At 38.1% G+C, this 288,358-nt stretch overlaps 2 protein-coding genes across 4 annotated transcripts; both read left to right on the top strand.

Annotated features, from left to right (window-relative positions):
• Positions 1-60,980: 60,980 nt before the first annotated feature.
• HTATIP2 (HIV-1 Tat interactive protein 2) lies at positions 60,981-79,391 on the top strand. Of its 2 annotated transcripts, none has more exons than XM_043973511.1 (6): positions 60,981-61,156; positions 62,496-62,691; positions 63,974-64,081; positions 74,549-74,686; positions 76,814-76,875; positions 77,741-79,391. In XM_043973511.1, the coding sequence occupies exons 2-6, from the start codon at positions 62,497-62,499 to the stop codon at positions 77,958-77,960; spliced, it is 723 nt and encodes a 240-aa protein (XP_043829446.1). In that variant the 5' UTR covers positions 60,981-61,156; position 62,496; the 3' UTR covers positions 77,961-79,391. The 2 variants fall into 2 exon arrangements, with proteins under 2 accessions (XP_043829446.1, XP_043829445.1); XM_043973510.1 differs by lacking the exon at positions 60,981-61,156 and adding an exon at positions 61,232-61,329.
• A 3,735-nt stretch (positions 79,392-83,126) lies between these two features.
• On the top strand, positions 83,127-228,955 carry PRMT3 (protein arginine methyltransferase 3). 2 transcript variants are annotated; one of them, XM_043973311.1, is made up of 17 exons: positions 83,127-83,363; positions 83,472-83,616; positions 89,578-89,660; positions 101,431-101,480; positions 102,334-102,436; positions 107,533-107,692; positions 109,140-109,284; positions 116,308-116,373; positions 118,190-118,311; positions 128,699-128,798; positions 156,912-156,990; positions 177,002-177,189; positions 180,895-180,981; positions 208,548-208,598; positions 208,793-208,880; positions 220,295-220,414; positions 225,559-228,955. In XM_043973311.1, exons 1-17 carry the CDS (start codon positions 83,336-83,338, stop codon positions 225,666-225,668), a joined length of 1,725 nt encoding a protein of 574 aa, XP_043829246.1. In that variant the 5' UTR covers positions 83,127-83,335; the 3' UTR covers positions 225,669-228,955. The 2 variants fall into 2 exon arrangements, with proteins under 2 accessions (XP_043829246.1, XP_043829248.1); XM_043973313.1 differs by lacking the exon at positions 220,295-220,414.
• Positions 228,956-288,358: the final 59,403 nt, after the last annotated feature.

Here is a 288,358-nt window from a genome sequence, read left to right as displayed (position 1 = left end):
AGTTATGTGAATTGATTACAAGATTAAATACAAGCCGACAGTGTGATATGGTTGCTTTTTTAAAAAAGCTCTTTCGTTAGCAACTGTGAGCCACAAGCATGGGATAAAGGAACTCTACTTGGGCGATGCCCCAGGGATGGGCATCATAGACTACATTTAGATCTGTAGGTACTTCATTAGATTGGAACTGTTTTAGGTGCCACCCCTGTGAGAATTTGGTGGAGTGTTTGAAAGAATAGAGGAATAGCTGGCAGGGAGAGCCCCCAAGAGGGGCAGCCTAATGTTAGGAAAAGAGTGCCAGGTTTGGAATTAGGAATCTTGGGTTCAAATCCTACTGCAAATAGGCTGCTTGTAGTATCCATTGGAAGACAATCAGGAACTCATATGGTACCCCTGTATTCGCCAGGGATTTGGTGTGGTCCACAGCCCTTGGGGGATTATTATCTGGTAGGTGGATAATAAAGGGATATTAACTATAGATTAATTATAATTATAATTAACTATAATTAAATAAATATAATTATAGATAATTACATATGTTGTATATAATTATATTATAATTAACTATAGCCTAATGAATAATAGCAATAACAACAATAATAAAAGCATTCATATAGGGCTTTAAGATTTGCAAAGCACTTTACATGTGTTATTGCATTTGACCCTTACAGTGACCCTGGGAGGCAGGTGCTAATTAGACCTATTTTACAGATGAGGAAACTGAGATGGGATAAGTGACTTGTACAGAATCACCCGGTTAGGAAGTGCTTTAGGCAGGATTTGATCTTGGGTTTTTCCAGCCTCAAATCTAGTGATATAGTAGCTGTGTCAAGCTGCCTTTTTAAGTAATGTTTTCACTTGGGACTGGGATTAGATTTGTAATATCACTGGTGTAGAGAACTCCCAGGCTAGGCAACTCCCCTTTACTAATGCAAGTCACCACCTTCTCTGAAACTTATAGTATTGTAATTATATATTACACAAGAATATGTAATAGGATGTACTATAAATGTATATATTATTATAGCATCAGAATTATAATTTGAGATTAAATGATTTACCCAGGGTTTGTTGTTTGTTCAGTTGTTTCAGTCATGTCTGACTCTCCGTGACCCTATTTGGGGTTTTCTTGGCAGAGATACTGGAGAGGTTGGCCATTTCCTTCTTCAGCTCATTTTACAGATGAGGAAACTGAGGCAAACAGGATTAGGTGACTTGCCCAGGGTCACACAACTAGTAAGTGTCTGAGACTGGATTTGAACTCAGCAAGGTGAGTTTGGCACTCTATCCACTGGGCCACCTAGCTACCGCTATTCAGGGTGACACAGCCATTATATGTCAGAAGCACTTCTTGAACACAAGTTTTCAAGTAATCATGTTATTCCTTATCAGGAGAAATAGAAAGCAAACAGCAAGTGTAGTTTCTATATCCAGCCCTTTGATATATCCCAGAAGGGCCACACCATAATTGCCAATACATCTGGGTGAAAAGTGTGTTAAGGGCTAAAATTCTAGCTAAACTGTCTAAAATATCTAATGAGTGGTCGCCAATAAATTATAAGCTTTAGCAAGAGTTAGACTTTTAAGCATTTATTAAGGAGAATAAGAATTTGGTAAAGAGAGAGAAAAAGGCCTAGATTCCTATCTATTAAAGGGAGAGCACATTTTTAGCTCCCGTCTCCGCCAGAGTCCAGAGGAAAGAGCGCGAGACTGAGCGCCAGTCTCTTCCTTCCTCCTCCCACTAGTCCGCGTCACTTCCTGACTCCTGAAGAAAAGACTCCTGGTCTTGCCCTCAAAGACCTTCGCCTCATGGGCAGAACTCTTCTACAGTAAGTATCCAGCAGGTGGCGTTATTCCAATCGTTACAGTCCCCCCTGTTGTTCCTCAAGAAACAAAATGTTTCCTTGACGGAACAGTAAAAAGAATATAATAACTATTGCTAACTAATAATATGTGAACAACAATATAGAAAAGGAAGAGAGGAAAGTTTTGTTCAGAGGGGCGATTTTTTTTTTTTTTTTTGTCCTCATGAACCGACGCTTTGACATTAGTCTTGCAAAGGGAGGGCCTCTGCAGAGAGTACATGTTACAGATGGTGTATATTATAACAGAAAGAGAAAAAAACCAACAAAAAGAACAAATCAAAACTGTTCATTTAAAGTCTCTGAAAGTCTTTTCTCAGATGTCCTCTAGGTGTAGTCGTGGAATGGAAGTCTTTTCAGGGGTTGATGTGTGGATGCTGGTAATCAGCCAGGAAAATTTCCTACAAAATTGAGCTTAACACAACTTTAAAATAGCTTTGTCAATAATCAAATCAAACAATGAAAGTTCTCAAAAACATGTCTAAGGGAATTCAGAATCTTAGTTGTTACACATGAAACATATAATAAAACAAAAATTGAAACATTCTTTAAAATTATAATATTACTATAGTCCCCCCTTATGGAGGGTAATTGAGAAGACAATTGCTGCAATATTAATTAATAAAAATAATTTTAATCTTTGTTTCATCACTTTTTGCATCATCTGCCTAATTATCCTCATGCCATTATGAGAAATTAGAAAATCTAATATAATTGGTAACAGATGTCAAGGCCAAATTCAACACTGTTATTTATCATGACACCTGAGATAATTATGGGGGTTACCATAAAAGAACAGAGAAATGATGGGATATGAGCATTCCCACACTTGAGCAATATATACTGCCCATGCAGTATGCCAGGTCTAAAATAGGTGGATGGAATATATGTCCATGCCACCAAACATATTGGAGGAAACTGAGTCAGACTTAATCAGATACATGGGATTGAGATGTCCATGGCATCAGGCATATAGGAGGGAGCATAGAAGCCAGGTGTAGAAATGAGATGGGTGGGATGAATACTTCCAGCCATCTGTACAATATTGTGGGGAAAAATAAAATAAAATATTAAACCAAGAGAATCCAACCTCAACATTAGTCAAAAGCCGTTCCCTCGGCCATACCTTGACTTCATGCATGTCTCCCCTCATGTGACAGTTCAGTGTCTGCTCTTGCATGTATTCCTCTTGTGATTGGATGGCATCTTGGCCAACTGGCATCTGATAACTCAGAATAAAGGCAATTAATGTCTTAAATGATAAATTCCCATAATCCAAGTCTCATATGGATTTAAAAATTGAGGATAATAAATGATTGCAAAAAATGTGAATACATCTTGACTCAGAATATAATATATAATTATGCAACAATTTCAAATAATACCCCTTTTTTTTACTTAGTATACAATTACTTTTGTGAAAAATCAGAACATATTTGAATACAAGTTAAAGCACAACACAATCTCAAAGACAACTTTTACAAATGTTCCTCTCTTTTTTTTTTGGAATATGCTTATCAAAAATAATACTCCTAGAATCAATTTACACTTGCCATGGCAAACAATTTGCCAGGGAAATGCTTTAAAGAGTTTGATCAAATAATCAGTTGAGAAAAAATAACAAAAACAAACAACTCAGAATATGGGAGCACAATACTCCTAGAATTAACATTGTATTATGAAATCAAAACCATCTCTCAATTTTTTAAAATTAGATAAATGAATAGAAGAAAATACACATGGAACAATAAAAAACAGTGAAATTCAAACTAAGGAAATCTACATGAGCATGAATTTAATATTAATAAGAGTATTATAAAATATAAACTTGATCACATGACTAAAAAGTTTTTACAAATATTCTCCTTGTTTTAAAAACTAAGTATAAGACACAATCTCAAGCCTGAAAATCTCTATGAAAATAAACCCATACCATTAATTTCAAAATGTATATGTAATAGCATAGAAATCCTATGTAACCTCTGAACTGATACTATCACTCTGAGTGAATTCAGAACACTTTTGATTCCGATATCTAAAATCCCCAATACTCATATCAATACCTTGCTGCTTACTTCTACATTCCTGTACAATATATACCCTTCCATGCCAAAAGAAGCAGAGTCTTGAACTATGTTGATGATTGTCATTCTTATTCAGCTTAAGTTTTTCTTCTTTAACCCCTCTATATTGTCTGTCGGGCTTTTCACCATACAAATGCTTTATAAGATTACTAATGAAAGACAAAAGCAGGTTAGCAAAATTATGAACAAAACGAGCATATCTGGAATTTAAAGAGTTTTCTAAGATTGTCTCAAAAGCACAGCCAGGCTGGAGAAGGGCTGAGCCTGAAGCTGCAAATGTAGTTACAGAAAGTTGAGCATGCGCATCAGATCTCTGGACTTCCCAGGCAGGGGAAGTAATGGGCTTGGCCATGGGAGGAGTAGAGGGTGGGGTCTGGGGAGGAGGGGAGGGACCAGAGCAATTTGAATCAGACTTGATTTTGAACTCAGGCCTGGATTCCTCTTCTCCCACTTTGCCTCTAGGTGCTAGGGGATTAAAAGCTTCTAGAGGGTGGGTCATTGCCTCCAGGCATGCAAAATTAAAGCAACAATTAGTGTTAGAACTGGGAAAAGCTGCAGGAATCTCTTCAGGCTTCTCTGAAAAAGCATGGTTGGGAGAGGGAGAGATATTTCCTTGTGTGAGTAAGTTGCTGGCTCTTTTAACAAAAATAAAAAGAAAAATAGAAAATCCACAAAAACAAAGCATTAACATGATCTTATCTCCCATTTGTCTGGTTAAACAGACTAAAATCAAAAATAGGGTAATTAGGGAGTTTAAAAGGTCCATTCGAAAAAATTTAAAGGAAAACACAGCCAGTGCGCCAGTACTTAGCAGTTAAAGGGAGAGGGAGGGGAAATTTCTTACCCAACCAGCAGATCAGAAGAAGACTGAGGGTTAGCTTTCCTCTTCGTGGTCAGCCATCTGTTAAGGGCTAAAATTCTAGCTAAACTGTCTAAAATATCTAATGAGTGGTCGCCAATAAATTATAAGCTTTAGCAAGAGTTAGACTTTTAAGCATTTATTAAGGAGAATAAGAATTTGGTAAAGAGAGAGAAAAAGGCCTAGATTCCTATCTATTAAAGGGAGAGCACATTTTTAGCTCCCGTCTCCGCCAGAGTCCAGAGGAAAGAGCGCGAGACTGAGCGCCAGTCTCTTCCTTCCTCCTCCCACTAGTCCGCGTCACTTCCTGACTCCTGAAGAAAAGACTCCTGGTCTTGCCCTCAAAGACCTTCGCCTCATGGGCAGAACTCTTCTACAGTAAGTATCCAGCAGGTGGCGTTATTCCAATCGTTACAAGTGGAAACTTCAGACGGTCAAGTGGATGGATATTTCTTGCATACAATTGGAAAATGGATGTTTGGCTTAGTGGTGCAAGAACAACCAGATGCTTCACTGCCCTCCTACCTCCACTTTCTATTCGTGCAAACTGGCTTACTTGCTGATCCCCGTGTGATTTCCCCTTTCCTGTCTCCATGCCTGGAATGCTTTCCTTTCTCAGATCTGTCTTGTAGAGTCTCTGACTCCCTTCAAGGATCAGCTCAAATGCCACTTTCTACTTGAGTGCTTTCCTGATGACCCTAGTTGTAAGTGTTCTACACCTATTTACTTATCTGTCTACACATAGTTTCCCCCAGTAGAATATAAACTCCTTGAGGTCAGGGACTGTTTCTTTTCTTTCCTTTCCTTTCCTTTTCTTTTTTCTCTTCTCTTCTCTTCTCTTCTCTTCTCTTCTCTTCTCTTCTCTTCTCTTCTCTTCTCTTCTCTTCTCTTCTCTTCTCTTCTCTTCTCTTCTCTTCTCTTCTCTTCTCTTCTCTTCTCTCTTCTCTCTTCTCTCTCCTCTCCTCTCCTCTCCTCTCTTCTCCTCTCTTCTCCTCTCTTCTCCTCTTCCCTTCACTTTTCTTTTCTTTTCTTTTTTTTGTAACCTCTTTATAGGTGTTCAGTAGGTGCCTGTTGATGGGTTGATTTATGCCCCCTTGCAAATCACACAACCTTGTACCGAGTAGGTTCTTAATATTGTTAAATTGAATTTTGGCATTATGAGACTAGAGAGAAGAAGAAAGGATTTCTCAAAAACGTACAAGTCTGGTCCCAAAGTTAGTCTTCTGCTTTATACATGTAAATGGCCCAAGTGATATTGATGAAGTTTGTAGCAGATATATTTATTAGTTCATGAAGAAAGGAAAAATTGTTTGTCAAACATCCCTTCCCCTGCAGATATTCTACAACTGTGTGATTTTTCTGGCTAAAATGGTCATTTCCCCCGGTTGCTCTGGTGGATATGATTTAAAGTTCTTTCCCCAGAGTAGCCATGACATTAGGTATACTTGGCTCCTCTCGAGCACAGTCTCTCTTGCAGTCACATCCAAGGAACATCTGCTCACCCCAGCCAGTCAATATTGTGGAAGAGTTCAAAGCCCACAGATCGTTAGCAGTGTCAGCTTAACAACCAGAAGGTAATAGCATTAAAGTAGGCAGCCTTAATGCCCAACAATTGAGGCCTCATTAATCAGTGATTTATCATGATGAAAAGACCTGTTTAACCTTTGGTCTTCAAGGCCTTTCTCTGGTGAACAAAAAGGTCTATTATTTCAAGTTGTCAAGTGATCATTTGCGAGTTGTAAATGAACAGATTCAATTACACTTAAAACAATGACCAATACTGTACTTTCCAGGAGCTTGCCTCAGTCACAACATTTTAGCTCAATTGTTTAAAAATTTTAAAATATGTCAATGTTGTTTGCCTTCTCTGGGCCCTAGTGGTATGTCTGACCACTAAATGGGACACACCTTTAAAGTTTTTTAAATATCTCCCTCCACTCTTCAGAAAGGTGGGGGACTATGGCTGTAGAATGTTGCATACTATGTCAGACGTAGTAACTCTATCAGTTGTTTTTGTTTTTACTGCTTTCATTTGTTGAAAGAAAAAGGTTAAAGGCACATAGATTTAGAACTGGAAGGAATCTTAGAAGTCATCTAGTTCAAATCCATCAAATTTTCATAAGAGGAAACGGAGGTCCCCCAAAATGAAGTCACTTGTCTAAGGTAATACAGGTAATCATTAAATAGCAAAGTATATGAATACTGGTCCTTTGCTTCTGAATCCATTTCTCTTTCCATTGTACCAGATTCCTTCCCTAAAATTGAGTGACCGAGAAGGAGTAGATGGGACACATACAGAAATAACTGAGATAGAAAAATTAAAAGAGAGCGTGGTTTAGAGATAGCTGTCCTCAAAGTCAAGAAGATCTGAGTTCAAGTCTCACCTCTAACTTATCTCAGCTGTGTGACTATGGCAAAAGACAGCCTCTAAGCACTCTAGGTCAGGGCTTCTTAAACTATTTCCACTCACTACCCCTTTTTGCCTGAGCAATTTTTATGCAATCCTGGGTATATAGATATGTAAAATAGGTATACAAATCAAACATGTACTGCCAAACTTTTCATGACCCACACATTCAATCTTGTGACCCCATATGGGGTTGCAACCCACAGTTTAAGAAGCAAGGCTGTAGGTAAACTCTAAGATCCTAAATTGCATCAAAGGTGCCAACCTATATTGGGAGGGCTGTTCCTTCACTTGAAAGTTTCCTATACTAGTGAAATCACTAGTCTATTATCCAACAAAACTTTTAAAAAATGTATTTAAGCAAACTCCATTGTGAAATTTATGGAATATAATTTAAGTCAATCAGTTCAATCTGATTTTTTTTTCCAGTGGAAATTTGATGCTGTTGGAATCTGACAATCTACTAATTCTCCCCCAGTTGTTCCAGAAACAACTGTTTAGAAAGAACAAAAAAAGGTAGAAAGTAAAATTTTTTCAGAGATGGAAAAGGTTTTGCTGTGTTTATTTCCCTCTCTTTGGTTTGTTTGGACTTGTTCACATTTATTGAGAAATAATATTGCTTAGAAAAATCTAGCTCTGTCAAAAATGGCAACATCTGTGTTGTTCGAGATCTGGGCCTCTTTCGAGCTGAAGCTGTCAGTCATGACAAATTGTGCCTACTTTGTGTGGAGGCTATTGTGAAGCAGACCAATGTCCATCAGAGACTCACATGAGGCTCACCAAACTCAGTTCATTTGTCACTTCCTTAATTTATACCCAGGGCCCTTTAGGTGAGAAATGAGGGTGTTAAATTAGAAGGGATGCCTACTCCCACATAGGTCTGAAATCCCTTTCCAATTTTGAGATTCTGTGATCCCACACATTTGCAATTGTAGTAAAGGAGAGCAACTGAAAATTAAGGTGTGAAAAATCTTAAATTCACCATAGAAGTACCGATGGTAAGGGGGTGGGTGCAACAGAACTGTGCAGAGCAATAGTAACTGTAGTCAGGCATTCAGTCAGTAGTCAAGCATTTATTAAGGGCTTACTATGCACCAAGCACCATGCTAAACACAGGGAATACAAATTCAAGCAAAAATAAAGACAGTCCTTGTCCTCAAGGAACTTACATTCTAATTTCATAATAGCTTACATTTTTGGAGTAGTGGGAATAGATTGGGAGTTAAGAGAATTGGGGTTTTAACCCTGGTTCTGACACGACCTGTTTGGCCTTGGACTAATCAGTTAACCTCATGAGACCTCAGTTCCCTCATCTGTAAAATTAAACTAAATGATATCTAAGACTTCTTTCCGTTCAAAATCCTATGATCAAGTGCTCTAAGCTTTATCAAACATTTTAGATACCTTCACCCCTGATCTTCACAACAGCCCTGTGGGACTGGTGGTGTGATTATGATTATCCCTATTTTACAGATGAGAAAACTGAAGTTCAAGAAAGTTTTAAATGATTTGCCCAAGGTCGCATCAACTGAGGGAGTATTTGAATCTAGATATAATACTCAATAACTCTCTCTATATACTCTGTACTCTCTATATAAGATACAAAACTCTGTAACATGCTTCCTTTCAAGTGACAATTATTCTTAAACTTTTTGGAATCTAATCAATTCATTCTTTTTTTGTGAGGAAATTGGGGTTAAGTGACTTGCCCAGGGTCACACAGCTAGTAAGTGTCAAGTGTCTGAGGCCAGATTTGAAGTCAGATCCTCCTGACTCCAGGGCTGGTGCTCTATCCACTTAATCAATTCATTGTGTTTTTTTTTATTTTGTTTTTGGTTTTTTTTTGTGGGGCAGTGAGGGTTAAGTGACTTGCCCAGGGTCACACAGCTAGTAAGTGTTACGTGTCTGAGGCAGGATTTGAACTCAGGTCCTCCTGAATCCAGGGCTGGTGCTCTATCCACTGCACCACCTAGCTGCCTCCAATCAATTCATTCTTAAACTATTCATTTTGTTGTTGTTTGATCATTTTTCTATTGTGCCTGACTCTTTGTGACCCCATCTGAGGTATTCTTGGCAAAGATAATGGAGTAGCTTGCCATTTCCTTCTCCAGTTCATTTTACAAATGAGGAAACCTGAGGCAGGAAGAGGTTAAGTGACTTGTCCAGGGCCACACAGCTAGAAAGTGTCTGAGGCCAGAAGAAAATAAATAATTAAATATCAATAAAAAACTTTACTACAGAGACTTGAGAAGTAAAGAAACCAGAGGTAAGAGGGATCCCCTGAAGGAGGAGGATGTGGAAATTTTCTGGCCATCTGTAGGATTACAAGAAGTTTGACATAAATAAAACACAAGTTGGATCAAACAAGAAACAGAAAGCTTGCATACCATTGATAATGTATGATCTAACAGTTTTGTTAAGGTTGGTGACTAAAACTATAGCTTCTTTGCAAAACCAGAAAGTCATGAGGCCAGAGAAGATGCAAAATCACTGTCTCAGATACTTTCTAGTAGTGTATTAATTACTAGCAAAGAACTAGCTTCCTCTTAGCCACAAGCTAGATCCTGCCTTTCAGGATATGAAAGCATCATATATCAATCATAAAATGTCATGAATACCAGTGATCCCTTAAAATAGATGCCAATTATGTGTAACATCCTATATCACCACAAAAATCTATGAACACTTATAGGAAAATAATTTCCAGGCCAAGGAGCAAAATAGGATGCTCCAAAAAGTCCCAAGTATATAAAGAAAAATTTATTATTTATTTGGGAATTACTGCGTAAACTGCCCCAAAGTACCATAACATATATACTGAGAATAGTGAGAACACTACAGTATTTGATGTTCACATGAAAAACTATCTTTATTTAAAACACATACCCAGAACAATGACATCAAGAGCAATTGATAGAAAATACGGCATTTTTCCAGGGAGACAGTTTAAGCGCAGTATGGTTTTGCTTAGCCATTCTCATCTCTCCTAAATAGAACAGCAAGTGTTCCTTTCAGGTGAAAGGATTTAAACTGAAACATCTTATTAATGTCTATCTGTCTCTCCTTTGCCCTTTCCGTCTCTCTCTCTCTCTCTCTCTCTCTCTCTCTCTCTCTCTCTCTCTCTCTCTCTCTCTTTCTCTGCTTCTCTGTCTTTCTGTCTCTCTTTATCCCTCTCCCTCCCTCTATCCCCCCCTCTCAATATATATGTGTATGTATATATGTGTGTATGTGTTTATATACATATACACAAGTATATATTCATGTACACATATATACAGATGTACATAGATACACACATATACATCTACATGTACATATACATATATATGACATAAAACTATATGGCTCCATCAAAGGATATATTTAACAGTTTTGTCGTGGAATAATTTTCTAATACCATTGCAATTTATATTTGATAAGTATAAAATTTTTAACATATTCTAAAGAAAGATAGAGACCAAAGGCTTCAAGTTTGAATCTGTAGGTCTTTGAACCATTGGATGAAGGTGATACCTATCAATACCTTGGGTCTCCTCTAAGCAAGACACATTGAGCAGTCCAATAGTGACTGGATGTGTTTAAGAGATAAATTGGCAGGGGGCAGCTAGGTGGCACAGTAGATAAAGTGCCAGCCCTGGATTCAGGAGGACCTGAGTTCAATCCAGCCTCAGACACTTAACACTTACTAGCTATGTGACCCTGGGCAAGTCACTTAACCCTCATTGCCCTGCAAAGAGAGAGACAGACAGACATTGACATTCTGAAATAAAAACTAAATGAGAAGGGTCAGCTAGGTGGCACAATAGATAGGGCACTGGCCCTGGATTCAGGAGGACCTGAGTTCAAATCTGGTCCCAGACACTTGACACTTATTAGCTGTGCATCCCTGGGCAAGTCACTTAACCCCGATTGCTTCACCAAAAAAACCCCAAAACTAAATAAGAAGAGTATGCTTAAATCAATTGAGATCTACACAATAACAATGTTAATGTACCTATTTGGAATTATAAAATGTAACATAACTGATTTGGAAAGCACCCTAGTAAAAACCTATACAATATTAACAAAAGATAGGAACCTACCACTTAACGGTACAAATAGAAAGATGAACATTTTTCTGCCAAAGAGGAGGAACACTGATAGACATTCTTAGAGCACATAATTAGACATGTGATGTGCCTACAGAAAAACTTTTGAAAGAAGTAATCACTTCTCCAAGCACTAGTCAAAGCTTATAACAGGTACATACCATTGAATTTGCTGAATGTAACCAAACATAGCTTGATCCAAGAACAGAAACAAAAGGCCCTCCCTGGGCAAATTCCACAAAAACTCAGCCAGAATGTTGACAAAGATGCATCAAATAAGTGATTGTCCTGCAGATTTGTTTATAGAAAAAAAGACTTTATTATGTGAATTAAGGCCTGGGTCACTGCTAGTTGAAATTACAGAACAAGGAAACAGTAGAGACAACTGAACACATCATGGCAGATTACTTAGCAAGACATTACCTGGTGTCTAGAATTATCCATCAGAAATATTTTGTATTTCATGCGCTGTTAGAGCTCCCTAATTCAAACATAGACCTAAATGTCTTGAGAATTCTATCAATAAATTGTACTAGAATTAGACTATTATCACAAACCAAACTATTGCCCACAGTTACTCCCACATCGATCCATGAAACCCTAAGAACAGTGGGGTTTTTTGTTTTATTTCGTTTTTGTTTTTGTTTTTGTTTTTTTTGCAGGGCAGTGAGGGTTAAGTGACTTCCCCAGGGTCACACAGCTAGTAAGTGTCAAATGCCTGAGGCCATATTTGAAGTCAGGTCCTCCTGAATCCAGGGCTGGTGCTTTATCTATCCACTGTGCCACCTAACTGCCCCTTTACTTTTTTTTTAGAACAGTGTTTTTAATAGAGGTTTCCATAACAAGTGCTCATAGGCAACTATGGAACAAAAAGCTTTCAAAATATTGAAACCTAGCAGAGTTGATCAGAATCACATGGGAACGGGGCAGCTAGGTGACAAAGTGGATAGAGCACCAGCCCTGGAGTCAGGAGGACCTGAGTTCAAATATGGCTTCAGACACAACACTAACTAGCTGTGTGACCCTGGGCAAGCCACTTAACCCCAATTGCCTCACCCAAAAAAAAAAAATCACACAGGAACAAGATAATATGCCTATCATCCCAGTGTTCTGTCTGCTACTAGAATTGTTCTGATGATATTTTCAATGGGCCTACATAGGATAGGCTTCTATCCTAATGATTTCATAATTTATTTCATCTACCTGTTCTATAGTTCATAGAACATTTTATATAAATATTAGTAGTATAGTGACTTTTTCCTGGTCTGCTTCTATTTGAACATCATCAAAAATATAAGGAGATAATAATTTTATAAAAATTACAAGACTAGTCTTTGCAAAACCTGACTTGATGACTAGAATTATACATCAGAGGTTCACTGTCTTTTATGGACTATACTGGGTCTGGCTGAACTGTTGCCCATAATATTCTGGATATAACACTGATCCAGACAAACTTAAGAACAACATTTTTAATAGTTACCTCTCATTTCCCAGCCCACATAAGAGATCCATTAAAAAAAAATAACCTCCTGTTTTTATTAATGTCTTTTGTTTGTTTCATTTATATCTCTAAATGGCTTCCCCATCCCTAACAAAAAATAATAATGAAAACACTGGCAAAAGTAACCAACACATGACCTGAGTCTGACTATATATGCAGTACACCACATTCATGGTTCCCCACCTTTCCAGGAAGAGGATAGGATTGCATTTTCTCATCTCTCCTTTTAGTAAGGATTAGTCAGGAAAATCTGAGTTCTGATCTTGTCTTACTTAACTAGTTATGTGACTCTGGGCAAGTCACTTAACCTCTATTTGCTTCAGTCCCCTCATTTGTCAGATGGGGATAATAATGGCACCTCTCTCCCAGAGTCATTATGAAAATAAAATGAAATAGTTCCAAAGCAATTTGCAAACCTTACATTATAACTTCAGCATTGGCTCTTATTGTTACTATAACTAGCATTGTTTTCCCTTTTTATTGTTATGGTTATTGTGTATATTCCTGGTTCTCGTTACCTTATTTTGTGTCATTACATATGTCATCCCAGATTTCTCTGTATTCTTCATATTTGTTACTTATTAATATATCATGAATTGTTGAAGCTTTTCCCTACAGTCAAGGGTCTATTTTCCAAATAACTTTGAAAAGGGAAGATTTGGGGGGCAGCTAGGTCGTACAGTGGATAAAACACTGGCCCTGGATTCAGGAGGACCAGAGTTCAATCCAGCTTCAGACACTTGACACTTACTAGCTGTGTGACCCTAGGCAAGTCACTTAACCCTCATTGCCCCTCAAAAAAAATGGAAAGATTTTAAAAGAACATTTTAAAAATCATGGAGAATATTATTATCTTCCCCTACTCAAGTTAGCAGCCTAAAATTTCTTATGCTCATTTATAATCTCTTCCAATTTCTTATGAGAATATCCTATCTATGTATTTTGGATATTGTTAATTAAAACACGAAGAAGAAACAGGCAGGTTTTGATCAACAATTATCTAAGTAACCCATTTGACTAGAAGGTATAGAAAATATAAAATCCTGCCATAATATCTCTCCCCTTCATAAAGAGTCTTTCATGCACATGCAAGTTAGCACAAAACTCATATAATAGATATAATGATGACTGACCCAAAAGAATATCAGAAAACTCAGAGTGGGTATAATTATATTATAGCATCATTACCTATGATAACTTATGCATGTGAAGTAGCATAAGTAAGCTCATTAAGAATAAATATGACTAGAAAAGGAGGTAGGCTGGTCATGAAGCAGTTGTAAGTAATAACTGATGGACAACCCACATGTTATCCTGATATTAACAAAACAGCAAAAAAAAAAAACAAAACAAGTAGGAGACTTCCAGTGGTTGGATGGATCCTCTGCAGAGATTTGCTGAAAGACATGGACAAGAATCCCATTAGTAGGAGAAGGCATGGAAGCGCTGCTTCCTGTGCTGTTGGCAAGAATACCTACATCATTGAGAGGATGGATACAGCAAAGCATTGGTGCTGCCTCATTGAGGCAAAGGCCCCAAAACCAAAGATCATGTACTGTATCCCCACATCATTATTTTCTCATTGCTTTCCCTACCCCCAATATCTACTCTCTGCTTCTGGCCCCTCACCTCGGTACATATGTTGCTGCCTACCAGGGCTTTCTTTTACCCTGTGCCAGTGGGATGACTGTGATCACTGGGCATGGTGTCCGGTTTTAAGCTGAAACATCTATTTGAATGGGCATTTGCTTCTCTCACTAGGTCTGAGCCAGTGATATGAAGAAAACCCCCTCTTCTCTTTTTTCCCCTTTGCTTTGCAAAGGGGTGTGTATATATCTGCATATTCATGAAAAAGCACCGAATCTCCAAACTGGCTTTTTCTACCCCCTTTCTGTTGTTTAACAAAGGGTTGGCGACAAAAGAAATTCTTCTCGGTTTGTAAAACAGTTGCGTAAAACTTGGACTGTAAAGTCACAGTTGACTGCTTTAATGTGGAACAGTTGGGAGGGTGTAGACTCACTGGCAGGTTGAGACAGGACCCAGGAATGGTCCCTCTATTCTGTTCAGGGCCTACTTAGTCACACCACCTGCTCCCCCTATTATTTCAAGAGCAAACCAGTCATGATAGCATTAACAGACGGACACACGGCACCAGACGGTGCAAGGGGAGTTAAGAAAAGATAAATTAAGTGATCAATAAAGATAAGGAACCTGTTTGGCAGTAAATGGTGGTGACAGAGCAGACAAAACCAGGGGGCAAATGGGCATTTGATAATGCTAATGTATGTGTAGCTTAACTTCAACTTTCTCGTATTTAAAATTCTCAAGCAAATGTATTGTTAGCAATGGATTCTTTCCCTAGTGCCACAAAAAGTGGCCGGAGTTGGCTGTGATTATTATTATCATTCTGTCTTAGAGGTGGATGGCACTTCTTGAAACTTGTTGGGCCATGGGGCACAGCACGTAGGTGTATGTAAATTACCTTTCTACAGTTGCAGCTAGGTTTGATGTGAACCCTGTTTGAGTACCTGAAGGGAAAATCTGAAGTACTCTGTTTTTGTGTGTTCAAAAGCTGGTTCTTATTGTTCAGTCATTTCAGTCACGTCCAACTCTTCATGACCCCATTTGGAGTTTTCTTGGCAAAGACTTGAATGCATGTGCTTAGCATAGTGCCTGGTGAGTAGTAGGTACTTTAAAAATGTTTACTGATTATTGATCAATATCTTTGAAGCTGACTTACCCCCTGAGCCACATTCTTGATGGAAAGTATGATGTCTGAGAAAAAAAAATAAGGTTTAACAACAGCGAATATGCAAATGCCAGCTTCCCAGACCTTGTGCTTTCTCATACCCACATGCATATATAGAGAAGATTTCTCCTCCAATAGCACAAGTCAGGAGCAGCTAAGTGAACAGCTGGAGCTGGAGTCAGGAAGATTCAGCTTCCGGAGTTCAAATCTGACCTCAGACACTTCCTACCTGTGTGACCTTGGGCAAGTCACTTCACCCTGCTTGCCTCAGTTTCCTCATCTGTAAAATGCGCCTGAGAAGAAACTGGCAAACCACTCTAGTATCTCTGCCAAGAAAACCCAAAATGGGGTGACAAAGAGGCAGACAAGACTGAATTGACTGACCATCACCACCACCACCAACAACAAAAGACTGTAAACTAAAGAGCAAGTGTTGACCTTCATTGGTAGAGGGAGTTTCTTCACTGTGATAGTTCCCAGTGAAATTACAAGTCTAAATCCTCTCCCTTTCTACTTCCTTGTTTGAATTGTTTAGGCTTAGTTTGGGGCCGTTTTAGAGATCGGCTATTTTTAGGAGGAGTTGTGCGTTATAAAGACCCAGAGGAATAGATGAAAGATGTGTTTCATTTTTATTTGTGTTGTTATGTTGCTCTTTTTCTTTTCTTTTCTTCTCTTTTCTTTTCTTTTCTTTTTTGGCGAGGCAATGAGGGTTAAGTGACTTGCCCAGGGTCACACAGCTAGTAAGTGTCAAGTGTCTGAGGCCGGATTTAAATACAGGTCCTCCCGAATCCAGAGCTGGTGCTTTATCCACTGCACCACCTAGCTGCCCCTATGTTGCTCATTAAAACAGTCACACATTCCTAATATTCTTGTTATTGTTCAGTCATTTCAATCACGTCCAACTCTTTGTGACCCCATTTGGGGTTTTCTTAGCAAAGATACTGAAGTCGTTTGCCATTTCCTTTTCCAGCTCATTTTGCAGATGAGAAAACTGAGGCAAACAGGGTGAAGTAACTTGCCCAAGATCACACAGCGAGTCAGTGCCTGAGGCCATATTTGAGCTCAGGCAGATGAGTCTTCCTGACTCCAGCCCCGTTCTTTCTGCTGTACTATCTAGCTTCCCATTCCTAAGATTACCTTGATATTAAAGGGGGGAAAAGTTAATACAAAAAAAGCATCTTCAAGTGAATGGATGGAGAGAGCACTGGGTCTGTAGGAAGAAGACTTGGATGATACCTTAGCTTCTAAAAAATAGGTGGAGGACCTTGAGTAAATCTCTTTGAAGGCCTTGTGGTGCCCTGGAAGGCAGGCTGGATTTGAAGTTAAAAGATCTGGGTTCAAGTCCCAATTCTGTCATTTGCTTACCTGTGTGACCTTGGATGAGTTGCATGACCTCTTTGTGCCTCTAAGTTCCCTCATCTATAAAATGAAGTGTTTTTGTTTTTGTTTTTTGGGGGCAGGGCAATGAGGTTTAAGTGACTTGCCCAGGGCCATACAGCTAGTATGTCAAGTGTCTGAGGCTGGATTAGAAGTCAGGTCCTCCTGTATTCAGAGCTGGTGCTTTATCCACTGTGTCACCTAGCTGCCCTAAGAGGTGGTTTCTTAAGCTCTAGAATCCTCTGAACTCCTAGGAGCCTTGATTGCCTCATCTGAAAAATGGGAGTAATAATTCTTCCCTGTCTCAGAAGGATTGGGGGAAGAAAGCACTTTGCAAACTCTGTGGCACTTACAGAAATGCTATTTGTCAGCTAGTCAATTCACTTTTATTAGACACCCACTGTGTGTCAGGCACAGTGCTGTTGAAATGTTAACAAAAGATTTATGGTTAGGAGTGTCCTGTCTAGAGGGTACCGAAGAGGCAGGGGTGACCACAGGGTAGGTAGAATAAGAGGTGGGAAGAAAAGAGAAATGGGGACCATTGCCTTTTAAAATGAAACAATCTGGAATGAAACCCAAAGATGCTTGTTTCTGGAGAAGCACTTTTTGTTCATCATTAAGATGATGTGTCTCCAGAGCTATGACTAAGTGGGGTGAATGAACTTTTGAGTCAGTCCTTCGGCAGCATGGGAACAACTGAGCTTTGCACCTAGTTACCAAGAATAATTAGCTCAACTAGGAAGCTACCAGATGGTGAACTGTCAGCCTTCTCTCACCCTAGAGGCTGCACTCTCTTCTCAGCCTGCTTCCCTGTCTGCTTCCCTGCCTCTCAATTGAATTTGTCTTTAAATGTTGATTTGAGGACACATTTTGTGCCTCTGGTCCCAGGTGCAAAGATGACTAAGGATGAGCCTGTGAGCCTGAATTTTTCCTCCCCCCCCCCCCGCCCCACCTCTTCTCAGTCTTCTGCTTTTGAGTTTTTGTCCCACTTCCTTTTTGGTCAGATTTTTCCTCTTGAATTTGAACTGTGTTTAGTAAAACCTGGTCTACAAAATCTAAACCTGCAAATCAGATAAATTAGGAGGGGGATATTATTTAAATCAGACCAGGATTTTTGCTTTGTCAAAGGATTCATCTCAAGACTCTTAAAAAAGCTCCTCTCCCTAGTGTTCCACTTCTAAGCATGCTACATCGAAGCAATTAAGTATTTGACAGAGAGATGGATGGAGGACAGGGTTGGGTTGGGGAGGGAGACAAGTACAGTTATGCTTAAAACTAAAATGTTAGGATCCAAGCTGATATTAATCAAAAATAAAGATAAATTATTGCAGAACTGGTAGCATTTGTTGATGGAAAAAAGTCACAAAACTTGACTTACACAGAGGTTTTTAAGAACATATCTGGGGGCAGCTAGGTAGAGCAGTGGATAGAGCACTGGCCCTGGATTCAGGAGTACCTGAGTTCAAATCCAGCCTCAGACACTTGACACTTACTAGCTGTGTGACCCTGGGCAAGTTACTTAACCCCAATTGCCTCACTAAAAAAAAAAAAAAAAAAAAGAACATATCTGTTGTGTAAAGATGCCTGTGTCCATCAACAGCTGAAGAGGTTGTCCTAGGCTGGACCTAGGCTGGTCACTTCAATGACTTCTCCAGGGGACTAAGGGGTAAGGCAATACACTAGAATATCTGATCTCTCATTCCTGTTGCATAGGTGTCACAGTCAGAAGCAAGAGTCTAAATGTGTTGCTCTCTGTTGAACAACATGTTGAACAGGCCGTCTACTGGTGCCTTGAAGACTGACTATATGAGGCAAGATTTTCTCCACCAACCCAAAGATGCTTCGAGAGTAATATTGTACATCCCTTGATGAATGATATGCATCTGTGGACTGATTGCTCACGAAGCCTGCTGTAGCTGTTTTTATTTTTATGAAATGGGTTATAACTCTTGCTCTGAGAAAGCCATGGTACATTAATGTTGGTTCATCAGCTTAACAGGCATGCAGCATCGTAAAGTATTGCCAGCAAACAACTGGGAACAGAATGATGAGTTGTGGAATGCCCTGGAGGAGCACCATATTATGATTCATTTGTCAATTCTGTCTTGAACTTAATCAAGATTGTTTTTTGGTTCTTCCTGGACTGTTTTCTTTATTTCTTTTGTTAACAATTGGTAAGTCTCATCCATCTCTCTCTCTCTCTCTCTCTTTTTTTTTTTTTTAGCGAGGCAATTGGGGTTAAGTGACTTGCCCAGGGTCACACAGCTAGTAAGTGTTAAGTGTCTGAGGCCAGATTTGAACTCAGGTACTCCTGAATTCAGGGCCGGTGCTTTATCCACTGCGCCACCTAGCTGCCCCTTCATCCATCTCTTGATCAAGTATTGATTGCTTGTCTGTCTTGGGAAGTAGAGGATTGCTTGTCCTCTACTGGGGGGGTACTGAGGAATATGCCAAGGAATATAGACAGGGTTCTTTCCTTAAAGGAACTTGCCATCTATCTGATAGGAAGCACACACATACACACACAGAGCAAGATTACCTAAAATAGCATAGCAGGACCTAAGTATTTCAGTGTATAAAATCAAAGTATTTAGTGCTTCCAGAGGTAGCATAGTATCCTGGAAAGAATTCTGGATTTGGTGTCAGAAGAACTCAATTCAAATCCTCTCTTTGTTATGTATTACTTAGGAGACTGACAGAAATTCATTTCATTTATCTGGAACTCAGTTTCCTTTTGAATAAAATGAGGGAGTTGGTCTATATGGCCTTTAGCATCCCTTCCATGTCAGAGTCTATGATCCTATAGTTTAGTTCAACTCACTTATTTCCTAGATGAATTAACCAAGGTTAAATGACTGGTCGATGTTCACATTGGTAGTCAATCTTGAATTAAAATTTAGGTCCTCTGACTTCAGTCCAGAACTTACATTAACATTCCCTCATTTTATATATGAGGAAACTGAAATGGGAAGGGAAAAGACTTGCCCAAAGTCACACAGATAATTAATAACAGAGCTTGATCTAGAAGCTTCTAGTACTCTTTCCATTGAATGAGTATCATAACAATTTAGAGGAGATATAGAGTAGTCATAGAAGGCTTCAGGGGTAAGACTTAGTTTAGCAGGATGGGAAGGTATTGAACAGAAGACATAGAGATGCAGAAGGTTTAACTTGGTTTTCAGGACCTTAATATTTTAGGTTGTTGAGTGCTGCTGTTTGAAAGGTAGGAATTCTAGGGTAAAGTTACAGTCTTCCAGCTGAGCCTACCCCCAATTCACTTTTCACTTGGGGGAATCACTACCCTAATTGTAAGTATTCAGGACCTTATAGATGTGTAATTTTAAAAGAAGAGAAGGGAGAGAAGAAAGGAAATGGGCATAATTTTTTGGAGACTTTCTGAGGACAATTTTGTTTAATTCAATTCAACAAACACAAATCAAGCATCGAGAGTATTCTAGGTGCTGGGAAGACAGAGAAAAAGGCCAGTTGGCCCCAGCACTCAAAAAGCTCACTCACTCAAAAAGCTAAGTACATAAATAAAGTAAAACATATACATAAATTGCCCATTTTAGCTACACTAAAATGTTAGGTTATCATCATTTCAAAACTTCCAGCTCAAACACTAACTAAACCATACCAAATGATGCATGAGTTCAAAATGAAAAAGGTATCTCATTAAAACAGAGCCAAATAAATGATAATTAATTGAATCAGATAGTCAGTATTTTACTATAGCACTCATCCACCATCTTTCATGCCTTCCGAGATAATACTATTCCTCTTTCCCATTTAAGAGTCCCTAAGTATCCCAAGCCTAGCAAGAGAGGGAGACAGTCAACTATCATAGTGTCGTTGTTAACATTTATACTTGGAAGTCACTCAGGCTAATCATCTTTGCCCTTAATTGAGACCCAAGATGCCAAATTTATTTTCAGGTTTGTGATTGGGGTGATTTGTAAAAATCTCTTTTTCTATGTTCAAGACATCCTAACATACAAATCATATTAGGGGTGAACACTGACAAAACGAATCACCAATCAACTGCCACTGGTAGGCAGGTGAGTGGCCAGATGCAGGAGCCACGTGTCTTGAAAGGCACAAGAAGTAGTTTGTGCTAGGTAGGCCTAACCATAACCGCCATATTGATATTCACCTAGACCCCTGTGGCAACAGTCTTGGACATGTTCCCGAGACCCCCAAGAATAGCTATACTTCCTAGAACATGACATTACTTTCTACTTGATGCCTCACCACTTCTCCAAGGGAGCAACCTGTGTAGAGATTGAACCCTCTACAGGTGCTACATAGCTCCTACTTCTTCAATCTGTAGATACTAATCGTTGAGTATCTAGCTATTAAATCCCCAGATAAGGAAGGTCTTGCCAGTAAAGTCTCTGGCACCATCAAATGATGCAATATAAGAAAGTCATTTTATCAATAGAAATCACAACATGGAAAACACTTTGCCATCTGCTTTGCTGCTACACCTTAAGAACCACTGGGCCTAGCCATTTGCCCTGCATCTGAACCCTTTTATGTATATTCTTATCCCCCATTCACACACACACACACACACACACACACCCCTGCCCCCATCACAATGTGAACTCCTTGAGAGCAGAGTCTGTCTCTTTTTTCTAGTAGCATGTAGCCCAGCACTTGGCACATAGTCGATGTTTAGTAAATATTTATTTATTTATTCATTCATTAGCCAGCCCCCCCCAAAAGAATCTGTTGGATATCTTCTACATCTCTGAATCTGACTCTCAATGTTACTTGGAAAAGAAGGTACTTTTATCTTTGCCCTTATGATTTAGATCCTGGATTGCCTGGTCAAACCAGATTTTCCACGCTTTCCACGCCTGGCCTGGTGCGACACATTAGCATGGCTATGCTCCCTCACTGTGTTTGGCAACCTCAGCTCTGCTGATGAATAAACATGGCGTGGTCTGCCTGCATTTCTCTGGACCCACTGGAGTTGGGTGTGAGGCTTCAAAAGTTTTCTAAGAAGGCCTCAGCGTTTTTCGTTCATGGCATTCGAGGCCCTGCATTGTTGGGGCCAAGGGAGACAAATGTTGCACGCCTTACATCATCGGGCTGGCTGAGCGCGGGCTCCAGCTGCGCAAACAGCACAGGAAATGGATTTTTTTTAATGTTATTTTTCTTCTATTAAAATTATGCAAACCCAGCAAATACAACAATTGCTTCGTTAAGTCACTGGAATGTCCAACTATTCATTTTGCTTGTAAGGAGGCCGCGGGCCAGTGTTTGATGCGGAGGGTTGTTAATCCCAAATGTGGAGAACTAATAAAATAATCATAAAAAAAAAAAGGCTCCAGAAGTGTTTATCAATTTCAATTATCTCCTGCTTTCTCTCCCAGGATTGGGCTAGGCAGGATTGTGTGGCCTTCAAGTAGCACTTGAGCTGGGGGCTGCATTTTCTTCTCGCTGTCCCCCAGAGTCGCCAAGGTTCCTTCTTTGTAGCTGAATCTCCTTAGTGGGACTAATGTGCAGAGGTGCTGAGGGCTGGCTAGCTCAGACAATGCAGACCTACTTCACAAAAGGGAGAGAGCCAAAGGAAGTAAAATTGAATCTCTAGCACCCAGCTCCTGAGCAAACAGACAAAACTAATGGATCTGCCGTTGCTCCTCCCATCCAATTACTGTGATCCAGTGGAGAGAATATGGCAACATTGGTTCACACAAATTCTAATACACCTAATCCCTTCCATACATATAAACCTCACATTCACCAACATTACTTCATTACCGAGCCACCCAGGCAGGCTATGTGTTGGAATGGTCCCGCCAGCTGCAGGACTCTGCCTTCTTCAAGTTTTAATCAGCTAATGAGGGGTATGCAAATGAAAAGCTTATGGGATTACTGCTTGTCTGACAGCAGTCCACCCCACAGTGATACAGTAGGAATACAGGTGTTGGTAAACTGGTTATTAGCCACCGGCTAATTTAGGCCCATTCATGCTGTGCTTGTACTCTTAGAGCAGACCTTTGTCCTTATATTTGTGGCCCGGCGGGAGCTTGTTGAGGCCTGTGGTGGGTCTGCCATGAACTTTGGGTTGAAAAATATGAAGTTAGTAAATCCAGGGCTTTTTAGTATGTAGGCCTGCAGGATAACAGAAGAGGTGGTAAAAGAAAGACAGAGTCTGAGAAATAGAGGGCAGAGAAGAGAGAGGACAATACCAAAGTACCATGGGGGAGGGAAATACTTGATATAATATCAGATTTATTTTTGATATGTTGGTTTTATGAAACTTTTTTCTTCTTTTAAAACATTCTTTATTATAAGGGACTCTATGGAAAGGAGGAGAGAGGGCTATGGAAGATGTAGGTGATACAAAAGCAAAAGATAGCCAGAAAAATTGTATTATAAAAATTGGAGAGGGACATTTGCAGGGAGGGAGCGTTTGGTTTGACTCTCCCCCCCCCCAATTTTATTCACTGGTTAATAAAGCATTTTCACAGACTTCAGTGTCTTTCTCCATAGTTTTTCTCTTACGAGTATTTCTTCAGAAGCCCTGTAACCTGATATCCACTTATGTGTAGAGCCTGTGGAAAGGGGAGCAGCCTTCCTGCAGAATGTTCTGGATGGACATCATATTAAACTGAAACTTTAAGACCATCCCTAGAAGAATTGAAAAGGCTCTGAAAGAGGAATTTACCATCATTTAGATGTCTGGGCTGTATGTAAAACTGGGCACTTCTCAGAGCCTCTGTTAGGCAGTTGGCTAGATTGAAGGCCTTTGAAAAGCAAGCAACGTTTGGAGCGAATACAAATCGTAAAGCAACCATGTGAGTCTAGTCGGATGCCAAGTTGAGAAATTTGTACATTTAGCAAAAATTCATAGCAAGCAGAAAATTATGATGATGATGATGGTAACAAAAACAACAATAATAATAATATTTAGTTTTTTAAAGGTTTAACCAGAGCTTTACATATATTATCTTATTTGGTCCTCACAATAACCCTGTGAGGTAGATGCTATCCCCATTTTATGGATGAAGAAACTGAATCGGAGAGATATTAAGTGACTTCACCCTGAGTCATACAGCTATTACTATCTGTTGCAGAATTCCAACTTAGGTCTTTGTGCCTAATCCAGTGTTCAGTCTGCTTTTCTACCTAGTCACCTTAGTACAGTGGAAAGAATACTGGACTTAATCAAAGGACCTCATTCAAAATCTTGTTATACTAATGACTACCTCTGTGGCTTTGGGTAGGTCACTGAAGTTCTTTGGGCCTCAGTTTTTCATCTGCAATATGAGAGGATTGTCTCTCTTAGAGGAAATTCACATTCTATTATTTCTCAAGATAGAGGCAGTAAAGTGTAATGGAGACAATGCTGGGCTTGGAGACAGGAAACCTTGAGTCTGAAATCCAGCCTATTAAATTGTCTATGTATGTGACTAGTTGTTGTTGAGTTGTTTTTCAGTTATGTCTGATTCTTTGTGATTCCATTTGGGGTTTTCCTGGCAGATACTGGAATGATTTACCATTTCTTTCTCCTGCTGATTTTACAGATGAGGGATCTGAGGCAAACAAGGTTAAGTGAATTACCCAGGGTCAATCACCTAGTAAATGTCACCAGATTTGAACTTAGGTCTTCCTAACTCCAGGCTGGGCATTGTGCCATCTTGCTGCCCCTGTGACCCTAGGCAATTCACTTAAATGTCAGGTACCTCAAGCAACTTCCTACAACTTTCTTTTTTTAAGTTTTATTAATGTGTTTTGTTATTATACTAAAAATATTTCCAGATTACCCTACTCTATGGGAGGTATATTGTAACAGTAAAATAATTAAGCAATACTAACAAAAATGACCTCATCTGAAAGTGCATGTAATATTCCACATTTGTAGCACCTCACCCAATCTCTAAGTTTTTAAAAAATGTTTTTACTAAATTAACAAGAATCTATTTTTTTCTCCATCCTACTCCCTCCCAAATTGAAAAAAGAAAAAAAGAAAGACATAATTCTTGTTATAAATTTGTCTAATCAAGCAAAACAAATTCTTTCATTGGCTTTATACAAATAAATATACACACGTCTCTTTCTGCATTCTATATCCATCACCTCTTTTATTGATTGTCAGTGGGATGATCATAGTTCTTACAACTTCCAAAGTTGTTTATCTTATAGTGTAATTGCTATCAAATTTTTCTCCTGGTTCTGTTAATTTCATTCGTCATCAGTTTATAAACATTTCCAAAATGGTTCATTTTTATAATATTTATTTCATAGTATGAATTTTTCTGGTTCTATTTATTTTAAGCTGCATCATTAATATATCTTTTTATGTCTCTTTGAAACCATCTATTTCCTCATTTCTTAAAGCACAGTAGTATTCCATCACATTCATATAACCACAGTTTCTTCAAATGATGGGAATTCGTTTAGTTTCCAGGCCTTTGCAACCACAAAAAGAGCTACTTTGAACTCTTTGGGGTATATATAGGTCTGTCACTGATATAACTGGGTCAAAAGGCATGTACTGTTTCATAACGTTTTGTGTATAATTTCATTTTTTTCTAGGCTGGTTGTACCATTTATGCATCCTCCAACAGTTCCTTACTTGTTTTTTTTTTCTGTTTTCCTGCTGCTCTTTGAACACATCATTTTTCTTTTCCTTTTTTTACATCTTGCCAATTTAATAAGTGTGAAGTAGAATTTCAGAATTACTTTAATTTGTATCTTTCTAAGTAGTGATTTGGAGCATTTTTTCATAGAGCTATAAGAGAGTCTGGGTTTCTTCCCTATGAAGTAACTGTTCATATCTTTAGGCCATTTATCAACTGGGGAACGACTCACATTATAAATTTGAATAGTGCCTTATACAGCTTGAAAATGAGAAATGTACTGCAAAGATTTTTTCCCAGTTAATTGTTTCCCTTTTAATCATAGCTTAATGGATTTGTTTTGTTTGAAAACTTTTTCTTATGTAATCAGATGATCCATTTTTACTTTTGATAATCTTCTTTATCCTTTGTTACATCATGAACTTTTCTTCTAGTCATAGATCTGATAAATAATTTTTCCCTGTTTCTCTAATTTGTTTGTAACCTTTATATCCAGATCCATTTGGAACTTAATATAAGGCATATATATATATATATAACTTAATATAAGGCATAAAGCATAAGGCATTGATGTAAATAGAATTTCTTTCATATGGTTATCTAGTTTTCCAAACAATTTTTGTCATATAAAAGTCCTTATCCCAGTAGCCGGGGTCTTTGTGTTTATCACATACTAGAATATAATATATATTTGCTTTATGGTATGTATGTATCTGATATGTTCCAGATCAGAAGTGTGTGTATAAGTGTATCTGATTTTTTGTATATCTCTTTTTTTTTTAACTAGTACCAAGTTGTTTTGAGAATTGCTGCTTTGTAGTATAAATTGAGAACAAGTACTTCTAGGTCCACTTTGTTCCCACTTTTTTTGCCATTTCCCTTGAGATTCTTGACCTTTTTTTGCCTCCATATGAATTTCATTATTATTTTTTCCTAGTTGCATAAAGTAATCTTTTGATTATTTGGTTGGTATGGCATCAGATATGTCAATTAATTTAGGTAGTACTTGCATTTTTATTATACTGACTTATCCTACCTATGAACAATGAATATTTTCCTACTTATTTAGGTCTGTATTTCTGTAAATGATTAGTTATTTTTGCATTTATATAGTTTTGTATGTATCTTGGTAAGCATTCTCCTAAATATTTTCTAGTTATTTTGAAGGGAATTTCTCTTTCTGCTTCTTGCCAAGTTTTATTTGGTATATAGAAGTGCTGATGATTTCTGTGGATTTATTTTGTATCCTGTAAGTTTGGTGAAGTAATTGTTTTAGCTAATATTTAGGTGACTTTTTAAGAGTTCTTTATTACACCTTATCTTTTGCAAAAAAAAGTGCTATATTTTTCTTTTTTTTACTGATGCTTATTCCCTCAACTTGTTTTCATATTTCTGTGGCCAACATTTTTGCTACTCTGTTCGATAGAAGTCGAGACAATGAACAGTCTTGTTTTTTCCCTGATTCTAATGGAAAGTATTCTAGTTTATCTTTATTACATATACTGATACTGCTTGATTTTTGATGCATTCTATTCATAATTTGAAGGAAAATACATTTATTCCTATGTTTCCTAATGTTCTTAACAGAAATAGGTATTATATTTTGTCAATATATTTTCTGCATTTATTAATGTAATCATGAATTTTGTTGATTTTGTTATGAATATCATTAAGTTTAGAATTTTCTTAATATAAGCCATTTCTGAATTCCTGGTATAAATCCAACCTTGCCATGACGTATAATCTTTGTGATATGTTGTTTTATCCCCTTTGCTAGTATTTTATTTAAAATATATTATTATTATTATTATTATTGCATCAGTGTTCATTAGGGTTATTGGTCTATAGTTTTCTTTTTCTGATTTGACTCCCCCTGGTTTATGTTTCAAGATGGTGTCACAGAAGGAATTTGGTACGTTCCCTTCTTATGCTATTTTTGCAAACAATGTAGATAATATTAGAATTGATTTTTCTTTGAATGTTTGATATTGATTACTTGTGAATCTATTTGGTCATGTGTTGTTTTTCCCCCTTTGGAAGTTCATTTATATCTTGTTTAATTTCTTCCTCATAATTTGGATTTTTAAAAATTCTCGGGGCAGCTAGGTGGCGCAGTGGATAGAGCACCTGCCCTGGAGTCAGGAGTACCTGAGCCGTCCTCAGTCACTTAACACTTACTAGCTGTGTGACCCTGGGCAAGTCACTTAACCCCAATTGCCTCACTTAAAAAAAAAATCTCTATTTATTCTGTTAATTTGGATGTTTTGTATTTTTGTAAATACTCATTTATTATTCTATCTAAATAGTAAGTTTTATTGGAATGTAGTTGGACAAAATAGCTTATAATAGTGTCCTTTATTTCTTAATTTATTTTGAATTCTCCCTTTTCATTTTTGATACTGGTAATTTCCTTTTCTTCTTTCTTCCTTTTAATCAAATTAGCTAATGGCTGAACTATTTTATTATTTTTTTAAGTTTCTAGTTTTACTTGTTAATTCAGTTTTTTGCTTTCAACTTTATTAATCTTTTCTTTAATTTTCAGGATTTAAACTTTGGTGTTTAATTAAGGTTTTAAAATGTGTTTGTTTCTAGTATTTTTCTACTTCATTCCCAATACATTGATCAGTTCTTTCTCCTTTTTTGTTAATAACTGTTTAGAGATACAAATTTTTCCCTAAGGACTTCTTTCATTGCATTCAGAAAGTATTGGAATCTTGTGTCATTGTTGTTAGTATCTTTAATGAAATTATCTATTATTTCTATGGTTGTTCTTTGACCCACTAATCTTTAGGATTAAGTTCTTTAGTTTCAAGTTGTTTTAAATACTTTTTTTTTTTAGTGAGGCAATTGGGGTTAAGTGACTTGCCCAGGGTCACACAGCTAGTAAGTGTTAAGTGTCTGAGGCCGGATTTGAACGCAGGTACTCCTGAATCCAGGGCTGGTGCTCTATCCACTGCGCCACCTAGCCGCCCCGTTTTAAATACTTTTTAAAGGCATCTTTTATTTATTATACTTTTTATTGTATTGTCCGTAAAGGATGTGCATAGTATTTTTGCTTTCCCAAATTGTTTGCTGGATTTTTACATCCTAAGACATGATTAGTTTTTGGAAAGGTGCTATACATAGTTAGGAATATGTATGCTCTTTTCTATTAACTTTCAGTAATCACCAGGTCTATAATAACAATTTTTTTCTAAATTCTATTCAGGTCCTTTACTTCCTTCTTGTTTATTTTTTGGTTAGATTTAACTGGGCTAAATTTAAGCCTCCTATTATTATAGTTATACTCTTTCTCATAATTAATTTAGTGTTTCCTTTAAGTATTCAGAAGCTATGGTATACAGAGCATATATTTTAGGTATTTAAATCAATTCATCGTCCATTTAACCTTTTAGCAAAACGTTGTTTTCCATTACAGCTCTTTTAAATGTCTGCTTTTGCCCTTGCCTTGTGTAAAATCATAATTTCTTCCTGTTTTTCTTTTTATGCTCAATTTAGGCATAATAGATTTTGCTCTCATTTTTTTATTCTAACTCCTTGTGAGTCTTTATGTTTCAAGTATGTTTCTTCTAAACAACAAGGGCAACCAGCATTTATTAAACATCTACTGTATATCAGATACTCTTCTTAGTGCTGGATTTTGCTGCCTAATTGATTTTACTATCCTCTTCCATTTTATAGGTGAGTCCATTTCACTAACATGCAGTTATAATAGTAAATTGTTTATTTTCCTCCATCCTATTTTCATACTTTTTCTTCTCTATACTCCTCTTTTCTTTTTTCCAAGTTGTTATCCTTTTAATTATTTTTCTTTTAACCTCTTCACTATACCCTCCCTGACTATATCTTCCCTTTTATAATCTCTTTCTCCCTTATCCTGTTTTATATCTGTATTTCTTTTTGTTTTGTTTGTTTGGCGGGGCAGTGGGGGTTAAGTGACTTGCCCAGGGTCACACAGCTAGTAAGTGTCAAGTGTCTGAGGCCAGATTTGAACTCAGGTACTCCTGAATCCAGGGTCGGTGCTTTATCCACCGTGCCACCTAGCTGCCCCCTTATATCTGTATTTCTGTTGATTTTAATGTATTCCCACATGAAATTCTTTGTGTTCTTCCTTCTTTTGACCGGTTTAGATGAAAGCAAAGTTCAAATAATACCTGCTTTTCCCCACTCCTTCCATGTTCATATATTGTTATACTTGCCCAACCTGATTATGTGTTAAAAAGTTCCTCCATATTTCCTTCCATTTTCCTCTCATAGCCTGCTTTATAGTATGGGTTGGATTAAATCATCTCTGAGGCCCTTTCCAATGCAGAGATTCTGTGACACATGTGATCTTCACTCCCCTTGGACACCAAAGAGTACTTGTTGTAGCTTCTTATGCATTATTTTATATCATTTGGGCTTGTGATATTTCCCCAACAAGATCCATAAGGGTAGTAGCTGTGTCTTATTTAATCTTTGTATCATGAGGGTCCATTTCACAACAGATCTTAAATAAATGTTTGTAGCTTTTGAAGTTATAGGTATCTTCTTGGAAAATGCCTCAGTTTCCTCATCAAGAAAATAGGGACAGGGGCAGCTAGGTGGCGCAGTGGATAGAGCACTGGCCCTGGAGTCAGGAGTACCTGAGTTCAAATCCGGCCTCAGACACTTAACACACACTTACTAGTTGTGTGACCCTGGGCAAGTCACTTAACCCCAATTGCCTCACTAAAAATAAAAAAAGAAAGAAAAAGAAAATAGTGACAGGGGGCAGCTAGGTGGCGCAGTGGATAAAGCACCAGCCTTGGATTCAGGAGGACCTGAGGTCAAATCTGGCCTCAGACATGTGACACTTACTAGCTGTGTGACCCTGGGCAAGTCACTTAACCTTCATTGCCCTGCAAAAAAAAAAAAAAAAAAGAAAGAAAAAAAAGAACTTGGTGCTAAGAGGTAATCATGCTAGTCATCATCCTATCTCTCCTGAGGCTAGTTAGATTGCTTTATTCCAATGATTACAAAATGCCACACTCTCCTCACTGTCTCCCACCTTCCAACTATTCCTAGCTAGCCATTTTACAAGTGTGTGGTCTCGGTCAAAAAGTGGATCAGCTGAGGGATATGACAGATGACATTTGGGGTTAAGAATCTTGTGCATTTTGGTATTACTCCATACAGTTACTAAAAGCTATATTTTTTGTTCCAAAGAAGGATTAGAGAATATATATAACTTCCTTCCTTCTTTGTAGGTATAGAAACCTGTATATGCTTCAGGATTTGGTTGAGTGTAGGATTAGATTTCTGGAACTGCTTTCTTTTCTCTTTTTAAAATTCTTTGTTATAAGAGTGGGGCAAGGGACAGAGATATATTGAAAAATGAAAGTGATATAAAAACTAGATAGCAACACTATATATTAACTACTGTTTTGCAAATCAAATCATATCTTTAAGAAATTTGGCTATTTAAAGAACTTGTATTATAGATAATTTTAATGTCATTTTAACAACTTCCATGTTTTTCTATTGTAGAAGTCTAAAATTTTAAAAACATCACATGAGACACACTTGAAATCTCTAGACTTATCTTCTTTCTTTGTCTGATAATGCTATTCTGTTATTTCAAAAGATAAAAATGGCTTCCTCCATGGATGCGGGCAGTAAAAAAGGATAGCTCAGTCAAACTGGTGAAGCCCCCTGTTAGCACAGGATGTCTCTTTTGTGAGTTTTGCCCTCTGTCTTCAGGCACATCTTTAGAATTAGGAAGAGCTAAATGCAGAGTAAAAAGTGAACTCAGACTAGTTTGATGCAATAATAATGAAAATGTTGTGTGCCTTTCTATTGGGCATGTCAGCCAAATACCACAAGTTACTTTTTCCACACTTTAAGAATGTTATTTTTAGGTTCATGATTGTATAGATGTAAGTGTGTGACTGTAGGGGTGATATAGACAGAGCAAGGGATTGGGTACTTTTCATTATTAATTTTTGTTGATGCAGGGTTTTGCAGGAGTAGGTAAGGGACCAGTAACAGGTCTTTTTTGGTGTTTTTTCTTTTACCCCTAATGAAGATGTCACTGAAGAATTAGATTTCACTGAAAGAATGACAGACAAATCACTTTAAGAATGACAGATAAATTGACAGCATTTCTCCAGATGCTAGAAAACTTTTAAACCATGTTTTCCTTTCCCCTTTAGTCTGTGTTAAATGGTGATGCTAAATTATAAACCTAAGACATCTCTACATTATAGTTTTCTACAAGAAGAGTCTTTCTTCTTTCATTCTCTCCTGAAAATAAACTATTTTAATGAGTGGTGTTTTTTTTTTTTCTTTTTACTGGGAATAGAGTTGTTGACTTAGTTTCTAAAAATTCTTAACCACCACAATCTCTTTATTCCTTAAATTCTTCTGCTGTGGAAAAAAAAAAATCCTGAATCTAAACAACTCTAATGACTAAGTACTTGAGCAAATGTTCTAAGTGCCTAATTTCGAACAACACCTTGTCCTGGGAATTCGGCTGTTAACCTTTCACCCTTTACCCTGTCATGTGGGAGTGATCCTCTTAAAACTCTCCCCATACAAGACCCACAATATAAGGACATTCAAGTCTGTTTAACCTGGGGATTTGGGAAGGTGGCTTCCTCACATCCCGTTGTCCATTGCTCTAATCTGTTTTCCATAGTTTCAGCTAATTAGTTAGCCAGAGTTTTGAAGACCCATATTTTTAAATCCTAGTAAACTTTCTCAATGTTTTAATGGAGAGAAACTAACTCAAGCTATTAGCATGCACATAATTTGATCTAAGTATTTTATTCAGATGCACTCTATTAAGAAGGGAAGTGTCCAGGACCAGTTTGCACAGGCATGGGAAAATTATCTATGGTGTAGAGAAAGACAGCTTACAGTTAGTTCTTTGCCTTTTTTTTATATTATCCCAAAAATGTTCGGCATTGTTAGAAAGCAGCAACTTTACAACAGTTCAGACAAAATTCCTTTTTTATATACTTGTTTGATTAAGTTGTGGGACTCACTCTGGACAGATGTTCTTGAGTGAAACAGGAACAATCCAGCTCCCAAGAGAATCCCAGGATCAGTTCAGCCCAGTTCCCATAATAGTCTCATGAAAGAATGGCAGGTGACCAACTCCTAAGTTTCAGTGGGGACAGCGACCATCAACAGGAAGGAAACCAAAATGAATACTTTCTTAAAAAGTATTTTTTCTTTAATTTTTTTTTTGTTTTATATCTCTTGAATATATCCTTCCTTCTCTGGTAAGAGTCAAAATGAGGAAAAAAGCAGTTCTGAAAAACCAGTCCACGAATCAATGGGTCTGATTGTCTGTGGAATGTACCATACACATTCTCTGCAAAGAAAGAAGAGAGGTATATTTTTTTCATATATGTATTTCTTTCTTTCTTTCTTTTTTTTTCAGTGAGGCAATTGGGGTTAAGTGACTTGCCCAGGGTCACACAGCTAGTAAGTGTTAAGTGTCTGAGGCTGGATTTGAACTCAGGTACTCCTGACTCCAAGGCCGGTACTCTATCCACTGCGCCATCTAGCTGCCCCCTTTCTTTTTTTTAGTGAGGCAATTGGGGTTAAGTGACTTGCCTAGGGTCACACAGCTAGTAAGTGTTAAGTGTCTGAGGCTGGATTTGAACTCAGGTACTCCTGACTCCAGGGCTGGTGCTCTATCCACTGCGCCACCCAGCTGCCCCATATATGTATTTCTAGCTTGGGAGAGAACAGATCAAATTTACGTGTGTGTGTGTGTATGTGTATGTATGTATATATATATATATATATGTATATGTATATATGTATATATATATATGTGTATATGTGTATATATATACGTATATATGTATATATATGTATATGTGTGTGTATGTGTGTGTACTTACAAATATACTTATCTCCTCCATTAGAATATATAAATACACAAAAAATACTTTGAAATTTTAAAGCACTTCATAAAGTTAAATATTATGTATTATAATTACATGCATTCAGTTTCCTTTTTTGTTTCCATTCCATATACATCATTATAATAGCTTTGTATGTTGTTTTTCTGGTTATGTATCCTGAACTGCATCAGATCATAGTAGTTTTCCCATGCTTCTCTGAATTCTTTAAATTCATTGTTTCTTATAGGGCAGCAACATTCCATTATGTAACTGAACTATAATTTGTTTAGCCATTCCCCAGTGGATGGACATCTAGCCAATTAATCGATGATTGATTGAACCAATTGAAAACTAATCAACATTTATTAAGCTTCTACCATGTCCCAGGCACTGTACTAATTGTTGGGGATAAAGTATGAAAAAAGAAAGACAGTCAATACCCTCAAGAAACTTACAATCCAATGGAGGAAGGCTGGACCCTGAAAGGGGATAGAAAAGGGAAGAAGGAAGGAGAAGGTGTCTAATGTAGGGGCATGTTGGAAAAGTCAATAAGAGAAGTCCCCAAGTAGTGCAGCACGGTCAGAAGTGAAGAGATGCCTGAGCTGAGCTCTTTCCATAAATGGAGGTTTGGAATTCATGTCTCCCTCTCCAATCGAAAGTCAAAAATGCTGTCTCGTGTAATTACATGGTGGGATTCCATGTTTCCTTCCAGACCCCACTGGGGTAGATGGGCAAGGTCAGGACTAGACTCTTAAGCATATGAAGAAGTTTTTACTTTATAGCCAGTGAAAATCTAAGGATCGAAACGTCAGAGCTGGAAGGTGACTTAAAGATCACATAACCCAATCTTCCCATTGCATGACCTAGTGGGTAGAAGACAGGACTTTGAGGGAAGACCTGTGTTCACATCCACAGCTACATGACCATGGCTAAGTCATTTCTGTGCTTTGGTGTCTTTCTGTGCTTTGGTGTCCTCCATTATAAAGTGGAGATAATACCTGTAGGACCTACCTTATAGGGTGGCTATGAAGTTTAAATGAAATAACGTATATAAAGTACTATGCAAATTTTAAAGTGTCATTTAAATGAAAGGCAGGGATAATGGATACAGGGCTAACCTTGGAGTCAGGAAGACCTGGGTTCAAGTCTTACCATTAACACATACTGGCTATGTGAACCAATTCACTTTACCTCCCAGTGCCCCAATTCAGCCCCCTAAGTGCCCTAAGGTGACCCTCTGAGTATGTAAGTTGCAAAACAGTTACCAGTCTGCATCAGTAGTTTTCTTTACTGAAAATTCCCTACATAGGTGAAACTATGGGTAGAGCTGCCAAAGAAAAGAAAAAGGTCTAAATTTAAAAACAAGGACACTAAAATCTAGAAAAGTGACTTGTCCAAGGAAATACAGTCAATTAGTGAAAGAACCAAGCCTAGAAACCAGGTCAGTGAATGTGAAAGAGCATCGTGATATCATCCCACCAAGTCACTTTTCTGTGCCTGAACAAGGAACATATTTAGGTTGGTATTTCCATTGCCCTGAGAGAAAGAGAAGCTTTTAATCCTCAGCACAGCAGAAAGACTTCTCTGGGGGTTTGGGAATTCAGCCTTTGTGTCGTGGTGAAATCATTGAATGTGATGAAAAATGCAGTTTTCTATGAATATTTTGGCTTCCAAGAATCAGATTAGTGACAACAGATCCTGTTTAACAGCCACCAGCTGGATAGAGGTCCTGACATGGGAACCTTTCATTAAAAAAAAATCTCTTTAAGAAACAGACTCTGACTCATGAAAAACTATGTGCCCTTACCCCCAAGGATTCTCCTTTCCATTTCTTTGACTTGGTGCTTTGTAGGGTCTGTGCTGTTAATTTTTCCAAACAAAAAAAATCCAAAAAAACTAACAACAACAATAATACATATGTATAAACAGTTTTGCTAATTTACAAACACCTTTGCATGCATTCTCATTTAATCCTCACAGTGCTCCTAGGAGGTCGGCGTACTCCCTTTTCCAACAGAAACCACTCATGTTAGTCAATGAATTTCTTTTGTTTCCCTCCAGGCCACAAGCCAAACCTCAAGGGCGTATAAAGTCAAGATATTTTGGAAATGTAAACATATGGGCAACTGTTTTTACATGAACTATATGTGTCTATCTTTCATCTGCATAGAGTATCTGTATAATGTATATGTGGATACATAGATATTCTGAAAAGATAGATATGGGGAAGAGGGATAAAGAAAGAAAAGAGGGAGAAATATTTCTCAGGGGCCAGTAGGAATTAGGCTATTTCCCTAGTTTTCCAAATGCATTCCTCTTGTAATATGAACTTCTGAGTAGTTGTCAATCGTTTTTTCAATCAACTGACAAATAAAAGCTTATAGCCACTACTCCAGGTGCTGGGTGGACAAAGACCAAAAAAGAAACAACCCTTACCCCCCAATAGAGGATACAACAAGTATGTATGTATATATGTATATATTATATGTGTACATATGTATATATGAATGTATACTACTATGTGTGTATATGTATATACAAGTATGTGTGTATACACACATACTTATGTTATATATGCATATAAGTATATATACTGTACATATATACTTGTATATACATATGCAAGTATGTATATATGTTAATTATATATACTTGCGTCCTCCATTAGAGTATATTCACATGCTTATATGAACATATATGTATATATACACATGTGAATATATTATGTGTTGCACATACCTGTAAATATATACACAGATATCTATATATATGAAATGATGTTATTTTTCAGTCATTTGAATCATGTCTGACTCTTCATGGCCCTATTTGGGTTTTTCTTGGCAAAGATATCAGAGAGGTTCGCAGTTTTCTTCTCTAGCTCATTTTACAGATGAGGAAACTGATGGAAAGAGGGTTAAGTGACTTGCCCAGGTTCATACAGCTAGTTGCTGAGGCTGGATTTGAATTCAGGTCTTCCTGACTCTTTTTGTTGTTTGTCCTTCATTCTCAAGAGGACCATGACATCAGGATGATGTCATGACTTACAGTGAATTGAATTTAAGTGGAGGGCTGTTTAAGGTCACCAACCTCGCTCGCTCTTCCAGAGTCATCTGGGTCCAATGGAAAGATATACATCAGTACAACTGCAGATGGCCCTCGATGTTTAAGGCAATTGGGGTTGTGTCTTGCCCAGGGTCACACAGCCATTACATGTCTGAGGTGAGATTTGAATTCAGATTCTCCTGACTCTAGGTGCAGCACGCTACCTCCCTGCCCCATGTAAGTAAATATAAGATGTAAAGAGAATAACCACAGAGAAGTTAAATACAAGATAATTTGCGAAGAAGGGCAAACCTTGGCAAATGTGGCAATGCCCCTTGTAGCACAGTTCATAAATCTTATGTAGCATCAGTTCTAATCAACTCATCTGAAGTTTAAAAAAACAACAAAACAAAACAAAACTCAAGCCGTAAATTGTTGGGGTATAGCTGAAATTTTCTTCGAAACAAAATAAATAAATATAAAAAATGAAACCAAAACCCTCAAACAATGAATTAAATTGGTTTATTTTGGCAAAACACATCATTTTCAAATTCTCCGGAAGCATTTTTTCTACACTGAGCACAGGACTCACATGTAAATGGTGCTTTGAAATTTTCAAAGAACTTTTCCTTAGTAGGTTCGGTGTAGACCAAAGACGAGTGGATCGTATCCAGTTTTACAATGGCATGTTATTCAAGTTAGAGAACATTTTGAAAATGGTTTGGAAGTGTTTACTTTAAAATATGTTCAACATGCAAATAGCCCCAAGCGTCACGTTGCAGAGAAGAGAGTATGATGTCACGTTTTCTTTGAATTTTGAGATGCTTGAAATCATCTGAGAACATCCAATACTTAACAAATTGGTTTTCATTTAAAAACTTTCCAAATCTTTTGGGATAACTTGGATAAGAGAGAAAGTTTTAAAAATTGATGCATTTTTCCTCCACTCAAAAAAAAAAAAATCCAAACAACAAACTCGCAAAACACCTGTTTTTGAAGCAAGTTTCAGATTATTTACAGTCAGATCAACTAAATCAAAGAGATGCGGAATGTCTGCTTTCTCAAGCTGCCTGGCCAAACTTGTTTCCAGACATTCTTTACATTTACATCATTCATATGGTTTGAAAACAGTGGGGAAATTGCCTGATGCTATTGCAAGATGGTTTTTCCAAATTGCTTGGGGCTTGAAACAAGCAAAGGGACTTGTGAATTTTGTTTCATTTTATTTTTGCTTGAAAGTCATTTTGAAACCGCTCTTATATTTTTCTTGTGGGTTTCATTTTATCTCCAGATAGGGTCTTTTGCTGTCATATTCTTCAGTTTCTCTAGCCATTCACCCCCACATTACTGGTTAAAATGAATCAACTGCAAATTGCATAGCATCCTTTGCGTCCACTGCAGGGGGGGGGGGGGATGACATCCTGGATCCTAGATGGTGAGATGTGATAGAGCCTGTGATAGAGTCAGTATTTTGTAGGAACTCTGTGGTTTTTTTTCTACAAAAGTGGAGATTCCCAAAGAACCCTAAAATCATTTATTATTACCCATGAAGAACATCAAAACCGGGTTCTTGTCAACCTGGGCTTTCACCTCTGCCTGGATCTCTTCAGACCAGAAGATATGAAGATTGGCATGGAGAGTTTTCTATTTGTTAGCTCAAAACTGCTTCCTGCCCTCTTGTCCTGTCAGTACACAGATGAAAGGGGAGCAAAGAATTGGACTGGAACATGCAAGAGATAAGAAAAGGACGAGAAGAGGGAGAGTAGTGGGGTCCTACAGAAGGTATCACCAAACTCAGACAGCACCTCTCTGGCTCCTACCCACCCAGCTGCAAAAAGGCAATGGGATAAAATGGAAAACATTGTGTATTTGGAATAAGAGGATTTGGGCTTGAATCCTAGAATACCTTAAGGTATCAGCCAATTAGTTAAGTATGCCTCTGTTGACATTGGTGGCCTTAAACTACTGGTTTTGCCAATTTTCCTGAATATCTTAGCTGCTGTCTACATTAGGGACTATTAAGACATCAAAAGGTGGGGGGGAGGCTAGGTAATGCAGTGATTAAGCACTGACCCTGGATTCAGGAGGACCTGAGTTCAAATCTGGCCTCAGACACTTGACACTTACTAGCTGTGTGACCCTGGGCAAGTCACTTAATCCTCATTGCCCCGTGAAAGGAAGGAAGGAAGGAAGGAAGGAAGGAAGGAAGGAAGGAAGGAAGGAAGGAAGGAAGGAAGGAAGGAAGGAAGGAAGGAAGGCAAGAAGGCAGGAAGGAAGGAAGGAAGGAAAGAAAAAAAGAGAAAAGGAAAGAAAGAAAAAGAAAAAAGACATCAAGGAGTTTATAATTGAGTTGGGAGATTTTAGGATCACAGATCTATATCTGGAAAGAGATCTTCTAAAACCATCCCCTGATTTTACAGATAAGAAGAAAACTAAAGCCAAGAGAGGTCATATAGGAAAAACTAAATTTTGAACTCAGGTCTTCTGATTCTAAGCCCTGTGCTGTATTATTTGTTGACCCTTACAAGAAGAGGAAATTGTACCAAATTTTCTTTTTTGTTTTTAATGCCAATTGTTGGTTTGAGATTCTTTTGATGATGAGGAGAGTAGGTGGGCAGTGACATCTCATTTAAGGTCGGTTGAAAATGATCTTTGTAGATCCAAGACAAATTCCAAAGGACTCATAATGAAAAATGCTATCCGTTCCCAGAGAGAGACCTGATGAACTCTGAATGCAGATTGAAGCATACATACTTTTCTTGCTTTCTTTACTTTTCTTGCTTTTATTTTGCAACACAGCTAATTTGGAAATAACTTCACATAAATAATGGGTATCATGTTGCTTGCCTTCTCAGTGAAGGGGGGAGGGGCTAGGGGGAGAGAGAAATTGAAACAGAAAAACAATTTTTAAATGTTAAATAAAGAATAGTAAAAAAAAAAAAAAGAGCATAATGATCGTTATAACAACTACTGTAATACGTTTTTGCACTTGTATTTTCTCCCCTCTCCACTTTTCCAGTCCAGTTTTGAGGTGGAAACAAGGTTTTCCCCCTCATAATTTACCCTCATTAGCCTGCAGTTGTCATCAGGAATAGCAGTCTTAAACTTGGGAAGACTTCAAAACAGCAATTGAAGAGTGCAGGCTGTGTGGTTTGTTTTGAAAAAAATAAAATGGAAACCTCTATCATTATTTACACCTTTTGATCTTTTCTGATCAAGCCTTCAGAGGTTCTATTCCAAAGCCCACCAGAGGGGAAGTGAAAGTCTAAGTTTCACCTACAAGCATTTATTAATCGTCTCCTATGTGCCAAGTTCTGTGCTAAGTGCTGGACTTGAATAAATAGAGCATTGTGTTCTAATTCTGTCATGTTTTGCCCAGCATAACCACCAAAAAATTATATTGATTTCCCAATTGGCTGCACTCATTTGACATCTTCGGTTATCTCTATTGTGCATGCATGCATGTGGGTATATATAATTTATGTTTATACACACATGTGTATATATACACATGTGTATACACATGCATGTGTGTCTACATGTGTCTACATATACATGTGAGTATATATCCAACATGACACCCATTACAGAATCCTGTACATGGTGTGCATTTATTAAATATTAATTGATTAGATCCATAGTCTAGGACAAAGGCAATCAACAAGCATTTGTTAAGCACTGAGCATGTGCCAGGCACTGTGTTAGGCACTGGGGACACCAAAAAAGTAAATGACAGTGCCTGCCCTCGGGGAGCTCATCTTGTAATAGAGGAGACGGCAGGGAAAGAGCTATGTACTATATCTTGCCATTGGACCCGGATAACTCCGGAGGAGAGAGTAAGGTTGGTGACTCTGCTCAGCCATTCCTCACTTAAATCCAATCCGTTGCAAGTCATGACGTCTGTTATGGTCCTCTTCAAGAACGAAGGACAAACAACAACAGCATACCATGTAAAATGGAACACGATAAGAAAACTTCCCAGTATAATTTCCTTTTTCCTTCCTCTCTTTCCTGGAGGCCGCATAGACTTTTACTGAGATCCAACATCAACAATCTAAACTCAGGCCTAGAACTCCCTACCCCCACCCCAAACTGCTCCTGGCCCTTCTCCCTGTGTTTGATTGTCTTCTGGGATGACTGAGCGCAGTGACCCACAAAGGCTCAGGTAGCAATTAGCCACTATTCTTGATTAATAAAGAGCATGATAATGACAAATAAAAAGATTGAGTCTTTGGATGTGAGCATCACTTTAATTAATTTAATCCTGCCTGAAAGATCAGCTGTGCATGGGCCTGCTCACCAGCGGGGCCCATTTATTCCAGTCTATCCCTGCCACCTAAAGCCGGTGAGTGCGCTCAGTAGCCGGCACTTAGGGGACAATAAGAAACAGATTGTACTGTCAGGCTTCATTAAAGATCATCATTAGTATTCCAATTTGGAAACAGTCAGTCTATCCCAACCTTTTACCAATTCTTCCCTGGTGCTTTGTGAAGTTTGGTTCAGCTGCTGAATGTAAAAATTCTCTCCAGGCTCCCTGGCGGTGGAAGACGGGCATCATTTGGTGCCTGTCGCTCCACAGCTTAAGGGGAAAGCCCAAGGGAAATAAATGTCATGCGACTCCATTTGAAAATAATGTCATGTGCAGCTGCTGATGATTCGGACATTTGAAGGGAAGGGAACTTTCTGGGACATGCCCACAGCCATTAGGGATGGGAACTGGTTTTGTAGACTCTCCTGGAACTGGGTGGAGTGATTTTGTTTTTCCTCAGTCCCGAGAGCTAGAGAACATTTCTTACTGGGGCAGATGCTAATAAATGAAAAAAACGCTGCCAACCCTGAAGATTGCTTTGGGTAAATGCCCCAAATAGGTATAGCAAACTATAGTAAAAAAGAGCAAGTAAGCCATTGACTTGTGGTCCTGAATCACCAGTTTGTTGTTGTTGTTGTTGCTGCTGTTGTTCAGTTGTGTCTGACATTTCCTGACCCCATTTAGGGTTTTCTTGGCAAAGATACTGGAGTGGTCTGCCATTTCTTTCTCCAGCTCATTTTACAGAAGAGGAAACTGAGGCAAACTGGGTTAAGTAACTTCCCCAGGGTCACACAGCAGGTAAGTGTCTGAGGCCAGATTTGAATTAGAGAAGATGAGTCTTCCCAACTCCAGGCCCAGCACTCTATCTACTATGCCACCTATTTAGCTTAATTTTTAATGAATTGGCTTAATATTTTAGAATTATATACAGTCAGCCTCTCAGTCACTGTCTCTGTCTCTTCCTGTGTGTTTCCTCTGTCATGATTAGTACCACCGTTTGAGAAAACTGCTCTGGTTACAATTCTTAATCTTTATTATGTTGTGGACTTTGTCAATCCGATGGACCCCTTCCTTTTTTGGGTGAGGGCAATGAGGGTTAAGTGACTTGCCCAGGGTCACACAGCTAGTAAGTGTCACATGTCTGAGGCTAGATTTGAACTCGGGTCCTCCTGAATCCAAGGCTGGCACTTTATCCACTGCACCACCTAGCTGCCCTGGACTCCTTAAAATAATGTTTTTAACAGAATGAAATAAAATACATTGGATTACAAAGGAAGGCAATTATATAGAAATATAGTTATAAAAATATAAAAAAAAAACAAGTATATGGACCCCGGGTTAAAAATTCTTGGTAGAGGAAAATATTTCAGCCCTTACCATTACCTTCTGTGTCTTCATTGTAAAATTCTACAATTGATACTTATGCTTAAAAAGCTAATGCTCCTACTCCTCCTTTTCTCCAAGTAGTGTGAAGAGTATATATAGTCTCCTTGTTTTTAGAGAAACATACAGTATCTCAGCTGGCACAAGATAAGAAACTTTTCTTTTCCATCAGGCATGATTCTATTTCTATATGTATTCCCTTAAGTTGATTTTCTTGATTTAGGCTACTTTTATTTGTTTCCTACAGCTGATGAGAACTTTGGTACTTTGCCGATGGTGCCGTTGGGCAGTTTTGTTCAATAAGTCTTTATTAAGTGCCTACTGTGTACAACGTACTCTGCTGGGCTTTCAGAATATAATTTCTGAATATGCCACAGCTCCTGCTGTCAGATTGTCTGTAACTATGGCCGTGTGAGGCTGGCTGCCAAAGGAGTTGGATGGTACCCGCATTTTTACTGTTGATCCTCAAGAAGCCAGACATGGGACTATTTTCTGAATTAGGTCATCTGTACTTAGTGATACTCCTCTAACTTTCTCTTTCCAAGCCAATTCTTTCCTTTTCTTGCTTTGTACAGCACTGGTTTAGGTCATTAGTCTTTTGACTCTTTCAACAGGCTTGTATCACACCTTATTTGGTGTCAGATTATGCTGTTCCTTTTGCGATCTCATGTCTCTTTTCCTTCAGACTCTAATCTCCAAATGGGCATGTCTTTGGAATGGATCTCTCTCTCTCTCCTCTCTCTTCTCTCCTCTCTCCTCCTTTCTCTCGTCTTTCCTCTCTTCTCTCTCTCTCTCTCTCTCTCTCTCTCTCTGTGTCTGCCTTTTGAATTTATTTTTGGAGTGGAGGGTCATTCCTATGAATGGTCACTAAAATTGAAATGAAGAAATAAATTAAATAGTGTAAGATATGTACGACATACTCATTGCAGTGCCCCAGATGAAAAGCTCTGAATGAGCCTGTTTTAACAAAATAGAAAAAAGATGAACTATTATTGTGACTTGGCCAAATTAGTCCTAAATCCACTTTGTTTTTCCATCTTTTGAGTATTCCATATTTTATAATGAGGCGAAGTTTTAGTAAAGCATGAAAAAAGCCTGTGTGACATGGGGGGAAGAGAATTGGCTTTGGAAAAAGAGGCCCTGAGTTTGAATTCCATGTCTTTGGCTCACTACTAGTATGACCTAGGCCAAGTCACTTAATCTCCCTGGGCCTCTGAAGTTTCTTCATCTGTAAAATTACAGGGTTAGGATAGAAGGTCTCTTAGGTCCCCTCCTTACTCTATGATCCTTGGAGAACTGGCACTACCATATTCTAGAAAAAAAAAAACCTGAACCTTTGCTTTCCTTATTTCTAAAATGAGGACTATGAATTCATTGACTTGTGGGGCCCTTCTAGCTCTGAGTCCCATGATGCTAGGGAGTAAGAAGTGCATTGGGTTGGGAATCAGAAGGTCGGGGCTTGAACCCCAACTCTGCCAGTAACTCTTTGTATCTTCTTGAACAAGTCACCCAAGTTTATTGGGTCCCAGTCTCCTTATCTGTAAAACAAGGGGGTTGCATTCAGTCTCTAGTAGTTTGAGAATCTATAAGAAATTGTGTAGCTCTATTTTCTAGCTGGAAGAAGTTGCAGAGAGGTAAGGCATGGATTTAATTAAGGGACTTGTGGGATGATACTGTCCAGGACACACGGCTCTGTGTGAGTATTTTCCATGAGAAAAGAGACCTTCAGGTACATAATGACATTTGGGTTGATGCATGCCCCATCCCTCACTGCTGTGGTGGGATTCAGTATGTGATAGGTGATGACATATAATTTCAGCAGTAGTGGGCTGGTCAATGTTAAACAACCACCTTTGGTGGGGGGCAGAATGTATGCGCAGCACACTTTTATGTTTAATATGCATTATTAGTATTTTCTCCATTGCTTTCTTAAGTCTAGACACACAGCACAATAATAAATCAAGCCCAGATTTGTAATGTTTGCCAATTTCTAAGGTGTCAGTGCCTACACTGATAGTTTAACAGTTGGATCCAGTACAGCACTAGATGTCAGCCTCTGGGAGCACTTGAGTCGTGCTTCCATTTCAGTTCTAGGTTTCAGGGACAAACTGAAATAGTGAGAGGGAAGGCAGAGGTGAGGGGGTAGAAGCAGAATAGGGGGGGAAGGAAGGGAGGGAGAGAGAGGGGGATAGAGAGGGAAAGAGGGGGGAGAGGGAAAGGGAGAAAGAGAGAGAGAGAGAGAGAGAGGTATATGCTATTCAAGGCTGTATGGAAACCAGTCTGGTAAGGGGTGTCTTGCTTAAATCCAACATAAATGGTAAGATCCTTCAGATGTTCTTGATTAGGTATGACTGTGCTAATTTCATTAAGCCCCAGGACATGGACCTTCTCTAATAAGATCCATAACAACTTAAAAAGTTGCCGTTTTAGTAAAACATGTAGTAAAAACCTCGTGCATGAAGAGTGCTAATTAGATTATAATATCAAGTCAGTTGGATGAGCGACATGTTGAGTTAGTTGTAGCTCTAAAGTACTACGGATGGATGATGGATTCATCCAAGAATTAAATAGGAGGAAGATTATGGATTATCAAGATTATGTATGACCAGAAAGGAGATGGGTCTGTACATCTTACCTGGGTGAAATATGAAAAGCCCGTCATTAAAGAGAGAGAGAAAAAAAACAGTAGATAAAAATGTCAGAGAAGCATAGGAAGACTTATATGAGTTGATAGAGTACAAAGAAAGCAAAAACATGAAAATAGTATACATAATGTCTACAATGTTTGTCCTTTGTGCTTGAAGAGGACCAAAATCACATCAATATGTTGGAGTCAAGGTACAGTGTGTCCAACTGTGGCTGATCAGATCAATATGAGTTCGGAAAGCTCTACCACGGGTTGGGCACAAATAGTCCATATGAACATTTGGAGTGGAGACGTCTCAGAATTTGGATATCTCATATTTCTTTTGAGTTGCTGCAGTTCTGCTTTGCTCATTGAGCACAGAGCCTCCTTTGATATGGGCATGCCATGCTGGGCAATCCTATGCCATTGTCTCCCATGTCTCAAAATCAATTCCAAAATTCTTCAGAGAGACCCTGAGAGTGTCCTTGTATCACTTCTTCTGACTTCCCTGTGAATACTTTTCTTGTGTGAGTTCTATGTAAAATAGTCTTTTAGGCAAATTTACATGAGGCATTCAAACAATGTGGCCAGCCCCTCAGAGTTGAACTTTCTGCAGCAGAGTTTGAATGCTTGATCTACAATAATGTAAATGGGAAGACAGCAACAACAAATACTAAATGAACAATATCTAATTATAAGGACCAAGCACAGCTCCAGAAAAGAGATGAGAAAATGCCCTTACCTCCCTTTTTTGCAAAAGTGAGGTTTGGAACTATGAGTATGAAACTTTTCACATACTGTCAGATTGTTCATGTGTTGCTTTCTTTTGCTTCCCTGCCTTTTTTTTTTCTTTGTCACAAGGGCTTATGTGCTGCGTAGGGTAGGAGAAGGAATGTATTTAGAAATGAAGATGATATTAAAAGCTATTGATCAATAAAATTGCTTTAAAGATCAATAATTTTTTTAAATGTGTTTTTCATCAAGGAGCACGTTGGGAATCTTGGAAGTACTTTGCACTTTCTCCAAAGCAATCATTCCCTGCTCTAGTCTTTCTTGTAAAATTCTCAGCCAGGCCTATTGTCCATGTGCACCAAAATATATGTTGATGGACAGCCTGTCCAACTGCCAGCTTATAGTCTGAACTATTAGTATATGTTACTTCTTGATGTTCACCTATATAGATTTTTAGGCTAAGTTATTTTTATTGATTGTGGATCAATCTCATTCTGGAGACTAGTGTTCAGTGGCCTTAATTCTGATATTAATAGACCTGAAACTATGACATTCTGTATATTACTTTTCTTGAATAATTCTTTGTTGGGGTTATATCACATCCTACTCACATCCATCATGTATCTTTCCATCACACTTTGGGTGACCCTCAACTTTTGTTCTTCAGAGGCTATGATGCGGCCTAATTCTCAGCCACAGCATCACCAGAAGAATACTGGTGTTGACATATGGGTTTTTCATCTTGTGATACACGAATTGAATGGAATATTTTCATGCCATAAGACATAATGAATAGCTGGCCGTGGTGGTACATGCTTGTAATCCTAGCTCCCTGGGAGGCTGAGATTGGCAGATCACTTAAACTCAGGAGTTCTAAGCTCAAGTCGGCTAAGCCTGCTAAAATTCCTGTCAAATAAGCCCTTCTAGAATACTCTATTACACACAGAGAATCCCTTTTCCATTAGATTCTTCAGTGAATATCCTTCATGGTGGTGGTAAATACCCTTAGCCAACAAAGACCTCTCTATTTTGTGCTTTGCTTGATAGTGGCTATTAAAGCAAAATCACACCAAATTATCTCTTTTCTTGTATCTAGCAAGGAATACTCAAAAGATCTTAGCATAAGCGTAGACTCTACCATGTTCAGGGAGGACCATTAAGACTGTACTTTGTTCTACCAGATAAAATTTTTTCCTAATTAAAAAAAACAAAGCAAAACAACCCAGTGAGATCTTTTGTACCCAATTCTGTGACTGTGAAGATGTGGTATCAGCGGAATATTGTTGGTGAAACTTTGCCCAGTTCTGACAATGTCTTTGATAGTTCTCATAACTATTTTATCAAGATGAGAAAGAAGACACCCGGAGCAGTAGTTGTACTGATGGAGGAGGGAAGTGAGATCCGTATTTTAAAAAATGAAATAAAATTACCTAGCAATGGAAAAACCAAGAGTATAAAGAATACTTATTTCCCAGTTGATGATGATGACCTGTTCTTTGAAGGCAGCCTATTGAATAGGTGCGTTAAAATATAGATATAGAGTTTTAGCCATAGCTAGAGATATAAGTACAAATAGGGCAGCTGTGGTTGGGAATGGTTGGAAAGTGACATGGAGGCCTGGTTCCAGCTAAGGTTAGGCTCTCACCTGTCAAAACCCAGGGTAGGGTGGGGCAGTCTATTTCTTTCAAACAATGACAAAACATTTTCTGTATAGTGTCATCTGTTTCCATCTAAAGACTCAAGTACTTCAGTTTTCCCAAATGGATTAATGACTTGTTTATACCTTTGATTGTTTGACTGATACAAAACCCCATCCTTAGAGAAGAACTAAGATAGGAGCTGGGTTAAGAACTTTATCTGGGCATGACAAAGATTACTTTATCAGTAATCTGCAGAATGGATTGAAGAGTCTTAGCCTAGAGACCTAGAGGCTATTTAAGAGACTATTCTGATAGTGAATACCAGACAAAATAAGGACCAGAACTAAGGTGGTGGCAATGATTTGATAGTGGTGGTGGTAGGCACACTGTCTCTTTGTGACCCCCAATTCTTTTTTAAGTTGCTCAATGACTTTTTTTTTTTTTTTGGTGAGGCAATTGGGGTTAAGTGACTTGCCCAGGGTCACACAGCTACTAAGTGTTAAGTGTCTGGGGTCAGATTTGAACTCAGGTCCTCTTGAATCCAGGGCCAGTGAACTATCCACTGTGGTTTTAGCTACCTTTTAGAAGAACAAATGACAAGGCTTGGCAGCTGATTGGAGAGTGAAAGAGAGGAAAGAATCAAGGACTATTCTGAAGTTATAACCTAGGGTTGGCTAGAAAAATGAAAGTGCTATTGATAGAAATAGGGAAATTTGATAAGTCATTGATCTCTCCTTAAAACTCCAAAACAACCATGTTATACCACTCCTATGCACTTAATAACATTCTGCCTTATATTACCATTATTTATGTACTATGCACCTTACTGGGCTGTAAGCCCCCTGAAGACAGGGTCTGTGTACATTCTTCTTGTATCTCTGGTGCTTAGCACAAAGCTGTACTCCTGTGTGGGTGTTTTTGTTTTGGGACTGGACTTGTGGTTTCATCAGTGTAGTGAGTTCAACAAGGAAATTACTGTTCCCATGCAATTGGCACCTTCTCTGCAATTTCCAGTCTTAGTCCTCTATGGGACCGAGAAGTCAAATCAATGGCTTGTTCTGGGTCAGACAGCCAGTATGTGTCAGGGTAGGAATAGAAGCGAGGGCTTCCTGATTCTGAGACTTGCCCAATTTTTTAAAAAGTCCAAAATGATTTTTAGCAATTCTTTTTCTCTTTGTGGGTCTCAGTTTCCTCATCTGTAAAATAAAGAGGCCCTGGCCAGTTTTAATAACCCATTATTCTACCAATATGGGGCCAGCTGGGTCACCACCTAATAGAGCATTGGCCTGGAATCAGGAGGACCTGAGTTCAAATCCAGCCTCAGACACTTACTAGCTGTGTGACCCTGGGCAAGTCATTTAACTCCGAATACCTTAAACATCCAGAGCCATCTCCAGTCATTCTGATCTATATCTAGCCACTGGACCCAGATGGCTCTGGAGGAGAGACTCATGACCTTGTACAGCCCTCCTTCACTTAAATCCAATTTACTGCAAGTCATGACATTACCCCGGTATCACGATCCTCTTTGAGAGCAAAGGACTTACATACATACATACCATATGTTCATTCTACCAATATACACAGTAGTATCAAATGCCACTAGAAGAAGCCACTAGGTGGCACCATAGTGCACAGAGCACTTGGCCAGAAGTTGTGAGTTTTAGTTTAAATGTGACCTCAGTTACTTGCTAGCTTGTGTGAGCCTAGGCAAGTAGTTAAATCTCTGTCTGCTGCAGTTCCCTCCCCCCCACCCCCCAACCCCCAGTGCAGATTGAGGGCAGGAATTATTTCAGTTTTGTCTTTGTATTCTCCAATGCCTGGGAACACAATACCTGGAACATAATAGCTTAATAGCTAACTTTTTTTTTTTTTAACAGTATATAAATAAGTAATTGAACTGAATTTTTAAATGACCATTCCTGAAGGCGACATTTCATCAAGTTTTAAAATTCTAATCCTAATAATCTGATTGTTTGATATAATTGTTTTTTTGTTTGTTTTTTGTTTTTTGTGGAGCAGTGAGGGTTAAGTGACTTGCCCAAGATCACACAGCTAGTAAGTGTGAAGTGTCTGAGGCTGGATTTGAACTCAGGTCCTTCTAAATCTAAGGCCGGTGCTTTATCCACTGCACCACCTAGCTGCCCCTCTTGATATTATCTTACTGTACATTCCTCACAACTCAGATATAGATATAAGTTCTGGGTAATCATCCTCTGTCTGTCTTCTGGGCCAAGCACAAGAATCACTCTTCATGAAGACAACCCTTCAGATATCTGAAAGAGCACCAGCACATCCCATCTAAATTTTCTTCTTACTAAACATTCCAATTCCCCCTGTGATACAGTTTTGAATCTCATCATTCTGATCAGTCTGTTATAGACATGACCCAGTATGTCAATTTTCTTTCTAAACAGCTTTCGAATCATGTTTCCCTTATCTAGAACTTGAGTAACTGATCCTTTTTTTAACCAAAAGGCAGGATTTAATTTTTCTTTTTGTTGTCGTTTTTCAGTTGTGTCCAATTCTTCATGATCCCATTTGGGCTTTTCTTGGCAGACATACTGGAGCAGTTTGCCATTTTCTTCCCCAGCCCATTTTACATATGAGAAAACTGAGGCAAACAGGGTGAAATTACTTGTCCAGGGTGACACAGGTAGTAAGGGTCTGAAGCCATATTTGAATGTGCGTCTTCCTGACTCCAGGCTCAGTGCTCTATCCACTGCACTCACTAGCTGGTCAATTTCATTTTAATTTCTATTTAATTTCAACTCATTGGCTTCAGTATGCTAGTCCAGCCTATGGAAACTTCTTTGGCTCCTTGTTCTTTCATCTAATATTTAGCTCCTCTTCACAGCTCCAGGTCATCTACAGACTTGATAAGCATGCCATCAATGTTCTTTAAAGTCATTGATTAAAATATTGAACAGAATGAGTTAGAACTCAGTAACACTTTACTGATACCTCCCCCTTCAGGGTAATATACCACTAGTTTAACAATTCTTTTCAACCCAGTAGGCAATTTTTTAGTATCTGTTATATACCAAGCACTGTTCTAGGCACTGAGGATACAAAGACAAAAAGTCTTGCCACTGGACTTTGATGACTCTGGAGGAGAGAGTAAGGCTGACAACTTTTTGTAACTCTGTCTCCCTTCAATCCATGAACAAGAAAAGACATCACCCTAATGATGTCATTGGTCCTCTTCAAAAACAAAGGACGAACAACAATGTTTGTAGGAAGTGGTACCTCAGTTGTGCTTTTTTGAGATAGGGTACCTAGCTATATTATCTCTCAGCCTGCATTTCTTCTTGGTCTCACAGATATTTTGAGATTCAGAATATCACAAGAAACTTTAAAACTGACAATCAATCCATTGCTATAACTTACTTTACATAGTCATTAGCTATTTCATCAATGAATTGTTCTCTGCCCTGAAATCGACATTAGTTGGTATTATAAAGGGATGATTGCATAATGCCCAGGTCATAGTCAATTCTTTGGGAATTAAAGATAGACTTCAGTGCTGAAGTTTGAGACTATTAACAAGAAAATGAGCTAGAAAGAGCCTATAGTCATCTAAATAAAACTTTGTTAATGTGGTTACTGGAATATATTATCTCAGCTGCTATGAAAGTAGAAATTATTGTTCCTATTCTACTAATTTTTTTAATAGTATCTTTTGCGTTGTAACATTTGTTCTATGTAAAACTATTTTATGAGTTTGTTTTTACATCCAGCATTTTAACAAAATAAACGCTCCTATTTTAATTTTGAAATCTGATTTAAAATTTATTTTCTTTTTTAAACAATCTACCCTGATTGGTTAAACATCAACACTACCATTCACTGAGTCTCTCAGTAGTACTTATGGGCTCTAGTCTTGGAGTTAAGCTCTGTACTGCCCTCTTGTGGTTTTAATTCCCAAATTCAATAGTCAAGTAGAATCGTTCTTTAAAAAAACAAACAAACCCAGTGCTTCCCTCCAGGTAAAACTCATGTATTGTAGGTTTAAGGTCTGTAAGGGACCTTAGGTAACCTCTAGTCCAACACTATGGCTCAGAAATAGAAAGTAGTTTGGTTTTGCCTTCCTTTAAAAAAATAAAGTATAAATGGAGGTTTTAGAAGCCTTTTCATAAATTATAGGGTTTTTTTTTGTTTAAACAGTGCTCCTCAGTCATTCCTGAATTTTTTCATTTGCAAGTGTGAATGTAAACTAAGGACACTCTGCCTCTCACACCTCTGATTTGGTGAGAAAAGTATAGACTGTTTCCCTTTCAGTGTTCTCTTCAACAGGGCCGCTAGGTGGCGCAGTAGATAGAGCACTGACCCTGAAGTTGGGAGAACTCGACCTCAGATACTTACAAGCTGCGTGACCCTGGGCAAGTCACTTAACTTCAATTGCCTTAAACATAAGGGGCCATCTCCAGTTGTCCTGATAATATATCTTGCCACTGGGAAAAGATGGGTCCGGAGGAGAAGAAAGTGAAGCTGGTGACTAGGCACAGCCTTTCCTCACAAATCCAATTCATTGCAAGTCTTAACCATCTGTCATGGTTCTTTTTGAGAACGAAGGACAAATAACAAACCATAGGTATACTCTCCTCCAGCACACATAAAGTCCTTGGGAAAAGTGGACTCAAAGTTTAAGTGTAAATTTAAAGTTAGTGAGGCACAACTATAGGGAACATTATATATGTGTATGTGTGTGTGTGTGTATATGTGTGTATGTGTGTGTGTGTGTGTATAATGTTCCCTATAGTTGTGCTTATATATTATATATAGTAAATATAAAAAATAATTAAATATTGTGTTATATATTCTATATATTCTATTTCAAGTACTTTTCTCCCTTCATAGAGTGAAAGTGAAATGAAGTTCCCCTTAGACAATATTTTTCTCTTATTCTAGAGGTCCTATTCATTGAAGCTGATTCTTCCTTGGGATGGCTGCCCTCCTGAAATCCATCTGTGTTTGTGTTGTCCTTAATGTGTCCTTTTCTACTCCCAGTTGGATGCAGAATCTCCTCTTTGTTGCTTCTCTCTGATGACATTGTCAAAGGAAGGGATGGGGGAGAAGAAAGAAGGAAAATTTTGGAGTGAGTCTGAAACCAGATTAAAATGTAATTGGGTGGGGGAGGCTAGGTGGCGCAGTGGACAAAGCACCGGCCCTGGATTCAGGAGTTCCTGAGTTCAAATCCGGCCTCAGACACTTGACACTTAACTGGCTGTGTGACCCTGGGCAAGTCACTTAACCCCATTGCCCCATAAAAAAAAAAAAAGAAAAGAAAAAATGTAATTGGGAAATGTTTAAAAAAATAAATAAATAAAAATAGAAAGGGATCCCTTTCGACTTGCCTTTGACAACACTGATGTACACAAACCTCATGCCCCAACCAGGACTGGTGTCCTTGCCTAGGAAGGGATTCCTCCTGTCCAATTCCCATGATATTCCCCCTCTACACCCAAATGCTAGGATGCATTAATGATATCCAGAGCAGGGCAGACAAGGTAGGGAGGGCCCCCAGGACCATGCCATGTGAAGGTCATTGGAAGGACTGGGTTCTTTAACCTAAAGAAAACTATTTAAGGGAGACACTTTTGCCTTCGAATATTTAAAGGGTTGAAGAAGGTTGATTTGATTGGTCGTGGAGGGCAGAATTGGAATCAATGGGTAGAAGTTAGAGGGTGTCTTTAGCTCACTAGAAGGAAAGATCTTTTTATGGATTAAAGCTGCCAATAAGTAAACGGGTGGTGAGTTCCCTGTTGTTGGAGATGTCCCAAATAGAGGCTGGATGACAACTTATTTGGGATGTTTATACATCAGGGATAGATTGTACTGAGCCATCTTCCAGCTCCGAGATTCTATGATTTATGCTCCTAAAAATCTGTAAAATACAACTGAGGCGCGACACTTCCCAGATTTCCCTAAAGTAAAATAAGCACCGTCACTATCTGTGCTCAAAATTAGAGAACATTTCCCCTGCTCGAGCGCCCTCTGCTGCTTCATAGCTGCCATCGAGTGCAGAATCCACATAGATGCCGGTGAAAGATGTGGAGGTGGCTCTGATTTTTGCCTCAGATGCAGGGTAGCTGTTGAAACCCGATAAATAAAACTCAAAGTCAGGGCTTTGGTTTTCTTCCTTTTCTGTCCTAATCCCCCTTCTCTCCTCAGATACCCGCACCCCCCTAATACTGCCCTTGCCACTTCACACTTGGACTATTTCAGGAGCCTGCTGGTTGGTCTCTGGGTCACAAATCTTTTTACAATGCAGTTCATCCTTACTAGCTGTGTGACCCTGGGCAAGTCGCTTAACCCTCATCTCCCCCCCCCCCAAAAAAAAACCAAGCAAAAAACCCCAATTGAGTTCATCCTCCATTCAAATTACTTTTTAAAAAAATTTCATTTTTAATTTATGAAATAATACAAGCATTACAATCCAATCCAATCATATCCAATCCAATCCATAACCTAGTAGAATTTTAAGGATGATTATATATGAAACTGCAAATCACCCTCCCACCTCCAACCCTGAATCAAATAGAAAATCCTCTAGTGTTCAAAGCCCTTTATAACCTGGCTCCCTTTCATCTTGCCAGGGTTCTAAAACCTTACCCCCTGAGTACTCTCTGATCCAGTGACATCCATCAGCTTCCTGGATATTTTCTTGTATGTGACATTCGATCTTCCAGCTCCTGGTATTTTCCCTGGCTGTCCTCCACCCTTGGGCTCTGGCCCTCCTTATCTCTTCTTTTCCAATTCCTGGATTCTTTTAAGTCTCAGCTTAAGCCCCATCTTCTGGAAGAAACCTTTCTTGATGCTGTTTAATTTTAGTGCCGCCCCTTGTGGAGATTATCTCCACTTTATCTTGTAGATAGTTTGTTTACATGTGGTTGTTTATAGGTTGCCTCCCTCACTGGGCTCCTGGAAAGCAGAGACTGTCTTTTGCCTTTCTTTTTTTTTTTTTTTCCCCGGTAAGGCAATTGGGGTTAAGTGACTTGCCCAGGGTCACACAGCTAGTAAGTGTTAAGTGTCTGAGGCTGGATTTTGAACTCAGGTACTCCTGACTCCAGGGCCGGTGCTTTATCCACTGTGCCACCTAGCTGCCCCTAGCTGCCTTTCTTTATACTTATCACAGCATATGGTTGCTGTTCATTAGTTTCAGCCCTGTCTGACTCGTTGTGACCCTCTTTGGGGGTTTTCTTGGCAGAGATATTGGAGCGATTTGCCATCTCCTTCTCCAGATCATTCTACAGTTGAGGAAACCAAGGCAAACAGGCTTAAGTGACTTGCCCAGGGTCACACAGCCAGTAAGTGTTTGAGGCTAGATTTGAAATCATGTAGATGAGTTTTTCTGACTCCAGGCCCAGCATTCTGTCCACTATGCCACCCTGCTAACTCTCATAGCACATGGTAGGTCCTTAATTACTTAATTACTGATTGATTTGAATTGTTGAAAACGGTGTCAAAGATTATAAGCTGTTTTCACCTTGTTGTGATTAACATACATAAAAAATGAAATAATGCAAGATTGCATTTCACAAAATATTAATTCCTGGGAGGCATGCTGCATGATATAGGACTTCAGAGAAGGAAGAGATTGGTTAAAGTTGAAGGAGTCAAGAAAGGCTTCATGATGGAGCTGGGCCTTAAACTGGATCTTGAAGTATTTTAAGAGTGGGAAGGGGGAAGCAGCTAGGTGGTTCAGTGTATAGAATGCTGGCCCTGGAGTCAGGAGAACCTGAGTTCAAATGTAGCCTCAGACACTTACTATCTGTAATTAAATGACACTGGGCAAGTAACTTAATTGACTTCCTCAAGATAGATAGATAGATAGATGATAGATGGATGGATGATAGAAAAGGAAGGAAGGAGAGAGGAAGAAAGAAAGAAAGTGTGAGGGGTAGCAAGAAGAAACTTTCAGCAGGGTATTCTAGGCAGAGAGGACAACATGACTAAAAGAATAGGGCTAGGAACAAGTGTGACATGTTCAAGAGGCAGTGAGAAGACCACACCATCATGACTAGAAGATAAGATTAACTTAGTTTTGTGATCTCAAACATGCCTTTGAGGTTGATAGGGAAAAGTCTCAGAACAAATTCCATATCACATATGCAGCTGGAATTGTTTCTGAAAGATGTTTCTTATCACAGACTTGGTTCCTACCAGAATATTGACATCTTGCCACAGTGGATTTGGTATTAAGAAGTCAGAAAACAGCAGGCACCTGGGAAAAAATCACTCAAGCAAGTACACTGTCCCTTGGCTGCCTCCCAGTCAAGAGACCAAAGAACATTCACATCAGGGAAACTTTTTGGGAAGGACAGAAAACATCGCATCCCCATTCTCAATGCCTATCTAGATTGGTATTCTTTTCAGTCTGGGACCATTGATTATATTTATTTTATATTCCCCTTGATGCCCTGCACATTGCTGGAAAGATAATTGTGATTGCTGTAGATAAATATTTGCTGGTTGATTGGTTTCATGTGTATAGTATAAAAAGCCATTTTTGAACCTCCCTGTCAATATCTGCCTATTAGATTTTATCCCTTACTTTGTACAACCCTAACCCTAACCCTAACCCTAACCCTAACCCTAACCCTTATTGAATAAGGGCAGAGGGCCATGTTTTTTTCATCTTTGTAGCTTTCTGTACTCTAGCTTTGGGCCTTGGACAAAACAGGCACACAGTATTTCTCTGCTGAAGGAGTGAATAAATGACATAATATAAATTATTCTAGTTTTGTTGAATAAGTTTTGCAAGATTAAGTAGACCCACCTGGAAAGGACAGAGTGGAAAACAAAAATGCTAAATAAGGAGAGAGAAATTAGTAGGTGTAATCTTACAGATGGCTGCAGAGAGATAGGAGGTTCTTAAAAATAAAAATTAATGGGATGGAGATAATGCTGGATTCCCAAAAGAACTATGTCAACAGAGTACAAGCTCTGGAAGCTTCTACCATAATGGAAAGGCTTCCTCACCATGAAGTTGGCCACTTGGTGATAAAGTCAATGTCTATGGCAACCCGTGAAACAAAAATACAAAATAGCCCTGAGCTCTGTGCCACACCTTCCACATCTGTAGAAATGATGGTGAGGTATAGAAAAGGGGGCAGAGGATCCTAAGAATCTCTTAGTTTTTATATTATTTATGGGAGCCCATGAATACAAGCTACACAAGAGGAAAAGTCTGAATGGATTATGGTATGTACTGTTGGAAGAGGCATCACAATAAGGAGATCACAAGATCCATCTAAGTCAGGGGTCCTTTTTTTTTTTTTTTTTTTTTTGCGGGGCAATGGGGATTAAGTGACTTGCCCAGGGTAACACAGCTAGTAAGTATCAAGTGTCTGAGGCCGGATTTGAACTCAGGTACTCCTGAATCCAGAGCCGGTGCTTTATCCACTGCGCCACCTAGCTGCCCCCTAAGTCAGGGGTTCTTAACCTTAGGTCCACTGTTTTTAAAAATATTTTGATAACTGTGTTTCATTATAGTTGCTTTCCTCTGCAAACTTATGTATTTTGCTTAATGCACTAAAGGCTTCTTTTTTTATGAAAAGGGGTTCATAGGCTTTACTAGATTATCAGTAGAGTCCATGACACACACAAAAAGATTAAGAACCTGTGGTCTAAATGAAAAGCAGAATTAAACAAATGCAAATGATAGCTAAGAGGCAAAGCATCTGAAAAGGCTGAGATGGCTCCATTGGGAACTCTTTTAATGAACTCAGATTTTAAATGGAAATGTAGAAAAGACAGAACCTGGGGAAAAATAACAGAGAATAGCAAAGATTTGTCAAGTGCCATTTAATTACCAGATAGCCTGGTCCTGTTCACTAAGGGACTGGGTACATCCTACCTTCAGCCTGGCTGTTATGGATACCATCCACTGCTTGGTCTCAGGACCATAACAAGGCCTATAGCCAATGAATAGAAGTGACAAGGAAGCTGAGTTTGATTCTATAAGGAAAAGCTTCCCAACAATTAAAGAAAATAAAAATAATAATAGCTAACATATAGAGAATGCTATAAGGTTTGCATCGTCATGTGATCCTTTCAGCAACTGCTGTGAGAGGCAACTAGGCTTGGAATCAGAAAGATTCATGTTCCTGAATTGAAATCTGATGTCAGATACTTCCTAGCTATGCGACCCAGGGCAAATCACTTGACACTGTTTGCCTCAGTTTCCTCATCTGTAAATTGAGTCGGAGAAAGAAATGGCAAACCACTGCAGTATCTTTGCCAAGGAAACCCCAAATATGGGTCACAAAAAGTCAGATATAACTGAAATGAAGGAACAACATAAGGTAAATTATCCCTATTTTGCAGAAGAGGAAACTAAACACTAGATTGGTGAAGGGGTTTTGTGACCTTGAAGTCATGAGTTTCTTCATTTCTGCTGAAAAGCCTTTTTCCCTATCTTCAGGATAACCCAGTCCTTCCTATTAGGCTCAGTTCAACATTCATCTCTTCAGTAATGCTTTTCTTGATTGTTCTAATATATGCAAGAGTGTGCTGATAAATATTTAACAACCAGATCTTCAAAAAAAGAAATGTAGGCAGGACACATTTTAAAGTTTTAATCTGTGTTATGAATATTTTCTCCTTCACTTTCTTAAGCATAGACGATAAAGAAAACAATAAATCTAGTCCTGATATGTATCTAGCTACTAGCACACCCTAAATATGTCACCTACTTTGAACTCCCACAACATTTACCATTTGTCCTCATTGTACCATTTAGCACTTGGTTTCATATTATTTTATGTGATTTGCACATTTTCCCCCATTGTGTTAGTCTTGAGATCATACAACATACTGCTTTTTTCATTATTATTGTGTTTATACCCTTATTGCCTAGGTTAATGCTAGTCCAGTTGTGAACCCAGAGTAAAATTAAAATACCTTAAAGTTTACAAGGTAGTTTCCTGTCAATTACCATGTGGGGACAAAAATCACCCAGAATGACTAAAGAGAAACTGAGGCAGAGCTCTGAGCCAAAGCACCTTATTAAAGGGAACTGCCCCCTTCTAATGAAGGGGACTCCAGACCTTCCTCATGGCCTGAGATACCTTTCCTTCCTGTGTCTTATTTTTATAAAGCATAATACCAGATTTATTACCTGAATGTTCTAAGGCGGCTAGACAACGTACAGAGTTCCATTGGTCGACATTGGTTGCATAAGCTAAAATAAACAAAAATGGTATGTCAGCAGCATCATGGGTTGGGTGAAGCAGTACATATCTCTACCAACTAGAAGGTCACAAATTGTTAGAAACACAGCTAACAGCTAGAATGGTGTTGCACAGCTCAAGTGTTAGCAGCTCAAATGTTGCTCAAAGCTCAAAGAATCCAAGCAGGCAGCAGAGGGTGAAGGCTTCTTTATTCATCTTCTCAAAGATGGGCACTCTTCTGAATGTGCTAAAGAGTGCACTGAAATGAGGTCCGGCAAGGTAATTCATACCCACCAAGGGGCTCTCTTGACTAAATCACATTACAATCCCTATTTACCTACAGCATTACAGAAACAACCAATCACAGCATATAGTGCTAACCTCCCTAATATGGTAACTGTAATGATCAATCAGATTGCACCAGTCGACCAATCAGATTTTGACACAAGGCCTTGGACTTATTATGGGCAGGAATGTCCATTCCTCACTAGAACAGTGCTGTGTTAACATATATAAACAAACATACATAACTTGTCAAGAAACAAAACTTAGGTCAGGGTTTGAACACTGGGGTCACATGGGAATCACCTCAGGTGCCTCAAGATGAATTCCCAGCTTAGCTCGGCTCCCACAAAGCACAGACCTCATTCTAGGCCCTCCGTGGGCCTAAGTCTCAGAACTGTGGCTTCTCAGAGCCTTGTGTGCCGGCCCCGCTTGGAGGTTTAGTAACAAAGTTGTGGGGCTTGAAACTAGACTCACTCTCTGTCCCTAGGGCTCTGAGAAGAGTCCAAATAAGACTTTTCTCTCAGTCACAAGGTGAATGGGCTCCTCAGGTTGGGCAAGAGGACATAGTACAAGCTCTACATATGCTCTAAGAGCATACTGGGGGGTGAGACTTTCCGAACCATGCCACCCATGCCCAGCTTGATCATGCAATCTGAGCAAAACAGGATGGAGATATCTATGTGAGTGTATTTGTGCTCGTACAAGTAAGCTCCATAGCTGGTAAACAGAAATGAACATGACTTTAAGTTTGAGGCCTGTTATCAGGCCCCTCTATTAGAACATACAAAATACGGATTAGTACATTGCTTATTCTTATACCAATTATTACATTACTGAATGTGTCTTACTAGATGAATATACTGAAATAATTGCTAATGATCTTATAGAGTCACAATGGACTGACTAGTACTGATTAGAATTTGAGTAGGGGTCCTCAATGGATCCTCTTCCTCACATGCCAGTCAGATACTGCAAGTATTACTTTTTTTTTTCTTTTGTGGTCAGTGAAGGTGTTCATCTCTGGCTTCTGGTTTTGTCAGTATTTTCCAAAGCTGCTCTTTAACTTAAAACGTTTTGAAATTTTAATTTAATTTATTTTTGTTACATTTTAAGTTTGAACTGTCTTCTCCCTTCTCTCCGTCTCCTTCTTCTCTCTCTCCTCTCTCTCTTTTCTCTCTTCTTTCTCTTCTCTCTCTTTTCTCTCTTCTTTCTTTTCTTTCCTCTCTCTTTCACTCTCTTCTCTCAATCTCTCTCTTTTCTCTCTTCTCTTTTCTCTCTCTTCTCTCTCTTTTCTCTCTTCTCTCTCTTTTCTCTCTTCTCTTTCTTTTCTCTCTCCTCTCTTTCTCTCTTCTTTCTTTTCTCTCTTCTTTCTTTTCTCTCTCTTCTCTCTCTTTTCTCTCTTCTCTTTCTTTTCTCTCTTCTCTCTCTTTTCTCTCTTCTTTCTTTTCTCTCTTCTTTCTTTTCTCTCTCTTCTCTCTCTTTTCTCTCTTCTCTTTCTTTTCTCTCCTCTCTCTCTTTCACTCTCTTCTCTCAATCTCTCTCTTCTCTTTCTTTTCTCTCTCTTCTCTCTCTTTTCTCTCTTCTCTTTCTTTTTTCTCTCCTCTCTCTCTTCTTTCTTTTCTCCTCTCTTTTCTCTCTTCTCTTTCTTTTCTCTCCTCTCTCTCTTTCACTCTCTTCTCTAAATCTCTCTCTTTTCTCTCTTCTCTTTCTTTTCTCTCCTCTCTCTCTTTCACTCTCTTCTCTAAATCTCTCTCCCTCTCTCTCTCTCTTAAAACATCAGAACATGCTATGCACACTTGTATATATCAGTTCTTTCTCTAGAGGAGGATTGCATCATCCTTCATCCCGTTCCTAAACTTTAGCAGGGAAACACAGGCTAGCACTGCTGAAGGGGGTTAATCCTCGACCCTCCTTCGCTCATGTGCCCCGGTTTTGGAGTCAGAGTACTTGGGATTCAAATCCCACTTCTGAAGCTTTCTACGCATGTGGCCTTTAGCACCTGGGCCTCAGTTTCCTTGTCTGTAAGAGGAAGAGGTTGGGGTAGATGGACTCTGAGGGCCTTCTGTGGTTCAAGGCTGTGCGGTACTGCATAGACGGCTGGACTTGGAATTTGGAAGAACTGAGGCCAAATCCTGCCCCAGGCACTGAGTTACTAAGTCACTCCCGCCTCGGTTTCCTGTTCTTTAAAATGGGGATAATCATAGCGTCTCCCTCGCTGAGGGGATCACGTATGAAAGGCCTTTTTACTGCATTGTTTTTGTGAACGTGGGGATTTTCAAGGAAACTGCGGCCAGGATGGAGATGCAGGTCACCTTGGCGGGGGAGGGGGGTGCCTGACTTCTCCCTGCCCAGGCCCCGGGAGCCCTGCCGCCAGTCCCGTAGCTGTATCCTCCCCTCTCCCGGACATTGTAACTGATCCGGCCGGCCTCCTCCGGGAGCATCTCCCCAGCAGATGCGGCAGAGTCCCGCCCACCTCTGGGCGGACGCTGGCCGGAGGGAGGCGGTGACTTGAGTCATCCACCCGGAAGATTCGGAGGCCCGCACAGCCCTGGTCTCAGGTGGAGGGACAGGCCGGGGGGCGGGCGAGCAGCGGGGTGTCGGGTGGGCTGGGGGGGATGCCGCCGGGGACTGGGCCGGGGGTGGGCGCAGCCGGGCTGCTGCTGCTGTGCGCTGCGCTGCTGCTGCCGCACCTGTACGTGGATGGGCCGGAGGAGGAGCCGCCGGGCTCCAGGTAGTGCCCCGCGAGCATTTAGGTGCCAGCCCCCCCACTGCAGCCCCCACGGGCTGGGCAGAGGTGCCGCTGTGCTTCCCCTTCGCCACCGGGGTCCACAGGGTCCTTCCCTGCGGCTGCAGGCACACCCACGCTGGCCCCGGCCACCTCGCCCGACTTCCTTGTTACGGTAGATTGGGAGTGGCACCTAGTTCTAAAGGGTGGATTTAAAGAAAGTGTCCCCAAGGAGGCCCCTGCTTCCCTGGTGTCCCTGTGAGCTCGGAAATCTACCTGACTCATCAATTTCTCCACCCACCCCTCCCCCACCCCACCCTCACCGAAAACAAAAAACAAGCCTTAGTGCACAATCCATGCCCCAGATGAGGGCGAGTAGGACTCCTAGGTGGTGCTGCGCATGGAGCACTGGGCCAGGAGTCAGGAGGTACTGAGTTCAAATATTGCCTCAGAGAGGTATTAGTTGTTTGACGCTGGGCAAGTCGCTTAACCCTGTTTGCCTCAGTTTCTTCATTTGTAAAATGAAATGGAGAAGGAAATGGAAAACCACTCCAGTGTCTTTGCCAAGAAAACTCCATGGACAGTATGGTCTATGGGGTCGTGAAGAGTCAGATATGACTAAACAACAACAACAGGACAGGTTTGAAAATAATAAGATATGGGCTTTTCACCAGACTCTCAGAGAGCTGAAGTCAGGAGCCCTATGTTCAAGGCCCTGCTGGGTTCTGCTCCCCTAGGAACGTAGACTTAAAGTGGGAGGGGCCTGGGAGGCCTGGTAGTCCAGTTGCATCATTTTGCAAAACACAGGAATCTATGGGACTTGCCCAAGGTTACACAGTTAGTGTTGAAGCCTCTGGCCCCGATCCAGAGCCTATGCTTGTTCTGTCTTATTCTCTGATTCCTAATCTAAGCCCTTCTCTGAACCTCAGTTCTTCATCAGCAAAACAGATTATAAACAAAAACTAAAACTAAAAACGCAGGGCAGCTAGGTGGCACAGTGGATGGAGCACCAGCCCTGGAGTCAGGAGTACCTGAGTTCAAATCCAGCCTCAGACACTTAACACTTAATAGCTGTGTGAACCTGGGCAAGTCACTTAACCCCAATTGCCTCACTAAAAAAAAAATAAAACTAAAAACGCTTCTTACATGCCTGCAATGTCTCTTACACACAGCATGATGGAGACAGGAACCTTGCCAAAGTTTCGGGAAGACTTCAGGAAGCAGAATAAATCCGTGTTCATTCTGGGGGCCTCAGGAGAAACTGGCCAAGTACTTCTCAGGGAACTCCTGAAAGAGAACCTGTTTGCTAAGGTCACCCTCATTGGGCGCAGGAAAATAGAGTATGAAGAGGAAGCTTATAAACATGTGGTAATGTATGGGGCGGGGGCCGGTTGGCAGCAATTGCACAATGCTCAGAAGTGAGCCCATAGGAACTTTTCATGATTTGTGTTATTTCAGAACTGAGGCCCTGTCTTGGCCCAAGGGAGAGGTGGGGAAGGAGGGGAGGGAAGTTGGCCTCCAGAATTTAGGAAAGGTTGGCCTTTATAGTTATTTTCTTTTCACTCTGGGCCTTCTGTATGCATCTCACTTGATTGGAGAGACCATGCATACGTGTGTGCTCGCACGCACGCTTCATATATAAAGCACTATAAGCCCAAGATTTTAGGGATAGGACATAGGACTTAAGAAGGCTTTGGCCTGGATGGAGGCAGTGAGGTGTTTATGGAAGGAACCTCAGCAAATCAGTTTTTGTGTGTCTGGGTTTCCTCGTCTCTAAAATAGGAGCAATCTTATTTTCCCCATAAACTTTATAGGATTGGTGAGAGGCTCAAATGTTAGGAATGTATGTTAGTGTTTTGAAGAGCACAGAGAGTTAGGAAAACATAGGGTGTTAGGCCCTGGGGATACAAATTGATCAAAAGCAAACATTTGTTAAGTCTCTACAATGTACCAGGTGTTGTGCTAGGCAGGAGGTTCAAAAATAATCCTGCCTTAAAGGAGCTTAAATTCTCTTGGGGGAGACACAAAGACAGGTAAGCCTGTGTGGGTTGATTGTCTTGCCCATTTGAGGTTGTTGGATTCTATTCTGGAAACAACCTCTTCACTATAAGTCTGAGTCCCCAGACATTGATCTGATGATGTCCATTAAAGCTATGGAAATATAATTATTACAGTAGTTTTCATTAAGTACTGGGCAAATTTTTTACCTATCTAGTTGGGGAGAATAGGATGAAATCAGGTCAACAAGCATTTATCAAGCACCTACTGCATGCTGAGCACTGAGCTAAGCTCTGGAGTAGGCAATGATAACGAAATAAGAAAAACGTGTGTGCTTTCATCATTATAGGGATCTCTCTCTCCCCCAGGTCAGCAGCCCACCTATACTTAATACAAAATCTTTGGGGACTTGTATAGAAATTTTAATTTGGAATTGGTGTTAATTGATGAATTATTTTATACTTCTCCTTTGTGTACCTTAGAGATGTTAGAAATTTAGCTTTCAACCCTTCGGAAAGAAAATGCTTTATGTATAGGAGAAAATGTGTTTGTAAATGTAGATGTTTGAGAGGTGGACTCTTGTAGTGTCTTCTGTTTCTTTACTTTTTTTTAACAATATAAAATAATTCTTATCTGTGTGCTTATTACTTAGCATCAAGAAGTGGTGGATTTTGAAAAACTTGATGAATATTCCTCAGCTTTCCAAGGCCATGATGTTGGATTTTGTTGCCTGGGGACTACCAGAAGCAAAGCTGGTGCGGTAAGAAAGGAAAAACCCTCTTGACTCTCATGTTAGAGGAAAATCCCAAAGATCTCTTTTCTGCTCATCATTTTTTCTTCCATTCCACCCACTCAGGTACTGTTGGCCACACTGAGAAAGACTTTTTATGGCTATCATTCAGAATTCTATGCTACCCCATTCTACTTGTACTCTGGAAAGTACTGAATACATCAGTCATCCTTGGTTTTTCCCTCCTAATTTATAATGTTTCTTTCTCTTTCTTCCTTTCTCCTTCACTCCATTCCTCCTCCTCTTCCTTGTTCTCTACCTCTCTTCCTTCCTCCCTCTCTTCCTTGTTCTCTACCTCTCTTCCTTCCTCCCTCCTCCCTCTCTTCTTTCCTTCTTAACTTCTTTCCTCCCTCCCTCCCTCCTTCCTCCCTCCCTATTTCTTTCCTTCCTTCCTTCCTCCCTCTGTTCATTCAATCATTCATTTGTTCATTCATTCATATAAGTTAAAAAAACTGAACAAAAATCAATTTACAATATAATCTTGCTTGACAGTATATATAGTCTTTGACATCCATTGTCTCCCAACCTGTCTGTTGAGAGGAGGGAGATAGATTTTCCTCTTTTCACTGGTAATTTAAATTAATTTTAATTTGGCAGCATTTGGGGATTGTTTTCATGAACATTGTATCATTGTCTATAATACTTTGCATACTATTTATCAGTTCATACAAGTCTATTTTTCTGAATTCCTCATATTAGTTCACATGGTGCAATAATATTCCATTATGTTTTTCATAATGACTAAGGACCAGGCTCAGACAAGTACTTAAGAAGTTGCTAGATATTTCCATGTTCCTCCTGTTTGTAAATTGTGCTGAAGTCAGAACCTCGAGGTCAGACAGGGTTGCCTGGGGACAGCCCACAGGACAGTCAGTCTGTCTTTGGCCTGCTGCTTAAAGCTGAAACCTAAGGAGCCGTGAAGGAGGATGGGAAAACCTACCGTCCACAGTCACATATCAAGTATCAGGAAGTTCGGTCATTCAGTCAAGGAACATTTAATTAAGCTCTTGCTATGTATGAGACAGTACTAAGTGCTGGTGTTACAAAGAGAGGCAAAAACACAGTCCCTTCAAGGAGTTCACCTTGTAATGGAGGAAGCTACATGCACACCTAGGGACCATCTCCAGTACAAATACTAATATATATATCCAGGGGAAATGGGGGGTAAGGACATAAATGGGGGACGTAAGAAGGCCATGTAGAGAAGGTGAGATTAGAGCTGAGTCCTCACGAAAGTCAGGACAACCAAACAATAGAGGGAAAGCATCCCAGGTGTGGGGGAGAGCCAATGCAAAGAAACGGGATTTGGGAAATGAATCACTGTATGTGAGAACAGCAAGAAGGTTGTAGAGTCTATGGAGGGGGGGAAAGTGTTGGATGATTGGAAAGGTGGGAAGGAAGGGGCCATGCGGCAGAGGGCACTAAAAGCCAGACAGAGACTTCTGCCCTGGATCTTGTAGATCAGAGGTGTTAAGCTTGTCTCTTTCAGCCCATAAACAAAACTCTGAGTGTAGCCTGAACCAGATTAAAATGTAATTGGAGAGAGCAGCTAGGTGGTGCACTGGTTAAAGCACTGGCCCTGGATTCAGGAGGACTTGAGTTCAAATCCGACTTCAGACACTTGACACTTACTAGCTGTGTGACCTTGGGCAAGTCACTTGATCCTCATTGCCCCACCAAAAAAAAAATGTAATTGGAAAATGGTTGACAAAAATTAAAAAAAAAAATGCGATCCAACCTAGGTCTTGTTAATTTGTGGTTTTCTAAGACAGTTTTTATCTGGAAGGAATCCTTTTCTATGAGTTTGATACCAGTTCTCCAGGTATTTGCTGAGTAGGTGAATGACGTGGTCAGACATGCATTTTAGGAAGATTATTTTAGCGACAGAGTGGAGGATAGACTGGAATGGGACAAGACCTAACGGTTACAGCGGTCCAAGTGTGAAGTGATGAGGGCCTGCCCAGGGTGGCAGGTATGTGAGTGGAGAGAAGGGGACATATAGGAATAATGTAGAAAGGACAGGGCTTTGGCAACAGATTGGATATAGATGTAGGGGTGAGTTGAAGCAATGAGTCAGAAAGTTGGGGGAGAAGGTAGTGGAGACATGAATAAGGCGAGTTGGCCAAGCACAGGATCCAAAAGCCAGATGAGGTCAGAGGTCAATGGAATTGGCGAATGTTGATGAACATCTTAGCCACACAAGGAAATTATATACTTACAGAGACCTTGTCCCAGCCCTTTGGCAGGCTCGTGAGGCCTTGCCACCATGCTTCCTATAAGGTTCTTGAAGAGCCAACAATCAGTGACCATCAGACCTGATAGTGAGGCTCTCTCCTTATCATTGTAAGCCCTTAGGTCTAATTAATTACAACTGGCCATTTTTTTTCCGTCAGTTAATTCTACACCAGTTGTCCTGATCTATATCTTGCCACTGGACCCAGATGGCTCCAGGAGGAGAGAGTGAGGCTGGTGACTTTGCATAGCCTGCCTCACTTAAATCCAAATCACTGCAAGTCTTGACATCACCTCCCTCACATCATGGCCCTCTTTGAGAATGAAGGACAGGGGCAGCTAGGTGGCGCAGTGGATAGAGCACCGGCTCTGGATTTAGGAGGACCTGAGTTCAAATCCAGCCTCAGACACTTGACACTTACTAGCTGTGTGACCTTGGCCAAGTCACTTAACCCCAATTGGCTCACCCCCCCCCCCAAAAAAAAGAGAGAGAATGAAGGACAAACAACATCAATAACAATTCTATCTCTGCCCTCCTACCCCCAAAGTTTGATTTAGAAAGGTGTTCTCTCTCCCTCCCTTCCCACTCTGCTACAACTTCTCATTTCTTTCCCCCTCCTTGTCTCCTTCCCTCCCCTTCAGGCTCCTTTCATGCCAGACTTTACACATCAGCAATAAAGCATCAGAACATCTAGACACGACTTAGCCCCTGGTGATAATTGAATCTACATTAATGATTCAGCCTCAGATGATGACTCAGCGTTGTTTAGCATGATTTCCAGTTTTCCATCTTCTCATTACTAATACCTTAGCTCGGCTCTTGTTTGGAAAGATACTTCTTTTACGTCTCAGCTGCAGGATGAGAGGCCTGGTTGTTTGTTGACATGAGGGGACCCTTAGTACACTGCAGGAGATGTTTACACTGGGGCCCCTGTCTCATCTGCAGGAGTTCATTTACTGTGTCTAACTTCTGTCTGGAGTATTGTTTATTCCCTTGGCAGAATTTCTTTGCTGAGGATAAAGAGCATGTGCAATGAGTAAGAAAAATGTGATTCTTTCCCTTAAGGCTTATTGTCAAATATAGGCAAAAGAGACTTACACAAAATACATTCACATAGTCTTCCTCAGCTATTGTGGATGATCCCAGGTCATTGGCAATGAGTGCATACAGCTGAGATGCCCTTACATGTCTTTCCTCTTTTCTAAGTAGACACTATTGGGTAACTTAGGCTTTAAATTCTGTCTTGGAAAGAAGGAAGAGGTGATTAGGCCTAAGAGAGAAATGTAAAGTGGAGAACACACATTTACTTCTGTTGCTACCTGTGTGATTTTGGGCCAGTCACTTAACCTCTCTGGGCCTTGTTTATAAAATGGGACTTGGACCAAATGACTTGTCATGTCTATAAACCTATGAGGATGTATAGAGCAGGCAGTGATCAAGAAAATATTTTTGTGTTTCAAGTTCTTAAATGTAGGTGCTTTTTAAATGTTGTTTCTGGAGTAGGGAGAAGTATTTGAGGAGCCTTGGTTTATTGATTGATTGATTCATCTAAGCTCTGTATTTTTACCTGGGACCTTTCACTGTTCCACATGGGGCAAACCGATTTTGGTGGTGGTTCACTAAAATCCAAGACTGCTTTTAGGCCTAGAGCCATCAGTTTTCATGCTAGAAAAGAAATCTCACTAAGGGTAATTCTAAAGCACTGTCCAAGAGACTGTCATATCCAGATTTTGTAGAACTGTGATTTATCATTGGGGAGATTTTTTTCCCCCCTTCATCCAGCTGCAACTTTGTTTTTGGTTGTAATTTGATCTAGTCTTTTATCTATTGAAATGAGACTTTTTTTTTTTCTTTCCTGGATATTATTTGTTCTGGATGTTCTATTTCAAAAAGATAACATGGAAGGGAGAAATTTTTAGTGTAAGAGTGAAAGAGAGAATCGCATTTTGTTTAATCATTTCTCAATTATGTCTGACTCTTCGTGACCCCATTTGGGCTTTTCTTGGCAAAGACACTGGAGCAGTTTGCCATTTCCTTCTCCAGCTCATTTTACAGATGAGGAAACTGAGGCAAAGAGGGTTAAGTGACTTGTCCAGGGTCACATAACTAGTAAGATGAGTCTTCCTGATTCCATGCCCAGTGCTCTATCTGCTACTCCACCTAGCAGTCCTAGAATCACAATACTTCTACTCTTTAGAGGGAAATGGTATATGCAGTTAAATGTGCCCTAGATTTGGATTTGAGGCCTAAATTTGCAAGTGACTAGTAGTGTGATATTGGGCAAGATCTTATTAAACCCTCATCTGTAAAATGAGATAATTTTTTAATTAATTTTTTAATCTGTAAAATGGAGATAATTAGTGCCTCTTTTACCTCTTGAAGTTGATGTGATTACCACTGTGACCTTGAGAAAGTTGCTTTGACTTTTCTGGGGGTTTCCATATCTGTAAAATAAGGGGTTTGGACAGGAGGTTCTGAAATGTCCCTTCCATCTTTACATCCTATGAAACCTGTATTAATATCATTTGATAAATACTAAGTGCTTACTGTATGCAGGGGCAGATATAATGTTTAGAGCTTTGAAGAAAACTAGAGATTTTGAAACTTGGAGGTAAGGAGGGAGTTCATTCTAGGCCTGGAAGGCAGTTTAGACAAAAGCAAAGAGAAGGCAGATGATGGAGGAACAGCAAACAGGCCGATTTGATTAGACTGAACAGGTAGGTGAAGGGTAGTAATATGTCATAAGGCTAGAGAGGTGGGTTAGAACCAGCTTAGGATGGGCATTAAATCCTAAACAAAAGACTTTATATTTGATCATGTGGAAGTCGCAAAAAATCTGGCAAAAGTAAAAAGTTATGTATATCTCTTTCATATACTTGTATACCTATGGTGGTGTAAACTTGCATTCTGTTGTATTCTCTTCCAGAGGCAGGTAGGTGGTAGTGGATAGAGTTAGGGAGACCTTAGTTCAAATCAGACCTCAGAGGCTTATTAGTTAGGTGTGATGGTGGGCCAATCACTTCAATTTTCTCATCTGTGAAATGGGAATAATAATAGCATTTACTTCACTGGGTTATTGTAAAGGACCAAATGAGATAATATTTGTAAAATGCTTGGCACAGTGTCTAGCACACATTAAGCAATTAATAAATGCTTGTTGTCTTCCTTTCTGTTGAAGATGATGCCTCTAATAAACTCTGTTACAGATGAAGTAGAAAAATTGTTGGGATAGCTAGGTGGCGAAGTGGATAGAGCAAGGGGTCTGGATTCAGAAAGACCCTTCCTGAGTTCAAATCTGGACTCAGATGTTTACTGTGTGACCCTGGGCAAGTCACTTAACCTTATTTGCTTCAGTTTCTTCATCTGTGAAATGAGCTGGAGAAGGAAATGGCAAACTACTCTATTTTGCCAAGAAATCCCAAGTGGGGTCATGAAAGAGTCAGACACGACTGAAATAAATGGATAAATGACAAAAAAGAAAAATTGTTGAGGAAGGTAATGTGGAGTGGTGGGAGTCAGAAGATTAAACTTTGATCTCAGCTCTTCACTTATCTTGTGTGTCATCTCAGAGAAGCCATTCAGCCTTGTATTCCTCATCTGTAAAATGAAGGGGTCAGGTCACTAGAATGTCTTCCAACGCTAAAGTCCTATATGCAGTATCCCCGGTGCTATAGAAATAAAGTGCTTTTACTAGGATTTTTCTTTTTTTTCTTTTTCTTTTTCTTTTTTTTTTTTTTAGTGAGGCAATTAGGGTTAAGTGACTTGCCCAGGGTCACACAGCTAGTAAGTGTTAAGTGTCTGAGGCCAGATTTGAACTCAGGTACTCCTGAATCCAGGGTCGGTGCTCTATCCACTGTGCCATCTAGCTGCCCATAGGATTTTTCTTTTAAGTGGGTTTTCAAGGGAGGAAGGAAAGAGGAATTGTGGCCAGACCTTGGGTTATGTTAAATCTTTTCCTAAAGATATCCCTGCTTCACTTATGACCTAGAAGCTGCTCTCTCCCATACCGAAGAGTTTGTATTCTTTAAAACAAAAAAACCGAGTTTAAGGCCTTAATTTTTTTCAGAAGCATCTTGGAGTGTGGCCTATTAAACGAAAATTTGAAGGTCTGTGTCTTTTGCTTGTGTGTGTGTTTGTGTGTGTGTGTGTTGGGCATGGGAAGGGGGTAGATGTTTAGTAAGGTCCTTTCAAGTCAGCTCCTTTTCTTTGAACGAATAGAATCTTCTGCCTTCCAAAGGGTTGTGGGAGTTAGGCTGAAGCTTGCAGACAAAGGCACCTGGGAGGCGTCTCAAGGCTCACATTTAAGTGTGAGGGAGTTCTAAGTCTTTGGGAGCTGGCCACATTAAAGAACCCTCACCCGATTTGGCTTTGAGATTTGTTCTCTGGCTAAAAGGCCGGGCTTCAGGGTGAGGGAAATGAAATTCAAAAATTGAGTGGGCATGGGGTGGGGGGGTAAACCCAGCGGCGTTTCTAATCTGCTTCGGAGCTCAGGGGATTTGTAGAATTGTTGTGGATTATCAGGCCATTGATTGCTAATAAAACAATATTTAGCTTTGTCCCTGGGACCGGCAATGGAGAAAGGTATGGGCACCTTGTCAAACAGGCTCCATGGAGCAGGGTTGATGGGTTAAGTGTGGGGCTCCAAGTGGCAGCGTTGGGCGCTCGTCCTCCTAGGAACGGTTGTCAGTTGTTAGCGAGGGCAGTGAAAGGGAGGACGCCAGCGTCTGATGGCTGGGGTAGCATTGATGTGAGGGAGCAGACTAACCAGATTGAAAGAGTCCCATGGTATTTATGTCACTTTAATTTTCCTCCAACAATCGGAGACGACAGGACTCTATTAACAAGAGGCTGATCCAGAACTAAAGCTAAATAAATTAGGGTCTCCGTTTAATCAAAGTGTCCCTTTACTGGCCTTGGATTAACAGAGACAGCGTCGGTTTAGGGGATTTTGATTGGCTGAGCCCTTCTCTTTTTGAGAAGTGGATAAAAGACAGGGAGTCTTACCACAGACACCGACAATAATCCTTCCAAATAGTGCCCCTTAAAAAAAAAAAACAGTAGGAATTAATATTTCATCCACCGACTTTGGCAGTTCGGTGCATAAAGTGTCTGCTTCTGAAAATCAGAATTCTGCTAGTGGAAGGGAGAGTGGGTAAAGAAGAAAAGCAGAAACAATGAATCTTCGTGTGACCAAGTAAAAACCAATGGGAAAATCTTTTAAATTGAAGAAACCCTTTCAGTACCTGAGCTTGTCACTTAGGTCCCTGCTTGCAGAAGCTGCTTTCCTGATGCGGGCTGCCTGGACCTGGGGCAGGTTTGCACAACTTTGATTCCAAAATGAATTGAAGTCCATCTAAGACGGGCCAGGGAGTGTGGAGTTATGTTTAAGATTGTATCGACCCTCTTGGACACCCTCTAGAAAGCTGGGGTGAGGAGGAAGGTCCAGTTACCCGACTCATATTACAGAAATATGTACTGCAGATAATGACTATAACTGAAAACGTTTTGTGGGAACGGCATGCAAAGGAGCAAGGGATACTCACAAATCTACTGAGGCTCAGGAGGTCCAAACGCCAGTCCTGGCTCTCACTGACTACTTTTATAATTTGGGGGAAGTCCTATTATCTTAGGCAAATGCTATTCCTAAATCTGGGACTCAGTTTGCTTATCTGAAAATTTTGATGGTTGAACTAGATCATGACAGCTTAGATTTGATGCTGGAAAGGACTTCCGATGTCACTGGTATCATTCTTTGCCTTTGTTCCTAGTGTCCCAAAGAGTTCCCTGTTTGGACTAGATCAGTGATTTCATTGGTATAGGGCAATGGTTCTCAAAAGTGTGGTTCATTGACCTGTAGAGTTCCCATAGACCTTGTTAGGAGGTTCACAGGATCAAAACTATTTTCATAATAACATTAACACATTATTTGCTTAAAAACTTCTCCCTTTCTCAATGACTTATTTGTATGGGGCTGAATTTTTTTCATATACTTAACCAAAACCACATATCACTACAGAGTGAATACAGAAGCATATATGAGAATCCAGCTATCTTCTGTTAACCTAGGTACTTAGAGAATTTGCAGCAATCTGTAACATGATGCCACTTTTATCACTTTTTTTTTTGGTTTTGGAAAATATAGTTATTTTCACCCCAAAATATATTAATATGCAATAAGTTTGTTGTACATGTAGTAATATTTTTTAAATGTATCCATTTTCTTTTCTAAGAAGGTGTTGATAGATATTACCCACATAAACAAAAATTCTTTGCAGTCCTCAATTGTTTTCAAAATTATAATATGGTCCTGAGACCAAAGATTTTTGAGAACTGCTCATGTTGCGAACTCCTGGATCAGAAAATTGTTTCCTCCAAAGGCAAGTTCAAACCTTTTCTTCAACTCAAAGGACATGAACTTCAAAGGACATGAACACCTAAACTTAACTTTTGGACACAAATATCTTATCTATGTAAACCAAAAAGGTTGGATTTCATAACAGCGTAGTAATAACTTGTTCATCATTAAAAATTAGAACTGACATCTCGCTACTATAAGGATTCAAAAACATCAGAATACATGGGTTTGTATAATTTAAGAAGGTACATGAATATTGACTTTAGTGCTTTCTTTTTAGCTATCTCTTGTTTATGGGACACCAGATTATTGAGATAACGATGGTCCTAAGGAACCAAGGGCCATTCAGTTATTTTTCTGGCGAACTTGTTCTTTGGTTGAGATTCTGGTAATGAAGTTGTATTAGATTGGTTGACAATTATTTATTACCACTTGAGATTTACGGGGTTGTATTAGGTGATCTTGTGGTTCCTTGCAGCCCTAATCTATGATTCTTTGATTTTCCTTCCCCATTTGAGTTTGGCTAGTTTGCTTTCTCATTCTGCTTCAGATTTTTTCCCCTAATGGTTTCCAAACTGGTGGCCTTCAATATGTATGGAGATCATACCATTCTTGGTTACTTTGTCCTCAGAAATGTTACAGGCTTCCAGATAGGTGTAGAGAATTGTCTTTCCTGAATCTTCTATCTGCTCTAAACCTCCCTAGTTCTTTCAACTGTTCCCCATAGGCTGTGCTTTGTAGATGTCTCATCATTCTACTTTCTTTCCTCTGTACAAGTTCCATTTCTTAATGTCCTTTAAAATATGGTGCCCATAATTAAAGTATTCTAGATGTAGTCTTGCTAGCATGCAGTGGGACTGTTAGAGAAGATAGTGGGTTCATCAAGTCAGCCAGTCAAATTTATTAAGTGCCTTCTATGTGCCAGGCAATGTTCTAAGCACTAGGGGTACAAAGAAAGGCGAGAGCAGCACACACACACACACACACACACACAGAGAGAGAGAGAGAGAGAGAGAGAGACCAGTCCCTGTTCTCATGGAGTTCAAAGTCTAAAGAAGGAGAAAACGTGTATCTATGTACAAATATTTACAGTAAATGGGAGATGATTGGCAGAAATTTAAAGGAAGCTAGGAGCAGTGAGTAGAGAGAGAGTTCCGGGTATAGGGAACAACCACTGAACGTTGCTTTGAGTCAGGAGATGAAGTGCTTCATGTGGGGAACAGCAAAGAAGATCGTGTCCTTGGATCACAGTTTGGGGACAGGGGTATAAGATATAAATGACGACTGGAAAGAGCTCATGGTTGGGGGCAGCTAGGTGGCACAGTGGATAAAGCACTGGCCCTGGATTCAGGAGGACCTGAGTTCAAATCCTGCCTCAGACACTTGACACTTACTGTGTGACCCTGAGCAAGTCACTTAACCCTCATTGCTCCACCAAAACAAAAACCAAAAAAAGAAAAAAAGAGCTCATGGCTAACACACAGTGAAGTGAGAGGAATCAACAAAATACAAGATAGATAGAGGTGGTAGGGGGGTAAAATGACAAAGACTGAAGAAATGGAAAGTTTCCTAACCTTGGGTTACTTTTTCTGGGCCTCTTATGTTTTTCTCTATCATCCTTCTTTGGTTTTTCCCTTGCAGCTGTCCTTTCTCTCCTTTTTCCTGAAGTTGGCTCTCTGTCTTGCTGTCTGTAGTTGGATCCTTTCTTCCTTTGAATTTCAGCAGTGCCTTTGGAGGTAGCTTGGGTGCAAGCCAGAAACAAAGACTAATCTTTAAGATGAACCCAGTGCCACGATCCTAACTCACAGCCACTTGGCAACCACCCTCACATCTTTTATTCCTCCCTCAGGATGGATTTGTTCGTGTTGACCGGGATTATGTGTTGAAGTCTGCAGAGCTGGCCAAAGCTGGAGGTTGCAAACATTTCAACTTACTTTCATCTAAAGGAGCTGATAAGTCAAGCAGTTTCTTATACTTACAAGTCAAGGTTTGTATTTTGTTTCTCTTTTTATAAACTGTTAAGAGACTTGGCTGTTCTAAATGACGACTGATGAGTCCATGTGGTCAGTGTGAATTATGATGACCTTGAATTTTTATAGTTACGAAAAATATTTTACTGGGGGAAGGGGTGTTTTTAGCTTTGAAAATAAGTTAAGGTTTACCTTACATTAGAAAATGTCTCTCCATACTGACCTCTAGTGTTTGTTTAGATTAGTTGTTGAGAATTCTGATCTATTAAACTCAGCAGTTTAAGATTGCATTAACTTTTTTAGTAATTTCATCACACGGTTGGCTTATGGTGAGCTTGTGGTCAGCTAAGACCTCTCATTTTCAAATGAAATGCTCCCATATTCCCATCTTGTACTTATATAATTGACTTATTGGACCTAAATGCAGTTAAAGTCAGTAAAAAATCATCTGACCAATAGGTTATTACTAAAGATTTCTACTCGGCCCAGCCCTATTAGGTAGCTGGTAGCATTCAGGAAGCGGCAGCTAGGTGGCTCAGTGGATACAGCACTGTGTCTGGAATCTGGAAGATCTGAGTTCAAATCCAGTCTCAGACCTTCACTAAACTTTGTGACTGTGTCAAGTCACTTAATCCTCATTCCCTCATTGGTAAAAAGGGGACACACTGGAGAAGCAAATGGCAAACCAGTCTAGTATCTTTGCCAAGAAAATCCCATAGGCTTTGTCCATGGAGTCCTCTAGAGTTGGACACAACCGAACAACAAAGCATTGAGGAGATGTGGTCCTTCATCCTGGAAGAACTCTATGGCGTTGTTTCTTTAATTGACATCTGTCCTATTGTCAATGAAAAGTTTAAAATGAAATTATTTTAAATCCAAAGCTGATTACATTGCAAAAGGAAAACTATACAATCCAAGTAATTTACAGGTAGGAATTCCAAGAAACAGATTTTGTTGTTGTTATTGTTGGCATAAAACAATTCACTGGATAATTTACTTTAGGAAAAAGAAAAAAACACTCAGAACCAAGTGCATTAAGATGAAGGGAATTCTGTATTTTCTGAAGTTTATGTAGCATTGCTTCCTTGGTGCCATTCTTAGATTTAAACATTTGTAGAAATTTTTGTCTCGGAATGAAAGTGCCTTGAAGCTGCATCTTTTCTGCTAGATCATTTTGATGGACATTTTTTTTTCATGAAGAATCTTCTAAATCACTGTGCCTAATGGAGAGCTGAAGGTTTGTGGTTTCATAAAATTTAGTGCTCGAAGGAGCCTTAAAGATCATCGAGGTGCCCACCTTCATTTTACAGGTGGGGAGATTGAGCTTCATCCAGGTGAATGGCTTGAGTCGAGGTCATGCAGTGAGTCAAATGACAGAGCCAGGGTTAAAACTTGTGTCGGCCAAAGCCCAGGGAGACACAACCCTTAAGGAAGTCTCTTCAAAGGACGGAATTTCATAAATGTCTATTGATTGATTGAATAGAAGTTTATCAGAGAAATCTCAGAATTGGAAAGGGCCCTCTAAGAAAACCTTGTCCAGCTCTCTAGAATTGAACTTTTAGTAGGTCAGTTAAACTCTTTGAGCTCCCATTTCCTCCCTTTTACCTTTAGGGATTTTCTAGATTTAGAATTCTCTTATTTTATTTATCCATGAATCCAATCAAAGATCTGTTTATACCAGTGTTCCCTCACGACACAGTAGAGATCCTGGCTTCTCATACATGATATTGGTGGGGCCAAAGATCTGATAGGACCTCTTCATCTGATTTCCCAGGTTGGCTTTGTTTTGAGTTTAAACTTAAAAACTACTGAGTTTGAGTCATCTGTATTATACACTGTATTTCTCATCCAAAAACCAGCTTGGCTAAGTGAGAAGAGACTCAGCAGCAGCAGGCGATGAATTTCTGGAGTCATTTACTAAGGCACAGAGAGGTTGTAATCTGTGTTGGTGGGTGATGTGCCCACACTGCTGTAATCATGAATCCTTGGAATATGGAAGGAAATGAGTCATAGGTATAACTCAGCATTTGGGGACTGGGTATTCTGCAGAGGCTGAAGTCATTCTGTCTTGAGCTCATCAGCAGTGCAGTAGGGAACACTGAGCTGGTTTTGATTGAATCCTGATGTTTTGTTTTTTTTTTTAGGGTGAAGTAGAAGCCAAAATTGAAGAATTAAACTTTGATCGGTACACAATTTTTAGGCCAGCGTAAGTATTACAGTGCCCCATATACTTCCCTTCAGGACTAAATTAGGCTTTGGTGGATACTTGCTCAGATATTTTAATTTACAACCCAAAGCAGCAGGTAATCTCACATTTTGAGAATATCATATGTGCTTGTACTCTGTAATGGGGAGCGCAGAAGCTAAGGAACATATTCAAGTCCAAGACAAAGTTGGAGACAGGAAAGGGATATTTTGATAGTGTCAGAAACTGTGAGCTTGGTGTGCCCCTTGACTTAAAAGATTGTGTTTTTCAATGTTACTCCCTCTACGAATTCCCCTGGCTTTTATTCTGTCTGTCTGTCTGTCTGATCCAGAAATAGACAACAGGCTATGACCCAAGATGACCAAGACAGTCTATTCCTTCAACTCTTTACAACAGGGGTTCTTAATCTCTGTGTGTGTGTGTGTGTGTGTGTGTGTGTGTGTGCGCGCGCGCGCGCGTGCATGTATGCACATAACCGCTTGTGCATCCTAGACCCTTAAATACATAAAATAAAATACATAGGATTACCAAGGAAACCAATTAAATTGACATGCAGTTATCACTATATTAAAAAAAAATCAGCCCCCAGGTTAAAAACCTCTGATTTTAAGAGAGCAGTGTTAGGGAGAACTACTACTTTCTTTCTGCCTTTGGGCAGGGTGGTGTTAGTTTGTCTTACTGGAATCCTTCCCTTTGCTCTTGGGAGGAAGCAGGGTAAAGGTGGTTTTAGGAAATACTTGTTGGGCATTATTAACTGTCTCCTTAATTTTTTTCCCTTAAGCATCAAATGAAATCTTGTATTCAAATTCTCTCTGATTATGTATTTTATTATAATGTCTTTGCTTTTTCTCCTTGTATATTTTAGAGTCCTGTTATGTAACAGAAAAGAATCCCGCCCAGCTGAGTGGTTGACCAGAAAATTCCTTGGTTCCCTACCATCCTCTTGGGCCAAAGATTATTCTATACCTGTTACAACTGTTGTCAGAGCAATGGTTAATAACCTAGTAATGCCGAGTGACAAGAAGATGGAGTTACTGGACAACCAGGCTATCCATAACCTCGGAAAGGCAGAAGACCTTAACTGAGCCATGATTGCACTGGGGAAAAATGCCTTTGATTCTTCATATCATTACCAGGTTGACATTGTCAAGAGGGTAGGAATATAGGGCTATATAGTGTAAATATGATATGGTATGATATGATATGATATCATTTGAGACTTGTTGGTAGAATAGTTAATAGAATATTGGGTTTGCAGTTCAGAAAACTTGGGTTCAAAACCAGCTTTGTCACTGTGGGCAAATCACTTAAACATCTGTAATCCCTAGATTCTTCATCTTTAAATGATTAGTGTAAATAATAGTACCTACCTTACAGGATTATAAAGATCAAATGAGATAATATATGTAAAGCTCTTTGCACATCTGAAAACACTAGGTACACATTAGCTATATTATTTATCTGAAAAAGTTACTTTATTTCAGTAGCTCCTGATTTTTTTTTTTTTTGAGGTAGTGAGGGTTAAGTGACTTGCCTAGGGTCACACAGTTAGTGTCAAGTATCTGAGGTCAGATTTGAACTCAGGTTCTCCTAAAATCCAGGGCTGGTACTCTGTTCACCGTACCTACCATTTAGCTGCCCCCTCTGCCCTTCTTTGGAGATAGTCAGGGTGACCCAAATTTTTAAAAATGTCAGATTAATTAACAGCTATTGAGAAACTATCTAATAAAAAAATCTACTATTAATTCAGGGATACTTCAAAATTGTTTTATATTTTTTACTAATAATAGCATCTATAAAGTTTTCATTTTAAATAGCAATTCATATGTGTATGAAACATTTGATCTATGGAAGGTAGGTTTACTTATAATATTATTTATATCATTAATTATTATATAGTATGTTATGTTATATTTTAATTATAATATTGATTCCTTTACCCCTTGCAATAACTCTGTGGTCCTTTGGGGATCTGCAGTTGAGCAACAATGATGTTAGTGGAATTTTGTTGTCTTCTCAATCTATTAGAATCCAAAATAGTTTTATTACACATTAGTTCTGTTTCATTTTTCTAATATATTGTAAGTCCTGCTTGTCTTATGCAAAGTACTTCATCAATTACATTATTTTTTGGGATGGGGGCAATGAAGTTTAAGTGACTTGCCCAGGGTCACACAGCTAGTAAGTGTCAAGTGTCTGAGGCTGCATTTGAACCCAGGTCCTCCTGAATCCAGGGCTGGTGCTTTATCCACTGCACTAATTACAATGTTCTTTAAAAAAAAAAAAGACGACGACTTTTGGGGCTTTTTTCTCAAAGAATGGAAGCATGATTACAGTGATCCAGTTGGTATAGATTATAGAGGTTATGCCATACTGTATGTACATTGTGGTTTAAATTATTCCTGTGCCTTTATTAATTCTTTATAATGTACAATAAAAAGGGAATTTCTCTAATGATGTTGTGGTTCTTGAATTAAGCAGAAAAGCAATAAAGCTTATGTGTAACTAGGCCAGGCGCTATTAACCTTTTTCTTTTTGTCCTGAACCCCTTTGGAAAACTGGGTGAAGCCTATGGATCCCTTCTCAGAATAACATTTTAAAATGCATTAAGGGGGCAGCTAGGTGGAGCAGTGGATAAAGCACTGGGCCCTGGATTCAAGAGGATCATTTGACACTTACTAGCTGTGTGACCCTGGGCAAGTCACTTAACCCTTATTGGCCCACAAAGCAAAACAAAACAAAATAAAATGCATTAAATATAATACAGAGGAATACAAAAGAAATCAGTTATTTAGGAATGTAGTAATCAAAGTGGCTACAGAGCAAGTTCATGCACTCCATGTTTAGCACCCCCGAACCATGCAATTTGGCTCCAGGTACCAGTGCTAGAAGAACACCCAATAGTTACTACCTGTGGGCTCTCCTGCTGTTATCTTAGTGCAGGACGGTTCTGTGCAATATCTGGCGCATAATAGGTGATTAATAAATGTTTGTTGATTTGACTACCCACTGGAATTTACACATGATTCCTTTTAGTGGTTAGTGGGCTATCTCATTCAGATTATTGACAACTGAAGTTGAGGTCTTTCATTGTTTATGTGGCTGGGGCCTTATGTGGGATCACACCCAACCCCCTGACCAGCTGTGATTCCCCTCACTCACATCCAGTCTCTGCTTGAACACCAATGGTGGTGGTCTATTCCAAACTAAGGTAACAAGTATTTATTAAGCACTTACTGTGTACTGTCCATGCTAAGCACTGGGATTATGAATATGAGCAAAAAGACAGTTCTTGCCCTTAGGTAGATAGCATTCTAATGAAAGATACTGTTCCTTCTTTGAAGAGGATCATTGACATCCTGAGGGTGATGTCTTGACCTTCCAGTCAATTGGATATTAGGCAGAGCTTTGCAAAGATGTCAATCTCACTGTCCTCCTGTGAAAGAAGAGAATGCATAAAAGGGAGCTGAAATGGGCAGAGGAGGAGGTACCCACACTGGGGCATGGTGGTGAATTGAAGCCTGTAGGGAGCAGAGCTGGGAGGAGAGTGATGAATTACTGGCTGGAATATTGCCTCAAAGTGGGGGTTCTAAGAGGAACTCACCCATGGGGGGAGGGGGTCACAGGGGCAGAAGGATCATCCAGGGTGAGAAGGGAGCTGGGGCAGGGTGGAGAATTTTGAAAGTACAGCTGGGAGAGGAGTCAAGATGCTTTATTGCCATCTTAATCCTACCTCTTTTGGTTCTCCTCTCCAGAGCCTGAATGTTCAATCTCCATTTCACAAGACAAACAACCTTTCAAATATTCGAAGAGAGCTATCGTTTTCCTTCTTTTGTACCAACCAACTTGTTCTCTGTTCCAGGCCAACCACCTCCAGTTTTTCAACTGATTCTCATATGAGTTTTAAGCCCCTACATGATCTTGACTGTTTTTTTAAAAACATACTTTAGTTTATTAATATACCTTCTAAAATGTTATACCTACTACTGCAGATAGCCTAAATAACATAGTACAAATATATTTTTATTTTGTCTGTACCTGTGATTTCGGGGCAGATAGGTAGCATAGTGGATACAACTTGGGCCTGGAGTCAAGAAAACCTGTGTTCAAATCTGGCCTCAGAATCTTACTAGCTGTGTTACCCAGGATGAGTCACTAAACCCTGTTTGCCTCAGTTTCCTCATCTATAAAATGATCTGGAGAAGGAAATGGCAAACCAGTCCAGTATCTCTGCCAAGAAAACCACAAATGGTGTCACAAAGTGTAGGCCACAGCTGAAAACAACTAAACAAACAAACAAAAAAACAAACAAACCCTGGTATATCTAACTTTCAGTAAGGAAAATCCTTCTATCAATGCAGGAACTATTTTTCAATGTACAGACTTAGGGGGCACTGAAAGATTAAGATTTCTGCCCAGGGTATCATCTAGTATGTTAGAGGTGGGAACTCTAGATAATACGCCATTATCTGTGCATTTTAAGAACACATTACCTTTTGGGGCAGTCCACAGTCCAGTGACAGTGAGCTTCCATTTCAGTATTAAAGGGCCAGGACAGGATCTCATCCAAATTTTGTATTAATTTCCAGTACCTAGCACAGTGCTTTGTACCCTATAATTGCTGAATAAGTATTAATTGAATGAATGAATTCAGCTAATATTTAAGTGACTAGTATGTACAAGATAGTGCATGGGAAGCAGAGAAAGATATAAAGAAATGTAAAATATTATTTCCTGCTTTCCAGGAGTTTAACCAGCAATCTAATTGAATTAGGGAATGGGGAGTGGGGGTGGGAAACCAGATTCCGTTTCATTAAGTGGGACTGTGTGATCAGTAGATGATTGTGGATTAAGTAAATGAGTAGCCATTGGTAACTCCTTAACTAGTGTCTTCATTAACTTCAGAATAAAAAGTAACATACAGTGAAAGCCACAGTCACTTTCATTTGAAATAGTTCCTGTCCTTGGACCCAGAGAGAATCCAAATGTCACCACCCTCAAACCTTATAAGCCTGGGTCCTATTTCTGCATTTTTTTTTTTTTGTACTAGACCCATGATTTCATCCCTATAGGGAATTCTCTGTACTACTGCAGAACAGTGCCTAGTCTACAATATATAGTTTAGACGCAGTTAGCGGGAGGATCCGAAAGGTCAATTAACTTGCTTAGGGTTACTCAGCTCAGATGGGGCAAAGGTGGGACTTAAATTCAGGTCTTCTTTGACCTTGAGAGCAGCTCTCCATTACAGAAACCACCGCTGCTTCTCATGTTCGCATTATGAAAATTAATCGTTAAAATTAATAGGACTTTTAAAAAATTGGTGACTAAAGACGAATCGATGCCTTGCAGCTAAGCATAGCGTTTAGTAGCCAATTGGGTGATTTAGAGTGGTGCCCTAGGTATTCTAAGAAAGGGGATATCTGTGTAATCTGGACTTTTAAAGCTGGAAGGGACCTTCTAGATCATTTAATGCAATACCTTCATTTTACAGATAAGGATACTGGTCCTCAATAAGGTCATACAAGGGAATAAGCGATAGAGCTCGGATTTAAACTCGAAACCAGGCTGTTTTTTCATCACACTGCAAATTTCTCCGATTTAAGATGCGGATTGGAGGGAAATGACATCCCGGCTTTGAAATGAGTTTGGCTGGGCTCCAGGGTATAGGCTTGAAGAATGCGGCATCTGCATAGAGCCCGGGTGTTTGTGGCGCAGGTGGGCGGGGCTTTTTTTGTATCCCCTTAATTTCGGAGGACATCCTCCTCCCCCTCCTCCCTCAGCCTGGTTGCTGCGCTGCAGTATCTGGGAGGGGGGATGCAGAGGGGAAGCGAGGTAACGGGGAAGCCTCTTTGTGTGCCTTCCCCCAAGCACCAGCACGGGGGTGGGGGGAAGCTGCAGATAGCATCTTCAAGGCCGTTTAGTTAGTTCACACCCCTCCTTCTGCAGGGGAGGAAATGTACGCCCGGAGAGGCTGAGTCACCTTCCCAAGGTCACAGATTATGCTTTCAGAAGAAGAATTTGAACCCTGGTCCACCAGCTGCTGAGCAAGGGGTCTAGCCCCTGGAGCACCGCGAGTAGCAGCAGCCAAACAAGAACCCTGGCCCCGCCCCCTTTGCCAAGGAGAAACTGAGCGGGGGTGGGGGGAGAGGGAGAAGAGTCGTGCCCACGTGACCCCCCCTTCCCCTGCCTGGGCCGCCTCGCAGAGCCGGAAGAGGGAGCGCCAGCCTGCGCGCGCGCAGACCGTCCTTCCCTTCCCTCATCTCCTTCCGGCCCATCTCCGCTCTCGCCCCGGAGACCCACGCTCCAGACCGCGTGCGTCCTCGCGCGCGCACGTGCGTGAGTGCGTGCCGCTTTCCCCCGGCCCTCGCCCCGCCGGACCCCACGCGCCGGTTACTGCCCCCCTCCCCGCTGTCAACCCCGTCGGAGATTACCCCCCTCTCCCCGCGTGCGGGCGGCCGCCATGTGCTCCCTAGCAACGGGCGTCACCGGTGGGTATCCCCTTTCCCTTAGCAACGGGTCCAGCTGCGTCCCGGGCCTGAGTGGGCGGCCGGGCGGGCTCGGGTCCGAGGCCTCAGACCTTGTTTTGTGCTTGTCAGGCGCCCGGCGCCGGCTGGAGGAGGCCGACGAGGAGGTGCCCGCCTTGTCGGACAGCGGAGACGAGGCGGCCTGGGAGGAGGAGGAGGAAGAGGAGGCGGACGCCCCCCGCGAGAAGCGGCAGACCCCCTGCCTGTTCTGTGACAGGTTCGTTGGCTGGCCCCGGAGGAAGACGCGGGGGAGGGCCCCGGGCCCAGCCTCGCTGAGGCAAGGCCGAGCCTCAGTTTTCTCACCTGTAAAGTACGGATACGAAATCGTAGCACCCATGTCAAGAGCATGGCAGCCTTGACCAGGGCCCTGGGTTCAAATCCCACCTGACACTAGGCTGTGACCCTCTGTAAGATGAGGGGGCGGTACTCCACGTGTCTCCATCCACTAGATCTTCGGCCCCTCCCCCTGAAGCACCCCAAGTCTGAGTCCAATCATCCACCGTTTAAAAAGCACCCACTGTGTGCCAGGCATTGTGCTAGAGGCCTGGTGATTGTTACAAAGCAAAGCAAAGGATGGGCCCAGCTCTGCAAGGAGCTCCCAGCCCAGTGAGGGAGACAGTTTACACACAGCAACGGGTGCACATCTGTAAGGAACACCAAGGAAGGCAAGGACACCAGGTCTCAGATTTGCAAAGCTGGAGGGGCATTGAACCCCAGAGGATTTTATATTTGATCCTGGAGGTGATAGGGAGCCACCAGAGTTCATAGAGTGAGGGGAGATGGCCAGGTTAGACCTGTGCTTTAGCAATAGATAGGAGTAAGGAGATGAGCCAGGTTATGAAGGGCTTTAAAAGAAAAGAGTTTCAATCCAAACCTGGGGGTCATAGGGAGCCACTGCAATCTACATGCATGGGGGAGAGGGTGATGTCATCAGACCTGAGCTCTAGGGAGTTAATTTTGATTGCTGAGTAGAGGATGGACTGAATGTCCTTCCAGGTCTAATCTTACCTTCCAGTCTAAATGCTTTCTGCCATCAGCTGTAGTCTTAGGTGACAGAATTGTGTGACTTCAGGTAATCTACTCAGCTCATCTCCAGGGAGGCAACTGGGAGTAGGGAAAGAGTGCTAGATTTAGAGAGGACCTTGCTTCCAGTATTTGCTCTGGCACTTACTATTTCTGTGACCTTGTGCTTAATAAATGTTTCCCTCTCTATAAATATTGTAGGCCAGTTGTTTTACCTCTCTAGGGTTGTTTCCTTAACTACAAATGAGGGGATGAGTCAGATGGTCTCAGAAATTCCAGCTAGTTCTGATCCTAAGTCACTTGGCCTCGTTGGGCCTCAGTTTCCTACACTGGGAAATGGAGAGGTTGGATAGATACTCTTTAAGACTCCTTCTAGCCCTAAATGCTATAAAAATGTTGTATTTGAATTCTGAAGATCAAAGTGAGAGTAATTAGTGGTGTTTTAATTCTGAGAGTTAGGCTTGTTTTATAATGATTCCTCCATCTATTGGTGCTTCAGTGTTCTCCTTTATGCTTTCTGCAAGAGGACACTTTTGTATCCTGTATAACACTTTCCTCTAAAGAGTATTCTGAAGTAAGTGTAGCCCAGTGGTCCGATTCTCTATTTCACAGATAAGAAACAGGTTCAAAGAGGTCTAGCCAGTGTTTTTTCCAGTGACTTGGGTGAAGCCCTAAAGATCATGTTTATCAGTTCTGCAGATGAGAAGTATATATATTGGGTGATAAAATTAGGATCTTAAAAGTTTTTGACTGGCTGGATTCAAATTGGATGGAGTTTAATTGACTTTATGTAAAGTCCTGCACTAGGAATCAGAAATTAAGTTTGTACAAGAATTGATTAGGAAATGTGTAGTTCTATAACATGAATTCTGCCCTAGTTAGCATATTTATAGTATTTTGTTCAGTTCTGGTTGCCTCACTTTTATGAATGATATTGACAGAGTGGACTTATTCTGTTGAGACTAGGACAATTACAATGATGAAGTTACTTGAAACTACCCTAGAAGAATGACTTGAAAGAACTAGTTATGTTTAACCAGGAGGAGAGTCGAGAAGACATGTTTTAAAATATTTTAAGTGATATATAGAAAAAGAGATTGGACTTCTTTTTGTTTGGCCCCAGAGAGCAAAGAGCAATGGGTAGAACTTAGGTAGGGTTTAGATGGGTGTGTGAAGAGCTGTCCAAGGTGAAAGAGGCTGTCACTGACCGTAGTACCTCCCCACATCTGGAGGCTTTCAAGTAGATACTGGCTGACTACTTTTAGGGACATTGTAGAGGGAGTCCTGTTTCAGGTATGAGGAGCCCTCATTTGCTGGGAATTGTGGCAATTACACATTCTAAGAGAAAATTCTTTTTCAGAGAAAAAAAGGTGGGGCCCAAGCCATGATTTAAATGAGAAAAGAAGCCAGATCCAGTCAGAAATTGAAATTTTTCAGAAAAACCCAAGCATTGATCTGAAAAACTTAAGGGTAGAAGATAAGGGAGGGGAAAGGAGAGGGCAATAAGCATTTTTATCATGCCTACTATATGCAAGGCACTCTGCTAAGAACTTTACAAATATTTAATCTCATTCTCCTAGCAACCCTGTGAGGTAGATGCTGTTTTTATCCCAGTTTTACATTTGAGGAAACGGAGGCAAATAGAGGTTTAAGTGATTTGTCTGGTAGATGTCTCAAGAAGGATTTGAGCACAGGTCTTCTGACTGCAGACTCAGTGCTCCATGTAGTTCTGTGTCCCTTATAAACATATGGACACACACATGTATATATAATTTCATATACACACATATATACAAAATAGCTGCCAGGGGATATATGCAAAATAAAATGACTCTTTTGCTAGCGGACATCCCCTCCTTGCCCTGCTGTGCTAGTGATGCTTTGGGAGTGAATACCTTCCATCCCTAAGATTCTGTGATGCTGTGACTTGTCCAAATTCATATGACCAGTCAATGTCAGAACTCTTGCTCAAAATAAGGTCTCTTGGCTCCCAGTCTGGTGCTTTTTGTTCTTGGGCTGCCATTCTTTGTGAGTAGTCCTGCCTTGTAACTCATTAGAATAATAGGATTTAGCTCAAAATGACCTTCAGAGTTTTCTTGTCAAGCACCTCAGAAGTTCAGTGATTTCCCAAAGTTGTCACAGTGTGTTGAAGAGCTGGTGTCAAATGTGTCCTCTGACTTCTAGTCCTGTGCACTCTCTACTATGTCATACTTAGATTGACAGGTCTGAGTGCTACAGATCCTTAATTGGTGAAAAATGTTGTTCAAACTATGGTCGATGGGCATGTACTAAGCATATGTGAGACATTTAATCAGTTCTCAGTAATGCTATTGAATATAGTTTACTTTCTGCACAGTCCTAGTCTTTGTGTCCTTCAGTTTTGCAAGTCACATAGTAAAGAGCTTTGGACCTCACGATGTCCCTGTACGTTTGGAATGCCAAGTAGGTTTGGAACGCTACAAGATCATTTTGGAAGCATTGAAGCCCTGTGGGAATGTGCCAGATTCATAAATTGTGCCTTACACCTTTTTTCTCTAACAGCATTCTGTGCCAGCTCAGAGCCTTTAAAAGTACAGTTTGCACTTTGAAGAGAAGGGAAGACTTCCAAGTAGAAAATAGTCTTGATTACTGCTACCAGAGAGAGAAAAAGGGCTTTATGTGTCCAGGACATTTTGTAACAGACAACCTTATGAAATACAAATGACTATCATTTTGAAGACAAATGCACTTTGGTAGTAAAAGGGCAAATATATTTATATGAGTGCCAAATAAAACTCAGACTTAGTTGTATGATGCTGTAAGAATCCTGGTCCATGATTCAGGATACCTGGATTCTTGTCCAGGTTGTGCTGCTAACTAGCAGAGTGACAGTGGGCAAGTTACAACTAAAATTGTACCTTAGCTTAACCTAGGATTAGATGATCTCTAAAATTCCAGCTCTTGAATTTTGTGATTCTGAGGACTAATTTCTAGTTGAAGTAAATTGAGATGCTGCTTCTACAGAATTTCTACTTTGATGCCTCATGCATTGGAGGTGACCCTGTGTTCTTGAAGCCTGTGCAAATGAAAAGCAAACCTTGGCAGGTTGCAGCAAACCGGAAGGGCTTCAAATATTAATCCAGCTATAGATTACTTCTGTTGTCTGAGAACCAGGCTAAATGTGGAGATGTTAATCACTAGAAAGTTGGAGAATTTTTGGCAACAGTAACCCTTGAAAGAAAAAAAAGCAAAAAATCCTCTCTTGTCTGATACTGACTCCTTTTCCAGTGATCGTGGTGTGACAGAAAAGGGGACAGAGAGGTACTTAAGAATGGAATGGTTCTTAAAATTGTTTGTAAATATTAATTTAACTGCTTGTATTATGAATGAATGATAATGATCTTTGTTCAACAACCGAGAATTGGTTACTTGACAGTAGGAACTGAATTTCATCCATATTGACATCCCTGTCATTGAAACAGGTGCCAGAACAAAGTTGCAGCTAGATGGAAATAAAGGTCAAGTTTATCCTAAAGGAAACAGATTAAAGAAGTTGACAGAGTTGGTTTCAATGAGTGTGCACTCAAAGGCAACAATAAGAACCATCCTTTGATGGGATGCTTTGTCATCCTGTTTTTTCCTGCTCACAGTGAACACAGACTCCTGGTTGGCACTGCTTCCCCTTGTCCCCATTTCTCTCCTGGTAGAGGGAACCTAGTTTCCTTTTTTCATTATGTTCCTTAGACTGACTGCCCAAAGGTGGTAGGCCCATCCTTTTTTGTAGACACCCCTGTGTGTCCCACAAATTCCTGGGCCTTGCCCATAGACCCTGCACCCTTGGCCCTTTGGGGTTTTCTTCCACTCTGAAGCTGAACTCCTCTATTGCATATATTGGTTTTCCTGATTATAGTGTTAGGTCCTTGAGATCAGGGACTTTTTCTATTTTATGTTCCTGATACCTGGCACATAGTAAGCACTTAATAAAGATTTTTTCATTCATTCAGAGACCAAATAAATCGAGAAATTCTGTTTCGCACTTGACATGTACCCTCCCCATAAAGTACATTTCTAGAGGTGAGGGCTATTTTGTTTTGGTCTTTGTGTCCCAAGTGCATATCACATAGTGCGCAATAAATGTTTGTTGTATTGAAGAGCCTGTAAACTAATTGAACATTTACCTTGATACTTGGTGACTTTCATACAATTGGGAAAAAAGGTGAAAATTTAACTAAATCTTTGATCTTTTCAACCTGGGAAGGAAAATGTGGTTTGAGATAAAGAAATACAAGTTTGCTTAAACTTATAGAAAGATCAGAATCCTTAGATCATGTTTAACAAACTTTCTTCAAGAAGAGTGTGTCAGCAGTCAGTGGATAGAGTGAACCCCCAAAAGGAAATGAATTACAGTTTATTAACAATGAAACAACTGGTCATAGATGTGAGAGTCGTTTCAAAATTCGTCTACTGTACCCACAGATACAATGGATTGGTCAGAACAAAGGTCAAAACCAGAACGAAAGGGATAAAGATTTAAATAAAACAGTTTCTAAAGAATTACAATTACAGGTGACTTCACTAGCAATGAAGACTTGTAGGTGACAAAAGATACCAATAAGAATATTTAGAGTAAGACGTAACAGATGCCAGCCTGAGTGTTGCACAGGTATATATTAAAATGTTAAAAGAGCTAGAGTAAGACATCTCGCACAGGAGATGGATTCCTTGTGCGGTATTAATGGAAAGATGGGGACAATAATCACAATATAGGAAGGACTGGAAAGGATTGTGAATTTTTTTTAGTGGAGCTAGTACCCACTTTGAAGAGATCACAGATTCATTGAAATATAAGGTGATACTCATTTAATATTTAGAGTCAACTAGGTGGCTCAGTAAGTAGAGTCAGGAAGACCTGATTTCAAATTTACCCTGAGGCATACACATACACATATATATACGCATACACATGCACATGCACACCTATGTGACTGAGTCAGTCACTTCACCTCTGCCTCGGTTTCCTTAGTTGTAAAATGGGAATAATAATAGTACTTCACTGGTTTTTGAGAGGATTAAATGAGATAATATTTGCAAGAGTTTTGGAAACAAGATGCTGCATACGTGTTTGTTGTTATTATTCTTTGGGCTGTATCCCTCAAAGCCTTTGTTTTCATGTCAGGTTATTCACTTCTGCTGAAGAAACATTTTCTCACTGTAAGTCTGAACATCATTTTGATATTGACAACATGGTCCATAAACATGGTAAGTATCTTTTAGAAAGATTTATTTTTATTTTGAGATTAAGATTAAATATGGGGGCAGCTAGATGGCACAGTGGATAGAGCACCGGCCCTGGAGTCAGGAGTACCTGAGTTCAAATCTGGCCTCAGACAGTTAACACTTACTAGCTGTGTGACCCTGGGCAAATCACTTAATCCCAATTGCCTCACTTAAAAAAAAAAAGATTAAATATGAGTTTTTTCACCTTTTTATAGAATTTCTTTGAAGTAAAACTTTTTTGGAGTGACCACCTATTGTTTCATAGAATTAAAATATTTTTGACGAATAGACAGAGATTATAGGTTGATAATAGTTTATGATCTAACATTCATGTTAGAAGTCACTTCACCTTTTAGTCAGTTATACAGGTGCTCTTCCAGAAAAATGGGTCTTTCAGATGTTTCAGTGTTTATTTTTGTGTGTTACAGTTTATTTTATTTTTTTTTCCTGTTACATGTAAAGATAGTTCTCAACTTTTGTTTATACAAGCTTTCCAATTTCAGATTTTTCTGTCTCCCCCCCCCCCAGACAGCAAGTAATCTGATACAGGTTTATATATATATATATATATACATACATACACACATATACATAATAACATTAAACATATTTCTGCATTAGTCATATTATAAGAGAAAAATCAGAGCAATGACGAAAAACCTCAAAATAGAAAAACAACAGCATCAAAAACACAAGAAATAGTATGGTTCATTCAGCATCTATACTCCACAGTTCTTTTTTTTTTTTTCTTGGAATTGGAGATCCTCTTCTTTCATGAGTTCCCTGGAACTCTTCTGTACCATTGCATTGTTGAGAAGAATATAGTCCATCACAGTAGATCAACTCTCAATGTTGATGATACTGTGTACAGTGTTCTTCTGGTTCTGCTCATCTCACTCATCATCAGCCCATGCAAGACCCTCCAGGTTTCTCTGAACTCCTCCTGCTCATTGTTTCTTACAGCACAATAGTGTTCCATTGTATTCATATACCACAACTTGTCCAGCCATTCCCCAATTGATGGGCATCTCCTCAACTTCCAATTCCTTGCCACCACATAAAGAGCAGCTATAAATATTTTTGTACATATGGGTCCCTTTCCCCTTTCCATGATTTCTTTGGGAAAAAGACCCAAAAGTGGTATTGCTGGGTCAAAGGGTATGCACAGCTTTATTGCCCTTTGGGTATAATTCCAAATTGCTCTCCAGAATGGTTGGATCAGTTCACAGCTCCACCAACAATGCATTAGTGTTCCAATTTTTCCACAGCTTCTCCAACATTTATTATTTTCCTTTTTTGTCATTTTAGCTAATCTGATAGGTGTCAGGTGGTACCTCAGAGTTGTTTTAATTTGCATCTCTCTAATCATTAGAGATTTAGAGCATTTTTTCATATGGGAATAGATAGCTTTGGTTTCTTCATCAGAAAACTTCCTGTTCATATCCTTTGACCATTTCTTAATTGTGGAATGACTTGGATTCTTATAAGTTTTATTTAGTTCCCTATATATTTTAGAAATGAGGTCTTTATCAGAAATACTGGCCACAAAAATTGTTTCCCAGCTTTCTGCCTCCCTTCTAATTTTGGATGCATTGTTACTCTATCTCTTGTTTGGTCATAAACTGTTCTCCTTTCCAAAGATCTGATAGGTATACTATTCCTTTCTCTCCTAATTTACCTCTTATGTCTAAATCATGTATCCATTTTGACTTTATTTTAGTATAAGGTGTAAGATGTTGGTCTATGCCTAATTTCTGCCATACTATCTTCCAATTTTCCCAGCAGTTTTTGTCAAATACTGAGTTCCTATCCCAGAAGCTGGAGTCTTTGGGTTTATCAAACACTACATTGCTAGTGTCATTTACTACTGCATTTCCTGAGCCTAGCCTATTCCATTGATCTACCACTCTATTTCTTAGCCAGTACCAAATAGTTTTGATGACTGCCGCTTTATAGTAAAGCTCCAGGTTTGGTACCGCTAACCCACCTTCTTGCAAATTTTTTTTCATTATTTCCCTGGATATTCTTGATTTTTTGTTTTTCCAGATGAATTTTGTTATTTTTTCTAACTCTATAAAATAATTTTTAGGTAGTCCGATTGGTATGGCACTGAATAAGTAAATTAATTTGGGTAGTATTGTCATTTTTACTATATTAGCTCTGCCTATCCATGAGCAATTGATATCTTTCCAGTTATTTAGATCTGATTTGATTTGTGTGAAGAGTGTTTGGTAGTTGTGTTCATAGAGTTCCTAGGTTTCTCTTGGCAAGTAGACTCCCAAGTATTTTATATTATCTACCGTTACTTTAAATGGAATTTCTCTTTCTATCTCTTGCTGCTGGACTTTGTTGGTCATGTATAGAAATGCTGATGATTTATTTGGATTTATTTTATATCCTGCTACTTTGCTAAAGTTGTTAATTGTTTCAAGTAATTTTCGAGTTGATTCTCTAGGATTCTTTAAGTATACCATCATATCATCTGCAAAGAGTGATAGTTTTGTTTCCTCCTTGCCTATTCTAATTCCTTTAATTCCTTTTTCTTCTCTGATTGCTAAAGCTAACATTTCTAGTACAGTATTAAATAATAGGGGTGATAATGGACATCCCTGTTTCACCCCTGATCTTATTGGGAAGGCCTCTAATTTATCTCCATTGCATATAATACTTGCTGATGGCTTTAAGTAGATACTGTTTATTAATTTAAGGAAAGCTCCACCTATTCCTAAACTCTCTATAGTGTTTTTATTAGGAATGGGTGCTGTATTTTGTCAAAAGCTTTCTCTGCATCTATTGGGATAATCATGATTTTCGTTCGTTTTCTTATTGATGTGGTTGATTATGTTAATAGTTTTCCTAATGTTGAACCAGCCCTGCATTCCTGGTATAAATCCCACCTGGTCATAGTGTATTATCCTGGTGATCACTTGCTGTAATCTCCTTGCTAATATCTTATTTAAGATTTTAGCATCAATATTCATTGGGGAAATTGGTCTGTAATTTTCTTTCTCTGTTTTTGCTTTGCCTGGTTTTGGTATCACCACCATATTTGTGTCATAAAACGAATTTGGTAGAACTCCTTCACCTATTTTTCCAAATAATTTTTATAATATTGGAATTAATTGTTCTTTAAATGTTTGGCAAAATTCACCTGTAAACCCATCTGGCCCTGGGGATTTTTTCTTAGGGAGTTCATTAATGGCTTGTTCAATTTCTTTTTCTAATATGGGTTTATTTAAGGATTTTATTTCCTCTTCAGTTAACCTGGGCAATTTGTATTTTTGTAAATATTCATCCATTTCATTTAGATTGTCAAATTTATTGGCATACAGTTGGGCAAAATAATTCCTAATTATTGACTAAATTTCCACTTCATTGGTGGTAACATCACCCTTTTCATTTTTGATACTGGTAATTTGGTTTTCTTCTTTCTCTTTTTGTAATCAAATTAACCAATATTTTATCTATTTTATTGTTTTTTTCATAAAAACAGCTCTTAGTTTTATTCATTAATTCTATAGTTTTTTTGCTTTCAATCTTATTAATTTTTCCTTTAATTTTCAGGATCTCTAGTTTAGTATCTAAGTGGGGATTTCTAATTTGTTCTTTTTCTAGCTTTTTAAGTTGCATGCCCAATTCATTAATCTCCTCTTTCTCTTTTTTATTCATGTAAGCAGTTAGAGCTATAAAATTTCCCTTAAGCACTGCTTTGGCTGCATCCCATAGATTTTGGTATGTTGTCTCATTGTCATTCTCTTGGATAAAGTTATTGATTGTTTCTATGATTTGTTGTTTGGCCCATTCATTCTTTAGAATGAAATTATTTAGTTTCCAATTGATTTTCAGTCTACTTTTCCCTGGCTCTTTCTTACATGTAATTTTTATTGCATCATGATCTAAGAAGGATGCATTTACTATTTCTGCCTTTCTACATTTGACTATGATGTTTTTGTGCCCTAATACGTGATCAGTTTTTGCAAATGTGCCATGTACTGCTGAGAAAATGGTATATTCCTTTCTATCCCCATTCAATTTTCTCCAGACATCTATCATGTCTAACTTTTCTAGTAATCTATTCACCTCTTTCACTTCTTTCTTATTTATTTTTTGGCTAGATTTATCTAATTCTGAGAGGGGGAGATTCAGATCCCCCACTAGTATAGTATTACTGTCTAATTCCTCTTGTAACTCATTTAACTTCTCCTCTAAGAACTTGGATGCTATACCACTTGGCGCATACATATTTAATATTGATATTGCTTCATTATCTATAGTACCTTTTAGCAAGATGTAATTTCCTTCCTTATCTCTTTTAATGAGATCTATTTTTGCCTGCGCTTTGTCTGAGAAAAGGATTGCTACCCCTGCTTTTTTTACTTTAGCTGAAGCATAATATATTCTGCTCCAGCCTTTTACCTTTACTCTGTGTGTATATCTCTGCTTCAAATGTGTTTCTTGTAAACAGCATATTGTAGGATTCTGGTTTTTAATCCACTCTGCAATTTGCTTCCATTTTATAGCAGAGTTCATCCCATTCACATTCACAGTTATTATTATTGACTGTCTATTCCCCTCCATTCTATTTACCCCCTTTGTACTTTTCCCCCTTTCTTTCACCCTATTCCTCCTCACCGACGTTTTACTTCTTACCCCTGCCTCCCCCAATTTGCCCTCCCTTTTTATCACCCCCCTCTCTTTTCTTTACCCTTTTCTCCCTTGCTTTTGTCCTCTCTTCTATCAGTCCCCCCCTTCCCTTCCCCTTTTGATTCCCTAAAGAATGAGTTAAGTTTCTTTATCCCAATGAACGTATATGTTATTCCCTCTTTGAATCAAATCTAATGAGAATAGGGTTGAAACAATGTTCACCCCTCCTTTCTTTCCCTCTATTGTAATAGGTTTTTTTTTCACCTCTTCATATGATATAATTCATCCCATTCCACCTCCCCTTTCCTCTCCTCCCCATAGACCCCCTTTTTAACCCCTAAATTTTTTTTTGTATCATCACATCAAAGACAGTTTATATTTATATCCTCTGTGTAAAGTCCTTCTCTCTGCCCAAATACATTTACAGTTCTTAAGAGTTATGAGTATTATCTTCCCGTGTAGGGATATAAGCAGTTTAACCTAATTGAGTAACCTTCCCCCCCCCCCCCTGTTTACCTTTTAAAAATTGAGTCTTCCAATTGATTTTCATTCTACTTTTCCCTGGCTCTTTTTTACATGTAATTTTTATTGCATCATGATATGAGAAGGATGCATTTACTATTTCTGCCTTTCTACATTTGACTATGATGTTTTTGTGCCCTAATACATGGTCAATTTTAGAAAATGTGCCATGTACTGCTGAGAAAAAAGGTATATTCCTTTCTATCCTCATTCAGTTTTCTCCAGACATCTAACATGTCTAACTTTTCTGGTAATCTATTCACCTCTTTCACTTCTTTCTTATTTATTTTTCAGCTAGATTTATCTAATTCTGAGAGGGGGAGATTCAGATCCCCCACTAGTATAGTATTACTGTCTAATTCCTCTTGTAACTCATTTAACTTCTCCTCTAAGAACTTGGATGCTATACCACTTGGCACATACATATTTAATATTGATATTACTTCATTATCTATTGTACCTTTTAGCAAGATGTAATTTCCTTCCTTATCTCTTTTAATGAGATCTATTTTTGCCTGTGCTTTGTCTGAGATAAGGATTGCTACCCTTGCTTTTTTTACTTTAGCTGAGGCATAATATATTCTGCTCCAGCCTTTTACCTTTACTCTGTGTGTATATCTCTGCTTCAAATGTGTTTCTTGTAAACAGCATATTGTAGGATTCTGGTTTTTAATCCACTCTGCAATTCACTTCCGTTTTATAGCAGAGTTCATCCCATTCACATTCACAGTTATTATTACTGACTGTCTATTTCCCTCCATTCTATTTACCCCCTTTGTACTTTTCCCCGCTTCTTTCACCCTATTCCTCCTCATGGACGTTTTACTTCTTACCCCTGCCTCCCCCAATCTGCCCTCCCTTTTTATCACCCCCCCTTTTCTTTACCCTTTTCTCCCTTGCTTTTCTCCTCCCTTCTATCAGTCCCCCCCTTTCCCTTCCCCTTTTGCTTCCCTAAAGAATGAGCTAAGTTTCTTTATCCCAATGAACGTATATGTTATTCCCTCTTTGAATCAAATCTAATGAGATTAGGGTTGAAACAATGTTCCCCCCTCCTTTCTTTCCCTCTATTGTAATAGGTTTTTTTTTTACCTCTTCATATGATATAATTCATCCCATTCCACCTCCCCTTTCCTCTCCTCCCCATAGACTTCCTTTTTAACCCCTTAATTCTTTTTTGTATCATCACATCAAAGACAATTTATATTTATACCCTCTTTGTAAAGACCTTCTCTCTGCCCAAATACATTTACAGTTCTTAAGAGTTATGAGTATTATCTTCCTGTGTAGGGATATAAACAGTTTAACCTAATAGGGTAACCTTTTTTTTTCCCCCCTCTGTTTACCTTTTTAAACTTCTCTTGAGTCTTGTATGTTGAGATCAAATTTTCTATTCAGTTCTGGTCTTTTCACCAGGAAAGATTGAAAGTCCTCAATGTCATTAAATGTCCATCTTTTCCCCTGAAAGAAAATGCACATTTTTACTGGGTAATAGATTCTTGGCTGCAATCCAAGCTCCTTTGCCTCCTGGAATATCATATTCCAAGCCTTGTGGTCCTTTAATGTTGAAGCTGCCAGGTCTTGAGCAATCCTGACTGTGGCTCCATGATATTTAAATTGCTTCTTTCTGGCTGCTTGGAGTATTTTCTCCTTCACCTGATAATTCTGGAATTTGGCTACAATATTCCTTGGAGTTTTCCCTTTGGAGTCTCTTTCAGGAGGTGATTGGTGGATTCTTTCAATGATGATTTTATCCTCTGATTCTATGATATCAGGGCAGTTCTCCTTAATAATTTCCTGGAATATGGTGTCTAGATTCTTTTTCTGGTCATGGCTTTCAGGCAGTCCAATGATTCTCAAATTATCTCTCCTGGATCTGTTTTCCAGATCAGTTGTCTTTCCAATGAGGTATTTCACATTTTCTTCTATTTTTTTATTCTTTTGATTCTGCTTGACTGATTCCTGGTGTCTCATGGATTCCTTATCTTCCAACTGTCCAATTTTAATTTTTAAGGCATTGTTTTCTTCAGTGAGATTATGTACCTTTTTTTCTATTTGGCCAAGTGAATTTTTTAAGGCATTGTTTTCTTCAATGAGATTATGCACCTTTTTTTCCATTTGGCCAAATGAATTTTTTAAGGCATTGTTTTCTTCAGTGAAATTATGCACTTTTTTTCATTTGACCGGCTTTTTACTCTGAGGCCTTTATAGTGTGTGCAGTTTGCTCCCCTGGCACTTCCTATCTGAGCGCGCTTGGCCAGCTGCCTGATCCCATCTGTCCCGTTTGTGGCCCTGCAGCTGGCAACTTGCCCTCTCGGCTGGTGCAGGTAGGTTTTTCCACTGTCCTTCTTGGACACCAGATTTTTGAGCCAGGTTCCAGGGGCCTCAGTTGTTCGGCTGTGGCCCGCAGCTCCTGCTGACTTGCCCTGACCCCCTTGGTGCTGCGCTACAGCCCTACGCTGGGCCTCCCTTTTGCCCGAGTCAGACCGACCTTTTCCTGAAGTCTTCTAAATTATCTCTGGTTGGAAGACTGTGTCTCTGTCTCTTTGCAGGTTCTGTAGTTTCAGAATCCGTCCAGAGGCTTGATTTAATGTTCTTTTAGAGGGAACAGAAGGAGAGCTCAGGCAGCTTGTTGCTTCCTCTCCGCCATCTTGGCTCTGCTGTTACAGTTTAAAAAGAAAGAAAATTATAAACATAGATTTCATCATATATGAATTAGGATATGAAAGAGCAAGGACAACAGGGGTTTTTGAGGTATGAGCTAGTTCTTAGAATGAAAACCTTGAGAATTAGTTCCAAGCATGGATTGCATTGATCTTCAGGTCATGATTTCAACTTTGAGAAATATTTTGTTTTCTGCATTGAAGTGATCACCAAGGGACTAAGGAATACACAATATACATATATGAAGAAAAGCCAGTAGAGAAATAAAATCATTGCTCAAAAGTAGGGAAGGCAAAGAATATATGTAGTAATATCATTTTGAAAAGGATATTTGTAGTTCATGTATTTAGAGCACGCTAAAGGACCAACCTCACTACTTGTGGGCATGATTCTCCTTCATTTTTCCTGGGAACTTGTTTCTTCATTTATTCCCTTTTCTTCTCCTATCTACCAGCTCTCTTTATCAACTGGCTCTTTTTCTGTTGCTTACAAACATGTCCGTGTGTCTGACATGTTTTAAAAACTCACACTTGATCCTGCCATCTTTTCATGATGTCATTGTATATCTCTTCCTTTTTCTTGAAATAAATTTTTATTGTTATCTTTTATATTTATTTCACCTTATTTTTCTCCTTTATCTTTCCCCCTTCTCCCTTCCAGAGAACCGTTCTTTATAACCAGGAGTGTTTTATAAAAAGAAATAAAGGGGAAAAGGAAAAGAAATCAGATTCTTTTACTACATTGAAAAAAAATCTGATAATAAATGCGGTTTTTCAGATCTGTGAACCTCTTAACCTCTGCAAAAGAGTTAGGGGAAGGGTCTTATCTCTTCTTTGGGGATGCTTATTCTTTGTACTTTTGCAGTATTCATTTTCATAGTTTTGTGATCATCATTCTTCCCATTTGCATCTTTGTAGTGATCACACATCATACATACGTTATACATCTTGGCTTTGTTTACCTTCATATCAGTTCATTTAAGGTTTTCCGTGCTTATCTATATTCACTGTTTCTTATTACATAATAATATTCCTTTGTATTCATGTACCACAATTTGTTTAACCATCCCTAGTGAATGGGGCATTACTTAATTTCCAGTTCTTTTCTACCACAAAAATGTACCGATATAAATATTTGGGTGTCTATATTTGGAGCCTTTGTTTTTGTTGTTTTAGTTTTTTTCATTCAGGACTTAAACATTGAAAAATGAACGTTTCTACATACAAAATTTTAAAAAATTAAAAGATTATATAAAAATCCTCTAATTTCTATTACATAGTTTGCTTTAAAATGTATGTACACACATATGATATATGCACATAGAATAAATCTATTCTCTTTTAAAGGTGTCCTGCTCATCTTTTAAAAAAAAATTATTTTCAGTTAACACACTTTTCTTTCTCTTCCATCCCCTCCATAACTAAAAGCAAACCCTTATAACCCTCTACCATGCTGGCTTACTGCCAGGACATCCATTTTTGGAAGAGTCCTAGGTTGGTCAACTTTCATTCTTCTTTACTCTGTTTTTGACTTTCTGAACTTCTACCACCCCCCATCCTCCCTTTTATGTGTTGTCTTTGGAGCCAGTCCCTTCCCCAGTGTCACAGACCTTTTAAGTTTTCTTGGACTTGGAAAATGTCTCATCCTGACCTTTTGTTGGTAGGGGGAATTTTATGGATACAGTAAGCTAATAAATTTCATTAGACATAAGGTAAGTGGATGAGCTAATTTACAATATTTATAAATTCTTTAGCAGAACACATATGAAGGGTAAACAAAAGAAGGAAACCTTTTAGATTTCATATTCTTTATATTGGGGAAATCAGACTTTGGAGAAGTGTTAAGCTTGTTCTTAGGATCATTGTACATATGAAGTATTTTGAAAGTACCTTAATACCAACAACATTCCTTTGAAAAAAATTGGTATTATTTGCAAAAGGAGTGTAATACTAGATCTTTTTTTTTCCCACTTTGTTTGAACTGGGAAAACAGATGACTTACCAGATTAGTGCTTCAGACTTTGATTTGAGGCATCCTTATAAAGTTGTTTTTAGGGGAATGTTGAGGGAGCCTGGCAGTAGTGTTTCTTCTACTCCACTGTCTTGGCTCCAGCCCAGGATATCAGCCTCCTATCAGCGATATTTAATACAAAGATGTGGGTTTTTTTGATTTTGTTGTTGTTGTTGTTGGTCTGGTTTGGTTTGGGGTTTTTTTTGGTCCCAGCTATCTGCTTTGCCTCTTAGCCTAGTGCTTTGACTTCGTGGAAAAGTGATTTGTTTTCATGTAATCAAAAGTACTCATTTCATCTGTTATAATTGTTTCTGTCCCTTATTTGGTCAAAAATTCTCCCCCCAACAATAAGTGGGAAGAGACCTTGATCAGGTCTCTTCTAATTTTTATCTGTTTTTACCATCTACTTTTCTTCTCACTCTCATCTAACTTGACTTCTAATCCCACCTCTTGACTGAAAATGCTCTCTCCAAGATTCTAGCAATGTCTTAATTGCTAATTCCAGTGGCCTTTTCTCATGCTTCATTCTATGTTACCTCCTTGCTGTTTTTGAGACTATTGGCTACCTCTCTTCTTGGGTACTCTCTCCTTTGGTTTTCATAACTTTTCTCTTGATTCTTCTCTTATCTCTAGCCACTCCTCCTCAGTCATACTTACCAGATCTTCATCTTCCTGCCCTTTGTGTGGCTATTCTTCTGGCTTCTGAACTGTTTTTCTTTTTCCTTTGAGCTCATTTAATTGGTGATCTCATCACCTCCCATGGATTCAGTTGTTACCTCTATGCAGATGATCTCCAGTTATATATATCTAGCCTTGATTTCTCAACATGTTAAAAATGTAATTTATTATATTTTCCCTAAAACCATCTCTGTACTAAATTAATCTATTTCCATTAAGGGAACCACTATACAGTAACTAAAGCTCATAATCTTGAAATTAACCATGACATTCTTTTCTTTATTCTGTCCCCCCCTCCCCATACCTTCAGTTGCCAAGTTTTATGCTTCTGCAACTCCATAATATAACTTTTATCTCCCCCCTTTCTTCCATTCATACAGCCTCAACCCTAGTTCAGGGCCTCATTATCTGATCTCTTTGCTTCCTATCTCTTCCACCCAAATGTCAAACTAAGAATAATAATAAAACACAGATCTGACCATTTGCTCCATCTCATCCTCCCCTTTCCCCGCCTCCCCCCACGCGCAAAAAAAAAATCTTGTGGTAGATTGTATAAGGTCTTAAATTCCAGGTTAAGAAGTTAATGTAACCTTAGACAAATTAAGTATTCCAGTTAAGTTGGTAAAAGTAAAACTTCATTTATTAGGCACTGTGAAGGTTGGAAAATTAATATCACTTCTAAATGTTGACTGAATTTTTTCTAGATCATTTGTGTCCTTATAAACAAGCAGTGTCAAAACATCAAGAATCTATGATTTCGCTGGAATTCAAATGCCCTTCACCAAGTCAGATTGAAAATGTCTTTGATTTCAGTAGATAAGTCTTAGTTGACTAAGGACTAGACAGGTTAAGCAACTTGTCAAAAGTGACCCATTATGGTAAGCATCGGAGGTGGGATTTGAACCCAAGTCTTCCTGATTCCAAACCCAGACATGTATCTTCTTTGCTACAGTCTTCTCAAGTTAACAATAATATTCTAAAATTGTTTTTCTCTCATATTGTGTTATTTATGCTATTTAGATTTATGCTATTCAGATTTTTTTAAGATCCTGCAGCTTGTGGATTTTAAGTATTAAAGTCATTATTTCCTATTTTTAAAATTTAAAATAATTTGAATAGCTGAAATATGTGAGTATAGAAATATTGTGATTAATGGTACAAATCTACAGAAAAACAGTTCAATTAAATAATACATTATAAGATTTGAATTTTCTTTATCATTTGTTTTTTTTTGCAGGACTTGAATTTTATGGATATATTAAGCTAATAAATTTCATTAGACTTAAGGTAAGTGGATGACTTAATTTATAATATTTATAAAATCCTTTGCAGATATGAGGCAGATAAAGAGCAAACAAAAGAACAAAACTTTTTAGATTTTCTATTCCTTATATTGGGGAAATCACAGCCTTTGGAGAAGTGTATGCTAAGGACTAATGTATATATAAAATATTTTGAAAATATTTTAATACCGATAACATTCTTGGGGGGGGGAATTGGTATTATATGCAAAAGGAATGTATTATTAGAACTTTTTATTTTTGTTTGAGTTGAGGAAACAGGTGACTTACCAAATTCAGAATGTAAGATCAGGGTTATAGTGACTTTTAAGAACCTGTTAGCTTGATAGATTTTAAATAAAAATTCATTTGTTTAAATAAAAACATGTATTAAGTTCTTTCTATAAATACTGTGCCTGGTTCCTGGTGCAATGGTATGATAGATTATATAAAATAAGGCCCTCATGTAGAGCTAAAGCAGAAATTAATTTCATTAGTAGTTTAGGGACCTTGGTTACAATTTCTTTATTGCATATAGATGATACCAGTTTTACATTGGAATCTCCTTAAGTCCCCTATCCTCCAGGGAAGAAAATTAAATCTGAGTTGTTCATTAGATAGCAGCAAAGTATCAACTGCTCTTCAGAAGGTAATGATGCTGTCAGCTTTCAGAAATGGCAGGTAGTAATCATAAACATACACACACACACACACACACGCACACACACACACACACATACACACACTTGTTCTGAAAGACAACCCGGGCTTCTTTTTTCTTGCATAACAGTTTGGTTTTTTAAATATCATTTCATTAGTCAAGACATTTTAAAGTAACATGTAATTGTTTTTCTCTCTAGAATCCAACGTCAGAGTATTTGAATTCCTTATGCAACCCAGTGCCTTGGGAGAAAGAGGAATATTTGAAACCAGTATTAGAAGATGACCTTTTACTTCAGTTTGGTAAGATGATGGTATTATAATAACCTGAATCTTTATGGCATCGTTCATCCTAATTTTTCTCTTTTCTCTAGCAATAAGTACAATTTTGTGTGAGAGAAATGTGGACAAAGCATACTGAAGAAAATATATCACTGTATGTGGTACCCCAGTGGTTAAGGTAGTTAGTTGCTAATTTGTGCTCTGAATGGATTCACATCAGTAAATCACTTGTGATTTTAGGGTGCCAGTGTAACAGAATGGAAAAAGTACAGAAGTTAGAGTGAGAAGACTTGACTTCAAGTATTATTTACCACTTGCTAACTGTCTAACTTGGGCTTTATACTGTATTTAGTCTCAGTTTCACTTTGATCTCATTAAGCTTGAATATGTATGACCAATCCCCTTCCAGTCTCTTCCAGCTCTTGATCTAGGATCTTATGAAGATCATATGAATACTACCTACCCGACAGGATTGCTTTGAGGATCAGTTCTCACACCCCATTAGATAGACTTATAACTAATTATCAGTGGGCAGATGCCTCCTTGGAGGCATCTTTAATATCATGTCTCGGATATTTATCATGTCTCAGTTCTGTTAAACATTTTTTACAAATCATTTAGATGAAGGCATAGATGGCATGCTCATCACATTTGCAGATGACACAAATCTGAGAGGAATAGCTAGCTAACACATTGGACAACAGTTAGGACCCCAAAAGACCTAGATGAACTAGAATGATAGTTCTAATAAATTTGGATGAAATGAATAGAGATACATATGAAGTCCTTTCCTGTGGCAAAAGATCTAGGACTAATCTTTAGTGCATTGCAATTGCTCTCAAGATGTGAGTAAACAATGTTAGATAGCTAAGAAAACTATTTACTTTTTTAAGCTGCATTGAGAAAGGCATAACCTACAAAACGTGGGAACTTAGTATCTCACTATACCTTGCCCCAGGCAGAACATATTTGTATTACTGTGCTCAGTGCTGGATCTTGAATTTTAGGATGGACATTGAATAGCATAACTAGAGAGCCGTCCAGAAGGGTGGCCAGAGAGAGGGGCCTTGAGACCAGGCCATTTGAGGAAGAGTAAAAGGAATTGGGCACTTTATTTTGGCGAAGGGATGACTTAAGGAAGAAATACTAATTGTCTTCAAATATTTGAGAGGCTCTCTGGTGGGAGAGGAATTAGACTTGTTCTGTTTGGCCACAAAGGTTAGAACTTGGAACAGTGGGAGGAAGTTGCAGAGAAGGAGATTGAGGTTTAAAGTAAAGAGGGGGGGTGTGTCTCTACAGACATACACATAAAGATCTTTATATTTATTTATATAAATATGTGTGTGTGTATATATATATATAAAACAATTAGTGTTATCCCCAAATGACATGTGCTGCTTGGAATGACAGAGTTTCCCTTTACTTGCTATATTCAGTCAAAGGCTGGATGACCACTTGGAGAATGTTGGACATTCTTGGTCAGGTATAGTTTGGACTATATGGCTTCTAGTGTCAATTTAAATTACGACTGTTGACAAACTAGATTGCCAACTCCCAACCTTATTGCCAACGTTCCCTTTTCCTTTTCTTCTCCTTTCTGAACACTGACTCTGTATTCCCACCCATTCCAGAAGGAAGCAGATCCTTTCTGTACTCCAGCCCTTAGTTCCACCCCACTCTTCCCAGGGATGGTGGGCCTCTCATTTGTGGGACAGGCATATTCTGAATAGTCCTAGTCCTTGCCAACTACCCTGCATTTTCTTATAAGTGTTGTTTTCTCCAATTATGGTGTGAACTTCTTGAGAATTGGGCTCTCTTCTTTTTTTTTGTAACATCACTTAGCATAGTGTTTGGCACATAGTAAGTGCTTATTAAATTTGTTTTCATTCATTCAGATAATTCATAGTATCACCAAAACCAGTTATTCACTGTTACATACAGGGCATTATAGATATAGAGTGTTATAAAATGTGGCTTCTGCCCTCAAAGGACTTAACTGGGTAGTTTCATACATTAAAAATATATACCAAAAGAACATGTGCTATGTGCCACAAGTATCAGGACCCATTGACCATTCACTGCTTGGACCTTAACACCTATGGCCTCGGCATACCTTAGAAGACTAACTAGGGAAAGAGGCAGATGTATGGGACGTGGCTGTTGCTGAACTTGTATATCAGCAGTTATCAATGCTTGACTCTTTAGTCCTGGGCACAGGGAAATCCACAGAGGTAATCAGTGTTCTCAGAACTGAACTGCCTTGCCAGAATCTTCACTCTGTTCTTTTACTCCTCGTCCTTTAATAACACACAGCTCACCTACCACAGTGTAACCAACCACCTACTGAGACATTCAGGCGTTACCTACATTACATCTGCTTTGATGCTGTCTTGGTGTGTATCAGGGAAACTGCTGTTCTAGATTGGCAGTAGCTGTTGCTATTCTGCTCTGCAGCTGAATTGTTCTGTCTTTCTAATTACATTAGCTAATAGATATTGAAGTATTAAGAGGAGCTAAGATGAGAGAATGACCACTAAAGGCTTGGATGGTCATAGATGAGTAAGAATTTGAGTTGTGTCTTGAGTGGAAAGACCATTTAACCAGCAGAATAGAGTGAACAAAAGTGATTCTAGTAATAAGAAGATAGCATGTCTGGAGAAATGGGCAGAAGTCAGATTGTTGGATATCTTCAATACTAGTGCATTTAGATGTGATTTTTTTGAGTACACTGACCAGGCCAGCATAAACATGCTGCATTTGTGGTGGTGGTGGGACTCAACTGTATGTTATTAAAAATACAGTCTCCTTTAAAGATACATCTTCAGGTATGCTTTGCATCTGAGACTTTCATTCTTCTAACTTCACCAGGTATATCCTGGTCATCTGGGGAGACTAATGGAACCTGATGGGGTTTTTTTAGGTTGTAAGCTGGTCCTTTTGGCCCTAGCACTTGGGCAATGGGACAGATATACCAGTCATTGCTCAGATGCCTTAGTCAGGAGCTTGGGCATAGTGAAACAGGGAGCTGAGGTTCCAATTCTCTTCCATTGCCTCTGAAATCTGAAATAAGGTTCTCACTATCACCAAATTGATAGGTTCAGGGAACAAAGAATTTCTACAATTTTGAGTCCTTGGGTGACTATTAAGTTCACTGTTTTCTTTGTCAAATTTTAAAATCTGAATTTTCTTATTATGTTATTTTTTTTGTCACTAATATTGCCAGTAGTTAGTGTAATTATCTTAATTGTAGCTTGAAAATATTTTTTACTAAAGCTGATTTGCTTAATCCTGAAAAAATTTGAAAGCAGAATATAAAATGAATAATGTAATTAAATGAATAAATGAACAAAAAATGTTTATTAAGCAGTTACTGTGTATTCAAGTACTTCCCTAAGCTTTGGGAGTATGGACAGAAAAGCAATTTCATGCCCTTAAGGAGCTTATATTTTAATGAAAAAGACAGATAACACCTATAAGGAAGTGATGAGCAGAAAACAAAATTATAGTCTTGTAAGTTACTAAGATTGTGGATGGAACAATAGAACGCTCCACTAACAACATACCTTTTCCAAAGACAATGATAGTTGATAGTGGTGATTTGATTACAGTTCTCAGTGAAAAGGAGTGGAGGAAAGTTGCATCAAGATGGTACTCATTTGATGGAAGAGTAAAAAATAACTAGAGTGAAGACTAGGATACATTGTACCAGGGAGCACAGAGCTAAGTGAGTTAGCTTCTCCTAGGTGTGAACTTTTGTGGTTCAGTGTGGAAGTTGGAACAGCAGCAGAACATAGTTAAAAATTGGACAATATTCAGTGACTGATGTTCCTATATTGACTCCAGCTATAAAAGTTATCTGGAAGCATCACACTGGTTTAGATTAAATTTTAGAAAAAAAAAGAAGAAAATATGGTATACATATTCTTTTATTTGTCTGAAAAATTTTTTTTAACATTAGATGAGAAATTGATTATGCAAATGGGGTAGAACTTTCCAGATTTGTTAGATTACGTTTGGAGAATTGCTCATTCTGTAATACTAGTGAAAAAAACTTTGTATGAGTAAAGAAAGAATCAGATTTTATAGAGTTTTTCCTTGAGATTTGTGGAACCATCAAAGAATCCTAGAATACTATAATTTTAGAATTGGAACGGACTTTTCGATTGTGTGTCTAATCTTCCTTAAGCTTCAGATGAAGGAACTGAGACCCAAAGAGATAAAAATGATATGAGATATCTTAGCTGGCATCTGAACTGAGGCTGAAACCTGCCTCTTTGCTTCCTAGTACAGTGTTGTTATCACTATATTAATTTCATAGAAAACTCATTGTTTCTAGAATTAGTGGCTAAATGTAATAAGCTGCATGTGCACTTGTTTTATATGCAATAGTGAACAATTGAAGTATGAAAATGCCACTATGCTACTTTAGAGTTTAATGAACAGAATTAAAACAATTTATACCTTGATAACATTAAAGAAAACAGCTTTGAAAGACTTCAGAATTCTCATCAAAGCAGCGATAAAAAATGACTCGGGAGGCAGCTAGGTGGCACAGTGGATAGAGCACCGGCCCTGGAGTCAGGAGTACCTGAGTTCAAATCTGGCCTCAGATACTTAACACTTACTAGCTGTGTGACCCTGGGCAAGTCACTTAACCCCAATTCCCTCACAAAAAAAAAAGAAAGAAAGAAAGAAATGAAAAAAAAATGACTCCGGAAGAATGATGGAGAAACATTGTTCATCTCTTGACAGACAGATAATAAATTTTAAATGCAGAAAGAGACCTACGTTTTCAGACATAGCTAATGTGGGAATTTGTTTTGCTGGACTATAATAGATTGAGAGATTTGGATTTTTGTTTTTAAATTTTTCTCAGTTGGTATTGGGGAGGTAGTGGGAAGGACAGATTAATTTTAAAAGCTTAAAAAAAGTTTAAATAGAATTTAAGACAGTATAGCCATTGATATATACACTAGGTACCTTATTAATTAAATATCTGTGGTTAATCTTTTTAATAAGATCAATATTGAGATCATAGTATACACTCTATTTAAATGTTTGTTAGTAGATAACCAATTTGGATGAGATGATCTAACACTGTCCATGTATTTCTTTAGATGTAGAAGATCTTTATGAGCCAGTGACAGTCCCATTCTCATACCCTAATGGGCTCAGTGACAACGCATCTGTTCTTGAACGGTTGAAGCACATGGAAGCCAGAGCACAGTCTGCTGAAGCAGCATTAGCTAGAGCCCGGGAAGACCTCCAGAGAATGAAGTAATTTCATTAATAATGGGAAGCTGTTCTTGATTATTTATAATTGAAGCATAAAATTTTAGACCTACAAGATACTTTAGAGATCAACTATTCTTAGCCCTCTGTCTCCTCCACTCTGCAATGAGGGCTTGTTGAATTGAATTAAATTGAGTCAGTAGCTTGAATAGCCAAGTGACACCATAGGCCTCTGCTGATTACTGGGATCTGGCAGGCCCATCCGATTTGTAGTTGTTAAATACAGTTACCTAAAGGTCTTTGTTCAAGAGAGAAGTTTCTCTACCCTCTTTGGGGGCTAACTGGGAAGGATCCATCCAGTTTTTTAAATTGAGGCTAGTTCCAGCAAGGTTGAAGAAACAGCCTATGAACCTATGGGTTTGAGTTTTTATCTCTGTATCAGAACGAAATCTTCTCTAACTGACCTTGCACAGAACATTTACAAAAAAGAAGAAGCAGGAACTGGGGACATTGCAGGTATCTGCTTTATCTCTGATGGAAAAGCATAGAGCAAAGAAACTAGTTCCTGAGAAACAGAAAATTGAGCAGAAAAGCAAAATTTAAGACATGAATACATGACTATTATACAGGTAGTAGGGTTAAACTAGAATTGGGGACTTTTAAGCTAATTTACAGATCAACTGCATTCTAGCATAACTAAGTAATACAAATTTCAGAATACTTTCAGCTACAATTCCCACCATCTGTAAAGTTGTTATGGATAGCATTTTTTCATTTTGCAAGAAAAAAATTGTTATGGCAAGAAGAATAATTAGATAATTTAATTATCTAGGTAAGTTCCTTGCTCTTTTTTGTTTTCCCCAAGTGGATATTATGCAGTAGTTTTCAACATTTCTAGACTGCTAGCTCTTAAGTATTTTTTATCTCATATTTTACAGATAGTACCTTTATCTGTTTGATAAGGAAACTGAATTTTTGCAGTTGAGGGTTGTGGTCTTGTGTTAGTATATATACAGATAAAAATACCAAGTTTATTTGATCTCACTTTGTGGCCAGCCTTCCCTTTTTTAGCCCTACCTCTTCTTTAAAAAATGTCCAGGAAAATAACTTGGTTTGATTGATTTTTAGAATGTTGCTATTTAATGTCTAGTCATAAGAGAAAAACTACATTTAATTTTTCAAATGTATGAAAGAAATAAGAGGGTGAGTTAAGTTGAAAAGTCAGTAGAGTTCACAGACTGCAGTTGTGCCTTTTTACTTTATTATTTGGAGAAGAAATGTGTACTCTGCTGCGCAGAATGGCAAGGACTGCAGTTCAATGTGTTACTACTTCTGAGCCCGTGGGGGGGGGGGGCTGTTCAAGTTCTTAGGACTGATTTTTGCTCTTGTCAAGGCTTAGTGCAATTCTCACTCCACCCCCCACCACCAGCCCCTTTCCCTTGTTCATGGTCCAGTAAACCTGTCTCAAGGGTATGTTTCAAATTGATTACAGACAGTTTGCCCAGGATTTCGTGATGAACGCAGATGTCAGAACCAACTCATCATCCACCACCACCATTGCAGACCTTAACGAGGATGAGGATGGTGTTTATTTCAGCTCGTATGGGCATTATGGGATACACGAAGAGATGCTAAAGGTTAGAAAGGGAGCAAAACTGCGTCAAATCTGTGTTGGTGAGAGAATGGAGTGATGCAGACTCATTCTCTATAAATATGCTTTAGGACAGCTGCATTTTTAACCCCTAAGATACCTGGTAGCTTGTCTTGGGATAAAAAGAATACGAAAGAATAAAAGCAATTTGTGAATTCAACAGCAGTGATGTCCTTACATTTTTTTTTTAAATTAGTTTTTTCTTTGAAAAGTGAATTTTAAAGAGGAAAGATGTTAATATTCTTACTGAAAACAATAGTTAGTTTTGTGTAGTTTTTCACAGGTTTAGAAACCAGAAAAAATTCTAAATAGTCACTAGTTTATTTTAATAGATTAAAATAATTATTTTCTACCAATTTTTTATTTTTCAACATTTTCTTCAAAATTTTAGCAATCTATAACAATCCTTCATAGATTTCAGTCATATAGTGATGTATAAATTTGCCAGTTATTTGAAATCTGGATCAACTTCAGGTTTTTACTGCATTAATTAGTGTTTTTAATTTTAATGTTTAATTTTCTGCACATATCTCTTATTCTATGTATATTTTGTCAAAAAATGATACTGTGGCTTTTTTTAAAATGAAAAAACATTGATTTTAATTTGATAAAACTGAAAATCCCCCGATCTTTCCTTTCATGAAATCTAGATGTTACCATTAATTATTTTGTTGTTGTTGTTGTTAAAATATTTCCACTCCAAGTCGTTCTTTAAATCATTATTTTATTTGCCTTCCCCAAATCAAGACTCAAAAGTTTGGGGTCTTAGAATTGATAAAATAATTTTAGTGGGTTCTAATTTTTATGAATTATTTTTATTATTATCACAATGTGGGAACTGGTAATTCGTGAAAAGTTATAATTATTTTGTTTGTATTAGGGTTCTTTTACATCTACATGTATTTCTGCTGTCATATAGTGGGTTGTATTAAGGGATAAAATGGTTTCACTATGATTAACAGGTTTTTCCCCTTAAAATAGCCCCAAAGCATTTATTTTCTTCCTTCCTTCCTTCCTTCCTTCCTTCCTTCCTTCCTTCCTTCCTTCCTTCCTTCCTTCCTTCCTTCCTTCCTTCCTTCCTTCCTTCCTTCCTTCCTTTCTTTCTTTCTTTCTTTCTTTCTTTCTTTCTTTCGGTGAGGCAATTGGGGTTAAGTGACTTTCCCAGGGTCACACCGCTAGTAAGTGTCAAGTGTCTGAGGCTGGATTTGAACTCAGGTCCTGCTGAATCCAGGACCAGTGCTTTATCTACTGCACCACCTAGCTGCCCCAGCATTTATTTTCAATCAACAAGAATTTACTAAAGCTCTACATGTGGTGTTTGGAACTGGGGGGATACAAATAGTAAAGTGAGATAGTACCTACCCTCAAGGAATTTACATTCTGCTGGGGGAGACGTGTTCACAACTAAGTCTGAAATCAGTGCAGCATGACTGGTGAAGTGAAACACATTAACAAGGTCAGGAATCAGGAAGGTGTCTTCAAGGAAATGACCCTTGAGCTGACCTTTAAAGGAGTGAGGGGTTCTAAGAGGTGGAGTGGGGGAGGGAGGGCATTTTAGGCTTAGGCATGGCAGTGCCAAGACTCAGATGTGGAGGTAGAGGCTCATTTGTCTGGAGCTGGGTTGTGAAGGTCACTCAGCAAACATTTATTAAGTGCCTTCTCTTATTAGGGTACAATACCATGCAAACAGATCAGAGAAATAATGTTTAATTTCTCCTCCAAATCAGAGACGGACAGAAAAAGCATGATATCAATTTAATATTTTATTGTCCCAAGAAGAAAGATTACACATGACACAACACATGATCATGTGGAGACTCCCCTCCTAAGAGAGAAGCTCAGAGGACTCCCCGTTTCTGAGGGTGTATATGGTTTTAGTCCATTGATTACAGGGTGTTGTCAGTTTCAATAGTATGATAAGAAATCAACCCAGGAGCAAAAAGTAGTTTAATAATGTCAGTTATAACAAGTATGGAGGGAATACAGAAGCATCACCAAAAAAGGGTTTGGCAAGGATGAGGATGCCCAAATGTTACCATAAGATAGGGACTTCTTATCCTGAGGGGAAAGAAATCACCAGGTAGGGTCTTTTATCTCCTAGCTATCTGGGTTCAGTTTGGAGTTCAGTTGAAGGACATTTTGCTCCTATTAATCCTATTAATCCAGGGTTTCATAAAACTCCCCTTGGATAATAAGGTACCTCCATCAAATCCAGGTGATCCATATATTCTATTAACACCTCTTAGTCATATAGTTCATCGTTCTAATCTCTTGAGAGGTCTTTTTAGAACCTGACTCTGTAACCTTTCTTGTAACCCTCCTAGCTTGTGGCATCTACGTATTGGTTTATCATAGCAACTATGTTTTCATCCAAATCATTGAAAAATTGCTAAATGGTATGGAGTGACAAAGCGCTACTATTATAGATCTCCTTCCAAGTGGCAGCTAGCCCTAAATCCATCTATAACATCATCTAACCCAGTGGTATCAAATGCACATAAAAGCAAGGGCCACTAAACCATACACGAGCATCCCTGCAGACTTCACATTGACTTTGAAAACTACATATTACCATCTGCATTCCATTGTGTTTTTATTTTGTTAAATATTTTCCAATTACATTTTAATCTGGTGGCATGGACTGTATATATGACATTTCTGATCTAATCCACATCTCTCCATCTTGTCCACATGGTTAGGATGAAAGAATCTGTTAGATGCTTTTTGGAGATTTTAGAGTCAAGTTCATAGTCCATGGTTTGAAAAACATTTCTCATTTCCCTATTTTGAAAATTGGTGCAACATTCATCACCAGTCCTCTGGTGTAGTTTTTCTTATGCCCTTTGCAGTCCAGAGATCATTCTTAGAATGCTTAGCTTCCTTCACTTCCTTCAAGGCTCAAAGAGCCCCTTCTACATTGACCATTGGTGCCATATCTCATCAGTAAAGTCCTTCAGCTTATCTAGACAAAAGAATCGGTCTAACTCAAGGCTCCTTTTGTGCACTTGGCTTGGGCTTAGCCCAGAAGGAGAGATTTGATGAAATAGATCTCTCAAGGAGACCTTGCCTTTGAGTGGAGGGAAGAGAAGGCTAAGAAAGAAGGGGAGATATCTGGATCCCCCAAGATATTGATTATATTAATAATTATTTCTCACAGTACTCAAATAGATTGGTGATCTCATAAGTGTGAGCATGCCTTCCATTAATGCAGATCACTGCCTCTCTATGCCTGACCATTCTGTGCATCCTTAGCCAAATTGATCTTGCTTTTTATCTCTGTCCATAAATTAGCTGTTAAAACATCTGGACCCTATCTTTTAGTGATAAATTACTACTTCAAAGGTCCATAACTTTTCCAGTGTGGAACTTTTTACACTCTCTCCATGCCATGATACAGAGGTGTCTAACCTTTTTTGGGGGGGCAGGTAGGTGGCACAGTAAATAGAGTGCTGGGCCTGGAATTAGGAATACTCATTTTAGTGAGTTCAGAACTGACTCAGATTCTTACTAGCTCTGTGACCTTAGGCAAGTCACTTAACTCTGCCTTACTTCCTCATTTGTAAAATGAGCTGGAGAAGGAAATGGGAAACCACTCCTGTATCTTTTCCAAGACAACCCCAAATGAGGGCATGAAGAATTGTCAGACACACCAGAAGTAACTCAAAAACAACCACCGCCACTTTTTTTTGTGTTGTGGACCCCTGTGGCAGTCTAATTTTGCCTGTAGACCCTTATAATATTTTAAAATTTATAAAGTACATAGAATTGCAAAGCAAACCAATTATATTGAATTCCATTTATTAAGATAATAGAAGAATAAGTTCATAGACCCCAGGTTAAGAACCCTCACCTTAACTGAAGGTATTCATGGGTTGAAGATGCTTGCCCTTGTGAATTCAGGTAGATGGGTATTTGAACCAAAGGTAACAGGTCCATACTCTTAAGTCCTTCCAGCTTGGTAGGACCTGTCAGAGTCTGTGCTCCACTGGTATAGGTTTTGAGAACTCAAGAATATCTCCATATCATGACCAGGCATTAATTAGGATTTTAGTGAAAGAAAGAAAAGGTAATGAACAGTAAATAAATAAATAAATAGATAGATAGATAGATAAAGTAAAATAAGTATGTTTCTTTCAAAAAGAGAACTGTATACAAGAAACGTGTTAATCCGTGGAAGCTGGTGAAATCAACCAGATAGTGTATTTAAAAGAGAAGAATGCCTAGGGCAAAGACTGGGGAACAGTCATGGTTAGGGGTAGTAGATGGATGTTGATCTCACAGAGATGACTGTCAAATACTACTCAGGCAAATAGGGGAGAAACAGAAGAGAGTCATGTCACAAAAAACGAGAGGAAAGAATATCTAGAACAGCAGAGAGATTAATAAAGATCATCTGAGAGTAAGGCCTTTAGATTTAGCAATCGAGAAATAATTGTACCATTGGAAAAAGCAATTTCAGCCGGGTGGTGTTTAGAAACTAGATATTAAGGGGTTGAGAGGTGAGTGCATGGTAAGGATGTGGAGGCAATGGAAACAGCTTTGTCCTGGAAGTTAGATGAGGATACACAGGGCAATAGATGGAAAGGAAGGTAGGATCAGGTGAAAGAGGGTTTGTTTGTAAAGAATGAGGGAGTCCTGCTCATGTTTGGAGGCAGCAAAAAAGGAACCAGTAGCTAACAAAAAAAATGGAAGATTAGAAGGAGTGAGTGAGCTGCTTTAGAGAAGTGGAGGGGATGGAATCGGGCATGAGAGGAGGAAAGAGAATGTCCATGTTTTTGTCAGAGACTGGGGCAAAGGAAGTGAGAGTGGAATGTGATAAAGAGACTGTTTGAGGTTTAGCATAGGGGAGAATGAGGTCCTGATGAATGACCTTTTTTTTTCTCAGAAAAGTAAAAGATGAGGGTACGTATGACTACAAATATGTATGGTGGTATGACTAAAATTTAATTTAGTAGCTGCTTTTGCCATTTACATCTGATTTTACCTCATCATGTAAATTATTTTAAGAAAAATCTCATGCCACTTTAATTCTCTGGTATTATTTCTTGCCACCTTGTACTACCATTATGTAATATTTCATATTTGCTGAGTGGTGACTGTGATATGTACACATGTTATTGTTTTCTGTTTGCTGCTTTGGTATTTTGTACTTCTTGTTCTTGATCTTTTGTTACAAGTTTCATTAATGGGATGTAAAAACTGGTCTTTAATGTTTTCTCTTTTCAAAAATAAGAAAAATCACTTGGTTTTGTAAATTTATTTTATAAATGTACATATATATGAGGCATGCATATGTATGTATATATGCATATCTATTTATTTATCTTCTTTAGCTCCTCATTGCACAAGAGTGAATTCATGTGACAGAAAACTGATAAATTGAGAGAACCAAAATAGATCAGTTGAGCAGCAACACATATAACTAGGCTAGAAGTTGGGGCTCCATTGATTGAGTTGGAGCTGTGCTGAGGCAGTGTGATTGCTGAGTGGTTTCCAACTGACTGCTTTCCTGACGGATGTTGATCTTTTTTGAGCTTGCTTGTTTCAGCATGTTCAGCAGTTAGATAGTAAGGAGAGCAAAAAAAAGCTGAAATATGTTAAATTATATGCTTTTTAAGGAACTATCAATTTTTGTATCACATAACTAATATCTAGGTATTATGGGGTTTTTTGTTTGTTTAGTTTTGTTTTGTGAGAAAATATGTTTATAGTAGTCTGGAAAAACCATTATACATTGCTATATAAATACTTTTGGGTACAGATTTAACTGGTGTCATCACCAAGAAATCATTAATGTTCAGATCAAACTTGAATTATGGATTGTTATTCTTTAGTTAGATATCCAGTAATTAAATAAGGCTGCTGTTATTATCCAGTACCAATTTAAAGGTGTTTATTCTTTGAATCTGAGTGATATTGCACAGCGACACAGCAATACATAAAAGTTTCATCTTTATTCCCCTGCTGGCAGCCTTTGGGTTAGAAAGATCTGCATCTGACATATACTGGCTTTGTGACCTTGGACAAGTCACTTAGCTTTTTAATGCCCTAGGCAATTCTGAAGACTATAAATTGCAAAAGAGGTGCTAACCTGAATTGGGAGAGGGTCTTTCCTTCCAGGAGTTTCTTATACCACTGAAATCACAGATGTGTTCCTTATTCCATGCTTTACCAAGGATAAATATGTCAAGTAAACAAACAAAAAAATCTTTTTTCTTTTATGTGATTTTTATTACACATTTTTCTTCCTTGGCAACAGAAGCAGAAACTGTCTAATTTGTTGTGAATCTGGGTTTTCACTTGGACAGTTTTTTAAAGGTGGTGTATGTACCAGTACTCCATGAAGTTAAACTGCTAGTTGTACTAACATTCACATATTTGAGTTGAATGACTGCTACTGCCATGTGAATTTCATAGTGTGGAGTTTCATATTGTGGGTTGTACAGTTCCATTGGTTTAATCGCTGTATTAGTAGGTTTCTCAGCATCATTTCTTAGCAGAGGAGATCCTAGAAGCAAAGCAAGAATATAAAATAGATAGGACTTGATCAGTGGTTTTTGTAGCATCATTTTTTCCTTTTTACCTCAGCTTCTTAATTTACGTATTTCACTTTTTCCTTCCTTTGTGGTTTTAAGGTATTTGTACATTATTGCTATAGAAGCATCATGTTCTTTTGGTATAAGCTTTAATTACTAATTAGAGTCTTGAAGTAGATGGAGGATAATATACATTTTAAGGCACAAAAATATTTTAAGCGCTTAGATCTTATTTGAATACTAATGACTTTTCCTTGGAATCAAATGTCATGTATACTAAGAAGAGTTATATTATTTTTAGAAACCATTACACTTATATTTTACAAGCATATAAATCTATTGTAGTTCTTCATGATTTTCTTTTAGTCCTCACTTCAGCCAAGAAAAAGTGATAAAAGTTGTAACTATTTTCCTGGACAAATTTTTTTTTAAAGATTATTTTGTGAATATAATTTTTTTCCTTCCATATCTAGGATAAAGTACGGACAGAAAGCTATCGAGATTTTATATACCAAAATTCACATATTTTTAAAGACAAGGTGAGTAGCTCAGGCCACAAAATGTTATCTGCTTTTGTTATATTTAAGACTATTCTATCCGCTGCTCTGGAGTACAGAATGACAGTACTGTCGTTCAATACACTATCCTGTATCAAGTTCATTAATTATACAGGCATGTTTTTTTGAAAAACATATTTTAAGTAAAGAATTTTTGATTTAGAGTAACTAAATGAATTTTTAATAGTGCTCAGTATCATAGGAACAGTTGGATTGGATGGGAATCCGGGACAAGATTGGGAGAGCTGGATGGCAGAAGTTAACTAGGGTTGGGAATGAATAGGTCAGGAATAGCAGAAGATCAGAGTTTGAGGTATTCTATAGTGGTGCCTAGTGAATCATTAAAATGGCAGACCAGGAGATCAAGTTGGAATTATGTAGGCAAATGAAACCAGAGTAGGGGAAATCACCCGACCGAATAATGAGGAGTCACACGAAAGGATTGTAGGATCTGGGATTCATGGCACCATAAATCTAGAGACAGCAGCCACCTTGTTTTACAGATGTTGAAAGTGTCTTGCAGGAAGATTAAATGATTTCCTCAAGGTCCCACTGGCAGGAAGCACTTCAGAAACAGGTTCGAACCTGGATCCTTCAGCTCTAGAATTTTCAGAGCATTGTGCACAGTACCAAAGGAGCAGAGAGTGAAGAGCAGCACTCTTACCTTCATACTGTGTTCTTTAGATAAGAACATCATATTTATTTGAGAGTCCAACATGCTTTACATTTTTAAAATAGATGCAAATTTTAAAACTATCATTCACAAATATCCTGTGGAGACAGTATGATTTCTTATCCTTATTCTAATGTGGCATAAAGTGACACAATATTATTACTACGTATTCATGATTAATAGTCATCGTTAATTAAGAGTATTCCCATTCAAATCAGTTCTTTATAACTTTGCTAAACATAATTCCAAGTGATTACTTTTTCAGCACATAATGGATAAAATCTGCTTGAAATTCTCTTTATATCATTTTGAGTAATTTCATTTTCATTTATTTCTTTATTATATTTACTTTATTTTTAAAATACCCAAATTTTATGCTATCTGCACAGTAGATACTCATGAAATATTTGTTTTGTATATTATTCTGCCTTATGCCACCTGGTCAAGATTTTCATTTTGTAAAAAAAGTTTTAATGATGCCTTTTGGTTTTACATCATAATCATATCTGGTCACATTCTCCACTGCCAGTGATGTTTATCCCTTGTAAAAAAACAAAAAAAGTTGAACAAAACCAACCATTTAATGATTGCATCTGACAAAAGTGAGAATATGCAACCATACGCAACCATAATTATGTGTTTCTCTCAGTAAACTTCATTTCTTCTCTAGGGCCAAGAAGAAAGTGTTTAGCTTTGTGTGAGTGTTCTTTTAAAAACTATTATTATATCTATCTATATGTATATGTATAGAGATATATAGATATAACCTATATCAGATTACCTGCTGTCTAGGGGAGGGGGGAGGGAGGGGTGGGAGGGAGAAAAATCTGAAATTGTAAAGCTTGTATAAACAAAAGTTGAGAACTATCTTTACATGTAACGGAAAAAATAAAATACCTCATACATTAAAAAAAAAACAAAAAACAAAAAAAAACTATTATTAGTTTGTAAAGAGCTAATCTAAACCAATCTATAACAGTGTTTTCCTTTAGGATAAATTGGAATTGGATCTCCATTTTGATTGGTAAACTTTGTTTTAATCATTCCCCATCAGAATTTTTTTTATATATATTGAAATAGATATTAGAACAAAAGAGATACTAACATGCACTTCTTTTATTCCAGGTAGTTCTGGATGTTGGTTGTGGAACTGGGATTCTTTCTATGTTTGCGGCTAAAGCTGGTGCAAAAAGGGTCATTGGAGTTGATCAATCAGAAATTCTTTATCAGGCAATGGATATTATAAGGTAGATGAAGTTTTTTGCTCCATATTTAAGGTGAATGATGATGTTTTAAATTTTCAACATTTAGTTCTTTTATTTGTTATAAATTATGTTCATATCAATTGAATACAACTATTAATGTTCAAATTACAGAATTCTACTAGATCTGTGGGATTCAAATACAATTTTTTCTCTCTCCAGATCTGAAGGAGAGCAGTCAGGCTAGTGCGGGACCTCAAATTCCTATTGTGTGAATATTAGATGAAGGACTGGAGGATGTTTTGTAGGGAGAAAGAAGACAGGACTATAATAACAGTATTTAAGTATTTGAAAAACTGTCATCTAGAATTAAACTGTTCTACCTGGTTCTCTATGGCAGAACCAGGAACAAGGAAAGGGTGGAGGCTGGAAAAAGACAAATTTAGTCTTTAATATAAAACTTCCAAAAATGCCATGGTTTTCCTTTGGCTTCAGACAGTGAGTAGTCTGTTACCAATCTAGATATGTAGAGGCCGAACATGGAAACATTTGTCCATTAGGTGATTATGAAGGGGAAGAGGCAAAGTGTTTAAAGCACCTCTGTGCCAAAAGCTGGGCTGAGCACTTGACAAACACGATCTCATTGGATCCTCTCAACAGCCTTGGGAGGGAGGTGCAGTTATGATCCCTGTTTTACATTTGAAGACATAATGAAGGCAAACGAGGTTAAAATGACTTCCCCAGAGCCGAGCAGCTGGGAGGTGTCTGAGGCTCAGGTGTTGGAGCCTTTATGTCCTGTGCCACCTAGCTGCTTCTGAACACACAGAGCAGCCTTGAGCATCAAGTGACCTCCTACTGCTTCCACAGTGGCGATCACTGACAAAAAGAAGAGGTAGGTGCGAAGGCAAGAGTGGAGCAGGGTGACGACCATTTCTGCTGTGATCGAGGCCACCCAGTTCTCTGACCACTTATAAACATCAACTATTATCTTGAGATCTTGTCTAGTTACCAACAATTGGCTATGCTACTAGAGGAACTGAGCCACATCCATATTGACGTTTTTGCTGTAAATTAGTCTGAGAGATATAAAAAAAGATGAGTAATTCCCAGGTTCTCCTCAGAGCTGAATAAAAGGCTTGGTAGAGTTATTTTCATGGAAGGAGCATCCATTTATGAGACATTTGGTTCCCTAACCTTGGCAAAGTTCATGCACGAATATCTAGTACAGAGAATGGAGAAGTGGGAAACTTCTGTGAGTGACTTGACAAGATATTTTTGATTAAATCAAGATAAATCTTTAAACTCGTGTACTTCGACTAAGATATACATAGAGGGAGGACAATGAAAGCTATCAGAAAATGTCTGTTTACAGAGCTTGTAGACTACTGAGACCAATAAAATTCTGTACATGGTGATCACCACATACCACCACAACCACCCCCCATACCCCCAAAAAGAAGTTGACACTTTTGTAGCAGACAGGAAAAGACTGGTTACCCATGGAAGTCTGCTGTCAGACCATTGAGTAGTTAGAGCAGAGGTCAGACTAAAACACCCAAATGGATCTATGATCTCACCAATTTGGGAGTTCTCGACTACCAGGTGGATTATAACTCATCCATTATTGCCCATTCTGTGCATTATAAATCACTTCATAGATGATATAAAATTGAAATAAATACAGTCAGGTACATTACTAATCCTTAACCATCATCAATGATCATTTGATCTAATACCAGTTTTATGCAGGCTTAAGTAGAATGTTTCTCTGAACTCACACTGCATTTAACTTGTCAAGCTTGTAGGTGGCCTAAGTATTTCAATGTTCTTAGGCCTGTTTGGAATCAGTTTTTTGGTTTTTTTGAATCAGTTTTTTACAGGGGTTCATCCCTCTAGTAAAAGGAAGAAGTACCTTATTCCACTGATTCAAAAGGCAGGTATTAATTTGCCATTATCTCCATTCCCTATACTTGCTTTTCTGTCTAACTCAGCATTTGGGGATAGAAGTAGAAAGAGAATGTTAAAAAATATATGTGTCTATGTATAGAAGCATGAAGCCATGTCACTTTCTTATTCTAATCAGAAGAGAGTATTCATATAATTAAAGTGAATTCTTCTTCCTAAATTTAACCTCATTGATTATTCAAGTCATCCATTTCATTGGCTATTTTTCCCAAATGATACCATCACATACATTAGGTAAGATAATGGGAAAGGAGGGAAAAAAGGCAAGGATTTTGTTTAATAATAAATTTCACTTTCCTCTCTTAGCATTTGCTGTCATGATAATGGTGTATATCCAGAGAATTGCATTGATTTATTCAAATACTCTGCATGTGTGTGCATGTATGTGTCTGCATGTGCATTGTGAAAAACATGCCTTTGTTTGAAATAAGTTTTTGTTAACAGCAAAAAAAAAATTAATGAAGCTATTAAAATTACAGATTATGTTGGCTGCCTGGAAGATTAATAGGAGCTCCTTGAGAACATAGATGTTTTTTTGCCTTTTCTTTTTACCCTCATCGCTTAGCACAGTGCCTGGAGCATCATAAGTACTTAATAAATTTTTATTAGCTTGGCTTGGGGAAAAGAATTGTACAATATCTCTAGTTTTGATCCAGAAGGAACAATTGTACTTTTTGACTGCATTTCATCTTATCCACCCACAGGGATGGTTACACTTTAGGTCATACAGTAACTATACAACTCTATGATGTTGAACTCTGAAATCCCTTCTGTGATCATAATCCTTCCATCTCTTCCCTGCCGCGAACCCTAATTGCAGCCTCCATTTCTCTCCATTTTTCATTTCATTCCCTTGCTCTGAAATCACTTTTTTCCCTTCAGAGCCTTTACCCAATAGTTAACCTATTCATTTATGAACTGTCTTCTGCCTATTAATCCCCTATATTCTTATCCATTTACGCTTTAACAACTAGCAGTGGTGAGTCATCTCTACTATTTTTCTTCTGCTTTTATTCCACTGCTTCAGAAGATTATTGGAAGAAATCACAATGGAGATAACTGGCTACTTAAAATTCATATTACCTAATTACAATGAAGCCCTCACTTCTATACAACAATCTTTTTATTCTTCCTTGATTAACACTTAACCCTTTTTGCATAAATGGCTTTTTCAAAGCTTCTCTTCTCTCCTTTCCTCACTCAGTGTTATCACATCTGTGCTCATTACTCTTGGCAGATGTCTTTACCTTCTACTTCACTAAGAAAATCATGGCCACTCACAATGAGGTCACTCATCTTCCCTACTCTATGACAAAAAAAAAAAAAAATCCCACTGTATCTTCACCCAATCTCTTTACTTAGTATCTAAAAAAGAAATGGTACCTTGATCTTATGCCTTCCAGTAACTTACCCCTTCAATCATTCTCTTGTCCTTGCTCTCATTATCTCTTATATCTTCTCTCCCTTCCGCCTTTCTCATTCTGTCTCTCTGTTTCTATCTGTGTCTCTTTTCATTTCTGTCTCATATGCACAGACACACACACACACACACACTCAGTCACTCATTCACTCATAGATATACACAAGTATTTGTCGTTTCCTCATTTTTGTTGACTCCTTCCCTGCTGCTCATAAGCATGCCTGCATTGACCCCTTTACTACCATCCCTGCAAGCTGTTGTACTATTTCTCCTTCCTTTTTACTGCCAGATTCCTAGAGTTTTCTCTATCCACTGCTTTCACTTCTTTTCTGCCCTCTCACTTCTCAGCACCTTTTAATCTGATTTGTGACGCCACAAAACATTGTTGTTACTTTTCCCCCCTGGGATTGACATGCTGATTCTCATAATTTTTTTTCTTGGTTTTCATTTCTTTCTCCTCTCGACTTCTGTTAACATGCTTCTCTTCTTCTTTCCTGTGTCTCACTTCTGTTTCACATTCATCTCTGGCATCTTATCATGGTTGTCTCTTGGGGCTCTCTACTGGGCCCTCTTCTTTATTTTTTTCTTTGTTTATCCTATTCCCTTTTATGTATTTAAGTATAGTCTATATGTGGGTGACTCCCAGATCTGTATATTTTACCCTAATTGTTCTCCTGAACTGTAATGCTATATCATTAACTGCCTACTTGACCTCTGGATAGCTTGCAAGCCTCTCAAACTTATTTCGTCCAAAACAGAAGTTGTTATCATCCCCATAAACCTTCTCCTCTTCCAAATTTTTTTTAACGATAAACATTTTTATTTATAGTTTTGAGTTCCAAATTTTATCTCTCCTTCCCTCCCTGAGGCAGTAAGCAATCAGATAGGGGTTATACATGTGCAATTATGTAAAACATTGCCTTATTAGTCATTTTGTACAAGAAAACTTGAATAAAAGAAAAAAGAATGAAAGTAAGTGAGAAATAGCATCCTTCAGTCTATGTTCAATCCATGTCAGTTCTTTCTTTGGAGGTGGATAGTATGCTTCATTATCAGTCCTTTGGGATTGTCTTGTATCATTGTACTGCTGAGAATAGTTAAGTCACTCACAGTTCTTCATCAAACAATATTGCTGTCTCTGTGCACAATGTTCTCTTGGTTCTGCTCACTTCACTATACATCAGTTCATACAAGTCTTTTCAGGCCTTTCTGAAATCATCCTGCTTGTCATTTCTTATAGCACAATAATATTCCATTACCATCATATACCACAGCTTGTTTAGCCATTCCCCAATTGATGGGCATTCCTTTAATTTCCAGTTCCAAGCCACCACAAACAGAGCTGCTATAAACATTTTAATTTAATTTAATTTAAATAGGTCTTTTACTTTTTCCAAATGTTTTTTAAAATTTCTTTTGAAGTGGGGCATCTAGGTGGCGCAATGGATAAAGAACTGGCCCTGGATTCAGGAGGATCTGAGTTCAAACCTGGCCTCAGACACTTGACACTTACTAGCTGTGTGACTCTGGGCAAGTCACTTAACCCTCATTGCACCCCCCCCCCAAAAAAAATTATTTTAAAGATACTGCCACATACCTAAGAACCTAGGGTTTTTTGTTTTGTTTTGTTTTGTTTTTTGGTGTTTTTTTGGTGAGGCAATTGGGGTTAAGTGACTTGCCCAGGGTCACACAGCTAGTAAGTGTTAAGTGTCTGAGACCGGATTTGAACTCAGCTCCTCCTGAATCCAGGGCTGGTGCTCTATCCACTGCACCACCTAGCTGCCCCAGAACCTAGGTTTATAATCTCGAAATTATCCTTGACTTTTCCTTCTTTACTCCTCTGCCCCTGCTACATCCAATCATTTGCCAAGTCATATTGATTTTATGTCCACTAGATCTCTTTCACAGGTTTCTCTTGAAACCATTCCAGTCATTATTTCTTATGACAAAATAGTATTCTATCACATTCACATACCACAACTTGTTTAGCTATTCCCCAATTGATAGATACCCTTTCAGTTCCCAGTTCTTTGCCACCACAAAAAAGAACTGCTGTAAGTATTTTCGTACCTATGAGTCCTTTTCCTCTTTCTTTCATCTCTTTGAAGTTTTTTGTCGTTTTTTGTTTTCAAAAAGGACCAGTGACATCATAGGGCTATGTCTTGACTCATGGGTGAATTGGATTCATGTGAAACAGAGTTGCACAAAGTCATCATTTCACTCTCTTTAAGAGTCACTGACGTCCAGTGTCAAGACCAAAGTCAGAATGACTGGTGGTGGTCTGGGTCGCAGTGGATGGCCTTGCCATCTTTGATGTCTTACTTAGCTCTGTGTACTCTACAGACACCCCCCTAACTCACTGATGGGTTTATGTCCCGTCAACCCTCAATTTGGTTTAGCCCAGACGGTTCACCAGTGTGTAGCTGCCATATATGCTAAGCTTCTTGGAGCCACAGGTGACAGTTGGGTAAAGGTAGATACCAGAGGTGGATGAGAATCCCTCAGAAGGCCTTGGCAAGCCCTCGTAACAGAAGTGTTATACACACCTCGCTTTGGAGTATATACCTTATACTGGTATTGCCGGGTCAAAGTGTATGTATAGTTTAATAGCTTTAATTGGTTTCTACAATGACCAGACCAGCCAACAGCTTTACTGATAATGGATTAATATGCTTGTTTTTCCACAGTCATTCCAACATTTGTCATTTTTCTTTTTTGCCCACTTTGCCAACCTGATGATTGTGAGCTGGAACCTAAGTGTTATTTTAATTTGCATTTCATAAATTATTAGTGATTTAGATGATTTTTAAATATAGCTATTGATAGTTTGGATTTCTTTCTTTGAAAACTTCCTGTTTGTATCCTTTGACCATTTATCAATTGAAAAATGGATCTCTTATAAATTTGAATGAGTTCCCTATGGATTTTAGAAATAAGAACTTTATCAGAGAAACTTGCTGCAAAGATTTTTTTTCTGCATTTTTCTGCTTCTATTCTAATTTTAATCATTTTAGTTATTTCAAATGGAATTATTCTTTTTACCTCTTTCCGCAGGATTTTATTAGTAACACAAAAATGTTAATGGTTTGTGTGTTTATTTTAATATCCTACAACTTTGTTGAAGTTGCTAATCATTTAAGTTAGTTTTTCAGTAGGCTCTACAATTCCCTCAGCGAACCATCACATCCTTTGCAAAAGTAATAATTTTGTCTTTTCTTATGCTTATTCTCTCAACTTCTTGTTCTTGTCTTATTACTGTGTCAAACATTTCTAGCCCTGTATTGAATAATAGTAATTGTAGTAAATATTCTTGGTTTACTCCTTTCTTTTATTGGATAACCCCTTTTAAAGATATAATACTTGTCATAATAAGGAAATATCCATTTGTTCCTATATTTTCTAGCATATTTAGCAGGAATGGGTGCTGTATTCTATGAAAAGATTTTTCTGTATATATGTAATGATAATTTTTTTTGTTCTTGTTATTACTATGGTCAGTTATGTTTATAGTCTTCCTTATACTGAATCAGCTCTCCATTCTATCTAAATTCAACCATATAATCTTTGTCACAAGTTGCTATTATTCCTTGCTAGTGTTTTATTTAATTTGTTTACATCAGTATTTATTCACTAGGGATATTAGTCTATAGTTTTCGTTCTGTGTTTACTTTCCCAAGTATTAAGACCATATCTGTGTAACAATGAATTTGGTAGGGCTCCTTCTTTTCCCGTTTTTTTTTTTTTGGGGGGGGGCAACAAGGGTTAAGTAACTTGCTCAGGGTCACACAGCTAGTAAGTGTCAGGTGTCTGAGGGCAGATTTGAACTTAGGTCCTCCTGAACCCAGGGCCAGTGTTTTATCTATTGCATCACCTAGCTGCCCCCTTTTCCTATTTTTTTTAAAACAGTTCAAGTAATATTGATAATTTTTCTTTAAATGTTTGATAGAATTTACTCAAAAATTAATTTCATGGGATTTGCCCCCCTTTTTGGAGTTCATTTATGACTGGCTTCTTCAATTTATTTTTCTGAGGTTGGATGAAGTACTTTATTTCTTTTACTCTGGGCATTTTGTTTTTGTGAATACTGATACACTTCATTTAGATTGTTACTTTTATTGGCATATAATTGGATGAAATAGTTCCTAATAATTTCTTTTTTTCTCTTTTCATTGGTTGTGAATTCACCCTTTTTAATTTTTGATTGTATACTGCATAAATTCTAGTTATTATTATGTATATTAAGAAGTTAAAGAAACAAGTCCCTCCTGACTACAAGTCTGAATTCTTATCATCTCTAACTTGCTGCATCTTGTTTAGAAAGATCATTGGACTTGGAATCACAGTGTGTATAGTCCTAGTATTTTGCATGAGGAAATAGGTGCTCCAAGATTTATTTTCCATAAATTTGTTGATCATGGAACCAGAACTAGAATCCAGGTCTTTTGTCTTCCATGCCAGTATTCTTTTCATGCTCTGAAGTGTTGATTCCTGTCATATGCTGAGATCCATAAGTTCAGTTATCACCATTGGTCTACTAGACATTTCTGCTTATATATCTTGGTGTCACCTCAAACTCAACTTGTCTACAACTTTTAGAAACAGTGCATTGGAACTCAGGTAAAGAAGATTAGAGACCAAGCCACATTTGGTTGAAAAAAAAATGAAAATTTTTGGCCTAGAGAAGAGAGTTTTTCAGACAGTTGAAAGGGTTTCATATTGAAGAAAAATTAGATTTGTTCTAGTCTCAAAAGTATAAAAGCTGGCCTGAAGCTTAATGTAAAAACTAAGATCTTGGCAACTGGGCCCACAACTTCCTAGGAAATAGAGTAAGAAGAAATGGAAGCAGTGTCAGATTTTATGTTCTTGGGCTCAAAGATCACTGAAGACAGCAACTGCAGCCATGAAATTAAAAGATACTTGCTCCTTAGAAGAAAAGCTATAGCAAATCTGCATAGCATATTAAAAAAAAGCAGAGACATCACCGGGCGTCAAAGATCCATGTAGTCAAAGCTATGGTTTTTCCAGTAGCAATATATGGCTATGAGATTTGGACTCTAAGGAAAACTGAATGCCACAGAGTCAACACTTTTAAATTGTGGTACTGAAGAAGACTTTTGAGAGTCCCTTGGACAACAAGGAAATCAGTCAGTATTTCAAGAAATTAACTATAAGCTATTCACTGGGACGTCAAGTACAGAAGCTAAAGCTTAAATAGTTTGACCACAAAATGAGAAGATGGGACTCATTGGGAGAGATGTTGGGAAAGATCAAAGGCAAAAACAAAGGAGACAACAGGGGATAAGATGGATGGGGTCACAGAAGCAACATCATTGTACTTTGTCCTTCATTCTCAAAGAGAACCAAGACATCAGGAGGTGATGTCATGACTTCCAGTGAATTGGATTTAAGTGAAGGAGAGCTGTGCAAAGTCACCTGCCTCACTGGCTCCTCCAGAGCCATGGGGTCCAGTGGCAAGATACATCAGGACAACTGGAGATGGCCCAGGATGTTTGAGGCAATCTGGGTTGAGTGACTTTCCCAGGGTCATTCAGCTAATAAGCGTCAAGTGTCTTAGGTCAGAGTTGAACTCATGCCCTCCTGACTCTAGGACCCGTGTTCTACCACTGTGCCACCTGGAAGGAACAAATATGCACTTGGACAGGCTTCTTGAGATAGTGGAACATAGAAGGGCCTGATGTGCTATGGTCAGTGGGGTCACTAAGAGCTGGACATGATTAAGCAACTGAACAGCAACAACAAGCCTGAAAAGGTAGTTAGGACCAAAGAGTAGCAATTGCAGAAGGGCTGACATAGGCCTGTGATATAAGGAAAATCCATCTAATAGAGTTGTGCAAAAGTCAAATGGCTCCTGTCGGAAGACATAGATTTAGAGTAAAAGAAACACAGTGGCCATTTTAACCCATTCTCTTCATTTTTCAGGGAAGGAAATGGGCCTAAGGCAAAATGATTTTTGTTCAGAGTCCAACAGGCAGGGCCGAGATTTGAATCCAAGCCTTCTGGCACCAAACTAAGTTCTGTCAGTGGCTTTGCCTTCATTTTATGGCAGGAACGTTAAAGAGTAGAAGCTTGTTTGAGATGCAGAATAGACTAGGACTATGAGATTCTTTCCAACTCTGAAATTCCAGAAATCTAAACTTTGCCAGTAGTTCTGTAACTATGAGAAGAGCCTCACCTCTTCAAGGCTTTGTTCCATTAACTCTGGGGCTGAAATTCCTGAAATGGGGCTATGAGTATGTGAGCTAACCACATCACCGAGGTATATTGTGAGGCTCAAATGAGTTTTACAAGCTGACTCTGTCATAGCTCTGCGAAGTAGCACTGTGGGGAAAAAGAAGGATTGTGGATTTGGAGTGAGAGCCATGGTTCAGTTCCCTGTTCTCCTACCTGGATATCACCTCATTCAACTCATGGTTAACCTCTTAGCCTTGGTTTCTTCACCTATAAAATAAGGAATTTGGCTTATTTGGCCTCAAGGATCCCTTCCTGCTTTAAATCTGTGTCCCTGTTATTATTCCCATTTTACAGATGCACCCTGGGGCTCAGTGAAGTAAATGCCTTGTCCATGATTATAAAATGAGGAAATATTGGAGTCAGGATTTGAACCCATGGCTTATGAATCAAAGTCCAGTTTAATTCTCTTACTATTATGTCATTATACCTCTCTATACATATGTAAAGTGCTTTCTAAATCTTGGAAGGGCTATATAAATTCAAACTGTTATTATTATATAACTAGTCAAAGAAATGTTAAGCTTTAAAAAAGCAGTTTTACATTATAGCACATATATACATATATGTACATGTACATACATACATATAGGCCCCCAAATAATCAGCTATAATTTAACAACAAAATATATGCTAGAAACAATTCTATTCCTTGGCCGAATTTTTTTAATATTGATCTCATATTATGTCATGTTAGTTCCACAAAACAAGTTAAATAAAGTTATTACATCTTTTGAAATGTCATAAAATGTGTTTAAGATATTATTTCAACTATTAATAATAAGTTATCATTTACAGGCTAAATAAACTCGAAGGTACCATTACCCTAGTCAAAGGAAGAATTGAAGAAGTTGATCTACCTGTTGAAAAAGTAGATGTTATCATATCAGAGTGGATGGTAAGTTATCTTTGGGGAAAAAAAAGTTTTCTCTTATTTACATAATCCAAAAAATTTAAAAGAATTTTTTATAAGATTGTAGTTTACAAATTGAAGAGTACAATGTCTATCTTTTTATTTACTCCAGTAAATTTTGTTTTAACTTCATGTTTATTCTGTCTTTTTAAAAATGTGTTTCATGTATGTAAAAAAATTGGAGTTTTTTTTCCTTGTCCTTTCTCTGCCTACCCCCCAAACCCACCCATTTTGTTGGTAAATTTACTCCATTCACATTCTGGGTTACAGTTGCTAGGTTTGTTTTTTCATCCATTTAATTCCTTTGTATTGAATCTTATCCACCTTGCCACCCCTTTTAAGTCAGCACTTGGTCTGAGATTAGTTATTTTGATTAATTTTTCCCAGTCTCTTCCTATAGGATAATCCCTATTCCTGTTTCCTTGCCTAATATTTAATTTATGGAATTTCTTTTATTTCCTCTCCCATTTTCCTTACTTTTTTCCTTTTCATTTACTTAGGTTTTTTTTCTTTTTACTTCCTCCTCCTATCCCAGAAGAATATAATTTAGAATCCACCTATCAACTCCAGCTTGTCCAGTCTATGCTTATCGCTTGAGTTGCATTCATTTATAGTTTTCTTTCATAAGACATGTTAATTTATTCTTCTCTTTATTTCTTTTCCTCTGCTAGTCAGTTCTGAAAGAGAGTCTCCCATTCATGGCCTGTACATTTATGTGTTCTTCATTCTGTGTATGTACTTCATACAGAGTAAGGCTTCCAGAAAACAAAGCTTCTCTTCCTTCTGGGTCTCTTCATTAATATGGTGCTAGGTCTTGCCCACTGTTCCCTTTGCCTTTCTTGCTTGTTTATTTATTTATTTTTTTGAGATTTCTTTCCCCTTAGCTTTACTTCCAAAAATATTAATTCATGACAGAGGTAGTGTGATGTGGTAGAAGTTGCTCTGTTTTCCAAATCAGCTCCAGCCCATGTATTTGCATTCAATTGTTTGCCCATCCTAAAGTCATTATATTATGCTGTTGAACTTCCTTCTCACTTTCTCACTTGGAGTAGGATGTGGTTCTGAGAAACATTTATTTTGCTTAGAGAAAAGTAACTCCTGAATTGCCCAGGCCCCATGAATGAAACCTGTTGTTTCTTCTGATTCATGTGGGCATACTTTAGCATTCCCCATGTAGGATGAGACCAGTCTCATCATTCCTCTACCACCTTACTCTGCTTTCCCAAATCTCAACAGAATAACAGAAAATATGAAGAGATTATTTCTTCTTCTCTCCTCTAACCCAGTCCAGCTATGAATGTGTCTAAGGCTTCTACATCTCTAGCTTCTCTCCCCACCCTAATGACTTCCTAGTATATACTTCCTTCTATCCCTTCCCCCAGTAAAACACATCTAGATAATACACACACGCAGAGTCATTAAAGAGGAAAAGTAAGTTTTACTACATGGAATATTAATTTAATTCTCTTTCCTTTCTTCTGATTCCCTTAACTGCTTCTTCAGTGTTTAGCTTCTCAGATCAGTTTGTTTCAGTTGTCCTCTTTGTTTTCTTTTTTGGTCTTTAACAATGTAAGAATGACTTTTTAACAACAACTCTATCTAGACTTAGAGTCATGAGTTAATTTAAGTATTTAGTCTTTTTTGTTGTTGTTAACTGTACGTACTTGTATTACTGCTATTACATGTGTTTGCATGTGGGAGTAGTCTTCTTAACTTCTGCTTTCTTTGAAGGAATAACTCAAATATTTCTCTTTTGTTTAAAATTGATTATTTCAGTGATCAGCATTGGAGGACATATTATGGTGCCCCGAAGGTGGGGTTGGAGTGAGGGTGGGGGTGGGACTCAGTCCTTTTTAGGAGGGTCATCATTCTAATATTTTATCTGATTTCTCATAGATAAGTAGTAGTCCTGGGTTATTCAGATTAATTTTCTTTGATAAATAAAGGGCTTTCTTTTGACTACCTTCAGTACTTGTTATTTGACATTAAATTTCTGAAGTTTAACCAACACATTCCTTGCTGACAGAATCTTGAGGTTTCTTCCTGTCTATTCATTCTATCGATCATAGGATTGTAGGATCATAGATTTAGAGGTAAATTTGGTTTTAATGGCAGTAGAGTCTAAGCCCCTTATTTGACAGATAGGAAACTGAAAATTTGCTAAACTGTCATAACTAATTTTGTTTAAAAGTGAGTGATGGAGCTTTACAAATATCCTTCAGGGGGTTCTGTTTCTAATTAGAATACCATATTTTAATTTTTTCAACCTCTTCTTCATCATATTATTATATTACATAATTGCATGGCATAGATCTTAACAAGATATTCCTTCAGACTCATAGATCTTAATGAGAGAATCATTATGAAAATCCGTTTTGCCATTATAGTGATGTCATTGCTCATGTTTTTTCATATTGGTTTGCCCGTGAGTCTAGCCTGCTAGGTCATTACATTAGTGACTTTTGTTCTACATGTAATTTAGTATTATGATGATATTAATCCATATTTTAAACTTTGAATTGAAATCGTAGGAATGTAAACGGAAAATATTTTTGTTATTCATAGAGTTGATGAAAATGGAATTTGTTGATATATATCTGGCAGGGAATCAGATGAGGTAGAAAGTAGTAAATCCATATGATCACAGTATTTCATTATATTTGTTTTGGATTTTTGAACACAGTTTATAACATTTGGAGGGTTTGTGTTTTTTTTCTTTTCAAATGTGCATGTTCCTTAATTAAAAGCATTAATAATTCCTAGAGTTAGCTAGGATCTTCTAAGGATTCTAGCTTTAATGTAGAAGTAAATCCCTGGGGCGGCTAGGTGGCGCAGTGGATAAAGCACCGGCCCTGGAGTCAGGAGTACCTGAGTTCAGATCTGGCCTCAGACACTTAACACTTACTAGCTGTGTGACCCTGGCCAAGTCACTTAACCCCAATTGCCTCACTAAAAAAAAAAAAAAAAGAAGAAGAAGTAAATCCCCAGCCTGATGCCAGTATCAGTGAGTGATCCTAATACGTATTCTTTTGTTTCTGAGGAGATATTTTCATTTCTTTACTAGGCTACTCACTTTAGTGAAATCTCGATTGCAGCACATTTCTTCCCTTAGATATATTTCAGTTCTCTTACCAAAAAGCCAAGGCCGAAGGATCTGAATAATTTTTCTGATCAGTTCTTATCTAAGTAAATAGCTGTGTATTAAATTAATAACAGATACCAAAAATTCAAAATAATGTTAATTTAGGGGCAGCTAGGTAGTACAGTGGATAAAGCACCGGCCATGGATTCAGGATTCAAATCCACCCTCAGACACTTGACTAACTATGTGACCCTGGGCAAGTCACTTAACATTCATTGCCCCACCAAAAAAAAAAAAAAAGAATACTGGTGGAAGTAAAACTGTTTTAAATATAAAAATGTTGTCACCCTTCCCCCTGAAAGAAATCAGTCAGCTAGCATTTATTAAATGTCTATTATGTGCTAGGCACTGTGTTCGCTGCTAGGGATACATAGAACATTTCTAAGCTATATTGCCATCCTTTTAACGTTGATGCAGGGATATAGAGGCAGGGCAAGTATTTATGAAGCCCCTTCTGTATTCCAGACAATGTACTGAGTGTTTTCAAATATTTCGTGTGATCTTCACCACAGCCCTGTGAAGTATTGTTATTATCTCCATTTTATAGTTGAGGAAACCAAGGCACGCAAAAATGCCTTATCCGTGGTCACACAACTCATGTAAGTATTTCAGGTCAGGTTTGAACTCCAGTCTTCCTGATTCTGGAGTCACTGTTCTATCCACCTTGCCACCTGTCTGCTTCTGTGGTCTAACAGCACTCTATGATCCAGCTGCACTGACCTTCTTGCTGTTGTTCCTCCCACATGACATTCCTATTCCATGCATTGGTGCTGGCTGCCTCTCATGACTAGAATGCATTCCCTCCTTATCTCCGCCTCTTAATTACTATTTCCTTTAAGACTTCTTCAAGTATCACCAGCTTTTTTGGACTTCACCAGCCTATGGGTGTCCTCCATCTCAAAATTAGCATATTTATTTTTTTGGACATATGTATGTGGTGTTTCCCTAAGAGAATGTAAGCTTTTAGAAGACAGGGTGTGTTTCATTTTTGTCTTTGTATCCCTAATACCTAGGACAGTGTCTGGCACATTGTAGATGTTTCATAAATGCTTGTTGATTGATGGACCTTTATCTTGCCTTTCACTAAAAAATCAACTTTATAAAATACTATCCATTCTAGTGGGATTAAAGAGAAATAGAAACTAAGTCCAGTAGGTGTGTTTTAGTTTCCTTTCATCAACTGGAGCTTTTTAAAACTTTGTATGAATGGTATTCATTATATATACTTCCCTTTTTGAATTTCACAGTATACTAATCAATTAAAAGTACATCTTTCCTAAGAGTACAGCTGTCTGCTTTATATACGTTCTGTCCATTGCCTGATTACTTTTCGATTAATTCTTATTATTAACATTTTCCAAATTTTTCTTTTATAATAGGATAGTCACATAAAAGTCACAGAGTATAACCACTGTAAAACCTGATAAAGGCATTTGGACAGCCAACATCCTGAATCTATTGCTTTTAGTACACATTTATTAAAAAATAGTACACTATAGCTTATATACTATGTTGGTTAATATTGTATTCATTTTGAAATTTCTAAATTGTTTTCATGAAAAAACAAAAAGGCAAGAGACTTTACATTTATCAGATCATAAGGAGAAGATTTTTCACTTTAGATTGCCTGATAGGTATTCTTTTTTTTTTTAGTTAGGCAATTGGAGTTAAGTGACTTTCCCAGGGTCACACAGCTAGTAAGTGTTAAGTGTCTGAGGCCACATTTGAACTCAGGTACTCCTGACTCCAGAGCCGGTGCTCTATCCACTGCGCCATCTAGCTGCCCCCTGATAGGTATTCTTTATCCTCAGAAGGAAGTTTCTGTAAGATAGGAAATACTGTGTTGTCTGAGCCAGATATTAAGGAAGTAATTTTATTTATATGTTCCATTTTGGTATATACCACAATAGTAGGTGCTCAAGAAATTCTCAAGATTTCCTGAAGATTCCTTTAGTAAAAGGGATAAGTGAAAATGGTGGAGGAAAGGCAGTAACTTGCCTGAGCTCTACCCCAAAGTCCTCCAAATACTTTAGAATAATGTCATATGACCATTCCTGGAGCAGTAGAACCCACAAAAGGAGGGGGTGAAATAATTTTCCAGCTAGAGACAACTTAGAAGGTCGACAGGAAAGGTCTGTTGTACTGTGGTGAGAGTGGAGCACAATCCAGTGCAGGTCGCACCAGCATATACCAGGCCCCAAACAACCAGGAGCAGGCCTTGGGAACCACTGAATCAGCAGTGGCAGCAACTGCTTCTAGAACTCTCAGCCCACAGATAGTAAGGGGTCAAATAACTGGTCAGAAGAGGATTGCAGAGGTCTCTTTGCTGGCATTGAGGCAGGACTCTGTTGCTTGTTGCTTTGCCCATACTCAGATCCTGGGTGGCAGCCCCAGTGCAGGGAGAAGCACTAGGACACCAGAATTTAGCTGCAATGGAGTGGGGACCCCCCTCAAATTTCCATGGCAGCAGAAAGGGCTTGTGGTTGCTTACAGACCATAGCACAGTCCAGGAGAATAGTTAGCACACCTCTTCTTAGATGATACAACCATGGAAGAACAGGAAACTTATAGATCCCTAGAAGTACCTCTGAAAACAGCTGCACAAATCCCCTGAATCGTGGGACAGTGCACCCTCCACCCTGGAAGAAGAACCCTACTTTAACAAAGAGTTAAAAGTCACGAAGTAGGCTGGGAACATGAGCAAGCAAACAGAAAAAATTCTGACCATAGAAAGTTACTGTGGTGACAAAGAAGATCAAAACACACACTCAGAAGATAATAAAGTCAAAGCTCCTACATCCAAAGCCTGCAAGAAACATGAATTGGTCTTAGGCCATGGAAGAGCTCAAAAAAGATTTTGAAAATTAAGTAAGAGAGGTAGAGGAAAAAATGAGAAGAGAAATGAGAATGATGCAAGAAAATCATGATAAAAGAGTCCAGAAAACTACTGAAGAAAATAATGCCTTTAAAACAAACTAGGCCAAATGTTAAAAGAGGTACAAAAAGTCAATGAGAAGAATGCCTTGAAAAGCAGAACTGGTCAAATGGAAAAAGAGGCACAAAAAAATCACTGAAGAAAAAACTCCTTAAAAAGTAGAATAGGCCAAATGGAAAAGGGGGTACAAAAGCTCACTGAAGAAACTAATTCCTTAAAAATTAGAATTGAGGGGCAGCTAGGTGGTGCGGTGGCTAAAACACCCGCCCTGAAATCAGGAGTACCTGAGTTCAAATCCAGCCTCAGACACTTGACACTTACCAGCTGTGTGACCCTGGGCAAGTCACTTAACCCCAATTGCCTCACCAAAAAAAAAAAAAAAATAGAATTGAGCAAGTGGAAGCTAATGACTTTATGAGAAATCAAGAAACAATAAAACAAAACCAGAAAAATGAAAAAATAGAAGACATTGTGAAATATCTCACTAGAAAAATGACTGACCTTTAAAATAGATCTAGGAGAGAGAATTGTAAAATTACTGGACTACTCAAAAGCTATAACCAGACAAAGAGCCTAGACATCATCTTTCAAGAAATTAACAAGGAAAACTACCTTGATATTCTAGAACCAGAGGGTAAAATAGAAATTGAAAGAATCCAACAGTAACCTCCTGAAAGAGATCCCAAAAGGAAGACTCCCAGGTCAAAAAGAAAATATTTCAAGCAACCAGAAGAAAAAAAAAATCAATTTTTTTTTTAGAGCAGTTAGGATCACACAAGATTTAGCAGCTTCTACATTTAAGGATTGAAGGACTTGGAATATGATATTCCAGAGGGCAAAGGAACTGGGATTATAACCAAGAATCACTCATCCAGCAAAAAAAAAAAAAAGGAGTATACAATCCTTCAGGGGAAAAACTGGGCATTCAGTGAAAAAAAAAAAAAGACTCTCAGGTATTCTTGATGAAAAGACCAGGGCTCAACAGAAAATTTAACTTTTAAATACAAGACTCAAGAGAAGCATAAAAAGGTAAAAAGGAAAAGAAAATCACAAGGAATTTTTAAAGGTCAGACTGTTTATATTTCTACATGGGAAAATGATACTTGTAACTCTCAAGAACTTTCTTTATATTAGAGCAGTTGAAAGAAGTATATATAGACAGCACAGGTGTGAATTGAATATAAAGGGATGATATCTAAAAAATAAAATGAAATTAAGGGGTGGGAGAGGAATGTACTGGGAGAAAGGGAAAGGGAGAAGTGGAATGGGGTAAATTATCATGCATAAAAGAAGAAAAAGCTTATATGGTGGAGGGGAAGGGGAGTGAGTGAGAATTCTTTCATCAGAATTGGCTCAAAGCAGGACTAACATACACACTCAATTGGATATAGAAATATATCTTACCCTGCAGGAAAGGAGGAGGGGAAGGAGATAAGATGGGGTATGGTAGATGATAAAAGGTAGGGCTAATTGGAGGGGGGTAATCAGAAGCAAAACACTTTTGAGAAGGGACAGGGTGAAAGGAGAGAGAGAATGGAATAAATGGGGGAGAGAATATGGGATGGAGGAAAATACAGTTAGCAATAATAACTGGAAAAAAATTTGAAGCAAGTTTTTCTGATAAAGGTGTCATTTCTCAAACATATATAGAACTGAGTCAAATTTACAAAAATAAGAGCCTTTCCCCTATTGATAAGTGATCAAAATATATAAACAGTTTTCAGATGAAGTAATTAAAGCTTTCTATAGCCATATGAAAAAAGTGCTCTAACACTATTAATTGGAGAGATGCAAATCAAAACAATTTTGGGGTACTATCTCATACCTATTAGATTGACTAGTGGGACAGAAGAAGAACATGATAAATATTGGAGGGGATGTGAGAAAAATAAGACAATGCATTGTTGGTGGAGTTGTGAACTGATTTGATTACTCTAGGGCAATTTGGAACTATGCAATATTTATAGCAGTTCCTTTCTGGTGGCAAAAAATTGGAAATTGAGTGGATGTCCATCAATTAGGGAATGCCTGAACTAATTGTGGGATGTGATTATGATGGAATACTTTTGTGCTGTAAGAAATGATGAGCATGATGATCTCAGAAAAACCTGGAAAGACTTACGAGCTGATTCATAGTGAAATGTACTTTGTACAAAGTAACAGCAGTATTGTAACATAATCAGCTGTGAATGACTTAGCTATTCTCAACAATACAGTGATCCAAGACCAACTCAGGAGTGATGAAAAATGCTTTCCATCCCCAGAGAAAGAACTGATGGTGTCTGAATGTAAATTGAAGCATAATTTTTCTTGCTTTATTTTTCTTGAGGTTTTTTATCTGTTTTCACAACATGACTAATATGGAAATATTTTGCATGACTACACACTTATAGTTTGCTTTCTCAAATTGGGGGGAGGGAGGAAGGGAGAGAATTTGGAACTCAAAAGTTTTAAAAATGAATGTTAAAATAGTTTTTGCATGTAATTGGGGAAAAATAAAATACTAGATTTAAAAGGTCGGGGGAGGGAGGTAATAAACCATGATACTTGGAAAATGATATGTAAAGATGGTGACTTTTGTAGTTCCTTTCCTCACTACTAAGTGATGTAGCAATTTGACTTAATCAGATGATATAAGTAGAGGCCTACTCTGTGCCAGGCATCATGCTAATCAATCACTAGCACTACAAAAACAGAAATAGAATAGTATTGCCATTGCATTATCATGGCGAGCTAGTGTACACAACAAATAGGCCCATGAGAGATAGTAAGTAACCCTGGGAATGATAGCACTAGCAGCGGAGGAGAAAGTGGTGCTTAAACTCAATCTTAAATTAAAGCACACCCCGGGTTCTCAGAGTTGCAAGAGAGGAAAGAGCTCATTCTGGGCAGGGGAGACAGCCACACGGGATGGTGTGGAGGGTGAGGTGAGGAAGAGCAAGACCAGTTTGACTAGACTGTAGAGTACCTAGAAGGGGGTCATATAAAGTTGGAAGTTAGGGTGAAGCCAGAATGTGAAGAATTATATTGCCTAATAGAGGAGCTTCTACTTAATCATAATAGCAATAAGCTATGGCCGAAGTCAGTGACTGGAGTATATGTAAATGGGATGGAGTGATGTGGTCAAACTTGCGCTTTAGGGAAATCAGATTGGTTCTTGTGTGGTGAATAGGTTGGAGTGTGGAGAGAGTTGAGGCAGGAAGATCAATTGAGAGGCTTTTGCAGTAGCCTTGCAATAAGGCTGATGGCTGTGAGTGCAGAGAAGGGTATGTGTGGAAGAGATGTTGTAGAGATAGAAACAGTAAGATTAGGCAACTGATTGACCATATGGATAAGTGAAAGTATGAGAAGGCTGATAGCAGTGTTGTGAAGCTGAGTGTGACTAGAAGGATATTGGTGCCCTTGGAAGAAATCAGGACATTGGGAAGGACAGGGAGGGAGTGGAAGATAATGAGTTCTGTTTTAAATATATTGAATTTGAGATGCCTAAGGGACACTGAAATGACCACTAGGGAGTGGGTGCTTTGGGGCTGGAGCTCAAGAAAGAAGCTAGGGCTAAATATGGAAATGACAATTATAACTTTGTTGCTGAGGAGGCCAACAAGAAAGTATAGAAAGGATAGTGAAAGAAGGCCCAGGAAAGAGCCTTGGGATGCACGGCATGGAGAATGATCTGGCAGAGAGTCTGCATAGAAGCAATAAGACAGTTAGTAGGAGATTAAGACAGAGCAGTCACACAAAAATTCACTAGGGAGAAGAGTTTTTAAGAGGAATGATGAACAGTGTCAAATGCTGCAGCAAGGTCAGGAAGGAAGAGGATTAATCTTGGCCCGAAAAAAGAGATATGAAAAGTCACTTCTCTGCTTTTTTGCAGAAGTGGGGAATTATGGGTTTGGAAAATTGAATATATTGTCATATTTGTTTGATGCATGGATTTTGCTGAGTTATTTTGTTATTTTTTTTTTACAAGGAAGGGCTTTCCTTGAGCAACAGGAAGAAATATATTGTGAAATGTAGGTAGCATAAAAAATATCAATAAAATTTTTATTTTAAAAAGATGAGGATTGAAAAAAATTAAATATAGCAATTGAATGATTTTTGTTAACTTTGGAGAAAACAGTTCTAGGTGAGTGAGATCAGAAGCTAGGTTACAAAGGGCTTAGAAGAGAGTGAGAGGAAAAGAAATGGATGCAACAGACAGTTTTGTTTTTTGGTTTTTATTTTTTAATTCTGTCTAGGAAGTGAAGGAGAAAATAGAAGATTATTTAAGGGAATTTATGAGGACTTTTAAAGGATGGTTAAGACTTGGACAGATCTGTAGGCAGCAACAAAAGGAGCCAATAGTTTGCAAGAAATTAAAAATTAGGAGAGAGGATGTTTGTGGGGCCAATATGCTGGTGAAGACAGGAAGGAATGGGTTCCAGAATGCATGTAGAATGGTTGGCCTTGATCAAAGGGCCTGGAGTAAAGGAGAAACTCCTGCAAGAGAATGTCAAGGGGTGATAGAAAGAAAAAGGGAATCTCATAGTAAATATTAGCCTTGCTTTTCTCAGTTAAGTATGAGTTCAGGTAAGAAACTGTGCTTCACCCACATACGAGTGGGCAAGTGTATATCTAGCAACTGAAATGGATAGTCAGTAGATTGTGCTTTAGGGCACTGCCATTGTTTAATGAGGTGTTTTGTTCTGTAGTTGTTCTTTATACAAAATGATACTAAGGTTGCACTTGTGGGCATTTCTAGGCTAATTTGAGAATTATCCTGGCCAAATGCCAAATTAAGTCATCCGGGCAGATGGAAAAATATCATTCATAGCATAGTATGTAAACCTTTGGCACCACCAACAGATTACTTTAGCAGAGCTGATTCTCTGAGCAGCAGATGGTACAAACTGGTACAAATCTATTTAGAACTGGAACCAGGTGTACTTTCTAAAATGCATCTAATGTTTTTAAGGTGCCCTCTTAGATTGATTTAGGTAGTTTTCAATTAGTGAATGCATTTTTCATGTCCAGAACTTTCTACAGACTAGCACTTAAAATATATATATATATATATATATATATATATATATACACACATACACATATACACACACACACACATATATATATACACACATATATATATACATATATATTATGTTTGAAAATTGTAGTGAAACAGGGTAATTTAGGATGCACAATTCTTAGACACACTATGATTTTCATTCTTTGTTTTGTTAAATGGGATTTTAAATTAGAAAGAAAAAAATGTACTTTAGTATTAGACACAGATGTTTAATGGATATGTAATTCATTGTAGCAGTGATAGACATAATATCTTGCCATGATGCATATCCATTTTATACTTCCATGGTCCACTAATTATGGCATAGCTTGCTGCAAATAAATGCTTTGTCAACAGCTGTTTATGAACTTTGGTTATTGTTTTTGAGTATTTTATTTCAATAAGAATTAGATTTTATAAGCAAATCATAATGTTTGTTAGCTTCTCATTTAAGAGTTTATTATTTGGATTTCAGTCTTTTAAGAATATCTGGCCTCATCAACACCTGTTCATAACATCAGCTTTCATTTTTTAAAAATCTTTTTACTTGATGATGTATTTTTTCAAATCCTAGTTTCCTTTAAGATCTTCCCCTCCCTCTACTTGGAGAGCTAACCCACATAACAAATTGTATTTTTACTTTCATTTATTTACTTATTTTTGTGGGGCAGTGAGGATTAAATGACTTGCCCAGGGTCATATAGCTAGTGTCAAGTGTCTGAGGTTGGATTTGAACTCAGATCCTCCTGAATCCAGGACCAGTGCTTTATCCACTGTGCCACCTAGCTGCCCCCAACAAATAGTATTTTTTTTTAATGTATAAGGTATTTTATTTTTTCCGTTACATGTAAAGATAGTTCTCAACTTTTGTTTATACAAGCTTTACAATTTCAGATTTTTCTCCCTCCCTCCCCCCTCCCCTAGACAGCAGGTAATCTGATATAGGTTATATCTATATATCTCTATACATATACATATAGATATAGAGATATACACACACATATATATATACACATAATAACATTAATCCTATTTCTGCATTAATCCTGTTACAAGAGAAAAAATCAGAGCAGTGATGCAAAACCTCAAAATAGAAAAAAATAACAACAGCACCCAAAACAAAAGAAATAATATGGTTCAATCAGCATCTATACTCCACAGTTCTTTCTTTCTTTTTTTTTCTTGGATTTGGAGATCCTCTTCTATCATGAGTTCCCTGGAACTCTTCTGTACCATTGCATTGGTGAGAAGAATATAGTCCATCACAGTAGGTCAACACTCAACACTCAATGTTGATGATACTGTGTACAATGTTCTTCTGGTTCTGCTCATCTCACTCATCATCAGCTCACGTAAGACCCTCCAGGTTTCTCTGAACTCTTCCTGCTCATCAACAAATAGTATTTTTAAAGGCAAAAAGTGAAAAAGAAAAGAGGAAAAAAAGTCAGCATGACTGATTAATACATGAAAAAAGTCTGAAAATATATGCAGTCTACAACACTTGTGGACCTCCCACATCTGCAAAGGGAAGTGGGAGAATCTTCTCGTATCTCTTCTTTTCAAACCATGCTTGTGCTTTGTAACTTTGCATCATTCAGTTTTGATTTTGGGGGGGTGAGGTTCTTTGCGGTTATGTTGTATATATTGTTCTCTTGTCTCTGCTTCACTCTACATCAGTTTAAGTAAATCTTTTCATGCTTCTCAGTGTTCTTCACATTCATCATTGCTTATAGCACAGTGATGTTCCATTACATTCTCATAACAGTTTCTTATGCCATTCTCCTATTGATGGACATCTACTTTATTTTCAGTTCTTTGCCAACACAAAAAGTATGACAATTCTCATCAATTCTCATGTAAGTGCCCCCTTTTTTTTTTTTAAACCAAAGGCATTTCCCCACAGTAATCCTGGGAGCTAGCTGTTGAAGTGGTTATTGCTACTATTCTATAGACTAGAAAATTGAGGTTAAATTTTCAAATGCTATTTGCATGTCTTGCGCTGAACACAAAAGAAGTTTCCAGAAAATATCAGTAATTCAGAAGAGATTCTTCTGACTATTCACAAGAGAGAAAAGAGGGGAAGCATTCCAGACAGTCTTCTAGGAATATTTGAGGAGGGAAAGAATAATTTTATCTGGAGGAAAGAACAGGTCAGCCTTCTGAGGAGGTGTCTCCAGAGTGGCCTCTGAAAGAAAGTCAAGATTCTGAAAGGCATAGATGGAATGTCAGGTCCTGAGAACAACTGATAGTTTAGTTTCACTTGAGAGTAGATTGTAGAAAAGGAAGTAATGGGAAACTAGAGTAACTACTTTGTCTTTTATCTCTCCCGTTTACCATGGTGTGTTTTAAGTTAGTAAGCCCTTAAGAATTTTTTTTCTGATTGAATTTAATTGTTGAAAATGAAGGAGTGATCAAAAGTATAAAATGAAGAAAGGTCATGATTAAGAATTGGGGTAGTGATTCTATTGTGTGTGTCAATTAGCAGGTAATTAGCATCTTTTGAGAAAACAATTTTCATAGATTGGTGAAGATGGAAACCAGAATTCCTAGAGTCTGAGTGATCAGTGAATAGTGTGATAGAGACAGGGATGTTTGGTCATGAAAAAGAAGAAATAAGGGATAGGCATAGGAAATTGAAGTTTGTGAGAGTTTCTGGTGGTAAGGGTGTTGATATTTGTATAAATCCCTTAAAGGAGGATTTAGGATAAGTAGTTACTTTAGTTTCTTCCTACTATAAATGCTAGTGTTTTAATATGAAAAAAAGTTATCTGCATCTCTAAATTATTCACCATTTTCTCCTTTATTCTGCTTTAAAGTTTGGATAAATTAGACTTTTATTTTCTCAACACCAAATTTTAATGTTGTTCCCTTTTTTGGCTAAGCAAGATTTCTGTAATAAAGAATTGACTTGTACAACAAAAATTTGATCTTAAGTCTCTATATCCTAAGAGTAGACTTAGGGATGATCCACTTTTTACTGATCTTTGACATTCAGTGCTGCAAAAATGGAACTGTATTTTGATTTTTGCAGCAGCTGGCTTCATGCGCATCAATTTATGGCCTGTCTCAGAAAAATTGAATTCTTTACTACAAGTAAATCCGGGTGATATGAGACTGCCATCTAGTGGCAATAAAGGCAACAGCCAACTGGCTTTTTTTTTTTTTTCCTGATAGTTGCAGAGATTGAGCCTGTAACCCTTTTCTTCATTCTGCTTTCCAGCTTCATTTCTGGGAACATATTTCTGAAGAACAAATCACACTGTTTGCTATGTTTATTTGATGTGAAATAAAAGTTTCCTTGAGAAAGGTTTTTATTTTGGTATACACAATCACTCAAAACTCCATAGACAATTGTGGACAATGAAAGTTGTTGGGGGGTTTGGTGTGTGCCTATATACGTATCTGTTATATGTACACATATATGCTCTAGTTTTGAAATGGAAATGAACCTCAGAAGCCATTTGGTCTAAGTCATGAAAAGTGATTTTCCCCCCAAGAAAATAACCTGAAGTGGTTTAGTCAAACTGACATTGCTTTTGAACCTAGGCATTAGAAGGATTGCAGCTTGTATGTTATTGTGAAGTGGTGCAATTTCCCATTTCTCATGGATGAAATGTTTTGTAAACAAACTTGAAATTCACATTATGTTAAAATTGTTCTTGGATATGTCAATAGTGTTGGAAAAAAATTCACATTTTCAAAACAAGTTTTTTAGGAGAACTAACTGTACATGTCCTTTCCCTGTCAATCTCTACTTCTGCAGGTCAGTTGGAGCCCCATGCTTATCTCATTGGCAAGGCTTTCCATATGAGCCTAACATTGTTGTAGCCACAGAGTTCCACATTCCTCTATCTGACCCTTTCGTCCCCCAAAGCTCCCTTTTTTCCACATCTCCCTCCCCCTCCCCATTTCAACCATGAGAATCACTAAGTCATTGTACTCTAAATTTGCCAAATATCCTAGGCCAGGTCTTACTTATGTTAGTCTAGCGATTCAGGCTCAGGATTTGAATTCATTGAAACCCTGATGGACCATAGAAATAACTTCAATAACTGCAATAGAAATAACTTCATGTGTAATAAAGAATTAGAAGGATACATTTACTTAAAATAGTTATTGCTCTTTTTGCCTGTGCAATCTTCGGAGCTGCAGCACTGGCTCAACAAGATGTCCCAGATGACGACCTATCTTTCGTAAAAGAAAACCCTTCAGCCTATGTAAAACAGATTCCATTCCTGATATACCCAAGGTTCTCTGACTCCAAATATAGTTCACACCAAGCTGGTTATTAGGGAGGCTTTCACTCTGTGTCTGTGTCCATGTTTTCTATATTGTGCACTTATCTGGGGAGTCTTATGTACGATGTAGTATAAGTTTTCTGAGGTCTAAGGCACAAAATGGAACCAAGTGCTATTCAGTAGTGACTCTGAATGACAGTATGAATTACAGTTTCATACCTGCTGACACTTTGTAAATCCTTTTCTGTTCTTGTGTATGTGCCTTTCTTAGGGATTAGGAACTCTTGACATCAGTTGTACCCTCTGGAGCCAAAATGAACAAGATCGTTTAAGAATACTTTAGATAGCCAAAACCATTACAATATTTCCAGCAATTATCTCTCCTAAGCTAAATATTCCCATTTTGGTTTCTCGGAGCATGCTCCTGTTGTCAGTGTTCTTTGTAAAGTGTGGTATGATCTGGATCTAGTACTTTCTTTGTAGACACTATACTCATTAGCAGAGTTGACTTCATTACCTTTTTTGGTATAATAGCACACTGTTGCTGTAGTAGCAAGCATTCACATAGATGGATAAGGAAACTGAGTCAGGAAGAGTTGAAGTGACTTGTCCTGGGTTATCCAGCTAAGTGTCTGAGGTCACATTTGAACTCAGGTCTTCCTGACTCCAGGTCCAACACTCTCATCTACTTTAGCACCTGTTTGAGTCCAACTAAACACATACTGCCTCATAGTACCTCCCTCCTCTTGTTCTTTGTTTCAGTCTTGTTCTACTCCATTGGGGATTTCTTGGCAAAAATGCTGGAGTGGTTTGCTATTTCCTTCTCCAGCTTATTTTACAGATGAGGAAACTGAGGCAAACAGGGTTAAGTGATTTCCCCAGGGTCACACAGCTCTAAGTGTCTGAGGCCAATTTGAACGTAGGTCTTCCTGACACCAGACCCAGCACTCTATCCACTGTGCCACCTAGCTGCCCCTTCTTGTTCTAGGAATTTTTTTTACCAGGATTGTCAAACCCACAGATTATAGTTTAAAATGTCCATCTTTTCTTTTCTGAAGCTTTTGGCACTTGTTCCCCATCTCCAGTCCTGTGTCTCTCTCTGGTTTGCTCAGATTGCTCAGAGATTCAAACACCAGTTCAGCACTTGTGCTGAAATAAACTTTTAGTGCATTGCGATAGAAACTTGAATTCACTGAAGGAGGGCAACTTATTTCCTTTCTTGAGTTCTACCTCCTTGTTAACAGCTATTGTTCATCTTTACCCATCTGGAGATCATTCTCCTCTATAAAGAGAACAGAAAATAGAGAAATTCCCTGCCATCACCTGCAACTTTTATCTCTCTAAACTGAGTCCTATGAATATGTTTGGATGTGTTTGATTTGTGTTTTTAATAGCTCCTATCACATTTCAGCTATTTAACCTTTCCTCCCCATCTATTTACTTAAGTTCACAGTAGGGTATGAATACAAATAAAATAATTTTCTTTTTTTAAGGTATTTGAGCTCAAAATGTATATAATAAATTGTTTCCTTTATGTGTTTTTGAATTAATTCTCACATAATAGAATATCTAACTCAAGTAATATGACATGCAGCTTTAGTCGTGCATTCCAAAATGTGAGAAGTGGCAGATTATATTAGAAGTTTCCTTAACTCCATAATTGAAACAATTTTCTTCATAGCATGAACATGTCATAACTCTGCTTTGCATTTTCTTTTTCGAAATTTTATATTGTATACTAAAGCTAGGGAATAAAAGACTTCCATCTTTAGCCAAAAACTACTTGGTCCCTTAACCAATTATTGGTGCTTTTCCCTCTCCCTTTTTTCCAACCTTTGTTTTTCATGTTTCCCTTCTGTTAAACCATTCGAATCAGGCACTGTGGCACAAAGAAATGTATAATGTAGTCCTTCACTTCTAAGAGCTTAAAATGTATTGAGACAAAAGCACATAAATATAACTATAGTATGAACCAGTACATGCAGCTAATAATGACATGGAGATAATACGGGAAATCTCATAGAAAAGGTAGAGTTTGAGCTGAGCTTTGAGTGGATAAAATATTTATTGTGTGCATTTCAAGCAAAGGAAATGGCAGGAATAAAGGTATAGAGGTAAGAAAGTACATTTATTGGGGAAAAAAACAGGTAAGGAGCTTAAACAATAGGCTAAGAAGTTTTTGTTTCTTTTTAATAATCAGCGGTAAAGGTATAAATCGTTTTCAAAAAATATTAAGTACCTGTTAGGTGCAGAGGGCATTGGGAGAGAGAGAGGTAACAAAGTGTTTATAATGCACACTCCCTGACCTCATGAAACTTATAATGTAGTAATTTTTGAGCTAAGAAATGGCAAAGTAGAGTTTTAGAAAGATGGCTTCATTAGTTTTATTTGTGCAAAATCTTTTTAACTTAATATAATTGAAATTATTCATTTTAAATCTTAATGCTTTCTCTCATTTATTCACAAATTTTTCTACTATCTATAAGTCTGATGGATAAAATGTTCCATGTTCTTCTGACTTTCATGTGATTTCTCCTTTTATATCTAGGTCATATCCATTTTGACTGGAACTTAGTAAATGGTAGAAAATAGTGTTCTATGCCCAATATTTGCCTGACTACTTTACCTTTTTCCCAACAATTTTTGCCAAATAGTAAATTCTTATCCCAAAAGCTTAAATATTCACATCAGTCAAACACTAGGCTAGTATAATCATTCACCATTGTGTATTCTATGTCTTCTCTGTTCCACTGATCTACATTTCTTGTTCTTAGCCAGTACAAGATAGTTTTGAAAATTATTGCTATATATCTGGTACTGCTAAACCTCCTTCCTTTACATTTTTTCCCCCATTAGTTCCTTTGGTAGTCTTGATCTTTTGTTCTTCCAAATGAATTTTATTGTTATTTTTTCTAGCTCAGTAAAATTTTTTTGGTCATTTAATTGGGATAGCATTGAATTAATAGATTAGTTTCTGTAGAATTTACTTTTCTATTATATTGGTTCTGCCTACCCATCAACAATGAGTATTTCTCCAATTATTTAAATCTTACTTTATTTGTATAAAAAGTGTTTTATAATTATGTTCCTGTAGTTCTTTGGTTTATCTTGGCAAATATACTCCAAGTTATTTTATACTGTCTACAGTTAGTTTATTTGTTTTTTGTTTGTGTGTGTGTGTTTTGTTTTTTTTTGTCTACAGTTATTTTAAATGAGGCATCTCTTCCTATCTCTTCTTGTAGGGTTTTGTTAGTGATAAGTAAAAATGCTGATGATGTATGTGGGTTTTTATTCTGGTGCTCTGCTAAAAATCTTTGTTTCAATTACCTTTTTAGTTGAATCTCTAGGATTTTCTAAATATATCATTATGTCATCTGCAAAAAGAGTTTTATTACCTCATTGCCCATTATAATTCTTCCTATTTCTTTCTTCCCTTATTGCTATTGCTAGCATTTCTAAATACTGTATTGAATATTGATGATAATGGGCATCCTTGTTTCACTCCTGATCTTATTGGGAAGGCTTCCTCACTACAAATAATGCTTAGTGATGGTTTTAGATATATGATTCTTATCATTTGAAGGAAAAATCCCTTTATTCCTGTGCTTTCAAGTATTTTTAATAGGAATGAGTGATGTATTTTATAAAAAGCCTTTTCTGCATCTATTCATATAATCATGTTTTTTTAAACTTTTGCTATCAATGTAATGTTATGTTAATAGTCTTTCTTATGTTATACCATCCCTATATTCCTGGTATAAACCTCCCAAACCCTCTTAATTTTAGTGCTTTCTTTCTGTTAATTATTTCCTATTTATACCTTAGATGTCTTGTTTTTGCATCTTTATTTGCTTGTTGTCCTCCCCATTAGATTCTGAGCTCCTCAAGGATAGAGACTTGTCTTACGCCTTTCTTTGTATTCCCAGCACTTAGTCCAGTGCCTAGCACATAGTAGGTGATTAATAAATGCTTATTGACTGCCTGATTTATAACCAAACAACAAAAAACAAAAGTAAAAAGTGTCATCAAGGAATTGTGTGATAGGAAGAGAAGTTAGGCTGTTTACATGGCAAGAATGAGGGATGTTAGGTATATTGCTGATTCCCAATATATTGTGTTGACCCCATGTGGTAAACTTTTGTGGCATGTGGATGAGAGTCCTACAGGATAGGAAGGCGTAACTGGGTTGCCTTTGAATAATTGAAGAGAACATTTTAATAGATAAGGTCACATTGATTTCATTGTTTGATTCTGAGCTAAGCACCAGCAACAGAAAGACAAATATTGAAGGTACCAGAGCAGGAGCTGCGTATGTGTGTGGGGGGGGGGAAATAGGATGAGTTCAGATTTTTCATACACACACACACACGAGAGAGAGACAGAGACAGAGACAGAGAAAGGGAGTGAGTGGTTTGATAATGGAAAATTTAGGTAGAAATTCCTACAGGCAAGGGGGCAGCTAGGTGACATAGTGGATAAAACACCGGCCCTGGATTCAGGAGGACCTGAGTTCAAATCCAGCCTCAGATACTTGACACTTACTATGTGACCCTGGGCAAGTCACTTAACCCTCATTGCCCCACAAAACAAAACAAAACAAAACAAAACAAAACAAACAAAAAAGAAATTCCTATAGGCAACTAGAAATGATAACAATAGTTCATTTGTAAAGTGTTTCAAGGTTTAGAAAGTGCTTTAGATACATCATTTTATTTCTTCTTCAGCCCTTTCCTGATAGGTGTTATCTTCATTTTACAAATGAGGAAACTGAGGAGCTGTAACTCAGAGAAGTTTGGGCTAGGAATATAGCTTTGAGTCATACAGATGAACAAAGAAAACAATTTATAAAGTGTTCACTATATTTCACACACTGAGCTAAGCCCCGGGGCTATTATTATCAAAAAATAAGACAGACCCTTATAGTCTAGTAAGGGAACACAGTACATATAGGGGAATAGCAGCCGGGGAGGAGAATTTTTTGACAGAAAAGTCAGAGTATATAGTGATTAGTGTCATAGGGCATGTTACAAAAGAAAACATCAACAAAATAAAACAATAAAAATAAAGAATTTTTTAAAAATATATGGTTCAATCTGCTTTCAGAGTTCATCATTTCTCCCTCTAGAGATGAACAGCATTTTTCATCATGGGTTCTTTGGAATTGTCTTGGATCATTGTATTCCTTGGAGTAGCTAAGTTGATGATCCTTACAATATTGCCGTTACTGTGTATAATGTTCTTTTGGTTCTCACTTCACTTTGTATCTGTTCATATAAGCCTTCCCAGGTTTTTCTGAAAACATCCTGCTTGTTAAGTAATGAACTTGTAATTTATATCTGTTTTGTGATTGATATTTTTGCCCCTCAGATTTTCTTAAAGCAAGTCCCACCTACATTTTAAAAATTCATACTATTTTTTCATAAATGTTACTTTATGGGAGAGTGTTTTTGGCAGATTGCAAAAGGGTTTTGCAGTGTAAGATTTCTTTACTCACCTATGAGGTTCAAATCATTCAGCATGGATGGATTATATCAGAACATGCAAAGAGAAGCTTGCAAATATGATTGCTCAGTGACTATTAGCGATAGTTTGCAAATGGCAGAGAATGGGAGATATGTGACAATCCTGGAGATGGGCAGTTGTCATTCTGGTTTTCAAAAAAATGTAGCATCTGTAAACTAAAGACTAATTATCTCCCCCATACCTTGACAACAGTCTAGATTGACTTTTCAAAATGTATATTGGTGGGTACTTGATAAGTGATGACTAGACTAAGGCCTATATTTACTAAGAAAAAAAAGTCGTCACCAAACTTTACTTAGTTGTCTTCTTTGTAAGGGTTTTGCTATGTGTCACATGCAGTGCTGAAACTCGTGTATCCTTGATTCTTAGGCTGCTTCTTAATACACTGCATGGTTCCACCTCTCACAAATAAGTATTGGTACTGTAGGCTTCTTTTTTTTCCAATTAATTATAAGTAACATTTGTTTCCTAATCATGGAATATTGATCTAAGTACCGGTTAGACTCGGATATATTAACCTTATGTATAAACCACTTTTGGGGTCAAGTCAGTATTTATCCATTAGAACTAATCTCAGTAAATCACCTTTTTTTTTGAGTATAAAAAGAAATAAGTAGAATAAATTATGATGCAAAAAGAAGCAGCTTATTCCATAATCATGAAAGTATTCCATATCATTCATATGTCTCAGAGAAGAGTCCTTGGGCAAGATGGGCATCTATCCTTCCTTTGCCACTTAACTTTTCTTCCCTTCTTTTCCTTTTCTCTCATTTCAACCAGTAGTAAGACTACTGGACATGTATAATCTACTCCCTTATTTAGTGCAATATGTTCACTTCCCAGTAATTAATTCTGAAGATGTAAATCCAAGATTTTTCTGAAAGTGTAAAGGTTGCTTATTTGGAAGGAAGAATATCCCTAGAGCATTATGGGGGGAAATGTCAGGTATAATTCTCTTTCCAGATGGCACCCCTACAGGTGAAGCAGCAGCCTGTGAAATTACGTTCTAAATTACACTACAGATGAGCACGGCACACAGAGCAAAGCTTTCTGATATCAGTAATAAATGACTTGATTCAGCACCAAGGACATTTCCCAGTAACTTAGAGGATGTTATATCATGGTGAGGAGAATATATGATAAAATCAAGTGTAGCAAAGTGGAAAGTTGAGAGAAAGGACAATGTCCTTTAGCACAGCCTGTAAGAGCCCTTTGGCCCGTTCATATTTTTTATTAGGTATATTAATTTATCTTCCAATAAAATCATTTAGACTGGTTCTGTATATGTTGTAGTATGTGTGTTAATTTTTTTTTTTTTTTGGTGAGGCAATTGGGGTTAAGTGACTTGCCCAGGGTCACACAGCTAGTAATTGTTAAGTGTCTGAGGTTGGATCGGAACTCGGGTCCTCCTCAATCCAGGGCCAGTGCTCCATCCACTGCGCCACCTAGCTGCCCCACATGTGTTAATTTTAAAATCTAGCTTTACGCAAGAGAATTTCTCTAATTACACTAAAAGCAAGTTGCCAACTCAGGTATGTCTCAATCTTTAGGGAAATAATTTACCTTTCATATTATTGTTTTTGGTGGTGGTTTTTTTGGGGGGAGGGGGGAGGGTTAAGTGACTTGCCCAGGGTCACACAGCTAGTGTCAAGTGTCTGAGGCTGCATTTGAACTCAGGTCCTCCTGAATCCAGGGCCAGTGCTTTATCCACTGTACCACCTAGCTGCTCCCACCTTTCATATCATTGTAAATCCAAACCTTACTATAAATCTGAAAGAAAATGTTACTTTATAGACACTTGTAGTTTCATTTGCAAATGTTTTAGTATTCAGTTTTTTGTTAAATTCAGTTTTACGCCATTTTTATAAATTATATCATTTTAGGCTTATAAAGTATGTGCAAAGATAAATATTGATGATAATGAAAATAGAAGTTACATAAAAACCCACATATAAGTAGAAAATAAGAGTATGCATTAAAGTTGATAGTCCATCAGCTATGGAAAAATATGGTAGAAAATGTAATGTCCCAGGATTTTTCTTGGTGGGAAAACTGTTTAAAGTAGAAGCATATCGGGCAAAATATTTGACTCATTTTAAAGGAAGTCACTACTTTGATAAAATTATTTTGTTTGATCCTTTAAGATGCTTTCTTACTCATGACAGGATATGTAGTAGTTTAACATTTTTGGAACATGAGTAGAAGGTTATTTTGTTTTGTTTTTGCTTTTGACTTTAAGTTCCTAATACATAGAGTTCTGGCCTTGGAGTCTGGAAGATCTGCTGAGCCTCTGACCATACTAGCTTTATGACTGTATTCAAATTACTGAAATTCTTGGTGCCCTTAGGGAATTTTGGATTGTCATAGGTAGTTATCACATAGTAAACTCCATATGCAGAAAAAAAATCACAAATCTAGACCAAATTTGTGAAAAATGAAAACACCTATTAAAGCAAAAGATATGATTTGAAAATTGTTCTTAAATGTTTTGTATTAATAGCAAGTACCCTGTAAAATAATTCTAATTTTAAATACGAGTTATTGGCTAATTAATGACTTTCTTTAAATGTTTCTGTGTGTTGATATGGGAAGCTACTTTTACATATTTGTCCCAAAGATAATATGGTATTTTGCATACACACAATATTTAGTAAATATAGTTTAGCTGATTTGGAAGAGTAAAACTATAAGACCTTTTGCTGATTAGCATAAAGTCTCTAATGAAGTTGGCTAAAAATAATAAACATTTGAAATCATTCTTCTTTAATACTTGTCTTCCATTGAACAATTATAGATTTTAGAGCATTTTGTCCTTTTTTATCTTGTTTTAGCATAAAGCAGGCTAAGAAAAGAAAAAATTTTTCTAGCCTTTTCAGGTGTTATATTAGCCTACACTACTAAGAGGAGAGAGTCCATAACTCTCAGTATAAATTAGTGCCTGCTTTAAGCAGATGGCTTATTTGTGAGCTGTTTTATATCTGAAAATGTGCATTAGTTTTAATAAGCTGAATTGCTTGAATGACAAGAGACCAATGATTGCATACACAAATGACATTAACAAAAATCAAAGGAATTTTTTTAAGTTATTAAAATGTTCTATTAAGAGAAGCAACAGGCACTAACAAAGGTGAATGAGAGCAAGGGGGAAAAAGTGGTCAAACTTTTTTTTTAGTGTTTACAAATACATGAAAGATTTTTATTAGAATCCATTTCTTTTAAAGTTCTGTGATTATCATCTTAATCTTCAAATAAACTTTGTTTTCTGATGAAATTTTGATGTAATTGTTGATGACAATAAGTTTTGTATAAAACTTCAGTGAGAGCTGTATTTTTGTGAATTTCATTATGTTTATCTTTAGTCTTTTATGAAGCATCTGTATTTTTAGCATACAGTTTATCTTGCTTATGGAGAAGATTAAATACTTATTTCCATGCTTTTAAAAAATAACTTTCTCAGGGGCAGCCAGGTAGTGCGGTGGATAGAGCACCGGCCCTGGATTCAGGAGGACCTGAGTTCAAATGTGGCCTCAGACACTTGACACTTACTAGCTGTGTGACCCTGGGCAAGTCACTTAACCCTCATTGCCCCACAAATAAAAATAAAAATAACCTTTTTGTCCTGTAAGATAATAGTCTCAAGCACAAACCAAATGCCTTGCATGGAGCAAATTATATTTTCTTTGAAATGCAGCTATTATAATTTCTCTACAGGTGCCCAGCAGAGTAGGTACTATTTTTCTGATATTGCAAAGAGATGACTAAGATGTGCCTTACTCTAGAACAGGGCTTCTTAAACTTTTCCACTGATGACCCGTTTTGGCTTGAGAAATTTTTATTTGACCACTGGTATATAGGCATATAAAATAGTTATTCAAATCAAACTTTACTGTCAAATTTTATGTGACCCACAGTTTAAGAAGCTTTGTTCTAGAATAGTTAAGTTTGGATAAGAGTCTTAGCAGTTTAATGAGGTCTTTTAAACAGTTACAGTTCATGTAACGAGAAGGTTTTTAAGACTTTATAGTGTAGGGGCAGCTAGGTGGCGCAGTGGATAGAGCACCGACCCTGGATTCAGGAGTACCTCAGTTCAAATCCAGCCTCAGACACTTAACACTTACTAGCTGTGTGACCCTGGCAAGTCACTTAACCCCAATTGCCTCACTAAAAAAAAAAAAAAAAGACTTTATAGTGTGCTTATAGACTGGTGTATTTGAGGTATATGGTGGTGATGTGTTGTTTACATGTGCTATGATTTGTTATTCTTTCTCATCTAGAACTTAATCTAAAATAATTACTCAGAAACCTTGGAAATATTCTTTCTTGTATAATAGAAGTTATTCAACATTAATTAATTATTTTTTTAGGGAAAACACTGTGCCAGTCTGGGATGATATACAGTAAGGTGTTTCATGGTACAATGACATAACCCCAATTTTTTTGCTTTCATGTGACTTATAGTATAGTAGGGATGTGATAGCTAACCAAATTACTTCATTAGAATATCAGGTCTGGAATCAGGAAGACCTGAATAAAAATCTAGCTTCAGTGACCCTGGGCAAGTCACTTAACCTCTGTTTGCCTGTTTCCTCATCTGTAAAATGGGGTTGATGATAACACCTACCTCCCAGAGTTTTTGTGAGGATCAAATGAGATCATAATTATAAAGGTCTTAATATAGTGTCTGACGCATAGTAAGTATTTTTATTGTTCTTTAGTAATGTTCAATCCTGTCTAACTCTTCACAACCCCTTTCGGGAGGAGGGAGTCTCTTTGCAAAGATACTGGAGTGGTTTCCTGTTTCCTTCTCTAACTCATTCAAGTCATACTGCTAGTAAGTGTCTGAGATCAAATTTGAACTCAAATCTTGATTTCAGGCCCGGCGCTCTATCCACTGTGCCATTTAGATGCTCCATAGTAAGTACTATATGTTAGCTGTTATTATTATTAGCTATTTTACAAATTATAACCCATTAAACCCATATCTTTGAATTGCTGTGGTCAAAGAGATCTATCTCCCAGCAGCCATATTTATAATGAGTTTCTCTAAAATTAACTGGGCTGATCCTTTGGTGGCAGACATACAGGCTATCATTGGACCCTTGTTCAGAGCATTTCTATCTTGGTAGAGCCTGCTTGACTTTGCAATATACTAGAATAGTATTATCTCGATGTGTATCTCTCATTTTTGTTGTATTTCCTGAAAACAACATATTGTTGAATTGTGATTTTTAATCTGCTATCCATTTCTATTTTCACATTCATATTAAAAGCTTTAATTACTTGTTATATATTTTCCTCTTTCCTATTTTTCTTCACTTTCTCTCCCTATTTACTCTATCCCTCCTCACTCCTCTGCTTTATTTGTATGCTACCTTGCCCTCCTATTCCTTAACCTACTCATTCCTCTAATAGTCCCTCCCTCATCCCTTCCCCCCCATAATTCTTTTTTTTTTTTTGGCGGGGCAATGGGGGTTAAGTGACTTGTCCAGGGTCACACAGCTTGTAAGTGTCAAGTGTCTGAGGCCGGATTTGAACTCAGGTCCTCCTGACTCCAAGGCTGGTGCTCTATCCACTGCACCACCTAGTTGCCCCTCCCCACCTTAATTCTTAATGTACAAAGTCCCTCTATGATCCTATCCCTTTGCCCTCTTCTTTCTAAATGTAGACTTTTATATCCTTCTAAATGTATATGTTGCTCCCTCTCTAATCCATTTCTGATGATAGATAGATAAATAGATAGATAGTTTTTTTTTTAAGATCACATAATGGATGTTAGACAAGTTGATTTTAAGGTGTTGATGATACTGACAAGACCTTTCTGCAGACAATTGGAAATGAAGAATATCACTCGAGGTTAAAAATAGGGATTTTGGAGTTAACTGCATTGGAGTGATTATTAGGGATAAATGAGATTCATAAGAGAGGTAATATACAGAAGAGACCTAAGATCAGACTGTGAACAGCACACATTTTAAGAGGCAGAGAAGAGAGTGAAGAGTCGGTGAAGTAAATGAAAAAGAAGTAGGTAGAAAGTTAGGAGAAAGAACCAGGAGATGAGGTAGTACCAGGAGTTCCAGGAGAGAGTATCCACAAGGATGGTGGTGGTCCACAATGCCAAATCCTTCAGCGAAATAAGGAAGAATTAGGCCCATGTAGTTTGGAGGTCATTACTAATTTGTGAAAGAGCAATTTCATTCCAGTGGAAGGGAAAAAAGCTAGATTTCAAGGGATTGGGGAGAGAGTGAGTGATAAAGGAAGTTAGACATTGTTTGTAAACTTTTTAAGAAGTTGGCAAAGAAATCAAGAGTGGGTAGAAAAGCAGTTTTTATTCTTTTTTTTTTTTTCCTGTTGTGGACCTCTGGTGGTTTAGTGAAACCTATGTAATCTTTCTCAGAGTAATGTTTTTAAATGAGTAAAATAAAAGCCTAGAAATAAAAGGAAACCAATTGTAGTGAAATACACTTATCAAAATATTAACAAATTCAGTCCCCAGATTAAGAACTTCTGTGGTAGAAGGATAGAGAGAAGGCTTTTTTTGTTTGTTTGTTTGGTTAGACCTAAACATGTTTGTAGATAGATGGGAAGGACTTGATGTAGAGGGATAGATTGAAACTACATGATTGCTGGTGTTGGGAACTATATATGAGAAAGGGGATGATACTTGAGCAGGTTGCTTGGTGATAGAATCAAGGGTACATATGGATGTCTTTCCAAGGAATACCTCAAGCTGAGACAAGAGAAAAGTAGGAAAGAATGAATGGGTGGTGGCAATGAAAAAATCTGAGGAAATTGGCATAGTCTCTGTCTTTTTGATGAGGTAAAATGTTGGTTTATTTGCTACAATGGAGAAAAGAAAAGGTTTTGAGATAGGGTGTTAGTAAGAGCAGATGACTGTGGAGTAGCAGAGAAGAACTAGTTGAGGTTATGATGCCATCTTATTAAAATTTAATTAAGAACTTTCAGACTGGAAAATTGATAAAATAAGTATTCTGGAAGGTCAGTTGAAAAAACTTGTCCATGATCATACCCTGACCTGACTTTGATGACTGTCATGCTGACAGATTTAAGCTATATAGAATACTTGATATAATGAGATCTTACTGAATATTTAATTGCATATTATAAAACAGATTATTTATAATCCAAACTAACTTGATCATAGGTACTTGCATGTTTCTAAAATCCTTTTTTTTTTTTTTTTTTTGCTATGCAGGGCTATTTTCTCCTCTTTGAGTCTATGTTGGATTCTGTCATTTATGCAAAGGACAAATACCTGGCAAAGGGAGGATCAGGTTGGTATAGAATTCTTGTTTAAATAATCTATTTTTTGAATAACCCTTGGACTTTAAATAAACTAAGCATGACCGAGAAAATTGACATCAAACATGAAAGATACTTCCATTAGCAAAATCTTTAAGTCATTTGCTTATTGGATTGGTAGTAGAGCAGTCTATGAATTAGTCAGGTCTTCAAGTTATTGGTATCCTCAAAATCACTTTGTGTAAAATATTTAAAAATGGAGGAAGCTTTTAGATATTCCTCACTTACTACTATCAAGACCAAATCAGACAGAAGCTATTTTTCATTTTTATGTCATTTAGTTCCTTTCCCATATCATATTTTATAGTAAGGTGGATATTACTCACTTTAATGGCAAATTTTTCATAACCACTGAAAATATAACTTAGCTTCACAGTGACTTGTGATTTAACTGGGAACATTTAAAGTGTTTCATAATTAACCCCTTTAATCATTTAAAAAGCACAATAATTCAAATGATTAGATTTTTAAAATAATCTTTCTATTTTTGGAAGGCCTCCTTTCACGCCCCTTGAAAGTTTTCTTCAGGATCGTGCTTTAGAGTATAAGATGAACTTACTGTTAATCTTTTGTTAAACTAAAGATGGAAATACATAAAATATGCTAATTAAGTTGAATAACTCTTGTCTTTCTCCCTCCCTATCCCACACACCTATCTGAGGCACTGATAACAACATGAACATGTCTGTATTTCAAAGTGAAATAGTACATGAAAAATATTAATTGGATGCGATTGAAAGGGACTTACTTTAACTCTATATATCATAAAAGATATGTACCTCTTACCAGCTGGTGCCCTATGAAGTTATGTTGGTATTACTGTAATACCTGACATAGATGCTTTTAAAAGTCCAGGAAGAGGGGCAGCTAGGTGGCGCAGTGGATAGAGCACCGGCCCTGGAGTCAGGAGTACCTGAGTTCAAATTCGGCCTCAGACACTTAACACTTGCTAGCTGTGTGACTCTGGGCAAGTCACTTAACCCCAATTGCCTCACCAAAAAAAAAAAAAAAGAAAAGTCCAGGAAGGTAGAGAGAAATATGATTCATTTAGAAGATGATAACATTTTTAAAAGTTGGCGTGGGGGAAGAGTTAGATAAGGGACAGTCTTTTCTCTCTTTGTTCCATTTAATCCAGTATAATCAAAATATCTGATTACCCTTTGGTAATATTGTCAGCCATGTGTTTCTATGGGAATATTCTATTATAATGCAATATAGTGGTCATGATCCGTGCATGCAGAGAAGAAATGCAGGAAACCATATCAAGACCTCCACGTGGTATTCATCGATCTTAAAATTTCAGTGACTGGCAGCTACTTAATAAGTTTGTATTGAATTCTCAAGAAGTTCATTAGAATCCTTAGGCTTATGTATGGTATGGCTGATCAGGTTAAGGTGATGAAGCAGTATCGAAACTATTTCCCATTACTAGAGGAATGAAGCTTTACTATATAATAGGTGTATTTCTGTTCATTCTGGTTTTTCTTTTTTTTAAATTATGAACAAATAATATGTGTTTTTGTATTCATACTAAGATAGACAAAAAAGGATTGTACATGGCACTGCAAATCCCTATACTTTAGAGCTTATGCTTCTTAAGTATGTAACAAATTCACTGTGTAACATGTAACCTGTAACTTTCAAGTCTGTCCTGCTTATCTGTGATTCTTTCTGACTTTTCTGTTTTTTTCTGTGCATTTAAAAAAAAAGTCTTTCAGTGAGAATTCTGTTTGCCATTCTATCCCACATCTCCCTACTCTCTCCACTTAAAACATACAAAAACCCCAAACCCTATAAAGTATGCATAGTTAATGAAAACAGATTGAAACATTGGTGATGACTGAAAATGTTTGTCTTATTTGGCATCTTGATTTTTTTGATTCTCTGTCAGAATCGGGATACAGATGCTTCAGCCACAGTTCTCCACAACTATGGTTAGTCATGGCATTGAACCAAATTCTGAAGTCTTTCAGAATTGTTTGTCTTTTCAGCCCTTGTTTGAATTTTTTTTTCAACAAAAATTTACTTTTTCTCCTCCCAACTCATTGAAAAAGAAAAACAAGACTCTTCTAACAATTATACATAGTCAAGCAAAACAAATACCCACCTGGTGTCCAAAAATATTCCTCAATTTTGCCTCTTGAATCCATCACTTTTTTTGTTGCGAGATGGGTAAAATACTTCATTAATAGTCCTGTGGAATCATGGTTGGTAATTTTTGTTTTTCTTTACACTATTATTGTTTAAATTGTTCTCTTTCTGTTCATTTCATTCAGTATCAGTTCATGCATGTCTTCCCAGATTCCTTTGAAACTCCCTTTTCTCATTTCTTGTGATATGATAATTATTCTACCACATTCTTGTACTATAATTTGTTCAGTTATTGATCAGTAGTCCATTTTCATTTCTTCGTCACTACAAAAAGAACAACTATAACTATTGTTGCACATAAAAGTCTATTTCTTTATTTAATTGCTTTGGGGTATAGACACAGTAGAGATATCATTTGATCAAAAGGTATACATAACTTAATGACTTTTTGAGCATTGCTTTCCAGACCAGCTAGACAAATTCATAGCTCCACAAAATTACAGTCCCTATTATCCTGCAACCTAACACCTGATTTCCCATTTTTTTTACCAGTCTGATGAGTACGAGGTAGAACCTCAGTTGTGTTATTCTGCATTTCTCTAATTTTAAATGATTTGCTGTATTTTTAAATGGTTGTTGATAACCTGGATATTTTCCTTTGAATATTGTCTTTTTGTAATTCTTTGACCCTTTATCTATTGGGGAATAGCTCTTATTCTTACATATTTGAATAAGTTCCATATATATCTTAGCTAAGTTGCCTTTATCAAAACTTGCTGAAAAGAATTTTTTCCCTAGTTAATTGACTTCCTTCTAATTTCAACTATTGGTTTTGTTTGTACAAAACCTTTTAAATATTATATAATTTTAATTGTCCATTTTGTCTTCATTGGTTATCCCTATTCCTTCTTTAGCCATGAAATCTTTCCTTCTGCATACTTATGAAAGGTATCTCCTTCATTACTCCTCTAACTTGTTTATGACATGACCACTTTTAACTGACAATTATGTATTTGAAGCTTCTTTTAATGTATGGTGTGAGGTGTTGATTTAGACCTCATTTTTCTCAAGTTGCCTTCATTTTTTTTTCACTTTTTGTTAAATAAGTGCTTACCCCTAGAATTGATATCTATAGGTTTAGTGAACACTAAGCTACTGTGTGTGCTTCTGTGTATTGTGTACTTAATCTTTGACAGTGATCAACTTTTCCATTTTTTAACCAGTACAGGTAGCTTATAGTTTTTTTATTTAATTTTATTATTTTCCAGTTACATATTACATATAAAGATAGTTTTCAACATTTGTTTTCACTGGATTTTTAGTTCCAAATTTTTCTTTTCTCCCCCCTTCCCTTCCCTCCCTCCTCTTCAAGACAGAAAGCAGTCTGATATAGGTTGTATTTGTACAATCACATCAAACATATTTCTACATTAGTCATCTTGTGAAAGAAGAATCAGAGCACAAAGGAAAAACCTCAAACAAGAAGGAAAAAGAACAGTCCAAAAGTAGAAACAGTATGATTCAGTCTGCATCCATAGTTGAGAATATTTTCTATCACGAGTTCTTTGAAACTGTTTTGGATTATTGCACTGCTAAGAAGAGCCAAGTCTATCCCCATTGTTCATCACACAATGTTGCTGTTACTGTGTACAATGTTCTCCTGCTCAGTTAGCATCAGTTTATGTAAGTCCTTCCAGGTTTCTCTGAACTCCTCCTGCTCATTGTTTCTTATAGCACAGTAGTGTTCCATTACATTCATATACCACAACTTGTTTAGCCATTTGCCTATTGATGGACATTCCCTTGATTTCCAATTCTTTGCCACCACAAAGAGAGCTGCTTTAAATATTTTTGTATGTGTGGGTCCTTTTCCCTTTTCTTTGGTCTCTTTGGGATACAGACCTAGCAGTGGTACCACTGGATCAAAGAGTATGAACAGTCTCATAGCCCTTTGGGCATAGTTCCAAATTGCTCTCCAGAATGGTTGGATTAGTTCACAGCTCCACCAACAATACATTAGTGTTCCAATTTTTCCACAGCTTCTCTAACATTTATTATTTTCCTTCTTTGTCATATTAGCCAATCTGATAGGTGTGAGGTGGTACCTCAAAGTTGTTTTAATCTGCATTTCTCTGATCAGTAGTGATATAGAGCATTTTTTCACATGGTAATAGATGATAGCTTATAGTTTTGATGATTGCTACTTTGTATATAGGTTCTGGCTTCTTAAACTGTGTGTCGTAATCCCATATGGGATCGCATAATTGAATGTGGGGGTCGCAAAACATTTGGCATTAGTAAAAGGTTATGTATACCTATTTTATATACCTATACACCCAGGATTGCATAAAAATTTAAGAAACCCTGGTATAGGTTAAAATCCTATACTCCTAGATCCCCTTCTTTCACACTTTTCCCCCCCATTATTTCCCTTGAGATTCTTGAACTTTGGTTTCCTCCTGATGCTACTCATTTTTATACATTTTTGATTGAGGACACAGAATACAACTTACTTTAAAAACAAATATTAAAAGCACCTTTAAAAAATCCTTAAATGGCACTAACTGGCATAGGCAACAATCATGGCCATGGCCTCAGGTAAAGTCTAGAGAATGAGAATGGGCACGAAGGAAGGAAACTGGTGCAAGAAAGGAGAAGTGGCTTGCCTTGGGTCATATATGTAACAGCTGGCAGAGCTGGGATTTGAGCCAAGGTGATATGGTTCCTAATCTGGTACAGGACAGACTAGAAAAAAAGAACTGAAAGACATAAAAGAGGATCATTTTGGAGAACCCTGAACAACATGAGGATTTTCCTAACTAACTGGAGGTTCTTGGTAATTTGTGATTGCCCTCTTAACTTTTCATTGAATAGACTTTTTTTTTTTTTTTTTGGTGAGGCAATTGGGGTTAAGTGACTTGCCCAGGGTCACACAGCTAGTAAGTGTTAAGTGTCTGAGGCCGTATTTGAACTCAGGTCCTCCTGAATCCAGGGCCGGTGCTCCACTGCGCCACCTAGCTGTCCGAATATACATTTTTTTAAAAAGCATGGAGGGAATTGTGTGGTCATAAGGGGTCATTTATTTTCCTTCAAGGCTTAAAACAAGCTAATTCCTATAACAGAGTAAGGCTGACTACATCTCCAGACACAGCAGGGAAGAAAGGGCTGAGGACTATAGCTGGTGTCACTCTGGGATTACATTGAGCTTGGTCTGAAGGATTCCACTGAGGCATCTATGAGGAAGAAGTTACTAAAGCAATAGTACCTGTAATAGCAGACATCCTGGGCTTTATAGAAAGTACAGGATTTGGAGTACAACCCCAGGTTTGAACCCTGCGAAGGCACTTAATAACTGAGTGGCAATGGACAAGTCACCCAGGCTTTCTGAGCTTCATTTTCCCCAGTTTTAAAATGAGGATAATACTTGCACAGCCTTTAGCACTGGCTTGTTTTAAAAGACTGTGTAATTGGGTTACTCTTGTTTTGTCACCCAATTCTCCTGAATTCAATAAGCACGTTATTCTTTGTCCTGGTGTGCCAGTAACACAAGCCTGAAGTGACACAAACAAAATAGTACCTAGAAGGAGCTTATAACTTTATAAATGAAAAGCCTAATAAAACACGGTCAGCTCATAAGTGCTTCTTATATCTCCTGTCATCAAAGAGTTCTAATATGCTTTGGAAGCACCTATTTGTAAACAATTAATATGTATTTATTCATCAGAGTTGGTCTTAAATGACCTAGATCAGGCACCTGTTTGTCTCTTTTATTTTTTTCAAATTGATGTTATTGCATCAGTGTGATTATTCCACTAAGTAATGCAAATTACAGATATCTGTCCACCTCGAATGTCTCTTGTCCTGTATTTTAATATCTACTGGATTCAGTCTAATGGAATTTGTAATAAATATCAAGTCTTATACTTCAGTTGAAAAGATCAGGTTCTCAAGTACAAGACTGGTGAGGCATACATGGTAAGCATTTTCGTCTAAAAAAGATCTTGGGGATCTAACATACTACAAGCTAACTATGAATCGGTGTGCTAATGTGACAACCAAAGGAAGTTAATGTGGGTTTTGACTACGTTAAGGCAAGAGTAGCTTCCATAAATTAGGAGATGATAGCCCTTCTTTATTTTGCTTTGGCCAGATAATATCTGGAATGTTGTGGTTGGTTCTAGATGCCACAGTTTAGGTCATGCATTGATAAGCTGAAAGCAGCCAGAATTGTAAAAGGGCCCAGAGTCCATGTTGTATGAGAATTAGCCTAGAGAAAAGAATTTGGGGGGTGGGAAGGGCCACTGATAGTGAAGGTCTGTCATGTGGGGTTTGTCTCCAGAAGGTAAAGCCAGTTACAGCGTGCGAAATATGCCAAGGCAAAGTTAGGTGTCATATCCAGGAAAGTTTGTAATCAGTGAAATCATCCTTAAATTGAATGGACTACCTTAGGAAGTAGCGAGTTGCCCCTCATTGGAGGATTTAAGAGATTAGATGAATACTTAACTGGTGTATTATAGTTGTGATTCCTTCTCTGGCCCGGAATGGACTACCTGGCTAGTGAGATCCTCTTCAACTGTAAAGTTCTGTGATCTTTAGAACGATAACAGTAAAATAATAGAATTAATGGGATCTACTTGAGGCCATGTCAACTCTTGGATGAAAATCCTAATCTTGATGTCACAAAAACTGGATGTGAGTGCCAGCTCTAACAGTTGATAGCTATAAACCTAGACAAATCTCCTAGGCTCTCTGAGCTACAGTTTTTCTCATGTGTAAACTGAAGAAAATAATACTTGCACTGTCTACCTCTCAGTGTTGCTGTTCTCAGGAAATTGCTTTGTAAACATAAAGCATTAATTAAATGTTAGTATTTTTGCTGCTGTTTTTTAAAAATCAGGTTTTGCCAAATATTTTAGAAGGGGGCACTCTAAATTCCAACTATGATTTTTTTTTTAAATACAACTTTACAACATGTTACAACTGGAAAAATTGATGGTGATATAAAAATTGAGAACTTTCTCTCCAAATTTTGTATCCTACACATTATTTTGCATGTATATTCATTCCTTAGTTATTTAAGTGCAAACAGTAGGCATTCAAATGAAGAGACTTATTTCTTGGATGTCAACACTTTTTTTTTGGTGAGGCATTTGGGGTTAAGTGACTTGCCCAGGCTCACACAGCTAGTAAGTGTCAAGTGTCTGAGGCTGGATTTGAACTTAGGTCCTCCTGACTCCAGGGCCAGTTCTCTATCTACTGTGCCACCTAGCTGCCCCTGAGACTTAATTCTTAATGATCAAGTGAATATTATCCTTTAGAATAATCAGTTTGGGAGGTAATATACTTATTCCAGTGATGCTTCCATTACTCAAAACATGTTTGGGCAGCTCCTTAAGGAATTGCCTTCAGATCCTGTTTGATTAAATTTGTTTCACAGTCACCCTTTGGTTTTGGTCAGAAAACTATGGCTTCAGGGGCGGCTAGGTGGCACAGTGGACAGAGCACCGGCCCTGGAGTCAGGAGTACCTGAGTTCAAATCCGGCCTCAGACACTTATCACTTACTAGCTGTGTGACCTTGGGCAAGTCACTTAACTCCAATTGCCTCACTTTAAAAAAAAAAAAAAGAAAGAAAACTATGGCTTCACTTGATTCGATAGATTTGGTACTGATTTTTTTTTAACTGTTTCCAAAAAACATTTCTGTCTTTAAAGGGCAAACTGTCATTGCTACTGAGGAGATTCAAAAGATTATTTTGTATGAAATAACGCAGTTTTAAAAGGAACCCTCCAAAGGTTTTTAGCCATGGCAATAGCACTAAAATAAATGCAGTCTTCTGAAGTGAATCCTTTGAAGAAGGATAATAACATTCATTTGGATATATAAATTCTTGTATTTATGATGAAGGGATTTTTTGTTTGCTTTAAAATATTTTATTTGTTGTAATCAGCCAGAATCTGCCTTATCACCTTCCTACCCCAACCCTCCCCCTCAATTGAGAAAATAGGAAAAACAAAACCCAATACAAACATGTATAGTCGATCAAAATAAATTTCTACATGGGTTATGTCCAAAAACATTTGTCTCATTCTTCATTCTGAGTTCTTCTGTTTCAGGAGGGTGAGTAGCATGTTTCATCATTAATCCTCTGAAGATCAGTGCAGTAATATTCCTTCACATTTATACACTATAATTTGGTTTTTTTACTTAAGACTGATCCCTCCCTTAATATTTCCTCCCTTTCATTTTCCTCCCCTCTTCATCCATTTCCCTCCTATTAACTGTTGAGTGAAATAGACTTTGTATTCAACTCTGTGTGTGGATTCTTCCTTCTTGTGACCAGTTCAGATGAATGAGTTTCAAATGTCAGCTGCTCCCCCTATTTTCTTCTTTGTTTGTATAGCTATCTACTTGTGCATCCCAGTTATGTGAGATAATTTTCCCTAACCTTCCTTTCCCTCCATGTTCTCCCCAGTGTATTCCTTTCCCCCCTCTTTCCATTCTTAAGATCATCAAGATATAACAGAACCATTCCCAAACCTTTTCTTATTGGACCCCCTCTATCTTCTTGTCCTTAGCAGAGATAGCAAACCGCTTTGGCTCTCTCTGATTGGCCAATAAGTCCCAACCCAAACCTTTGCTGGTCATTGTTTGGGTTTTGGTGGCTCTGAGTGACTGTAAATAGCAATTGTTTCTGTTCTAGCCAGAAACATTAATGGTCTTACCCTCCCGGATTGTTTTTTGTTTTGTTTTGTTTTGTTTTTTGGAATAGATTAAAGAGGCCTTCTATTGCCTCATTTCTTCTTTTTTTTTTCCCCATATAAATATTTTATTATTTTCCAGTTATATGTAGAGATAGTTTTCAACATTTGTTTTTATAAGATTTCTAGTTTCAAATTTTTCTCCCTCCCCAAGACAGCAAGTAATCTGATATACCTTATATATGTGCAATCACATTAAACATATTTCTGTATTAGTCATGTTATGAGAGAAGAATCAAAGCAAAAAGGAAAAACCTCAAAAAAGAAAAACAACAATAAAAAACCCAATAGAAATAGTACAGTTCGATCTGCATCTAGATTCCACAGTTCTTTTTTTCTTTTCTGGATTTGGAGAGCATTTTCCATCATGAATCCTTTGGAACTATCTTGGACCATTGTATTGCTGAGAAGAATCAAGTCTATCACAGTTGATCAATACACAGTGTTGTTGATAATGTGTACAATGTTCTCCTGGTTCTGCTCATCTCACTCATCATCAGTGTATGCAAGTCCTTCCATTTTGCCTCATTTCTTAATGATTTCTTTATCACTGAATGGGTGTTGCCTTCCCACTGCATCTGGGGCCATCTCCACTGGTTCTGATTTATGTCTTGCCACTGGACTCAGATTCTTGTGGAGAGAGTGAGGCTGGTGATTTTGCACAGCCCTGCCTCCCTTAAATCCAATTAACTTGAAAGTTGAGACATCATCTTCCTGATGTTAGTCCTTTTCGAAAGCTAAAGGCAAATGTAACATTGCTCTCAGACTCAGTTGCTGTGTTGGTTAGTTTTGCTGGTGTGTGGTGGTTTATTTTTTTTAATTTTTTGCTCTAAGGGATGATAAATGCTCTCTGAAGAGGCTTAAAGGAAGGAATATAATTGAAAAGCACAATCACCAAAATTTAAATTTGGCAGCTATCTGGACAAATACATAATGAAGGAATACAGCCTCTGCCTGAAAACCAGAAGAAACCCACCATCTCTCAAGGCATCCCTTTCCTTCATTCTTCTTTTGGACTGCTCTAATTATTAGGAATTTTCCCTGAAATTAAGCTGAAATTGGTGCTTTGCAACTTCCCTCCTTAGTTCCTAGTTCTGACCTCTAAGGCCAAATACAGCCAGTCTTTCCACATGGTAGATCTTCACAGAGTTGAACATAACTATCTCCTTAAGCCTTCTTTTCTTGAGTATTCTTCCCCAATCCTTTCAGCCAGTTCCCAAATAATAAGGACTCAATACTAAGTCCTTCACTACCTGGTTTCCCTCCTTTAGTAATGTCTTTCTTAAACTGCAGAAACTAAACTCCCTGCTCAGAGTGAATGAAGGTGGCACAAAAAAACCCGAAGATAGTTTTTTTTAAAGAAAGAAAAGTTCACGTGCCTTTACAAGTCTACCTCTTATTTGTTAGTAGGTGGACTGTGTTGTTGATCTTCTCATTTGAGGTAATGTCTGTTAGACCTATAATTTCAATGGTTTAGGGAACTCCAAGGGAGAAGCTTTCTCTACAAGGGCCAGGAAAAGCCTTCTTTATAAATTGTGGGCCTAGAGCGTTCCTTAAAGTACTCTGAGATTTAGTGATTTGCCCAAGGTCCATCTTACAGGCTCTGAGGCCAGCTTTCTAGCCATGACTCCACATTTCTTCTCAATAGCTATGAAATTTCTTTGAAAACTTCAAAGTAAAAGCTTTATGTTATTATTCATTACAATTGTGGGAAATCATTTAACTTTATTTCTAAAGGAGATGACCAAAAGAAAAGGGTGGCACTAATTGTGGCATTCTGAAAACTGCTATTTCTGAGGCTTCTAACTGTATCAGTCCATAAATCAGACAGCAGGAGAGGTCTAGGCAACATAAGACATAATTCTCAGTAGCTCAAGTAGGTCACCTATTTAGAGAATATGTTGGTTTTAAGTTTTGTCAACTTCCACCTTGTAACTTTCAAAGTTTAGTGAATATTAAAGTAAATGGTTTCCTTTTCTAACAGACCAAACTTTTTTGTTTGTTTTTAAAGCATAATTGTAGATCATCTATTTAATAAAAAATTCTTTGAAAATTGATTTTTAAAATTTATCTAAAGAAATTATTAGCTTTTAAAAGCATAATTCCTTCAAAAAAGATGAATTTTGGGGACAGCTAGGTAGTAAAGTGGATAAATCACTGGCCCTGGATTCAGGAGGACCCGAGTTCAAATCTAGCCCCAGACACTGGGCGAGTCACTTAACTCTCATTGCCCCCCACCCCAAAGATGAATTTTCATCTGTATTACCATAAAATGTTAGTTATTTCCTTCCTTTCAATCAGCAAGTATTTATTAGGCACTTACTATGTGCCAGGCACTGAGCTAGGCACTAGGCATGGGAATACAATGAATGAAACAAGCTCTACTAGGAAGGAGCTTACATTCTAATGGGAGATACTAAGTAATACATATGTGAGTATATGCAGAATAAATATAAAGAGAATAAATGCAAATAAATGCTCTCAGATGCTCAAATAAATTTGTGATCCCAGTCATTCCAGAGTTACTTTCAACAATGGCAATTGTACCTTCTCTCTGTCTGCCCATCTTCTTGTCCATGTTCTCCCTGGGGAATCTACCCAATATTCTGGAGGCCTTCTTTTTCTCCCAACACTGTTGGGATACCAGGACAGTACTTTGGACGTATGCACTTTGTTTTTTTTTTTTTTTTGGTGGGGCAATGGGGGTTAAGTGACTTGCCCAAGGTCACACAGCTAGTAAGTATCAAGTGTCTGAGGCCGGATTTGAACTCAGGAACTCCTGAATCCAGGGATATGCACTTTTATAAACTGCTTTTCAGCAGCATTCTGGAGTGTTAGTGAATAATAGTTTAAAGCAAACCTTCTTAAACTGTGGGTCATGACTCCATAACTGAATGTGGGGTTGTGAAAAATTTGACAACAGTAAAAGGTTATATATACCTATTTTATATACTTATATACTCAGGGTTTTGTAAAAATTTCTTGGGCGAAAAGGAGTTGCAAGTGGAAAAAGTTTCAGAAGCCTTGCTTTAAACCAGAAATGATTTTGACATCAGCTGGACATTAGGAAGGGGTGAGTGCAGCTTATCTCATTGAATTGTTTCCAGTACAAGATATCATGCCCCACTGAGGGAACAATTAATCAATGATGAACATTTATTAAGCACCTATTATGTGCCCGGAACTATGCTAAGTACTGGGCATACAAAAAGAGGAAAAAGATAGTCCTTACCCTCAGGGAGGCAGACAACATGCAAACAAATCTACACAAAGCAAGCTGTCTACAGGATAAATAGGAAATAATTAACAGGGGGAAAGCACTAGAATTAAGAAGGGCTGGCTGGGTGAGACTTCCAGTAAAAGGTGGGGTTTTAGTTGGGACTTAAAAGAAACCAGGGAGTTCAGTAGTTAGGACAGTGGAAGGAGAGCTTTCCCAGCATGAGGAACAGAACATGAGATGAGTGTCTTGTTCCAGGAGCAGCCAGAGGCCAGGGTCACTGCATCAAAGAGTACATAGCAAGGAATGTGGTGTAAGAGGACTGGAAAGGTGGGAGGTGGCCTTCAAAATAGTAAGTAGTCATCTTTGTTAAATCAGTCTGTTTCTGTTTTAAAGATTTTAGTTGTTTAATTATATCCCCAACTTAGGAAATTTTTGTTTTAAAGTAAAGGCGGGGTTAATTTTAGGGTCTGGTTTGGTTTTGTGGTTGAGGGATATTATTAAGTCAGAATATCAGTTATCACTCAAAATTGATTATAGCCATGTCCACCTCATCCTAAGAATTCAATGACATAGTTTAGTACAATGGAAGGTATTCTATATTTGGTATATTTGGATCTGTATTTCTGTATTTAGAATCCAATCTCCAATTCCACTATTTTCCATCTCTATGATCTTTGGTAGTAATTTAACATCTTTCAGCCTACCTTTTCCTCATCTGTTAAAGAGGAGGTTATATTACAGTGACCTCTAAAATGTCCCTTGTAGTATAAAGTATGTGATTGATGATTAAACTCTTGTTTGTTTTTTGTGGGGCAGTGAGGGTTACATGACTTGCCCAGGGTCACACAGCTAGTAAGTGTCAAGTGTCTGAGATAATATTTGAACTCAGGTCCTCCTGAATCCAGGGCTAGTGCTTTATCCACTCTGCCACTTAGCTGCCCCTTGTGCTTTTTTTAAAGTATTTTTTCCAGTTACATGTAAAGATAGTTTTCCATATTTGTTTTTATAAGATTTTGAGTTCCAAATTTTTCTTTCCTCCTTCCCCAAAACAGTAACCAATCTGACATAGGTTATATATGTACAATCATGTACAAACATATTTCTACATTAGTCATGTTGTGAAAGAAGAATCAGAAAAAAAGGGAAAAACCTCAAGAAAGAAAAAAAGTTTTAAAAAGTAAAAATAGTATACTTCAATCTGCATTCAGACTTCATAGTTTTTTCTGAATGTGGAGAGCATTTTCCATCATGAGTCTTTTGGAATTGTCTTGGATCATTGTCTTGCTGAGAAGAGCTAAGTCTATTACAGTTGATCATCACACAGTGTTGCTCTTGCTGTATACAATGTTCTCCTGGTTCTGCTCACTTCACTCAGCATCAATTCCTGTAAGTTTTTTTCCAGATTTTTCTGAAATCTGCCTGCTCATCATTTCTTTCGGCATAATAGTATTCCCTCACAGTCATATACCACAACTTGTTCAGTCATTCCCCAATTGATGGGCATTCCTTCGATTTCCAATTCTTTGCCTCCACAGAAAGAGCAGCTATAAATATTTTTGTACATGTGGGTCCTTTTCCCTTTTTTGTGATTTCTTTGGGAAAAAGACCTAATAGTGGTCTTGCTGGGTCAAAGCCTGTGCACAGTTTTATAGCCCTTTAGGACCTGAACTTTAAGGAATACTCTTAAGACCACAAGTTATAGAAAGGGCTTTTCCCAGACTTTATAGAGAAAGCTTCTACCCTGGAGTTCCCTAAACCAATGAAATTATATGTCCAACAGACATTCTCAACTAAGAAGATCAACATGACAGTCAACCTACTAACAAATAAGAGGCCTCTCAGAGTTGTGCCTTGGGCTGTGTGGAAGAGAGTGCCTTTGTTTCAAAAGGTCTATGACTGTTATATCCTTAAAATATGCCTTCTGAATCCTTCATTTGTTTTAAATTGAATTTTATTGTCAGTACCATTGAAAAGTACTTTAAAAAACATAATAGACTACGATGGAAACTTTTGTTTCCTTATCACTTTGAATGCTATGGAGATACAGTCTCAGTGGCCATTGAATCCCTCAGTGATTCTTCTAAGACAGCAGCAAAGCTATCCTACACTAGTCTCGCTAGTACAAGGAACTATCTGACCCACTGTTTCTAACCCCCCCCCCCCCCGCCCCCCACCTCACTGATTTCTCTTCCAGGAGATTGACAGTATTCTGTAATCTATGCTTCTCCTGCTTCTCCTTCTTAAAGTAATAACAATTATGGTGGTGGTGGTGGTGACTGGCATATTGTTCCTTTATATCTGGCAAAGTGCTAACAATTCTAGTTTGGATATTTTTCTCAGGCATATATCAGATCTTCTTTTACCACCTTTTTCTTCTGAATAGCTCCAAGAAAATTTTTTATCACTCTCTCTATTTCATTCTTCCATCATTAATCAAAAAGTGGCCATAATGGTAAGCATAAATGTAATGCTTTTGATAGATATAAAATACTTGAGATTCTAGAGTTGGATGACACCTAAAAGGTCACATAGCTGAATTCTTTCTTTCCCATGGAAAAGAAAGTAAACTTGTGGAATACATGTCATATAACATAATGAATGATCAGTATTCTCAATCTCTGAAGCCTTTGAATGTTCCTTTTAGAATTCTTCTGCAAATCTCCAACCTATCATTAAATCTGCTTTCCTCCAGCTATCCTCGTTTAATTTTAAAATATGTGTGTATAGGGGCGGCTGGGTGGCGCAGTGGATAGAGCACCGGCCCTGGAATCAGGAGTACCTGAGTTCAAATCCGGCCTCAGACACATAACACTTACTAGCTGTGTGACCCTGGGCAAGTCACTTAACCCCAATTGCCTCACTAAAAAAAAAAAAATGTGTGTATATCTTTGGTTATCTCATTGTTTTGTTTAATAGTGTCACAGCAGTCTTGTTTTTCATTTTATATGTACCATATTTCAGCTATATTTTGGGTTAAATGTGATTTTTATTCTATGGAATAAAAGCAGTATGGTAACTAGATAGTGGATAGTGCACTGGGATTGGAGCAAGGCAAACCCCAGTTCTGATCTCACTGCAGACTTTAGACAAGCTGCTTTACCACTTAGGACATAAGGCAGCTTCCTGGACTTTATTTGCTTGGACATAAAGAAGATGTCATCTATGTTAGTAGATGATTCTCCAACACAGGGACTTCCACATCCAGATGAAATCACAGATTCTTTACTTATTCCGTGGAAAATATAAATTACATATCCTGTATAACAATTGGTAAAGAGGGGGTGTGCTTTTCAATGAAGTTAGCATTTGTAAGATGGAGCCTTCTTGAATAATATTCTGACTGTTAATATGTATGTAATAGTTTTTGTCTTCATTTGTTATGAAATGCCATGATACCTAGTCATGTATGAATTTCAGTTCCTTTTATTCCCTGCTACTTCAAATATATATATATACACATATATGGATACACACACATATAAGGCATACCTCATTTTATTGTGCTTTGCTGATGCTGTGAGGTTTTTGGTTTTTTATATAATTTGAAGGTTTGTAGCAACCCTGTGTGAAGCAAGTCTGTCAGCTCCATTTTTGTAATAGCACGTGCTATTATTGTGTCTCTCTATCACATTTTGGCAGCTCTTACAGTATTTCAAACTCTTTGTCTGTGTTGAGTGATCTTTAATGTTACTCTTGTAATTGTTTGGGAGCACCAAGAACTGCAGCCATATAAAATGAGGAACTCAGTCAATAAATGTACCTCATGTGCTGACTGCTCCACCACCTGGGACATCCCTTGTCTCTCTCCCTCTCCAGGGTGGCCACAGCCGCTCCCAGCCTTCAGCAACCACCACCCTGATCAGTCAGCAGCCACCAATATTGAGGGAAGACCCTCCACCAGCAAAAAGATTCCAACTCGCTAAAGGCTCAGACGAGAGGGTTAGCATTTTTTTTTAGCAATAAAGTATTTTTAAATTAAGGGATGTACACTGGTTTTTTTACATGATGCTATTGCACAGCTAATTCACTACAGTGTAGTGAAAACCTAACTTTTAAAAATGTACTGGGAAACCAACAAATTTGTCTTACTTTAATAAGATAGTCACTTTATTGCAGTGGTCTGAAACCTAACCCACAATACCTCTGAGTTATGCTTGTATATACTCATGTCTGTGTATGTATTTGAATATTATCTCTATCACCATTTTTCTCGTTAATGGACTTCAATGATGGACTTCTGTTTTCCCATGTTTTTAGGACCCTAAGTAATAAAAAACAATTTAGCTTGACTTCTGTACCTACAAATAATACTCAACTGTCTTCCGTTCTTTTTCTTTTCCCCTGCACCCTCTAGTTGCTTATCTATTACCAGTTGATGGTGGTATTCACTTGAAATTATTTCTACAAGCTTGCGATATTATAATATTTTTCTTTAATATTCCAAAGTTTGTGAGCCATTTCTGAGAAATAAAGGATTTCCCATCTTAATCTATTCACCACGTGAGATGTTCTTGTGACAAATGAATTCTGGGCACTGAGTCGAGAAGGACACAGATGTCAAAGCCATGAATTTGTAAACGCGCTGCTAACAGTGTGCTTTGTCCAATCAGCACTTTGTTAATTTCACCTGTGAGAAGGAATAATTATTCAATTATAGCTTCTATCAGACCAAAATCAAATGACAAATGTGTCAGAATCAGAAGGTAAAAGGAGTGGCAAATGGCTATTTTTTTTTTAAACAGCTGTGAGAGAGTTGGAAATAGAGGAAATCTGATCAGTACTTAGGAATTAATTTAAGTATTTTTAAACCTTTTTCATTTTAAGACAAAAAAATGTAAAATCTCTTAGAAAAAGTAAAATCACTTTACATTTGATCTGTTTATGAAAATATGTTGATGTTTCTAAATTAAATAACTTTTGTAGAAATAACTATTAAAACAATAAATGAACTTTTTCTGGAAAAATAAATAATTTTCATAATAGTAATTCTAATTCATAAGAATATTTAGATGTGGAACTAAGGAGCATTTGTAGAAGCCCCTCAAGGTTACTTCATAAAATTACAAAATTGAAGCGTTTTCTAAACATTTTGTAGGAACTTGACCAGCTTTTATTAGTACACTAAAGCAGTGTGTGTGTGTGTGTGTGTGTGTGTGTATGTGTGTGTATGTGTGTGTGTAAATTTATTTACATGTAAGACTTGTTTATTTTTTTGTCAGTGCGCTACAGATGAAAGTTAAATTTTGGCATGTACTATAAATATCCTCTAATTGAACTTTAAACTTTACCAACATCAATTACAAGTGTTATTTCTAATTTAAGTAGTTGACTTCTGGACATTTACAAGATACCATTAAGCTGATTGAAAACATTTCCAAAAAATAATTATCTATCTATAAGACATGTTATAAGTTAGGATGGAAATAGTGGACCTATACAAGCATAACTGAAAGGGATTCTTTTAGATATTTGACAAGCATGTGTGTGTGTCTCATTTTACCCCTAGTGTTGTTCATAACCAATACCTTTTTTAAGCTTTGTTGGTAGGATTTAGGAAAGGGTGTGTGTGTGACCCATGGAATTATCTTTTTTTTTTCCCCATTAAGCTTTCTTTTCCCAAATTACATGTAAATTCAAATTTTGACATCAAATTTTTAAAAAAATCTTTGTATTCCAAATTCTCTTCCTCCTTCCCCCTGCCCTAGAACTTACAATTCACTATAAGCTACACATGAGCAGTCATGCAGAAGATTTCCACATGATCCAGGTTGTGAAAGAAAACAGACAAAAACAAAACTTCAGATAAAGGAACTAACAAACAAAAAATAATTATGCTTGGATCTGTATTCAGACACCATCACTTCTCTCTCTGTAGATGGACTGCATTTTTCATAGGACCTTCAGAGTTGTCTTGGATCATTGCATGGCTGAAAATAAGCAAGTCATTCATAGCAGATCATCTTACAGTATTGCTATTATTTTGTATACAGTACATTTCACGTTGCATCAGCTCATGTAGGTCTTTGCTTGTTTTACTGATAGCATCTTGCTCATCATTTTTTTTAATATAGTAAACTACAGACCCATGCAGTTATCACTAAAAACTTTCTTTAAACAAAATTGCTTTCAGCTTTCACTGAGAGAAAGCTACTTGTGATTACCAAAAAGAGTTCAAAATTCAGGGCACCAAAGTTACTGGTACAATACAGTTGCTATACCTTCCTAATGAAGCAAATGGAGAAAGTTCAGAAAATACTCAGCAATATCCATTAATACCAGATATTCTTTCTTATGTAATTGTTGTTAGGTGTAGAAAAATAAACTGTTTTCTTTATTGGAAACATAATAATTGCTCCTGCTGACCATTTAGCTTGTTATTAGTTCTCGTAGGGATAGATTAATGAGAAGCTTATCTGACTTCTACTTCCTTAGACCCTATAAAAAAGAAATAGGAAACTTTTGTATTTTTCTTATGTAGGAAACTATCTTTACTTTCAGAGTGCGTTGGTTAATTAGATCTATGGTATAAATTACATTCCACAGCTTTATGGAACATGTGATGGATAAATGTGGGCCTTGAAGTTAGAAAGACTCAGCTTCAAGCTTTGCTTCTGACAGAAGGAATTTAACCTGTTAGTGCTTGCAAGAATTGGGACCTTAAGCTACCTTTGAGTTGCTGATGACCTTGGCGGAGTGAAATGTATTTCTGTACTGGAACTGGCCTGGAAAGTCTGACATCCCACCCTCCACAATAATTTTGCTATTAACTCCCATGATTATCTTTCTCTTTGTTTTTATTTTTTGATGTGGGAGAAAAGGAGTTATATTTCAATTTTTCTTTTACTTTGTGATGTTCTAATAAGCTTCTTTTTTTTAAATCTTTAAAAAACTCAAACATTGTTGGGAGAAAAAAGGAAACTTTAGACTACTTTATGAAGGAAAAAAAAATCACAAAAAAGTCTCCTAATATTTTGAACACTGGAATGGAGTATTTGGTGTTACCTTTCACAATAGATAGCTGAACTCATATGCACTGTTGATGTAAAACTATTCATTTTCATTACTTTTTTTTTTTCAGGGCAATGAGGGTTAAGTGACTTGCCAAAGGTCACACAGCTAGTAAGTGTCAAGTGTCTGAGGCCAAATTTGAACTCAGGTCCTCCTGAATCCAGGGCTGGTGTGCCACCTAGCTGCCTCGATTTTCATTACTTTTTAAAAACGGATTACATTTTTCCTAAATTGTTTCTTAGTGTTTAAAGGAATTAAGGCTATAAAGTAAACTTGAATATTTTAATAAGTGACACTTAGAAAACTTCCCTCTGACTTTATTTTAATGATTTCAGTCACCTGATCCTGTCATAAATGATATTATATCCACTTTCTGAGGTAGTGGTGCAGTCCCCACTGCCATTGTGAATGGCTGTATTCTAAGGAGGCTACCATGGAGCTTAGTTTGAGGGCTTTTTCTGAGCATTGCAAAACCAAGACAAAATCTGAAGACCATTCTTTTTTTTGGGGGGGGGGTGGTGGTTGTGAGGCAATTGGGGTTAAGTGACTTGCCCAGGGTCACACAGTTAGTAAGTGTCAAGTGTCTGAGGCTGGATTTGAACTGTGGTCCTTCTGAATCCAGGGCCGGTGCTCTATCTACTGTGACACCTATCTGTCCCAGAAGATCATTCTTACTAGCTAGGTAACCATGGACAAGCCACTTAACTCCCCTGAACCTCATTTTCCTCATCTGAAAAATGAGGGCATTGGATTGTATCATCTCTTGGGTCTTTCCACCTGTGACATTCTGGTCATTTTCATCATTCAAAGAGGTCAAGCCTTACCAATTCACATTACATATTTGTTTAATTTTAGATGGAAGTGATAGTAATTACTGATATATGGTATATATTCTTTTTTTACAGTCTACCCTGACATTTGCACAATCAGCTTAGTGGCAGTGGGAGATCCAAGCAAGCATGCAGATAGGATTGCTTTCTGGGATAATGTCTATGGCTTCAACATGTCGTGTATGAAGAAAGCAGTTCTTCCAGAAGCAGTTGTGGAAGTTTTGGACCCAAAGACAGTTATTTCAGAACCCTGTGACATTAAGGTACTATGCCAAATATATATACACATTTATCTTTTTGTTTCCATCTGCTAAATATTTGCATTTAATCCACTAATTTTTTCATGGGCCACCAAACTGCTAAACTGTTTCCCAGTCTCTACTCATAATATTGCCTTTAAATTCATAATCCTTACATGCTGGTTTCACTGTGTCATGCCTTCTTGATCACTTCATAGTCTATAAAATTCAAACTACTCATACTCAGTTTCATAGTCCTTCAGGTCAGACTGTGCATGTATTGCTTTGTTTATCTTTCTCTACTTTCTGGCTCCCTTATCTTGGGTCAGGTAAGGCAAAACATTTCCTTCTGTTTCTTCTGCAATTCTTCTGTTTCCACCTTCTGATCTAAATGAGTTTTTTTTTCTGTATAGTATCCTGCCACATCATAACTCCCATTTAACCCTAGGTTTCCCTTATTCACTGTTGTTTTCAGCGTCTGCCTTCCTGAGCTTTTCTTAGATCAAGTGGTAGCAAGGAATTTATTCACAAAACTTAAGCTCTATAACAGTGTTCTAATTTTGCAGTTATATCTTTCTATACTTTATAATTGTCCCCTTTGCCATGTTGATTTATGTTAAGGAGTCAAACTATGTTCAATAACTGTGTTACAAGATAGTGTAGTAACTGCAGAGTAGAAATTCACCTAGCTTTCCTTGACCACACCCTAGATGTTTCTTCTTTTCCTCCTTCCTATAGGTTAATCAAATAACAGTTGATTGAGGAATTTAAGGCCAAAATTATATCTTCTATCTCTTGTGTCCACACTCCAACCCTAAAGCACTTAATACTTTGATGTGCACAAAATAGGGAGGGTATTCACTAAATGTTGTTTACTCAGCATTGTGTAACAGAAATTAAGCTCTTTAACAAAAGCTCACAAAGCAGAATTGGGGCCACTCTGATGATCCTAGAGTAGTTTGATGCACGACTTTGTGGATACATTCTTATATATTCAGATATTTATCTTCATCTCTTTTTCCCAGGGGAGGAGTGCCATAGAGGTAGTCAGTTCAGCCCTAAGGCTGGAAAGGGAAAGGGGAAACTAATTTCGCTCTCTAGTGATCCCTTTGCTTACTGCCAAGAACTGCAAGAAATAAATGGTAGAGAATTTTAAGACCAGAAGTATTGAAAGTGCTTGATTAGGACATAAGCTTTCTAATACTTAACATTATACTTATTAAATTATTTCTTTAGTAATTCCTTAAATACAGATACATTTTTCTTATTTGACTACTTCTGAATTTCTAACAGATTTCCCCTCCTCCCCCCAAAAAATCTAAGAGAAGCCTTAATTACCAGAAGCTTTTTGAATTTTAAGCATATGTGTATCAGGTTTGCAGAGTCTATATTTATTTGTATGTTTATTTATTTTTCAGTTGTTTCAACAAACATTTATTTTATGTTTTCCAATTACATGTAAGGGTAGTTTTCAACATTCATTTTAATAAGATTTGGAGTTCCAAATTTTTCTCCCTCCCTCCCTCTCCTCCCCCCTCCACAAGACAGCAACCAGGTTATATATGTACAATCCACAAGTGGTCTTTTTATCAGTTCTTTCTATGGGGTGAATAGTAAGCTTCATCATTAGTCCCTTGGGATTGTCTTGGATCATTGCATTGCCGAGAGTAGTTAAGTCATTCACAATTGCTTATTGTAGGGACCGATTTCATATAGAGAGAGTTAATTGGGTGACTCGCTGAAATATTGGGGTCCCAGAAATAATGAGGGACCTACGTTCAAAGCTCCCTCCCCACCGAACTGCCCTTCTAGATATTTCTCCCAGGCTAATAAGAAAGGAGCCTTACAGCTTCTTTTCCACAAAAGGATCAGATTTTATTTTGGGGGAATTAATTAAACAACAAGGTGAAATTCATAAAAATCAAAGATAAGGAAATAGGGAAAAAGATAACAGATAAATCCTTCTAACTCTAACCTAAGTCTATACAATCCCCAGAGAGTTTCCAATTAAACTAATTCAAAGGAATGTAGGGTTTTTGTGTTCACTCACCACACCTGGGACATCTGCTAGTTTCTTGTATCACCAGGAAAACTGAGGAGAGAGAGCTGGTGAGCTGGCAAGCCCGAGCCTTCTGGAAGCGAATCCAGCCTTCCCTCAGCAAGCAGTCAATCTCCTTCCCCCAAAAGAGGAGGTCCTTCACAAAGCTGCCTATGGAGAGGTTTCTCCTTCTGACCTCAGTAGCATATGTAACTTCAGGGTGGGCCTCCCAAATGAGTCAGCAAAAACTCCAATCATTTTTACCGCATCATCGATCAATACTGCTGTCACCATGCACAATGCCCTCCCAGGTATATGATCCCATAAGTTTTTGTTAAACAGTGAGTTCTTATCCTGTCTCAGCACAGCAGCTCCCTTCTTCTGACTTTCCAAGCCCTTCTTGGTTAGAAGATGATTTCAGCACATTCTTCTGTGGGTTTTGCTGCTCCAGGCCTTGTCCTATGGCCTTAATGGGATGTATTTTGGAGCGATCCTGTCATGAGTTCGGCAGCTCACTGCCTTTGCTCCACCATCTTGGCTCCAGCCTGGAAGTCTCAGAGTATATATTTAATAGGTAGATTTTGAACTGGGATGAAAACCTCGAAAGCCTTTCCAATATCTTCAGCCCTCTAAATACTTAAGAGATCTGTGGTTCTGTCAGCGTGAGTACTTCCCCCCTAGCACAAATTGCCATTCTTCCCAAACTCCAGAGTTTAACCTTGGCGAGTTCCTTGGCCAAAGAAGTCCATTATCTGTGATCAGGCTGACAGTGAATCTCTCTACATGTAGGTAGGCCAGTCTACTGCCAGACGTACTATATGGCTGTCCATGAACCCAGACTAAAAAGGCTTCTGAGATTTGTAGGACCGGCTAAAACTTCGACTCTTTTGTCCATGGCCTTTGATACTTCAGTATCACCTCCATAATGTAGTTAGGTGTCAGCCTTCAGTGGAGGTTTTTAAGTATCAGAGGTACAAAATTTCAGCTAGGAACATTTGTGATATCTATGTGCATGTTATTTGCTGAGTTCTGTTCTACTCAGCTGAAATGAGCAGTGATTCCAAAACATACTGACTGATGTCAGGCAGAAAAACTAAGTGCAACTAAAGACATTTTAGCAGCAACCAACCTTACTTCCTCTGAGCCAACAGATAACTGCGCTTAAGTATAAGCTATAGGAACAACATCAGTATGTGCATGCTATAATTTAGTGAAGTACTTTTTTTAGGGTACCTTGCCACTTACTAACCTGAATGGGAATCTTAACCCTCCACTTTTTTGAGAAAGTATTAAACAAACAGACAGGTTTAGAAAGCAGGTACCTAAAACAGTACTTGGACTGCTGTGAAATGAGGAGTGGGAAGAATCATGAAATAGGGTAGAAAGGAAAAACATGGCAGGTTACTAGTTTTCTTGAGTTGAGCTTTACAGTGCCTTGTTTAGTTTGTTTTGTTATAAATCCCCATAATAGCAAAACCATATTCAAATGCAAGTATAGAAATGAATTCCAAAAATAAACTGCTTTTCATTATTAGCCCACTTGTTTCAATGTTGACTATAACTGCAAACATATTTCCAATTGGCATTCATAGTTTATAATCTTTTTACATGATACAAGAAATCCTGCCTTTCCTGTAGCACATGATAATATTTTTTACAAAGCTTTTTTTTCTTTTTTTTTTTCTGGGTAGCATATAGATTGTCATACTGCCTGTGTCCCTGATCTCGAGTTTTCTTCAGATTTCACCCTGAAAATCACAAAACTGTCCATGTGTACGGTAAGCTATTTCATTCTACCCTCATTGTTTCACTAGCATTGCAGTTGATCGTGGGGCGGGATAGTACATTAATTATAGGGTTGTGATAAATGAAGAAAGCAATTGCCTTCGACAGTCCACATTTGCCTCTACCAGGCTGTGAAACGGATCTGTTCTAACAGATTGGTAAACCTCAGAAAAGTTAGTTTAGTAGAGTGTAACAAAAGACCATGTTTATGTAGTGATTTTCCCTTTGTATGTTCCGCTCTCTTCTTTCCCCATTTTTTTATTATTGTTCCTTTGGAGTACCTGTTTTCATCCTGAAAGGCAAAAAGGTGTATTTTCCCCTAACTGTTCGCATCCAATCCTTTTTTTCAGGTGGTTTACAAGAGTATGCATTAGGATTTCTTATTTTTTAAGTGATTTTGATTTATTTCAGAGAATTCCTATATGTAGCTTTTTTTTTTCTACGCAGAATAGTCTTCACCTTTATTAGGTGTGCCTCTGTGCCTGCTTCCAAGGAAACATGATATGTGTTCACCTGAGTTTAACTGGTATGTTTACTGGTGAATATTTGAAATACAAAAAGATTCATTGCTAAGTTACATGGGCAGTGTGTTTTCTTTTAATTTTGAGTTAACTTTTTAATAGTGAGTACTTTTACTAAATTAAAATATCAAAATGATATTCATAACTTTATGGGGACACATAACTATATGTAGTATGAAGTAAACCTGTAGAAGTTACTCTTGGTTCAGAGTGACGCTTTGGGATGGCTTGATAATATCTTTGTAACTTTTTATATTGATTTGCCATTTATGCATATTTACCATCGGACATTTAAATATTTGTTCAGGTGGACCAGGACTTCTTTGCTTACTTATCATTTCAGTAAATATTTTGTAAAGAAGTTATTTGATTTGGTCACATAACAGCTTTTAGGCAAAGCTGGTCTATAATTTGAAACCATCCAACATACGCGTCACAGTTTTGTGCTTTATTAGTCAAAAGAAAAGTCTTTAAATCTAAATCTGACTCCTCTCTGCTCTCCAAGATTTTATATTGTTGGGTATTTGTTATTGAAATAATTTAAATATCAGAAGTTGCCACCTAAATTCTGTAAGTCCTAGACTCCTTCAGAAAGGTTATTACCAAAATAGAAGGGCATGCATGAAAAAAAATTCAGTCAATTAGCTGGACTTAAGAGGAAGTTCCAGTGTTGAAGCAGAACGAATTTCCAATAGGCAGTTTATTTTCTACATTTGATCATGTCCTGAGTAAAAACTACCAAGGGAAGATGTGAAGTGTTTTTCCTTGTAAAGAGAAAGCAGAAATAAATTTATAGTGTCTCACTTGTTCAATGTGCCATTGTAAGTTTTTCTTCCAAATTTGATTTCAAGTTAGAAGGATATTTTTATTGGTCATTGTCATAATAAGTGGTGCTATAAGTGACTGGAGAGGAAAAGCGTATAAAAAAAGATAAGTGAATACAAGGTGTCTTTTTTAATTGTACAATCTAAGCTTATTCATTCTAATCTAATTTTTCATTGCTATGGAAAAACCTTTACCTTATTAAAAAGACATGAAACAGTTACAGAATAAATAGGTTTAATGAGTTCAGATTTTGAATATTCTGTGAGTGAGTGAGTGCCTTGACAGCACATTATTGGTTCAACAACCTATCTCTTTTTCCCACATTTATCACTGCAGGCCTGACACACATATCTCCAGACATATTTTGCCAAACTGTAGCTGGCTGTTCCTGTTACCAAAACCTGAAGCATACCTTCCTTATTAAAAGAAAGATTAGCAGCTGTGTTTTGTTGGAGAGAACCCGAAGCTACAAGGCATTAAAGAGATGTTAAAGACAAATGAGTACCTAATTGAGGATCTCTCTATAATATAATCAGAGAAATTGGGAGAGCATTGAAAAAGGGAGAGTTTTGAGAGAATCTCAGGCATATGCCCAAAGCATGCTAGAAATAATACTCTCAGATTTCTTTTTGTAATCATCTCTATAACCTAGCATCTGGGAACAGAGAAGGTATTCTTTAGTTTTTCATAGTGGTAAAAATAGCCCATAATGCACATTAGCTTGTGATTTCCCTGCATACCTTAAAGCAATTCTAAATTTGGATTTTACTGTTTTTTGTTGTGCTCAGAAATGTGAATAGCTACAAGGTATAAAATGCCCAAATTCTCTGAGCACTTAAGCCCTTTTTTAATGTATGCATAGCTATTTCCTGCCAAATGAGGTTCTAAATTTGTGGCCTAATTAAAAAAAATTAAAGGGCAAATTAGTTTTTTTTTTAAAGCACCAAAATGCCAAGAACATCTTATGTTTTAATTCCCGTAGTGTGTATGTGCTAGACTGATATTAGTTTAGTTGGCTCTCTCAAGATTAAGCAGTCTTTTAATGGAGAAAAAAAATCTAATTGCCTAAAATTAAAGAGAAAGTAAGATAGCATAGGTTTGTTTATTTAATGTTTTGTGTCATAGAAATTCATTTACAATTTGTTTTTTGAGGATGACGTCTTTGCTGTGTATGATTGTCCTGATTAGAGGATGCTGTCCTAACAAACTTTATTATGAATGAAGTAAAAAAATATAACGTTTGAGCATTTGTTTACTGTATCATGTAGACTTATCAGCAGTTTGAATAAAATTACCTTTCATTTTAGGATTGAGTATAGCCTCATCATACCAGCCTACCCAACCTCAAAGTCATGAACAATCAAATCCTTTATCTTAAGAGAATTTTTGATAAGTTCAAAAGTGAACACTTTAAACCTATAAAAGTACAATATAGTACTTCTTTGTGAGTTCTTGAATATCAATATTAATTATACAGTGGTATATATAGCTTTCTTCTGTGTCCACTTAGCTGGGAAGATAAAAATCATTCCTACACTTAAGGAGATCACATTCTAATAAGGGAGAAAAAATGCAAACTATATACAAACAAGCTAACAGGATAAATTGGAGGTGCTCTCACAGAGAATGCACTAAAATTAAGGGGGATTGGGAAAGACCTTGCAGAAAGTGAGATTTTAGCTGAGACTTGAAGGAAGCCAGGAAGCAGAGGTATGGATGAAAAGTATTTCCAGGCATGGGGCATAGCAAGTAAAAAGTCACAGAGTATGGGCAGCTAGGTGGCGCAGTGGATAGAGCACCGGCTCTGGATTCAGAAGGACCTGAGTTCAAATCTAACCTCAGACACTTAACACTTACTAGCTATGTGACCCTGGGCAAGTCACTTAACCCCAATTGCCTCACCAAAAAAAAAAAAAAAAACCATCACAGAGTAGGGAAATGGAGTTTCTTTTGCTAGGAACAACAAGAAGGCCTGTGTCAGAGAGGATATGGAGGGGAGTAAAGCATTAAAAAAACTAGAAAGAGGAAGGGGCCAGGTTATGAAAAGTTTTAAAATCCAAATAGAGGACTTTTCTATTTAGTCCTGGAGGTAAAAGAGAACCACTGGTGTTCATTGGAGGGGAGCGAAAAAGGAAGTGAGATACATGGTCACACCTAAGCTTTAGGAAGACCAGTTTGATAGCTGAGTAGAAGGTAGTCTGGCTTGGGGAGAGATTTGAGGTGGGTGCCTTGATTGGAGATAGCTTTCTCAAGGAATTTAGCCACAAAAGGGAGAAGAGATAGAGGATGATAGCTGTCAGAAAGGTACAGATCACGTGAGGATTTTTTTTAAGAATGGGGTTGACATTGGTATGTTTGTAGACAGCAGGAAAGCATTGCCAACAGAGAGAGAAATAGAAGATGAGTAAGAAGTTGGAGTCACCTCTGCAGGGAGAAGCTGGTATGAAGTTGAACTGATTCATTCACTAGGAGATCAAAATGGTAAAGGGGGTAGAGTGGATTATAATCACTGCAGAGGTGATATTGAGGGCTTTCCCCACCATCCATCCCTAGTACAATGCAGTGTACCCAGTCAGCCTCATCAAAGTGTTTGTTGAATAAATGAGTCATTTAGCTTGATCTAATTTTTTTTCATGTTTTAAATCCTTTGTTAGCATATGTGACTATATTATCATACTGCCTATAGTGCATAGATCAAACCCAAATCCCTACTCATTCCAAAACTCCACAGTGATCAGAAATGTTTTCCCAAGCATTTTTTTTTTCAGTTAAATATTACAAAAATATAGATAATTCTTGGACTTAAAATTGAAAAAGACTTTCTTGTTCTTTATATCTAAATCTCTTTTACAATAATGATATTGTTTTGGGTGACAGGGCTACATAAAATCGAAGTGAAGGAAGCTATGTTGGCATTTGAGAATTGTTGTCCCTTTTAAGGGAAATCCCTGGATCCATGTGGAGAACTAATGATAGATTAATGACTGTACATGGAAAGAGATGGCAGTATCAGTATATAATGTCTTAGTGACAGCTTCATGAGTAAAAACAAAGTTGATCAGAGGAAAAATTCTAAAAGGAGCCAGAATATCCAAATTTCCCAAGGGAGAATCTGAAGTAAGTTAATAATTAAGTTAGTGATGTGAGTTAAAAACCATTAGAAACAAAGGGTTCATTGATTCAGTGATATTTATTTTATTAATATAAATAAAGTGAAGCAAAATTCACTCAACAAACTTTACTGAGCACCTAGAAGTAAGGCAGTGGGATACAAGTTTAGGAGGTACAAAAAGATGAATAAAACACAACCCCTGTCCTACAGTACATTGCAGTCTAATTAGGAAAGGAATAAGACATATACAAATTCCTGTAATAAAAATAGAGTGTGATCAGTGTATGGGTGAGGTGCAGAAAAAGTGCTATGAAAATGGAGAGGTAGAACAGGATCCCTTTGGCTGAAGGTAGATAAATCTTAAGTAGGAGCTAAGCCTCAAAAGTGAACAGAAAAATAAGAACATTCTCACTGTCGGCCATGTTTGACCTGTAAGCAAAGACATTCTGATTCCTTGATCATAAGTTATGTGAAGAGGTGAAGTGGGAAAGAAAGCTTGAAAAGTAGAATTGAGACTAATTGCAGAGGGGCCCTGAATGTCCAGCTGAGGAGTTTGGCTGTGATTCAGTAGGTAGAGATTCTGTTTCCATTGCATGGAACATAAGCAAGGAGAAGGTGCCAAGAGAACATGGAGGGTTAACAGTGTCAGATACTTCTGAAAAGTCAAAGAAGATGAGGACTGAGAAAAGGCCATTGGATTTTACAGATAGGAGATTTGAGAGAGAGGTTTCAGTGGAGTAGTAGAGAAGGAGGTCTGATTTTAGAGTTGTAGATGAAAATTGTCCCTAAATCATGGCATTTTCAGGTGGCCACTGTGCTTTACACATAATAAATGGTTGTTGAATGAACGAATGCTTCTTTCTTTCTCTACATATGTTAACAATGAAACATACATAATGCGCAGAGAAAATGTCCAGACCTTAGTCCCAACAGAAGTCAGAGAGGTTATATGAAAATCAGGCGATGGGTAACAAATAAAGGAAATATTTTGGTTCCTATTGGGTTTTTTTGGGAACCAGAACAAGTCTGTAAGCATTTTAAAATGCTTAATTTTTTTGGCTATGTTGGTTAAAGAGTTAATCTTTTAAATATTTCCTTTTTCTTTTCTAATGAAGTAGTTATGAAGACTACATTACATTTTTCTTTAAGACAACACTAAACTATTCCCATTTGAAACTTCATTGATCTGTTGCTCAGTCCTGGCCTTCGTCTTCATTTTGCTTTTTAATCAAGCTTTAAATTTTTCCATTGGTTTAAGAAAATAGCAAGATTAGTACATTTCTTTGCAGCTATAGTATTTAAACCCTCTTTCAGGACTTTTGAGATTCTTCTGACAGTCTAAACCTGCCATCTCCAAACTCATTACTGAGTATTAAATCAGTTCTAAGTAATTTTGGTGCAAGTTGACCTAATTTTGACCTTGCAAAGCTAATAAGCTAAAGAAACTAGTTAGGAAAGCACATCTGTGCTACTTAGAAAAAAGTAAAATTTGTCCTAAACTTGCATCATAGATTTTAGTAGGGCATCTGGTAAGTATTTTTTTAATTTAATTTAAATGTTTTAATAGACTTCTTTAGTGGGATTTTCTGTCTTTTTCCACTAGTATTTCTAATTATACAATGCATAACAAATAATTAGTGCCATTATCTTGATATATGAAGGAAAGTTAATTCCTTTCTCTCTGTCTCTGTCTTTGTCTCTCTCTTTCTCTCTGTCATTAGAAGTGTATTGGGGGGAGGGAGTGGCTGTTGCCAGGGGCGAAGTAAGAGTTCTTTCTGTCTAGTCATAAGAACATAACATTTTTCGTCAAATCTAATCCATCTAGTAATGTATCTCAGGGTCCCCATCATGATATCAGCCTAAGCTTTAGCATCCCTGCCCCCAAACATACCTGCCTTTCCTTAATCCATTTTAGAGTAATTGATACCTGATTTATTCAGATTCTTCTGACCCTCTTTTGACTTGGGAGCTGTTCTACTTAAACTGAGTTCTCATAATAAAGTGGGTAGAAGGCCGATTGGCCTTGGAATCAGAAGAAATTGGACTTAAGTCTTACTGTCGTCATATCTGACCTTTCATGACTCCATCCGTTTGGGGTTTTCTTTGCAAAGAAACTGGAGTGGTTTGCCATTCCTTTCTCTAGCTCATTTAAAGATGAGGAAACTGAGGCAAGCAGGGTTAAGCGACTCCCCTCTGGTCACAAAGCTAGTAAGTGTTTGAGGCTGGATTTGAAGTCTAGCTTCTGGCAGATACTGGCTCTATGACTGTAAGCTAATCATTTAGCTTTGCTGTACCCCCAGGCAACTCTCCAAGACTACCAGATACAGAACAGCTGTGTTATAATGGTGTATATAGCAAAGTTCTGCGTAATTTCTGTGGAAGAAGGTCACGAAGCTCTGAAAGGGTAAGGGAAGATTTCTTGGAGGACCTGACGTTAGAATTCCATTTTGAAGAGTAGCTTGGAATCTACCTTCTGAGAAGTCATACTCTTCCTACCTCTCATGGCATGGCAGTGCCAGCTGGGCATACCCTTTCAGTTTCTTTTAAAATATTAACTGTAGGTACTGTATGTGTGAAATCTTTGTCTAGAGATCAGCAGATTGACATATTATGGAGAACTGGAGGATATTGCTGTCTTTGTACTAAATGAAACCAGAAGCACAAGAAAGTGGAAGCTTAAGGGAAAGTTCACAAATTGTCCTTAGGAGCAGCAAATGAAAAAGCTAGCAGTTGGTACGGTGAGGCAATTGGGGTTAAGTGACTTACCCAGGGTCACACAGCTAGTAAGTGTTCAGTGTCTGAGGTTAGATTTGAACTCAGGTCCTCCTCACTCCAGGGCCAGTGCTCTATCCACGGCGCCATCTAGCTGCCCCTATGGTTGTGTTTCAAAAGGATGCCTTGGATACTTGGTCATCTCCTCTTGTAATGCTCACAAAGAGTATAAATAAAGACAACATGAGATAATTATAGAATATGTGACAGTAATCTTTCCCTTCCAAATCCAGCCCTCTTCTAGACTTTACTATTTCTGTGTAGGACACCCTCATCTTTCCCCACTTTTCACAACCTTACAGATTCACAACCTCACTTTTCCCTCATGAAGCCAGTCATTTGCCATATCTTGTTTCTTTCTCCACATCTCTTAATCTATGTGTTCTTCTTTTCATTTCTCATTTTCTGTCTCTCTCTCTCTTAGTTTAGCCTTTAAAGAAAGCTCTTCACAGCTTGCCTTCTTCCTGTCTTTCCAGTCTTCTGGCACATTAGTCCCTTCTTACACACTCTATCCACTGTATTGACCTGCTGGTTGTTCTTGGCCCATGACAATCCATCTGCTGCTCCCATACTTAGCATCTACTCTTTTCTCTCATCTACCTCTTAAAATTCCTGTTTTTCTTCAAAATTCAGCTTAGCACTATTTCTGTTGGAGGCCTTTTATGGGCCCCCCCCAGCCTGTAGTGCCTTCCCTGTAAAGTTATCTCTCACCTTTTCTTTCTCTCTCTCTCTCTCTCTCTCTCTCTCTCTCTCTCTCTCTCTCTCTCTCTCTCTTTCTCTCTCTCTTTCTCTCTCCATATACATAAATACGTGTGTATATGTGTGTGGGTGTGTGTTGTCTCTCCCATTAGATGATAAACTTCTTGAGGGCATTGACTATTTGTTTTTTCTTTGTGTTTCCAGTGATGAGATGGTGCTTAATGAACATTTACAAAATTCATCTATCCATTCATGTCAAAGAGGAGATTCTAGATAACAACTATAGCTATAGCTGTAATATCCGTAATGTAGAGTAATAGCTGTAGGCAGCTAGGTGCTACAGTGAATAGAGTCCTGGGCCAGAAATCATGAAGACCTGAGATCAAATCTGGCCTCAGACACCTTTTCTTTTTGATTTTTTTTTCCCCAATTACATGTAAAAAAATTTTAACATTCATTTTTTAAAAATTTTGGATCCCCAATTCTCTCCTTCCCACATGATTGAGAAGGCAAGCAATTTAATAAAGGCTATACAGCAGTCATGCAAAACATGTCCATATTAGTCATGTTGTGAAAGAAAACAGACAAAAAAAAAAACTCAAGAAAAATAGAGTAAAAAAAAGTATCCTTTGATCTTCATTCAGACTCCATCAGTTCTTTCTCTGGAGATAGATAGTATTTTCCAAAATGAGTCCTTCAGAATTGTCTTAGAGCATTGCATTGCTGAGAATAGCTAAGTTATTCACAGTTGATTATTATACAATACTGCTGTTACTGTGTACAATGTTCTCCTGGTTCTGCTCACTTCATTTTGCATCAATTCATGTAAATCTTTCCAGGTTTTTCTGAAAGCATCCTCTTTATTTTCTTATAGCATAATAGTATTCCATCACAATTATATACCATAACATATTCGGCCATTCCCCAAATGATGGCCATCCTCTCATTTTCCAGTTCTTTGCCACCACAAAAAAGCTGCGATAAATATTTTTTAATAAAACTCTTTTTCCTTTTTTTTTTTTTTTAATCTCTTTGAAACAGAGACCTACTGGTTGTTGCTGGCTCAAAGGGTATCTATGCATAGTTTTATTGCTTTTTGGACATAGTTTCAAATTGCTCTCCAGAATGGTTAGGTCAGTTTACAACTCCACCAACAGTGCATTTAGTGTCTTAATTTTCCTACTTCCCCATCCAACATTTGTCATTTTCCTTTTCTGTCAGTAGCCAATCTGAGAGGTGTGAGGCACTACCTCAGAGTTATTTCAACTTGTATTTCTCTAATCAGTAGTGATTTAGAGCATTTGTTCAAATGACTATAGATAGCTTTTGACCATTTATCAATTGGGGAATGACTTATATTCTTATAAATTTGATTCAGTTCTCTATATTTTTGAGAAATGACAGCCTCAGACACTAGTTGTGTGACTCTGGACAATTCATTTCACCTCTGTATGCTTCAGTTTCCTCAACTGAAAAATAAGGATAATAATACTATCTACCTCTCAGGGTTGTTGTGAGAGTCAAATGAGATAATAATTATAAAGTACTTAGCACAGTATCTGGCACACAATAGACCCTTGATAAATGCTTGTTTCCTTCCTCCCTGTCACATCTGTCATGCTTTAAGATTTACAGGGGCAGCTAGGTGGCGCAGTGGATAGAGCACTAGCCCTGGATTCAGGAGTACCTGAGTTCAAATCCGGCCTCAGACACTTGACACTTACTAGATGTGTGACCCTGGGCAAGTCACTTAACCCCAGTTGCCTCACCAAAAAAAAGATTTACAAAGACTTTTATGTCTTTTTATCCTCACAACAGCCCTGTGAGGGGTTCCATTTTTATTCCTATTTTACAGATAAGGAAACTGAAGCTGGGAGAGGTTAATTGACTTGCCCAGGGTCACACTGTTGGTAAGTGTCTGAGACAGGATTTTTAATTCAGATCTTCTTGAGTCTTGAGTCCAAGGCTAGTCTATATGTGAAATGCAAGGAGCACTGCTTAAATGTGTCTGGGGGCATTTGTAAAGGAGCATCTTGTACTGAAGAGGGTAGAAAAGATGGAAAGACAAAAAGGGGGTAGACAAGATGTATTTTACATTATAAGAATTAGCGTATACAGACTCATTTGATGTTGAAGCCTTGTTGCATGTCTCTAACCTGTTAAAGAAAGGAATTAGAGAATAATTCTGTCACTTTTGCCAATCTGAAGGGGTCAGAATACATCTCCTTCCCCCAGCCCCAAAGGATCATGTGATAGTCTTAAGACCAGTCCTCAGGATGTTTCCAATGTCTTTGTGTTTATGGACAGATCACTGCTTCCTTTCATCAGTAGGAAGTAAGGTCGAGGAGGAAGTTTGAAATAAGGCTGTACCAGTTATCATTTAGGTCAGAGAGGGGACTCTTTAGGTCCAAAATTTGCTTTTGAAATTGCAAGAAGAAAAGATGGGCTAAATGAGAAAAACTTTCTAGTTACACTCTGATAATCATATCATTAGATTTAATCAGAATTAAAAGTATTAAATCTCTTTCCAGTAAATTTTGCTGCTGTTATCTTTTTAATGGAGAGTCTATGCTGCTTGCTCTTTACTGCTTGTCCTGTAGTTGAGGCCTAATCAGTAATGACAATATCTCTTGGGAAGTATTTGGCACCTACTGTTTATTGCTCCCAGAAGGAATTAAAAAAGAAGAGAAAAATACAAATTTTATCTTGGGGAAAAAATAGAGAATTAATAGGAGAAAGAATAGAGTCCAAAACTTTATGATTTAATTAATATTGGAAGAAAATGATGCTTTATAATCTTAATGCAATTGATTATTGCTTTGTAGTTTAAATACCAATTACCAATAATGGTATTCAGCATATAATTATTTATGAAGTTTCTTTATTAAAATGTTAGATTAAATGGTTATTAACAGAATATAATGATTTTATGTAATTAACATGTAAACCTTTACTTTTAAGTGCATCAGTTGATAAATCATATTTTGATCTTATATTAAGGTTTTTTAAAGAAATATTCCATCACAAAATAGCAGTTGTCTTTTTGTTATACTGTAGTGACTGCTGCATGGATTACAAGCACTCTATCTCCATGCTTGGATAAACTCCATCAAAAGCACATTATCCTCCTACCTCTGTGGCCAGCTGCCTAATTGTATCTGCTGTAGCTGCACGCTGTTGGAACATGATACCAGTGAGGAACAAGAATGATAAATTGCTCCCTGCAGGTGATGGTGATGATGATAATTTTTAATTTCCTTCTTTCTCACTGAATTAGTCTGGTTGTCTTCACTGGTTCTCATAAAGAGTGGTCTGATCTTATTTTGTTAGCTGCAATACAGCTAAATATGTTTGTGGTGATTCCTATTATATAAGCAATATTCATTGTACCAACGTGCTTATTGAAGCAATTAATTTTTTAATTCAGACCATTATTTTTAAAACAAAATTCTATAAACCAACTACATGTTTTCACCTTTATATGCATAGCAATATGTGATAAGGATAACTGATCAATAAGGAAAATAATGTCTTTTATGATGATTTTTAATGATTCATTTTATCTAGTAAATAGGTAAAATTTTATATGAAAAATGTTTATTTTACAATTTAAGATTATGAAATCTGACCCTAATTTCCACCTAAAATTTTGATAGTTTATCTAATTGTATTTTTGAAATACATATTACAAATTTAATTGCCTCATTTTGAAATGGTCTGCTCCATATCCTTAAAGGTGTATTAAAGATTTTTTTTTTTTTGATCAGGCCCTATGATTTTATCCTTGCAAGGAGCTCCCCATCATATCAGCAGATCTGCAGCCTAATGCAAACTGTAAGCTCTTGGCTGAAGATGATGTTCAGGATTGAGGGTGTGGTACCTGGTAGGCACTGATGAAGCATTGCCCCTGGGTTGATGAGCTTCACTGTCAATTCCACTCTCTTCTTAAACATTCAGGTTCAGTTTTTAGATCAGTTCTCACGATTGCAGTTAGACTTTCTCCTCCTTTCACTGCAAATCGCCACATGACTGAAATTTGGCTGACAGCTATGGCACGCTGTACTGCTCAGTACAGTCAAAGTGCATTCATTTTCATTATAACTCTGCCTCTACAGATTAACCCAGCTGCTGCAGGTACTAGATTTTAATGCATTTAATTTTTTCCCACCAGTTTCGTTTGCCCCTGACAGTGTATTTATGAAGGAAAAAAGGGCAGAATTATTCTGTTGTTAGGGCTTCTTCTAATCTCCTATTTTTCAAGACCACATTTGTCAGGTTATAGCTTCAGTAATTTATTACCATAGTCTACTAGTCATCATTTTCAATTTCCTAGTGTGCATTCTTTAGTCTAATGTTTGAATGACTCTTAGAGAGAATGTGAGAGTAAAGTTCATTGAGATTAGTCCTCAGGGAACCTATAGATGATCTGTCAAAGGAATAATAATGAAATGGTGAAATTGTACTGGAGGAAATAAGTGGCATGTTTATGGTTTGAAGGAGGAGAAAAGAGTTCTTTTACCCCTACATCAGCAGGTATATGTCTGATTTGTCTTTACATATTCAGTATTCAAATGACCTAGGAACTACCTCAGATTTAAATTGGTTTGTTAATATATTTTAAAGCTCTTAGATCCTCTTAGAGGATCTCCTTCCTCTTAGAGTTCTAATTATTGTTTGGGTTTAGAGGTTCAGTATCCCCTTTATCATAGGATCATAGATCTGGAGCTGGAAGGGCCCAACTGCAGTCCCCTCTTTTTACAGGTGATTTAACTGAGGCACAGTACAGTTAAATCACTTGCCCAGTATCACAAAGCCAGTTTGTGTCAGAGACGGGATTTGAACTGAGGTGTTCCTAATTCCTAGTCTATTGCTTTAATCCTTATAACTTCTAGCTACCTCAAAGTAATGAGTATTGTGGTTCACATGTCAAATGATGGTACTGTAATCAGTTCTCAGTTATCTGCATGCCTGTCAAGCTAATTTGTGGATTTTCTGCCAGTAATTTTTATTACTAGGTTGGCTTTCCTCCCAATATACTGTTGAGCTCCTCTCTGGTTTTTATCTGGTAGGTGTTCAGAAAACACAAACTAATTTTGGATCATAGATCACAGATTTAGAACTGAAAGGGATTTCAGGAATTATCTTTCTAAACCTCTTTGTTTTTATAGATTAGGAAAGACCCAGAGGATGACTTGCCCAAGATTTTACTCTTAGAATACTAAGTAACTGAGTAGAGATTTGAATCCAGGTTCTCTGACTCCAAATTGAGGGTTTTGTTTTTTTTCCATGAAACTACACTGCCAACATTACCTCATCAGGAATAGTTAATTTTTAATTAATAATATAGCTATATCTATAGAGGATAAAAAGGTTATACGACCAATTTCAAAGCTTGATATAAAGGATTTGTTATTTCAGATGATATTTTTTCACTAATTTCTTCCATTGATGGCCTGAACAATCAAAAAGATTATTTTCAATTTTTATTTCATATTCTAGTTTTCCTTTCATTGCTTAGAAACTACATATCCTGTAGTTACCCAAAGGCATAGTATGCATGTCACTTTTTGCCCTTATATCTTTTCTGTTTGGCAATTTTATCCTCTTAGTCTTTGAAGTTTTAAAAAAAACTCCAATTTTAGAGCAAAGCAGTGAAGTATATCATTTAAAAGGGATTTGTGTTCCTGAAGAAGTATCTTGATTCTTATGTGTTCTTCTCATGTATGAAACCTTTCTTATTGACAACCTATAATCCATGAATCTTCTCAGCTTCTTAATGGTATAAATTATACTCATCTATGTTAACTTGTAATATCTGTGCAAAGTATTCTCCTTAGCAATTTCCCTACATTTTACACTTAAGACATTTCAACATTCTCTGATAATATATCAAGGATACCTAACCAGGACTTTGTCGATGTTGTTTTTTGCAGGTTTTTCTGACAAAAAAACTTGAGAGAAAATTCAAATAGTTTCAAATGAATTTAAGATTCCTTGTACTATTCTAGCATTACTATGTCTTTGTTCCTCTTAATTTTTCAGTCTTTTATAATTGAATCTTTGGGGATTACACTTTTATTGTTTTCTCATTTTCTCTTGCCTCTCTCTTAGTTGGATTCTTAGGGAAGGTCATTTTGGCTTAACAAAAATATCTGTCCTTAAGAATTAAAATATATTAAATCATCCATCTTTGCATTATGTCTCTTTTGGAGTATGTAATGGGTATGTAAATTGATTATGGTCATATACCTGTCCTTCTTATTACTTCCTAGCTGACTATACCTCCTGCTCTCTGACCATAATCTTTACCTCATTCCCACAGGAAACTTGAATTGCACCCCTGGACCCCCACACTGATAAGTGAGCTTTCACCTTATCTTTTTGTGGCCTTGGTCTCCACACTACTTCTAGGGTTTCCTCACCATTTTAATTATTGTTCTCTATGCTATTTCCGTCCCCTCCAATATGATTCCCACTTTATTTACCCTTCTTCCTTATGTCCTTTGAAATTATAGACCTTTCCTCCTTCAAATAAATTTTATTATTTTGTTCAGTTCTAAAAAGTATCCCCTTGATGGTTTGTTTAGTATGCTCCTAAAATTGTTTATTAAAATTAGTATTGTTATTTGTAATTCTTAAGGGTGATTTGTAATTATCTATACAAGCCTTGCGTGTACCTTGGCAGACTGAATTCCAGACACTTTATGCATTTTGCAAATTTTATTTTAATTGCTGTTTTTCTTTTATTTACTTCTGAATTATTTTGCTATTAAAATTATGTTGATATTTATGGGTTATTTTATATGATGTTACTTTATTCAAGCTATTAATTGTTTCAAATAGTTTATGTGCTGATTCGCTGAAGTTTTCTAAGTTAAGTATCATCCTGCCAAAGAGCAAATAATTTGTTTCTTCTTTGCTGATGTTTTCTTTGCCTTTGGTTTCTTTATTGTTGTCCTTACATGTCTAAAATTGTCACATAATTATGAGAAGGGTACATTCTTGCTTTAATGCTGTATTTTTGGGGAAAGCTACTTTTTAATGTTTCCCCAATACAAATAATACTGGTTTGGGGGTTTAGAGCTATACTTTTTATCATATTAAATAGTGGCCCTTCTGACTCTATTTTCTAGGGTTTTTAGCATAAATGAGTAGAGCTAGGTGGCTTAGTGGATGGAGCACAGAGCTTGGAGTCTGGAAGACCTGAGTTCAAATGTGACCTGACTAGCTTTGTGACCCCCAGGCAAGTCACTTATTCCTTGTTGTCTTGGTTTTCTCATCTCTAAAGTGGGGATAATACTAGCTCCTACTACCCAGGATTGTTGTAAGGATCAAATGAGATCATATTGTAAAGCACTTAACACCGTTCCTGGCACATAGTAAACACTATATAACTGTTAGCTGCTATTATTAGCCTCTTTCCTCCAGATCACCCTTATCCTTTAAAAACTAAACAGAAGTCTTCACTAGACCCTCCCATGCCTTCAAGCCAACACTTGATAATGTTCTTTACTTTCACAGCCAACTCCTAGGCAATGATTTTTTTACTTCCTTAAATCCTATTATTCCTCAGTGATTTCCAACTCTGTACCTTTCTCCTGAAATTGGTCTCTCCCAAGTTAACAACTGTTCTCATAATTTCTAAAATCCAGTGGCTTTTTCTCAGTCATTTTCCTTCATCTTTCTATAATATTTGACTCTGTTGATCATCCCTTCCTTAGGATTACTCCTCCCTCCCTGTGATTTCAGGGCTCTGCATTCTCCTGCCTATCTGATCATTCCTTCATAGCCTCCTTTGATGGATCATCATCCATGTCCCATAGCTTTTTCATGGTTATGCTCAAGGTTTTATCCTGGATACTCTCTCTCTCTTTCACTCTCTCCCCCTCAGTCCCCACCGCCTCCCCAAACCTTTTTTGTTCCAGTGTCATTTCTATACATACAGCTCCCAAGTCCACTTAGGTACAGTTGTCTTCCAGGCTGTAGTCCTGCCTGCCTCCTCAGCTATTCCACCTGGGATATCTCAGAGTTGTACTTGTCTTTCTACCTGCCCAGTTTCCATTAAGGGAATTAACATCGTGCTATTCTTCCAGGTTTAAAATCCTGAAATTAACCTTGATCCTTCATTCTTCCTCATCCCTTACTTCCAGTCATTTACCCACCTCATTATTTCCACTTCCACAATATCTCTGTTCTCTTCACTCACATAGCCACTGTCCTAACTCAAGTGCTTATCATCTTTCTCCTGAACTATTTCATAGTAGCTTTCTCATTGGCCTCTCTGCCTCAAGTCTTTCTCTTTTCCAGTCTATGTGCCACAAAGCCATCAAAGGAGAGGTCTGACCACATCACTCTTCTAGTCATCGAGGTGGTGGAGTATGGAAAGGACTGGATTCAGTCAGGAAGGACCTGAGTTTGGCCAGGCGCATACCTTTTTGTGACTTAGTTTCTTCATTTGTATAATAAGGGAGTGTGACTTAGTGACCCATAAAGACCCTTCTACCTCTGAATCTGTGATCCCTACTCAGATAGTTTCAATGGCTCCCAGTTGTCTCTATGAGAAAATTAAAACTCGTCTGTTTGGCATTTAAAGCCGACACCATTCTACCTTTCTAGGTTCTTTGCCTTATCTGTGTTCCAGTCAAACTGCCCTCCTTGCTGTTCCTCAGCTCTTATGTTCCACTTCCTATCTCTGCCTTTGCTCAGGCTATCCAGCCTGCGTGCCTAGAAGGCACTCCCTCCTTACTTCTGTGCCTTAGAATCCCTGCCTAGTTCCATTCAAAGTTGGCTTAAGCAGGAGCAGCTGTAGTAGCAGCAGTAGCTAGCATTTATATCGCGCTTTACAGATTGGGGGGTGGGGTGTGTGCTATCATTATCCCCATTTTACAGATGGGAAAATTGAGGTAGAAAGCGGTGAAGTGGCTTGCCCAGGGTCACATAGTGAATGAGGCCAAATTTGAACGCGTGCCTTCCTAATTCTGAGTCCAGCACTCTATCTACCACCTACGTGTATGAGTTCAAGAATGTCCCATGCCCCGATTGTTAGTGCCTCCCCTAGTTACTTTGTGTTTATTTTGTATGACTTGTCGGTGTTCATCTCATACCTTTCCCCTCATTTAAGCTCCTACCACAGTGCCTAGAAGGTACTTAAGGAACTGTTTGTTGATTTGAATTGAAATGAACTCCGGACCTATCAACCAGGATTCACTAATCCCCAGGACTCCTTCCTTCCCCTCACACCTGTGCCTCTCTATTACCATCTCTTTCAAGATGCTAGCTGCTTCTCCCTCTGAGGGTCCAGCTTCCTCTTTAGAAGATCTTCAGTGTATGTCATTTAGCTCCCAGTCTTTCTTCCTTGGTCTGTGATACTTATCAAAGAAGAGAACTAAGACAGGATTTCCTTATGTGACTCCTAGCAAGTCAATTCATCTCTTGAGCTTTAATTTTCTCATCTATAAACCAAGACGATATGAATAAGATAAATTCCTAATGTCCCTTCAGGCCCTAGAAGTCTATGATTCTAAAAGAGTGAAATACACAGACCAGTGGATTGTCACTTATATACAGGGTATGCAAATGTATGGTCAGGGCAAAGTAGCACTTTGTGAACCATTAATGACTTTTATAACTTGTCTGAATTTGAAAACTTTATAGAGGTTACATCACAAGAATCAGTAAGTTTTTTGGGGCTACAGTAATGAGTTATTGATTGTGTAGCAAAACATTTTCCTTTCCCCATTCTCCTACAAGCCAACAATTTTCACTGAAAGTAGCTTCCTATCTCAAACCTAGTTTTTAAAAAAAATTTAATCTTTATGTTTTCAGTGCCTTGGAAAAATAATCCCAATGTTTATTACTTTTTGCTATACATTTTCAGTTTGTCTTATAATTTCAAATGTTACTTATGGTAATTTAGCTGTTTAGTTTTAGTTTACTTGATTATTTTGAATTCTACTTGGGCAGTATTTTTCCCATTTATCCCATCTTCTCTTTTTTATTGAGACTACTCCAATACAAGCTACCATTACCAGTGCTTTAACTGTTGCAGTAGTCTCCTAACATGTTTTTTCACCTCTCCCCTCTCCTCTTTCCATTCCATCCTTTTTGTTTCTTCAAGACTAATCTTTTTTGCTAGTTATTTAAAAACTAATCTTCGGGGCAGCTAGGTGGTGCGGTGGATAGAGCACTGGCCCTGGATTCAGGAGGACTTGAGTTCAAATCCAGCCTCAGACACTTGACACTTACTAGCTGTGTGACCCTGGGCAAGTCACTTAATCCTCATTGCCCTGCAAACAAAAAAACAAAACTGAATAGCCTACCACCCCTCCATATATGTCTCATTTAATTCCCTTCTTTCATCTGTTGAATTTCTGCCTATCCTTTAAAAATCCAACACAAATACCACTTTTTCCATTAAAGCATTCCCTGTTCATTCCAGTTGGCAAAGGTCCCCTCTCCCTAAATAAAAAAGTCTCACATAGTACTTTTTACCTTTTGTACTTCTTAATTATATCATAGTTATTTGAGTGTATGCTACATTAGACTGTAAGCCCGGTAAGAGCAGAGATTGTATTTTTTCCTAATCTTTGAATCCCAACTAGTCCAATGCTCTATACACAGTAGATGCTTACTATATTTTAATTGGATTGAATTGGTTTGTTATTTACTAATGTTTCTTTCACTCCTTGCCTTAGCCACTTGAGTATCAAAACAATGAACTGTTTAAGTCTTAAAGGTGACTGGAATCCTGAGTAACTCTTGTCCCAATTGTATAATTTCCCCCTAGTCTTTGTTGTGTTATTTTCCTTTTCACTTAAAACTAAATGGAAAACTTTTCCATCTGCTTCTGTAATTTCAACTAAGTAGACATCTTTGATGCTTGCTGTTAGCATTTAACAAATATTGGTTTATTTTTTATTATGGATACCATATGCTATAGGCTTCATATCCTTTTGTTTATTGTTATTGCCTACCTGTTCTTAAAATTACTGTTGAGGAAAAATTAATGGTTTCAAGTTGGGAAAACAAAACAAAAAAAAGACAAAAAAAAAAGTAGCACCTCCTTGAGGTATTCAAGAGGGAGCACATCTTAATCACCTCTGTAGCTGGCAGAAGGATTCACAGCATCACTCTTAGTGCTTTCCACCACCATCAGGGGCCAAAGTAGGGCAGGAGATAATGGGTTTGGGAGGAAGAAACCTAATAAGCCCTACCAATAAGAATGTTGTTGCTATGAAAGAAATGAGAAGATATAAAGATGTTGCATGTAAATAAGAGGGTAATGCAAAGGGGGTTCTTGGAGAAGCAAATAAAGAAGATTGAAGAGTGATTTCATCTTTCACTCGGATATAGCACTGCTCTTTAGCATCCCCTCAGATTGCTTCAAAGCTCAGCTCCAGTGGTGCTCCCTCTGTTAGACTCTTCATGATCTTCTCAGGTTTTAGTTGCCTCTAAATTGCCTTGCATGTGTATGCATGTGTGTATAGGCAATTAATAGTTGCTTCCTGGTTGATTAACTGAGCGAGGAGCTTCCATCAGCATGTTGGATTTATCAGAAAAACATAGGAGAGAATGACATTCCACTAGAAATGTGGTGGGAACTGGGATCTATGTCGGTAGAGAAGTCCATCAAAATCACGTTCCCTTCCAAGGAGGCATTTAGAGTGACAAGGTATTATAACTGAAGGAGAGTGAGACCTAATGATAAAAACTACTCAAGGTCACAAAGATACAGAGAGGTCATTCACAGCTGGAACTGAAAACTAGGCTTCTGATGCCTATTTCAGGGTATTCTCCCTGTACTCTGCTGGCATCATAAAATCATAGCTTTAGAACTAGAATCATTCTTAGAGGTCATCTAGTCTAATTGCCCCATTTTACAGATTAGGAAACTGAAGGCCAAAAAACCGAATGACTTGCCTACAATCACCTAGATAGTGGAACAAGTGGGATTTTAACAAAGATTGTCTAACTCCAAAACCATCGCTATTTCCTTTATACTAAACTGCCTTCATTGTCTGCATTTGACCTATAGCAATTTTCTAGCTGTATTATCTAATATATCTAGGGACTATAAGGGAAAATTTTGCCCATCAGTCAAAATATTTATCAAAGATTTTAAGAGGGCAGTTTAATGAAGATGCCTGATGAGTTCAGAAAACAATGGTTCCAATTTCAGCTCAGCAATAATTCTCTGTGTAACCCTTACCGAGTTACTTTACCACTGTATGCCTCAGCTTCTTCATCTATTAAATGGAAATGTTTTCTAAGGTCCCTTCCAGCTCAAAATTTTTATTATTATAATTGGAAGTACCATTTTTATTTCCTTAGAGTTACTATGTTGAATATTTTTAGTTTCCAATGACAATTTTACTACATGACCACAGTCAGGATTGAAAGTAATTAGTCCCACCCAGTAAGTTTAGTAAAACAATAATTTAGTAAGCTTTACTGCATAAGTAATAGGAAAAGGCACACTTTTGAAATGAACTAAATATTATAAAAAGAGATTTAGAAAAAATAGCAAATCTGTGCATTTGCAAAACAAATCTCAACGTTCCAGATGTTTTAGTTATCTACTTGGTCTTCTCTGGTAATTCAGCAACTGATACTAGATAAGGCTTTGTTGCTAGCTAACAAAAGGTTGCCAAAGATGGTGATTTTTCTGCTGGTGTATTAAGATTCAATAACCCCAAAGGCAATGTATTGAGTTTTGCTTGGATTCTATATTAATGTACAAAATCCAATAGATGTTATATTGTCAACAAAAGAAGTGTATTACACAAATTAGCTTTATAATGACTTTCAATAATCAATGTACTTTAACATATTTTATAAGCATTAAACAAATGCCTCTTTTTAAACAATGCATTATTTTCCCATTAGCCAAAATGTTGATAGCATAATGGAGTTTTTTTTCTTAAAACTACAGAAGTCAGAATAAGTGTATGAACTAAAAATGTTGAATTTTGTCAATGGCTTTTTTTGTGTGTGAACTCTTTAGTTGCTTATTTACTATTGGTTTCCCTCCTTTAGCTTGGGATTTTAATTGTCTTAAAGTTTTAACTACTTTTATCTATGGTCGTTCTACTTCAATTTTGAAATTACATTTTTAAATCTTTCCCTAATATTTGTGGTACTTTGCTCTAGACTTTAAATCATAGATTTAGAGCTAAAAGGGACCTTGTAAGTCATCTCTTCCAACCTCCTTATTTTACATCTGAAGAAAGTGACCTCCAGAGAAATTAATTTGTGCAAAATCACCCAAGTAGTAAGTGGCAGAATGAAACTTGACTTCAGGTTCTTTATTTCCCAGTCCACCGAGCCACACCGCACTGCTTCCCTGAGAAAAAGAAACAAGTGAAGCTGTACTGAAAATATGCCGTGCTGGGGATTTCATGAGGAGAAAGCAGCAGGTCTCCTCTCTTTCCTTTCAAACTACATTTTCAGTTTCTTCATACACTTACTACATTTATTCACACACATGCCAATTAGTCAGCACACATGTACTAGGTAACTAGGATTTGTTTTCGTGCCTTTTAACAAGAAACATAAAATGGCTATTATACATTGAAAGGCTTCAGAACTTAACAAACTGTGACTCCAGATCAACTAGAAAGCTTGCCTCCCCCTTTCAGTCAAAGTGTAATCTGTTCTTGGTACAGAAAAAGAAAGGCATTTTCAGACATGAAGTATGGGTTGATTTATGTGTCTTATTTGTTACTTGGTTTGTTATTTGATTCACCTGCTGAACAGTGAAGGGGGAAGGAATCATTGGGAAATGGTGACAGCAATATAAAAAAGATATCAGGAAAAGGTTTTTAATAGCAGTTAACAAAGCAGTAAATCAAAAAGATGCCAAAGCCCAAACTCCAGAATATCTATATGTGGTTTCATTTTTATAAAAGAGGTTTTTGTGTCATCAGGAAAATCTTCGCTTGGAAAAATAGCATTTAGATAGGAAAAGAGATTATATGACATCCTCCATTTTTGAGTCATTGTCATATTGTCGTATTGCCATATGAGAAGATTGTCAACAGAATTCATATTTTGATTGTCTAGACTCTACCATTTTCTGCCTTCCAAAAGATATCCTGTCACTATAATCATATCTTGGAGGGCTAAACTAAAATAATGTCAATATAGACCTATTTTTCTGTCAGCATGGCAGAATGAATCAAGAAGGAGCTAGGAGTCAGGAAGAGCAGGATTCAGGCAAATCCTGCCTTGGTCAGATACTTGCTCCGTGACCTGGGTAAGTCGCTTAACCTCTTAGTACTCCTGGGCAGTTCTCTAGTGGATGTATGACTTAGATATAAAAGGTCACATCATAAACTATTTAGAAGAGCGTGAAATGCCTTTTTGTGCCTGCATATAGAGAGCTCCCTATGGCCAAATGAGTTATAGAGAGGATCACAGAAAATAAAATGGATAATTTTTATTATAAAATTAAAATGGTTTTGCACAAACAAAACCAGTGCATTTAAAGTTAGAAACAGTTAGGGAAAAAAATCTATGTAGCAGGTTTCTCTGATAATGGTCTCACTTCTAAGATATTCGAGAAACTGAAATATATAAGAATAAGAGCCTAATCCCCAGTAGATAAATGAACAAAGAATGCAAATAGTTCTCAAAGGAAGGAATCCAAGCTATCAATAGCTATATAAAAAAGTGCTCCAAGCCACTAATAGTTAGAAAAATGCAAATTAAACTCCAGAACTCCATCTTTCACCCTACAGATTGACTAATATGTCAAAGAAAGAACGAAAATTACAGTAGTTAGGAGGTCTTTTGGAAACTGGCACATTAAGGCACTATTGGTGGACCTGTAAATTGGTCTAAACATTGTAGAAGGCAATTTGGAGTTATTCCAAGAGGCCACTAAAGCATTTATTGTCTTACCTACCCACACCCACCCTATTGGACAAAAAGAAATCCTTGTAATAGAAATGTATGGTCAAGCAAAACAAATTCTCATGTTGTCTATGTCCAATTCTCATTCTGCATCTTGAATCCATAGCCTCTCCATCAGAAGTTAGGTAGCACAATTCATAATCATGTCTTTCAAATTTATTTCAATGTTTGTTTTTACAATAGTTTTGTTCTATGAATTGTTTTCTTGGTTCTGCTCACTTCACTCTGCATCAGTTCATGCAAGTCTTCTTAGGTTTCATCATTTCTTATAGCACAATAACATTCCGTCATATTCACATGCCATAATTTGTTGAGCTATTTCACATCTGATGCTCTTCCCCCTCCCCCCCCATTTCTAGCTCTTTTCTACTACAAAAAGAGCTGATATAAATAAAATTTTTTGTACATATAGGTTTTTTTCTTTCATCTTTTCATATAGCTCTTATAGCTGGATCAAAGGGTATGCACTGTTAAGTGACTTTTTAGATATGGTTAAAATTTCTCTGTAGAATAGACCAATTCATGGCTATGGCAATAGCGCATTAATATTCTTGTTTTTCAGCAGCTCTTCTAACATTTGCCATTTTCCTCTTTTTGTCATCTTGGCCAATCTATTATTGTCATACCCATACCAGAGATGCTTTAATTTTCATTCCTTTATCTATTAGTTGGAACATATTTTTCATATGGCTCATGATAGCTTGCATTTCTTTCTTTAAGAACTGTCTATTCATATGCTTTGGCCATTTATCAAATGGAAAATGATTCTCTTAGTCTTACAGATTTTGCCTTTTCTAAATTTCTTTTAAAAAAAAAGACTATTATCAAAAAAAGCTTGCTGCAAAGAATTTATTTCCAGTTAACTGTTTCCTTCTAATTTTAACTGTATTGGTTTTGTTTGTGTAAAAATTGTTTAGTTTTATAAAATTAAAATTGTCCATTTTATCTTTTAGGATCTCCTCTTTCGCTTGTTTGATCATATCCATAGATTTGAAAGGAAGTCTCTTTCTTATTTATCTAATTTGTTTGTGATGTATGTTTAAGTCATATATCTATTTTAAACATAATGGTATATGGTGTGAGATGTTCATCTAAACCTAATTTCTTTTATAATGCTTTCAAGTTTTGCCAGCAGCAGTAGTTGATTTGAATGAAATTTCTCTATTCCTGCTGAATTTTGTTGGTAATATACAGGGATGTTGGTGACTTGTGTAGATTTATTTTATGTGCTGCAGCTTTGCTGAATTTATTTTCAATTTTTAAAATATTTAGTTGACTCTCTTGGTTCAGTAAGTAAACTCTCATTATCATCTAGAAAAAGCAATAATTGTGTCTGTTGCTTTCCTGTGTTTATTTGTTCAACTTCTTTTTCTTCTCACTGTAGCTAATACTATGTCAAATAGTACTGGTAATAATGGCTTTCCTTGCTTTACTTCTGATCTTATTGGAAAGGCCTCCAATTTATCCCCCTTAAAATTAATGCTGGTTCTGGTTTTAGATCAATAAGACTTGCCATATGAAGAAAAGGTCCATTTATTTCAATGTTTATATTATTTTTAACAGAAATGGTTGTTATATTTTCCCAAGAGCTTTTTCTTCATCTGTTTATGTGATCATTGTTGTTGTTAATATCATCTGTTATGTTTATAAATATTCCAATCCTAATTCCTGATATACCTACCCATAGAATTTGTTCTTTTTGGCATAAATGCTGTAGCTTCTTTGTTAATATTTTGTTTAAATTTGTTGTGTTGATATTTGCTAGGGATGTTGGTCTATAGTTTTCTTTTGGTTTTGACTGTCTCCAGTTAAAGTATCAAGATCACATTTGTATCATAGAAGGAATTTGGTAAGAATCCCTTCTTATTTTTGCAAGTAGTTTATTTAATATTGAATTATTTGTTCTTTGAATATAGGATAAAATTTGCTTGTTAATTCATCTAGTTTTTACTTTGGGAATTCCTTTTTTGATTGTTGAACTTTTTTAATACATTAAGATTGGGGTAAATTTCTATTGTTTTAATCTTAAAATTTTATATTTTTTATAAACATTCATCTATTTAATTAAAGTTGTCTGTTTTGTTGGCATATGGGAGAACAACATAGTTTCTAATTTTTACTTCTTTACTTGTGAATTCACCTTTTTCATTTTGATACGAGTAATTTGCTTTTCTTTTTAGCTGATGGCTGTTTTTTTCCTCCAAAAAAACACCCCCAGCTCCTATCTTTATTAATTTGATGGGAGCATTTTGCTTTTCAGTTTTGTTAATATATCCTTTCATTTAAAATTTTTCCAGTTTGCTATTAAATTTTTTTTAATTTGATTTTTTTTTCACTAGTGGAGTTTTATGCTCAATATGTTCTCCTTTTTTAATGATAAACGTGTTTAGAGAGATAAATTTTCCCCTAAAGTCTGCTTTGGCTACATCCCACAATTATTTTTATATTGTCATATTGCTTCATTTTATTTGATAAAATGATCTATTGTTTTTGTGGTTTGTTTTTTGAACTACCAATTCTTTAGAATTAAATTATTTCACCTCCAATTATTTTTAATCCTTTCTTTAATAGTTCTTTATTGAATATAACTTGATATTTCTGCTTTCTGCATTTTTCTGGGAATTTTATACCCTAAGACATGCTGCAAAATAGATTTGCTCCTTCCTATTCCCATTCAGTGATACCTAGAAATCTTTTATATCTAACATTTCTAAAATTCTCTTCAGGTGCTTCTTTCTTTTTTTATTATTATTTTTGTTTGTTTCAGTCATTTAGGTCTAAAATACATTGAAGTTCCCAAGTATTATAGTTTTACTGGCTATTTTTCTCTGTTATTTGTTTAACTTTTCCTTTTAGTAGATTCTGATATGGGTCTGGGGTAACTCCCATTAGGGGTAGCTGCTGCCAGATTGGTGCCAGGGAATGGAGATAACTCCAGAAGCCAGGACTACCACCCCTCATTCAAGCTTTTCTCCACCCCCAAAGGGAACTTTCCATAGTCAGTACCCCCTCCCTCTGTCCTCTATAAAGGCTTGGGCCTCCCTCCCTGTCGAGGAGAAATGTGCCTCAGAGAATCATGTTGTCTCAGCCATTTTCTCCCCTTGAGGGAAAGACTTCCCTCTTGGTCACTTTCTCTAGTGCCCACATAAAAGACTATTTTATTCTAATTGGATTGTGTGCAAGAGAGTGTAATTCTTGCACCACCACCTATTTCCCCTGTGACAGATTCTGTCCCACTTAGTGCCTATGTTAAGTACTAATATTAGTTCATTAGTTACTTTCAGCATTATGTTGATTCCCCTTTTTATCTCTTTATCAGGTCAGTTTTTTCTTTTGCCTTGTCTAAAATCATGATTGCTTACCCTGCTTTTGGGAGTTCAGTAGAAGAATAGTAGGTTTTGCTTCAGTCTTTTATTTTAATTCTCTGTGTATCTTTATGTTTCACTTGGTTTTTATAAACAGTGTGTTGTTGGTTTCTGCTTTCTAATCCATTCTATTAGGCGCTTCCATCTTATGGGTGAGTTCATCCTATTTACATTTATAGTTATGATTATTGTGTATTTTCCTCCACCTTATTCTCTTATACATCTTTTTCTCTTTGCTCTCTACCCTCCACCCCTTTACAAAATAGAGCAGGTGGTGAGAAGGAAAAGGTGTGCACAACACAAAATGCAATTTGCTCCAGCCCTCTTGTCCCGTTTTTCCCCCCTCACCCACATCCCATTTCCCAATTTTCCCCTTTTTTCTTCCTTTTAAAACTTCTCCTGACATTAGAATTTCTTTTTCATATGACTAATCCCTCTCTGAATTTACCATTCCTCTTGTTCATCCTTTCCCTCAGTCCTTGTTTTTTTTATTTCCCCCTTGAGGTGAATATACTTCTATACCAGACTCTTGTATATGTTCTGATCTTCTTTAATCTGATCAGATTCCTCCTTTTTTGTATAGTATAGTCATTTCTTTCTTACCTGTATCTTGTATAGACCAATTCCTAGGTGAAGTCTCGTTTCCTAGATCTTTGGAGTAGTTGTAAGAGACACATTAACTTCCTCTTCCCATCTTTGCCAGTCAAGTCACTAGTATTGTTTAGTCAAAAGGTATTCACAGTTGTTTTTTTTCCTTTTCCTCTTAAACTGTGGATACCTTTTGACTAAACAATACTACTACTAGGCCTATGCTCCATTGATGTCAAAGAAAGAGGGAAAGGAGGAGTCATCTGTGCGAAATGTTGAATAGTATAGTTGATACCAGTAGTATTATGGACCTAAAAGCATCATTTCACCTGTATTGGATTGAATAAATTTTTGTGTATGGGAAAATATATTGCGATAAGAAGGAAATGCAGTGAAGAAGGTACTTTCTTTGCCTGTAGAAGGAATGCCAGGTACTTGGTACCTTGTTAAAAGGGGATGTAATTTGAAAAATAGATCTCTTTGTTCAGTGATCTAGGAAGAGATTCTCTACCTAAAAAAGGAATAATTTTATTTTTCAATTTTTTTTGTTGTTGTTTGTGAAACAATTGGGGTTAAGTGGCTTGCCAAGGGTCACACGGCTAGTAAGTGTCAAGTGTCTGAGGCCAGATTTGAACTCAGGTCCTCCTGAATCCAGGGCTGGTGCTCTATCCACTGTGCTACCTAGCTGCCCCAGAAATGATCATTAATATGATATCTTTAATATTATAGTCATTTTTGATGTTCCTTTTTTCTTTTTTTAATAGGCAATTGCTGGCTACTTTGATATCTTTTTCAAAAAAAACTGCCACAAAAAAGTAAGTATGACAGGTTATGTAATGAATTCATTTTATTAATTGTATTTTTTTGTCTGGAGTTTGCCTTCTGGTTGATATATATTTAGTCATATTTTGCTGTTGCAAGCATTTGCTATGTGTTTGGTATTGATTAATATAGCATGATATTAAAACTCTTGTACTCAATCAATTACTTTTGAACTCTGCTTCTGCAGGTCTTATTCTCCACGGGTCCCCACACTACCCAAACTCATTGGAAGCAAACAGTATTTCTGCTTGAGAAGCCATTTTCTGTTAAAGCAGGTAACAAGAAAAGTGGAGTGGGAAATGTTTTAATTTAAATGACAATCAGTATTCCATCTCACAAACACTTATTCAGTGCCTACTATATTTAAGGCTCATGGTGCTATGATGTCACAACTGTAGCTGTCCCTGTCTACAAATTTTAATTGAGAAACCCTGGTTTTTTGAAGGTGTTTCAGTAAGGTAAAATGATTAAAAGGGGACATAGCTAAAGGGGAAAAAATTCTTCTTTGCATAATAATTATTTTATAGTGTCACACATTGATGAATAGCTATCTGATTTGTTCTATTAACTGAATCAAAACGGTTGTTATTTCTCCAGTTAAAAGGAATGTAGTTAAAATTGCCCAACTTCTAACTGTCAGTCTTTTATAAAGTAGAAACATTAAGAATATACATCAATTAAATATTTTAGTGCATTTCTTTTTCCAGCACAAATATATTTGGAAGAATACGTATTTATTATTTGTAGAATTGTTTAAAATAATCCAGATTATATCTTCCTTATAAATGTCAGGTGTGATGTAAAAATCCTTCTTCTTCCCAAAGAGAAACAGTAGGAAAAGAATGCTGAACTTCGCCACTGGTCATGTGGTTGAGTCCCAGTTTTACCTCTGTGATGTTTACAAATCTAAATGTGTGGTCGTCTTAAATTAGAAGCTTTAGCACCAGTCTTTGGGCAATAAGCATCTATTAAAGCATACCAGGTATTCACATGGAGTTCAGAAAGTTAAGAAAAGGCCTATATAGCCTAGAGTTCCAGCCTGGTCAGGTTCTTCCTCAAGTCCTCTGCCACAAGCCTGCTTCAATTATGAACTCCCCTCAAACTGAGTGTGGAAGTGAGTTCAAAGTCCTTAGCTTCTAGGAACAATATCTTCTTAAGGGCTAGCCAGGTGTGGTTACAATCTAATTAACTTGAAGTAGACGAATCAGCAAAGTCAAATCACTCTCACTTAATTCAATCAGTTTAGATTAATCTCTAGGGGAGCCTTTGAGTATCTGCCAAATCCCATTATTTTATCACACTTCTTACCACCAATGTGAGATAGCAATGGGAAATTAGTCTGGAGAACCAGTTGGAACCAGATTATGGAAGGCTTTAAGTGACAGAGAAGTAGTAAGGGACCATTAAAGCTTTTTAAGTAGAAGAGTGGCCTAGTCAGATCTTTGACTTGGTAAATTTGCTCTCCCAAAATCTCAGGAATGGGTCAGTCTGTTCTCCAGCCTCCCTTTCCTCCTCTATCTGAAGCACTGAGGTGTTTTCCATTTCTGCCTCAGTAGTCATTCCTCCCTCTTGGAGAGAATCAGATACAGGAGAGAATTTATTTAACAAAGCCAGTTCTTCTTTTAGCACTGAGAAAGCTACTGTAGATTTGCAGGAAATGTAAATCCCCCATTACTCCTCTGTCATGCCTCTATTTCCCCAGCCTTCTTAAACCAAGGAGAGAGTGTTGGGCCTGGAGCCTAGAAGACTTTTGTTGAAGTTGAAGTTGAACTGAAGTGTTGCTTCAGTTATTTGCTTGCTTTGTGATCCTGGGCAAGTACCCTCATCTCTGTCTACTTCAGTTTGTTCACCTGTAAAATGGGGATAATGATCCTCTCAGAGCTTATGTGAGGCTGACATCAATTCATATTTGTAGAGCACATAGCACAGTGCCTGGCACACAGTGAGCAAGCACTATGTACACGCTTACTCCCTTCCACTCTTTGTCCCCTAGAATCCCAGAGCCCTCGCTTGCCTCCACTTTTAATATCCACTCACACCTTGACAAGGACATTGAGCTTCACTTCCCTTTTCTAATCTGTGACTTTTTCAATTTATCTTATTTGCCCAGGAATAATAAAAATGAATATTGATTTAAAAAATCACAAAGCGGGGCAGCTAGATGGCGCAGTGGATAGAAGAGCACTGGCCCTGGATTCAGGAGTACCTGAGTTCGGGTCTGGCCTCAGACACTTAACACTTACTAGCTGTGTGACCTTGGGCAAGTCACTTAACCCCAATTGCCTCACTAAAAAAACAAAAAACAAACAAAAAAAAAATCACAAAGCACTTGATCAGTGACCATTTATTAAGTGCCTACCATGTGCCGGGTACTGTGCTAAGGGCTTTATAAAGATGGTGTCATTTTATTCACAAAACAGCCCTTTGAGGCAGGTGCTATTATTCCTCCCGTTTTACGAATGGAGAAACTGGGGAAGCAGAGGTTCAGTGACTTGTTAGTGTCTTACCTCTGTTCTCATTTTCCTTCTTCTTGAATCCATCACTTTCTACTGCCTTTAATCTGTCTTTTCTTTTTACTCTATCCCTAAGTCCTCCTCCAAGTTCCCTAAATTAAATTTCTGATCTTTTTATCTAATTGTAACTTAGCATCTCTCCCATACAATCTTCTCTTTAGGAAATGGAAAATAGAAAAATAAACATGGATAAGTCACTTTAACTCTGATACTCATTTTATTCATCTCTTCAATGAGAATGATTGTTGACTACCTGTCTTCCCACATTGCTGTGAGGAAATAACTTTCTAAGCTGTAAAGCTTCATATGAGCTTCTGCTTTTTTTTTTCCCCCGCCAAATGTCCAGTAAGTAGGCAATAGGTTGTCAGGAAGTCCAAGATTAGACATTGAGATTGAGGGGGGAGTCATCAACATGGATAGAGGTGATAAGTGAAGCTCTGTGAATGAATGAACTCAAAGATGGAGAGAATTTAAAAGAAATATCTATTTGGGATCAAGAACTGAATGAGCCTTGAGGATGGCCCATATTTTAGGAGATGGAAGATAAATAGATGGATAGAAAGGAAAGCATAACTGTGGCCCCTTGATCCATCCTGACATTATCCCTGGGCCAGAGAATTTAGAGAAAGATTTGTTGGTTCCAGGGCTGACCAAGTGGGTTAAGACTGGCAATTATTTGAACAGATTTGGTTTTCTTTTAAGCCTACTGGTTATCTTCTATCAGTCAATCAGCAAGCATTTATTAAATGCCTACTACATGGCGGACATAGGAACTCATTCCAAATAATTGAATTTCTCATAACTTGAGGCTTATTACTTTTAAGCATCAATATTTTAAGCTATTTTGATGGATAATCAAGGTTATCATGAAGTATATGTATAGGAAACCATTAATATTTTTTAATTGAATTGAATTGTACTTTGCCATAATACAGTTATTCTACTAATGCCTGAGATTTGTGGTTTTCTTCTTATATTAAGTGCTCTGGACTGCTGTGTTTCCTAAGTTGCCTGCGTTTATAGTTTTATAGTCACCAGAAGTCTGTTACCCATCCTTTCCTAGTTGTTGTTCAGTCATTTTTCAGTTGTGTCTAAGTCTTTGTGACCCCATTTGTTGTTTTCTTGGCAAAAATATTGGAGTGGTTTGCCATTTCCTTCTCCAGCTCATTTTACAGATGAGGAAACTGAGGCAAACAGGGTTCAGTGACTGCTTGCCCAGGGTAACATAGCTAATAAGTGTCTGAGGCCAGCTTTGAACTCAGGAAAAAGAGTCTTTTTGATTCCAGGCCCTCAGTCTACCCACCGTGCTGCCATCTAGCTGTTTCCATTTCCTGGTACTAGTATAATTCTTTCTTCCCATTTTTAGTTTACTGGTTTTAATATGCCGAAACTGTAAAGCCTGATAAAGAGTACACTGTCAGTGAAGGAGTCTTTAGATACTATCTTCTGAGCAATGATGTCCTGGTAAATGTTAGTAAATGTTCAGTAAGGCGAGTGGGAGAGGAAAGATAGAATGTGTTGCAAGACACACTTCTAAGTTTAATCTGCATTAGTAACATCTTCTTTTTTATTTTCTTAGGTCTAGAAATTTTTTTTTAAAACAAAGTCTTGATTTGTAATATTTGCCAGTTTTTGAGGTGAAAATTTAACAACTGGTTAAACCATACATGATCTGGATCCGGCACACCACTCCCTGTGAATAAATTCTAAATACCCTGTAATTTGGCAGACATAACATGTTTTGGCTCCTCAGAAACCCTTTCACAGGTTTGAACCATAGGTATAATTTTCAGTGTTTTTAGTTGCAGGAAAGGTAGAAGATCATCATACTTTTAGTGTATCTTGCATTTTAACACATGCTGAGTCCATTCCTCTCTAACTCTTTCAATCCATCCTAAGTCAGAGCTGCTTAGTTTAACTTGGGTTTCTCTCCTAATTAGTAATATACTTTGCAGATGTATAAATCCAGGGCACTTTCTAGGGTACCAATATGGAAACATTTCTTCCCTATTTAGTTTGCTCTGGTAAATTTTTCAAAAGATAAGTTAGCAAAAAATAAATTATATGCTCTTTTAAAAAAGGATTTATGGGGGGCATCTAGGTGGCACAGTGGATAAAGCACCGGCCCTGGATTCAGGAGCACTGAGTTCAAATGTGACTTCAGACATTTGACACTTACTAGCTGTGTGACCCTGGGCAAGTCACTTAACCCTCATTGCCCCATCAAAAAGCAAAACAAACAAAGGATTTATGGGTAGTTGAATAGCAGGTTATAGTTTTGCTGAACTTTTTTTCATTTGATGGTGAAGATAAAATTAAACATTGTTCTTTTAGACTATCAATGACTTGGGTCACTTCTTTGTAAACAAGTAGCTATTTTTACTGTTGCAATTTAACTACTTGGTGGTTTGCAGCCTTAGTTTCACACCTTCATATAGTGATGGATTTAAAGGACTTTGCTTTTTGTGTCTGGTATGTTCCATCTGGGGAGAAGTCTGTATTATATGGGCTCTGCAGGACATGAGCTAGTTAAATTCTCAAAGTCCGCTTCTAGTCTTGGAATATAAAGAGAACTGGCCTCTGGTAATAAGTATCTCTTCTTCATGGTTGATGTGAGGGTTTGGTTTGTTTTACTTCTGCTCAGGAAACATGAATTGCCAGAATATTATGAAAAAGGAAGCGAATTTGATAATAAGAACAAGATGAAAACTTTCATTTGGGTCAGGGCAAAGTAGATGAGTAAAAAAAGGAAGCTAAGGGGAAAAAAAAGAAAAGTGTATCTATTGAAATAAGAATTTTGGAAACAGAATGGAGATGAGGTGTATCAACAATACTCAGGAACATACATTTTGCATATGTCTCTATGAGACAGAAATTATAGTTTGGTTTTTATAAATAGAAAATGAAACCTATCTTAAAGCCCTAGTTGGAGGGGGGGGGCAGAGATTCCTCTCAATTTCATAATGCTCAGCCTACAGAAGGCACTTAATAAATATGTGTTCAATAGTAACTAAAGTAGTATCTTTTTTTAAAAATTCCATTTGATCATAAAATGATCTCTCAAGAACTCCATCCTTTTGACTCTGAGATTCATTTTTGGACGTAGAAAGCTTAAAAAAAATGTAACTTCAACTTCAAGGGGCTTTTGTCTATAATTGAACTGTATTACTAAATCGAAGATAGGCTTGAAACTAAAGCAGCTAATAATAATTTCGGTAAAAAGAATTTAATTTTGAAAGATATCAAAGCTTCTATGGTTGGAATTTTTATATTCTTACCTTTAAAGGAAAATAATGTTTAATGGAAACAGAAATGAAATTTTTTAAGCCAGTCCAAAAATATGTACTCATCTCCTATTTATTATTTCCTACAGAACCTTTTTGTATTAAAGTTTAACAAATACCAAATATGTGATTATGATTAGTTTGCCAACCATCTAGATGCTGACAACCAAAACCTCTAAAAATAGCCTTTAAAAAACCCTTTTGATGTTGGTTCCACTATCTTTACAGAAATTGACTTTTTTAAGTGTGAGTAAACAAACTCCATTAGCAATAAAACAGCACACGGTGCTCATTTTCTCACTTTGTGATTGCCTCAAAGTGGACATAAAACCTTGATGGTGTTATTTTTTTTGTTTCCAAAAAGGTTGAGCGCAGCAAAACTGAAATGGAGCGAATGCAACTAAATTCCCTTAAATTTCGTGCTTCTTTTTTTTTTTCTGGTAATTGAGTTGAGGGTTAGAATCTTGAAAGTGTACATTTCTTCTCCAGGGTAACTGTGTTGTTGTCTCAGTATTTTCTTTTTAAACAAAATGTTTAGTAATTCAGATTTTTGTCATAAGTAGACACTGAATAGGCATTTATTTAAATAGGGAGTTAATAAACATTTGTTGAATTTAGGATGTTAATTTGAAATTAATAAGATTTCCTCCTACAGTTCTTGACTAAATGAATACTTAAATCCTAATTGTTCTTAGCTCAAGTGATCTTGTAACTAGCAATTTTTCTGGGGGATATCTTATAACTATAAGCTTTTTGAACATAGTATAATGGGACTTTAAGAAGCAAATACCTGTCTTGACTTCACCTATGTTTTTTATACTATATTTCTCTATTTCCTGTTGATTTAAATGATAGGGCCAGTACATAGTGAGCCAGCAGAATACACTGAAGTATCACAGCCTGAGGGAAATGTTACCTCATTTTGAGGGAAATTTAAAAATAAAATTAGTACCATCTCTCAGTGGTAGTAATGTTGTACAGGGATTGGATAAATAATCATAATCCCCTTTATTGTTCCTGACCAGCCTCTGGTTATAGTGCTAATGAATAGGGAAATTGCCAAAAGGCAGACAATGGGAGAGAGAAGGGAAACAAAGGACCTGAATGATCACAAAGTAGGTAATTACTGCTTTGTAGCCTGTTCCATTTTCACATGCAGTGTTCAGTGGCCATAGTATTGAAAAATGAATGCTGCTTCTCTGCTTTTCTCTTCCAAAAGATCTTCTGTATTAGGCTCTAGTAGCCTTCTGTTTTCTGTCCTGTAACCCACTCAAATCCTTATTGAATGTGCCCAGGTCCAAATAAAGTCAGTTAAGGTCTGTTGAAACATGGATGCTCTCTAGGATGCATCTCCCTTCCTGTTCAATATAGATTGAGACAAAAACTGTCCAGTGTCATAATTGCCACTCAGGATTTACACTACTGAGCAGAGGGGTCATCTTAAAAATATCGGAACATTGAACTTTGTAATAAAGAATCTAATGTACGATGGCAATCCACAATCCAATTTACTGCCATGGTTATTGTAAATGTTCGAAGTTCATTTTTTCTATTTAAAAATAACTTTCTCAAGAACATCTTACTATCTTCTGAGTTCAATGAGGAATCTTAATCTATTAGCAGATGAGTCACATTGAGTTTGCGGTGCTCATCTAAATCTATCAGCCTTTGTGACATGCTTTATATGTGATCCTTGATTGTTATTGACTTCTTAGTAGAAATCTTTAGTCCTTTCAGTGGCATTGTTAGAGTAAGATCATTTCATTTATTTTTTCAAATCCAAGACATTCTAAGTACACTGTGACAAAGGAATTCAACCCATTGCTCTTTTGGATCCACCAATATTGGGAGCTCTATTAACATCAGAACCGAAATATATCCTTTAATTCTAATTGATCATTCATGAGAAGTTTAAACTAAGTGGATCTATTTTTACCTAATACCCACAGATGTTTTGCCCATATCTAAAGATGTTTAAAATTTACATATATACACATAAATATTATACATATATATAGCAATAAAATGCATTTTTCCAGTGTTCTTTTTAAAGGGAAAATTGCCAGCTTTCCAGCTACTTCACCTGGAACACAGCTAAAAGTCTCAAAATTAGTAATCTTTGGAATAGTCAAAATAAATAAAACAAGTCCATGTACTAAAGATTATATTTTAGCTATTTATTCAGAATGTCTTACATTTTTACTTTCTACTTATTTTCCTTTTACTTAGGTCATAATTCTAATTTTTTAAAAAAATAAATATCATGCATTTCCCTCTCCCAAACTTGAAAGAAAAAAAAAATTACAACAAATTAGCATTATCAAGCAAAACAAATTCTCATATTGGTCATGTCCAAAAATGAGTATCTCATTCACCATGTTAGTTTATCATCTTATCAGGAACCAGTTAGAATTCATCATCAATCCTCTAGAATCATTCCTTGTCATTATGTTAATCAAAGTTATTAAGTTTTTCAAAATTGTTCAGTTTTCAGATGTGCGCATTATACTATAATTTCTTCTCCTGGTTCTTCTCACTTCGATCTGTGTCAATTCATCGAAGACTATAGTATTCATATCATTCAGCTACTAGAATTTCTTTAGGTATTTTTCAATTGTTGGGCAAACCTTAGTTTCCAGTTCTTTGCTAGAGAGAGAGAGAGAGAAAGAGAGAGACCACAAGCATGAGTGCGCACTGCCATAAATATTTTTTTACACATAGGTGAATGTAGAGGAGTTTGCCTTGGCAAGAGGAAGGGCCACCTCTTCAAGGGCAAAGGGGATGAAATGGGGGAAATAGTGGAGAGAGAGATCTTTGAATTATGAAAAATCAAGTGGGGAGAAGAGGAAGTGCAGGTAGAATAGCTTCAGGGTTTTTTTGTGAACTGTGAGGCAGGGTACTCAGATGAGAGGATAGAGGAGGGATGCCTTAGAAGGCCTGATAAGGGATAAAAAAGGTTGGGATCCCTACAGTGTTGAGTGGGAAAGCTAACCAGAGTCAAACCCTGTCTGATCCTACCAACGGAGGATATTTGCTGATTGGGAGACATTCTAGGTGTTTTCAGCCACCTAGGGATGACAGTTGCATGAGTTAAACTTCTTTCAGAAATGATGATAGAGTCGATGTTATTACTTTTACTTATTCCTCATTTCTTAGACTTGAGTACTTGTTGTAACAGATTGAATTAGAGGTGCAGTAATTACAGGTGCTGTCTTCTTTCATCTTTATCTTTTATCTAATTAGATATTGATTTTAACTTTTCCCCTAACTAGTCTGCAGCCATGCTCCTGATTCTGAAATGACTCCCACATCTGTAACTAGTTATTGACCTACCTGTTCAGCTACTCTCTGTTTCATTGTCAACATTTGGTGTTCAACATGGAGAGTGCCTTCTACCTCCCTTCTTTTTGGGGAGAAAGAGCGTCTGTGATACATACAGACTTGAATCTTCTCAATTATCTGACAATCTTTTGTCCTCATTTAATTTCTGCCTTTCCTCTGTGCCTACTTTTGCATTAAAATAATAAAATATCATATAAACATTGACTTGTTTGGAAGTGGTCTGCAGAGAATTTCTCCACTTTTTTTATCTTCTGCAACAGTTATTGGTGTTTAAGCTGCAATCATGAGCACTACAAGGGGAAATAACCAATTGTATCTTGAGACAATGTTCCTTTTTTGCCTTTGAGATCTGTAAGGAAATCAAACCCCACGATTTCCTGTATTTCCCTTTCTCAAAGACTTGTATCAACAAAAATATCAATGTTTGTGTGATTCATTTCCTTCTTCCTTCACATTAGTCAACTCGTGCTGATATTTCAATTTAGCCACCATTTCTTAAGCTCCTGCTATTTGCAAAACACTGTTCTGGTCCCTCTTGCCAAGCCGTTTAGACCTTAGAGGGTGAATAAAAGATAATTTGATTGGGGGGGGGGATGAACACATAAGGATATCAAGGAGGAGGAGATGGCATCTGAGCTGAGCCTTAAAGGAGGCTATGAATTTCAGGCCACTGAGGAGGGTGAATTCCCAATGTAGCTGATGGCCCATATAAAGGCACAGAAGTGGAATTTTGTGCTGAGCAGGGGATATGTGGGGGGACGGTGTAAAAGCAGTCTGGGAAGGCAGAGGAGAGCCAGCTTGGAGGGAGCCTCGTGTTTCAGGTGAAGACACTGGTGTCGTCAGCGCAACTCATGTGGAAGTGTTTTGGCGTGATTGCACATGTGTAACCTAAATAAAATGGCTTGCTGTTTTAGGGGGAGGGAGGAAAAATGTGGAACACAAAATGTTTTAAGTGTTAAAAATTGTTTTTACATACACTTAGGAAAAAATGAAAGATTACTTTTTAAAACTTGTGTTTTATCTTTAATCTGCAACTGCAGATTTTAAAAAAGAGACCAGGGGCAGCTAGATGGCGCAGTGGTTAAAACACCGGCCCTGGATTCAGGAGTACCTGAGTTCAAATCCGGCCTCAGACACTTGGCACTTACTAGCTGTGTGACCCTGGGCAAGTCACTTAACTCCCATTGCCTGCAAAAAAAAAAAGAGACCAATATGGTTTTTGGAATATTAGTTTAGCAGTTGTATAGACCAGAATTGTCAAACACAGCCCTCAATACTCCCAAGTGTTGCCTGAACGAAATTAAAATGGAGTTCCAAAGGAACCTATAAACACGTGTGGTTTTTAAAGTCAACATGTGGCTGGCGGGGATCCTTAGGTGCTGTTTAATGGCCCCATTTCTATTTGAATTTGACACCACTGGTGTGATCTGCATATTACCAAGGATAAAGCTTGCACCGGAAGCAGGGAAACCAATTAGGAGACTACTACGGTCCTCCACGTACGCTATGATGAGGGCCTTAACTAGGGTAGCAGCCATGTGAGTGGAGAAAAGGGGACAGTGATGAGGAAATTAGAATTGGCAGTTGGCAACTGGCTGCATATGGGAAGGTGAGAAAAAGTCAAAGATGACTCTGTGATTATAAAATCAAATAAGTATGGAGGGATGGTGGTTCTCTTGATAGAAATAGAAACATTTTGAGGACAGAAAGGTTGGGAGGGAGAACTGAACTTCATTTGGGGCATTTTGATTTGAAATTACAAATAGAGCATTGAGATAGAGAAGCCACCTGGCGGTTGGCAGTGTGGGTCTGGGGTTTAGCAGTATTTCATTTTGGGACAAACTGGAACATATCCAAAGGATAACAGGGGAAGACTGACCTTGGCAAATTGAATTCTGTACCAGGTTTGGCTGAAGGATATGGCAAAATGTATCCCAGAGAAAGGAAGATTGAGGCAGAAGGTGATATCTGACCTTCAGTACTTGAAGGGTTATTATTATGTGTTCGATATAGGTTGGACTAGTTCAGTTGTGCCATTGACTTAGAAAACCACAAATTAACATTGTTGTATTTTTATTTATTTTGTTTAATATTTCCCAATTAAACTTTAATCTGGTTCCAGTAGAACTCAAGAAGGACTGGTGTTTGACACTTCTGGCCTAGATGACCTCTGGGTTCCCAGTATAGCTTGTTTTGATGATTCAGGGTCACCTGTATGAATATCAGTTGTCAGAACCACAGAAGTTTTAGTGGTCCCCACTTAGGATGGCCAGGGTTTTACTATAACCAAAAAATCACAGTCCCTTTAGGTGTCTTTATACCTGTTTCAATAATGCTTCCATTTACTTCTCAAAATATACTTAGAAAGTTTCTTTGGGAATGACCTTCAGAACTATTTGTGAACATATTGTACCTTTCAACCAGTTAGTCAAATCCATGAGGCCAAAACCTGTGTGTTGTCCAAATCTAATCTTTGTCTTTATCGCTGTTCATTATGGACCAGCTTTTCAACACATGCCTGTTGAGTTGAATTCTTTTGATCATTCACAGTGCTGGCAAACCTTTGCCCTACTTTGACTTTGGAACATAACCAAAATGAGTTCAGAACAAAGTTGGATAAAAATAAGATGGCTGGTCAAGTAATAAATGCCCTTTGGGGTCCAAAGTCAGGTATGTCTATAAAGTGATCAGAGTAATTTCCTTATCCTAGATACAGTTCTTGAGGAGGAATTCCAAAAATATTTTATTCCACAGAGATCTTCACTTTAATGAGTGTATCACCTCCCAGTGTGACAGCTTTGAAGATCATACATATTTAGAAGTAAAAGAGCTACTATATCTTTTAAATAGTCCCTTTATTTACAATCAGTGTTTATCTAAAGCTGATACACTAATAGATGATACATAATGCTGTTGTTATAATTAAGCTGAAAACAAATGAATGATTTCTCCTTCCCCATGCTAGAGTAAGTCAAGCTAATGCAAAAACATCCTTTAATCTTTATTGAAGATACTGTTTATATCTTCTCTAGGGATGGTATTCTTTGCTTTTGAAGGGATAAATTAAAATACCATAAAAATTTATGGATTCATTTTTTTTTTCTAATTGATCTGCAAAACTGGATTCTGTTGTGCTTAAGGCAGTCTGCCTATGATAAGGGCAAGTTGATGCAGCTCAGCTCCAGAGAAAGCATCCTCTGCAGCCCAGAAAACAGCAGAACTGCTTAAAGACACAAGTCATTTTATATCTATATGACACTGATTAATTACTCTGATCTACTGTGGTCTTACAGCCATTGCTTTTGTACCTTAGTCAGTCTGTAAGAATTGTGGAGGGCGTGTTTGCCAACCATTGATTACATATTTATTATGTGACTTCCTGATCATTTGTTTCTTTGAAATGCATACATAAATGCTTTCACTGCTTAAATTATCCATTGGTGTACATTTAAGATAGAACTTTTCTTACTTTGTTATTTCACTTTTAAAACCAGTTAATACCATGTTTTAGATCATGTGATTAGAGTTAGACATGACCAGAGATCATTTCATCGAGCCCCTGCTTAATTTTAGAGGAGGAAACTTAGAAAGAGATCAGATTTGCCGACAATCATGGAACTTAAAGGTAAAATAGGTCGTTATTGCAAAAACAAAACCAAACCCCCAAAATACCCACCAAGGTAGAGTAGACTAGCTAAAAACTTATAGCTGGAAACTTTACAAAATCAATGAATTTGGGAGAGCTGTTCAGGTTAATTCATACCAACTGCTGAACATTTGATTTGATTTAAGGTAGACAAAAACAACCATCATAACAACCTGGTGTGTTGGTGTTGCCACAGAACTATGAGTAGAGAATTCTCCTGAATAGCTAGGAAGCATACAAAGGACTCAGATACCTTTTTAGCCATAAATAGAGAGTATGACAGAATGTTATATAGAAAGCAGGGTATTATTCAGGTTCAACAATCAGTCTGAGAACTGTGGACTCTGAATGCAGATTGAACCATACTGTTTCTACTTTTGGGCCGTTCTTTTTTGAGACTTTTCCCTTTCGCTCTGATTCTTCTTTCACAATATGACTAATGGAGAAATATGTTTAATGTGATCATACATATATAAACTATATCAGATTGCTTTCCGCCTTGGGGAGGAAGGAGAGAAGGGAGGGTGGGAGAAAAAAATTTGGAACTAAAAATCCTATGAAAACAAATGTTGAAAACTAGCCTTACATGTAACTGGAAAATAATAAAATGCTTTTATTTTAAAACAACTACTATCAGTCTGTATTGGAATAAAAGGTTTATGAAAACCTTCATTTTAAACTTTTTGAATAACATTTACTTTTTCATAATGAGACATGTTACCTAAGATGAGAGAGAAAATCCAATAAACCACTTTAGTAGCAATTCACAGTTGTTCATGTCAATGTTGATTTCATATCAGTAATATAACTAGACAGACAGCATTTATTAAGCATCTACTATGTGCCAGTCATTGTGCTAAGCACATTACGAATATTATACCATTTGATTTTCACAAGAGCCCTGGAAATAGGTGATGCTATTATCCCCAATTTACAGATGAGGAAACTGAAGGAGACAGAAGTTAAGTGACTTGCTCAGGTTCATGCAACTAGTAAGTATCTAAAGCCATATTTGAACTCAGGCCTTCCTGACTCCAGGACAGCTAGGTGGTACAGTGGATAGAGTGCCCTTTTTACCTCAGTTTCCTTGTCTATAAAATGAACTGTAGAAGGAAATGGCAAACCATTCCAGTATCTCTACCAAGAAAACCCTAAATTGGGTCATGAAGAATCAGATACAACTGAAAAATGACTAACAACTTCCTGACTCAAAGTCTCTAGTAATTGCTCATAATAGTAGTTACTTATTTATCTATTTTTGTATAGAAGCAAAGAAAAATATTTCTCATCATAAACTGTCTAAAGGCTATATGTTTGATAATCAGAAAGTGTGTGATTTGAATCTTGGCCTAAATAATTCACAAGCTTATGATGATATTCTTTAAATATATAAAATTGGAAAGGCTTTTTCTTAGACCATTTAATAAATATTAGTAAAGATGTTTAAGAATTTAAATCCCCAAATACAGAGCTAAGGAAATGTTTGTTTAGGTTAAAGCACATAAATTGTAGAATAATTTATAAAGAACTACAAAGTTTGAGTTGTGAAATAATTTTAAAGAAATGGCATAGAATCAGTGGAATGAACACTGGATTCAGTCAAAAAACAAGGGATGGAATCTCAATTACAGTTCACACTTACACATGTGATTTTGGACAAATCACTTAAATGACGCATTCATAACAGTTGGACCTCGAAGTACATCCACGATCATCTCATTCATTCAGCTTTTTATTTTACAACTGCAGGAGCTGGGACTCAGAAAAGTCATAGGAATTCATCATCTAGTGAATGGGAGGAGGAATAGCTGGGCCTCAGATCAGAGTCTTGACATTCCTATTCCACTGCTCCTTCCACTATATCACTCTGCCCTCTGTATACTGTTTAGATTTAACTCTTTAAGACAGGGCCTCTTCACTTCTTTTTGTTTCATGGACCCCTTGGATAGACTGGACCAGCCTCTGGACCCCTTCTAAGGATAAGGTTTTGTTTTTGTTTGCTTGTTTGTTTGTTTTAAAGACTCTTCCTCTCACCCCAATAAGAAGTTGGAGGATAATTCATAGGCCTGATCCCACTATTATTCAGCGCAGGAAATTTGACCTGGTCCAGCTTCTCCCTACCAAGGCAATCTCATGACTCCCTACTCAATATCAATTTAGTAAAGGCACCCATTCCAGCGTGGAATTTTGCAACTCAGAATTCCTGAGCTCCAAAGACTCATCAGTCGTGCCCTCTGCAGTACCTGGGATTATAAGCATGGGCCACCATGCCCAACTGAATGATGTTTTTACATACATAAAATTAATAGGATTACAGAGGTAACTATGTAGTGAAATAAAAATATGAATTTTTTCCCATCCAAATTTATAAACTCTGGAAATACATCCACAGACCACTTAGAGATCTGTTAGACCTCCAGGTTAAGAAGCCCTGCTTTATATATATATATATATATATATATATATATATATATATATATATATATATATATATATATATATATATAAAGGTCAGAGTGGCTGATCTCTAAAGCCCCTTCTAACTCTAAAGCATATGATCTTTTTTTTTTTGGTGAAGGGGAGAGAAGACAATCAGGATTAAATGACTTTCCCAGTGTCATGCAACTATTAAGTGTCTAAGGCCGGATTTGAACTTGTGTCCTCCTGACTCCAAGGTTGATGTTCTATCCACTGTACCACCTAGTTGTCCTTGATTCTGAGCTTAAACAGTGTGGTATCTAGTGTAAAAAAACAAAAGCTAATATAATATACAATTTCAGAAATGGTTAAAGTAATTATTAACTTGAACTTAATCAAAAATCTAAAACTTGTATCACTGTTGCTATGAGCACTGTAACATTAAGTAACCTAACAGTGGTTGGTTGGGATAGGATGTCATTGCTTTTTTTTTTTTTTTTAACACTGAGGGACATATGAGTTATAATCAGATTTTTCCTTCCATTAATACAGATTCTCTCCACCCCGATATGTTATTTTAATGTACATGAATTTTGGGAAAGAGAATCTGTATGTTACTGTGTTTCCTAGCCTTTTCTCTGCCAGGTCTCCACATTCTCTGTCTCTTAGAATGAAGGCAGGGACTGTCTTACTTTGTATTTGTATCCACAATTATTGGGAGGGACAATGCCTGAACTATAGTAAACAATGAATACTTTTTCTGCCTGTTACTTTTTTTTTTATGACTTCACATATTACCTAACTCTGAAGATTAAGTAATTCTGTTTTGAAACTACCATAGAAAAATGTATTAGTTAGGTTTACAAATGTGAGGAAATTTATGTTTTTTAAGCATTTTGTTAGGAGTCCTCTTGTGTTAGTACACATTGTTAAGCCTGAGAATATATCTGAGAAAGTGTAAAACGCCCTTTGCTTTGGTCTCATGCTCTTGTTTTTAACCAAGAAATATTGATCTATTGTTTTTGTTTCCTTATTAAAAATATGTGTCTTGCCGTATCATTGGGAAAAAATGGCGAAATGAACATGCAGTATAATTACTTATTTGATCAGAATGTCTTGAATTTTATTAGATTGCTTTCTACCTCTGCTATAATTAGAGATATGCTTCTGTACCATGCGTGTATTTTAAATCTATAATCTTATTAAAACAGATTCGGCTCATCTTTTCAGTTATGAATTCTATCGACATCCTCTGGCTATTTTGTTTAAAGCAATATGCTTGTGTTAAGGGATGTGTTTCTCTTACCTTATAGTTCTAAAGCTTTCTTTTGGATTCTGCTCACATAGAAGTAGAGAATGGCATTTTCAAAGATAATGGCTTTTCTTTATTTTTTGCTAGTGCCACTACTGAAACTTTATTGCATACTAGGTTAAAAACATCCTGTGCATTTCTGTTATAAACCTATATAGCACATCTTTCTTTCTGGTTTGCTACCATTAAGTTCTAGTGGCCCGATTTCTCCCATGAACCTAGAGCTGGGTACCCTGACCCTGTATGATGACTGTGAATTTCTTTGCCATCAAAGTGCTAGTGTTTGGTATCTGTAGTGAATGATTACTTTTTTGAGTGTCTTAATGCCATTAACTCATTAAGCATATTGTATTTAAAGTATATTATGAGTAGTACATTAATCATCTTCTGTAAAATTTCTTTAATATTCAAACTACCTCTTCTTTTTTTTTTTTTTAGGTGAGGCCTTAAAAGGAAAGATAACCATTCAAAAGAACCGGAAGGACCCACGTTCTCTCATTGTTACTCTTAGATTGAATAACTTAACTCAGACCTATAACCTTCAATGAAAGTTATTCTATGTATACAGAAGTAAGTGAAGACACATGAGGTGAAGAAACATGAGGTGCAAAGGAGTTGATTCCTTCACATGGTTGATGGGTCCTTCACTAATAAGTATCTTGAATAAGAGAAAAGGGGATCATAGATGTTTCATACAAGAACCAACTGATTAATTTCTAAAATGGGATCTATATAATCATGTACTATCTAAATCTGACAACAAACTATCAAACTGTAGCCAGATATATTTCTTGTGCTGTGAAAATAATGAAAATTGAAATTGATTTAAATTTGGAATAAACGTAGCTGGGAAAAACACATCAGCTTTCATCATGTAAATTGTAATTGAAAACAATTTAAGAGAAAAATTTTGGTTGCCCAATTTAACTGATCCTGTTATGGATGGCCCTTAGGGTCATCATCTTGTGTCTTCATATTGTGAGTGCTCTACTTGGTTATCTGCTCAATACTACCTAGTATGTGTAAAGTTAGAAGCTGTACCTGAAGGTCCAAACTATTTTCAGAGACTTCGAAGTTTGCATATTATCATTTGCAAGCCTAATGACTTTTTCAAATTAAATTACATACTGGCAACAGTTGTAAAGCTTGGTTAAGTATACAACAGCTAATGGTAATATGTAATATTTCACTGCCAGAAGTTGTGCTTCAGTTGTACTTTAAAATGGGTCCTACAAAGCAGCCCCTTTAACAGAACAGATTTTAAAGTTATGTGCCATGCCTTGCAGATCAAAAGGTGGGTTTTTCTCAGAACTAAGTATGCAGGAAGTATTATAACATAGTTCTACCAAAGAAAATCCTTTTCTTTTAGATGAAATTTGGGAACCCCCCCAGCTCCAGCTATCTACAACCCTTATCTGCTTTGTGCTATCCCAGTAAAATACATGGAAATCAGTATGTTTGTGAAAGAGAGATTGCATTCTCTCCATTAGACTTAGAAAAAAAATTCTTCATCAAAGCTTTTAATCCAGAAGCAACTGAGAATCAAAGCCTTCCCTCAGTCATCACTACTACCAAATATTACAAATTTTAACTTCAAAAGAGAAGAAATTTCCCTTTAAATGGTAAGGTTATGATAATAATCACCAGATACTCATACCCACATTCCTTCTATTTTATTGGTGCTAGATTTAACCAGTTTCCTCCTATCAAACTCTTAATTCATCCAGTTTCCAGGATGCAGCAATAAATTTTAGTGTAAGAATTGAAAACAATAAGGCTTAAAATGATGGTAATGATGATTATGGATATTTAAAATCCTTAAGAATTTCTTTTCAATTGCCTCACATTGAATAGAATGGGCTGACAGGATCCCACAAGAAAATACAATGTATAGCAGAGAACACATCAGACACCATCAGAATTCTTTTCTTGGAGGTAAGGGCCAAATTAGTCCAAAACTTTTATACCTTCCAAAGAAGAATGCTTCTTCACTGAATTAATAGCTAAGAAATAATGCATCCCTCCCAGAGAGTGTTGAAATGATTTGCTACCTTTTAAAAGGATATATTCAAAAAATATGAATTTGTCATTAACCTTAAACACAATATCAAAATGTGGCTAGATTTCAGAATGGACAGTGTTAGAAAGCCATGAGTGACAGTAAATGTAACTAGTTAAAGGATTTCCCTTTATAAAACTCAGCTCTATTTGCATGGCTTGTTGACTTGATAGGTCAATCAGATTTCCTTAATCTTATTTAGATAGAAGCCATAATTATTAGACAACAGTTCTTTTTCATTCTTGTCAAAAATGACCATGCAAGGGAAGAAATTCATGTATCCCTCCCTAACCAAGCTGTAACCAGGGCAGGGTTATTTGCAATGACAACTCTTGTCACATGGGTAAGAATGACTTACAAGCAAGATTGGTACCAATGTCCAGGATCATACTTTCCTCTCTGCCAGCCCTCCCTCTTCGGGATAAAAGCTCCCCACAACAGCCATACAACTGTCCCAGCTTTTTTGCATGGGCCCTAGACCACCAACCCTAATTCTCATTACTGTCATGCCCCTGCCCCAGAGCTGGCCTTCTCACACCCACGGTGCCTATGGCCTCCCACTTTCCCCTCCTTCCTGTCCATTTTCATTTAGAGCTTGTAAAACCTGATTTTGTCAGCCATACCTATAGGGTGTTGGCAGTACTCTCTGGAAGAGGGGGTGCCCCTTAGTCTCTCCCCTTAATTGAATTTTCCCTGGCTGCCTTTGAGTGCCTAGTTACTAGCTCTGTCCTGTAAATCTATGGTGTCAAGCTCAAATATATGACATGAGAGCCACTAAACTATACATAAAGATCCCTGCAGGCCACATATTGACTTAGAGAACCACACATAGTTATATATTTCTCTTTTTATTAATACACCAACACAGTAAAAAAGGAACTACATTTTAATCTGGTTCTGGTTACATTCAAGAGTATTGTGGGCTATGGGTTTGACACCTCAACTTGAAAGCTATTTAGCCACACGTTAGTCTTAAATGCCAGGTCTTGGAATAAAATGTTTTTCCTTAAAATTCTCTGGGACAAATAAACACAAACATACTTTGACAAATACAGTGTCCTTTTCATTCTATGATAAATGAGAATTTATAGTTTAAAATGTCATTTTTTCCTCCATGAGTATTTTTGGTCTAGTTTCTACAGGGAAAAAGAGCAGTTTTTTAAAATTTCATTTTCTAAAATTTGTGACAGTTGTAAATTAGTTTTGCTTTAAACCTATCAGAATAGAGAATTCCCTCCACCAATGAAAATCAGCAACCTTTCTGTTATTCAATAGGCTTAATGAGGTCCCAGAGGACAGTGAAAGATTTAGTGTCTAGGATCACAGGTCTGATATTCCTCAAGGACAGGAAGTGAACCTAGATTACTGTAACTGCAGGGCCAGCTTTCTATCCACTATACTATACTTATCTGTAATTATAATGCCACAAATAAATCCCCAAAATACAAGGGGAACAGACAAGCTTTTAAATAGAAATGTAAGAAAACTATGTGCATATATACATGTAAGTGAGTCTAATTCATATGTAAATAGGGTAGGGACTCTTAATACCTACCTAGTCCATTGTTTTATACTCCCCACACTATCAAACAAACCCTCTGGTTTCCTCATCTGAGGAATGAGAGTTGAACTCTGTTGTCTTTTCTAACTATAAGATAATTTTATAGTTAGCACTGAGGTTTAAAACTTTTTATGAATTAATATCCTTTAATCTTCACTCAACCCATTCTCTAAAGGTTCTTGGTCCCCAGTCCAATAAAACTCTTCAACAATTTATTTTCCTTGACTATATGTATCTGTTCCATGAGTTTTGTTTTTCTTTTAATTGGGGGTGGGGGGAGAAAATAAATGTTAATTGGAAAATGGAATAAAGTGGGGGAAAAAAACAAAAATGAAGCACCTAGTCTATATGCAAAGCACTCTGTTGAGTATTAGGGAATACTACACCCTTTATTGCAAAAGGTGATTTGGAAACTTCCATTTACCTTCAAGATCAGAATCCACACAAAGGAAGTAGAAAACAAATTCTAAAAGACACTTGAACATTACTACTCTATCGCCTTTCTTTTTAGTTGAGATGGAGTCTAAAGCCCACTGAGAGTGGCACCAGGCTGCTCAATGGTGCACCTGCTTTATGGGTTTACGTGTGCTTGCATTTTGTAAAAGCCTGTGCTTTCCAAAAAGGTGCATCACCATTGTCAACTGATGGGAAAAGTAGAGGAAAAGCAACTCCTGCCTCATTCTCTCAAACCAAGGAAAAACTAGGTATTAGTCTCAAGTGTCTTAAGCCAAATTTTGGTAGCACGTGTTGCCATGCTTTTGGCATACCATCACTGGGATTTCAGGTGTGATACCATAGGACAGGTGTACATGAAAGAATTGCTACAAATTTCTTTCTTGAGAAGGACACTTTAATTTTGACTGCCTGGCAACTGGTAGTCTAGCCTAAGCTATTCAAGCAGTTTTTAGGTGCTTTTAAACTTATAGAGATAATATTTTTAAATCCTACACATAGATTTAGAAAATGGGTGTCACAAATACAAGATGGGAAGATATATCTAGGTAGGAGTTCATCTGAAAAAGATACCTGGGACTTTAGTGAACTTGGGGATCAATCTAAGTCAGCAACGTGATAATATGAGCCAAGAAAAACTAAATGACATTAGGCTGCATTAGGAGCAAGATAGTGTCTATGGCACTAAAGGTGGCAATTCCACTTTCCTCTGGTTAGGCCACATCTAGAATTTAGCACTGGGGGACATATTTTAGGATAGTATAGAGAGGAGTCTTGTTGAACTAGGTAGACTCTAGGCCAGGGACTTGAATTAATTTCTCAGCCTTCTGGTTTTTCCACCTTACCATTGCCCACTAGGACAAATGCTATAATGCCTATTATTTATCATCTCCTTTCCTTCCTCCAGGAATTGGAAGGGGAGGCATCTTCTAGTTATTAAGCGAGAGACCGTTGCTTATAAAAAGTAATAGCCGAAAGTTTAACAGGAGCTTCAAAGAAGGAGTAATGAAGGTTTCATGACATGTCTCAGATATGGCCCCATAGACCTAATGACACAGGGAAAAGTACCAGAGGGTGGAAGAACTTACTGAGCCCGCTGCCAATATCAGGCCAAACGAAACTGAATTGGCATTTTCTGAGCCATTTGTGTATAAATTAAAGAATTTTGGTAAGTGAAAAAAGAAACCTGAGGCCTGGATTCTCATTTAGGTCATGACATTTACCAGCTATGGGACCTTGGGAGAATCATTTCATTCCACATATTTCACTCATGTTTTCCATAGACTCTCACCTAGTTTAACCTGTACTAGAACATTCAATAGTTCCAGGAAGGTGAGTGGGTGGGTGGGAGTATCCAAAGTGGGGGTAAATTTGTAGAAGGCCCCCTGGGAAGACCTGACTCCCCTATTGTAATACAATCTTCTCTTGAAACTTTGACCTCATGTAGCTACTGTCCCATCACTCCCTTCCATTTCAAGGCCAACCTATTTAAAAAAGCTATCTACAATAAATGCCTCCATTTCCTCCTTACCATCTCTTCAAGAAGTTTGGGATAAACTTGTGAAAGAATCAGTTTTCATATTATCCTCTTAATGCTTCAGTTGCTCTCTGAAAGTATAACTTTGGGGCAGCTAGGTGGTGCAGTGGAGAGAGCACCGGCCCTGGAGTCAGGAGGACCTGAGTTCAAATCCGGCCTCAGACACTTGACTACTTACTAGCTGTGTGACCCTGGGCAAGTCACTTAACCCCAATTGCCTCACCCCCCCCCCCCCAAAAAAAAGTATAACTTGTGCTTTGGAGAAACTTTCCTATTGGACATGAGGCCTTCTGGATCATTAACCAAGCTCAGAAAAGAGTTTCTTAACCATAGGCAGAACATAACAGACTACTAATAGTTAAACTGGTTTATCTGCTGATTTTTGTGGCAATTATTTTCATTTTGTCTATGGAGGTTCCTCTTCTACCTGCACAGTTCATAGCCCTACAACATCTTAGTAGATGATATCATGAGTCAAAAACAATTCATCACCTATAGGCCAATTTTTCACCTAGTAGTCCCTTCAAGGCTCAGATACCATCCATTGTATTAGACATTTCCTATTTATTCCTCTCTGAAATTATGAAACAACTTTGTATTTACTCTGCATACATTTGGGGTTTATACATGTATATGTTATATTCCAGCACCTCCACATACCCTTTCTCCCAGTAAAACATAAGCTTGTTGAGGAAGGGGTTTCTTCATTTTTATTTCCATAGTCACTGTCTAGCACAGTCCCTTGAATATGATAGACAATAAATGCTTGTTGACTGAATAGGTGACGGAATGGTCTAATAACACTTGTTGAATAAATGGGACAAATAGTCTAAAACATAGCGAATGAACTGGTGGATGAATGGCTTACCCCCAGTCTGCTAGGTTCTTCTGATGAGGTTCTCCATCCTCAGCTAGACTGGATAATGACATATAGAGTTGGCAACCAAGCCTGACATTCAAAGCCTTTCCAACTTGGTAGAACTTGCCAGAGCTTGTACTCTGCCGGCATCACTTGGGTCCTCTCCAAGCTACAATAAGATGTGGGAATAAAACCTGGGAAAGAAACATTAGTTTGCATCTAATTGATTGCTTGGAAACTAATGTGATGTTTATGAATGGCAGAGACTGAGGACATACCCTGATCATGCCTATGGACAGATTACATTTTTGGTCCCCAAATACACATTTTAATAACTTTTACTTAAAGCTTAAGACCTCTTCAATTTGCAGCAAGCTAGGGACCAGGATACCATGGCTATGATCTTAGCTCTGCTTCCCACTAGCCATCTGACCTTGCATAGGTCAATTCTCCTTAGTCAAGTCTCAGTTTTCTAATATATAAAATGAAAGACTTGAATTAATACAATTGATTCTGATCACTCATGGTAGTTTGTGTTGTATAAAGTCACTGTGAACACAACATTAGTGTATACTGAACCATTGTTCTCAGGGGAAATAGAGTCAGGTTCTTGCGAGACTCCTGTCACAACATTTGCTTCGGCACTATAAGAAGCGGCCTCACATTCAAATCAATAAATTTCTTCTTCCTTTTTCTGGGTGTGCCATATCATTGATCCACTGACATTGAACTCACAGTCAACTAGGACTCATGCCTGAACAAAGCTTTTCTAACACACTTAGCTATTTATTTATTATTTATTTAGGCACATCTTGTGCTTAGGAACACTAGACGATACTCCTTGGAAGCCATTCTATACATCATAATCACCAACATAAAGCACAAAATGCAAGAAATGTGGCACTAAATAGACCATGAAAAGGACACTTGTTTACAGTAGGAAAGTTGAAACAAAAATGCAGAGCATCGGCTTGTTTGACCTTAGTTGGTACCATGTGCATCAGGCAACTCAAATTTCCACTGCTCTATGCATGTCCATAAATGGCCATGAAAGTGTATTGATTTGGGGGTTACAAACAAATTTAGTGAATAGGCAAATGTGTACATATAGTATCCATGAATAGTGGGGATCTGTTGTAATTCTGGTTTCTTTAGGAGAAGGTGGGAAAAGAAACTAGAGATGAGAAAAAGTCTTGAGCTAAATAGGAAGAAGAAAATCATATTGGAGGGACTTGAACCAGTGGAATAGGTCAGAGGTTGAATTATGGGAGGATTAATTTGGCAGAATTTGAAGAAAATTTTAAAATAGAACTTTCTCCAACCCCAGACTCCACTGTTCAGTTTTTTGTTTGTTTGTGGGACAATGAGGGTTAAGTGACTTGCCCAGGGTCACACAGCTAGTAAGTGTCAAGTGTCTAAGACCAGATTTGAACTCAGGTCCTCCTGAATCCAGGGCCAGTGCTTTATCCACTGTGCCACCTAGCTGCCCCCTACTGTTCCATTTTAAAAATCATAAGACCAAGGACAAAGAATCTATATTCTAATCCTATGGGTTGGACTAGAACTATTGAGGGCAGCTAGGTGGTACAATGGATAGCACATTGGACTTGGAATCAGGAAGACTCATTTTTTTGAGTTCAAATCTGACCTCACTTGGTGTGTGACCCTGGGCAAGTTACTTAATCCTCAGTTTGCTCATCTGTAGAATGAGCTGGAGAAGGAAATGGCAAACCACTCTGGTATCTTTGTCAAGAAAACCCCAAATGGGGTCATGAAGAGTTGGATGTGACTGAAATAACTCAACAACAAAAGGTAATGACTGAGGACCCTTCCAAGTGACAAATTGTATAATTAGATGATCTCTGTAGTTCTTCCCAGCTGACATGCCACTGATAATACCATTGAATTCAGGGCAGTATTTTCATCAGTCTTGACTTGAAAGAAAAACAACCACATGATTATAAATAGCTAAGGAAGCACAAATTATTTCTATTTCATTTCTTCCCATCCCCCGGTTTTACATGCATTATACATGTGTGTATATATACACACATGTACATACATATATACACATGTGTAAGTACATGCATACACACATGTATATGTATACACACGTGTGTGTGTGTGTATATATACACACATAGATTGATGTAAACTAAGCTTTGGAATGTTCTAAGGAGTACTTTTAAAAGATATTTTGTGATCTTTGTGGAAACAAACTGCAAAACTTAATTCTACCTTGCTTCACTTCCCTTGCTTCTTCCCCAGGTTGACATTGGAGCTGAAAGACCACATTAACATGAATGGAGCTCCAGGTCTCTCATTAATGTGTGTGTCTTCAATGAACCTCCTGCTGGGGACCCTAATAGGATTTCTTCCCCATGTACCTTCCTTTACCCTTGCTCTTTAGTCTGTTCTTCGGTGCTTGATTTAATGAGCCAATTCCTATGATCCAGAGGAGGAAAAAGACTCTCTTCTCCTGAAATAGACAAAGAGACTGCCGAGGGAATTCAAAATTCTCAGCAGACCATCTCTTACCATTTTATGTGATAGAGATTTGATGACAATCCCAAATGTGCCCAGTCAGCAGGATCACCGTGCCCACTTCACCTCAGAAAACTCAGTTTTTTGTGGGCAAATAGCATCCTGCAAGGGCCCATTAAGGCAAGGTAAAGCCTATGAGCTGCTCCAGGAGGCAGAGTTCATTGCAACTGCTATTCCAACCATGAACCAACACTCAGCTTGATGTCCAAAGAGGGTTGGGAGAGAGGGAGAATTCAATGAGAGGAAATGGGTATATCGCTTGTTTTTCTGCCTGGGCTTTCAACACCTGGGCTAGTTCTGGGTTCAGTCAAAATAATAGGTGGAATTTTTAATAGCACTTTCAGGTTTGCAAAGTGGTTTCTATATAGAAGCAGCACTGAGGATTCAAATAGGCAAAGTAGACATCTGCCTGAGTGAATGAAAAGAGTGGGAGAAAGGCTTAAATGTGCATATTTAAATATGAGAAAATGCTGCTCTGTACTGAAGGGATGGGGGGGGTGTATGTTATCATGTCACATATTTTCTAGTAAAGACTCAAAATTTCAGGTGGAGAGTAGTGTGGTGGGTTAGAGGGACATATTTTCCAATCTTGCCTCTGTTACAAGGTTCCCCCACTAAAATCCTACCACCCTGCCTGATTGTGGCATTGAGACAAGCCTGTATTCTTGACAGTTATGCCATGGGAGTGTAAATTGGCAGATTCTACCAAGCTGGAGAGCCTTCTAATATGGCCCTGGTGATGAGTATCGTCTGGCTATTGCAGGGAGACCTGACTAGCTAAGTTCAAAGAAGCTTTTCACCAGTGACCCCAAGGCTATGAATTTCTTTCCATAGCAACTCTGCAAAGGACATCCTACAGACGGGTTGCTACCTGCAACTACAAAGGAAATATCCAACTGAAAAAGTCACAGATCCTCCCGGTATTAAAATAAGCCTAAGATGCATAAATGCTTTGGTTGTTTCAAGGCACTAGATTCAGGAAAATAAGATTGTTGCAGAATTTTCACTTCCCCTCATCATACTTGCTACCCTAAGGGATACTCCCAGGAACTTAAATGACTTTCTGAAATATTTTTTTTTGGGGGGGGGGCGGGGCGATGGGGGTTAAGTGACTTGCCCAGGGTGACACAGCTAGTAAGTGTCAAGTGTCTCAGATCAGATTTGAACTCAGGTACTCCTGAATCCAGGGCCGGTGCTTTATCCACTGCGCCACCTAGCTGCCCTGAAATCTTGATCACAAGTCATATCCCAGAGAATGCTGGCCACTCCAGAATGGTCCTAAGTTTCAGAATTTCTGCACAGTATTGTGTTTGAGTGTGCATATATCAGCTTGCCAAGTTAAATTTTCATTGTGAGCATTCACTTCAGAAAGAGGTACATGTGGGGCAGCTAGGTGGTGCAGTGGATGGAGCACCGGCCCTGGATTCAGGAGGACCTGAGTTCAAATCTGGCCTCAGACACTTAACACTTGCTAGCTGTATGACCCTAGGCAAGTCACTTAACCCCAATTGCCTCACCAAAAAAAACACAAAGAAAGAGGTACGTGTAGGGGCAGTGAAGTGGCACAGTGGATAAAGCACCGGCCCTGGATTCAGGAGGACCTGAGTTCAAATCCGGTCTCAGACACTTGACACTTACTAGCTGTGTGACCCTGGGCAAGTCACTTAACCCCAATTGCCTCACTAAAAAAAAAAAGAAAAAAGAAAAAAACAAAACATGGGCAGTAGGAATCTTGTCTGGCTCACTGACCTGCCTGGGCAGAATTTACTACAGTGCCAAGACTTGGTGAATTTATCTCCCCATCGACTTCCTCCCTTTCTTGATTACTTCTTAGCTGACTGACAGCTTATATTCAGGAGTTTCTTGTTCTCTTTAAATCTTTCTTATTGGATGTTTTTACTTTTACAATAAGTTTTATTTCCTGATTAAAATATGCTGATTTTTATGGATTCTGAAATGAATAATTTCAATAAATGTGTGGACCACCTTATGAAAGAGAAAAAGGGGAGCCTCCCCTACCCCCAACAAATAGCCTTAGACTTAACTATAAAACTATACTGTGGTGTGTTCTTGACACAAAGAAGGACTTTAATAGTATGTGGGAAATTAGTTTAAATTACTTTTTCATTTAGCATTTATTTAAATGTTAAATAAGCATTTGTTTTCCTCTCTTCTCCTTGAAAAGAAAAACAAAAACACAAAGTCCAAAGTCAAGCTAAACAAATTCCCATATTGGCCATGTCCAAAGTGTGTCTCATTCTGCACACTTAGTCCATTACTGCTCTGACAGTAAGTGGATAGGATTCTTCGTCATTGGTCCACTGAAATCGTGACTGGTCATCGCAGTGATTCGAGTGCTTAAGCCATTTTAAAGTTATTCAGTTTTTCAATGTACAAGTAAAATTTAGAGAGCTAAAAACTAGGGAAATGAGGGAAGGCTCCAGAACCAATGGGGCACCTCAGCTGCACCATGAAGGAAAGAAAGGATTCTGAGGGGTGGAAATGAGAAAGAAACCAGTTCCAAGAATAGGGATTATTTGCATGCTTCTGCAAATGCATAAGGTAGGAGCTGTTGAGATGAAGGAAGATGGTCCAGTTAGAATATAGAGATCATGAGGGGAGCAGTAAGAAATGAGCCTGTACAGGGAGGTGGGAACCAGATTTTGGAGGAGATTAAGGAGTTTGTATTTTATCTCTGTGGAGAATCACTGAAAGTTGTTCAGTAGGGAGGGAAAGGATATGGTGAGATCTGCACTATGCAGCCAGAGTATGCTGTCTTTTATAGCAATTGAGGAAAATAGGAGCCAGTTTGTATGTATATACATGCATAGGTGTATATACATATATGTGTGTATACACCTATAGACATAGTCTAAAGAAAGAATATAAATGTGTATATATGTGTGTGTATGCATACAGACATAGGTATATCTTTACAAGTTATAGGCATATACATATACAACACACAACACACAATATATTCCAAAGAATATATGCGTATCTAGACATGTGTAAGTACATGTTTGTAATGTACATGCATATATTATGTATACACACAATGCATACATGCATCATAATGTATGTATATGCACATGTAAGTATATGCTTATACAAGATGGCTATATTACTACATATGTACATGCACATATATACACATCCATATATTCTAAAGAAAGAATACATGTCATATATACACATGTGTATGGATGCTTATATAATATATGTGAATATATGGATATACATATAAATACATATGTATATATTTATTTCAAAGAAAGAATATTGTACTCGGGCCTTTTTTTTTTTTTGCAGGGCAATATGGCTTAAGTGATTTGCTCAGGGTCACACAGTAAGTGTCAAGTATTTGAGGTCAGATTTGAACTCAGGTCCTCCTGAATCCAGGGCCAGTGCTTTATCCACTATACTACCTAGCTACTCCCTGGCCTTTACTTATTTCACTAAGGACTCCAATGTCTGATTTTTATTTTTCAGCAGACTTAGCAAAGGAAAGAAGGAAGTAAACATTTATTAAGCATCTACTCTGTGCCAGACATTGTGCTAAGCACCTTTACAAATATTCTCTTATTTGATCCTCACAACAACCCTGGGAGGTGGGTGCTATTATTATCCCCATTTTTTATAGTTCAGGAAACTGAGACAAACAGAGGTTAAGTGACATGCCTAGGGTGACACAGCTAGTAAGTATCTAAGACCGGATTTTAACTCAAGTCTTCCTGACTCCAGGCCCAGCACTTCCCAGTTATTACTTTTTAGTTTTTAGTTAATGCTTTCCTCATCCTAATGCCCCCAAATCTGCCTCTAGAGCAAATAGTGACTTGAATGTAAATTTTGGTGGGAACAGGAAGGTGAATGTTGTTACACATAGCCATGAAATGAATTATTGATTCTTGGTCCCCATTTAGGGAAATCTTGGCCTGATATTTTCTTGTCATCCGTTTTGGTGACTGATGAATTTCCATTTGATTTCTCTGATAGTACTTTATATTAAAAATTGTAAAGTTCTAATGATATCTATTTTGATCTCCCCATTATTCAAAACTACTCCACTGCCAATACCCTTAACTCTGAAACATCCCTCCCTGACCACAGTGCCTGACCCTTCTATATCACTCTTCCTGTAGCTGGTATTTGTGACCTTTCAGCCCTCAGTTCCCCCCTGTTTTCCTAAGCTAGCAAACCTGTTCTCTCTGACACTGTGGTCAGCTGTTTCAAAAGCAGCTGAAGCTGTTCTCTCTTCCATCCTTAAACCCCTTGACCATCTGCTATTTCTGCACTATTCACCTTCAAACATGTGGAAAGCCAAGCATGGCCCAACTCCTTTCCATGATTACTGTATCCATGAGACAGCAAGGTTAGAGAACACAAATGGGAATGGTAGCTAGGGCCATTTGATGTTATTTTTAGGGAATTAATTATTACCCCTAGATTTGAATGTGTGTGGGGACCCCCGAGGAAATTTATATGAGCACTAGTAGATTCATCTGAACATACTTAGAGTGCAATGAGCTGGTGTAGTGGAAGCTTCAAGTACCCCCTGGTGTTGTGGACAGATATAGCATCCTGCAGCACCTTCCCCAGGTCATACATCCTAGTGGGTGAACATACTAGTGAATGTATAGTACATAGCTATCAAATGATACAAGTGTTTCATATTAGAATATCAACTGGACCCTCACTGTTGCACAGCAATTCTTTTATTGATTCTTTCTGAAGTTCGCTATTCTAAAACTTCTCTCCTCAAGCATTACTGTAGCATCATTTTACCCCATTTCAGAAGAGAGCTTCAACTCCTATGTTAATGAGAAAAATGAATTTATTTGATATGGGAACTTAATTCCATTTTCTTGTGCTCTTACTATCCTTACCTGTTTTTCTTGCCATCTGATCTTATAAGAAGAGGTGGTGGTCCTCTTTGGTAAAGCTCACCTTTCTACTGTTATCCTTGATCTTGTCACTTCCCACCTCTTCCATGACTTTATTTCATCAATCATCTTCTGTGCATATTCATTTCCATTTTCTCTACTGGTTCTGTCCCATCAGTCTACAAATATCCTTAAGTCTTCACTATGCTAAAACATTGAATAAACTCCCCTAGTCCCTGCTACTTCTTAAGCTACCATCTCCTCTCTAACCCTTCACTACCAAACTCCTACACATATTTGTCTGTACTTCTCGTCTCTGTTTCTTCACCAACCACTCCTTAATTCCTTGAAATCTGATTTCCATTGCTGAGAAACAGCTCTCTCCAAGGTCACTGATGCCATCCTCATTGTCAAATCCAATGTCTTAATCATTCTGGGAAAAGGTTCAAGGAACAAATGGCAGCCACATACACCAAAGGACTCAAGCATATCATTCTTCCCTTTTTGCTGACCCTCTGACCCTCTTCTCCCTTGACTTCCATAACACTGTCTTTTCATTATTTCCCCTGACCCAGAAAATTCTAGTTGAGAGTCACCCAAATGACAATGGAGAGGCATGAACAGAAGGCTGTGGCTGAGACCTTTGTAATGTGTATATTCCACAACTTCCTTCATCCTTCCCCATCTCAAACATCCTAACCACCCAAAAAAGAAGTAATCTCAAGTTTAAACCACCAGCTGAAATAATATATAATGCTCTCATCTGAGTTAGGAGAAGGAAAAGGGATGGAGGGTGAGAGTGGAGAGCCTTTACACTTGCCTCCTGAGTTTTATTGTGTTCTTTCACTACAAGGACTTTGGGATAAGCTCAGTTCCATATGCATATTCTGAGTCCGGGAAGGTGAATTCTAGCAGTGAACTCCTTTTAATAAAAGTCCATTACCAAAAAGCCATTTCAGTGTCCAGTGGAGGAGGTTATATAAGATTTACCTTTGCCATATTAATAATTCAGGGAGAAGACGGTCTTTCTTCTGAGTCAGCATCCCACATGGGCTTGCAAGAGTTATACTCGGGATGAGACCAAATAAAAGTTCTGACCTTCCTCAGCCCTCTTCATTTCATGGTGTTTGATGGTGGCTGGGGTGGGGTATCAAGGAGGGGAGTGTAAGCTTGAGGGAATTAATCTCTTCAGTAGCTTGGCAGGTTTCCAACTTTGCTAATTACATTCTGGTTTAGTAAAATGGGATTGATTGTGTGGAAGCCATGGCACAGTTAGAATCCGTTATGGGTTTTATTTTTTATTTTTTGTAAAGAGTAGCTTTGATGAAACTCTAACTCCGTGCAAATTTTGCTTTATTTGGAAATTGGCAAATGGAAGATGTTATCATAGGATCAGAGTTTTAAATTTTGAGGAGAGTTTGGAATTCATTTAGTCAAAGGCTCACAGAGCTCGAGAGGGCATGGACCTGAATGGTTATCTAATTCAACCTTCATTTTACACATGAGGAACCTTGGATCTAGGCACATGGACAGTAAGTGGTGAAGGTAGAATTCTCACCTAGGTCCCTCATTTCAAATCCAGTATTTTTTCCATAATACCATGTTACCTACAAGTCCCTTAACTATAGGTTAGATCTCAGTTTACTTATTTGCGATAGGAACAGGTTAAGCAAGATGATCTTCAGGATCCTTTCCATCTCTTCTTCTTATTTTCAGTTTAAGGAAGTGGTGTGCTGCTAAATTAACAACTAGCTTGTGGCAGGGCAGGGAATGGACACACAACATATTTTAAAATTTAATCTTCATTATTAAACATTTTCTTTGTCACTTTCTTAAGTATAGACAATCAGCAAAACAATAAATCAAGATATGATTTGTTTTATTTGCTGATTCCCAAGGTATAAACGCTCACATTGAAAATTTAGCAGTGTACTCTGGGAAGCTGGTCTGAGCTGGCTCCAACACTCTACTTATTCCAGGTAAAAACTGGGATAGAGGCAGTTTGGTTTTATGGATATAGGGGTGGCATTGGAGTCAGGAATACTTTGGTTTTAGTCTGTGTGACCTTAGACAAGTCACTTAACTTTTCATTACTCCCAGGCAACCCTCTAAGACAGTTGTATTGCTGGTAAGATTTTCCCACATCAGGTGCTACATACACAGGTAAAATCATAGGTGTAAACAAAAATAAAACCCCTAAGAACAGATTATGTAATATTAAGTTATAGGCTTTTCAGATTTCTACTTAGATTGTACCTACATATCATGTCACAAGTAGGAAGGTGATGAAACAGGAGAAAGGAGTCTATGAAGAAAATATCAGGAAAAGCAGCAGAGAGTGGACAAGTTGGGACAGGAGATTGTAACAAAAAGATGACAATTCTTGCCTAGTTGAGACAATATAATATGAAAAGGACATAAGTAAAAAAAAAAAAAAACAGTGTCAAAGTCCAGGTAAGAGACTGTAAGGAATCCACTACTGAAATACAGCAAATATGTTCTGGCTTACTCACAAAGGGCTATGAGGGCTACATCTGCCCCATGTGACTGCAGAGGTACCCTGGGAGGGGTGGGGTTGGGGTTTCTCTTTTCTTTTTTTTGCAGGGCAAAGGGGGTTATAAGTGACTTGCCCAGGGTCACACAGCAAGTAAGTATCAAGTGTCTGAGGCCGTATTTGAACTCAGGTACTCCTGAATCCAGAGCCGGTGCTTTATCCACTGCGCCACCTAGCCGCCCCTAGGTTTCTCTTTTCTAATGCTACCAGTTAAGTACCCTCACTGTTAGGTAATACTGACAAGGGTCCTACTTCCTTTAACCACTTAACATCAATGAACTTTTACAAAGAGATATTTACTTCAAAGATACAGCAGTAGCAGAAGTGCAAACATTTCTCTCCAGCCACCCAGGTTGGGGTCACACTGTCCCCTGATCCCACTTTGGTTTCTGGGGCCACTTGGCTCAAACTTAGCTCATTTCTTATGTAGTCTTTCCAGGTTCACATCCAAATGCAGCATTGCTGCTTGCTGAGTCACTGACTCAGCTATGTCAGCTGGGCCCTGAAGATTGCTCCCTAAAGTCACTCCTTGCTCCCTGAGGCATCAATGCTGACATGGCTATAAAACCTGAACACTAGAACTCTGGGACACTGGAATACCCAGTGACTCAGTCTTGTAACCTTTTGTGACTCACAACATGAGAACCTCAGGATTAATTTCCTTCACCTAAAAAGGAAGCATGGATGTTTAAGGCAAGGACCAAGGCTCATTTCATGGAACCACATTAGCCTTATTGAGGAGGGTCCCAAGACCTTTCCCCTTACAACCTTGTCTCTCCCTGTATGCTGTCAGTAAACAAATCAAAGAGATCTGAAAAAATCGAGCAGCCAAAGAGAATAAGCCTGAGGCCAACTGAAATCCTTCCTAGGCACCCCCAGTTCCAATTCGAAACTGCAGCCACTCAAAGGGGCTGCTTATCCATCACATGGTTAGCAGACTGTCACTAGTTACAGAATATCTTTCTTTGCACGCTCCAAGTCTCTCCAGTGCATTTCCATTACATATCATCATGCTGCTGTTCTCAGGAAAGTTGGCTGTCTGGGCTTTCTTATTTGGGGAATAGCATCAGAGCCACTCTGAACATGTGCTGGTTCCAGTTACAACATCTTCCTCTCTGAAAAATTTGCCATCCTTGCCAAGTCAACAGGGGTACATTTTTGATTATTTGTCCATGTCCTCAATTCAGAACAGTCTTCTGGGGTCTCAGGAAAGGATAAGAATTGTCCTTGCACTTGCTTCCCCAGTCCCAATTACAGGAATGCAATGGATGAAAAAGAAAAGTTTAAAAAAATCTCTACCTCTGTCTTTATTTTAACCACTAAAATGATGTTACTGCTATTGTTGTTGTATCATGTCTCATTCTTCATGACCCCATTTGGGATTTTTCTTGGCAAAGATACTGGAGTGGTTTGCCATTTCCTTCTCAAGCTTATTTTACAGATGAGGAAATTGAGGCAAACAAGGTTAAGTGACTTGCCCAAGGTCACTCAGCTAGTAAGTTTATGAGGTTGGATTGGAACTCAGGGAGGTGAATCTTCCTGACTCCAAGCTGGGCACTCTATCTACTGTGCCACCTAGCAATCCAATGATGTTATCAACCAACCAGATAGGGAAAGCATAGTTCGAAAGTGGGACAGTGGCGGTAGTTCATGGATTACGAGATTAATATGAGTCAACAGAAGCCAAGAAAAACCCTAATGTGATCTTGTGCTATCTTAAGAAAGGAATAGCTTCCAGGACTAGTCATAGATGAAGCTTTGTGTTCAGTTTAGAGCAGCACAATTTAGGAAAGACATCGATAAACTGAAAAACTTCCAGAGGAGAGCAGACAGAAGGATGAAGGACCTCCAGTCCACTCCATCCATACAAGGGATCAGTTGAAGGAATTAGAAATATTTAATATGGAGAAAACTCAGCAGACTCATGATAACTATTGTCAAGAGCTTCAAGTCTTCAAGCAAAGTCTGGATGGCCATTTGTTAGGTATGTTGTAGTGGGGATTCTTCCAGGGGAGATGGGTTGGTCTAGATAGCAACCAAGACTCCCCATGCTAAAATCCTGACCTGTGGAGGATTTTGCTTTTCAATCAAGCAATTGTCAATTGGGCGAGCACTTAGTATCTAGTCAGCCCTGCACTAGGTACTGAAAAAGTTTAATGCAATGTCTCTTTTCCTATGGAGTTTAGAGATTAGTTGTGAAGACATGTCTAATATACCCAGTAATTAGAGAAAAAGAACTGAGTCCTAGATCATGCAGCACAGACTCTGAGTAGTAGTCACTACTTAATTTAAGTAATTTATATTACACTTTTAGATTTGCAAAGGTTTTTTTCAAGTATTTTCTCATTTTATCCTCACCATCAACCCTGGGAGGTAAATGCTTCATTAAGGGTCTTTTGAAATCATGGATGGTCATTTTTTTTTTTGGCAGGGCAGTTGGGGTTAAGTGACTTGCCCAGAGTCACACAGCTAGTAAGTGATAAGTGTCTGAGGCTGGATTTGAACTCAGGTCCTCCTGAATCCAGGGCCAGTGCTCTATCCACTGTGCCACCTAGCTGCCCCTGGTCATTCTGTTGATCATAATTCTTATGGATTTTTAAATTGTTTGTATTTAGAGGGTTGTTGTTATTGTATAAATTATTTTCCTGGTTCTGCTCATTTAATTCATTATCAGTTTATAAAGTGTTCATAACTGTTCACTTTTATAATATCGATGTATATTATGGAATTGAAATTTGGCTGCTGACTTTGCAAATGGAATATAAATATATGTGTCTATACACATGTATATGTGCATACATGTATGGATAGATAGATAGATGGGCAGATGGATGGATGGATGGATAGATAGATACTATAGCCTGTTATTGAGATTTGTATTGTTGGAAAATCTAAATCTGGGGAAGGAACTGCTTTACAACTCTCCAGTTATCTATAATCAAATGTTATAAGTAAAATGTTAACTCTCATTTACCACAAAATCATTTTCTCATCTTTTCATCCAAGTGTTTTTACACCAGGTTTTGTGTTAACATCACTTGTTCAACCTTTCTTTTTTATTTTTTTACATGGGAAAACTACCATCAACACAGAGTTAATAGTGGAATTACATTGAAGGCACCTTTAGGTATATAAATGTCAGGACATAGGAAATAACTATAACAGCAATTCAGAAAGTAGAAGATGACCATCTGGCCTCTAAAGGTGTGATTGAACGAAGAGGACTTGTTCAAAACGTGAAGCTAAATACAGATTGGGCACAAAACAGCCTAATATAGGAAAAATCAGAAGTAATCAATTTTGAAAAAAAAACCCAAACATGTCCTTAATACTTTTGAATACTCCTATGAACTGAACTGTCCATGAATATAATCATAAAATAACAAAACCAGGAGGGCCCTTATGGATAATTATGTATTGGAAATGGTCCTGGGTTTGGAGGTGGAATACATCACTTAAATATAGGTGTAACCATGGGAGAGTCATTTTACCATTTTGGGTCTCAATTTCTTCATCTGTAAAATGAAGATGTTGGATGCCTGCTACTCACTTCCTGAAAGAGAGGTGATAGACTAAATATGCAGAATGAGATACACATTTTTTGACAAGGCCAATGTTGGAATTTATTTGACCTTACTATGCATATTTGTTACAAGGAATTTGTTTTTATTTTTCTTTATTGAGTGGGGTGGGTGTAGGGAGTTGGAGGAAAGAGATGAAAGGGAGAGAAAATAACTGATCATTAATTGGAAAAAAAAGATGTAATTAAAAATAAAGTGATGGGATTAGATTAGATTAGATTATTTCTGCAGTCCCTTGCAGTTCCAAATCTATTATTCTATGACCTTGTAACTTACAGAGGAAGCCCACAGAGGGAAAGTTGCTTGGTCAAAGTGACACAGCTTAGTGTCTTAGTGTCTTCTTAGTAGCAGAATTGAGCCTAGAACCCGTGCCTCCCGACTCTCCAATCAGTGCTTTTTCTGCTATTCTATGATAAAGGGATGATGGATGTACAATCATGCTGCAGGGTTTTTTTTATTATACCAAGATACTCATCACAAAGCAACTCTTTAGGGAAACTTAGATATTAGCTTTATCCATGATGCCAGTTGTGTCTGAAATCTCCCCGTGGAGCCATTGAAAGGTCAGTCAGTCACTAAAGGAGAGAATTTAGATCTCCACCAAGAACTATGTGGCAGTGTTAATAATTTAAAATAGGTGTTATCACAGGCTGGCTCAGGTCACCTCCAGATTTAACCTGGGATAGACAATGAAGGGGTTAGTGTTTGAAGGAAAAAGTTAATCACGTCCATGTTATAACAGATGTCTTGTGAGGATGAGAATTTGATGATGGATTTAAAACTGAAGGATATGAGGGCAGAGGGATGATGGCTACTTATGGCAGAGAGGGGAATAACTGTCCCAATCAAGGGAAGCAGAGAGTTGGCAACTCCCCCAATTTTAAATTGTCTCTCTACACTTGGTTCTCCAACTCCAAATTAATGTAAAATTTTACAACATGCCACTTGTTTGCTTTAATTTGTTGTATTCACTTATTTCCTCTTTTCTCTATACTGATTAGTTTCAAAGGAATCATTTCATTAAAAATTGGAACAGCGGGGCAGCTAGGTGGTGCAGTGGATAGAGCACCGGCCCTGGAGTCAGGAGGACCTGAGTTCAAATCCGGCCTCAGACACTTGACACTTACTAGCTGTGTGACCCTGGGAAAGTCACTTAACCCCAACTGCCTCACTAAAAAAAAAGAAAGAAAAAAAAGAAACTAATCAGTACTATAGGGAGAGTTCTCAGCACAGAAGTAACAAAGCTTCCTTCTGGACACAGGAAAAGGGGGGAAAAATAAAAAAAATATATTAAAAACCACTTTCCATAAAGGATCATAGATAAAGAGTTGGAAGGAAACTTCAAGGTTATTCCATTTCTTTCGAAAACAATAAACAACAGCAATGGTTCAGAGAGAGGAATGACTTGCTTTAGAGGTAGCTAGGTGACCAGTGGAGAGAACATTAGGCCTGGGGTCAGGAGACCTGAGTTTGAATCTAACCTGACATTTACTAGCTGTTTCACCCTGGGCAAGTCACATAATGTCTGCCTACCTAATTTTCTTTATATCTATAAAAAGGAGATAATAATAATAGCATCTACCTGGAAGGGTGGTTGTAAAGCTCAAATGAGATAATATGCATAAAGCTAAGGGTCATGAAGGTAGTACAAGGTAAAGCCAGTAGTAGAATTAATTCCTCAGACTCCAGATTTAGTTCTCTTTCCCCTTTACTATGGTTAATCACCAAGCTTTTTTGTCAGATGTGCAAAAGAAGCCCTTCTGTGTTATATTATGAATCAGGAAACATTTATGAAGCACCTACTATGTGTCGGGCACTTTTTGTTTTGTTTTTGTTTTTGCAGGGCAATGGGGGTTAAATGACTTGCCCAGGGTCACACAGCTAGTAAGTGTCAAGTGTCTGAGGCTGGATTTGAACTCAGGTACTCCTGACTCCACGGCTGGTGCTTTATTCATTGCGCCACCTAGCTGCCCCGGCTTGTTGGGCACATTTATAGGCACTGGGAATATAAATATGTGTAGGTGACTAGCACAGCAGCTAGTTTGCAGAGTGGATGGAGAGCTTGGCCAAGAGTCAGGAAGACCTGAATTTGAATCTAGCCTCTAGCTGTGTAACCATGGGCAAGCTACATAATCTGTCTACCTCAGTTTTCTCAACTGTAAAATAAGGGTAATAATAGGACCTACCAAAGTTGCTGTGAGGATTAAATAATACCTGGCCCATAGTAGGTATTATATAAATGCAATTGCAAAACTGTGGGTTGAATGTTGTCAAAAGTCTCTTTGAAACCTAAAGAGACCAGAGGAAAAAAACCCACATGTACCTGTCCCCTTTATAGCATCTCTTTTTTTTTAAGTATCAAAGAAATGGAAACCAGGCACAGTCATTGAATGATAGATAAACAAATGCTGGTATTTGAGTGTGACAGCCCTCTTGGGCTAGATGTAGGAAATGATGATAGGAATGGTTTCAGCAAAATCTGTATGAACTGATGCTGGGTAGTGAGCAGAAATGGGATCGATTTGTACAATTGCAACAGCGTTATTAAGACAAAAAACTTTGAAAGATTAAAGAATTATGATCGGTAGAATAACCAGCCACAATTTTAAGGTACTTATAAGGAAACTTTCTACCCTTCTCCTGATAGGCAGACAGACAGACAGACACACACACATATTTTGTGTGTGTGTGTGTGTGTGTGTGTGTGTAGATGGAGTCCAAAAGATCTGAGCTCAAATTCAGTCTCAGACACCTACTACCTGTGTGACCCTGAGTCAGTCACTTAACCTCTGCTTGCCTCAGTTTCCTCATCTGTAAGTAGCTAATAATAGCACCCATCTCTCAGGGTTGTTGTGAGGATCAAATGAGATAATTATAGTAAAGTGCTTAGCACATAGTAGATACCATAAAAATATTGTTGTTGTTCTTTTTACTATTTATTATTATTAATATTATTATATTTGGATATGGTCAATACAGGAATTTATTCTGCTTGACGACATATATTGTAACAAGTGTTTGGTTTTTCTTTTTTTTTTCAGTAAATAGGGAGGAAGTGGAAGGGAGAGATAAGAAATGCTTGTTAATTTTTTTAAAATTAAAGTTAAAAAAAGGCTCTCTGACCAATTATGGTTTCTATTAAGTTGTAGGGTATTCTTCATGTTTTTAGGATTCAGAGAAAGCACTGAATAATGAGCACCAATTGAGTCAATCAATCTATCAACAACATCATTCAATAACTGTTTATTAAGCACCTACTATGTGCCAGACATTGTGCACATATTAAGCACTTATTATATTCCAGGCTTTGTGTTAGGATCTGGGGATATAAGGACAAAAACTAAACAGTCCATGATCTCCTTGCATTCTATTGGGAAGACAATATAATATGTTAATAAATAAATGCATACAGAATAATTTTGCAAGGGAGAGCACTAGCAACTGCTGAGATCAGAAAAGACTTCCTGTAGAAGATAGAATCTTAACAGAGTTTTAAAGGACACGTGGAATTTGTAGGCAGTGGTTAGGAGGGCATGCATGACCCAAACTGCTAAGATCCCCCCAAAAGGAAGATCTTTGCTGAGTAAATGATGGAAGTGAACATCTTCTTTTCTTGCTTGATATCACTGTTCCAGGTTCCAGCATTGTGGTCAAAATGATTAAGGAAATAATTGTAATGACAGCATTGGCAAATTAAATGGAGATAAAAGGAGCCCAACATACTCATTCCATTTCCCACTTGGGTACCACTCCTAAGTTGAGTTCTTGAGCTTTCTCCAGGGACTCTCCACCTAAATGTAAATAAACATAACCAACTGAAACAGTATTTTAGGACCTTCTCACATAAGAAAAAACAGTGTAGCCTTAGACTAGCTTCCCTTTGATTTGTGAGCACTTCCCAGGACAAATGTCAATGAAGATGGATTTTTCACCCCTGAAATGTTCTGATGAATTATGTAAAGAAAGTCAAACACCTTCTAGCAATGACCTCTGTCATGGCACTTGACACCTTATTGCCCCAGCCAAACCAACTGGAAAATTGGATTTAAAGAAAAAAAAATCAGGAGTTCCTTGCAAACCATCATGATCATGTTGGGTCTGGATACTCTCTCTCATGAATAAATTAACCCTTCTTCTCTTCTCTCCCGACTAAATGGATGGGAGAATAATGGGTATGTTAATAGTGTTTCCTTTTCGTGTCATTATCAGGTGATCCTTTGTCAACAGTACTTCACTGGATCACCTAGATACCATCTCTAGAGATTTTAGCAGGACACTCAGTGAGTATAGATCCTCAAATAAGCATCCTCATTGAAGGACATATATAGGAAATTAGGCAAGGTCTAAGATTGGGCATTATTCTAACATTTTTGTGAGGTGGGTGGGTGAAAAATGTCTTCTTACCTTGCCCACGATGGAAACATAGTGGTTGGTTATTCATGAACCCAATCTCACTGCTGATCTGCATGGAAGCTTTGACCTGGGCCAAGTCATTTCTCCTTAGGTAGCCTTTTGGCTCTCCTGTCTTGGGGGCTCACTATATTGGAGCCAGACTTAGTAGACACCTGATCACATTTAGCCTCATTGCAGGTCAGAACCCCCAAACTCAAGCAACCCATCAGCCTCAGCTTCCCCAGTAGCAGGGACTACAGTTGTGCACCCTCATGCCCAGCATTCTGATTTTAAATCTGATATGAAGCCCTTTTTGATTCCTTCATTATATACTTTTAGGTTCTTCACAACTTAAGGCAGACTTGGAAACAGAAAACCTGTGTTTAAGTCTTAGCTCTGCCACTTGCTAGCTATGTGGCCCTGGGTAAGTAACCTAACTTCATTGAGACTTATTTTCCTCATCTCCAAAATGGAAATCATAATAGTTGCACCATTATTAAGGTTGTCATGGGGAGAACACTTTGTTAACCACAAAGTGGTGTGAAAATTGTGAGCTATTTATTAAAAATTCATTTGTCATTAACTGTGCGATCTTTGACAAGTCAGTTAACATTTTTGTTGCTCAGTTTCATTATCTGTAAAGTGAGGACAATGAACCATATGATATCTAGAGTCCCTATGAATTTGGAGATTCTATGAAATATCTGTATTATGTTAATTGAACTAGAAGAGGTGGGATGCTGGCCTGACAAAGTAGATACTCATGGATTTGGAATCAGAAAGAACCGAGTTCAGATCCTTTTCACATACTAACACCTGCTATGACCCTGGGCAAGTCATTTAACCACTTTCACTCAGTTTCTTCATCTGAAAAATAAGGGGGATTGGAATTCTGAGGTCTCTTTCAGCTCTGAATAGTATGATCCTGTGGTTCAAATCATTTCTCAGATGCTAGTTGAGTGAAGCTGGGCAAGTCACTTAATTTTTCTCAGCCTCAGCTTCTTCATCTATAAAATGGAGTCAATAATGACATCTTCCTCACAGGATTGTTGGTTGAGGATCATATGAGTTAATGTAGGTAGTCAATAGTAAATTAACATTTATTAAATGCCTACTATGTGCCAGGTACTGTACTAAATGCTAAAGATACAAAAAGAAGCAAAAGATAATCCCTGCCTTCAAAGAACTCACACAAACAAGCCATATATGGCATAAATAGGAGAGAATTAACAGAGGACCAGCATTAGAATTCAAAGAGGCTGAGAAAGGCTTCCTACAGAGGAAGAGATTTTAGTTGGAACTTGAAGGAAAGTGGGGAAGCGAGTATGTAGAGATCAAGAGAGAGAGAACACTCCAGGCCTGGGGCACAGCCAGAGAAAATGTCCACCACTAAGAGATGGAGCATCTTGTTAGTGGAATGGCAAGGAAGCCAGGGTCATTGGATTAAAGAGTACATGGTAGGGGCAGCTAGGTGGCTCAGTGGATAGAGCACCGGCCCTGGAGTCAGAAGGACCTGAGTTCAAATCCAGCCTCAGACACTTAACACTTACTAGCTGTGTGACCCTGGGCAAGTCACTTAACCCCCATTGCCTCCCCCCCCCCCAAAAAAAAGAGTATATGGTAAAGAAGACAGAAAAGGTAAGCAGGGATGGGGCTATGAATGGCTTTGAAAGCCAAATAGAGGATCTTGTATTGTATCCTGAAGGCAATAGGGACACTGACATTTATTAAGAGGGGGATGACATGGTTGGACCTCTTCTTTAGGAAAATCAGTTTAGTGGCTGAATGGGGGATGGATTGGAGTAGGGAGAGACTTGACACAGGCAGACCTACCAGTGGCTGTGGCAATAGTCGAATCATTTGGTGATGAGGGCCTGTCCTAGGGTGGTGGCCATGTCAGGGGAAAAAGGGGGTGATCTCTAGAGATGTTTCAAACGTGAAAATGACAGGCCTTGGCAACAGATTGGATGTAGGGGTGGGGTGGGAGATAGTAAGGATGATGGAGAAAGCTAGGATGATTCCCCGGTTGTGAACCAGAGGGACTAGGAGGATGATGTTACCCTTGACAGTAATGGAGAAGGTAGGAGGGTGGTGGGTTTAGGGGGAAAGATAATGAGTTTCATTTTTGACATGTTGAGTTTAAGATGCCTACTGGACATTCAGTCTGAAGGGCAACTGTCGATGAGAGATTGGAAGTCAGCAGAGAGGTTAGGGCAGGATGGTTAAATTTGACAATCATCATCACAGAAAGGGTAATTAAATCCATGGCTGCTAATGAGGGTCCAGGATGGTTAGAGGGAATGATTTGGATAAGGTTATAGCAGGGGAGGCAGAGAGGGAGTAGTCAGACAGGTGTGAGGAGAACTAGGAGAGAGCGATGTCCCCAAAAACCAGAGAGAAGAGAACATCAAGGAGGAGAGGGTGATCAATAGTGTCAAAGACTCCTTAAAGGCTGAGGAGAATGATGACGGGAAAGTGCTTTGTCGCCTTTAAAGATCCATCTATTTTTGTGACCTTATGTATTAATAGCCAGTTTTGTTCTTTTTCTACAAACACCCCACATTTTCAGTCACTTCTGCTCACAGGCTGAGTTGCTCAAGCCCAGTGAATATTATAGTCCCTTTGCAAAAACAGGCTGGTTCACAAATGAGTCGACATCTGCAAATCACTAAATTAGATGCACACAGAAGGAAAAACAACAATAACAACTGTCTTTAGGTCTTCAAAAAGAATGAAAGTCACAAAAATGAAATATATTAAAGAACAAAAAGTCAAAACTATTTCACTATTTTACCTCGTTTTTAAGTTGAATTTTATTATTTAAAGATTTTAATCCAGTCTTGGTTTATGGCTGCAAAGTCCCATATCTAGGCTCCTGATTATTTTTTACATATGGGTCATCAGGAATACACTTTACTTGGTGTAAAGGGAAAAGAGCTAGACTAATCTTTTGATTTTTACCTCTCTGGCCCTCAGTTTCTCCATCTGTAAATAATTATTAGTTGATTTTGGTCTGAACTTGTGATTTCATCAAGAGGAAGAGCTCAATGTAGAATCTCCCTTATTCCATCAAGGTGAGTACCCCACCTGCAACTTAGGGTTTTTGAAAAAAAAACATATTGATATTTTATGGTTTTATATCATCTTCAATTCCAAATATAGCCCTTTTCCTCTCAAAGAGCCATTGTGTGTGTGTGTGAGAGAGAGAGAGACAGACAGAGACCCATGAAACTAACCAACATATCAATCAAGTTGGAAAGCATATATGACATGTAAACTTATAGGCTTAGATCAGGGGTTATTAATCTGGGTCGATCAGCTTGTTTTAAAATCTATATTTGTAGGGCAGCTAGGTGGCGCAGTGGATAAAGCACCAGACCTGGATTCAGGAGGACCTGAGTTCAAATCCGGCCTCAGCCACTTGACACTTACTAGCTGTGTGACCCTGGGCAAGTCACTTAACCCTCACTCATTTCCCCATATATATTTATATATATACACACACTATATATATATATATGGGGAAATGAGTGAGGGTTAAGTGACTTGCCCAGGGTCACACACACACACTATATACATATATATTTTTTTTCATACAATCGATTTCCTTTGATATCTTCTGTATTTTATTTTATTAATATTAAAGCATGATTCTGAGAGGGGAACATAGACTTCACCAGGCTGCCCAAAGGGTCTATCACACAAAAAAGGTTAAGAACCATTGTCTTAGATCATTGCCTGAGGAACTGAGAAAATAAAGGAGCTGTCCAGGGTCACTAACGATAGGCAAAAGAGTCAGTAGTTTAACTTGGAGCTTTCTGCTTCCAAGGTCAAGCCTCTACCTGCTATGCCAGGCTAACATGTACACAATGGGGATTACGTCGCTGCAATGCTTGCCTCACAGAGTTGTTATGGGAGTCAAATGAGATGACATATGTCAAATGCTTTGCAAACCTTAGAGTACTATGCAGATGTCAGTTATTATAATTCCCTTCCCTGAATATCCTGGGCTGGATTCATTGCTTTCAACTAAAACATTCCAACATTTTTTCCCCTCCATTTCTTTGGTCAGAGCCTATCACCCAGAGACTCCACAGCAGGCCCTCCATGCCTTTGCATGCCTGGCACCTGAAGCACAACGGGCACCTGCTGTTCTCTTTTCCTCTCACCTCCAGCAGTCATGCTTTGTCTGTAACATAGTAATCATTTCTACTGCCAACACTTCCTCTGTCATAAACAGGAGATTATGAGTTTGAGAATGTCTTAAACAGTTGGAGTCAACAAACTGTTAAGCACGACGGCTCTTCCCCGGAATCCTTTCTCCCATCATGTCTAATTGCTAAGGTATCTGCTGTCTGGAAGCCCTCATCTGCCTTCTGAGCATCTTCTCTCCCTTCTCTGATGCCTATGGTGATGTTACAGTTCATTACCACCCTGGCTTTTGTGAGCGAGCTGTCACTGGCTTGGGAAATCCACTAGGGAAAGAGTCTGGCCCAATGAGGAGGAGGGCTGTGAAGGCCAGAGTGTGTTAGATAATGATGTGCCTGCTTACGGCTATCATTTGGTTTCCCAGCAGTTAGAACTAGGCAATGGGCTAGAAAATGTCAGTGCGTGACACTGGCCGTGGGAGCATCATCCATCAAGGGCACACCAGGGCCTCAACCCAAGCACCCAGCTTTCCTGCTCCGCACTGGGCACTCTTGAATTCTCAGCAACAATAAAGGAAGAACTATGGGGATAAATCTGAAGGGCACCAAACTAAAGTGGGGTTTTGAAAGATATATTCTTTTTTTGAATGTGACATAGAAGCAATGTGGAACAATGAAAAGATCTTTGAATCTTCCATCATAATTCCTGAGCTGCTTCATGCCACTTCCACCATTGATGATGATGATGACAATGACAAATAAAAAATGGTGGAAAGATCTTTGAATCTTCCATCATAAGACCTGGGTTCAAATCCTAGCTCTATCAATGATGCCTTGTGTGACCATGAGCAAGTCAGTTAACTTCCGTAGGTCTAGTTCTTCCCATCTATAAAATGGGCAGGTTCAGTTTAGTGGCCTAAAAGCTCCCTTCCAGCTATCTATCTATCTATCTATCTATCTATCTATCTATCTATCTATCTATCTATCTATCTATCTATCTATCTATCTATCTATCTATCTATCTATCTATCTATTATCTATCTATCTATCTATCTATCTATCTATTATCTATCTATTATCTATCTATCTATCTATCTATCTATCTATCTATCTATCTATCTATCTATCTATCTATCTATCTATGATGCTATCAGTTTTAACTATTTGTACAAAGCATGGCCAAGATTCTTCCAACCCTTCCCTTCTTGAGTCACAGCTCCTAGAGAGTTGGTTTATACCTTTTATTTGTTACCCCCCCCCCAACAAAGCTGACACAGTGTTTTATATTTATTTGTGTGCGTGCCTTCTTTTTCCCCTTTGTGTTCCTTGAACACTGGGATTGGGACTATATTTTGCTTCAGTTTAGAGCCTCATTCAGTGAGTAAATATTTGTACTATGGAATACAACATCCTTTGTGTTTAAATGGGAACAATGTTTTGCAATAATATAACATCACAGATAGAGAGATGGAATGGACTTGAGGGGGCCAACTAACTTACCATCCACATTTTATGAAGAAACTGGGTCTTAGGGTGAGTGACTTACCCAAGGTCACACAGATTGTAAGCATCAGAGGGACAATGTAGTGCCCTCTAGAGCCAGTACTCTCACCATTGTACCATACTCTTGAGATAGGAGGTCCAAATATTACTATTCCCATTTACCAGATGAAGAAGCTGACACTCCCAGCCAATAAGTCACAGCACCAGGGACCTTGATCGTCCAAATCTGGCTTTCTCTCCTCTCTGTGTAGCTGCCTCTTGCCCCTCCCATCCCTTGCTCTCTCGAATTCTGGCCATTGTCCTCTCTATGCTGGCACAATGAGCAAAAAGCCAAACCACAGTACCCTTCTGGGTCAGATATTTCATTTGACCCCCATTGCTGAGAGTTTAGCTTCCTCCAAGGGCTCCTGGGCAGAGCAGCAGGCTGGGAGCAGCCAGGGGAGCATGTGGCAGCACCTGGAGGGTTTCTGCATGGACAGCGGCCCAGGTCTCAGGGGAGGCCAGCTGTGGAACATTGCAGCTGCCACGTTCTCTCCTCTGCCTACCAGAGCAGCAGCCTGCTCTCTTCCCTCCTCGGGCCATAGACTGCCGTTGTTGGTCATGGCTCAGTGGAGGACTATGAATACCAACGTCCATTTTCAAATGAATGTCTGCATTTATTTTTTTGGTAGTGGTAGTGGGGGCTGGGAGGCAGTGGAATTGATGCTTTGTGTTTTTAGAGACTGAGCTAATAGAATTTGTGTTGGAGGGAGAAGAAGAAATCCAAATTCAGATGATTTAAAAACCAAGGTGAATTCCATTGCTTTAATTAGAAAAGCAAACACCTGATTCAGAAATGGAATGCTATTCAGAGTAGACGTGTAGGGGAACACAAAAGAACAAGGGAGAGAGCCTTGTATGTTGTCCTGGATGCATGCTCTAGCTCATACATATGTATTGATTCCCAAAATAATGCTCTTTCTTTCACTGTGCATTATAACCTTTCTAGAGCAGGACTGTAGTTCCAGAAACTTGCTCATCTGGATTTTAACATCAGCCTTTCTGAAGGTATGGAATGGTCATGGAAGTCTTAGGATATCATTGTGTGTGGGGGGGGGAGAGGGGTTGGACTGCAGTGGGCAGAGAGCTGGATTTGCAAGCATAAGATGCCACTGCAAATCCTTAGGCAAGTACCTTCCACAATCTAGCACTCAGTCTCTTCAACTGTAAAAACAGGGAGTTCAGCCCCAAAAGCAATGGGGAAAGGAATAAGTATTTATTAAGCACCCACTGTGTGCCAGGCATTGTTCTAAGCACTTTGCAAATATTCTCTTATTTGATGAGAACTAGGTGACTTATGTGGTCCTTTCCAGCCATAATTCTATTATTTCTTTTTTGTTTTAAAACTAGATTAGCATCTTAAAGTCTGCAGAGCACTTTACATATGTAAATTCACTTGATCCTCCCAAGAAATAGGCACTATTCTTATCCCCATTTTACCAATGAGGAAACTGAGGCACAAAGGCTAAGTGCTTTTCCCAAGATCAGATAAGTAATAAGGTAGAATTTGAACTCAGGTCTTCCTAGTTCTAAGTCTTGCACTATATCCACTGTGCCACCTAACTGCCCTATAACACACTGATAATTTATTAACTAAGCTGGTTATTTAGTGCAACTCTGCATCCAATCCATCCATTTCCTCTACAACATAGAATCACTGCATCTGAGTTGGAGGGGACCTCAGAGGTCATCTTGTCTGACCTGACGTGCATCTGCACATCAGAAGCATGACTCCTTGCCACAAACTTCTTTAGTGTTCATCAGAAGTCCCTATGATAATGGTTGGTAGAATTTTTCAGGAATTTACTTCTAGGTCACTGGTTTGTAGTTTAAAGAGTCCAGCATATTATCTGCCTTTTTGAAAATTGGAGTTTTTATTTAGTTTTGTTGCACCTCTCCTATCTGCCAAGATTTTTCAAAGATTACCATGACTCAGAAATCACATCTGAAGTTCCTTTAGTAGCCTTTAATCTAGACTGGATGAGTTGACTTCATTATGGGCATCGAAGTCCAATACCCTGTTAACTTACAGTGTCTACTCTCCATTGCCTTGTCATCGTAGCTTCATCCACCCCAAGAAGGGGTTCTCTACTTTCCTGTTTGGGATCCACAGGTGAAGAGGATTTGTATAACTGGGAATGGAAATAGTGTCACCTTCTAAGAAAAGTTTATAGATTATGGAAATGGTGAGTTTATGAATTCACCAACCCCACCATCTTTCATCTCAAACCTGCTATGATACTAGCATTTATATGGTCTTTGCATTTTGCGTATGCTATCTCAGTAGATCCTCACAATAGCCCTGAGAGGTAGGTGCTCCTAATCCACAAGAGGAAATTGAATCTTAGAGAGGTTAAGTGAATTACCTAGAACCACACAGCTAGGAAGTGTCTGAGGCAGGATTTGAATTCAGGTTTTCCTGTCTCTAAGTCTAATACTGTGGCTACTGACTGCCCTATGTACCAAATCTTGCTTTCTTAAGCTCCTGTTTCCATTTTCTGGATCTTCTGCTCTGATCCTCTATTCACTCCCTTTGGATTTTTACTGTGACTGATTCCTTTATGTCTGGATTCCATGATTTCTATTCATAACTATATTTAATCATTTTTGATTTTTTAAATCGTTTTTTGACACCCTCCCCTACTTTGTATGTAGTAAGTACTTAATATTTGTTGAATGAATTAACAAGTGGTGTTTCTAGCCTCCTCACCCCTATGATTACACTAATCTGGAAATGCTCCCGTTTGTCACCCCCCCCCCCTTAGTGTCCATTATTGAATAAAGTATTTCAGATGAGATGTTGGACATTAGGGGGATGTTCTTTCTTCCTGATACTATGCTTCTATTAATGGCATCTCAGATTGTTAGAGATAGAACAGAAGCTCCTCCAGGGCAGGGAGTATTTCATTAATTTTTTTTTTACTTTTGTAGCCCCAGAGCCTAATAAAACACCTAGTCCATAAGTGCTTGTTGATTGATTGATTGATCAGCACAATTACGGAGGCAGGACATCTGAGCATCTGAGCAGTGAGAACAGAGAGGCCACAGCTGCTGCTGATAGCTTTAATGAGAGCATCAACCTCTCCTCTATGCTAGGGGTGTCTGGAGGCAGCAAACAAAAGGAGAGAATTCAGGCTTCTCATGTGACTTTTCTATCATGGCTGCAACAGAGAAGGGAGAGGAAGAAAATCAAGTAAGACCGCTTTGTGACAGAGTATTGCAATGCTGGGGAGTCTGGGTAATTGGGGAGTTTGCCCTGGGACTGTGTGTATGTGTTTCTTCTTGGGTGCTGTGTGTGTCTCAGACAAAGCCTCTGACATAGAACTAAGCTGTAACCTGCTTGAGATCTCACGAACAGGGCAAACCAAGGGGCTGGTCTGGGATAGCTGTGTCATCAGCCTGGAGATGTTTGCCTCTGACTATACCTGATCCCTACTCTCTAGAGCTTTGGAAGCCTGACGATCAGTAGCCATGAGACCCTGACAAGAACACTATCTTTTCTATTTTTCCCTTCCGCCATCCCCGCAATTACTGATGCAGGTTTATCAACACATTAGCCTGATATCGTAGCTTTGGAGTCAAATAACTCGGGCTAGGACCCAGGTTCTGCCACTTTTTTACCAGCATGGTTATGGGTAAATCATCTGATCTCTCAGGACTTCAGATTCCTCATTTGTTAAATGACAGAGTTGGACTAGGTGACCTCTGAGGACCCCCCTAGCTCAAAAATTATGATCCAATGATTATACATGTACATATAGTAGCAAATATTAGGACGAAATATTAGACTTGGAATATGGCTTTGAACCCAGCTCTGATACTAGCTGTGTGACCCTGGGCAAGTCTCTGAGCCTCATTTTGCAACTTAGAGACAGTAATACTTGCAGTACCTACCTCACAGAGTTCTGAGGAAAGTATAAAGCATTAAAGAAATGTTAGTAGCCTTATCTCAGACATATTCACATATGTATGTTGCAGGGGCCAGTTCTGTCCAGTGCAGTGGTAGGTTCTCTAGGGGTTTAGCTACAGAAATCAGCCCCTGAGTTATGGGAAGGCATGTTGTTGTACTCAAAATGTGCGAGTCATCGAAATGAAACTGTGGAGGTTGTGGGACTGACAGACAAAATGAGGGAAGTATTGGGTCTGTGATATGATAGTTTCAACTTAAACACCTTCATTGTTCTACAGGTTCACTTTGTCAAGCATTTAACCAGCACCTATTGGATGCTAGGGACTGGAAATACAAAAGCAAAAATGAAATTGTTTCCATCTTTAGGGAATTTATAGTCTATTGAAGAGGCAATATATACATATAAGGATATGTGTATATATACACCTATGTGCACATATATGTTTATATGTATATACATATGTATTTATAAATATCTCTACATATATGCACACATACATATATGTCTCTCTATATATACTTATCTCTCTATATATGTATGTGTATATATATTTATATATCTTCTGCATAGAGATAATTGTACCTGACATTACTGGTCCTGTGTCTTAGGTACCACAGATGAATGGATTGGAGAGGGGAAAGATTGGAAGCTGGGTCCAGGCGGTATAGAATGAGGGCCTGAAATTATTCATTTAAAAGCTCTTCATGGTTTGTTTCCAGATGATTTTTCTAGGCTTATTTCATATTTCCACCCTTCATTTATTCTACATTCTGGTCAAACTGGCTAATTTGGTGCCATTTAAATGACTATCCATCTCCAACCTCCATGTCTTTGAACAAACTGTCCACCATGCTTGGACTCCACTCTTTTCTTGGACTCTTAAAAATTTATCTCTCTTCAATGTTCTTCTGAGGTGGCATATTTCAGCTAAAAGGTCTTTCCTCATTCCTTTTTCAAATTATCTATATTTTACTTATCTCTTCCCACCCACCCCTCATTAGAAGATATTCCCCTTGAAAACAGAAAACAGTTTTTTGTTTTGTCTTTGAATTCCCAACTCTCCAGCCTCTAATTTAGCTATGAACTGCTTGATTTGCAGAATCTGACCTGAGCAGCTCCCAAATGACCAAGTCAGGGAAGAGTCTCCCACACCCCACTTCTTGCTGAAGATTTATTTTTAATAGGTAACACATAGAGAGATTCTTCTCTCAGGAGCTACTTGTCCATTGTTCTTTTAAAATATACTGTTCCCAATCCAGGTTGCCTTTTTCTTCCTCCTGAGCACCTAATGTAATGAGCCCCATTCAGAACTGGATAGAGTAACAATGAGAATAGGACTCTCTGTTCTGCAACTTCCTGGGCAACTTGGTGGTTTTTTTTGCTCCATCTTTGAGGAATGTGATTACCCAAAACCTTGCTTTCTAAATCAGTAAGAGCCCTCCTTTTTTCTGAGAGAAAAGGAGGACATGGAGCTGGGGCAGGCCAGATAGATTTAAATTGGGCACACTTTTTGGCAAAGACAACTGTCTTTGCGTAGACATCAAGGGGCAGCTAAGGGAGTATTTCTTAAGTGGTGTCTGGAATTTTAACCACTTGACACCCATTAGTCATAATGAGAATTGAACCTCTGGATTTCTCTCCAAAGTTAATATTATCCACAGCAACATTCCAAGAGCACCATTTACCAATCTTCCTAAGTATGCTCAGAAAACTCTCCAGGCTATGGCAACCACCCTGTCTTTATGTTTCATTGTCTATTGGATGTCATAATGCCTGGGTCCTTATTGTTAATAGGAGAAGAGACTAACATCACTTTTTGGAATAGATTGTGATTCTATTCCATTTGTCCCTGCTCAGTTATGACCTCCAATAGAGGACTAACTACTTACTTCCTGAGACATGCCTTCAGTAGGTATTTCTTTCTAGGATGTGCTTGTTTACTATGGAAAAAACAAAACAAAACAAACTATTCATTAAGAGTACTAAACTCCAGTGCAACTCTTCCATGGCATTTCATATTGTGTATGTATGTATGTGTGTATGAATGTATGTATACACATGAGAGAATTAGGGATGAGAGAGGCTAAGTGACTTGTGCAGAGTCACACATTAGGAAATGTCTTTTTTTCTTTCTTTTTTTGTGGGGAAATGAGGGTTAAGTGACTTGCCCAGAGTCACACAGATAGTGTGTCAAGTGTCTGAGGCCAGATTTGAACTCAGGTCCTCGTGAACCCAGGGCCTATGCTTTATCCACTTCACCACCTAGCTGCCCCCTGGAAATATCTTAATTGTGTTTTCAACTCATCTTTCTGACTCCAACTCTAGTCTGCATGTAACCAGTGTTCAGATAGCAGATGCGAAGAAAACCATTACTACTATAAGCAATTCAAATACCAACCAACCAAATTTATTATTCCATTTCCAAATCCTTGGGGGAGTGGTATAATCTTTAGTTTCTTTGACACTTCAAGTGATATGTGTACTCTTAATGTGGGTACTTGCTTGGGTGGTATAGCTAGTAACCTGTTGATTTCCTCTCATGCTGTGTGGCTTTTGTCCATCCTCCATCAGGAATTGACTGAACATACCTAAAGTCCTTCCTCCAGTTCTACTGACACTGTGTTAGTACCAATATACCATGTGGGCCATGTATTGGTTTGTCCTTCAGTCTCATCATATGACATGCCTTTGGGGACACTTGTCTTGACCAATCCTTGGTTGGCTGTGTGTTACAACATACTCATGACAACTACTTCCCCACTGAGCCTTCGGTGACCTTCAACTTTGCATTTTCACCACCTTTGGGATTCCATGACTCCCAGTCATCAACACCAGGAGAATATCTTTGTTAGAAAACAATAAGCCTTTGTTTCAGGAAGAGTTTGGGGAGGTCATTCAAAATGCCATGAAGTATCAAAAAAGGTAATCGAGCATTCTCTTGATTGTAGATTCAGCTTCTTCCAAAAATACATATGGGTTTGTTGTGGGAAATTTTGATGGAGAAACCCAAAGGGCACTCAGGAATAAGGAAGAGCAGTTTATTGACACTCCAGCCCAAAGCAGAGTAGCCTCTGGTTCTTTGGGCCCTGAGCAAGTGTCCAAGCTGCAATTATATACCCCTTAAGTGTGAAATACATGCAGGGTTTCACAGGTACCTTGCAGGAAGGCATATTTCAGTAAACAGAGGCATATGTCAGGAAGTTGGTACTAAACCACAGACTTCAGGGGGAAAACAGTATGCTCTATTTCATTTTGGAGGTCTCAGTTCGGGCCTCAGTTTTATCCCCCATACTTTCCCATATTAGGTTTAGAAGGCTCATTTGCCTCTTGGGTGATTATGTGATTAAACAACATAACCAGTTGGGTTGATTAACAAAGGCAGCATCTGACCCTTTGAATAGATAAGTCTTTGAGAAGTAATGTATAGACACTTCAACTTCATGGATCTCCCTGAGGGCCGTGTGTTTAATTGTTTAGCTTTTCATTTTCCTCAGTTTTTGGAGTCACTAATAAAAACCAATATAGGGGAAATAGCCATGAATCAGAGCTTAAGTACAGGAGATAACTGTCTTCCAGCAGCTCCCTAGTTTTCGCCCCTTCCAGTTCTAACTTGGTAGCCTGCTGTAACTCATCCTTTCCTTTCACCTTCATCTCTCAACAGAGAAGAGTTCTTATTTAGGAAGTTCAGAGGAGTGATGAAGTCTGGGAAGTATTGGAAAATTTAGGAAAATGTGTGTACATGGTACTTTAGGGTTACATTGTTTCAGAGACAGTATATAGCTTTGCTTCCCATGTGTCTGACAGGTGAAATTTCACTCAATCTTTGCGAAGTTTTGCACCATCGATCTCTGTGATATTCCGGCTTATCTGTTCCTATCCCTTCTGCTTATAGAGAAAGGCATTTTTCTTGGCAATCACTTAGCCACTGTGGAAGACTGACTTCCCAATCTGAGAGCATTTTCCCCTCCCTGAGAAATAGGAGAAAGAATAAATGTCTGTTATAAACATTGCATTTATGGTGTAGAAATATGGTAGTTTGGTCTTGTAGAAAAAAATATAGTGAGACAGCATGGCACAAGTGGATAGAAAGATGGTTTAAGAGTCAGGAAGACCTGGCCATGTCATATGCTGCCTATGGATGGTATTAAGTAAGCCACTCAACCTCTCAGTGTCCCCAGGCAACACGGGACTAAAAAAAAGATTGCCTGACAGTTGCTGATGTACATTGCTAAAGGAATTCCCTCATCAAGAGTTCTCCACATCAATGAGATCTTAGGTCAGAAAAAAATGTAGGACTAGAGCCACTGCTACTGTGCTCATGAAATAATTTTTTAGACATCAAGTCACCAATTTTATCCCATTTGTCTGCCTGCCCCTATATGGTTTGCCTTAATCCTCTGGAGAAAGAAATGGCAAACAACTCCAGTATTTTTTGCCAAGAAAACCCTCTGAACAGTATGGCCCACTGGGTCATAAAGAGTTGGACATAACTGAAGGACTGAACAACAACAAAATAGTCACATTAAGCTAGTCACCCTAGCTTTGAAATAGAATAAGCTTCAGCATACTTGACCTTTGGCTTCAGAGACCAAGGAAATACACAGAGACCTTGATATTCTGAATCAGGAAAATAGATCCAGCTTAATTCCCATTGCTAGGGAGGAGGATCAAGATGGGATTATCAAAGCAACTTTTCTCCATCTCCATCAGGGTTGGACTGAAGGGTCTCACAAATGTGGTTTTTATTAGAAGCTGGATCTCCCTGAGGGCCATAGGTTAATTGTTCAAATGACTGCTATAGGGCAGCTAAGTGGCACAGTGGATAGAGCACAGGCCCTTGAGTCAGGAGTACCTGAGTTCAAATCTGGCCTCAGACACTTGATACTTACTAGCTGTGTGACCCTGGGCAAGTCACTTAACCCCTAATGCCCTGCAAAAACAAAAACAAAAATAAAAAGAAAGAAACAAACAAACAAAAACAACCGATGACTGCTATTGCTGAAGAGCTAGAGGGTGGGGCTTACCCCCTCTAGGTCCAGAAGCATAGATTGCCACCTGCTAATGAAGACCTGAATATAGTCCACTGGACCATAGCTCTCATTTACTGTGTAAAGTGCTTTAAGGTTTATAAAGTAGTTTCATAATTCATTTTATGTTTTTTGTTTTTGTAGGGCAATGAGGGTTAAGTGACTCGCCCAGGATCACACAGCTAGTTAAGTGTCAAGTGTCTGAGGCTGGATTTGAACTCAGGTCCTCCTGAATCCAAGGCCAGTGGTTTATCCACTGCACCACCTAGCTGCCCCCCCCATAATTCATTTTAGTCCGTGAAGGCTCTCTAGAAAACTTAATGCTTTGTTACAATTATCAGCACCGGTAATGATCAATCACATCTCCAAAAGACCTTAATAAAGCACGTTAATCTACTTTATGACAGAGAGATAACAGACACAAGGTGCAGAAACATATAGTTTAAACATGGTCACTGTGTGGATTCATTTTGCTTGACTTGCTTATTTGCTTCAAGCTTCCCCCCTTTGTTTTGGTTAATTAAGGAGGGATGGTTAGCAAAAGCAGTGCCCTAAAAAAAAGGGCCATTGTAACACTTGTAAAAATGCACAGAAGACAATCAAATAAAGTTCAGAAGGAAACAGATAAGGGGTTTTGAAAGTAATGTAAAGAATTTATTATATACTCTTTTTTTAAAAAAAGCAAGCAATCTTGGGGGCAGCTAGATGGCACAGTGGATGAAGCATTGGCCCTGAATGCAGGAGGACCTGAGTTCAAATCCGGCCTCAGATACTTGACACTTACTAGCTGTGTGACCCTGGGCAAGTCACTTAACCCTCATTGCCCTGAAAAAAAAAAGCAAGCAGTCTGAAATGGAAATCATGGTTTCATATAGAATTCTCAGTTTTTGTTCTCTTACCTTTATAGAAATCCTTGTTTTTTGATGTTTAAGTTCAGAATGAAAAAACAACAGCAACAACAACAACAAAATGCCACACCTTTTGTCTCACTCTGGAGAACAGGGAGTATGACAGAAATTGAGAAGTAGAAACATAAATGATCTAATGCAACCCCTACCCTAAAGGAAATTATAACATATACAAGTAATTGCTGGGCATATTTAATATTAATTGAATGGCCAGACAAAAAGTGTAGTCATTCATGGGTTGATATGACATTAGGAGATATTTAGTTAAGAATCCCCATGGACCTGTCCTTCCCTCTATCATACAGAAATTCCCTATGGGTGACTTAGGAAAAGGCATTTGTTGTTATTCAGTTGTTTCAGTCATGTCTGACTCTTTGTGACCCCATTTGGGGTTTTTGTGGCTGGGATGGTAGAGTGGTTTGCCATTTCCTCCTCCATCTCTTTTTATAGATGAGGAAACTGAGGTAAATAGTTAAGTGACTTGTCCAGGCTCATACAGCTAGTAAGTGTCTGAGGTCAGATTCGAATTTGCAAAGAGAAGTCTTCTTGACTCTAGGTCCAGTGTTCTGTCCAGTTTGCAACCTACCGTATAGAACCTATCCACAGCTGGGATGTTTATTAGACTTCTAGGTTACAGAAAGCTGGATGGATGGATAACATGTTGGATGACAGTTGGGATCTAAAAGGATCTTGAGAGGCCAAACAACAAGAAATCTACATTTATCCTTATGAAAACTCATCTCAAAGTCTTACATTTGAGTTCATAAAAATCAATCATGCAGACAGAAGATGCCTTGATAGAAGTTTGTCTGAAATGATATGGACTACAAGAGCAATAAGTTAGTGATACAATAGCAAAAGGAGCTAACACAATGTTCATATGTATAAAGACACATCCTGTGTAAAGTGAAATGATCATTTTGTTGTACTCCTATATAGACATATCACATCTGGGGTATTGTAAAAGTTCTGGGTGCCATGTTTTAGGAGAGCTATTGACAACCTAGGGCATGCACAGAGGAAAATTGTCAAGGAGAGTTGAGGAAATTAAGGACCGTGCCATACCAGGATCAAATAAAGTTTAGCTTGGAGTTGACTTAGATGTGGCAGTGGGGAGAGAAAGAACAATAGTGGCCTCGAGATATTTGAGATACTGCCGAATGGTAGAATAAGATTTATCCCACTTGACTCTGTAATGAGAGGGAGGAACACAGAGTCAGGAATGGAGAATAGAAGCTCTGATTAATCAGAACCATAGTTCTCCATCTTCTCCCTCAGACTGGCCTTTTTACAACATTCTCCTTATTAGTCTCCTACACTATCAGAAAAGGAAGGGAGATGAGTTTGGCATGACCTGTTTTTGATGAAGCCATGCTGGCTCTTAGTTAACCATTTGTTCTAATTCTTCCATTTACACATTCTAGAATTTTGCCAGAAATCCGAGTCAAACTTGTTTTCCTGAATATCTCAGACTTTACTCTCTTCTTTCTTTTTTTATTATTGGAAAATTAGTGAAGTCTTTGCCCATCAGCAGTCTTGTGGAACCTCACCCATTTCTCCCCAATTTTTCAAAGATCACTGACAGCAGATATCAATCACATTCAGCAACTCTTTTACCAGCCAACAAGGTAGCTCAGCTGGCCTGGGTGACTTAAATGCATAGAGGACAACTAGGTGCTCTTACTATTTCTTCACTTGCCTCGGATCTCAACTCAGTTAATCATTTTTGTTCTATCCTTTCCACTCAGAAGGTTATTCTCCCTGGCAAAGAAAAGAGATGGAAAATATGACTTGAACAGTTCTGTTTTCGCCAGCAACAGCTGTCATATTAATCTGCAAAATAATATTATTCCTTCTGTGATCATACTCTTCCCAACTCAATTAAAATACCCTTTTTCCTTATCATTACCTACTAAACTCAGTTTGTTCTGAACTTTATGATTGTGATCCACTTTTGTATTCATCCTTGGTTTCTTGTCCTTGTTCTCATTTTCTATACCATAAACAAAATGAACTCATTAGTTAATGAATTCATAGGTCACAGAATTAGAATGGGAATAGACCTTATAGGGCATTGAGTCTGACACCCCTATTTTACAACTGAGAAAACTTAGCCACCAAGAAGATAGGTGACTTGTCCAGCATCATACAGCTAGTAAATGTAAGGTGGGATTTGGACCCAATTCTTCCTTACTCCAAGTACCATGCTTCATCCACCACCCTGCACTACCTCCAGTTTCCAGTGTATGCACATCGATGTCTAGTTTTTAAAAATTCAAACTTCAGAACCCATAAATTAAAAAGCACATAAATACACAAAACTGATCACATATTCATAAATTAATTCAACTAGTATTTATTAAGCAAGTGCTCTGGTGCATCTGAGCCATCATTTAGAGTATGTTTAGAAGTAATAGGGGATAGCTAGGTGGCACAGTGGATAAAGCACCGGCCCTGGATTCAGGAGGACCTGAGTTAAAATCTGACCTCAGACACTTGACACTAGCTGTGTGACCCTGGGCAAGTCACTTAACTCCCATTGCCCCACCCCCCACCCCCCAAAAAGAAGAAGTAATATATGTTAGTGAGGTAAGAATACATGCATCAGCTTCTTTAGACAACTTTCTTTTCCTTCACTGAAATCACTTCTTATAAGCCTACTCCAGGAATGCAATTTTAACCAATGTCAAGGACAGGTACTACTGTCTCTTTATCATCAACAATTATGCCCTTATTTCACTGCTGTATTCATTGGATCATGTGTCCCAGTTTATGAGAATCCTTTTCCTCTTTCCTGTTATGAGTTGTGTTCCCCTTTTGTACATTTTTGTTTGGGTGGAACCCTGACCCATATAGATCTCTAGATTTGAGACATGGTCCTGCTTATGGCTGCTGTTCAGATTAGACATGTGGATGTTAGTCCCTAGTCCATAGACTCTGACTATACTCCCAGCTCTTCTGTTTAACATTTTCATGGAACTAAATTTGACTTGCAGGACTCTTCCATGAGAAGCCACAATAGAAATATAAATTATTGAATGCAGAAAGTGACTCAGTTTGGGAAAGATTGTAAGCTCCTTGGGGCCAGGGACTTTTTCCTCTTTCTGTATCCCCAGCACTTAGCACACTTCATGGCAGATAGTTGGCACTTAATGTTTATTGAAGGAAAGCAAAGGGCTCTCCATTCAGACTTGTTAATCCAGTGTTATTTCACCCTTGTTAGGGTCCCAGCTTCCTTATAATCCTTTCTCTTTTTGCAATATAAAAACCTTTCCAGAAATTTTCTAAAAGTCAATTGGGTTAAGATGTTAGTTATTAGTGACAGATAAAATATTCTTTGCCCTTATGTGTGGGCTGTGATTCAGGAGGCAGTACCTTATAAGCACTGGAGTAACCCAAATTATGGACCAGTGTCAAGCAGTACAAGAGATTTTGTAGTTGTCCTGTCTCATCTTGAGCTGAGGGGCAAGTCATGCTGAGAGCAACCTTGTTTGCCTCAGTTTTCTCATCTGTAAAAGGAGCCAGAGTAGGACGTGGCAAAGAACTACGGTCTCTTTGCCAAGAAAACCCCAAATGGGGTCACAAAGAGTCAGTCACAATTCTAACAACTGAACAACAAAAAGACAGAAAAAGGTGCTTTGGTCTAGGTCAGGGCTTAAACTCTTTCTCTTCATGACCCCTTTCCCCCCAAGAAATTTTTACATGACCCCAGATATATAGGTATATAAAATAGGCATACATAACCTTCACTGTTGCCAAATTTTTCATGACCCCCACATTGTTATACAACCCCATGTAGGGTCTCCATCCACAGTTTGCGAAGCTTTGGTCTAGGTAGTAAACAGGGATTGTGAACAGAACCATAAAACAGTAGATTGCTATGTGATTCCCAGTAGACATAATAAGACTGGTTTAATTCTTTTTTCTCTGAGCAAAAAGAGGTGAAGAAGGAGGCAAGTCAGCATTTCCATTATATATCATTCTGCTGCTCTCAGAAAGCAGGCTCTATAGCCATTCTTATTTGGGGAGTAGTATCAGAGGCACTCTGAAGATGTGCCAATTCCTGCTATAATGTTCTCCTATCTGAAAAACTTGCCATCCTTGACAAGTCAACAGGGGTGCATTTTTAACAATTTGTCCCTGTCTCCAATCTGGAACAGTCTTCTGGGGTCTCAGGGAGGAATAAGTACTATCCTTTCACTTGCTTCTCCAGTCCCCAATTATAGGTATATAATGGATGAAAAAGAAAAATTTCTCTCTCTTTAATTACTAATGATGTTAATGTTGTTGTTAAGTCATGTTTGATTCTTTGTGTCCCCATTTTGGGGTTTTCTTGGCAAAGATACTGGAGTGGTTTACCTTTTCTTTCTCCAGCTCACTTTATGCATAAGGGAACTAAGGCAAACAGAGTTTAAATCCCACAGGTAGTAAGTATCTTCGAGAAGATTGGAATTAAAAAACAAAACAAAACATGAGTCTTCCTAACTTCAGGCCCAGAACTCTATCCACTGAGCCACAGAGCTGTCTCTGTTGCTATATGTATCTAGTCTATAAAGATGTATCTTGTCTTTCACCCTATAGTCAACTTCCTTTGTTTTTTTTTTAACATGATTTGCCCCTCAACTCAAGCTGAGGCAGGACCACCACAAAATTTCCTGCACCCATTGATACACAGGTTAGTGCTCTAGGGGACTGCTTTCTGTACCATGGGCAACATATAAGAGCAAAGAATGTCTTACCTGTCACTGAGACAGCAGCAGGGAAGCAGTAGAATCCAAGGGGCCCAAGCTATGGTCGATAAACACTTCATAGCAACAGATGCAAGGAAGAGAGTTGGAACTCAGCAAAGATGATGTGGTCTGTTACAGAACTCATTCTGTTTTCCCTTTGCTATTAGTGTGGAGTGCAACACCATTGTCCCAGTCTCTCAGGCTCACAACCTGGGAATCATCCTGGATTCCTTACTATCTCTCACCACCCCCTCCCCTATATCCAATCTTTTGCCAAGGCCTATTGATTTTACCTTTGCAGCATCTCTTAAATATGCCCCTTTCTTTCCTCTCACATTGCCACCACTCTGGTGCAGGCTGTCATTGCCTCATGTCTGGATTTTTGCATTAGTCTGCTTGTAGGTCTGCCTGCCTCAAGTCTCTCCCCACTCCAATCTGCCCTTCATGCAGCCACTATATTGATTTTTCTAACTGACCATGTCCTCCCAATAAACGTCATTGGTTCTCTATTACTTCCAGCATCAAATGCAAAATCCAGTGTTTGACATTCAAAACCCTTCATTACCCAACTGCCCTTTTACCTTTCCCTTATTTCTCACATGTACTCTCTGATCCAGTGGCACTGGTTTTCTTGCTGTTCCATGAATGAGACACTCCATATCTCGACATTAGGCATTTTCTCTGGCTGTCCCCAATGCTTGGAATGATTTCCTTCCTAATCCCTACCTAGTGGCTTCCTTGGCTTCATTTAAATCTCAACTAAAACCCCAACTTCTATAGGAAACCTTTCCCAACCCCTTTTAATTCCAGTTCCTTATGTTAATTATTTTCTATTTATCCTGTGTATAACTTGCTTGTCCATATTTATTTGTTGTCTTTGACATTAAAGTGTTAGCTCCTTGAGGGCAGGGAACTGTCTTTTGCCTCTTTTTGTATCCCATGCTTAGCATGGGGCCTGACACTTAGTAGGTACTTTTAAAATGTTTATTGGTTGTTTGATTGATTTTTACATTTATGAGCTGAGTACACCTGCATAATTTTCACCCAAGGTAAGCTTATTCCTTTGTTCTCCTAGATTAAAGGTTCTTATCCTGAAATTCATGGCTAGATTTTAGAGTATCCAGAAACTTGGATGGGAAAAAAATGACTTCTTTATTTTCACTAACTTCTAACTGAAAATTAGCATTTCCTTCAGTTATTTAAAATATGATCCTGAGAATAGGTCCTTAAACTTCACCAGCCTACCAAAAGGGTCTATGAAATACAAAAAAGCTTAAGAACCTTTTCCTAGATGAATTTTAGCTATTACTAGCTCCCACCTGCCACCTCTTCCCTTTGATTGGAAGGTTCCTATGTGAGGTTGTCAATAGACTTAAATAATTCTAAGGGTATTTATATTACCGCTGATATCAAAGGTTGATCAAAAGGAATGAATCTCTAAAAAAAAATTTAAGTAAGCAAAATTTAAGGACAGTTATTCAGATACTTAGATTACTCACCCCTTGGGTAAAAGGTAAGTATAGAAGCCAAGTTGAATAGAGAGAATGAAATGAGAGCAGAACGAAGAAGACTGTGATTTGTTCTCTCCCTTGCATCTTTTCCCCTTTCTTTTAAGTGACCTCCATGTACAGGACTGACAGAGGAAATGACTCCCTAGAAAAATGGTTCCTCAGTTTTGAAGTAAATCAGGTTGACATGTAATCCTCCAGCTTGCTGACATGGAAACTGCCTGAGATTTTTTAAGGGTTTGTTTTCTTTTTCTTTTTTTTGGTCTTAAAGAAGCAGTTCTAGACAAGTAAGAAATTCCACTTTTTCAAATGAATTTATTGGGGGAAAGTTGCAAGCTAGATTCTCTTCTTTGTCCTGCTATGGAACTTGGGCAAATCATGGCCTTATCACTGTTAAGGAAAGAAGGATTAGACTAACTTTGCTAGTCAAACTAGGACTACTGGGTTGAAATTACAAGGAAGTAGATTTTGGATCAATATCAGGAAAAACTTATGTCCTATAGGTATTAATACCATAATGTTACTTCTGTCTTTGAGGATGTTTGAAAGGCATTCCTGTGCTTGCCACTTTTGCAATTCCTATAGCAATAAGCTTCCCTACCACTGCAATTCATCCATCCATCCATCCATCCATTCATTTACTTATCTATCTATTCATTAATTCATTTATCCATTCATACATCCATCTATTTATTTATTTATTTTGTGGGGCAATGAGGGTTAAGTGACTTGCCCAGAGTCACACAGCTAGTAAGTGTCAAGTGTTTTTGGCAGGATTAGAACTCAGGTCCTCCTGAATCCAGGACTGCTACTTTATCCACTGTGCCACCTAGATGCCCCTGAAATTCTTTTATTGGTCAACTCAGCATGAAGTGGGTCATCAAAGGAATCCCATGAACTTTCCAAATTTGAGGAGTATAGTGTGCTTCATCACCCCCAGATAGGCTATGCCCTACCAGTTTGGAGGCTAAGGAAAATTTCCTTGATGAGATTATTGTGGAACTTCTGGCATGGAGAATGGGGGTTGGGGAGTGGGTGACATCCATGAATAGTTTCAGCTGTGCAGTGAAGCCTAGAAGGCAACAGCTCAGCTGGAGAATCGCTAAGCATTTTTCTGAGCTGCTAGTTACAGCCAAAGGTAGGTCCAGCTGGCCCCACTGCCATGCGGTTTCCTTTTACATGGTAGCAACCCTTGCCTGGAGGGTTTCCTATTTGGTTCTTGTCTGTCTCAGATGCTGCTGGCATTCAGAATTCAGGAGCTGGAATGCGCTTGTGCTGCCCTCACAGTTCCTTTCCCCTTCCCCAAGCCAGGAAACATGGATTTGCCTGGAGCATGATAGTCCTGCCCATAAGCAGAGTTAGAGAGAAATGAACAATGAAAAGACCAAAAGACACAGGCAGCAAGAGGGGTAATGAGGCTTACAAGGTAAAAAGCCTTATGTGGTTCCTAGGCTGGACAGTCATCTTGGAACCCCAGGAGCTGACTATATCATTTTGAAAAGTAGGGAAAAAACACATCCTTCAGCATTTGATACCATTAAAATATGTATTTTTTAAATTTTTCACTAGTTTTCTACTTTCATTGTATTACCTGATTTTATGCTTGGGAAGATGTTGAGATTCCCAGAACCTTCTAGAACTAAATTCTTTGGTCTTCAGTTTCCTCTTTTGTAAAGTGAAAGTTTTAGGTGAGTATCTCAAGTTCTGTTCCAGCTCTGACCTTTTATGGGAATGACTGAATGGCTTTTAATGGTCTCTACTTTGCCCTATCATATCACCAGAGCAAAAATTCTCTTTTTTTACTGCAGGAACTTTCCCCATATTACTTTTCTTCACCTAAATAGTAATAATTTCTTTCAGGTGCTCTTCTTCCATCATTTCTGATGCCAAGAGTCCCTAGGTAGAGGCCATGTCTGTCATGCCCAGGGATGGGAAAGATTGAGGGAGGGAGGGGAGACTGGGACTTTGTCCAGGGTTCTAGATTTAGAGGAATACAACAGCAATTACAGTTCTTGAGCAGCATAGAACCTAGAGTTAAGCTCTTATCAAGGATACATTGTTCATGGAAATCAAAGGAACATCCATCAATTGGGGAATGTCTGAACAACTGTGGTATATGAGTGTAATGGAATATTATCGTACTATAAGAAATTATATGGGTCTGGGGTAACTCTCCTTGAGAAGCTAAACTAAAGGACATTGGTCTGGGGTAACTCTCTAAGCTTATCAGGACAGACACACCTAACAAGTAAGGGTGATAAGCCTATTAGGCTTGGCTATTGACTGATCAGTGCCAGGAGATAGAAAAAACTACAGAAGTCAGGACCACCAACTCTTATTCAAGCCTTTCTCCACCCCCAAAGGGAACTTTCCATAATCAGGTGGTCACACCATCTGTCACCCACCATCCATCTCTATAAAAGCTTTTGCCTTTCTTCTTTTGGAGGAAAAAGGTGTCTCAGAGAATCATGTCTCTGAGCCATTTTCTCCCCTTGAGGCAAGTCTTTGACTTCACTCTTAGTCACTTTCTCTAGCACCCAAATAAAAGACTTCTAATTGAATTGTGTTCAAGAGGGTATAATTCTTTAAAGAAGAATATCTTAGAACCTGCATCACCTATTTCCAGTAGCAAGAACTTATAGGCAGGATGATTTCAGAAAGGCCTGGAAAGACTTATATGAACTGATATATAGTGAAGTGAGCAGAACCAGGAGAACACTGTGTATAGTAACAGCAATATCGTTGGATGAAGAGCTGTCAATGACTTAACTATTCTCAACAATGCAATGAATCCAAGACAATCCCAAGGACTAATGATGAAGCATACTATTCCACTCCAAAGAAAGAACTGATATTAATTAACACTGACTGAAGCCTACTATTTTTCACTTTATTTCCTTTCATTTTTTCTTTTGAGTTTTCCTGTACAAAATAACTAATATTTTTCATATATTACTAATAATATTTTACATAATTACATGTTTACTAAATTTTACATAATTGAACATGTATGATCTAAATCTGATTGCTTACCTGCCTCAGGGAGGGGGTTGGAGGAAAGGGAAGAAGGGATAGAAAATGGAACTCAAAACATTTAATAAAAATGTTTATTATCAAGAAAAATACATAATAAAAGAAAAAAATAAATTGTTCAAATAGGATGCTATAAAATGGTAGTCTGGATGAGTTCCATACCTAGTTTACCTGGCTTTCAGTAACAGCCTGACTCTAGTATTCATTCCCAGGTCCTTCCTCCCTTCCCCCACAACCTTCTGCTCATTCAACTGAGAATGCTCACACTGTTCTGCTTATCCCAGATGTAGTCTCTTTGCCTTGGGCCGTCAATATTCCTACTTATGGTTTTTTAGTTCTTCCCTATCAAAACCCATTCTCTATTATCTTTCAGTTTGAATAAGCCTTTTGCTACAGTTTTGCCTTACATCTACCACTTACTATATCCTGTAGTTCAAAAAAGACTGCTAGTAAAATGCCAGTAAGTAGGATTGTGGGGATTCAGGGAACGGCAAAAGGAAGAAAAATTCAAGTACAGTCAATAAGCATTGATTAAGTACCTACTATTTTCTAGCCACTATGCTAAGCACTGAAGTATAATTAAAGCAAAAGATAGCTCCTACTCTCAAAAAGCTCTCAGTGTAATGGTGGGGAGAGAACATGCCAAACAACTATGTGCAAACAAAGGAAGGCACTAGCATTAAAGGAGTACAGGAAATACTTCTTGTGGAAGGTGGGAATTAACTGGGACTTGGATGAAACCAGAAAAAGCAGAGAAGCAGAGAGAAGAGAGTTTCCAGGAATGGTGGACGCCAATGTAAATGTTCAGAGTTGTGAGATGGAGTATCTTGTTGAGGAACAGCAGGATGTCAGTGTTTTTGTGTTTGTTTTTTTATCATACTAGTATTTTATTTATTTTCAGTTACATGTAAAGTAGTTTCAACATTTGTGTCCATAAGATTTTTAATTCCAATTTTTTTCTCTCTCCCTCCCCTCTCCCCAAGACAGAAAGCAATCTGATATAGGTTATATATGTACAATCACATCAAGCATATTTCTGCCTTAGTCACATTGTGAAAAAAGAATCAAAACACAAGGGGAAAACCTCAATAAAGGAAAAAAACACCAAAAAGTAGAAACAGTATGGTTCAATCTACATTCAGAATCCACAGTTCTTTTTTCTGGATGTGGAGAACATTTTCCATCATGAGTTCTTTGGAATTGTCTTGGATCATTGCACCACTGAGAAGAGCCAATTGTATCACAGTTGATCATCACACAATGTTGCTATTACTGTGTACAATGGTCTCCTGGTTCTGCTCACTTCACTCATCATTAGTTCACTTAAGTCTTTCCAGGTTTTTCGGAAATCTGCCTGCTCATTATTGCTTACGGCACAATAGTATTCCATTACATTCATATACCACAACTTGTTTAGTTATTCCCCAGTTTATGGGCATTCCCTCAATTTCCAATTCTTTGCCACCACAAAGGCCATATTAGGAAGGGCTTTAAAAGCTAAACAGAATTCCAATTATTCCTGGAGGTAATAGGAAACTCTAGAGCTTACTGAGTAGTGGTGACATTGTCAGATCTGAGTCCTAGGAAAATTACTTTGGCAGCTGAGTGATGGACTGGAGTGGGGAGAACAGAGAGGAAAAGAGACAAACCAAAAGGCTGTTGTAGTAGTCCAGGTATAAGACGACGTGGACCTGTACCAGGATATTGGCAGTGTCAGGGGAGAAAAGAGAGGAACATATAAGAAAGATTCCAAAGGTAAAGTTGACAGGACTTGGCAACAGATTGGATGGGGTGGGTGGAGAGGTGTGAGAGAGTAAAGATAGGAGGAGAGTTTGGAGATAGTAGGCAGCTAGGTGATGATATGGATAAAGCCCTGTTCAAAAAAACTTGAGTTCAAATATGACCTTAAGCACTTACTAGCTGTGTGACCTTGGGCAATTCACTTAACCTATTGTGGTTTCAATTTCCTCATTGGGAAAATGGGGCTTAACAATAGCACCTAACTTCAAGAATTTTTGTGGGGATAGAATTACAGAATGTTTGTAAAGTGTTTTGCATACCTTTAAACTCAATGTTATCTATTAGTGTCATAAAAGCCTAGAGAGAAGAGAATATCAAAGAAAAGAAGGTGATCAACTGTTTAAAAGGCAGTGGAGAAGTCAAGAATTATGGGGACTTAGAAAAGGCATTAGATTTAGTGATTAAGAGATCATTGGTGGGGCAGCTAGGTGGCCCAGTGGATAGAGCACCAGCCCTGGAGTCAGGAGTACCTGGGTTCAAATCTGGCCTCAGACACTTAACACTTACTAGCTGAGTGACCCTGGGCAAGTCATTTAACCCCAATTGCCTCACTAAAAAAAAAAGAGAGATTATTGGTAACTTTGGAGGGAGCAATGTCAGTTGAATGATGAGGTCACAAATCATCTTGCACAGAGTTGAGAATGAGAAGAAATGAATCAGAACAATCAATTATAGATAGCCTCCTCAAAATTAGCCACAAAAGGGAGGAGAGACCAGAAATAAAATAGCTCCAGCAGAAATATCTTTAAGAATATCTCCAGAGATGGAAACAAGTAGTCAAATGGTTTCTTGCCTGCTGACCAATCCAGCTTTAGATTCTGTATAATTTGGTCTGCATAGTAACCAGGTTCATTTATTTGTGCTAATAAGAGCAACTGGTAACTATAGATAGGTAGTTCAGTGGATAGATCTCTTAGCCTGGACTCCAGAAGAACTGATACTTCCTAGCTATGTGACCTTAGGAAAGAGAGGGGTGGCTAGGAGGTGCAGAGGATAGAGTGCTGTCCCTGGAATCAAGAGAACCTGAGTTAAAATCTGACCTCAAACACTTACTAACTGTGTGATTGTGGGCAAGTCACTTAACCCCAATTGCTCTAAAACATCTAGGGCCATCTCCAATCATCGTGATATATATCTTGCCATGGGACCCAGATGGCTCTGGAGGAGAAAGTGAGGTTGGTGACCTTGAACAGTCCTTCCTCACTTAAATCCAATTCACTGCTAGTCGTGACATCATGCCTGGTGTTAAATACCAAGGCAGCTAGGTAGTGCAGTAGATAGAATGCTGGGCCTGAAGTCAGGAAGATGCATCTTCTTGAGTTCAAATCTGGCCTCAGATACTTACTAGTTGTATGACCCCAGGCAAGCCATTTAATCCAGTTTGCCTTAATTTCCTCATCTGTAAAATGAACTGAAGAAGGAAATGGCAAACCACTCCAATATCTTTGCCAAGAAAACCCCCAAAAGGGTCATGAAGAATCAGACACAACTGAAAAAAAAATGACAGAACACCAATGAAATACTAGCTCACATTGTTCTAGGAAGGGCAGTATTTCTTGAGATAGTGGAAATTATAGACTTGGGAAGTAGCAATGGTGCTCCAGGCAGGATCTGGTAGATTTGTATGAATTCCTTCTCATTACTGTTCCCATTGTGTCATAAACTGAACATCTATCCTCCTACATTTTTTGCTACTAGTCAGCCTAGATCAACACTCTCAATAGGAAGAGACAGAGATATATAGTAGAATCCTTTGTGTTGACATTACTGTTAGGATCCCATAACCTCTCAAATAGGCCTACCTGAGAGAACAGAAAATGTTGTCAAGGATTCTGCTATCAATGACCTTGTGAAAAAAGTTGTTTTGGCCCAGCTCTTGGTTCTACCTTTTTTCTTCCCCAAGACCTCAAGCAGCCTATAGCACAGCCTAATACAAGAGACTTTTTCTACTTTCACAAACAATAGAGATAGAAACCCAAACAAAAACCCATGGGTAAAGCCAACCCAGATAACCAAATTCTCTAGAACCCCCGCCCCGTAATCTCTCAAATAATTCTCTTATTCTTGCTCCTTCCAATGAATGAATGAATAAAGCATTTATTAAACTCTTACCATGGAAGCTCAATACTAAGCACTAAGCATACAAATAAAAATTAAGACAGACCTAATCTCAGGGAGCGGATTATAATGGGGCATGTGTAAGGTTTCAGCTTTGTCAGATGAAATGATCTCATGATCATTTGGTATAGCAGCAAGGTCATTTAGTGTCATTTCCACTGACAAAATCATATCAACTTCTGATGTTGAACCATTTGATAGTGCCAAATACTTCGGTGGCAAGAACTTTCCTTTCTGAGTCTTCAGTAGTTGTGGCTATAGCTCTAGTAAGATCAGTTGCCAAGCTGCATCTTCACAGAGGTTGCTTCTCAGAAGAATTGTTAAGGACACTGGGCTAGCAGCATCAATACTCCCAAGGCTCTTGGGCTCAGGGTCCTGGGCTTTCTTTATCAGAGTCTAAAGGGAGGTGTTGGTCAAAGTGGTGTTGGTCATAGTTTTGCTTGGCACATACTGCCTCCTGTCTCTGCCTCAGGGTGTCTTGCAGCTGCTCCAGATAAACTGGCTTACTTGCCCTGAGGGTGGTAGTTGTTTGCTGGGGGATAGCTGGCTCCTTCTCCACAGGAGTTGCTTCCCCTCATGATGGCTGTGAGGGCTGGGCTGAAAGGAGGACTGGTACTCTGAAGGGCACTCCCATGCCTAGCTATTTCTTTTTTTCTTTTTTTTTGGCGAGGCAATGAGGGTTAAGTGACTTGCCCAGGGTCACACAGCTAGTGTCAAGTGTCTGAGGCAGGATTTGAACTCAAGTCCTCCTGAATCCAGGGCCGGTGCTCTATCCACTGCACCACCTAGCTGCCCCCGCCTAGCTATTTCTTGGTGGGAGTTGGCCAACAGTTGTTGCTAGCAGTGATGACAAAGGTGTGCTCCTTCTCCACAATGATTTCTCCCCTCAGTTATGGTAATAGAAGCTGCACTTGAAATGGGTTTAATGTTTTGTAGGGGCAACACTGTTCCCAAAGCTCTTAGGTTCAGGGTCGGGGATTAGCTCCTTAGGAGTCAAGGGGAAATAGTAATCAAGGTGGTGTTGGTTTTGACTTGCCTGGCACATGCTTCCAACACAAGCATCTTTATAGACCCAGTATAAGGACCAGTTTGAGGGCAGCTAGGTGGTTCAGTAGATAGAGTATGGGGCCTGGAGTCAGGAAGACTCCTCTTTATGACTTCAAATCCACCCTCAGACACTTACTAGCTGTATGACCCTGAGCCTCAGCATCCTAATCTGTAAAATGTGTTGGAGAAGGAAATGGTAAACCACTCCAATATCTTTGCCAAGAAAATCCCAAATGGGGTCATGAAGAGTCAGACATGATTGAAAAGACTGAACAACAAATAAGTATCAATTTACAGAGCAAAAACAGAGTTCTGGACTCTGCTTCTATCTGCAGCCTCTGGTAGCATTGAAGGAAGGAAAGGCTGATGCCCTCATTAAGGCCATTGGCAACAGCTGCTGCCTTTCTACTCTCACAGCTCTGCGTCCTCTATTGTGGTAACAACCCACTGTACCCAACACACTCTAACTGTTCCTCAGGGAGCTCTCCTAATTATACAACCTCCTTTCACAGATCAGGTTAGAATGAGGCCCTGAATTTGGGTCTCAATTTTGTTCTACTCGTTTTACTATCTTTCAGGTTAATATTCATTTCCGTTTCGCCTATATTCAGTGATCGGATGATGGCCAATTGCCAAGAACTAACCAAACATTGTCATGCTATCTCTGCCATGGCACATTCTGTCATGAAGGAGACTTCCCATGGTCATATTTAGCTATGATAAGGCTATGTATTCCTCTTCGGTTGGCAAGCTTTACATGGAAACTTTGTTTTTACTCCAACTCTTTATATGTACTCACAATCCCTACCATTGTACCAATGATAGATGACTACCTGGCAGCACTGGAAATGGCCAAGGCAGAGCTATAGGGGATATCACAAGCTGTCAAAGTCTCATGGAAACAGAAGGTTGAAAACCATAGATCCCTGTGGGAGGCCCTACACAGAGCATATCAGGTATGGCTGAACATTCAGAACCCACACATAGACCCTTGAGGATACTGGCAGACTTAGTCATAGGTCATTTCCCTACTGTCAGATGGTAAGTCCCATGTCTGTTGACCAGAACTCCTAGTCTCATGCAAATGCATCTAGTCAACCACCTCGTTCTTGATAGATCTTCAAATTGTCCCTCCTGATCCTCTCTTTCTCTCTCTCTGTCTCTGTCTCTCTCCCATAACCAGTTCAGATACTACCATCTCAAGCTCAAATTCTTCTTTTTAATCTGTAAATAACTGACTCTTCAGGTCTAGAACATTCTTTACATCTGTTACATCCTTTAGATCAGTTGATTGTAACTTTATAGTCTGGGATAATCTTCTCACGGTATTGAGATATTAAGTGACTTTCCAGTGGTTATACAACTCATATATGTGAGAGGCAAAACTTGAATTGGGGCTTGAGGTCAAGGGTTGGAACACTATCTACTCTAGTGTGCAGTGCAAGCTCTCCATCATCTTTCCTATTCCAAAATCTTGTTCCCTCAAGATGGCAAATTTCACTTGAGTGTTAGAGGAAAAGTCAGCTACATAAAATAATTCCATTAAGGTGTGAATGATGGCAAACTCTTCTTTTGTTTGTATGCCTAATGAATCTCCATCTGTGTGTGTGTGTGTGTGTGTGTGTGTGTGTGTGTGTGTGTGTGTGTGTGTGTTAAAACAAAAAACTCCTTAAATTGTATGGGTGGGTTAACCATTTATTCCACTTGCTAGTAAACTTGCTTCACTAATGACTAAAATGAGGCCTGGAAGTGTTGTTTTCCCTGTCTCATGTGGGGATATAAGATCAGAGAATTAGCTCTGGAGCCAAAAGCTCCATCAGAGGTCATCTATAACAGAAGCTTCTATACTGATGCACATAACTGATTAGGAAGGTTGCAAAACAATTTGGCAGTAAATGTTTGATTTGTATGCCTATTTTATGTACCTCTATACCCCAAGGTCATGTAAAAAATTTCTTGGATGAAAAGGTGTCATGAATGAAAAAAAGTTTGAGAAGCTCTGAGCTATAACAAACTCCTATTTTATAGATGAGAAAATCTAGAGTCAGAAAGTTAAATGACTTGTGCGAGATCACACAAGCACTCATTGTGAGAGGCTCAATTTGAACCTAGGGCCTCTGATTTTAGAGACTGTGATTTTCTACTGTACTATACTATCATCCTTTCTTCCTTTTAGACAAGATAATTAAATCACTGAAATGAGCATAGTCAGTGACAACTATCTAATTATTTCAATGCAAGGGCCAACAGAAACCTTCCTCTATGGTCAATCCTCATCTCATTCCTTTCAACTCCTGTAATAATTTGTAAATAGCTTCTTATTTATTCATGAATGGTTCCCAAATTAGTGATGTGTGTCTAGGGGGAGGAGGGAGGGTTATCATTGTATACTTAATGGACAAAAACCATAGTGGACCCTAAATTTTTCTTCCCCACCCCAGGATAATTAATCATAAATACAGATCATTTAAACATCATTTACATTCATTTTTTCTGACTGATTAATTGAATTCTATATAAACAGAAGGGTTGATTTGTTTGATACTTGTTATGTAATTTGGGTATTTTATATGTTCATGAACATTTGGATTAGCCAAATGATATCCCCTTGATTTAAAAAACAACACCTTTTCCTTTCTGCTGAGGAAAAAATGCTATTCTATTCTTTAATAAAGACCAGAACACTAGTGTTGAGTTTATAATTAATTTACTTTGGGACCTAAATTACACTGGCCACTAGTTTTCTCATCTTGGAAATAAAAGAGTTGGATTGGATGATCTCAAAGCTCCTTTCTACTTCCAAAATGTTATGTTCTTATTATTTCTCTTATGAAGAATTTTCCCTAGCTATACTAATCATCATGTGAATCTGAAAGATCTCAATACCCAGAAAGGCAAATAAAACCATAGGTAACATTAGGGTGGACATAGGGAGGGGGGCAAGGAGGAGGAAAGGAAAGCAGCATTATGCTATGGGTATATGGCTAAGTGAGCACTGCTAACATTTCTGGAAATGTGTTAATCATGTATGAATTCAAGGTCTTCCCTTTATGTATCCCATGCTTTGTAGAAATTCTAGTGAACATCTAGGAAAGCACCCAGAATCCCCAATGAGTCTTCCTACAAAGATCATTATTGTGGAATAAAGTAATAATAATAATGTCAGCCAGCACATATATAATGCCCCTAGGTTTGCAAAGTACTTTGCATATAAGGTCCTATTTAATCCTTACCATCCTTGGATTTAGGTGTTATTTACTATCCCTAGGGAAGCCCATAGCTACAACTAAACAATTAGAGGCTGTTCCAAAGAGATAATCTCTCCTGGAAAATGCAGTGCGTGACTTTAGTAGTGGTCAAATGCCTGACTGGATACTTTTTGTTGACATTATTGTAGATTGAATTCCAGACCAAGGTTCAGTTGGGACTAGATGACTTCTAAAATTCTTTAGCACACCATTAAAAAAATAAACATTTTTACTTAAAGTTTTTGAGTTCCAAATTTTATCCCTCCTTCCTTCCCTCTCCTCTACCCTCTCTGAGGTGATAAGCAATCAGATTGTAGGTTATGCATATGCAATCATGTAAACATGACGCCATCATAGTCATTTTGTATAAAGAAAACTTGAATAAAAGAAAAAGTGTAAGAAAGTGAACAAATAGCATGTTTCAGTCTGTATTCAATCAATATGGGTTCTTTCTTTGGAAGTACCTCTACCATTTTCCTCACCATCATTGCCAATGACCTCCTATCTCATAAGCAACTGCAGCCAAATGTGAAGCAAATTCACTTTTTGCAAAGTGGAATGAAAAGAGCAAAAGAAGCTAAGTAGATGGGAAATATGATTACCCCAGATAGGCCTTACTGTTACTTCTCTCTGTGCTGCAATTACTTTTTTTGCTTACTAGTATTTTATATTTTTCCAATACATGTAAAGATGGTTTTCAACATTCACGTTTGTGGGACTTTGAGTTCCAAATTTTTCTCCTCTCCTTCACTTCCCTCCCTCATTCCTCAAACTGGCAAGCCACTCTGATGTTACAACATACTTTCCACATTAGTCATGTAGTGAAAGAAGAATCGGAACAAAAGGGGGAAACCACAGGAAAGAAAAAACAAACAGAAAATAACAATAAAGTGAAAATAGTATGCTTTGCTCTGCATTCAGACTCCATAGTTCTTTTTCTGGATGTGGAGAGCATTTTTCATCATGAGTCTTTGGGAATTTGTCTTGGATTTTTGGATTGCTGAGTAGAGCTTGTTGTTACTGTTTACAATGTTCTCCTGGTTCTGCTCATTTCACTCACGTCAGTTCATGTAAGCCTTTCCAGGTTTTTCTGAAATCTGCCAGCTCATCATTTCTTATTGTGCTGCAATTACTGATCAGACTCGGGTGCTAGCTCAGCCCTGCTGTTACACAAGTAAAGGGTTGGAAGGATTAAGTGGCCATCTTTGCTGGATGCTGCCTTGGATTTGAGGATTCCTTCTATACAACCTTCCAAATTATCATTACTATAGCCCCTTCTGAACCCTATTCCAACACTCTCAGTGGGATGTTCCTGGAAGACACATTCTGGCTAGAACCTTGGTCCTTACATCATAATTTTCTCTCCTCAGTACACCCCTTATCCTAGAACTTTTCAAATTTCTGTGACTAAGTTGATATCCCTTTAGGAAAAAAAAACTCCCTTCACCTATTACTACTCCTTGTTTTCTCATACCTTATCTCTCCTCAATTGCTATCTTATCTATTCCTTCAATTGTACCCCCTTGGTTTATTGATATAATAGCAAAACAATTTTGAAAGACTTAAGAACTCCGATCAATGCAATGAACTGCTGAGGAAGCATTATGCCTCCTACGTATTGTTAGAGAGATGTCAGACTGCAGGTGTAGAATGAGACAAACATTTCCAGACATTCCCCATGAATTTATTTTGCTAGACTATATATTTGTTACAAGAGAGGTCATTTATGGGAAGGGAGTGGGTTAGTGATACTGCTTTTAAAAACATGGAAGAGGATAAAGGAAAGAGTATCAATGAAACATGTAAAAAGTACACAGAGAGAGACCACAGGATGGTTCAGAGGGGGCACATAAGCAGGCAATATTGGCACTGTCATGTTAAACATAATGTATAGTAAAAGGAAGAAGCTGTTCCTAGTGAATTCATAATTTCATGTACAATGGCCATTTTTGGCCTTTGTGAATAGAAATATTGCTTAGTCATTTTCTAGTTTATAATACAAAAAAGAAAGAAAATAACCAGTCTGTTCCTCCATGACTTCCTCCCATTGGTCCTAGTTTTGGCCTCTGAGATGAAACATTTTAAATTTAATCTGTTTTCTACATGACAACCCTCAGACAGACCATTAAATTAACATTTGAAAATAGGCAGCCCATCCATCCATAAGTTATCCTGCTCTTCTGAGAAGAATAATATGGTAGAAAGGACACTGGGGGAACCTGAGTTTGAATCTTGGCTTTGATACTTCAGAGCCATGTTATCATGGGAACTAATTCAACCTCTCTGAGTCTGTTTCTTCATCTGTAAAATAGGGATAATTTTTTTTTGTGGGGCAATGAGGGTTAAGTGACTTGCCCAGGGTCACACAGCTAGTAAGTCTCAAGTGTCTGAGACTGGATTTGAACTCAGGTCATCCTGAATCCAGGGCTGGTGCTCTATCCACTGCACCACCTAGCTGCCCCAATAATGCTTACTATAAGGAAATAATGCTTACTATAAGGAAATTACATTGTAAATCTCAAGTTGCTATGTAAATATTAACTATCATTATGATGTAGTAAAACAGAGCAGCATATGGGGCACTGAATGTAGAGTTAGGAAGACTTGGATTCAAATCTGGCCTCAGATATTTACTAGTTTTGTGATCCTGGGCAAATCACTTAATTTTCCTGTACTTTTGTTTCCTCATCTGTAAAATGGGGGAGTTGGAATAAATGTTCTCTTAAGGAAATTTATAACTTTAAATCTATGATTCAATGATCACTTAATAATCTTAATGTGGTCTGATTGTCAGCCACTTCTTCATCTTGACTTCACTCTTTGGACAAGTCAAAGTCCATTCATTTAACTATGTAGAAAATCTTAGTGACTTTCTCCCTGTAACAGCATATTTGGGGAATTTTCAAGAAAGCTCTAATCTGTATTTTAAATTCTTCCCATCCTTCTTGAACAAGGAGAGAAATATCATGTTTCTGGAGTGATGTGTCCACACTTGCATACACTTGTACTATCTGGGCTATTTGTCCATTTTAAAATCTATTTGACCCAAGGAACAAATTTGATGTGATAGCTCAAAATATGGTGAAATAAATTATGTAACTAAATTGAAACAACTGGAATAGGTGACATTAAAAAGACTGAAAGCCAAAGTACCAAGTGCCTATCTGACATGCCAAACTACTTTGACAAATCCTCTGAGAGGCATAGCCATCATCTCCAAAGGTAGCAGATAGATATGTCTTTAAATGAAGTTGACATGTGCATATTTACCTGCATGTGCATGTTTAGAAACACAAAGGCTCACCCAAACGAGATAAGACATGTTAAGTTCTTTTAAAACCTTAAAGCACTATAGAGATATTTGTAGCTATTTTATTATCTTTTCTACACAGCACAGTCTAGGTCATTGACTTAAGCTCAAAATGTCTCCCCCTCAAGCTTTTACTTCTCTTCAAATTGGAGGCCAGGGTGTCAGCCTTTCTGCAGTGTTCTTTTAAACACATGGGCCTATACACACACTCAGCCTCTCTCGTTGACTTAAAAAAAAGCTTCATTTCCCAACCATATAACCCACACTTCCAAGTGGACATAGGTTTAACACCTCCCCCCCCAGTATTTATTTGCTTATCAGCATGGAGGGAGACCTAGAAAACAGAATGATCACGGACAAAATCAATTACTATTTTTCATCTTTGACAAAGTAATTAAGACTGTAGTGACTTGTTAATTCAGTCGGAATGGTTGCTGCAGTGATGGATGCAGATTTCCAGTCACTCCTGTTTCAGTGTTGGAAAGCGGTTATCACTCCAAACAGGCTGCAATAGACCGGGCAATCTCTGTAAGAAGACGTGTTTTCTTTTTAAAAGCCTACACAGATTCATTCTGTCTCTGTCTCTCAACCCTCCCCCACTCTTCCCCTTCCTCCAATCCCCTTTTCACACAAGCACACATTCTCTGGCCTGATGATAGTCCTAAATCAATGACATACACTAGTCTACACACCACCTGCACCAAACCCATAGGAGCATGTATACCCCAAGTCTCTGTCCATGTCTCTCTGTCTCTGTCTCTCTCCTTCTATACCCCCTCCCCAAGTCTTGCTTCACTTCACTGCCACATCAACCTCACGTGAAAAGGGCTAGCTAAATCCAATCCCGTCCTTTCCGTCTCCCCCATGTCTGAACCTCCTTTCCAGCTCTAGCTCTGTCCTGTTCAGTTCCCTACAAAGCCAGGGGTAGCCAGGGTTGTCAGCCTCCCTTTCACGTCTTTGCTGTGGGTTGGTTCTTTCTGTCTCTTCTTTCTTGCCTGATTGATGGGGCTCCAGGGAAACAGTGAGCTGTGGGCTGGGGTGATAGCAACTGGGGCAGGGGGGAGGGGGATTTTGCTCCCAGGGTAATTTAGCCTACGGACTTTTTCTTCTGCTGTGTGTTCCGTCCCCAACTCCTTAGAAGCCTGACGTGCGGAATATACGCGGGAAACTCAAGGACACATGACTAGAAGAGGGACGGAACAGAGGAGGGACCGCGTCAGACCCCTTGACCTAATGGGAGGCTCTGGCGTCACCAGTGTTTAACTAGCCTCGGAGTTGGGGAGAGGAGGAGGGTGAGAAGGGTGATCGAGTTGCTATTTTTGCATCTCTGTAAGGAACATTAGCTGGGACTGGTGCTGGACGTGACGCAGGGCGCCCACTCAGCAATTCCACCCAAATGTCCATCAAATGAAAAAAAAATCCTGACCCGGGATTAAAAAAAAAAAACACCAAACAAACCAAAATCCGTGTGTAACTCCTCAGTTCCCGGGGCTTTAGGAGCCAGGTTGGCCAATAGAACCCCGACTCCAATCTCTCCTGTCCTGTCGCGACTGGTTGTCTTAAACAGTGTGGCAGCGGATGAGGACAGGAAGGAAATCTAAGGACTGGAAGGAGAGTATCCAGAGAGCACTTTGCTCTTTGGAAGTAAGATTGAGCTGAGATTCACTCCTCAGAATGTTTCTGGCTTGGGGGCTCTTGGATGCTTTAAGTGTTGGGGCCGGGGTGTGCACGGAGGAACACCGACCCAGAGGCCTGTTGTATTTGTGCGGCAGAGTAGCCTATAGGAAACAACTTCAGCTCTGAAGACACAAGATTTTGGTTCCATCAATTCCACCGAATTCTCCAAAGAATACATTTAAAAAAAAAAATCCCGACCACGGTTTTCGTTTGTTTCACCTCTTGTGTAACTCTTTGGTCTCCTTGAGGCTTTAGGGGCTAGGTGGGCGAAAAGACTCTAACCCGAGAAGGGCCTAGTTGTGTGACCTTGGGCAAATCACTTCACTTCTCAGAAGATTCAGTTTCCTCTTTTGCATAATGAGGAGGGTGGACTAGATGATTTCCAAGGGCTTTCCTGCTCTAACACCTAGTGGCTCTTCGGGTTTTAGTGTTCCTCCCACCTAAATTTCGTTTCTCGTGCGATGACCTTATTGTTTGGAACCTAATGCTGAGGAACTGGGGGCAGTCTGGTTTGCCATCATTTGGGGCTTATCACAAGCCCCCCCTCCCCAAAGAAAAAAAAAGAATCCTGCTATCCTCGAGGACAAAGTTGTTTGACCTTAGTAGGGGCCCCAAGCAAAGAAATCCAAGCCAAACTAACAGCCCTTTAGACGTTTGTAACTTTTTCTTTTGAATGTTCAATACCTGATAAATGAACGGGATTTAGCACATAGTAGACGCTAAATAAATGATCGTGGGTGGCAACGATTGGGGACGATTTAAAACAGGGCAGTCTAGACGGTTAATCTCAGCCTAAGGAAGGATCGCA

This window comes from Dromiciops gliroides, chromosome 6 (assembly GCF_019393635.1).
Source record: "Dromiciops gliroides isolate mDroGli1 chromosome 6, mDroGli1.pri, whole genome shotgun sequence".
NCBI lineage: Eukaryota > Metazoa > Chordata > Mammalia > Microbiotheria > Microbiotheriidae > Dromiciops > Dromiciops gliroides.
The sequence above is the reverse complement of the archived record's forward strand: the minus strand, read 5'-3'. Positions and strand labels throughout refer to the sequence as shown.

What these genes read in the sequence shown, in the direction of transcription:
- HTATIP2 (XM_043973511.1), top strand. Translation starts at nt 62,497, where the DNA reads ATGATGGAGACAGGAACCTTGCCAAAGTTTCGGGAAGACTTCAGGAAG. An exon ending in AGGAAGCTTATAAACATGTG is followed by an intron (nt 62,692 to 63,973) that starts GTAATGTATGGG and finishes CTTATTACTTAG; the next exon opens with CATCAAGAAGTGGTGGATTT. An exon ending in CCAGAAGCAAAGCTGGTGCG is followed by an intron (nt 64,082 to 74,548) that starts GTAAGAAAGGAA and finishes TTCCTCCCTCAG; the next exon opens with GATGGATTTGTTCGTGTTGA.
- PRMT3 (XM_043973311.1), top strand. Translation starts at nt 83,336, where the DNA reads ATGTGCTCCCTAGCAACGGGCGTCACCG. An exon ending in TAAATTTCATTAGACTTAAG is followed by an intron (nt 101,481 to 102,333) that starts GTAAGTGGATGA and finishes TTTTCTCTCTAG; the next exon opens with AATCCAACGTCAGAGTATTT. An exon ending in AAAAAAACTGCCACAAAAAA is followed by an intron (nt 208,599 to 208,792) that starts GTAAGTATGACA and finishes CTGCTTCTGCAG; the next exon opens with GTCTTATTCTCCACGGGTCC.